The 288,358-nt window shown below is 41.0% G+C and overlaps 10 protein-coding genes across 21 annotated transcripts; 8 read left to right on the top strand and 2 right to left on the bottom strand.

The window, feature by feature from the left end:
* Positions 1–55,897: 55,897 nt before the first annotated feature.
* On the bottom strand, positions 55,898–67,058 carry c1qtnf1 (C1q and TNF related 1). The gene is made up of 4 exons (XM_026315887.1): positions 66,796–67,058; positions 63,952–64,091; positions 62,570–62,694; positions 55,898–56,948 (listed from the first exon to the last, which is right to left on the bottom strand). Exons 2-4 carry the CDS (start codon positions 64,089–64,091, stop codon positions 56,398–56,400), a joined length of 816 nt encoding a protein of 271 aa, XP_026171672.1. The 5' UTR covers positions 66,796–67,058; the 3' UTR covers positions 55,898–56,397.
* Positions 67,059–71,691: 4,633 nt separating this feature from the next.
* On the top strand, positions 71,692–88,297 carry csnk1db (casein kinase 1, delta b). Of its 3 annotated transcripts, none has more exons than XM_026315775.2 (10): positions 71,692–72,236; positions 76,197–76,307; positions 78,320–78,468; positions 78,891–79,119; positions 79,259–79,429; positions 79,547–79,695; positions 81,873–82,041; positions 83,406–83,545; positions 83,942–84,007; positions 86,592–88,297. In XM_026315775.2, the coding sequence occupies exons 1-9, from the start codon at positions 72,161–72,163 to the stop codon at positions 83,990–83,992; spliced, it is 1,245 nt and encodes a 414-aa protein (XP_026171560.1). In that variant the 5' UTR covers positions 71,692–72,160; the 3' UTR covers positions 83,993–84,007; positions 86,592–88,297. The 3 variants fall into 3 exon arrangements, with proteins under 3 accessions (XP_026171560.1, XP_026171561.1, XP_026171559.1); XM_026315776.2 differs by having other exon boundaries at positions 71,695–72,236; positions 83,937–84,007; XM_026315774.2 differs by lacking the exon at positions 83,942–84,007 and having other exon boundaries at positions 71,696–72,236.
* A 228-nt stretch (positions 88,298–88,525) lies between these two features.
* On the bottom strand, positions 88,526–104,665 carry slc16a3b (solute carrier family 16 member 3b). Its single transcript, XM_026315773.2, has 6 exons — positions 104,576–104,665; positions 92,462–92,699; positions 92,211–92,354; positions 91,449–92,056; positions 90,382–90,562; positions 88,526–90,178 (listed from the first exon to the last, which is right to left on the bottom strand). The coding sequence occupies exons 2-6, from the start codon at positions 92,682–92,684 to the stop codon at positions 89,889–89,891; spliced, it is 1,446 nt and encodes a 481-aa protein (XP_026171558.1). The 5' UTR covers positions 92,685–92,699; positions 104,576–104,665; the 3' UTR covers positions 88,526–89,888.
* Positions 104,666–105,785: 1,120 nt separating this feature from the next.
* Positions 105,786–132,280, top strand: ccdc57 (coiled-coil domain containing 57). Of its 3 annotated transcripts, none has more exons than XM_026314758.1 (19): positions 105,786–105,951; positions 107,595–107,758; positions 109,809–109,931; positions 110,548–110,691; positions 111,796–111,904; positions 113,048–113,149; positions 114,163–114,320; positions 114,396–114,470; positions 114,718–114,918; positions 114,999–115,157; positions 115,256–115,418; positions 116,387–116,479; positions 124,173–124,443; positions 124,992–125,092; positions 125,374–125,611; positions 126,635–126,732; positions 128,157–128,294; positions 128,530–128,710; positions 130,830–132,280. In XM_026314758.1, the coding sequence occupies exons 1-19, from the start codon at positions 105,949–105,951 to the stop codon at positions 131,045–131,047; spliced, it is 2,739 nt and encodes a 912-aa protein (XP_026170543.1). In that variant the 5' UTR covers positions 105,786–105,948; the 3' UTR covers positions 131,048–132,280. The 3 variants fall into 3 exon arrangements, with proteins under 3 accessions (XP_026170543.1, XP_026170545.1, XP_026170544.1); XM_026314759.1 differs by lacking the exon at positions 105,786–105,951 and adding an exon at positions 107,352–107,357; XM_026314760.1 differs by lacking the exons at positions 128,530–128,710; positions 130,830–132,280 and adding an exon at positions 127,084–127,148 and having other exon boundaries at positions 128,157–128,226.
* Positions 132,281–134,337: 2,057 nt separating this feature from the next.
* Positions 134,338–168,966, top strand: fasn (fatty acid synthase). 2 transcript variants are annotated; one of them, XM_026314867.2, is made up of 42 exons: positions 134,338–134,698; positions 137,563–137,698; positions 141,935–142,087; positions 142,332–142,505; positions 142,797–142,997; positions 143,513–143,635; positions 144,343–144,458; positions 144,660–144,794; positions 145,281–145,743; positions 146,348–146,535; positions 147,236–147,425; positions 147,895–147,989; positions 148,202–148,336; positions 148,497–148,700; positions 149,428–149,543; positions 149,717–149,892; positions 149,982–150,173; positions 150,324–150,404; positions 151,757–151,942; positions 152,156–152,335; positions 152,442–152,642; positions 152,809–153,125; positions 153,247–153,648; positions 156,799–156,963; positions 157,137–157,252; positions 157,435–157,589; positions 157,988–158,191; positions 158,313–158,463; positions 158,834–159,012; positions 159,191–159,310; positions 159,503–159,625; positions 160,031–160,254; positions 160,508–160,709; positions 160,848–160,999; positions 162,273–162,364; positions 162,464–162,858; positions 163,296–163,487; positions 163,744–163,971; positions 164,071–164,282; positions 164,474–164,572; positions 165,341–165,592; positions 166,223–166,360. In XM_026314867.2, exons 2-42 carry the CDS (start codon positions 137,572–137,574, stop codon positions 166,358–166,360), a joined length of 7,554 nt encoding a protein of 2,517 aa, XP_026170652.1. In that variant the 5' UTR covers positions 134,338–134,698; positions 137,563–137,571. The 2 variants fall into 2 exon arrangements, with proteins under 2 accessions (XP_026170652.1, XP_026170653.1); XM_026314868.1 differs by lacking the exon at positions 134,338–134,698 and having other exon boundaries at positions 137,572–137,698; positions 166,223–168,966.
* A 1,221-nt stretch (positions 168,967–170,187) lies between these two features.
* rab3gap1 (RAB3 GTPase activating protein subunit 1) lies at positions 170,188–197,461 on the top strand. Of its 3 annotated transcripts, XM_026315439.1 has the most exons (24): positions 170,188–170,234; positions 170,319–170,374; positions 173,193–173,271; positions 173,385–173,517; positions 173,651–173,729; positions 173,814–173,933; positions 174,839–175,004; positions 176,075–176,174; positions 177,231–177,312; positions 177,567–177,635; positions 178,421–178,494; positions 179,577–179,669; positions 179,905–180,077; positions 180,505–180,612; positions 181,037–181,209; positions 181,665–181,719; positions 182,316–182,684; positions 183,564–183,701; positions 184,001–184,228; positions 184,313–184,409; positions 187,573–187,676; positions 187,815–187,930; positions 191,414–191,516; positions 195,952–197,461. In XM_026315439.1, exons 1-24 carry the CDS (start codon positions 170,217–170,219, stop codon positions 196,183–196,185), a joined length of 2,967 nt encoding a protein of 988 aa, XP_026171224.1. In that variant the 5' UTR covers positions 170,188–170,216; the 3' UTR covers positions 196,186–197,461. The 3 variants fall into 3 exon arrangements, with proteins under 3 accessions (XP_026171224.1, XP_026171227.1, XP_026171226.1); XM_026315442.1 differs by lacking the exons at positions 187,815–187,930; positions 191,414–191,516; positions 195,952–197,461 and adding an exon at positions 184,819–184,872 and having other exon boundaries at positions 187,573–187,659; XM_026315441.1 differs by lacking the exons at positions 187,573–187,676; positions 187,815–187,930; positions 191,414–191,516; positions 195,952–197,461 and adding an exon at positions 186,582–187,545.
* Positions 197,462–197,764: 303 nt separating this feature from the next.
* Positions 197,765–211,267, top strand: galk1 (galactokinase 1). Its single transcript, XM_026316371.1, has 8 exons — positions 197,765–198,051; positions 198,457–198,646; positions 202,615–202,734; positions 205,958–206,093; positions 206,225–206,406; positions 206,880–207,030; positions 207,118–207,280; positions 211,025–211,267. Exons 1-8 carry the CDS (start codon positions 197,896–197,898, stop codon positions 211,097–211,099), a joined length of 1,173 nt encoding a protein of 390 aa, XP_026172156.1. The 5' UTR covers positions 197,765–197,895; the 3' UTR covers positions 211,100–211,267.
* LOC113135971 (BTB/POZ domain-containing protein KCTD21-like) lies at positions 208,209–211,009 on the top strand. Its single transcript, XM_026316372.1, has 2 exons — positions 208,209–209,125; positions 209,579–211,009. Exons 1-2 carry the CDS (start codon positions 208,703–208,705, stop codon positions 210,035–210,037), a joined length of 882 nt encoding a protein of 293 aa, XP_026172157.1. The 5' UTR covers positions 208,209–208,702; the 3' UTR covers positions 210,038–211,009.
* Positions 211,268–212,694: 1,427 nt separating the features above from the next.
* llgl2 (LLGL scribble cell polarity complex component 2) lies at positions 212,695–235,427 on the top strand. Of its 5 annotated transcripts, none has more exons than XM_026315321.2 (27): positions 212,695–212,921; positions 217,829–217,945; positions 218,313–218,410; positions 219,370–219,451; positions 219,582–219,697; positions 220,126–220,284; positions 220,958–221,120; positions 221,253–221,385; positions 221,469–221,523; positions 221,717–221,871; positions 223,059–223,270; positions 224,011–224,078; positions 224,175–224,328; positions 225,167–225,271; positions 227,962–228,057; positions 228,518–228,714; positions 229,343–229,490; positions 229,656–229,803; positions 229,896–230,012; positions 230,122–230,288; positions 231,586–231,850; positions 232,241–232,376; positions 232,458–232,489; positions 232,717–232,764; positions 232,996–233,038; positions 233,452–233,513; positions 233,620–235,427. In XM_026315321.2, the coding sequence occupies exons 2-26, from the start codon at positions 217,871–217,873 to the stop codon at positions 233,489–233,491; spliced, it is 3,012 nt and encodes a 1,003-aa protein (XP_026171106.1). In that variant the 5' UTR covers positions 212,695–212,921; positions 217,829–217,870; the 3' UTR covers positions 233,492–233,513; positions 233,620–235,427. The 5 variants fall into 5 exon arrangements, with proteins under 5 accessions (XP_026171106.1, XP_026171104.1, XP_026171105.1 ...); XM_026315319.2 differs by having other exon boundaries at positions 212,695–212,978; XM_026315320.2 differs by having other exon boundaries at positions 212,695–212,978; positions 233,598–235,427.
* A 4,486-nt stretch (positions 235,428–239,913) lies between these two features.
* Positions 239,914–287,726, top strand: myo15b (myosin XVB). The gene is given in 67 exon segments (XM_026316140.1): positions 239,914–240,073; positions 240,222–240,398; positions 242,876–242,940; positions 243,019–243,082; positions 243,490–243,599; positions 243,732–243,806; positions 246,007–246,100; positions 246,242–246,345; positions 246,460–246,523; positions 247,484–247,597; positions 247,710–247,871; positions 247,949–248,062; positions 248,134–248,192; positions 248,630–248,753; positions 248,856–248,951; positions 249,351–249,482; positions 251,003–251,128; positions 251,213–251,290; positions 253,249–253,397; positions 253,698–253,743; positions 253,854–253,978; positions 254,401–254,515; positions 254,600–254,775; positions 255,743–255,836; positions 259,146–259,208; positions 259,362–259,419; positions 259,530–259,654; positions 260,794–260,889; positions 260,970–261,205; positions 261,773–261,942; positions 262,044–262,116; positions 262,201–262,383; positions 262,480–262,589; positions 264,139–264,206; positions 264,483–264,552; positions 264,889–264,921; positions 265,069–265,200; positions 265,665–265,768; positions 265,928–265,992; positions 265,994–266,144; positions 266,451–266,529; positions 266,728–266,856; positions 267,057–267,225; positions 268,324–268,411; positions 268,558–268,780; positions 268,869–268,981; positions 270,064–270,123; positions 270,291–270,366; positions 270,508–270,626; positions 271,503–271,618; positions 275,820–275,961; positions 276,077–276,188; positions 276,275–276,605; positions 276,697–276,760; positions 277,285–277,357; positions 277,442–277,518; positions 277,611–277,687; positions 277,966–278,096; positions 278,222–278,316; positions 278,419–278,496; positions 278,598–278,694; positions 283,894–284,042; positions 284,142–284,272; positions 285,193–285,326; positions 285,445–285,578; positions 286,551–286,691; positions 287,275–287,726. Coding segments are annotated over 67 exon segments (7,569 nt in total). The 5' UTR covers positions 239,914–239,932; the 3' UTR covers positions 287,365–287,726.
* The last annotated feature ends 632 nt before the right edge of the window (positions 287,727–288,358 follow it).

Genomic DNA, 288,358 nt, shown 5'->3' with positions numbered 1-288,358 from the left:
GTTTTAGTCCCTGAACCTAACCAAGTAGTTTTTGTGTGTTAAGCGGGTATGCTCCATATTTGTTAGTGCAGGTCTCTGACATGGTACCAATCTACTGTAGATAGAGAAGAGACCTCTGGAGCTATAACAATGGTTAGAAGACAAGTAATAAAAGGCCATTGAATATCATAAAAGCTCTGAAGCAGCTGTCAGGTGCTTCCAGTGTGTGTGAGGGTAAATGATCTTCCAGCCGGCTGAATGTAGCTCAGTGTAGCTGAATGAAAGCTAGACAGTGTGTTGTGCTGAACATGACTATGAACACTACAGCTTTTGTGACAGCTAATTTTTTAACAAATGAAGCATTTCCTCTCACGGTCTACTGCAAGTCATTTAAAATATTTCAAACTGACACATTGCTTACTGGATCGTGCAGTTGCTATTGCATGATTCTGATGTTACCTTTGTTATACTGTATTTTTGTTATTTTGACCACCTCCTGTAGAGCACAGTGTGTAATAGTAAAGTCCTTCGAGTTTGGTGACTAACGATCTGGAGACGCAGTTGATCCAAATGTGTTGAAACGTCTATTCCTCCTCCTCCTCCTCTTTTCTGCCTTTTTTAGATAGACTTCTCAAATCAGTGAGGACACTGGTTTTTCAGTCAAAAAGATTTTGCCTCTGTGTGAAAGGATCAGGTGATACCTCGTTGCTGCAGTTATTTCTTTCTCAGTTGCTCAGAGTGTGTTATGGGACGGTGCGCAGGACTCTGGGTTCATACACTACTCTGGCTGGAATTCTGACTAAATGTCTCAAAGCTACTTCAAAAACTGAGACTATATGAATGTGTGTGGGTGCATCCAGTGGACAGACTTTTTAAAAATGCCCACCACCATCCCTGAGTAATCCACTGTTGAGCTGTTTAACTGCGATAACATGCTTGCAGTGGATTGAGGCAACTGAGACGGACTACGTGAGACAAGAAGACAAGAAAAAAGGACTTGAGAATGTTGCAGAAAACAAACAAAAGAACTCATGAAAAACAACTAACGATGTCAATCTTAGCAGGGATCCAGGTCTCTGCTGTGTTTTTCTGACTCTAAAGTTTTTTGTTTTTTCTGTTTTTGCTTAAAAGACTTTTGTCCTGTTTACATGTACTGTAAATGCTGTCCATCCATTAGTGGTTGGAGAGATTAAAAAAAAAGGTGTGAAGCAACTTTTATTCTAGCTCTGGTATTCTCTATGGCTGATTACTGTAACCCGGAGAAAACTCTTCTGTTCAAGCTAGCATGTCCTCCTTTACCCTGACCCCTTAGCCCTTCTGTATGTGTTTCTCTAGGAAACCCTACCCCTAACACAGCGAGACCCCAACCTTTTCACCTGCTCTACAGTACACATGCTATATAAAAAATCCTTGAGCTTCCTACCAAAACCTTTCCCATTTCTTTATAATGTGTATACCTCAGATACAAGCCACTAAAGCAGCTATTATTGTCTGAAACTTACTGGCAAACAGACCTCATTCGCCCCTCTTCCCCCCATTCCCCCACCTCCCAGTGTAGCTCATGTAGAGCTCAGCTACAATCGCTAAGCCAAAACTACACCTACCTCCCCTGGTTACCCACTGACCTCCACTATAAAGGCTACAGTAATACTTGCTGCAGAGGCACATTTTAACAGGTAAAAATGTACAGGTTTCTACAGGTTTGTACAGGTTGTAACAGGTTTCTCTAAGTAAAGGGCACATACAAATTCAGCACACACCATTTGTAATGGTGCCTTTATCTATAGTTGGTCTGAAGGTAGCTCCAAACATCACTGAATCATCTCTTTGCCAACAAATAAAAGTTTTGTTTTAATTACCCAACATTATCTTACAAACATTAAATCTCTAAGTACTATGCACAAAGTATAAAATCTGAAAATGATTCTAGACTATCTCAGTAAATATAGCTTAACTGTGCAATCAGCTACTGGGGAAAGTTAGTAAACAGGTAGTAAGAAACAACTGACACAAAAATCATATACTATGAGTACTCACAACCCTTTCCTACTGAAAACAGAAAGAGGCAATATTTGCAGGCTGGTCAAAGATCACTTGTAAGGAAAAGTTAACCCATTTTCCCTAGGTAACAGTTCACTGTTAAATCTTCATGAGGCCTCTATTGAAGTGCAAGTAGTTGTTCAAAATAAAGCTGCTGTGAAATAACTACAATTTGTATGTGGCAACGTGTTCCACTCTGTTTCCATTTCAGCAATTGTGACTTTGCAGTAAGTATACTGTTGCCTTTATACAACCACATCACTCCCCAAACCCCAGCAGCATCCCTGTCCTATGCAGATCCCCAAAGCACAAAAGTTTGAATGGTGACTTGTGAGTAAAACAGAAAGAAAAAAAGAGTTTCCTTCAATTCTGTTTGTATTTGTCTGTTTCATCTGTTTGAGGCTTCAGTGTGCTTTTGTATTCTTTATGTACAGATCCTCTCTTTCTCTGTCAATAGCAGAACCTTGTATTACCGCATATAAGAAGAACAAAGACACACTTCATGTGTGGCCATGGCTTCACTTAACCTGTGCAATCTAACTTTTTTTTGACAGGTTGGGTGTTTGTTTTTATATTTCTTTTCTCTTGGTTTTGATTCTTTATGCTCCCAGTGTGCTTCAAAGAAAAAAATACTATTTATTATAATATTGGTACATTATTATCACAATTATTATTATAGTTATTACTACCATGATTGTTATTAATAAACATTTCTTTCCTCAGTAACTCTCCTGTCAATGCAATTAATGTGGTTAAAACTTTCACATATGATTTGCAGTCTATTAATGCACTCATAAGGCAAACACAGAAAAGTGTTTTGAAAATGAACATTTGCGACATTTGTGTGTTTGTTTTTGTGTGTGTGGAGAGAGGAATGTGTCTTGTGTCCTTGCATGTTTTATAATATACAGATAAACAGCTCCTTCTAGTGGTATATAAACTTGTTTCTTCTCTTAATTGTAAGTAGGTCCTGTTTTGGCTCCCCATTAACTTCACATGGAACAAAGTAAATGTGAGAACATAAACAGTAGTAGTATGAATCAGATTTACATTCTGACTTACCATTTCACATGAAACAAGGACTATATTTCCATGACTGATGGTAGAACTTTGACATGATATATGTATGTATATCTGTGAATGTGTGAATACTTCAGAACCTGTTGATTTTTTTCTTTTAAATAGATTTGGTGTGCTGCAGGCTGCAGTAGTTGCTGTGTAACACCTCCAGCCATGTACAGCTGAGTTGCTTGGGTGTGTAGTACCCCGTTCATTTCAGAAATACTGGTATCCCTCTTTTTTAGGCATGGCATATTTCAGATAACATGATCTGTATTGCATTTTATTTTAGGTTTATTTGGTTTTGTAACAGGTTTCAAGAGACAGAGTTTAAATGATAATAATGCCTCTGATTCAGAGACCACCAGGCCTTGATGTAGATACTGTGCGCAGAAGTGCTAATGAAAAGGGCATCATGATTTATGTATTCAGATTCAGCTTAGTGATGTAGCTGTGAGTTTCTCCAAGTATCCCCAAGGATAAAATTGCTATTTTTAAATCTATATTTGCTAGCCCTCTGTGACAGTAGGAAGCAGGGTAATTGCTTCTGTAACTATGCTGATGACACTCAGCTTTATGTTTATGTCTCTTGATGATACATGGGCATATTGGAAAACTTCTTAGATGCATTTTAGATATTAGTGCCTGGATGTTACACAATGGTTTACAGCTCAACCACAACAAAATTGAAATTTAAACTATAGGTTCAAAGGTGAAACTGAAGAGAAAGAATCTGTCCACAAAATAAAATTCTTTTGGACTGACTCTGAGCAAACAGACCTACAAACAATTGTGTTACCCTGGACTTAGAACTAAGCTCGTCACCTTATTCACTTTTTGTCATCTTGCAAATATTGCTAACACATTCATTTCTGTCCTTCTGAGAAACCAATACACATTTGTGTTTCAGCAGAATGGACTATTATAGTGCTCTTTTATCTGGTCTACGTTAAAAAAAGTTATAACTCAATGTTACTTCAAGGCTAGATGACTGTAACTCATTACTATCTGGATGTCCCAGTATGTCACAGTGAGGGGTGGGGGCGCTGTTTTGTGCACCCACGAAAGTTACCAAATATGGTTACCTGCCCAATAAATTTGACTCACACATAAAACAAATCTCTAGAACTGCCATCTTTCACTTGCAACATTGCCAGAAATTAGGAACATCCTGTCTCAAAATGATGCAGAAAAACTAGTCCATGCATTTGTTACCTCAAGGCTAGATTACTGTAACTCATTACTATCTGGATGTCCCAGTATGTCCATAAAAAGCTTCCAGTTAATCCAGAATTCTGCAGCCAGAGTCCTAACAGGAACTAGGAAGAGAGATCATATTTCTCCTATATTGGCTTCTCTTCATTGGTTCCCTGTAAAATACAGAATAGAATTTAAAATCCTTCTCCTCACATACAAATCCCTTCATGATCAAGCTCCTTCATACCTTAAAGACCTCATAGTACCATATTATTCCAATAGACCACTTCGCTCTCAGAGTGCAGGTCTACTTGGGGTTCCCAGAGTTTTCAAAAGTAGAATGGGAGGCAGAGCCTTTAGTTATCAAGCTCCTCTCCTGTGGAACCAGCTCCCAGTCTGAGTTCAGGAGGCAGAGACTCTCTGTACTTTTAAGGCTAGACTTAAAACCTTCCTCTTTGACAAAGCATATAGTTAGGGCTGGCTTCAGGTAACCCTGAACCATCCCTTAGTTATGCTGCTATAGGCCTAGACTGCCTGAGGACCATCGGTGCACTGAGCTCCCCTACCCTAACCCCCCCTTTCCCTTCCCCTCCCCTCTCTTCTCTCCTCCCACCTCATGTATACTCCACCATTGAATCTTACTAACCTTGTGTTCTCTCTCTCCCCTAGTTTGTGCTCTCTCCCTCTCTCTCTGTTCTCTCTGTACCTTCTGCAGGTGTCCCTGGTCCTGGAGCTGTATATCGCTGATGTGCAGTTACTGGCCCCACCAACTTGCAGTGTCTATTTGTTGTTTATTGTTGCTGTTCTTTTCTCTCTGCTCTATCCACTCACCCCAACCAGTCGAGGCAGATGGCCGCCCAAACTGAGCCCGGTTCTGCTGGAGGTTTTTTCTTCCGTTAAAGGGAGTTTTTCCTCTCCACTGTCGCCAAGTGCTGCTCATAAGGGATTTGTTGGGTTTTTCTTTTTTGTAGAGTGCATTGAGATGATTTGTACTGTGATTTGGCGCTATACAAATAAAACCGAATTAAATTGAATTGAATTGATGCAAAGTAAGAACAAAACTGAGCTGATTTTTTTTTTTGTACAGTGGCCCACAATAAAAGCGTCTCTATAGGGTTTACACACCACAGTACCCCACAGCTGAAAACAATGTGAGCTACTCACAGTATCAGGCATATCATCTCTCCCCCACACAGGGAAACACTGGTATTTGCAAAATCATTTTGACAGACAGTGTGGCTTCATCTGCACAGTAACCATTAGCATTTAGTAAAAAAAAAAAAGATCACCTTTTTTGGTGCATATATATTTGTCAGTATTGCTACAAACACTCAGACTCCCCTGTGTCTTAATTGCTGGCATATATGTTTTTAACCATTTGTAATCATTACCCTGGTGCTATGGTACATTGCACAGACTGCAGACACATCACATCATATACACATCCGCAGGTCTTGTCTTTGCTATGAGAAAAACAAACAGCATGCACACCATTCCATGGTGTAAGTTACAATATAGTTGTATGGGAAGATGTGTACCATTGCAGGGGGAAGGAAAGAGGAAGATGTTTATCAGGAGGCCAAATGTTCACACTGTGAGGGGAGGATAAATGCTAACCCATTTATAAATGCTAAAATCAAGTCTCAAAATCACATATCTGTGATTTTGAGACTTGATTTTCTCAGTGGCAACCATATGACTAACTTTGTGCATGGATTTTTCTGTTAAAACGTCTTGTTAGTCATTTAAAATGTGTATACACAGCACTCCTATGGGCAATTTGGAGTCACCAATCAACCTGACATACATCTTTCTCGACTGTGGGAGGAAACCAAAGTACCCAGAGAAAAACCACAGAAGCACAGGGAGAACAGGCAAACTCCACACAGAAAGGTCCCTGATAGATTTTGAATCAGGAACCTTCTTGCTGTGAGGCTAACCACTCAGGCACTGCGCTGCCCCACTCCCATACAGTTTTTTCCAAAAAGTAACTTTCTGCTTCTGAAGCAGTCCATGTTTCTTTTAGTGACAAATTATAGCTTCTCTTAAACTGGGGGTGGAATAAGCTTCAGTGCAATATTGCTTGCAACTATAGCTGTGTACTGAGACCCTGAATCAGATTAGTCTCCAAAACACTACCAAACACTTACATTACTATTGCATAAAAATATAAGGTTTTGCAGTACCCCAAGGAAGAGGAGACAAGAATGAGTGTCTTGCCCACGCCAGCGCTTGTTTATTACTAAGCAGTACATGCACTGGGGCTTTAGCTATAGTCCCTCTAGTGGATCCACAAAGTTAACATCTACTGACGTAAATATGCTATAGCACCAAAGTGTGTCTTTTGTAAAGTTGTAAGTTCACAATTGTCAAAAAAATAGAGGGGTGTCTTGTTTATACAAAAACTAACCCTTTTCAACCTACTACACAAGTGATCCCAAGGACCTCCAACTTTGCTTGCCACCCTGTGCAACCCTGCCACCCGTGGGCCCAGTTGAGAACTTGTGGACGAACAGGACTAGGAACAAATTGACAGTTAGCTGGACCATTTCCTGGGTCTGGCTTTAAATGTTGGGCCTCTCTAACCTGGGTCTCAATTCTCCAGGTTACTGCTCCAACCACACAGTGGGTAGAAAGGATGGTTTCAGGCTGAGGGTCTGGCTCTGGAGAACTGGCGGGAAAGTGTCAGGTTTTTTTTGGTTTCTGGATCCAGGTCAGTAGGTGACTGTGAAGTTAAAACTACCAAAAAAGCAGAGCCCAATTTACCTGCTTGGAGTTGATTCTCTTAGCAGATCAAATACATGAAAGGTTCTTATGGTTCATCCAGACTATGAAAGGTTGCTCTGCTCCCTCCAACCAGTGTCTCCACTCCTCCATAGCCAGTAGTTCTCTGTTCCCAGCGTCATAATTTCTTTCAGTCTGGAGAAGAAGGCACATCATTGAAGTTTTCAGAGGTGGGAAATAACGAAGTACAAATACTTTGTTACTGTACTTAAGTAGATTTTTCAGGTATCTATATTTTACTTGAGCATTTATTTTTTGAGGACTTTTTACTTTTACTCCCTACATTTAAACCCAAACATCTGTACTTTCTACTTACATTATCAAAACGTTATACTCGTTATACTTTTTCAACCTCTGAGGATGACAACATGACATAAAAGATGTAACTAACTAGACAGTGAAATCGAGTGAGTGTACAGGTTATGATAGAAAGAAAACTTGTAGTGCGACATGGAAGAAGAAAGGGATCCAGGGAGTGTTGCTGAGTCCGATGACGATGCAGCAGATTCGGAAAAGCAAGACATTCATGTGTTTTAGGGCAGCATAGTGGGTGAGTGGTTAACACTCTTGCCTCACTGCAGGGCCCGGGTTCGCAACCTGTCAGGTATCTTTCTGTGTGGAGTTTGCAAGTTCTCCCCATGCTGGCCCTGTAATGGACTGATGACCTGTCCAGGGTGTACCCTTTCACCCAAAGAGAGCTGGGATCGGCTCCAGCAATCCCCATGACCCTGGTTAGAAATAAGTGTAACCGGTTGCCTTAGAAGCCTCCCTGTGCCTGGTTTGCCAGTGTCTGCCCCGACAGCTTGAGTTTCCTCCCGTGCTTCGTGTCACCATGTGCGGCCAGCTGGTATAGTGGTTCCTGATGTATTTGGGGAAGTTCTGCGTTGTGTTGTGTTGTGGACAAAATAGTGACACAAGGCTCTTGGTTGAGGTTTCATTTATTCCCGGTACCTCTCCCACAGGAGTACTGTTCAGAAAGGGGAGAGCATGTTCACATATAACACAGAATATGAATTCAATTACATTTTCACATACCTGGTACCCAAAACAAAACAGTATGAAACCACCTCTAGTGCACAGTCCGCCTGCACCAGCTCCTACACAAATGAGTACGAGGAGTTAGCTTAAGTTCGACGAAGCTCTTTAGCTAGCGACACTTCGCCAGTAGAAAGTTACATTACAAAACCTAAAATAGCTAAAATAACCACAGACTAATAACAGACAGTGACAAGAATTGAACTGAACAGAGGAAAAAAGCACCATCCTCTCCCACAGGAGTGCTTCAGAAAGGGGTGAGGAAGAGGCGTGCTCCATATTTACATTTACATTGGCTATTGTCATACAGTTCATTATGGTGCCATATACCATTCTGGGTATTTTTAATTTTCAATTTTATGGAGCCTTCAAGTGCAGTTGGGCTTATTTACTTGTCATGCAATACATGCACATAGACAACAGTGTCTTCTCCAACAACAGGCATATTTTGTACTTTCATTCAGCAACATTATGTCACTGTGACAAACACAGAGGTACAGGAGTGGTGAGAAAGAGTCGTTCTAAAGGAATTTAATCACGCCGAATGGAAGGACATTTTTGCATGCATATTATGCTGTTTACATAGTAGTTTTTTTTCAGAGTATTGTCTTAATCTGATTAATATAGGAGTTTTGTTGTCCATGTAAACATACTCAATAAAACCCAAAAAAGATATTGAGGAGCGACAAAACATTTTTCTGCTTTAACATACAACATTTTTTCAAGCAAGCTCTGTAACACCTGGCGAACATGCCCAATGTGTTCATCCAGGGAGTAAGAAAAAACATCTAAATAGTAATAATAATATGCTAACCGGAGGCACATCCGCTGGGTGAAGCAATGTGTCAGAGGGCAGGGCCGTATAGCGCTTGGAAAGGCTTAACCTGGGACAAGAAGCCTCCCGGCTCCTCTTCCATCCATGGGCCACGACTTCCGCCCAGGAAGAATGGTGGTTAGGCATTGAGCAGAGGGATGGTCGCGGACAACTAGAAGGATCCCACAGAGCCGTGTCCTGGAGAGCTGTGGTAAGGGAGGCAATCCGTTTGGACTGCTCCGAGGCCACGTCGAGGACGCTGGTCAATAAGGAGTCCTTCTGTCGAAGATCGTCGGACAAACGGCAGATGCCTTCCTTCAAGTCAGTGCTCTTCTTGTAGGCTTTCTGAAGTAGCAGATTGTCATTTTCGGGGGACATTGTTGTCACAGGTGTCCCTTTTTAAGTTTTCTTCAGTATGAGAGTCACTCTCCAATGTTAGCTAGCATTGGGTAACGCTACCTAACAGGGCCTGCTAATTACTAATTCTAGACTCTAAACTTCATTCAGTAAGACACTTTTGATTTTATAAAATCCTTGTCTGCTGGTTGTCTTTTCAAGTTAAATATTTCAACTACACAAACAATAATTAAAAAGCTAGTAGCCACAAACGACGTGTCGTCCTTGATAGTGCACTCTGATGTTGGAAACCTCTAAATGTCATCAAGATAGCCAAACACAAAGTGGTTCAAGAAGTCCCTCAACACATCATTGATGAGTGCCTGGAAAACAGCAGGGGCATTAGTGAGACCAAATGGCATTACTAGTCAATATGCCCTAGGGATGTTTTAAAAGCTGTTTTCCATTCATCGCCCTCACGAATTCAGACCAGATGGTAGGCATTATACAAGTCTAATTTTGAGAAGATAACATCTCCCTGTATAAGTTCAAAGGCTGATGTGAGTAATGGAAGAGGGTACTTGTTCTTAACTGTTCTGTTATTGCCACGACAATAGTAAATGCAAGGTCTGAGAGTGTTGCCTTTCTTTGAAACAAAAAAGAAACTAGAACCTACTGGGGAGGACGAGGGCCGAATGATACCAGAAGTTAAAGACTTTCTTATATATTTCTCCATGGGCACCTTCTCTGGGTGCGATGAATGGTAAGGTGGTAAGGTGGAGGATGTCAGTGACACAGTCATAGGGTCTATGAAGCTGAAGGGACATGGCTCTGTCTTTACTGAAGACTGGGGCCAAGTCATGGAATTATGGACAGGTCAGGTGGTTCCACAGGAGTGGTGACTGGATTGACTACTGGAGCGAAGGCTGAACAAAGACAGTGTTGAGTGACTGAAATTCAGAAATTTTACTGTGAGCCCAGTTAATCGGGGGATTGTGTAATTTGAGCCATGAGTGACCAAGAACGAGAGGAGAGTTGGGATCTGAAATTACTTAAAGCTAATTTCCTCCTGGTGAGTCCAAGGAAGGATCAGGGAAATGGTAATGATGGATTAAGTCACTCAGACTAAGAGTCACCCATACAAAGCATCAGCTTGGAGCCATTTTGCTCCCATCAATCTCAAATGGATTAGGAGTAATAAAATCAGTATGGTAAATAAATGTAAGCTTTTAAATATAGTAAGTACTGCGTGGAAATTGGTAGACACATTTTCAACATTTGGCTGTTTTAATTACCTTTAAGATATTTAGCCTAACAGAAACTTTGCATAAAGTAGCCTGTATTCATGATTATAGAATTTCTTAATACAAATATTTTATGATTTCAATATCCATTCTATTATCATTTCTTGTATTTTCACAAAGAGCGCATTTTAAGACCTTTACAGATAGTTTTTGATCAACCAATCACACTCCTTGAAATGCTGTGGCATCCCTAGCAACAGGGTCAACCACACCTCCTCACTATGATAAAGGTTTTTGTACTTTCCTTACTCAAAGTTGCTCTAAGAGGTTTCCTAAATCACTTTTAGTCAAGGACTCCCAGCTAGGACTTTTTTCAGATAAAATAGTAGCTCTCAGAGGATTCTAAGAAGCTTTGTGAATTCAGGCCCAGGTTGTCACCTGAGGTTGCCCAGTATTTGTTAGAGCAGAATGTCTGTTGAATATCCAAATTGACCAAATCCAATCAATTTGAGTGTGTCAAGATATGTGTGGTTATTTGTAGCAGTCTGGTGTCCAGTGTTCATCCTTTAATGAAAGTAAACACAATGGATAGTCGTGCATAATGGCACTGTACTGTGGCGTGGCATTCCAAATCAGAGGCTGCAGATGATCAACATGTTAATGCTTTATACACTAGTTTAAATTACCAGTTTAAATGTATTTCTTTGCTTGGGAATGTTTGGTTAAAATTGTTTATTTACTTCCTAGCACCATTAGGTTATTTTTGTGCATTTGCTTCTAGAATTTATTTGCTAAAAGTGAAGCAGAGAGCAGGTATATATACACCTGCCACTGATTACTAATTCAGATCAGGTGAGGCCAATCACCTAGTTGCCTAGAACTAGGTACCTAGAACCAAAATAGAACCAAAATTCTCAGAAAATGCAACACTTGGTATTTTCCAGTGATTACACACTGATGACAACATATTTATGAATACTACATTTCATTTGTGTTAATAGATCACTATAAATAATACACATTGAACCTTTAACACGAATACAAGGCCTTCCTGGTATAGTTCCATCACTGCAATAGTTCATTAGTAACACTACATTTCCTGAGTCCAAGTCCAACTGTATGAATGCAAACAAGTGGGGTGGAAACTCTAGTCAACTACCTTTACTGCTGACTTAAACTTCACAGCTATGGGTTTCCCTACTTACCACTCAACTCTGAAAGAGCACTCTGTCCTTCTCCCACCTGACTTCCCTCTACTACTCCTGCTGCTGGTAGTATTGCCAACAAATGACTTAATTTTCTGCAATGGGAGGTATTACTCTCAAGTGATTTCATTTTTTTCTTATTTTCTCCTGGCTAACCTTTTCTTTATTTTTCCCTCCATGCTGAGAATGGAAAATGTTGTGTTCCTGTTTTCTGTCCACAGCCACTTTCACTACTCAATATGTCCAGCATGCAACCAAAGTAATCATGCCAAACACAAAAACATTACAATAGCAATTAGCACATATTTAATTAAATCTCCTGTAAATATTCTTTAGAATGTGCAAAATGTGTGTTTAAGAATAAAAGTTACATCTGTTTGCAGTAGTGTGCATGGCCTACAGCCATCAGTCAACAAAGTAAACATAATGAACCCTGGTATAGCGGAAATGAGTGAAACAGGGAAGATGCAACAGTGTTTTTTTTTTGTGGGGGTGCTGCTTATACTGTTAGACCAGGTATGTGTCCATCCATAAGACAGATGTTTCTTCTGTGCCAGTTTTAGTAATGTAGTAGTGTTACTTAATGTTATCTGGTGCTTTTAAATATCCAGCAGATAATTAGCTTGTAACTTTGCAGCATCATTAAGAGTGCTGTATCATCATTGGTTAACAGTAACATCTGAGCTTCGGCAATATTACTGTGGTTGCCTTATCTTTATTTGAAATATTGACTATGATAAAAATGTTGAGGTTTTACTAATCTCACAGTAATCTGAGAATTAGTTTTTATGGCAGTCCTTTGAACATTGTTTTGCCAGTAGGGAGCTATGATATGCAGACTGATTAACCATGCTGAGGATCAGTGCCTACAGTAGATGAATAATAAGGCCTTCCCAGAAAGAACACCCCCAAAAAGTTTTTATAAAAGTGTCAGAAACAGTAGCATGTCTGAATTCAGTAAAAACTGATATATTTGCTACGATGGACTGCTGACCTGTCCAGGGTGTACCCCTGCCTTTCACCCAAAGAGAGCTGGGATAGGCTCCAGCAGACCCCTGTGACCCTAAATTGGAATAAGCTGGTATAGACAATGGATGGATGGATATATTTGGTCTACTTAAAAAATTATATGTTGCAATCTACATAACCGAATGTTGCTTTATATTCTGGGGTATTTTAGTTTTTTCTCACAGAAAATCCTAGAGGATCCTAGATTTTTCTTTTTAATTAATTAGTTTATGGGTTAAGTTCCATGTGCATAACTATGTAATAAAAGATAAATTATAACGAATATATATATTTTCAAGTTTGGACTTTTTGGAAAAAAAATAATAAAATAAAATACAAAAGATAAGTCAAACTGTACAAAATAACATACAGAGAGCAAATATAATGAAGAATAACATGCCTCCTACCCTCACCCACCACCCACCTCTGCATCTCTAACCTCAGAGTGAAAGAGAGAGGATAACACAAATAGCATATGATGGAGAGGCATTGTTGCACATTGCCCATTCATATCAGCGAATTAGCACTAGAAATCTCCAAAAGACCATGGTCAAAGTGCACGTTCTCAGTACATACCAGGGTTGACTTAAATAGTTGTATTTTAACTTAGATACATAACTAAACAACATAGCCGGGGCTACTAATAGAAGTATTTGCCTTCTCGTGCTCTGGATGGATGTTTCAGGCAACAGGCATATCATAGCACATTCCATGCTAACTCCAGTTAACATGCCTACTGCCAAATTTCTCATGTGTCTGATGTAATGTGACATGCTGGAATCAGCATGCTATGTTCAAAATTTCAGCTTATCCAGAGTTGTGGAACAAATTCCTAACTTAGGTTGTGTGCATGATGTTGACTGTACAACTGATGCATTATAGATAGATAGATAGATAGATAGATAGATAGATAGATAGATAGATAGATAGATAGATAGATAGATAGATAGATAGATAGATAGATAGACTGTGTCTGCCCCTCAAACATATAAATCAAATAAATCAGAAGTTAACAGAAGAGGAGTTATTCATAAAAACTTAATAAAAATTAAGACCACTCCTCTTATTGAACAGAAAAACAGAACTGTCAAATGTGGATTAATAAATATCAGGTCTCTTTCATCTAAATCTCTGTTAGTAAATGATTTGATAACTGATCACCAAATTGACCTACTTTATCTTACTGAAACCTGGTTACAGCAGGATGAATATGTCAGTCTGAATGAATCAACCCCCCTCAGTCATAAAAATGATCATGTTCCTCGAAGCACAGGTCGAGGTGGAGGAGTAGCTGCAATCTTCCAGTCAAACTTATTATTAAACTTTCATCCTCAGAACAGTTATAACTCATTTGAGAGCCTCACTCTTAGTCTCTCACATCCAAACTGGAAAACACAAAAACCAGTTCTACTTGTCATTGTGTACCGTCCACCTGTTCCTTACTCAGAGTTTTTAACTGAATTCCCTGACTTCCTGTCTGATTTAGTGCTTAGATCAGATAAAGTCATTATAGTGGGAGATTTTAACATTCATGTAGATGTTGAAAATAACAGCCTCAGCATTGCATTTAATTCTATATTAGATTCAATTGGTTTCATTCAAAACGTTAATAAACCCACCCACTGTTTTAATCACACCCTTGATCTTGTTCTGACCTATGGCATCGAAATTGAACATCTAATAGTTTTTCCCCCAAATCCTGTTTTTTCAGATCATTCTTTAATAACTTTTGAATTTAAAATGATGGATCATGTAGCGTTTGGAAGAAAATTCCACTACAGCAGATGTTTATCCGACAACGCTGTTAATAAATTTAAGAAAATGATTCCATCTTTATTTACATCTATGCCAAGTATAAACATAGTGGAGGGCAGCTGCCTTAATCCTACTCCCTACCAAATTGATCATGTTGTTGACAGCGCTGTAACCTCACTGCGTGAAACGCTTGATTCTGTAGCCCCTCTGAAAAAGAAGTTAGTGAATCAGAGAAGACTAGTGTAGTGGATGATCCGGTCCCGGTGTGCACCGCCGCCGTTATCAATATTCTTGCGATTGCGAAGCTGCCGGTGTGCTGTCGTGTAAGAATGGCACCGACACGGGATTGCTCTCAATCTGGTACAAAAGACAAACACACAGTTTCCTTCAAACGTGTGTTGTAACTGCGACTTGGGTCACCAACCAGACATCACTTGCTTTATTTTCAATTACCCGTGATCGTATAGTGGTATTTTTACATTAACAGAAGATTTTAGAACATCATACAACAATGTACTGAACAACACATTAATCCGTAATACTGAAAAGAACAGCTTATAAAATAAAAACACATTTCACATTTACATTGAGCCTACCTGGTACAAAAGACAAACACACAGTTTCCTTCAAACGTGTGTTGTAACTGCGACTTGGGTCTGGTACAGGGCAAAAATAGCACAATTACATTTAGCATCATGACTATGCGGTGACAAGCTAGCCTGCAAGCTAGCGCTAACTTAATATGCTACTAAGTGTAGACAACATAGCAGTAACATTTTATCCACGCATATTTTCAATCTGGTTTACGAAATACAATCTAGCAGTGCTTATGTACCAGTTACATACTATAAACACTGTCATAACCAGGATATTAATAATTTTTATGTCGAAAACCGGTCTAAGCCATGTTACCATGCACTTACCACCAACCAGACATCACTTGCTTTGCTGGAGGTAGTGCAGAATGCCTGTAGGACCTCTGTACATGCAGTTACATATAACAACCAGCAGGCGGCTCTATTTCCCAAATTCAGCACATGGGTGAAATTCATTATATTTTCATCTCTGTTACACCCACCCCTGCTGAATTTCAGCCAAAACAAGAAATTTTAAAAAAAACAACGATCACCATAACAGGTTGCAAGAAACATGAATTCACGTGACAAGGCCATACAACAGTCCAACAAAAAAAAGTATCCCCCCCCCCAAAGGGATGAAGTGGAGAGGAAGTTGTGCCTTCTTCCTCACCAACAACTGGAAGTAGGATGCAGCCTACATCCTACATAGGCCACGTCCCAAAACACACACAAAAAAAAAATATATACATATATGGTCCCTCAACCCTATATTGTGCTATGGTGATGCAATTACTTGTAGCAAATCAAACCACCGGTGCATCAAAAAGAATGAACATATAGAACATGGCCAAAGACGCCATCATTTACTTGAACACTCGGAAAACTGAATAAGAAACTTTGTCAAACAGTTGGCCAGCATCATTTACAACAGCTTTGTTGGACATAACATGTAGTAACCGATTCACTGGTTTGATTACCCGCCCAACACGTGTTCTAACTGTATGGGTAGTGCTTGCATCAGAATGAAAGCCAGGTGCATATGTAATGTCAGACTGAGTGGCATCTGAGGCCTGTGTGTGCACACTATGAGTGTCTGCAGAAGTAGCATGCGTGCAGTCCTGCTCACAGCCTAACTCACTCTGCGACACGAGTGATTCTTGACTTGCTTCCTCAGCAACAACACTAACTTCTCTGGCAGTTACATCCACTCCAGAAATATCATTTGGTGCATCTGACAGGCAACTGATCCATTCTTGGGTCCTTGATCTTGGGTCCTTAGTACAACCAACTGAGTCCAGGACAACGGAATCCGTAACATCAGGTCGAGCACATGAGGATACAAGTGTGCAGTCCGATAGATCGTCCCTTTCCAGCGGCAGAAAGTTCACAAGCATCAATAGGTTGCGGTGCACGACTCTGTCTTGACCAGTTAAAGGGTCCCTTATCCAGTATGTGTGGGTGGAAGGGTTCACAGCTACAACAGAGTACACCGTAGATTCCCATCTGTCAGCTGTTTTACGTTTCCCTCTTTCACGTTTGTTCGAGACCAAAACACGGTCACCCACTGTGATGGATCTGCCTTTGGTATGACGATCGTAGAGTGCAGCCTGGCAATTTTGTTCTTTGTCAGCATGACTCTGAGCTAGGGCCATGGCTTCCTGGAGGTCTTTGGTCAAGGATAGCACATAGCTGTCATAACTGCAGACTTCAGGATCCCTGAGAATGTTTCTAAACAGGATGTCAACCGGCAGGCGGGGGACTCTACCATACATCAGGTAAAACGGGGCGTACCCCGTGGTCTCATGAACCGTACAGTTATACATGAAAGTCAGCGTTTGAAGGTGCTTAGGCCAGTTGCGTTTGGTATCAGGTGGCAGGACGCGGATCATGTTACCTAGTGTCCTGTTGAAGCGCTCAACACTACCGTTGCCCATTGGGTGGTACGGAGTTGTGTGAGACTTCTTCACTCCAGCAACTTTCAGCAGTTCACTTATAAGCTTACTCTCAAAGGAAGGACCTTGGTCTGAGTGAATCCTCTCAGGGAATCCATATACACAGAAAAATTTGTCCCACAACTGCTTAGCCACCTGTCTAGCTGACTGATCACGGCAGGGAAAGGCTTGTGCGAGCCGTGTAAAATGGTCAGTCACAACCAGCACGTCAACTGACTTGTTATTGGCATCCTCAGCAGTCCAGAAATCTATGCACACAATCTCCAAGGGTGCAGAAGTTCTGATGCTCTCCAATGGCGCTCTCCCCTCTGGATCAGGAGACTTGCCGATGACACACCTTAGGCACTGGTGGACATAGTCTCTGACGTCACGGTCTATGTGGGGCCAGAAAAATCTCTGACGGGCGATGGACAAACTCCTAGACTGCCCCTGATGACCAGCACCATCGTGAATGCCTTTCAAGACTTCAGACTTGAGAGAATCAGGAACCACAAACTGGTAGCGTCTCTTACGGGTTGCTTGGTCTTTGGATAGCCTGTAGAGAATACCACTAGATGTCGTCAACTTCTCCCAGTGCTTAAGGTACCTTAAGGCCATGACAGGCTCATTTGGCTTTTCTCTCCTGGAAGGGCGACGACCACGTGCCACATAGTACAGCACACGTGAAAGGACAGGATCACTCAGCTGCTTCTCGCACAACTCGCTTTCAGAGAAAACAGGTAGGTCAGGCTCAGATGGAGGGATCAGCTGGGGAAAATGTTCCAGCGTATTGACAGCACGTAACCTGGCAACTGAATCCCACGCACTGTGTGTTTCAAGAATGGCAGACATCATCTTTACAGAAGGACTGGCACATCACACAATCTGGCACGTAGGACAACACTTCTGTGCTACCGGATTTGGCGTTAGAGAGCCGGAAAGCGTCCTGGACAGAATCAGAGGAAACTGGATGGGCCTCCGCAAGAAGCTGGTTGTAGGGGCATTGCAACAACCGCATACCAACATTGGACTTGACAAAGGGCCGGCGACTGAGGGTGTCTGCAACAACGTTCCTCGGGCCAGGAATGTACTTTATGTCAAACACATACGAAGCCAGCTTGGCCACCCATCTCTGCTCACAGGCGTCAAGACGCGGCTTTGTCAGGATGTGCGTGAGAGGGTTGTTATCAGTCCAAACCGTGAAGACATGCCCCTTGAGCCAGTGGCAGAATTTGTCACACACAGACCACTTCAATGCCAGAAATTCGAGACGATGGGCGGGGTACTTTTTCTGGGCCCTTGTAAGGGATTTGCTTGCAAATGCTACTGGTCGAGCCACGCTCTCACCTTCCTGAACCTGCGAGAGAACTGCACCTAGTCCCTCTAGCGAAGCATCAGTAGACAGTATGAAGGGGCGGTTGAAGTCCGGATGAGCCAGAACCACTGAGTTGACCAATGCTGCCTTGAGGTCCTCGAACGCACGCTGGTGTACATCTGTCCAGTCAGCTGGAGTCAGCTTGTGCGGCTGCACTTTACGTTTGGCGTGTAACTTCGACTTGCCTTTTTGCTTTCCACCAGCTAGGAGGTCAAAAAGCGGTCTGGCCATGGACGAATAGCCTGGGATGAAGTGTTGGTAATAATTGACCATCCCAAGAAAGGACCTGAGCCGGGACTGCGATGGAGTAACACCATCTGGTTCCATGAGGTCCGCTGAGCTCATGTTACTGACGGCCTCGACTTTGGCGGGGTCAGTTGACACGCCTGATCCATCAATAATGTGCCCCAGAAACTTTACAGATCTCCTGAGCAACCAGCACTTCTTCGGGGCCAGTTTCAGGTTGTGAAAGTGGAGGCGACTGAACACCATCTCCAACCTTTCTAGAGCCACTTCCTCTGATGGAGCAAACACCAGCAGATCATCAAGGTAAACCAGCAGGCTGAGAAAGTTCTGGTCACCGAAAATGGACGTCATCATTCTCATGAAGCTGGCTGGGCTGTTGCATAGACCCTGAGGGAGGCGGTTATACTCATACAGTCCCATGGGTGTAGTGAACGCTGAGTACTTGCGGTCATCTTCGTGCAGTGGCATGTTGTAAAATCCGGATGTTAGGTCCATAGTGCTAAAGAATGCATTCCCACCCAGGGCAGCTAAGCAGTCAGCTTGGTGCGGTAAGGGATGGGCATCCTTTAAGGTCTGTCTGTTTAGCCATCGGAAGTCAGTGCACACTTGCAAGTCTCCATTTTTCTTCCACACAAGCAAGAGAGGTGATGCAAACTCGCTGGTAGACTTGCGAATAATGTCCTTCTCCTCCATCTCAGTCAGAACTTGGCGGAGCTTTAGGTACTCAGCACGGGGTACACGGCGATAGGGTAACCGGAAGGGTCTCTCATCGGTGAGCCGAATCCTGTGCACAAACCCTTTTGCCTCTCCACAGTCCAGGTGATGTCGAGAGAAAACGTCCTTAAAATTTATTACAAGGTCAGCCAACTTTGTGCTCCAGTTCTCCGATACATCACAGGACTGCAGGTCAAGGTCCCCTAGGTCAGCTTGCTGAAGCCTCTCCTGAACTTCACCACTGTTCTCCAAAGCAGAAGCTTCAGGGGTTTGGACAGAGGCGACCTGGGTCGCACACTTGATCTGCGGCTCCTCCAAGTCCTCCAGAGCAAGGCAAGTGTAGAGCTCTGCCAGCTTTGCATTTCTACGTATGGCAATAGACTGATTAGTGGCGTTTAGGATCTTTAAAGGGACCCACCTGTCCCCCCACAGAGGTGTGACTACTCTAGCCACCAAGATGCCCCTGGGCGTGGAGCGAGAAGAAGTAGGCTCAGACATGACGGTACTGCCGGGTGATAGTTTGGTGCTCCTAGGGAGCCGACCCCACACCAGATACTCTGTGCCGGCTTCCAAAGTGACAGCTCTGTTACATCTCACAGTGCCAACTTTACATGGAACATCCACACCCGACCAACGATCCAGGCCAGCAAGCAAGGAGAGGAACTGCTCCAGTTCTGGGTCACTCGCATGAGTTGAGGACACAGCTTCCCAGTAGGAAGAATCTTCCTTAAACCGGTGCAGTAAATGTCTGATGACGTTGGAGCCCACCAGCAGGTCATCTTGTTGGTTTTCGACAACAAAGGTAGGTACAGACAACCTGCATCCATAGATTTCCATCTCAAGCATCACAACTGAAGTAGGCTTTACACGAACACCACCACATCCAATGAAAACCACAGTAGTTGGTTCTCGATGGGACAGACTAATCCCAGAATCCATCAGTGTCTGCAGAGCTACTTCACTCACAGAACAGGCCATTGAGCCGCTGTCAAGCATGGCACCAAGAGTCACAGTATTTTCAACTTTGACAAGCGTATAAAAGAGGCTGTCACTGCTTCTCACTGTTTGTGTGTTCTGTACAACAACTGTCTCAGTGTCACTAGAAGCTCTAGTATTATGGTACAGTTTAGCACCATCAGCATTGTGGGAGTTTACATCACCACCTGTGCGGCCTCCCTCCAGGCACAGGCCACTTAGTTTCCCTGTACATTGTCCATGGGGGTAGTTTTGGTTGGGCAGGAGCGCCTTGTGTGGCCAGGACTGAAACATGTGAAGCAGAGGCGGTTTGAACGGCAGTGGGACTCAGTGGAGTGGCCGCTATCACCGCATACACAACAATCCCTTACAACAGCTCTGGCTTGTCCTCTAGTTTGACTATGCTGTGCAGGAGGCCTCCTGTCATTCACCCGAACTTTATTGAGAAGATCTCTGAGCATCGACATTATCTCAGTCAGAATAGCTCCATCCTGCTGTTGTCCTATTGGCTGTTGACTGTGAGACACAGGAGCAGGAGGTGGGAAATGGCACTGCATTTGTGTAGACTGGGTCTGTTGCATTACAGGCTGTGACGCGGCTGAGAAGAGGAGACCGGAGCAGTGGACAGCTGCTGGTTCTGCACCAACACAGGAACTTTGGAGAGGGGCAGAGCCTCTGCGACAGACTGTGTAATAGGAGAAAATATGTCATTATTAGACACAGACATAGCACATGAGTTTTGGGACTGAATATGTGCTTCATAGCAAAGTAGTGGGGTAACACTCAGCTTCGGCACTGCAGCTTTACTGTCAGACACTCGTTCTCTCTGATATTCATCGAGTCTCTCCTGAATGTCTTTAGATGTCCACTCATGTATTTGTTTGTATTTGAACACTGATGCAAGCTCGGGATCAGGGCAATGCTTAACAAACATTTTTGCAATCTCTTCTCCCATACCTTCAATGCACCTGTCTTGCCGCCTCAAACCCTCCTCAGCCATGTCTGCTGCTTTATTGAGACGAATCCAGTAGTCAACCGCATTCTCTCGCTGGTGTGGCAGTGTTGAGTAGAAGTCTTGTAGTGGCAGGCACGAGGAAGTAATACTGAAGTACTGTATCAGTATGTTGTATATAGTGTCTGGGGTGCATGTGGTTCTAAGTGCAGGATTACTTCTCAAACCAATCTTAACCACATCTCTGGCTTTCCCCATCAACTTCCCCATTACCTCATCAGTTTGCATAGCAACATCATAGTTGCGACTCTTAAGATAACATCTCATCAACTCAACCCACTCAATAACACTGTATTTGTCAGTACTGTCACCCCTGAAAATAACAGGCTTTCTTTCAGACTTAACAATGACATTAAACTGTGAACTTTCAATAAGTGGATTGGTACTAGCACTTGAAACACTGACCTGGTTGTTAGAATGACTACCACAACGATCATCGTTGCCCACAATACCCGATGATAACAGTTTTGTTGCAATAGACTCCCCAATCTGCGAGCCTAATTGATAGATCATGTCGCTTAACTGGTGTAATGCAACACTTTCACCATTAGGTGTTGAATGACTTGGCCCACCACCAAATGACATCTGCCCCATAGGTGACTCAGCTGGATCCTGAACTGATCCCAGACCCCTATCACCAGCAGGTAACATCGGCGAAGCCCCCAAGTCCCTCCCAACAGCACTATTGGACTGAATGGTAACTCCCATCACACCTCGACCCCTACCAAAAGTGAAGTGACCTACAGAAGATTCACCACTTGGCTGGAACCTCTCGGCCATCATGAGAAGAAGGACAGCAGTGTAATAAAACAACAACAAAGAAAAAAAAAAAAAACTGTAATTAATGGCTCAGGCAATATTGCAGTTTATCCCTTTTGAACCAGTGAGACCAACAGTCCCAAACATAATGACAGGCAGTGAAGACTTGAGTAGACCAGTTGTAGACCACGCTGCAACCACGGCCGATCAGCATCAAGCAGACCAAGGACCACGGAGTCACGGCACCACTGTAGTGGATGATCCGGTCCCGGTGTGCACCGCCGCCGTTATCAATATTCTTGCGATTGCGAAGCTGCCGGTGTGCTGTCGTGTAAGAATGGCACCGACACGGGATTGCTCTCAATCTGGTACAAAAGACAAACACACCGTTTCCTTCAAACGTGTGTTGTAACTGCGACTTGGGTCACCAACCAGACATCACTTGCTTTATTTTCAATTACCCGTGATCGTATAGTGGTATTTTTACATTAACAGAAGATTTTAGAACATCATACAACAATGTACTGAACAACACATTAATCCGTAATACTGAAAAGAACAGCTTATAAAATAAAAACACATTTCACATTTACATTGAGCCTACCTGGTACAAAAGACAAACACACAGTTTCCTTCAAACGTGTGTTGTAACTGCGACTTGGGTCTGGTACAGGGCAAAAATAGCACAATTACATTTAGCATCATGACTATGCGGTGACAAGCTAGCCTGCAAGCTAGCGCTAACTTAATATGCTACTAAGTGTAGACAACATAGCAGTAACATTTTATCCACGCATATTTTCAATCTGGTTTACGAAATACAATCTAGCAGTGCTTATGTACCAGTTACATACTATAAACACTGTCATAACCAGGATATTAATAATTTTTATGTCGAAAACCGGTCTAAGCCATGTTACCATGCACTTACCACCAACCAGACATCACTTGCTTTGCTGGAGGTAGTGCAGAATGCCTGTAGGACCTCTGTACATGCAGTTACATATAACAACCAGCAGGCGGATCTATTTCCCAAATTCAGCACATGGGTGAAATTCATTATATTTTCATCTCTGTTACACCAGCCCCATGGTATAATTTACATATTCGTACCTTAAAGCAGGCATCACGAAGGCTGGAAAGGAAGTGGCGTTCCACAAACTTAGAGGAAATTTTTCTAGCCTGGAAAAACAGTCTACTAACATATAAAAAAGCTCTCCGTAAAGCCAGAACTGCATACTATTCATCACTAATAGAGGAAAATAAGAACAATCCCAGGTTTCTTTTCAGCACTGTAGCCAGGCTGACAAAAAGTCACAACTCTGTTGAGCCCAGTGTTCCCTTAGCTCTCAGCAGTTTCTTTACAAATAAAATCACAACTATTTGAGATAAAATTCAGCAGATGCTTCCTATAGCTGCAATAAATGAATCTTCTACTACAGTAGCTCTTGAATCATCTGTAGGACCTCAGTTATGTTTAGACTGCTTCTCTCCCGTAGATCTCTCTGAATTTACATCAGTAGTTGCTTCATCGAAATCATCAGATTAGCGAGGAAGATTAGCTAATCATCAGTCTTGGCTAATTATAGACCACTATCCAACCTACCATTTATTTCTAAAATCCTAGGAAAAGCTGTTGCTAAGCAGCTGTCAGACCACTTACGCAGGAATGAACTATTTGAAGATTTTCAATCAGGATTTAGAGCACATCATAGTACAGAAACAGCACTGCTGAAAGTTACCAATGATCTTCTCTTAGCCTCAGATAATGGACTTGTTTCTATACTTGTCCTCCTAGACCTTAGTGCTGCATTCGACACCATTGACCACAACATCTTATTACAGAGACTGGAGCATGTGATTGGTATCAGAGGAACAGCGTTAAAGTGGTTCCAATCCTACTTATCGGACAGATTCCAGTTTGTTCATGTCCATGATGAACCTTCGACACGAACAAAAGTTAGTTATGAAGTTCCACAAGGCTCCGTGCTAGGACCGATTCTGTTCACCCTGTACATGCTTCCTTTAGGATATGTCATTAGGAAGCACTCTATTAATTACCACTGCTATGCAGATGACACTCAGTTATATCTATCTATTAAACCTGTTAACACAAACCAGTTAACCAGACTTCAAGCCTGTCTAACTGACATCAAGGCCTGGATGACCAGTAACTTTTTACTTTTAAACTCAGAGAAAACAGAAGTCATTATATTTGGGCCAAAAAATCTCAGAAATAACTTTTCTAAAATTATAGCTACTCTAGATGGCATAGCCCTGGCCTCCAGCACTACTGTAAAAAACCTTGGAGTTATTTTTGACCAGGACATGTCCTTTAACTCACACATAAAACAAATCTCTAGAACTGCATTCTTTCACCTGTGCAACATTTCCAAAATTAGGAACATCCTGTCTCAAAATGATGCAGAAAAACTAGTCCATGCATTTGTTTCCTCAAGGCTAGATTACTGTAACTCATTACTATCTGGATGTCCTAATATCTTAATAAAAAGCCTCCAATTAATCCAGAATGCCGCAGCCAGAGTCCTGACAGGAACTAGCAAGAGAGATCATATTTCTCCTATATTGGCTTCTCTTCATTGGCTCCCTGTAAAATATAGAATAGAATTTAAAATCCTTCTTCTCACATACAAATCCCTTCATAATCAAGCTCCTTCATACCTTAAAGACCTCATAGTACCATATTATCCCAATAGACCACTTCGCTCTCAGAGTGCAGGCCTACTTGTGGTTCCCAGAGTTCTCAAAAGCAGAATGGGAGGCAGAGCCTTTAGCTATCAAGCTCCTCTCCTGTGGAACCAGCTCTCAGCCTGGGTTCAGGAGGCAGACACTCTCTGTACTTTTAAGGCTAGACTTAAAACCTTCCTCTTTGACAAAGCATATAGTTAGGGCTGGCTTCAGGCAACCCTGAACCATCCCTTAGTTAGTTATGCTGCTATAGGCCTAGACTGCCCGAGGACCATCGGTGCACTGAGCTCCCCTACCCTAACCCCCCCCCCCCCCCCCCCCCCCTCCCTCCCCTCCCCCTCTCTTCCTCTCCTCCCACCTCATGTATATTCCACCATTGAATGTTACTAACCTTGTGCTCTCTCTCTCCCCTAGTTTGTGCTCTCTCTCTCTCTCTCTCTCTATTCTCTATTCTCTCTGTGCCTTCTGCAGGTGTCCCTGGTCCTGGAGCTGTATATCGCTGATGTGCAGTTACTGGCCCCACCAACCTGCAGTGTCTATTTGTTGTTTATTGTTGCTGTTCTTTTCTCTCTGCTCTATCCACTCACCCCAACCGGTCGAGGCAGATGGCCGCCCAAACTGAGCCCGGTTCTGCTGGAGGTTTTTTCTTCCGTTAAAGGGAGTTTTTCCTCTCCACTGTCGCCAAGTGCTGCTCATAAGGGAATTGTTGGATTTTTAGTTTTAGTTTTTGTAAAGTGCCTTGAGATGATTTGTATTGTGATTTGGCGCTATACAAATAAAATTGAATTGAATTGAATTGAATTGAATTGAATAGAATAGATAGATAGATAGATAGATAGATAGATAGATAGATAGATAGATAGATAGATAGATAGATAGATAGATAGATAGATAGAGAAATAGATTAGATAGAGAAATAGAGAAATAGATTAGATAGAGAAATAGAGAAATAGATTAATAACAGATAAAGCCACTCAGTCAATAACATATAACATAAATAGCATAAATATTCTAATAATATAATGTTTAATATAAAATAATAATATATGCAGGAGGACAAGTAATATGTGGTTGAGAACAGTGACTTTTTGATTGACATGTTGGCATTTTTAGCTGCATACAACATGTTATATTGTAATGATTTTTTTTAAACTTTAGCAGAGGTTGGCTGGTGACAATCTAATATGTGAATTTGACATGTAAATTTGTATTGACTTGTGTTTTCTTAATACATGTATATTGCTCAGCTTGAAATTCAGATAATTTCAGCACTGGTACTGGAAAAAAACCAAACCACACTAAATCTATTTATCTCTAACCCTGTACGCCCACAATGGTTAGCAATGGCCTGTCCTACTGTTTCACATAGACACACTTGTTGGTGTTTTGTTATCATTTACATTTTATCACTTCTATTTTGAGTCCTACCCATACTTCTTAGGTTGATTTTCAAATCAAAGGTGCAGTTAATGTACACCACAGGCTGTCACCATTAGTCAGAGGTCAGCATAGTTTCTGCTTATATACAGATACACACACACACAGTTATTGCCATCACAGATTGCCACAGCCATACCCAGCACACCACGAACGCCAGTCCACTGACAGAGAAAGAGCTTCTAGATAGCTATTTGTAATCTCCTTCAGTCATGTCCTGTGGGACACAAGACAGAGTACTGTTGTCTGTCTCCACCACAATCATTTACCTAAACAAAACAAATGCCTCATCGATCCCGCATTTCTTTCCACACAGCAACTGGGGAACACACTACACACAAACACATGCCCACACACACACACACACACACACACACACACATATATTGCATTGACACACAGACAGAGAAACTACTGGTACTGTACACCTCATAGCATTGATCCCCTTCCACAGCACTTTGTCATCACCTTCCATTGTGTACTAAACAATCCCCACTGTCGCCACTGTCCAAGACAATGGATTTAGCTGCTTTAGCAGCTTTCTCTGTCCTCTGTGGGGCTTAAATGGTGGAGTTGTCTATTTGGTAAATGGAGCTCTCCTGAAGGAGCAAATATGAGAAACTGGCATTATCCTGATAGCTTTTTCTCTTTTTCTCCTGAATGTCTTACAGAATAATTTCATATTTATAATAAATAAAGTTCTGCTTCAGTACCCAGGCAGACGAGCAATAGCATTACCGACACCTAATTATAGGAATCTAACATTATGTTCTTTACTGCAATATATTTCTAGAGTTTTCTATTATGCTATTTCTAGGCTGCACCAGACCAGGCTAGCACTTTTAGATAATAAAGTCATCCTTAGCTCTGAAAATAATACATTCCAGTGAGACATGATTTGATTGTCTGTTGCTATAAAACATAACAATTCTTTATCTATGTAGGGGCCAGTGTAAATTAGATCAAAGCATAATAAGCTCAAACAAAAAGATACAGATTGTCTTCCTATAGTATTTATAAATGTACAGTATGAAACATTAAATCACTGTTACTGATTACCCTATAAAACACTAGATAGCCCACTGAGTCTACATGTGTATATGTCACGACCGGCTACGTAGAGTCATGTTGCGACTCTTATTTTGAAAAGATCCCCTCGTGGGATTAGTTACCTCTGGGCTTCCCTTAGCAAATAGGCAACACCACTCACCTGTGTTTTCTTACAGGAGCTCACGGTATTTAGTCGCCTCTTCAGCTACAGACGGATCGCGGGATTGTCTGCTTCGCCACCGAGAAGTGCGGTTTCATGAGGAGTTTCCAAGCGGACGAAGGAGAGTCTTCGTGGAGGAGTTTCACCAGGACCAAGCGCTTACCCCGTCGAGTGAAACGAGTTCCCACGGTGAATCCTGACAGCAGGTTCGGACGCTACATTTAGACCAATGACTGTTTGTTTTCTTCCTCACTAATCTGCAGAGGAGTTCGATCTGCGGATTTTCTATGACTGTTGTTTTTCCCCTTCTTGTCCGACAAGAGGACTAACTGGAGGTGTTTTCAGTTATTAAGAGACTAATATTTTGGTTGTGGGACTCTGCCACAACTCAGGATTATATCCTGGTTTGGAACACTGCCATAGCTCCGGATTCCTGACCAGAAATCTCTGTTCCGTGAGATATTGCTCTGCAGGTCTAAACCTGGACTTACCTTCCTCATCCACCTAGACACCCTACGGAGTTACCTGGTGCGGGCCTAGGTGTGAACCATCGACATTTTCGATCCTATCAGACCTGAGGTGGGAGCTCAGAACCACCTTACCAAATTACTTCAAGGAGACAGACCACTAGCCGAATACGTCGTCCAGTTTCGAAGGCTAGCTGAAGACAGTACTTGGAACGCCTCTGCACTCTATGACCACTTTTACTTGGGTCTCTGCTCTAGACTTAAGGATGATTTGGCTCATCAACCCCAACCTAAAGACTTAAACACCCTGATTGAAGTTACCACTCGTCTGGAGGAACGGTTTTTGGAACGCCTGCAGGAGGGGACCCCGACTCAACCTCCTTCCAGCGTTAATCGTTCGTGGCCCCAGTTCACCAGTGACCTACCCAGATCCGACGGCACGGAGCCGATGCAGCTTGGCCGAAGTCGGCTTTCTCCAGCAGAACGGGACCGACGCCAAGCTCTGAGGTTATGTTTCTATTGCGGCAGACCAGGCCACCTGGTTCGTCAATGTTCAGTAAAAGATGTGGCTCAGTAAGGAGAGAGCCAGCCACCAACGGAACCTATTTGCTCACGCCCCATCATCAAGGCCCTCTTCAGATCTGCTCCGCATCAGCAACAGCTTCCTGTGCTCATCGACTCTGGCTCCGACACCAACCTCATCTCTCGATCTGTGGTGGAGGCTCTCCTCTTGGAGACGGAACCTTTGAGCCAGGTTCTCCAGGTCAAGGCCCTCAGCGATCAGCCTCTACACAAGATCAAGGTCAGAACCAAGCCAGTATTCTTATCCATTGCAAATCACCAAGAATATGTTACGTTTCTCGTGGTTGACTCTCTTCTCTCCTCAAGTGTGTTAGGACTTCCCTGGTTACAGACTCACAATCCTCGTATTGATTGGATTACTGGGGAGATATTAGAGTGGAGTCCAAGCTGCCATGTTACGTGCCTTCGCACCGCCCTTAACCCCACTGTTTCAGTATCCAAGGATCAGTACCAGCCCGATCTGAACAAAGTTCCCTCTATGTACCACAACCATCAGGAGGTTTTTAGTAAGAAAACGGCCATCTCTTTACCTTCCCATCGTCACTACGAGTGTGCTATCAAGCTGCTACCTGACACCGTACCTCCAAAGGGTCGCTTATACCCATTATCTGGACCAGAACGAGAGGCCATGCACTCCTACATTCAGGACTCTTTATCTGCCGGCCTTATCCGACCTTCCAGATCTCCAGCAGGAGGCCGGGTTTTTCTTTGTGAAAGAAGCGGGACGGAGGATTATGACCCTGTATCGACTATCGGGGCCTGAACAACATCACAGTAAGAAACTCTTACCCTCTGCCACTACTCACCTCCGCTTTTGAATTAATTCAGGGTGCTAGCGTTTTCTCTAAACTAGACTTACGTAATGCTTATCACCTTGTCCGGATTAAGGAGGGAGACGAGTGGAAAACGGCCTTCAATACTCCCAGCGGCCATTTTGAGTATCTTGTTATGCCTTTTGGACTTCCTAACGCCCCTGCGGTATTTCAAAATTTGGTCAATGATGTCTTGGGAGATATGATTGACAAGTTCGTCTTCGTATACCTTGACGATATTCTTATTTTCTCCCGTTCTGAGACCGAGCATACTCACCATGTCAGGGCCGTTCTTCAGAGGCTCCTCCAGAATCAATTATTTGTTAAAGCGAAGAAGTGTGAGTTTCACACCAGGAGGATCTCTTTCCTTGGCTTCGTAATTGAGCCTGGGAGGATTGCTATGGACCCTGCAAAGATGAAGGCAGTTAGGGATTGGCCAGTACCTCAGTCCCGCAAACAGTTGCAAAGTTTTCTAGGTTTTGCAAATTTCTATCGAAAATTCATTTATAACTACAGTTCATTAGCCCATCCTCTTCACCATCTCACCTCCACCAAGGTTCAGTTTTCCTGGACTCCCGGTGCCAACCAAGCATTTTATGACCTAAAGTCTCGTTTCACCTCTGCCCCCATTCTTACTCTCCCTAACCATGACTTACCCTTCCTGGTGGAGGTAGATGCATCTGACACAGGCGTGGGGGCAGTTATCTCCCAGGTGGACCCAACGGACTCCAAGGTTCATCCCTGCGGCTTCTTTTCCAAGAAGTTGTCCCCTGCCGAGAGGAATTATGATGTCGGGGTAGGGCTGGGCGATACAGGAAAAAAAATTATCACGATATAATGATTCATATCATTCGGTATCGATAATTATTGATTATTTTATTTACATTTTTTTATATTTAACAATCATTTATAAATGAAGTAGAAAAAACTGTTTGAATTTAACCACTTTATTTTAATTTACCAACATTTCTAAGGCACATTGTTTTAATAGTCAAAAACAAAAAAATTTAAACAAAAATATCTTGTCTCTTATGTCTTATAATAAAATAAAACAATCGACAAAACAATAGAACAATCAAAGCAAACGTTGAGGTAGATCAACATCTAAAATGTCAATAATAACGATACACAGTAAACCTCAAACTCTGTAAACAAAACATGCAAACTTGGTTGCTTTCATTCAGACCCCATGAGAGCAGCGCATCAGCTAGGTTTTGCGCAATAAATTCACCCCTGTGGTCTTCGGGAAAATATGCGGTTTCCAAGCATTTACTCTTTAGATTCCAGTTATCGTCAATGAAATGTACACTTAAGCTAATGTGCGGCTTGTCCAGATGTCTGCGGTCGTTGCAAAATATGAGACGGTGGACAGCTCGCTCTCCACTGCTTTTCTACACTCCAAATAAAGTGTTGGAATTTTAGTCTGTGTAAAATACTTGCGGCCCGGGACAACATAGCGGGATCAACCACATTAAGAAGTCTTTTGAAGCCTAACTTTTCTACCATGCTAAGTGGTAGCATTTCTTTGGCAATGTAGTATGCGATCGCTTGGGTTATATCATTGTATTGCTTGGAGGATTTTTCATAAGGCATTGTTGCCGAGTACCTCTCCATCGTTGACTGCTTGTGGGCTGTTTTTTGATCCGAGATGGAGGGACGACATGCTTCAAATTCCAAAGGATGGAAGTGGTTGAGATGATGAAACAAATTACTTGTGTTTCCATACTTGGCCGGAACGGTTTTTTTGCAAAGCTTACACACAACATTGTTCTGGTGTTGGTCGGAAGAAAAGAAACCAAAAAACTGCCACACAGCTTATTGGCTGTTTGCTTGTCACTCATAGCATGCTCATTCATCGGCGCATCTGATAGGCTGTTGAGATTCAGCCAAGGAGTGCGCTCAGCCAGCCGCATTTTAGTAAAATTATAGCGCTTCATACCGAACTTTTTTTTTTATCGTTATCGACAATGGTGTACCGTCAATAAATACTGATACCGTTTTATCGCCCAGCACTATGTCGGGGATCGGGAATTACTAGCAGTGAAGCTGGCTCTAGAGGAATGGAGACATTGGCTGGAGGGAGCTAGGCACCTGTTCACCATCCTTACCGATCACAAGAACCTGGAGCATCTCCGGACGGCGAGACGCCTTAACCCCCGCCAGGCTCGCTGGTCTGTCTTTTTCGCCAGATTCTACTTTTCCCTATCCTTTCGCCCCGGAGTCAGAAACAGTAAGGCCGACGCCCTATCCCGTCTGCACACTCCTCCGGACCAGACTACGGAACCTGAGTTTATCCTGCCAGCCTCAGCCAGATTAGGGGCTACCCGCCTTTCACTGGAGCGGGAGATTCTCCAGGCCAATACAGATATCCCCTCTCTCTCACAATGCCCCTCTCAATGTCTCTTTGTCCCTCCCCAGTTCCGCGCCAGAGTGTTGGACCTATGCCATGCATCCCGGCTCCACCCTCCAGGTGGTACTACAACGCTTCTGGTGGACTGGAGTACGAGGAGACATTCACCATTACGTTCTGGCCTGCCCTATCTGTGCCCGGTGTAAGGCGACAAACCAGGCGCCGCTCGGCCTTCTTCAACCTCTGCCCATTCCCAAGCGCCCCTGGACTCATATCGCTATGGACTTTGTAACAGGACTACCCACGTCGTTAGGTAATAACACCATCTTGACCATTGTTGATCGTTTTTCCAAGATGGTACATTTTGTCCCCCTACCCAGAGTTCCCTCGGCTGCCCGAACTGCCCAGGTCCTCATAGATAATGTCATTCGGCTGCATGGAGTACCACAAGAGATCGTGTCTGACCGTGGACCCCAGTTTGTCGCGAGGTTCTGGAGGGAGTTCTGCCGGCTCCTAGGAATTAACCAGAGTTTATCCTCCGGATATCACCCTCAGACCAATGGGCAGGCTGAACGTCTCAACCAGGAGTTGGAGAAGGGTCTACGCATCCTGTGTGCCGAGGACCCCAGTTCGTGGGTAAGAAACCTGGCGTGGGAAGAGTTCGCCCATAACACGCTCCCATCGGCTTCTACTAACCTCTCGCCATTCCAAGTTGTGTATGGTTTTCAGCCCTCGGTGTTCGATCCTCCACTACCCCGAGGAGGCTCTCCCTCGGCCTCCGCGGCCTTTCGGCAGTGCCCCCTGGCTTGGAGATGGGCTAGACGAGCTCTCCTCGACTCCAGAACCAGCTATATGCGTCAAGCAAATAGGAAGCGGCGGCCAGCTCCTCACTATCAACCGGGGCAGAAGGTTTGGTTGTCCACGAGGGAGGTTCCTCTGAAGGTACCCTGTGCCAAGTTAGCTCCTAGGTTTATTGGACCTTTTCCCATAACTAAAGTTATCAACCCCGCAGCAGTCAGACTACGGTTACCCAGAGCTTTGAGGATTCATCCTACTTTTCATGTTAAGCCTGTCTACAGTAGCAGTCTCCTACCTCCCCCCGCTTACTCGGTCCGCCGGCTCCTCCAGTCACGGCGCAGGGGTCGGGGTGTGCAATATTTGGTGGACTGGGAGGGGTATGGTCCTGAGGAGCGTTCTTGGGTGCCTAGGAGCCGCATTCTGGATCCTGACCTCATCACGGACTTCCACCGGTCGCATCCTGATCAGCCCAGGGGGCCGCCAGGGGTCGGCCGTTGAGGGGGGGGTACTGTCACGACCGGCTACGTAGAGTCGGGTTGCGACTCTTATTTTTAAAAGATCCCCTCGTGGGAGTAGTTACCTCTGTGCTTCCCTTAGCAAATAGGCAGCACCACTCACCTGTGTTTTCTTACAGGATCTCACGGTATTTAGTCGCCTCTTCAGCTACAGACGGATCGCGGGATTGTCTGCTTCGCCACCGAGAAGTGCGGTTTCATGAGGAGTTTCCAAGTGGACGAAGGAGAGTCTTCGTGGAGGAGTTTCACCAGGACCAAGCGCTTACCCCGTCGAGTGAAACGAGTTCCCACGGTGAATCCTGACAGCAGGTTCGGACGCTACATTTAGACCAATGACTGTTTGTTTTCTTCCTCGCTAATCTGCAGAGGAGTTCGATCTGCGGATTTTCTATGACTGTTGTTTTTCCCCTTCTTGTCCGACAAGAGGACTAACTGGAGGTGTTTTCAGTTATTAAGAGACTAATATTTTAGTTGTGGGACTCTGCCATAACTCAGGATTATATCCTGGTTTGGAACTCTGCCATAGCTCCGGATTCCTGACCAGAAATCTCTGTTCCGTGAGATATTGCTCTGCGGGTCTAAACCTGGACTTACCTTCCTCATCCACCTAGACCCCCTACGGAGTTACCTGGTGCGGGCCTAGGTGTGAACCATCCTGCGACCAGATCAAGTACGGACTACTTCCTCCACCTTTCCATGGTCATTCATCAGCACCATTACTACGTTGCTTTATCTTTCCTGTGAATAAACCTGTGTGTATATGGACTAGAGTTTTGTGTGGCTTTTTGGTCCTCCTGCCTTCAGAACCTGACAGTATAGGGCTCAGATTTTTGTTGATGTTCCAAGCAATGATATATGTGTCAAAGATATGTCAATTACATATGCGTGTGTGCATGTAGACACATTTCATTTAATTTCTGGATTACGTTAATTTCCTCAAAACTTCGCCTAACCTTAGCCATAACCAGTACTTGTCACTATCAGTTAAGTTGTCCCTGCAAAATTCACTTATTTAGGAATCATAGTTGTAGGAAGGCCCTATAACTCACAACAAGAGTACACACACAGACACAAAGTCATTTCATAGTCAGCTTTGTGTTTGTGCAAAAGTAATTTCTTTGAGTGATACTACAGTGAAAAAAAGAGAATATGCTTTATTTTGATTTTGAATTAATTTGCTTCTCAATTACCACAGTCACAACGTTTCCATAACAGCAGCAATGTTGCTATGGATTATTGTAGAAAGTGAGCATTTTACAATGTTGACACATGACATAATCCAGGGTTTGCAGAATTATACAATATGAACATGTTAACAGCAGGTTTGTAAAAAGGGACAAATATTCATGTGAAGTGTTAAAAAATGTAGGTAACTGCTGTTAGAATACAACATTAAAAATGAATGATCTCACAGCACAGCACTAACACATTTTGATTATAATTTCATATTTATGTGCATGTAGTGATCATTTGTGATGTCATAAAGTCCTAGGATAGAATGTATTTGATTTAGGCTGATTAACTGATCAACATTTCAATGACTGATAAATCAGAAAACAACAGAGTTTTCAGTATTGTTTTTAGTAGTACTATCTGAGACACACAGTAAGGCAGAATGACATGTTTTTTTATGGTCCTTAATCATTTGGCACATGAGTACACATACACATCCACACAGAAAAAGCTGTCAGACAATAACTTGGTCCCCCACAGGACAGTCTATTAGAGCTAATACCCACCATCCTTCGTGTATTGTTCTGCTCCTGATTATTACACGGAGAACATCCCATGTTACAATACACAGCCTATCCTCTCATATCACATAACCCGTGTAAGAGATGACGACGTGGATGGGTGGCTGGAGCGGGGTGCGGGGGGACTGGCAAAGCATTAATACTACTCAGTGGTGCGGTAAATTAATTTTGGATTGCTTCTCTGGGTTTGAACAAAATTGTTTTGTTGAGGGGAAAAAGAGATTAAGGTTTTTAATTATACTGGGTAATTCATTTCACAAAATAAATCCCTGCTAAAATGGTCTCTTCAGAGGCAGAGATGTGTCAGCCATCTCATGGTGCTAGTATTAAGATATGCCACACACACACACACACACACACACATCCACAGTCCACCATCAGTAATGTTCATCGCTGCTGCTTCCTCTGGACTTAGTTTTCGTCTTGTTTTTAAAAGAAGCAAGCAAAAATTGCATGTATTAATCATTTAAATAACTGTTAAATCCCTGTTTTCATTTTTGCTCCACTTTGGCCGCTTGGTACTCTGGTGGCAACACATTAATATTTGACTGGTGGAGCTCCATCTAAAAATGCACCTTGTCAGTTTTCCAGTTTGCCAGTCCAAGACAGAGAGGAGGTAGGAATATATAATATATATAAAGCCCACTACATATTACATCAGCTCTGTTTGCTCCATAATTTATTCATAATTGGGTATAATTGAACAGCATCAACTGCTGAATGTGTCCTTTAGTGAGCTTCAGGCAATTAGTGGGTGGGATAACTGATAATTGCTGTCGGCTTCTCCTGACAGTCTATGATTTTCTGTCACTTCAGGTTCAGGTGAAGTGGCTCCAGCTGGCAGAGGTGTGTGTACCTTTAGCTCAAAGTCAATATCAATGGGAATTGTGTTCAAAATGGATCACAGTGAGCAGCTGTTTATTCTGAAGAGCCGGAGCCAGTTAGAGAAGAGTAGGCTTATACAAGTTAAATGTAATCAATGACTCATTATTATTACTAAGTGAAAATTAATGCCATTTACTTTAGTTTGTAAATTTTGTTTGTCAAAGCTGCTTTCCAACACCTCTATTCTCTGCACCCACACTTGCTAGCTTTAAAAGGAGTGATCCGTTGATCTGTCCCAATCAGGAGTACTCATTCTGTGAAAACTGTTGGTTTAGAAATATCTAAACTCCGAGCACACAGCCCTGATGATGTCTTTAGGGTTGGGAATTGTTCTACCATTCTACCAGAGTTCTACCACTACAGCGAGTTGTGCATGCTGCGTTTATTATACACTACAACCATGTTCTTTCATGTGGTTGTGTGTGTCTTCATGCTTTTCTCACCGTAATGATAGAATTTGTATGCTTCCTCTTTCTCGTTTACTACAGCATTTTCATGTTGAGATATGCCCGTGAAGAGTAAATGGACATAGAAATAGCCAGGTTTCCGAGGCCTGTGTTGAAAACTCAAACCTCCTGCTCTATTCTCTGAGTGTCTGTTGTCCACTTCATCTCACACACACACACACACACACACACACACACACAAACTTGGTGCTCCTGCACTCATGTGTACACACATACAGTTTGGCTTCATGTGTCTAAGTTGTGCATTGGTTTATTATGCTCAGTAAAGGTTAGTTGTATGGTTAATGCTTTTAGCATTCAACAAAGGCAGTTATATTCAAATGAGCAGTAATTATTGTGTTTCTTGCTCTAAAGTTTACCTTTTAGTGGTGATTTGTGTGAGACCAGTACCTCCAGCTCCAGCTTTCATATTTTCACTCTTACATAAATAACATAAAATAAATTATTTCTTGTAGCTTTTGGAATAAAATAAAAACTTTAAAAAAGATAAAAGATTAAAAACAAAATAAAAAAACTGAATGGAAGTCTGTGTTTGTGTTTAATTTTGATGTTTGATGCTTTTAGCCTTAGATAATGGACTTTCTATACTTGTCCTGCTAGACCTTAGTGCTGCATTTGACACTATCAACCACAGCATCTTATTACAGAGACTGGAGCATGTGATTGGTATCAAAAGAACAGCATTAAAATGGTTCCAATCTGATTTATCCAGTTTATTCATGTCCATGATAAACCTTCCATGAAAAAGATCCACAAGGTTCTGTGCTAGGACTGATTCTGTTCACCTTGTACATGCTTCCTTTGGCAATGTTATTAGGAAGCACTCTATTAATTACCACTGCTATGTAGATGACACTCAGCTGTATCTATCTATGAAACCTGTTAACACAAACCAGTTAACTAGACTTCAAGCGTGTCTGACATAAAGGCCTGGATGACCAGTAATTTTCTACTTTTAAATTCAGAAGTTACTGTATTTAACTTTTCTAAAATTATAGCTACTCTAGATGGCATAGCCCTGGCCTCCAGCACTACTGTAAAAAACCCTGGAGTCATTTTTGACCAGGACATGTCCTTTAACTCACACATAAAACAAATCTCTAGAACTGACTTCTTTCACCTGCGCAACATTTCCAAAATTAGGAACATCCTGTCTCAAAATGATGCAGAAAAACTAGTCCATGCATTTGTTACCTCAAGGCTAGATTACTGTAACTCATTACTATCTGGATGTCCCAATATCTCCATAAAAAGCCTTCAGTTAATTCAATTCAGTTAAATTTTCAATTCAATTTTATTTGTATAGCGCCAAACCACAATACAATCATCTCAAGGCACTTTATGAAAAACAAAAAAAAAACCCAACAAATTCCTTATGAGCAGCACTTGGAGACAGTGAAAAGGAAAAACTCCTTTTAACGGAAGAAAAAACCTCCAGCATAACCGGGCTCAGTTTGGGCGGCCATCTGCCTCAACTTGGGGTGAGTGGATAGAGGAGAGGGAAAACCACTGGTTATGTTCCCTTGAATTTCCTACAATAAATAAAAACTTTTAGCTAAAATGATTCAACAAGCAGAAGTGACCCAGAGATAAACAACCTGTTCATACAACTCTATAGCTTTTGCATTAATCCATTTAAAAAAAAAAAAAAAAAAAGACAGTCAAAGTTTGGGACTAGCTAGTGAACAAGTGGCTAATTTAATAGCTAAAGTTATCTGTGGTGACCAAAACCTTACACAGTTCAAAAATTGGTCAGCAAAACAACTCTGAGTGAATGCTGATGTCCGTCCTTTACTGCTGGATGTGTAAACAGAAAGATGTTTGTAAAAAATTCCTGCCATATAAACTTTGTAAGGTCACACTGTTGAGTTTTCAGCTTGGATTGCTGTTCCTAGGTGGTCACAAATGTAAAAAATACAGCTTTAGTATTTAGAATAACGTAAGTGTGAATTAAAGGACACCACTTTAAGGACTACACCTCCTAGTTGGTTCAGTTTTCCTTCTGATACATAATTATTAGAGTGATGATTGATATGACATTTCAAGCAGGTGATACTATATGTACCTATGAAACACTAAATAAATGTGTGTAATAATATTCACATCTATGGCTATACTCAATTCAATTCAATTCAGTTTTAATTGTATAGCACCAAATCACAATACAAATCATATCAAGGCACTTTACAAAAACAATAAAGCCCAACAAATCCTTTATGAGCATCACTTGGCGACAGTGGAGAGGAAAAACTCCCTTTAACGGAAGAAAAAACCTCCAGCAGAACCGGGCTCAGTTTGGGCGGCCATCTGCCTCGACTGGTTGGGGTGAAGGGATTTGTATGTGAGGAGAAGGATTTTAAATTCTATTCTGTATTTTACAGAGAGCCAATGAAAAGAAGCCAATATAGGAGAAATATGATCTCTCTTGCGAGTTCCTTGCTAGCATCCTGGATAGGAAGAAATATATCAGCAAGATATACATGTCAGCATGATAAACAATATTATATATAAGGTACTATGTATGATATTGGATAAATGGTTTTTCCCTGTACCTACAAAGTCCACATGTTAAAATCTAAGGGTAAACTCTGGTTTATGGTTTTTAAAATATGTGAATAATAGCTCCTCGAGTTAAGTTTCAGCAACTTCTTGAAGGCATATTGGTTTGTGTGTGAATGTGTTTTTGAGAGCAAAGCGCATTTAGTGGTGACACCATGCAAATGGATGAGTGGCACTTGGAATCTAGACAAGGCAGCCATCATTATCAAGTAACAAACGGAGGGCCTAGGAGCTGGTCGGCAGCTCAGTGGTATTCACTTGGGAGCAGAAGTTCTAAGTGGCTGGGACTATAAATGTAAAAGGTGACATAAAATACAAAAAGAAGCAATATTAGGATGAGAGTATGATACTGATACAAGCGCTTGCAGAGAGCTAGGAATGTATTTGTTAGTAGGCAGAGTTGAAAAGGAGAAAGGTTTGAAGCCTGAGATAATGAAGGTCTGTGTTTGTGTGTGACAAAGGCAGTAGCTGGATTAGTTCATGTAATGACTGTAAATAATTATGCAGGCCCGCAGAGACTCCAGTGATCTGAAAGTGTATTTGCATTGCCAAGCAAACACACACACATGAACAGCCAACAAAAAACTTACAAAACCTGGTTATTCAACAACAAATTATGTAGTGATGTGACATGCACAGATGGTTTACAACAAGAAGCATTTAGAAAACACACAGACTCACACAGTGATGACATATGGGACAGAGTATACAATATCCTGCTGTGTGGCCACTGGCCTTTGTCACTGTTGGCTGTGAGGAATAGCTCTATTTACCACTGGTCATCTATCTCAGTCACATCCACTCACATACACACACATTTTCTCACTCTCCTCATTCGTGTACTTACACACACACAGCTGAAGACAGGCAGGCAGCTCAACCAGGCAGCTCAGCCAGCAGGTATTTAAAATGGAGGAATGCAATTGGAGTGGGATGCCAGAATGTGTTTACAACACTATCCACTTCCACTGCCCTCTACTTCCTCTTCTCCTCCATTCCTATTTACTGCTCTCATGGACTTTTATTTCCACCTCTCTTATCCTCTTCCTCTCCCTCTCTGTCTCTATTTTCCCCCTTTCTCCTAGCTTGAATAAAACAAATGGCCTGAGATGTTTAGAGGAGAGATATTGGGGCAAGAAAATGAGAAAAGCCTTAGATAGGTGGAAGATGGAAAACTCTGCCTGCTGAATCAATTGCTTATACTTTACTTCTTATTTAGAGTTGCTGTTTTTCATTGAAACAAACTGAGAAATATTTTTAGCAAATGTGGATCTGATAATGATGTTGATGGTAAAACATGATGAACCAATGTCAGATGGACACCACCTGCAACAGCAAAGTGTCAATAGAGCCTGGACATGTACAACGAACCCCTTTACTCATCTCAGACAGCCTCAGGAGGGGCCTTCAGGTCGAGGTAATAGCCTGTGTGTTTAGGTGTGTTGGAGCTATGCAGGTGGGACTCAAAGCTGTATTCATCAGTGTGTGAAAGAAGTTAATCGCTATGGTGTGCTGGGATAACTCCTCGCCCTTGGCATGTGTTTGACAAGAGCTCAGTGTGTAAATCCATTAATTACCACTATCCACATCAGTACTACAGTCACTGCTGCTGATGCTGCTACTGGAGCTGGAGGTACCAGAATGGGAGCGCCTGGAGCAGCAATGGGACTAGTGAGGATGATTTCAGTGAACTGTGTTACAGTACATTGAGCGGATGAGCAGGGCTTATAAGGAATTGAAAGGATAGCATCTGGGCAAACCACAGCCACTCAACAGCCCATATGAAGGGCCTCAAATTCTATCAGTTGTCCTGTACAGCAGCTGAATACTTTCACTGTCTTTGTCCTGTGCTTTCTCTCTGTTTACTGTGTTTGCTGCAGGCATACACACAGACACACAAGGTTTAGTAATTTATTTGAGTGCGATTAGGCACCCCAGATGAAGAGCCTCAATGGCAGACAGATTCATTTCACCAAATGAGCCCTTATTGTTCTGGGCCACACTGAAGCAGAGCTCTGTGTGAGTGTGTGTGTGTGGAGGAGATGGGGGTGGGTGATTATAGGGGGTACAGGCCATGTCACCATGGACCAGATCACATCACCACTTGACATACTTGACTGAGTTCTGATGAAGCAGGTCCCTGCAGCACCCACAGTCACACAATGATACAGGCACACACCTAATATTGTATGTGTGCAACCAGAAACACCCAGGCCACAAGCTGTGTGTATTCTGTGTTCAGACAAAATTTCACTGTATAAAAAACAGGGGGGTGGGGGGATGGGTGGGTCATACAACAAAGAATTAAATTTGGTTCCTTGCCCAATCACATACATGCATGCAAACAGTCCTGGAAGATTACTGTGCTACATGAAAGTCATGTTTCTGATGCTTACCTCAGGACTGAAAAAAAAAAAAAATTTACAGTTGGCCACATGATAACTTGCAGAGTTGTACAATCCCATCTGTGACTATTTCAAAAAAATACTTCACACATCAATCCAGGCTTGCCTCTGGACTTCCTGGATCATATTTTATTATCTACTGGTACATGAAACAACACACTCCCACCAACACATCTCCTTGTGTTTTTTAATAAGGGCCTAATGCCTGTGTCAATACAGCCTTAGAATCTGAATACAAACACCAACAGAATAGGCTTACCGTTATTTATACTGTGCATACATACTGACGTCTAGTGTCTTTGAATTTGTCCTTAAAGAGTTTGTAGCCATCCACAGACTTTCTTCTCTAATTCTGTAAAGAATTAATTCAATTCAATTCAATTCAATTTTATTTGTATAGCGCCAAATCACAATACAAATCATCTCAAGGCACTTTACAAAAACTAAAACTAAAAACCCAACAATTCCCTTATGAGCAAGCACTTGGCGACAGTGGAGAGGAAAAAACTCCCTTTAACGGAAGAAAAAACCTCCAGCAGAACCGGGCTCAGTTTGGGCGGCCATCTGCCTCGACCGGTTGGGGTGAGTGGATAGAGCAGAGAGAAAAGAACAGCAACAATAAACAACAAATAGACACTGCAAGGTGGTGGGGCCAGTAACTGCACATCAGCGATAAACAGCTCCAGGACCAGGGACACCTGCAGAAGGTACAGAGAGAACAGAGAGAGAGGGAGAGAGCACAAACTAGGGGAGAGAGAGAGCACAAGGTTAGTGACATTCAATGGTGGAATATACATGAGGTGGGAGAGAAGGGGGGGGGGGGGGGGGAGCTCAGTGCACCGATGGTCCTCGGGCAGTCTAGGCCTATAGCAGCATAACTAACTAAGGGATGGTTCAGGGTTGCCTGAAGCCAGCCCTAACTATATGCTTTGTCAAAGAGGAAGGTTTTAAGTCTAGCCTTAAAAGTACAGAGAGTGTCTGCCTCCTGAACCCAGGCTGAGAGCTGGTTCCACAGGAGAGGAGCTTGATAGCTAAAGGCTCTGCCTCCCATTCTGCTTTTGAGAACTCTGGGAACCACAAGTAGGCCTGCACTCTGAGAGCGAAGTGGTCTATTGGGATAATATGGTACTATGAGGTCTTTAAGGTATGAAGGAGCTTGATTATGAAGGGATTTGTATGTGAGAAGAAGGATTTTAAATTCTATTCTATATTTTACAGGGAGCCAATGAAGAGAAGCCAATATAGGAGAAATATGATCTCTCTTGCTAGTTCCTGTCAGGACTCTGGCTGCGGCATTCTGGATTAATTGGAGGCTTTTTATTAAGATATTAGGACATCCAGATAGTAATGAGTTACAGTAATCTAGCCTTGAGGAAACAAATGCATGGACTAGTTTTTCTGCATCATTTTGAGACAGGATGTTCCTAATTTTGGAAATGTTGCGCAGGTGAAAGAATGCAGTTCTAGAAATTTGTTTTATGTGTGAGTTAAAGGACATGTCCTGGTCAAAAATAACTCCAAGGTTTTTTACAGTAGTGCTGGAGGCCAGGGCTATGCCATCTAGAGTAGCTATAATTTTAGAAAAGTTATTTCTGAGATTTTTAGGCCCAAATATAATGACTTCTGTTTTCTCCGAGTTTAAAAGTAAAAAGTTACTGGTCATCCAGGCCTTTATGTCAGTTAGACAGGCTTGAAGTCTGGTTAACTGGTTTGTGTTAACAGGTTTAATAGATAGATATAACTGAGTGTCATCCGCATAGCAGTGGTAATTAATAGAGTGCTTCCTAATGACATATCCTAAAGGAAGCATGTACAGGGTGAACAGAATCGGTCCTAGCACAGAACCTTGTGGAACTCCATAACTAACTTTTGTTCGTGTGGAAGGTTCATCATGGACATGAACAAACTGGAATCTGTCCGATAAATAGGACTGGAACCACTTTAACGCTGTTCCTCTGATACCAATCACATGCTCCAGTCTCTGTAATAAGATGTTGTGGTCAATGGTGTCGAATGCTGCACTAAGGTCTAGGAGGACAAGTATCGAAACAAGTCCATTATCTGAGGCTAAGAGAAGATCGTTGGTAACTTTCAACAGTGCTGTTTCTGTACTATGATGTGCTCTAAATCCTGATTGAAAATCTTCAAATAGTTCATTCCTGTGTAAGTGGTCTGATAGCTGCTTAGCAACAGCTTTTTCTAGGACAAGACTCCTGGATCAAGACTAGGCTTTTTGAGTAAAGGTTTGATTACTGCAGTCTTAAAGACCTGTGGTACGTAGCCTGATACTAGAGATAAATTTACCAAGTCCAATAAAGATGAGTTCATTAATGGCAGGGTGCCTTTAAGCAGTCTAGTCGGGATGGGGTCCAAGAGACACGTTGATGATTTCGATGAAGCAACTACTGATGTAAATTCAGAGAGATCTATAGGAGAGAAGCAGTCTAAACATAACTGAGGTCCTACAGATGATTCAAGAGCTACTGTAGTAAAAGATTCATTTATTGCAGGTATAGGAAGCATCTGCTGAATTTTATCTCTAATAGTTGTGATTTTATTTGTAAAGAAACTCATAAATTCATCACTGCTGAGAGCTAAGGGAACACTGGGCTCAACGGAACTGTGACTTTTTGTCAGCCTGGCTACAGTGCTGAAAAGAAACCTGGGATTGTTCTTATTTTCCTCTATTAGTGATGAATAGTATGCAGTTCTGGCTTTACGGAGAGCTTTTTTATATGTTAATAGACTGTTTTTCCAGGCTAGAAAAATTTCCTCTAAGTTTGTGGAACGCCACTTCCTTTCCAGCCTTCGTGATGCCTGCTTTAAGGTACGAACATGTAAATTATACCATGCGGCTAGTCTTCTCTGAATCACTAACTTCTTTTTCAGAGGGGCTACAGAATCAAGCGTTTCACGCAGTGAGGTTACAGCGCTGTCAACAACATGATCAATTTGGTAGGGAGTAGGATTAAGGCAGCTGCCCTCCATTATGTTTATACTTGGCATAGATGCAAATAAAGATGGAATCATTTTCTTAAATTTATTAACAGCGTTGTCGGATAAACATCTGCTGTAGTGGAATTTTCTTCCAGACGCTGCATGATCCATCATTTTAAATTCGAAAGTTATTAAAGAATGATCTGACAAAACAGGATTTGGGGGAAAAATTATTAGATGTTCAATTTCGATGCCATAGGTCAGAACAAGATCAAGGGTGTGATTAAAACAGTGGGTGGGTTTATTAACGTTTTGAATGAAACCAATTGAATCTAATATAGAATTAAATGCAATGCTGAGGCTGTTATTTTCAACATCTACATGAATGTTAAAATCTCCCACTATAATGACTTTATCTGATCTAAGCACTAAATCAGACAGGAAGTCAGGGAATTCAGTTAAAAACTCTGAGTAAGGAACAGGTGGACGGTACACAGTGACAAGTAGAACTGGTTTTTGTGTTTTCCAGTTTGTATGTGAGAGACTAAGAGTGAGGCTCTCAAATGAGTTATAACTGTTCTGAGGATGAAAGTTTAATAATAAGTTTGAGTGGAAGATTGCAGCTACTCCTCCACCTCGACCTGTGCTTCAAGGAACATGATAATTTTTATGACTGAGGGGGGTTGATTCATTCAGACTGACATATTCATCCTGCTGTAACCAGGTGTCAGTAAGATAAAGTAGGTCAATTTGGTGATCAGTTATCAAATCATTTACTAACAGAGATTTAGAAGAAAGGGACCTAATATTTAATAATCCACATTTGACAGTTCTGTTTTTCTGTTCAATAAGAGGAGTGGTCTTAATTTTTATTAAGTTTTTATGAATAACTCCTCTTCTGTTAACTTCTGATTTGTTTGATTTATATGTTCGAGGGGCAGACACAGTCTCTATGTGGTTTGAAGGGGGCGGCGGCTCTAAGGAAACTGCAGAGAAGCGTTTTAGACTGAGTCTCTGCATCCCGGTCCCCACCCTGGATTGTCAGGCTTTAGGTCGGCTAAGAAACTCGGCCAAATTCCTAGAGATGAGAGCTGCACCATTCAAAGTGGGATGGATGCCGTCTCTCGCTATCAGACCGGGTTTTCCCCAGAAAGTGGCCCAGTTGTCTATGAAGCCCACATCGTTTGCTGGACACCACCTAGACAGCCAGCGACGGAACGACGACATGCGGCTAAACATGTCATCGCTGGTCAGATTGGGGAGGGGTCCAGAGAAAACTACGGAGTCCGACATTAATTTAGCAAAGTTACACACCGACTCAACATTAATTTTAGTGACCCCCGATTGGCGTAATCGGGTGTCATTGCTGCCGACGTGAATAACAATTTTCCCATATTTACGATTAGCCTTAGCCAGCAGCTTCAGATTTGACTCGATGTCGCCCGCTCTGGCCCCAGGAAACATTTGACTATGGTCGCTGGTGTCTCTATTTTCACGTTTCTGACTATGGAATCGCCAATTATCAGAGTCGGTTTCTCAGCGGGTGTGTTGCTGAGCGGGGAAAATCTATTAGAAACGTGAACAGGCAGGTGATGAGCCGTGGGCTTCTGCTTAGGAGTACGATTCCGTCGGACCGTCACCCAGGCTAATTCTCCGGGCTGCTCCGGAGCTGCCCTTGGACCGCTAACAGACCCTGAGCTCGGTGGCTCCACACCAGCTAACGGGGCTGGGCTAGCTGGCTTTTGTTCGAAGGTGCGGAGCCGCGCTTCCAAATCAGTGATCCTCGCCTCCAAGGCTAACAGAACCTTACACTTATTACAGGTATCATTATCGCTAAAGGAGGCAGAGGAATAACTAAACATGTGGCACACCGAGCAAGAAAGAGAGAGAGAGGGAGAGGCCATGTTAGCTAAGCTAACTAGCTAGCTAAGCTATCCGGTAGGCCAACGAGCGCTAAGTCAGGAAATAGCAACAAACACCGGTCAAAACAGAAAGGTACCCGACCAGCACCGGAATGCAGCAGCCAGTGAACCGTTCAAAGTCTAGCCGGTTCCCAGGTGTGCCAAACCACAGCTAGTCTGCCGCTAGTCTGCAGACGAACCACACAACACACACAACACGACACGCCTGCAAGACAAAAGTGATTCGCTTACCCAAAACACTTCAACACAGGATCCTTACCTAATTACAGTTAGTTGTATTACCAGCTACTTTTTTTTCATTTTTTCACATTGCTCAGCCAACTACAACAAACAAACAAGCTCTTGCTATCACATTTCATCATTGTGTATTGTAGTGCACGTGGAATATGTGTGCATATGCAAACCCAATTGTATTATAAACAGAAGCATGTCCATATCTGCATCCCTGTCCATCTGACGGCCAAGCCTACTCCATGAACGTGTGTGGCCCAGCACTGTTTGAATTCATACCGATGCAGTCATTAAATGAAGCACAAGCATTTCAAAATGATACTTAAAGGGGCATTTATGAGGTTAAAACAACAGTGTATTTTTTTTTTTTTTTTGCACATAATGCATTGTCCTTTTAGAGTGTGCTGGCCAAGATGGCATATAAAAAATATAACAAAACTGAGTAAATCCCTGTGCAATAGCCCTGAAACGTTACATGGTTCATGTACCTTTGTATTTTATCTTACAATATTTTTATTTTTTTTACGATACATTGATGATCACATGATCCTGATGAAGCTTTGAGTGAAATGCATTGTCAATATTAATGAAAGATTTTGGGGTTCAAATGTGCCACAACAGCTGTTTTTGTTTACAAAAGACAATAAAATATAAAATATGAATGGATGGAAAATCTAAGTTAAAATAATATCAGTCAGTAACTATTACAATGCATATCAAAACATATTTGCTATGAATATATTTAATTTAAACATTTAATTCATTACAATTAACAATAAAGTAATGATTCTCATTAATTCTAAATGGATAAAAATCAAATAACACTAATGATGACAAATACCCTATATCCTATAATCCTGTGTAGTCAGGCTGCCTCCCAATCTTATTATGATTTTAAAAGCATACACGCATATCTCAGAGAGCAGCATATATGAAGCAAAATCTTAAGGAGATAATCTTTTTTATCTTATGATGCTTACTAGATAGTTTTTTCTTATCTGACTGTAAGTATAGTAATAGAAGCACATTCCTCAAAATGTTGAATTAATCCTTTAAGAGCCCTCATAAACCACATCCCTCTTTTTTAAGACCTATACTGGCTCCAGCATGAACCACTAAAGCATTGTGTATGTGGGTGTGAGACAGAGCACACACAGAGACAGATGTGGCCTTAGAGACAGAATACTGCTAGTGCTTTACCTGTACTGTACAGCATGATTAATGACAGCATTAAGCACATTAATTACCTCACTGATTTAAAAATGAGCTTGTTTCATTACAAGCCACCCCACCAACATGTACAGCACTTTCTCACTCAGCTTACAGCTCTGAATAAGCAACTCCCTGAAGATGATGCTGATAGCGTCTGCTAGTCTGCATGTGTGTATCCATTTGCTGTGCTTAGCATGTTTATTTAGTTAATTATTAAGGTAAAACAGAAGCATCTGCTGCAAAGAGAAAGAATGTGCAGCGGGAAGGGGGAGGAAAATACTGCCTCTTTCTCTCCCTTCTCTCACTCACACACACAGACACACATGCATAGCAGCCTGAAACACTTAATTACAAAAGAGGACAGCAGGGAGGATGGGCATTAGAAGAGGAAAAAAACGACAAAGGAGAAGACACAGATAAATCTTTAAACTTCTCAATTAATGAAGTAGGCAGGAGGGGAGAGAGCAGCCCAAAACGACATCGACATCTGGCCTCGGCCTGCATTAAAAGCCTATTTTGCTGTTTTAACACCCATAAAATAGACGCTGAAACAGGTCGTAAGTGGCGTCAGCCCCGCTTTACACCTCCCCACCGTGTACTTCTTCCCTCTTTCTACCCCCTACAGACAACTCAGTATGTGCATTTGTACTCTAATAACAACAACACAGACAATAAATGTTTTATGGTGTTCAGGTCACTGGAGAGATCCTCCACCTCACATCAGCAACATTGCTTTCACTGCAGCAGAGAAGCCTCTGATTTGTTAAATTTAAAAAAGTAATAAATCAGAATCGAAAACACTGTTTTTGTGCATCTGGGCCTGTAGTAAGAGGTGAGGAAAAAAATCAAATGGGCACCATCCATCTAAGGAGCCCTACAAACAAGAATGACCAAGACATACACAACTGTGGGTGTACATACGTGACTGCACAAAAGTGTGGAAGACCAGGACATGGCAAAACAGATATCTTCCACTGGCACGACACTAAGTAGGTTGACCAACGAGGCAGTTCCACTGGTGGAATGTGCCCTGAGAACAACTGATCATTTTGATTGCTTTGCACCCCCTGATGATGATGATTGCCTTGCTAATTCAGTAGGCATGCTGCTGAGCCAAAAGAAGGGCACCCAAGGCTCATATACTGTGGAAGACAAACTTGTGGTGGTTCCTGGTTGTGTAGTGCTCATACGAGTCCATGAACACAAGCCAGTGTCTTTTGTTTAGTAGAGGTCACACAGCCAAAGCTGTTCAACTTCTCCCTCTTAATCACCAGTCCATCCTTTGTCGGGCCAAGTGGTCATAGTGCCTTTTTGATCACTACTGCAGGCAGATCAGTGATCAGCCATGACCCACTGGTTCCATCTGGACAAGGCCAGCTGTCAAACAGCCACATCACTGCAATTTTAGTTTGGAGAGATGCTCCTCTTGTCCTTGAGTGCATTTCCTCTTGACATTCTGTCTGCTCTCTGACATTAAGGGACACAAGCTGAAGAGGTGATAGGGTCTGATGTTCCCTTTCCTTTTTCAATCAGCTTCACCATGAAATGTCTGAGAGTGCCCTCGCACTGTGGTGTCATTTATAAGCCTGTGCATAGGATGCAGACCAAACTTTGACAGATTGTAGACATCTGAAATCACACTCTTAATAACTAAAAAAACCAACAACACAGTATTTACCTTTTCACAGCTGGTTGTGAATATAGGTGTGTAACCTGAGTGATGTTTCTCCTCTGCGCAGTGTGTTCCTGGTGCCTCCAGCTGTATTTGTCATGTGTCTTACAAGAACACAAAAAAACACAATGCACCTGGCCATAATGGATGCTTGGCACCTTTAAACGTCGTGGTTGATGATATGAAAAATCCTGGGGGCCTTTTGAAGTGATGAACTAACTTCACTGAGGACACTGGCATTGCTGTCTCTGTGCATTGGCCCCTATCCATTGTAGGTACCTTAACTAAATCTGGCATGGGTCACATATAGAGAACCAAAATAAAATGTAGGTAGGTTCAGACATGTCTCATAAGTCATTCTTATAAATTAGTAATTTTAATTAATAATTAAAATGCATAAAATAAAAGTAAAAATGATTGTCACTTAAAGAAATGAGTTATTATAACTACATTACAACAACATTTATAACATCAATAAAGGTAATCTGACATTAGCAACAAAAATCATAAAACTCATCAGTCAGCAGGGTTTATACAATGTGGCCTGCAGTATTTGAGTGTAACAGATCTTAGAAATGTGAAGCTAAACATCAATGTGCTTGTGAAGGAGAGAGAAAGGTGTGTTTGTGTGCATCAATGAAAACATGGACACAGGACTATCCAGTGTAAATATTTGCAGACAGAAATGAGGTGGAGTCAACCTCTGGAATATTAACTATTGACAGAAACAAAGACACCAGCAGTCTCTGCCTTCTCCCTGAATCTAACACTTCTCCTACTTGTTTGCTCTTTCAGTTTCTTCCTACATTCCTTCCCTCTGTCAGGCTCAACCTACCCTTCCATCTACATCCTCTCTCTCTCTCTCGCTCTCTCCTTGTCTCTGTGTCTTTTCCTTTTTCTCCCTCTCTCCACCCCTTTCTGTTTGATTTTAATGTTTCTCCTACATTGAAGCAATTTTAATCATTCCTGCATTTTTGTTTCTCTTTATTAGTTTTTCTCCCCAGAGATATAAGCACAGGATGGAGACATAGTGAAGAAGGAGAAGGAGGGAGAATATGTGCATTAATGTTTCATATTTCACTGGCTTTCACTGGGGAGAGCGCTGATGATTATTTCATGTTGTCTTTTTCTCTCTCCCTCTTTTTTTCCTGAGGTGTCAAGAAATTGGCCCATAACCATTGTCACCCATCAAAAAGAGGGCTCTTCCGCTGACACACACGTCTGTACATATATCTTTTTGAGGACATTCATTGACATGTGTTCCCTAGCCCCTAACCCTAACCTCAACCATCACAATTAAATGCCTAACCCCAGCCCTTACCCCAAACCTAACCTAAATCTGTTTCTGGCCTGAACCCTAAAATCAAGTGTGAACCCTCAAACAGCCCTTGGTAAAAGAAAAAAAGAAAAAAGAAACTTTTCACACAGATACAGATAGATACTGCTGCTAACCCAAAGAAAAGACATCTGGTTTGACTTGTCACCATCTGGATATCTGTCCATCTGTTCTGCTCTGCAGCCACATTTCACATACACATACACATACACATCACATACACCAACCAACAAGGATGTTTTGGTTCAGATGTATGTTAATTAACAAATCCTATAGTGTTTGGAATAAGTTTACTGTTAATTATTCACAGATTTAAAAGATCAATTATTCAACGAATGAAATATTAGTCAAAATAATGTCAGCTTAATTCAGTATTATTTCACATTTTCACTTTTTACTGAAATGTGTGATTTGCTTATGCTGCTCCATTTAAACTAAACCAGCTAGCTGATGACTATTATTAATAATTATCAGAAACTATCCTTCAATCAAGTAATGTAACTCCCTTATTGCATTTTGCTGTCTTAAAGCCTGGGTCCCTCCTGGGTTTGGTAAAGGGGTGATGCTGTTTTTAGGAGGCCATTGTAATTTGTGGTTTGTGGTTCTGTTTCCACCCTTGCTGCAGCAAGTACCTGAGGGTAATGTTACTTACTTGTGTAACTTGTAGTAACCTTCTAATAATGGTTGATATGCCCTTAGTGCTGTAGTGGTGTTGAGCTGGGCTTGGTAGGGCACTTTATATAGGGCCAATTCTTAATTTTCTTCTCCTTAAAGTCTTTTAGTAGCACCCTATTTTACTGGACACTCATGTAGAGAATACTGGTACTGGTTTTTCATTATTATTCCATGAAGATATCAAACACTTTTTAGATTTTAGCAAAATTTTAACAAGCACTATGAAGCATGTTGGAAAATTTGGAATCAAATTTTTAAGAAGACAGGCTTATACCAGATACTTGTGTGGTCCACATGAGCAGAAGCCTTCCACAGCTGTTGGAGTGACAACATCTCCAACAGAAAGCCAGAGGAGTCTGTCATCAAAAGAATGCCCTGCAATCTATCAGGGGAAAAAGAACAATTTCAGAAAGATTATTTATAGCAATAGTGTGTTGGTTTTACCACAAGAAGTCAGAAGTCCTGTTTTTTTCCACAGATCCATGAATTTTTCCTTTAAATTTTACCTTCAAAATTATAAACACTACCAATATATACAATGAGAGTTTGACATTTGGCTAATATACAGGCCTGTGTCAATGCAAACAACTCAACAGCTTGTACTTACAACTAATCGGGATGGGGGAGGGAGGGGGAGGGTGGAGGGGGGTATATATAGCCCCCATGGGACTCACCAGTCATGGGGTCTTTATGAGCTGAGTCATCAACAAACCAGATGTTTTTACTGCTGGGGAAACGAGAGCAAACAATATACTGTCTAGGATTTACCTGCTCTGTTCCTAAATGATCATGGGACTACCATCCCTTTCACTGGGATGAAGTGTAGGACACCTTTGATGGGTGCTATGAAAACATGAACACAGAACATAGTGATAATGAAGGGCAGAGGCTGCAGAAAAATTAGAAGTGACCATGACTAGCAAGATACAGTAGAAGCTACAATGTGTGCAACAAAAGCTGGAAGAGGTCTGTATGCAACAGGTAAGCATCTCAACACAGTACTCAACCTCTGGCAATAGTATGCAGTGGGTGGAACAAATCATGTTTCTGAAAAGCAGCTTGTAATATCCATCATGTTCATCTTCTATCGTGATGAACAATTTGATTAAACCAGAATTAGAGAGGGCAGAACTGGATGCATAACTATGTTGGATGAGGGCTTGACCATACAGGAATGCAAATTATGCAGAGGTGTCTTATAATGCAGTAGAAAATACTGCAGGGCTCTCCATGTGAAAATCCTGGTGGACAGCGAGTTTGAAAAGATGCACTGTGATGCATCAAAAAGCATTAGCCAAATCAATGACTGTGAAACATGTGGTGGCTGACGGAATGTTTGATATGCTACCAGATATGGAACCACTGAAGCTGGAGCGTGAATTTCAGAATTTACTATTTGTAGATCTTTCATTGGTGCCATTAGCTTTCTGATCAGGGAAAAAAGGGGCTGTTATGTGACTTATCAAGACATAGAGCAAGTATATCTTTATCATATTAGTTTTGGATAATGGGTGTCACTGCAGTCTTAGCATCAGGACACAAGGACTTTGTCTATAGAGTTTGTAGACTTTTGTGTGATCTGTGAGGGAGCAGAACTACATCATACATATGTCAGCTCTTGTTTGAAGTAACAGGTGCTCTGTAATACAGGGGGGTTCTGCTACATCATACTTCACTGCATTTCAGAGCAGAAGTTAGCATGACTACAAGAACTCAAACTGCACTCCTAGCCCTCAGATGCTGCAAAAGAGAAGGTTAATAAATGACAGAGAAGAATCCAAGAAAAAAGTGTGTAAGAGTATAAAAGAGAATTAGAGTAAGAAATTAGGAGGAAAAAACAGAAAATGAAACTGAAAGATGAGAGAGAGACTGCAGATACTGAGAAGGAAGTGTGTTTGTGTGTCACCTGAGGCTCAGTAGCACTGCTTTGAGCATTGCATTAATTATGCAACAGCAATCATAGCAGGGAAATAGATAGTCTTCTTCCTGCACCTTTTATGTTTGCAGGTCTGAGGCTGGCCAAAGAAGAAGGCAGTGGAGAGAGAAAGGGGACTGTGAGGGAGGGCGAGGTGGAGTAAGAGCACTCTAGAAGTAGGAAATGGTTCTTATGATTAATAAAGAAAAAAAATATGATCATAAAACACATATTTTTGGCATTGACGGAAAAATAATGTACATTATGTTGATCCTCTTAATGAAGCTACAGAGAGGAGCTTTGACATAACGCAAACAATGTATTTTGTTTAAAAAAAACACATTTTAGTTTTCACTTGTGTGGTTTGAGATGCATAATAGAGGCTCATTTTATCCTGTAGCATTTGACTTGGTTGAAATTACAGGCATACATTGTCATCATGCTTGAGTGCTTATTCAAATATTTAAGCTCATTTAAGCACTTACACTGTAGCTGCCATTTTCATCAATTTCACTATGTTCTGCATCCTTCAGCTCCTTCCTACTTTTCCAACTCTTCACATTCCTTCATACAAAGTTAAAGCAGCGATTCAGTTTGGCTCCCAGCTCTTTCTCCAAATATTCAACTCAGCTGCAACTAGTAGAAAAAGTTCCCACACAGCTGACCAGTGTTGCATATACTCAAAGCACATTACTTTTCTTCAACTTTGAAGAGTTACACTGTGTTTTTTTTTTTCTTTTTCCTAAAACACATGAAAATCTCTGAATTTCTGAACTTGACAAGGCCAATTTCTTATGTAGTGGTTCTTGTAAATGCAGCAGACTGCACAGAAATTACACTTCTGCAGTGATTTGTAAAGCAACAATACTGAATCACATTTCCAGACACCTCCAATGCTTCTAATAAAACATATCCTGCTGTCTGCAACTGAACTGTGATGACGATTTTCTTTGACATAAATGTTTTCTCAATGAAATTACATGTTTATATAAAGGATGAATGAAACACACACACACACAGAAGGCTTACAATGTGCACTGATGTGCAGTGGCTGTGGTAGGGAGCTCTCAGCAGTACTGACACAGCCATCGCTTTCCTATTGTAAGTTGGCCTGAGCGGACGAAGAACAACATGAGCAGAGACACTCAGGGGGCATTCGCCGCTATACATCTCTAGGCGTGCCACATTTGATTTCTCGTTAATAAGGCTGGAGTCAAGCTTGCGTTAATTTACACACACACACATGCGCACACACACTTGAAAATTATACACATCTATATACACAGGTATAGCATGTGCTATGAAATATTAATGCCTCACAAGCTGCCCCTCTGAGGTTAATTATTTAGTACAGACCTAGTATCGATTTATGCTAATGAACAGATGACACTGCCTGTAGCAGTCTGTAGCAGTCCACTCAGAGTGCTCACTAGATTAAACAATGATATTGCCCTCATATATAGAATTACATATCCAGCTGAGTACCCATAAGTCCATGAGGACGACCCTGGCTGTTGCCACCAAAGCATGAGGCAAAGCAAATGTGATGAATGTGTTTAGTAATGAAAAGGAAACCATGTGTGGTTATTATCATTAACCCAGTATGGGACGATTGTTGACAAACAAATTTGGTTACCAAATAAAATTGAACCTTCCTGGTGATGTGTAGAAACATCCAAGAGATTCATGATGTTTTCTTGCTACCTTTTATTACCTTACTTTTTCTACAATGCATGTTTTTAGAATTATTTTGTGTACCTCTGGAGTGATGAACAGTTCTGCAAATCTTTCAGGACTGATGAGGATATGTTGAATTGAAATAATACATGAAAGTTGTGAACAAGGGTTTAGGAAACTACATTAAAGTAACAAATGAGGTGGTGGATGAGATGCTGTGGTCATGTTTTGTGTTCAGTGAGTCCAGCACCAAAGTGGCTATTTGTCTCATACAGAGTGGATTAGGGACAGGTTTTATATAGTAGCATATTAGGTGTAGTTCAGTCATTGTGAAAGAGTGTGATTGAAGCTCTTTGGTGTCCCCAACATTCAGTTGACAGCCTTATTTCCAGCAATATTGAAGCTCCGGGGTGTCACTTATTAATGTTCCATCCATCTGATTTCAAAGCTGCCGTGCGTGAAACTCAATCAAAGCAAATTATGGTAAAGTCTGCCCTCATGTGGTGTTTTCGTGCTATTACTACTGACCGGTTTTCCTCAACTTGGAATGCTTATGAAGAACAGACAGTAGTCTTTACACCAAGACGTATTATTAGGCCTTTGAAAGAACCCAATATGGGAAAATGCACTTTAAAAATCATTACTACATAAATTATGTTAGAGTTATAAATTCTTATTTGCCATAGGTCCAACACTTCTAACTCTGAGAACCATTAGACTAGACACCACATATATATTTAGATTTAGTGCTAATGGGTTTTTTCCTGTCCTTCAACACTGCTGAATCATTTTGTTTGAACCCTCAGTAGGGTTCTCTGTGTTTCTAGTATAATATAGAGGCCTAGTGGTTTTTAACCACAGCATGTTTAAGTATAATTTTCCATATTAAGTTTTGGGAACACCCATACTTTCTGTTTTGTAGACACACACTCCTTCAGCTTCTTACTCGACTTAAGCAGTTTGACTTTCTGTACATACAGGTCACAGGTCATACACTGTACTGTCTAAAAACAGAGTAAACAGGTTGCAATGCTCCTTTTCTAGCAATAGAGCTTGTAATCATGTCTGACTGTTGTGTGACTGTGTCGTGTTTTCACAGAGATTTATCATGGTTTTTAAAAGCCTTAAACGTTAAACCTATGAGCTCATTTTAATGGGCTCTAGTGTGAAAAATCCCTTTTTAAAAATTCATAGCGGTTCAGATGTGGTCCCACTGTGTGGTTCCTCCTGTATTCCTATAAGATAAGCACAAATGCTTCATAAGAGGAAGGAAATGCAAAGAGCAGAGCATCTAAATGGAAATTCAAGAAAAAATGTCATAATGGTAGAATTACTAGCCTTTAATACTTTTACAGTTTTTTTTCCTGTACATTACACTTAGTTATGTTCAGTAGATTTGTTAATATAGAATCTACCTTTTGTCTCCTATAATCTTGTATTATATATGTATCTTGTGACTTTATTCCTGTGTTTATTGAGAAAGCAACATTAACCAACTCGTGGGCATTTCAGCCGGACAACAATGCTAAATATCAATGCTGAGTATTTGATTGCTGAATGGTGTTGGCCATAAAGGTAGAATAGGTCCCAGCAGGTTAAATTAAGTCATTCAAACACCTTTAACATTTACGTTTATACACTGACTTTTTGCCAAGTAATCATCATTGCTTCAGCAAGTACAAGAGCAGCTCTTGTTATTGACAGCCTTCCCATCAGTATTTATAGAAATGTGTTTGATAATAGTACCCTAAAGTAGCTTCAGAGCATTTCTGTACATTTATACAGCCTTATTAGGTGCCAGCTAACACATGTCCGGCTTCCTACTTACAACTCATTTTTGGGCTTAATCAGGTGTCCATTAAAGATGATGTAAGTGTCAAATTCGTCACTGAAGATGGCGTTTTCCCTCTCGCCTTTAAAAAGTCTGACCCACACCTGGTCATTTCTCTCAAGTTCCAGCATCAGGCTTTGGCTCTGCATAATAGAGCGGTCACTGGGCTGCGTGTAAAGGATCACCACCTCTCGCTCATTGTGCATCACATGTAGGTATGTCTCCTTCTGGTTCCATGTATGCACATTCAGGCTGAAGTAGTAGATGCCAGGTACATAACAGTAGAACTTACCAGTAAACATGTTGAAGTGACCATAGAGGTTAACCAACTCTGTGTCAAACACCAGTGTTTGGTAGTAGTCGTTGGAGTGGAGACCTTTCTTGCGGGCAACAGAGAAGGCAGCATAGTAGGACTTACAGGTCTCACCTGGGAGGCCCATGCTGCCTTTACTGCCCTTTATGCCATTAGGACCAGGAGGACCCATCTGACCAGCTCTGCCTGTTTTACCATAAGGTCCTCTTTCACCAGTATCACCTTTTTCTCCTAGGAGCAGCAAAAAGAGTCATGCTAAAGGATATGGTAGGAGTAAAACATTTGCATACATACAATCATTCATGATAAGGTCTTTCAAATACAATCACTTACAGGGATCTATTTTTCTGTGAGTGCGTAGCACTTTGGTGACTCTTTACTGTCATCTAAGGGAGTAGGTGTCTGTTCCATTTGCAGTTTCTAACAGTGTACTGTTAAACCACAATTACCCAAAGCAGAAGTGCTAGTTAAATGTTGCTCAACAAGCACTGTACTGTAGCAAAAATAACAGAAAAAATTCCTTGTGCTTTAGACCAACTTGATGTTTTGATCACTTCAGTTGTGTCTACTTCAAATAAAGAGCACTTTCATTGTACATGGCATCATATTTTATGCAAACTTATTAAGTATCATTGTATGATAAATAGGATGACAAAGAAAACATTATTCAGCTTCTGTGTTTCTACTATATTTGAGCTGCTGCATTTATTTTTGCAGCGCTGCACATCACAGTCAACATTAAGTTTCCCCTGGGAGAAACTATCATCAAAGGGAAAGTCCTATGTTCAGTTACAAATAAAGAAGTGAATGTGATTGGCCTTTATTACCTCAAGCTCTAACACTGTCATCTATAATCTATGGTAAAATATATTTTTCTGGTTCCACCCCATTTCTAGTTATTTCCAGTTGTGCCATAAATACACTTTACATGCTCCTGAAGCATCAGACTCTTGACTGCATTCTGCATTGTGCATCAGATTAAAAATAGAGGCAGTAATCTGAGAACTGCAGCAGTCAATTTGCCATCCAAGAAACAGGTACTGGTAAATATAAAAATGAGCAGTCATAACCCACACTAATGTCAGAGATATGAAAAAAATATTTCAGTTTCTGCAGAAACATTTGTAATAAAATCCAGTAAATTTAGTTTATCCTTGAATAAACCTTTAATTCCATCAAATTATTGTTAATATATTGTTATATTATTATATTATATTGTTATTGAATTCCCATTTGGTGAACTACGTGCAAAACTCAGATTGTTAATTTCTACTGGATGGCAAAAACTCATAGCTCATTATCAGTGGTAAATGTCAGGTACTGTATGCAATGAGTATCAATGTGATCTGTAACCTAGAGTTAATTTAATCTATATTAGAGCCTACTGAAAAACCGGGGTTCCAAAACAATATTTCATAACATGCATTGCTGCTTATGAAAAAATGCACCTCAAAGCTTTGACTTTACTGACTGTGGCCTTCAGGGGACTTTCACTGCTGATACTATTGGCACATAGTGACTGGCAAGTCATAACATCTGGAGGTGCTATTCATAATAATCTGGCAGACAGCTACACAAAGCATTAAGCTAGTATGTACATTTCCATCATCCTCTACTCTTTCTGCAACACTTGGCAAAAAACATCTTGGTCCTAATTCTGTACCAACAAGTGCTTGTACCACAGGAAATTTGTCAGTGCCTCCATAAACCCTCTTGTATAGAAGCCACATGGTTTGTATGCTCAATCCTTTAAATTTAAAACAACTTCCTGGCCCAGGTTACACTTTTATTACCAGTGCATACAATTCATCACCTGATGCTGTTGTCAAAGCAGTAAAATCTCAAAGTGTCAACTCAAAAGCCAGAGATCACCAAACCCAATACAGTTCATCCTTTGCAGAAGGAATGAAAGAATGTCTGCCAAGTGTTGTGGTATATCCTGACTCCTGACAACTTTCTGTTAGAGACTTTATTTAGATACACTGCAGCATTTGTATTGTCCTGTGGTCCACCTTTACCGCATTCATTAGTTGCCTTGACTAGTTTTATGAAACTCCAAATAAAGCTCAGCTATGCTGAGGGAAGCTGTAGGTTTAAATTATTGGTTAAATTTGGTTAAATTTTCTATAGGTTCATCATGATTAAAAAAAGGATTTAAAATTGATGCTTTTTGTTTTGACATTGCCATTTAGAAATCTCTATGTTTCTGATTTTTTTTACTTCATTAATATAACTGGAGAATGATCTGGCATCACAAGACCACACCTAGAACACCATGTGGACATGAGAGCTACACTGAGATGGTTTATGTTTATGTTTATTTACAATGCACATTGATTAACACGTGTTCATCAGTCCAGCATGTAAATGTGCCAGATTTACCCACATGGCCTAATTTTTATCTGCAGTCCCATGGCAGGTTGATGGTAAAGGAAAAGGACATTTAGCAGGCGCATGAACAGACAACCTGAAGACTTACAAATGACATTACACTAAAAAGTAGTAAAAAATGTTGGCGCAGATTAGTAAAAATTAGAACAAGCAATATAACCCACAATATGCATGAAGCATAGAGCACAGACACAGCAGACAGAAGGAAAGAACACAGAGAAATAAAACATTTGTTAGTTTAAAACCACATTAGTCCAGGTTGCATTGATTATCCAACAGCCACGTTTTAATAGATTTACTGAATCCTAGTTCTGTTGGTACCTTATTCCATGAATGTGAGGAAAGGACTGAAAACAGGGACTGTCCAAGGGAAATTTTCCTGAATGGGATTTTACAGTCTCCTCTGCTAGCAGCTCTTGTTGTGGTGTTTGGATTTCATTGAACAAACTCTTTTAATGGTTGTGAAGCCAAACCATGCAGAATTTTGCAAATATATCTGAAGTAAACATATTTTCGCAAGTTAAAAATGATATTTGCTCAAAATCTTACAGTGATAGTGTGAATTTAACTTTTTGTCCAGTGTTTTCAAGGTCTGCTTATAGTCTTTCTATGGACAGTGATGTAGTCCTACTTGTCTGGGTCCAGCGCGTGGGACATTTTTTATATGAGAGAGGATAGTAGCACTTAGGTATAACTTCAAAAAGTTTGTTGTTAGATTATTTTGAATGTGTCTAAAGTTCACCAAATTAAGTTTTATTTTGTTTATTACTCTTTAACGTGTTTTGGATGACAGATGCAAGTCCATGACAATGCCTAAGTATTTATATTCTTACACCACAGCTCGTACTTTGCCCACTGTTCCCTTAGCTCTCAGCAGTGATGACTTTATGAGTTTCTTTACAAATAAAATTACAACTATTAGAGATAAAATTCATCAGATGCTTCCTATAGCTGCCATAAATGAATCTTCTTTTACAGTAGCTCTTGAATCATCTGTAAGACCTCTCTCCCATAGATCTCTCTGAATTCACGTCAGCAGTTGCTTCATCTAAATATTCAATATGTCTTTTAGACCCCATCCTGACTAGACTGCTTAAAGACACCCTCCCATTAGTTAGCTCATCTCTGTTAGACTTAGTAAATTTATCTCTAGTATCAGACTACGTACCACGGGCCTTTAAGACTGCAGTAATCAAACCCCTACTTAAAAAGCCTAGTCTTGATCCAGGAGTCTTATTATAATTAATTATAATTATAGACGAATATTTTCAATCAGGATTCAGAGCACATCATAGTACAGAAACAGCACTGTTAAAAGTCACTAACAATCTTCTCTTAGCCTCAGATAATGGACTCATTTCTGTACTGCTAGACCTTAGTGCTGCGTTTGACACCATCGACTACAGCATCTTATTACAGAGACTGGAGCATGTGACTGGAATCAAAGGAACAGCGTTAAAATGGTTCCAATCTTATTTATCAGACAGATTCCAATTTGTTCAGGTCCATGATGAACCTCCCACCCGCACAAAAGTTAGCTATGGAGTTCCACAAGGTTCTGTTCTAGGACCGATTCTGTTCCCCTTATACATGCTTCCTTTAGGCAACGGTATCATGAAGCACTTTATAAATTACCACTGCTATGCAGATGACACTCAGCTTTATCTATCTATGAAACCTGATAACACAAACCAGTTAGCCAGACTTCAGGCGTGTCTAAAGGACATAAAGGCCTGGATGACTAATAACTTTCTACTTTTAAACTCTGAGAAAACAGAAGTTATTATATTTGGGCCTATAAACCTCAGAAACAAAAATATAGCTACTTTAGATTGCATAGCCCTGGCCTCCAGCACTACTGTGAAAAACCTTAGTTATTTTTGACCAGGATATATCCTTTAATTCATACATAAAACAAATCTCTAGAACCACCTTCTTTCACTTATGCAGTTTGCCAAAATTAGGAGTATCCTGTCTCAAAATGATGCAGAAAAACTAGTTCATGCATTTGTTACCTCAAGGCTAGATTACTATAACTCATTACTATCAGGATGTCCCAGTAACTCCACAAAAAACCTCCAGTTAATCCAAAATGCTGCAGCCAGAGTCCTGACACTAGTTATTGTCCAGACTCTGGCTGCAGCAAGAGAGATCATATTTCTCCTATACTAGCTTCTCTTCATTGGCTCCCTGTAAAATCCAGAATAGAATTTAAAATCCTTCTCCTCACGTACAAATCCCTTCATGATGAAGCTCTTTCATACCTCAAACACCTCACCCTCATATTATTCCAATAGAGCACTTTGCTCTCAGAGTGCAGGTCTACTTGTGGTTCCCAGAGTTTCCAAAAGTAGAATGGGAGGCAGAGCCTTTAGCTATCAAGATCCTCTCCTGTGGAACCAGCTCCCAGTCTGGGTTCGGAGGCAGACACTCTCTGTACTTTAAGGCTAGACTTAAAACCTTCCTCTTTGACAAGCCCTTAGTTATGCTGCTACAGGCCTAGACTGCCCAAGGACCATCGGTGCACTGAGCTCCCCTACCCTAACCCTCCCCTCCCTTCCCTTCTCCTCTCTTCCTCTTCTCCCCCTTCACATGTAAATTCCACAATTGAATGTCACTAACTTTGTGCTCTCTCTTTCTCTCCCCTAGTTTATGCTCTCTCTCTCTCTATCTGTCCTCTCTCTGTACCTTGTGCAGGTGTCCCTGGTCCTGGAGCTGTATACTGCTGATGTGCAGTTGCTGGCCCCACCAACCTGCAGTGACTATTTGATATTTATTGTTGCTGTTCTTTTCTCTGTCCTCTATCCACTCACCCCAACCGGTCGAGGCAGTGGCTGCCCAAACTGAGCCCGGTTCTGCTGGAGGTTTCTTCCATTAAAGGGAGTTTTTCCTCTCCACTGTCGCCAAGTGCTGCTCATAAGGGATTTGTTGGGTTTTTCTTTTTTGTAAAGTGCCTTGAGATGATTAAATTGTGATTTGGAGATATACAAATAAACTGAATTGAAACTGAATTGGATCCAGATCTCTACTGGCAGACTTTGAAAAGAACATGCATACAGTTTTACTGATATTGAGATGTAAACAGTTTTTAACCACTGAGAAACTGATACCATTGCAGATGATAGCTTCTCTGCAGCCTGCTGCTTGTTTTTTGCATCTAAGTAAATGACTGTATCTTCTGCATATAATTGACAGATTGCAGCAGAACAGAAATCAGGCAGATCGTTTATGTATAAACTGAATAAAAGTGGAACCAAAGTCTATCCCTGGGGCACACCTATATGATTATAAACGACATCAGAGGTCTCATAATCTGTACGCATTGTTTTCTATTTGTTAAATATGATTTTATCCACTGTAAAATTATATATTAGTGTAAGCTTACAGAAGGCAACATAAGTTCAGATGTGTATTTAATATAGACATATACTGTGGAATTCTAGTGTATTGTGTCACCTTACCTTTGAGTAGAGTGATGTTGATCTGTGGCACTATCTGGTATTTTAAGTACTGCTGGCTGGAAAACTGATGGGGAGTCTCATCTCCTGGGTCACAGCATCGTTGACACTCCCTCACCTCCCTGAGTCTTTACAACCAAACCAAAGCATGCAGCAGAGTGAAATATAGGCATTTTTTCATTTCATTATTTATTTCATTCATTTAAAAAGCGATACAATATAAAAGAACAAACAGAGGAAAAAAAATTGTGAATGAAAAGAAGCAGAAGTATAAACGTAATATCTGCCCCCTTTTACAGAAAAAACAATAACAGTTTAATTCATAAAAGCTATATCACAGCCACTTTTCAATGTTTCTAACGAAACGTAGATTAATGAGTTGCAGATTATTCTGCAGTTTTATATTTCTTCATCAAAATGTTTTTTACGGTCTTTTTAAATACATTAATGTTTGTAGAGTTTTTAATTTCACTGTTAAGATTGTTCCATAAATTCACTCCTTTTATTGAAATACATCTTTCCATTGTTGCAGTTTTGAATCAGTTTTTTATCAAAATCTCAGTTCCTTTTAAATTATAATTGCTTTCTTTCTTTATAAATCTGTTCTGAATGTTGGTGAGTAGAACTTTCTGGTGTGCTTTATACATAATTTTCAAAATACTGTACTCTACTAATTTGTTAAATTTAAGTAAATTTAGCTGTATAAATACAGAGATTTTAGAGTTTGTAGGATCCCTGTAGCTGCTTCCACTAATAACTCTCACAGATCGCCTCTGTAAAAGAAGGATTGGATTGATATTAAGTTTTACATGCAGTTCCCCACTCTTCAACATAGTAGGTCAGATATGGAACAATCAGTGACTTATAGAAAATATGCAATGCATTATCATTTAAGGAATCTTTAAACTTATGTAACACAGTGATAGTTTTTTAAAAATCATAAATTTGGTTTTACCTATATTTATGGACAACCTATTAATGTCAAACCATTTCTTAATTTTTAATTTTTCATTCTCGACTTCTTGTCAGTTGTATCATCCACACTTTGTTGTTCAGCTTTTGGTACTTTTACTGTAAGTTCAGACTTCAGACACTTCTTAACCTAACACATTATTTTACTCGTTGATTCCTAAAATATAACCTTTTCACAACATAAATAAAATGTTGGCTCAACTGAGGCTAAACTGTCTCTATAAACTCCCACTCACTGAGCAGTGTAATAGAGGGTATACTCTACAGTGAGTCTTTGTCATCTTTCTCGTCAGCTAAACCCATCAGGTGGGTGCTGGTTGTGGTTTTTGGATAACATTTGAGTTGTATTCTTTTCCTCTAGTATATGTGGAACTGCAAATGTATGCACCAGGCAGGCTGCATTAAAAGGATACCTAGTATTTTGATGGTAGCCCTTTCGGTCCATTTGATGATGACTGGGGTCTGGACCTTCTCTTTCATCATAAGAAGTCTGGTAGGGGACCACTAGACAGGCCCAGAGAAGCAGTAGAGCCCACACAAAGGCAGTAGTCATCTACAATACAAATGAACCGTGTTCCTTATTATACATCATAGACACATAACTAACACTTTGGTTAAGCCAGAAAAATAACTGACGTTTTAGCAAATGTTTAGGTGTTCACATTACTTCTCAAAAGCTTCTTAAAATTCTAACCTTAAGGTCACCCTTGCCTAAAAGTATGGAAGTATGGAAGTGGTCATGTTACAAGTCTAAGAGGCAAAGAAATCTTTGTAGAGAATTTGTTGAGGTTTTGACTTATGATCTGCTATAGGTCTATAGTATCTGCTACCTGTGATATTTGTGGTTGTGGTTTCTTGACCTCAATACAGCGTAAGGTGAACTGCTCTTGGAGGACTGAATCTGAAGCTTGTAGGGTTGGTTGGACTGGGCCTCTTCTTCTTGCAAGGTTGGTAGTGACTCCTTAATTATCTCTGTGACATTCTGGTTGGAGATGTCTGATATGGAAGCAGTGTCACCAGGTGTGCACTTGTCAGTAACTTTAAGCATGGGCTGACCTTGAGACTTGAAATAGTCTTGTAGCATTCTTGGAGATTTGATTATCCTCTGGTTTCATTTATTCCTATGGTTTATCTCATAGTTTCTTTTCATGGATTCATCTGAAACCTGCGGCGGTTGGAGACCCTGGAAATGCAGTGTCTGGAACAGAGCCTTTGGGATTCCAGTGAGTTTCATGTTGCAATTTTGATTTTGGTATATCAGAGTAGTGTTTCTTTTCCTAGAATTACATTACTTGGCAGAGCTTAGTTTTGGCCAGATGATGAGTGAGTTGGAGGATGGATGTTGTAAGTCTGAGGCTGGTACTGTGACACTTGGGATTGTCATGGTCTTGGGTGTCTTCTCAGATGGCATCCTCTGTTAACTGCCTTTACAGCTAGGTCACACAGTTACTGACTTGTCATTGTGCAAAGGCAAACCATGAGACCTGACACAGAGAGCTTTTAAGATCCTGCTCCTTGTCTAGTTCACTTTTAGAACCAGAGAGTGCTCACAAGAGGCATTTGTAGTAAAGAGTTCTGATTTGTTCTCATTCAAGGTCAGTGAATTCAGGTCAGAGTTCACTGAGGGCTTCCTGAAGTAGCTTGGAGTCAGTCTAGACCTTGTCTGGCCAACAATCAATGAAGCTTCAGATTTCAAGGCCTCATATGATTGTGATTAAGTAAATTTGATCTTGAGTATTTGCACGGTTCAGCCTCTGCAGGTAAAAGTCATTTACGTGGTCCCCTGAATGGCTGTGTGTGAGGGTGCTGATGTTATCAAAGTCCCTAGTAGACACCCCTTTTTCTTGTGAGGTCTGCCAAAGGATATGTGCTTCCTACTTTCTGCTTCAAATTTAAATTCAAATGTATATAAAATGCATTTCATCAAAAGTCTCAATACACTATACAACAATTAAAGTCAATATAAAACAGTAAAAATATGTATACAAGCAACTTAAAATGTAGCCATAAGCCGATCATAATTAGATTTAGAATGATAAAAGTAAAATAGAATGATAGTTTAGAAATTGTAAAACGAATAAAATAAAAGGATACAAGATCTTATAATAAAATTAACCATGTGCAAGCTTATAAAAATGTGTTTTAAGCTTCTTTTTAGAGGAAGTAACAGAAGGCACCATTTTAATGTTAGTTAATCACAGCAACCTAGGAAATAACCTGAAAACAACTTTAATTTCATGTATACAGCTGATCTTCCAAAAAATATATTGTAAAGACAATACCTTTCAGAAGTATGTCTACAATACTTCAAAACATCTTAACTTCCTTTACCGTATTTCATATAAAGATCCTGCATAAACATAAAACACATATCATAGACTACACTTTTAAAGCATACCCATAACAATGTTCAAACCTCATACCAGCAGCTCAAAGAAATGTTATGATCTTAGGTTTCTGTTATCGGTCTGACTTTTATTTTGGTTAGTTTCCTGTTTTCTCCTGTATTGATCTTGGGTACCTTTGTGTTTGTTAGTTTGATTAGTTTCACCTGTTTGTCATTAGTCCCCAAAGAAGTGGACTGGGCTGAATGTCAGCTGGTACTCTGGGAATAATAGCATTCCCACAAAATTGCTGTTTTAGGATGAAGCAGTGTCTGAGGAGATTCAGTCTTTTCATTGACACCCAGCAACCCTCTCTATTGTAATAATAAATACTGTAACACTCTAATTCACTCAGGCCTAATACTCCATACAATGAAAACAGGGTGCTTCTAAGAAATAAGACAACTCAAGCCACCAAAGTAAAAATAATCATTATCTGCCTTATCAAATACAACAGCAAAACTTAGTGACCAGTGGACTTGCTTACATTTTATAAAATAAAGGAGCTGCTGACATGCATGGAGCAGTTGAGAGCTGTAGTTCAAGATTTGTTTTGCTTGGTGCTGTAAAAAATACTTGGTGCTTCAACAAAAGCTGAGCGTGAGTAACAGATGGGTTGCTGTTTATTTTGCAGGAGCTAAGTGAGTGCATGTGTTTGGACATGTATAATAGTGAACGGAATTTTTTGTTTATTGTGTGCTAGCCAGCTCTATGTCAGAGCAGAACAGCAGCAAGAACAACCAGATGCCAACATGCCTTGATCTTGTTTCATTTAACGGCTTCAGTACAGTCACTTTGTTGCACCAACAAACCACAGCTAGTGTTTGACTTGTTTACCTAGAGAAAGTTCTTTGAAAACAATAGAATTCTTACTTTTGCCGTTATAGTCCAGTATTTCTCCTCTGGCAATGAAAATTCTGGTTTTTCCTAGTCTGTATCCCTCCCTTCTGCAGTCCTTGGTTGCTTTCTTAGGTTGTTGTCCCTTCTATTCCTCGTCTGGTCATTCTTTTTTTTTGTCTGTAAGAATGTCCTGTTCCTTCAAACAAGTGGAAGAGATGAGAAGGAGCAAATAGAAAAACTGCCGAACTGACAGAAAGAGAAGCAAGCAAAGCTTAATGGTTCTGAGGAGGAGGAGCTCCTAAGGGGAAAATAACAAAAACACATAAGAGAAAAAATAGATGTGTGTGGTAAGGAACAGAACAAAAAGAAAGGACACTAAGAACAGCGGAAGCTTTATGTCTCGGGATCGAGAATATTGTACATGAAAAGAACAAATACACCTCAGATAAATTCATCACTTAAGCTTCCATTATCCCTGTTCCTAAAGTAAGCCCTCTAGGGCCAGCCCTATTGCATTCAGCCAAATCTCTCTGTGAATTTTAATTTTGTAAATTCTCCATTAATTATTGCCTACCATCTGTCTGGGGATGTAGATTTGTTCTTGAGCTAGTTCAGTGGAGACCACTGCAGCCAGTAAAGTATATGTAATAATTCTTTTTTGCAATCTCTTATTGCCTCAGGATCTACCCTGACTACCCAAGGGTCCACAGGGAGGTTGAATCATACTTACTGAGTAATTCAAATATAGGGTAATGCCCACCAGTAATGCCTGAATCACCCAGTTTTTTTGATGGGTGAAAGATTTGGAATCTAACCAGGGGCACCTGCCTTGCTGGATAAACCTGGAAATTAACAAGTTTGTTGCAAACATATTTTTAGTGACAAAATTGGCAAAAGTTAAAGAAGAAATAGAAGTCTAGGCAGGACATTCATTCTAATACATTTTATCATGCATGCTTATATCACCTATTGCTGTAAGTAATTATGTCTTATTTGTTGTTATAACAAAACCTGTTCAAATTATGAAATATATTGGTGCGTGGGTACCTTATTTCCTCCAAAGGAAAAACATCTTTAAATTGGCTTAAGTTTTACCATACACTTTTTAACCTGCCATCTTACTAAGAAGATGTGGCCTGGTGACCTATAAGACGTGCATTTGGAGAGATAAACCAGCACACTCTGCACATATTGAGATGTAGTGAGTTACACTCAAAACTAAAATGCAGGCTGTATTGTTGGGAGTGGCAGAGATGAAGAAAGGGATGATTGTTGTCAGCTTGGGTTTAAAAGGAGTGATGTCATAGACTTGTGCAATCTGACAGCAACTCATGACACAGGGGCATAACATTAACCCCGATGAAGCATTAAAATAGTTATATCTATTTGTTTGTTAGTTTAGAGAGGACTAATGTCTGTTGTTTACACTATTAATTTGCTAATAGCAGATGACTAAGCATGTGACTGCATGTGTCTAAGCTTCCTTCAGGAGCATTGTTTGTTAGAGAAAGACATTTTTCCTAAAATCTATCTTCAGGGACAAAGAGCATAGCAGGTCACAGCCTCCATTTGAAAGTTTTTCTCAGCCAGCATAAACAGCCATGGAGGCAGGAAATAAAAACAAGGGGGATGTGTTAAACTGCTGTTTTTGGAATGTATGTTGATGTGGATCTAATGTGTGAGATACACTGTTCCCTCAACCAGATTGCTCACTTTTTTTACATTTTCTTAAACTGAGAGTACCTTTAGCATATGAGTGTATGAGAGTAGGCCATTATCTGTGGAATTAATAGGCTCTCTCTGGAGAGGAGGGTGGGTCATCAAAGCATTCTTTCAGTCCCCCCCAAGATTCAGACACTGTAGCTATGGCCTCCAATATCCCCACATGTCAGAAAATCATCTTGTGTTATTTTATTGTTCTGTGTACACGTTCATATTAATATGATATTGTTATAAAAGTAATACTTAGTGTCATATAAAACTGTAATAAGATGAGCAGCAACGTTAGGAACAATGAAAACAATGTTTTGCTAAAATAATCTAAAACACACTATCACGTTGTTACATGTCACAGACCTTTCAGCCTCACAGTCTTTGTCAGCTGTTGGAGCTACTTCATTGGTTATCACATGAGCAAGTTTAAAAGTATATTTCTATTAAAGTACATGTACTCAAGAGCAATTTTGAGGCATTGGTACTTTCCATTTCTACCATGTCATATGTCAGCTTCACTACATTTTAGAGGTAAATCCTCTACTTTTTAGCTCCTTTTCTGAATCAGATGAATAAAAGAAAAAACTGTATAATCATAAAACATTACTAGAGCTTAGTTGGAAAACAAGCGGGGTACTGGCCCTTGAGGAACATGGATTGGCTAAATTCACTATTTAGGAGCCATTCTATTTCTTAGCATCGCAACTACATTTCCTAATCATGGACAAACCCACTGCCTTCTGTGTTTCCTTGCTCTTGTTCATTTGCATTTTCCTCCACCCCTTTCTGTTTTATCTCTCTACTCTGATTAGTGGTTGCAATATTAGTTCCCATAGTCACAGTGTCATCTGTAGGTGAGTGCTGTGTTTGACTGGTCTGACCATTTTTCACATTCTTTGGGTGAACTTTTGGAGCTTCAGGATTTGGTGTACAAACATTCATGCTGAAGTTAGTTTTTTTCACTGTCAGGGAAGGATTTGTTTTGTCATCTTATGCAGATGCTTCAGATTCTGCTGTTCTTGAAATGTAAACTACTTGTAAATCCATGCTGTATTGCCCATGCTCAACTTGTATGACCTTTGCCTCATCTTGAGGCTGATCATAACGAGATATGTGTAATATTCTACTTCCTCCTTAATTTTAGGCATTTATTCTTTATCTCCACCTCCAGATGCATAAACAACTTGTCTGTTATATTTTAGAAGCTTTTCAGGCCCTTCTGTGTTTTTTGGCACAAATTCATAGACAGTTTCTGACCTGTTCACAACAGTGAAAGTGGTTCCAATGCAGTGTTCAGCAATTTCAGTTTTCCCCTGATGTCAGCATTGCAGGGAGTTAACAAGGACTCAACTTCCTGTTGCCAAGGTGGATTCTCACATTGTCAGATCTCTGATGTTTTGTGATCAGGCTATGATCGGTACATCAAGATAACTCTAATGGTAGCCTATCTTACGTAAAAATGCTTCAGTTGAGAAATCCCTTCAGGGCTATCACCAGTTCATCCACTATATGTCAACATTAGTTTGAATCCAGACTGGACACTTCATCCAAAAAAATGTTTTTCTGGTCAACACATTCTGTGCATGTGGCCTTAAAAATAAAATCTGTCTTTTACATACACAGATCTTACCTAAACTTGTAATACATGTTATCTAAGTTCCTTTATATTTGGATGATGTCTCTCAATTCAGTTTTATTTGTATAGCACCAAATCACAATACAATCATCTCAAGGCACTTTACCAAAAACAAAAAAACCCAACAATTCCCTTATGAGCAGCACATGGTGACAGTGGAGAGGAAAAACTCCCTTTAATGGAAGAAAAAACCTCCAGCAGTCTGACCGGTAATATACATCACAGATGTAGCACAAGTGTTACAGTATATTTCTGTGTAATTATGAAATGTTGTTTGCTTTACATAAACAAGACTTGATGTTTATGAAAATGATGTTAGAAGGCAAAGTTTATTCACTGATGTATTCTGTGAAGCATTTAGGACAAATACTTTTAAAATGAATATAAAGATCAAGATATATATTCACCTTGCCTTTGACTGCAGCTTTGCAAACTCTGACCATTCTCACCGTGGGATGTTCCAGGTATTCTGCTGGAATCTCTCCCCAAGCTGTCTGCAGAGAGTTTGTCCCACGATTTAATGATGACAATTGCTCTGAAATGTATAACCCTCATGTTTAAAAATAATCACTGTCTAGTTTTTAATATTTGTTAGCTGTTTGATAGTTTAGAGGACATTAAGTCACTTTGTGTGTGTGTGTGTGTGCGTGTCTCTTTGTGTGTCTTTGTGTGTGTGGACTCCGTGCAGAGCATTGGTCTACACGTGTGTGCCTGTTATCCAATCTGTAGAACAGCAGGTCTGCCACGTGAGCTGAATCAGCTATTTTTTCATTGGCCTACAGGCGGCCAATGAAAAAAAACTCTTTGCAGCCAATCAGAAAAAAACTGAACTTAGTGGGTGTGACTACAGAGCAAGTCGCTGACCTAGCGTGGATGTCAGTAGAACCTCAGCACAGAATTTTCCTTGATTTTTCACCTGGATTAATACAGCATAACATTTAGGACAGTGTATGTGTCAATACTGTGGATTGTGAAAAACAAAAACTCAATATGTCTTATCTCGGGCAATTGTTGTGCTGAATACTTCATTCAGTTACTTCAGTTTTCATTCATAGTATGTACAAAACCACCCAAACTAGTATTTGTAAACATGTATATGTGTGAGGTGGGCCCAGACAGGTTTCATTCTTATTCTATTGATTACTGCTTAGTAATTATTTACAAATACCATTTACTAATTAGACTACAACAAATACACATAATGTTATTAATATGTCATTTATGAATTTCTTAACATCATGGGCAGTGTATATCATACATATTCAAGTCAGTGGTTCTTAAATTTGTCCTGTTTTATTCTTTTCCAGCTGACAATGAGTAAATTATTATTATGCCTGGATAATTAAAGGATTGGCAGTTTCCTCAACTAAAATCAATCATTGTACAACTCTCTGAGGCAGTAAACATAAAATAACATAAAATTCACCAATCAGAAGCATATTACTCCATTAGGTTGTAGCAAAGTGTGACTTTGGCTGTTGCAGTGTTTCTCTCTTGCGTGTGTTTTTGGCTGTTGCGGCGTTTCTGTCTTGCATGTGTTTTGACTGTTGCGGCGCGTTTGCCCTTGTTGGCCACCGTAGTTTTGGTTTATCCAGATTTGCCTGTTGTCGCTATGGGAAGTGACGTTAGCAGTGAATGACAGTTTTCATAGTGGAGGAAAAAAAATCAGACATTGGAGTAAAGCAGCGTAGGAATAGGGATCAAGTCTATCAGCAAAATCCGTTTCCATCCTTACGTTTTAGGCAATAATGATCCCCAAAATAAGGAGGACATAAACTACGCGTTGCACACTACCGGTTGATATCGATATTATCGCTGTACGTTCCGCGGAAAGATATAAAAGGGATGGTGAAATTTGGATTGTTGCAGAAGGAACTAGGATTCTGGGGGACGGGGGAGTGTAAGTAAAGGGGTTGTAAACCAGTAAAAGGGGGTAGGATATTTGCAAAGGTACCTTAAAGTAAACATAAGATTAAAAGCTGAACATTCAGGTAGAATAAACAACATTGGTATCCGAGCTCTAAACGAGTATCGTTAGCTAATAGCGACATGGAGCTGAGAGTGGGGAACCGATACAGACTGGGCAGAAAAATCGGAAGTGGTTCTTTCGGGGACATCTACTTAGGTGAGTACAGTTTATCTTCAGTATGCTTATAGGTTCATAAACCAGGTGCTACCTGCTTGGATTATAGAAGCCCTTTGAAGCAGGTGTTTGTCCAGATTACACGGAATTCCTGTTTGTATTAGCTAACATCAACCCCAGTCAGCTGGGACATTTCCAAAGATAACGTTAGGTAACCACTGAAAACTCCTGAAAATACTGTTAATCAAGACACTTTGTTAAGACAGAAATATACACTGACCTGTCAGTGCCATTGCAGGCTTAATAAGAAATACAAGATGGACAGGAAGCAGACAATAGCTTAACTGACATTATGTTACATAAAAACAACGAAAACTCCAACCTGAAGCCGATATGGGTCTTTTTAAACAAACAGCAGTTAAATTACAGGGTGTAACTTTACTGAAGGGAACGAAGCTGAGTGTCAACAGATCGAGCCAAAGTGTCACTGCTTTGCCAGTTTTCCCCCTCACCCCTTTTGTATCATCAGAGGAAGAACCAGACAGTTTGAGTTTAGTCATGGTGACATACTCTTATGGCCCATATGGTCACTGTTTTGGCACATGAGGATGTACCTATTCAAATACTGGTGTCATTCCAACTTGGCCTTATGTTTATGCAACAGTTGCTCAGTTGTTCACTTACACTAGTGATGACGGACTATTATCTTGTCTAACTGTGGTAATGACATCTGACAGGCAGCTGTTAAACTAGGACTTAAGAGTTTTATTACATTTCTCATTATTACACAAGTCATTTGACCATTCTGAATTACACATCCTCAGACTGAGCTGTTCAGTTTATAAGCTCACACAATTTATAAGTTTAGCAGGGGTGTTCTGACTACTGTGCCTTGTTTGTTGTTTACAGTTTAAGCTCTTGACTTGCCTGCAGTTATGTTTTGCACAGCATACGCTGCCATTTTCAAATGTAAATGTGTCTTTTACAAATTGTCTTTAAGTATAAATGCTTACAAATATACGCAGCGACTTCAGCAGCCCCACTTTTTTTTTTTGTTGGTCAGAATTAAAACCTTTAGCGTCAGACCTTCGGCTATATAAATAGAATTTCGTTTACTTCTTACAACCCAACCTGCTACCTGTTTTCAGTCTAATCAAGCTGTTTCTTTTAGTTTTTGTCTATATTTCATATATGACCTGTATTTACCATTAAGCATTCATGTGAATGTGTTGTTATAAACAGACTGGACACACTGGTCTTTCCAGTTAATGAAGCTATCAGTTAGCTTTCAAGCAAAATAGCCTTAGGCCTTGGAAACTTCCTAGGAAGTAGTTATCTCCAAGAGTCAGTCTAATCTTACCATGTCCTTGCTTAACCAAATGCCAGAGGAGTTGACTTAGTTAATTATTGGTCCCAGAGCCTGTGTTTTGGTGTCCAGATGCTGTCATGTGACCTTTCTGTTCTTGACTAAACCTCTATTTTCCTAGGATATGTGCAATTACTGTAGTGTTAAGTGAGCAAAGAACCTGGGGTCTGTGCTACAAGCCTGCCAGGTTTGGCACAGCACATGCACCCAGCACTTACTGTGCCCAGTTCCAGTATGTTTGCAGAATAGTGACCACTGTAAACAGTTTGGTAAGTCATTAAATAAAAGTGACTGGCCATGTTTACTGCAGGTATTTTACTGTATTTACATATTCAGAATTGTCAGACAACCACTGGGTGAGCTGTGTGCATATTCTCTTGTGAGAAACCATTGTTGACTGCTAAATTAGGGTTTGAATTCCACCAGCATTACCAGCAGAACATTAAAAAGGTACAAGACTGTGTCCTAACAGTGTTTCAAGTATGTTTGAACAAAACACAGTGCCCAGCATGGAGGAGAGAAAGAACCTGTTAGCTAGCTCAGTACACAGCAACTTCTTTTACTAAACCAGTGAGTTAGGAGGAAAGACAGAGCCAAGATAATAAAGGAAATGTTTACCAAATAACCCTCACCAGGTGTATGGTAAAACAGCTTAATATGGTTATGTTTTCCTGTCTGTGACTATGTTTTTTTGTTTGTTTTTTAGTTTCGTTTATTTATTAATCAATGCAGGTATTATGATCAGTGTTCAACGACTGTTAGGTCCTTTATAATGTTAAGACTGATCTCAGTGTGTTGCTTGGTAGCCTATAATCCTAATTAGCTTTGATATGTAGTATTGCAGCAGCCTTGGGTGAATTTGGTTACTGGTGTTTACAAGTTGTTGAGTGATTTGTTGTGAAAATGCTAATGTTAACATGCTAATGTTATCGTCAGTCCTGCCCTGATACAACTTTGTGCAATGCTGTCACCATCTGCTCAGTCATCAGCAATGGATGTTAAATGAGGGTGGACAATACGAAGTAGTTTAGCAAGAAAGTCATATTGAATAAATTTGGTCAATCTTGAATCATGATTGTAATTCAGCAGGTGCAGTAGCTCTCACAATATTTAAATAAACACAGTTTTACAAAAAATAATGCTGAATTTTATATTAATTTCATTATTGGAATAAAATAGAAATGACTTTTTAATAAATAATGAATGCTTTTAAATATTAATTGAAAAAGAGGAAAAACATGGCGGTGATGTGGTTGTGTTATGGTGGTTAACCCACAGGAGCCGTCTATATGGTCCACTATGGTTCTCTGTGGCTGTCCTCTCCCTCACAGCTAACTATGGTCAGTTCAGACCTGTTGACTGATAATATGTTGGTATTTTTAGAGTTCTTAAACACCAAGGCAATGGTGGGCTGAATGATAGTGATTGATTTCTGTGTTCTTCTTTGTTTCACTGACCCTGTATTAGTGAAAGAAACAAACTAAACAGTACATGGCATTCTGTTTTGGCAGGTATTCATTCTAAAAGAAAAACATTGGAATGGGTCCCAGGGCTCGCAAAATTTCAAAATCCCTGGTAGCCCTTCGGGCAGACACTCTTCAGTTTTTGGTAGCCCAAAATAAATTTAAGTAGCCCGACTAAAAGAGAGATTATTTTTAATGTATAATAATGTAAAAGAAACAAAACATCAATAAAAAATGTGTTAAAACACAAATTACAACAACTGTATAAATTAGTAAAATTACAATAATCAACTTAAATATTTGTTTCTAAGTGAAAGTCCATGAAACCAAAAAGCTGCACTTTCTTTTTGCCTCAGTCTGATTTTTCAGAAGTTTTCCGCTTTGTGGTAGTCAGCTTTTCTTTGGCTGTCACTTCTTCACCCTGACCTGTCTTATTTGGCTCAGCAGAACTAAACGCAAATCCATGTGCTGCTTATTTTTACACATGCACACACATAACGGTCAGCGATTTTTGAAATTCTCTCCACCTCTATCACACGTTTAAGCTTGCGGCAGGAGTTTTCACTTGTCACTTGAGGATAGGCTAATAACTGACAGGACGATGTCAGAGGAATTGGTACGCAACTATTCCGTCACTGACCGATCCGTACTGCAGTTCGCGCGTTCGCAAAGTGAAAGTAAAAGTAAAAACAAAAAACAAGCACGAATTCAAACGTAATTTCAATACTTCACATATTGACAGTGGCTCCCCGATTCCCGAATATTATATAATTACCCAACTATATTTAAGAAAGAATACAGAAGCATTGAAATATATATATATATATATATATTTTTCCTCCCCACATGATAGCCCGACGGGCAGGGCTGAGAAAGATTTTGTTAGCCCGACTGGAAGACACGGTAGCCTTGGGACGTCGGGCTAGCGATTTTGCAAGCCCTGGGTCCACAGCAGTCCTTTAGCAATAGTCGGTCAGGTTTCTTGATGTAGTCTACAGACCTTGTTAATAGTTTTCTTTTGAAGCGAATAAATCAGCAGTGGATATTTCAAAGCTTTGGTGTATGAAAATGAAGTCAGTTTTGTATCTAGATGTCATTAGGGAAATAGATTTTGTTAATTTAGCTCAATAAGTACCTTTAAAGTCATGCATCTTACCATTTGTACTTTTTCAGGCACAGATATTTCAGTGAGTGAGGAGGTGGCCATTAAGTTGGAATGTGTGAAGACCAAACACCCCCAGCTCCACATCGAGAGCAAGATCTACAAGATGATGCAGGGTGGAGGTGACATATTGTCTCACATGCTGGAATCCTCATCTTTCACTGAACTTTGTTTTCCTTTTCCCCATTGTTCTCTCTCAGCTCTATCAATAACATTCATTTACTCCTCTTATTTGAGTAATCCACCCACCACTTTGTACTTCTTCCATGTCAGTGTGATCATACATAGCTTCAGCAATTACTGATCCACGGGTCACCAAACAAGCTGAGCAATAAGAGGGATACTGGCTGCAACATTACATTCAATTCAATTCAGTTTTATTTGTATAGCGCCAAATCACAATACAATCATATCAAGGCAATTTACAAAAAACAAAAAAACCCAACAATTCCCTTATGAGCAAGCACTTGGTGACAGTGGAGAGGAAAAACTCCCTTTAATGGAAGAAAAAACCTCCAGCAGAACCGGGCTCAGTTTGGGCGGCCATCTGCCTCGACCGGTTGGGGTGAGTGGATAGAGCAGAGAGAAAAGAACAGCAACAATAAACAACAAATAGACACTGCAGGTTGGTGGGGCCAGTAACTGCACATCAGCGATATACAGCTCCAGGACCAGGGACACCTGCAGAAGGTACAGAGAGAGAGAACAAAGAGAGAGGGAGAGAGCACAAGTTAGTGACATTAAATGGTGGGCATGTAAGGAGGGAGGTGAGGGGAAGGGAGGGTTAGGGTAGGGGAGCTCAGTGCACCGATGATCCTTGGGCACTCTAGGCCTATAGTAGCATTCAGGGTTACCTGAAGCCAGCCCTAACTATATGCTTTGTCAAAGAGGAAGGTTTTAAGTCTAGTCTTAAAAGAACAGAGAGTCTCTGCCTCCTGAACCCAGACTGGGAGCTGGTTCCACAGGAGAGGAGCTTGATAACTAAAGGCTCTGCCTCCCATTCTGCTTTTGGAAACTCTGGGAACCACAAGTAGACCTGCACTCTGAGAGCGAAGTGGTCTATTGGGATAATATGGTACTATGAGGTCTTTAAGGTATGAAGGAGCTTGATCATGAAGGGATTTGTGTGTGAGAAGAAGGATTTTAAATTCTATTCTGTATTTTACAGGGAGCCAATGAAGAGAAGCCAATATAGGAGAAATATGATCTCTCTTCCTAGTTCCTGTTAGGACTCTGGCTGCGGCATTCTGGATTAACTGGAGGCTTTTAATGGAGATACTGGGGTATCCAGATAGTAATGAGTTACAGTAATCTAGCCTTGAGGTAACAAATGCATGGACTAGTTTTTCTGCATCATTTTGAGACAGGATGTTCCTAATTTCGGCAATGCTGTGTAAGTGAAATCACCTCACAGCAATAAATTTACCTGGATCCAGGATTCATATCTGTGTGAAAATTATGTTATCCTCAAGGCAAAGGCTTATGAATGATACAACCCAATTTTAAGATATATAGTAAATGTATCATTAATTGAGTTCTATACAGAAAGTTTACCATGGATCTTTTTGTCTCTACTTGTATAGTTGTTTATATTGGATAAACTTGAGTTTCAGCTCTTTTTTGTCATGAAGACAACCAAAATTAATTTCCACCAGAATAATATACTGTTTCAAATTTTAATGCAGGATATGCAGGATTCTTTTCTCTCTGCTCTATCCACTCACCCCAACCGGTCGAGGCAGATGGCCGCCCAAACTGAGCCCGGTTCTGCTGGAGGTTTTTTCTTCCGTTAAAGGGAGTTTTTCCTCTCCACTGTCACCAAGTGCTTGCTCATAAGGGAATTGTTGGGTTTTTTTGTTTTTTGTAAATTGCCTTGATATGATTGTATTGTGATTTGGCGCTATACAAATAAAACTGAATTGAATTGAATGTAAATTGTACTGTACAGAATGTGAATGCACTGAAGTTGCAACCTCTAACATAGTCAAATTCTTAACATCTTTCCTGGTGATGCTCCTGCAGCTAGTTTCCCTTCTTACCTGTATTAGGGGCTTTTTGCCTTCAGCCTCTTCTTCAGCAAGTAAAGCACATCATCTTTTTACTATGGTAATTGGGTTCACTCATGTTTCTGCAGTGGGCATACCAACAATAAAGTGGTGTGGAGCAGAAGGTGACTACAACGTAATGGTGATGGAGCTGCTGGGGCCCAGTCTGGAGGACCTTTTCAACTTTTGTTCTCGAAAGTTCAGCCTCAAGACTGTTCTGCTGCTTGCTGATCAGATGGTGAGACTTCAAACTCATTTCACACATACATTTCTTATTTTCTGAACACCACCACATATTCCTTTTAGATTGTGTTCGGGCAGCTGAAAATGACAGTAGGATGAAGTTTGTTTATATGGAAAAATGCTGTTATTGGCATAATTTTGTGTTCAGTTTTGCATTGACAAGTGTAAAGTCTTCTCCAGATTGTCCCAAAGAATTTCAGTGGAGTTAGGGTCAGGACTCTGATGGCCATTCCCTGTCTGTAAATAATTGAGATACAATCACAGTACTCATTGCAGTAATTATCCAGTCAATGGCTAATAAGAATGGCTTTTAACTTTTCTTGCTGCAAAAGGACTTTTTTTTTTCCTTGTCAACGTTGTTGTGAACAAATTTGTTTTTTTTGTTTGTTTTTTTAACTTTGTTCTTCTCCACTGCAGATCAGTCGCATTGAGTACATTCATTCCAAGAACTTCATCCACAGAGATGTGAAGCCTGATAACTTTCTGATGGGACTGGGCAAAAAGGGCAACCTGGTCTACATTATCGACTTTGGCCTGGCTAAAAAATACCGTGATGCCCGCACACACCAGCATATCCCTTACCGCGAGAATAAGAACCTGACTGGCACTGCACGCTATGCTTCGATCAACACACATCTTGGGATTGGTATAAAAATATAATGGTTTAACATTAGCACATTACTGAATGTCTTAGTGAATTTGAAGTTGTATTGTTTTCAATGTGTAAAAATGACCATTTTCCTGCTCTTTTCATCCTTCTCTGTTTGTTTTTTCTCCCCCAACAGAACAGTCAAGGCGTGATGACCTGGAGTCCTTGGGCTACGTTCTCATGTATTTCAATCTGGGCTCATTGCCTTGGCAAGGCCTCAAGGCTGCTACCAAGAGGCAGAAGTATGAACGCATCAGCGAAAAAAAAATGTCTACCCCCATTGAGGTGCTTTGCAAGGGATATCCCTGTGAGTTCTACCTACTTTTAGCCTTTCTCAATTTGAAATCTTGAAAGAAAAGATTTCTCTCATATCACATCAGTTATTCCCATCAGTCAGAAACTGTTTTCTCTCTCTGGATTGCAGCTGAGTTTGCCACCTACCTGAATTTTTGCCGTTCCCTGCGCTTTGATGACAAGCCAGACTACTCGTATCTCCGGCAGCTCTTCAGGAACCTGTTCCACAGACAAGGCTTCTCTTATGACTATGTATTTGATTGGAACATGCTTAAGTTTGTGAGTACTAATCATTATGTGTGAACTGTATGGAGCTGAGACTTCAGCTACAGTATCACAAGTGTTTTTGGACTGAACTGATATATTTGAATGTGATTATTTTTATTTATGTTTGTGATATTAATTTTCCTTCAAAATGTTAGTTGTCATTTTAGAAAAGCATTTTGAAACAGCATATAAGCAACTGTCAGTTGAGTAAACATCTTTCCACACCATAACATAGTGATTGTCATTTTAGACTGAAATTGAATGAATAAGCATCCCAGATGTGATCAGGAACTTTATCTTTGCCTTACCTTTTGAGCACTATGGCCCACACTGAACTATCTTAATAACTATTTGATGAATTGTCAAAAAAATAGTCATCCATGTTATTCATGTTTAAGATATCTCTGCATCTATTTGATGCTTAGCACAGTTTGATCAAGATGGTGCTCAGCTGTCCACTGTGATGATACTCTTTTGCAAAAGTACACCACCATGTGGTGTGCGTTGGTGTTTTTTTATTTTTTTATTTAATATATCAGCTCTTGAAGGGATTGCCGTGCACTGACATTCATGTCCACTTTACTGAATTGTTCCTGTGACCTTTTTCTCCACTATCATCAGGTCAGAACTGTAGTTTGTTTTAGCACCATCATGAGGTCAAAATTGTAAATTATTATGCTGTTATAACTTATGACCTATCACCTGCAAAATAGCATTCTATGAACTGTAGTTTCACTTGGTGTACAGTGCTATGTAGCAAATTTCAGTCTGCATCACTCTGCTGAATACAGCTTTACAGTGTTAGCATGACTCCATATCAGTGTTAATTTTGACAGCAGATTTTAATTTAGTTTTAGTCAGTCTTTTGACTAAAATGCAATTTTAGTTTTAGTCATATTTTAGTCATCTGCTTTGTTTTAGTTTTAGTCTAAATCTACTGTAGATTTAGTCGACTAAAATATATTGGGTTTGATTTAAGCGTAATTTAGTTAAACTATTGTAATATACAAAATATTCTAAATTAAAATTAAATGAAAAACAAGTTTTATTAAATATATATGGAATAGGGCCTTTCCATAAAAGACCAAAAATTAGATATGCATCGTTTATAACTTGCATATGACATTCTTCATTCTTTAAAGCAAAAGAGCAACTCCAAAATATTTAAGAGAAAAATTGTATTTAGCAGTAATGACACTGCATCAAAGATGAAACTGACCCATATATCTTCTCTTTGTTTTCTCCCAGCTGTTTCCATTTCATTATAGTTTAAGTCAGACACAAACCCAGTGTAGGCTATGATGATGTCGTGTACTCGCGCATCCCACATCACTAGGTGCATCAGTTACTTTTTAAACGTGTGTCTAAGAAGATTAATTCTGATTGGATCTTTTCTAAAAACGTCCCTCACTCACATTTTCGTCTCGTTTTTATTAGTCAACGAAAATGTCAATATATTTTAAATATAGTTTTCGTCGTCATCACTTAATTTTTATTTAGTTAACATCTCGTTTTCGTCATTGAAAACTTGCCGTTGACGAAAATTATAACGAAAATACTTCAACGAAATTAACACTGCTCCCTATCCACCAAAGCAGTTCCAAGTCTGGTTTGGAGCCAGTACCTAATTTTGAACCAGTTCTTTGTGTTTTTACAGCCAAATCAGAATATGGTATTTGACAAAGCACAATTTGTGTGTTTTTATGATTATGTATTTCAACCAAATATAGAATTTTTGTTGCCAGGAAGAAAAAAGACAAACGATCTGTAAACCTGGTGTGTATTTTGGTTTGTGTAATGTAGAGGAAGACAAGGGGAGAGATGGAGATATATCAGTAAAACGGGTTTGGCTGCTAGCAATTTGTTCACTGGTTTGCTGAAGTAGTTTATTATAATTTTACTTTTCTTTGTTTTCCTTTTGGACGTGCAAAATGTGAAGCTGTTTTTTTTTTTTTTTTGTTGTTGTTTTTAAATGGGAGAGGAGATTAACTTACTATACTGTGGAATTGTAGTTACTGACATTAACATTAGCTCATTTACCACATGGTTGCAGGTATCACACTGGAGAAACTATAACTACTCTCACAGAATAGGGGTGTATTCAGTTATATAATTGTGATGGAACTATGTGGCTCTATGGTAACTCTACACCATGGAGAAGCAAACCGATTGTTTACTAATGTGTACAGGGAGCCAACCGTGCAGCAGAGGAAGCAGAGAGAGAGCGTCGTGATCGGGAGGACAGGCTGAGGCATAGCAGGAACCCAGGGGCCAGAGGAATACCTGCTGCATCAGGACGACCAAGAGGAACCCAGGACGGAGCCCCACCTACCCCACTAACACCCACGTCACACACAGGTCAGTTTACTATACATCTGTAAGTGTGTGATCTTAGAAATACTGTATTGTGCTTGTTTTGATATTTCATGGCTAGAATTCATCTGTGTATCTATTATCTATAATTATCCTATGGAGGGTTCAGCAATGGGGTGCTGGGCCCTGAGCCACTCTCAACTGCTGCTGTGGGGTACACCCTGAGCAGAGTACCAGTCTAGCACAGGGCTGAAACATAGACACAACCTCAAACTGTGAGGCTTGCTAGGGGGGTGTGACATTGCTCCTGAGTGTGTGTGTGTGTGTGTGTCAGAACATGTAGCAGGTAGAACTATTGTTTTGGGTCTGAGCACCCTGACCCCATTTTAGGGACATACAACAGCAAATCCACTGCCATGGTGATTTCTCACCGGTGTCTATTTCTCACTAATTAGACACTGGTAGGTTTGAACAATGGACAAGTATCTTACAGGGGCGAAAAGGAAAACATGCAACGTTTCCAAAACTAACAAGACAATGACGGCCAGTGTGAATGATGATTCACCACTAATATCCATGACGACAAAATATGATCACACGTATCTTAGTTTTGGATTGCCAGCGAATGTGGTAGGAGATGAAGAAAGATCACTCTGTGCCTCAACACTCTGGCAGACAGTATGAAAGCTAATAAATTGAAGAGACACTTTGAGACTTTACACCCCGTCATGTTGGTATGCCACTTGAGTTTTTCAAGTGGCTCACTGCAGACACTGATGTCCAGATACAGTGACGTGACTCTTCATTTTCATATTTCTACTTGTTTTTGCACAGTTTGAAGAGTTTGTTTTAAAATTATGTGCAATGTATAATGGACTCACTACAGACACTCATACTGTTAAAATATTCTTCATTTGATCAAAATCCGTTTTTTGTTATTCAAATATTTAACTTGTTTGTTGTTATAACCATAAGATAATTGCACTTTTCACATTTGTAGTTGTAAAAATATTGTCTCAGGGAGCAATCTTTGATTTTTTTTTTTTTTTAAAAAACATTGTTTAGGCAACAACAAATTATTCTCAGAAAAGTGAAATAAACGGGGTGGGTGGGTGGTGGATTTGAGAAGTTTGAGAACCACTCATGATGAATGTCACTTCTATGGGTATTTCAGGATTCAGTGGTTTACTGATTTTACTGGTTGTCAGTAGTAAAATTATCAATAATTTGTTATGTGCAGTCAGCAAGATGGCAAAATGTGTCAGAAACCACAGGCCTTAATTTCAGTGTCTGTGTAAATAATACTAAATACACACAGTTATTATGTAGCTTGCATCATTGTATTCTCTACAAGAAGATCATGCTGATGTTGCCTGTGATGGTGCTTTCTTTTTGGTTCTTACCTCCAGCAAACACATCGCCTCGACAAGTGTCTGGTATGGAACGGGAACGAAAGGTCAGCATGCGACTGCACCGTGGCGCTCCTGTCAATGTGTCATCCTCAGACCTAACAGGACGGCAGGACACATCCCGCATGTCCACTTCCCAGGTGCAAAACACATCTACTGTCATCTTATAGTGGCTCCTAGCATCTGTACTTACAGTTGATTCTACCTCACACCAAAGTAGGCTTGAAGTAGAAGCCCTTCTCTGAATATGCAGGAGGACACTGCTTCAAGCTTTTCTTAATCAGTAGCAGGTACAATTAAAGTTTAAAGTTCATTCAACTTTACCTAAAACCTGTCTTAATGAAAATCTGTATCAGGTCCCAGATCGAGAGCAGAAGAAAGTCTCAGCTGTTAGAGCACTCTGGCCTCATGTTACGTTTTAGAGAGAAATGAGGTCCTGCTGTTAAGCCATTTTCTCCAGCTGTGTATTTGGTACACTGTGGGTTCTGACTTGACATACTGGGCCTTCTCTCTTCCTTCCCCCAACCTCAGAATAGCATTCCCTACGAGCATCACGCCAAGTAGACGCTCGCCACGTCCTTGTGTGACGGCGGCAACGCTGGGTGAGTCCCATCCCTAAAGCACTAGGGATGCATGTGTCCTAACTCCAGTTTCACACTGGGCTGCCATGGAGTCTGGTGTTCAGTCCTGGTTTCAGCGTTTTCCACCTGCAGCCTAGATTGGCTTGAAGTAGTTATTGTATTTCAGACAAATTCTCTACGTCGAGAAGTGGCATAAGAAGCGAACATGCAGTGGGCTTAAGATTAGACTAGCAGCATTAAGAGAGTCGTACCCATACAAAAGCAGGTCTGTCTGGGCTCAGGGCTGAACACCACAGCAGATGCTCAGGCAGTCACCAGTGAGCTGGCCATCCTGTTTGTCAGTGAGACTTAAGTTGAACAGCCATTTTTGTTTGAAGTTGTATTGCACAAAACCATCACAGCCTTGGTTGTGATAGCCAATACTTGGCTATTGCTGATTTCATTGCAGCATTTTATCAGCTTCGGTCTCACTGAGCAGCACATATGGGCTGTTTTGTGAGCAGTGGAGTGCAGTCCTCTGAGAACTGGATTGGATAATGCATTGCAGTGCATCAGAGCCTAAGAATGTAACTCCCTCATTACCTCCTCAGGGTTTATGTAATGCCCCTTTGATCAGCTCTGTGCCTGTGGCTTACTGCTTGCACTGTTCGTTTGATGCTTGAGGCCACATCAATCAGATGGCAGCCTACAGCTGTGGCATCCAAGTGGAATTTACCTACCTACACCCCACCTCCTGCCTTGCTTTGTCCAGTCCTGTGTTTTTTTGTTTTTGTTTTGTTTTTCCCCCTTCCGATTTTTGCTTCCTTAGTCTTTCACACTTGCATGATATAAAGTTACTTGTTTGAAAGTTAGCATCTAGCTTTCTCATGGCTGTGGCTGAAAGCATGTTATCAGAAGGGAAAGTTTATTTGTAGTGGAAGAGTTTGTTTTTAAAAAAATCAGTCCATGTTCCGTGTCTCTTCAGACCAATATTTTCTTCGTGTTTCCACAGACAGTGTTTGCACAGTGTGACAGTGTTACTTGTTCTGCAGAGGGATATGTCGTGGTAGCTGCATCTGTTATAGCTTTGTTGCTGCAACAGAACACTGGCGATAAGCTTATCTACAGCTCCCATGACACCAATACAAACTGGACACCAAGTGGATGTGTCAAATGCAGGAACTTAACAACCTAAAACCTAAGATGTTGCCATTTTCGCAGATTGAGCTTTTACTTCCACTGTAACTTGTCTGCTTTTGGAGTGAATTCCTGACCTTAAGCTATTGGTTTGCAACATTTTAAAAAATGCATAGTGCAGAATATGCAACATACCAGGAAATTAGTTTGAAGATACAGTAAAATGATGTGTTGCAGTGAAAACACAATATGGGTAGTGCTGCAACTGACGACGACTTAAACATGCCATTGGTCACTGATGGCAGCTGCAAATATCAAGCATGTTGAAAAAAAATCTGACAATGACTGGCAGCGACTGGATCCTAAGGCTTTATACTATTTACATAACACACACTGTATGATTTCTGACAACAATAACTAACCTGCACTGGAACAGACTTGGTCCAGCTGAGTCTGATCAGTCACTTCCTGTCTTCAGATTCAAGAGTGAATAATGCAGCAGTATGAAGCAGAGAGCTGGACCAGCAGCAGCCAGCTCAGTGACCTGTCCCACAAGACCCTGCAGATATGAAGAGTGGGTCAGCGTATAGGGAGTTGGTCTGGTTTCCGTGTTGTCATTGTTTCTTTGATTCGGGTAACCACCTACCTGAGTGTATTGATAGGTCAATATATAATATCACTCTTTCCATTGCCACACTGCACTTGGCATACACAAAGAAGTGTATAAATATGGCAGTGATCTGTTCAATTACAAATATCTAAAGCACAAACAGTGGAACATAATGCAAAACCTAGACCTTAAGGGTTTTTAAAGGTTCATGCTGTGAGAAGCTCCAGCTTACAGGTTCAAATTCCACAGTAGGGAGAAGTTAGTGTTAGCTATGGTTTTTCACAGGACAAGTGTAGTCACTTTACAAAGCAGACAGCTGTATATGAGTGCTACGCCAATGACTGGCTAACTCCCTATGTCATGTATATCATGTGCCTACAGCTGCTTCATACCTCTGCCACTTATACTTATATGCTGTAAATTCATACATTCTTGCAAACGTCCTGCCTGATGCTGTGCTCTTTCTGAACGCCTGTTCTCTTCATCACAGCACTATTAGTGCATGTTTCTCTATTAAACTGTAGAAAGTTAGCCCTTCACCAAGCCATTGGGATATCATTGAAAAAGAAGATAAAAATGGTTGGCTAAAACCAGATATTATAACTAGTGCCAATCAGCCATTTCTAGTTCTAGCCCTGCAGCTGTTTCCTCAGTTTATAAATTGTGCAGTTTTTTTGATATTGCTGCATTTTTGTAAATTTTAAATTCAAATATCAAATATAAATAAATATCAATAAATAATTTTTTTCTTTGTACAAGTTTATTCAGAGGCAGTGACAGTATTAGGAGATATGTATGGAAAGTGTACTGCATCCGTGATGTAGAACAGGTATAGGGTTGTTGTTGACTGTCCTGCTTCCTGTCCTGTGTGTCTTGCAGATGGTGTCTGGTATACCCCCTCCTGGTCTCCATCTTCTATCTCCTCGATGAGACCACACAGTGCAACCTGGTGGACCAAGGCCTGTTCACTCAGAAGCAATCTGACTCACTAATACCACCACCACCGCCGCTATAACTACTACAGCTACCATTGGCACAAACTGCTATGACTACTCTCAGTACTGTCTCCTCCTTCCATATCTTCTACACCAACTTTCTCTCTCTCATTCAGTCTTCTCTCCTTCTATTTGTTGGTCTGAGCTCACAAAATGTCAGACCTCAGGACTGTCCACTTTTTTAGAAGACACAACCCTTTGCACCTGCACCACCACCAGATTCTGTTGGTGGAGTGGTGGTCTGTCCAGAGAAAACATGGTACCACAGCTGTGTTTTATAGGACACTGGCTAATGACCCAACAGTACATGCCACTGCTCCCCCTGCAGGAACGTTTTTGATGACACTGTTTCCACTGTCAGTGTTCCCTAGTTCATACCTGATGAATAAAACACCTTTACGTTCTTTTTTTGCAGCAAGGTGCTGAATCAGCAGCTCCTTTTATATCTGTCTATATATATATATATATATATATATATATATACACATATATATATGGCTAGTTTTGGGAGTGTGATGCTTTGATTGATATTTGCATTTTTATTTCCTCCTCACCAAACCATTATCAGTTTTTAATAATCACCAATGGTTCTCTGCAGTAACCCTGCATCCATTTTTTTTAAAAAAAGAAACTTCTTTGCATGTTTTAGAGGTGAGCTTTCAGAATCAGGTGTGGATCCTTGAGTGCTAGTTCAATTGAACATACTGCAAATATGTTTGTATGTATCATGGGTGAAGGGTGTGTTTACCTAATAGATGTTCTGTCTGTTCACCACCAGGCTCTGGTGTACTGTCTAGTAAACCCTGTTTCTATTCTAGTGCTCTATAAGGACGTGCACTGTGCAGGGGCAGGGGTATCATCCTACATATTCTACCAGATGTCCATTCACTGTGTACAGATTCTCAATTTTCTTATTTGTATTATTTTGAAGCTGTGAAATACTTGTAATATTGATGTGTAAATGTAAGCTCATGTTTGGTTTTCACTGACCTGTATTAAAGGGTCAGAATACGACTTCTAAGCTTGGTCCAGGAACCCAGCTGCTGCAAGTTTGGGCTGCCAAAACATTAGTAGACTTATCAGTCTGCCCTCTTCAGAGCCATGGAGTCGTTACAGAAAGGAGTGCTACAGGCAGGGATGTTGCACTGAATGTGAAAGACATTTTGTATGACATGCTTTACTGTCACAGCAGCTGCACCAATGAGCTGCAAACTCCGTTGCCATGTGCACTGAAAATGCATTCTTTGAGAGCCCTCCTAAACAATTGCTGAAATCGTTCTTTGAGTTTGTGGAGAGAAACCCTAGTCCTTTCCCAGGCTTCTCCAGCAGTAATGTTTTGGGGTTTTTATATGAAACTACTTGTCTGACACTTCTGGCTGTGATAATCAACCCCACGTATCTGTCAGGGCAAAATTGCCTGCCATAATTCATTCTTACCGCTTATTCTCTAGCTTTGACTTTGATCCTTGGCCTCTTTGGTCAACCACACTACACATATTAAATTATGTAAACAACCAGATCAGCAAGATTTACTTTCTCACATTTATATTTGATTGTGTACTTCAACTGTAAATAAAAGAATTCCTTGTACGTTGTGTTGGGATTTTATGCCAGCCTTGAATAAATCAGCTCGGACGAGGGCCAGCAGGGAGTAGTATGGTGAGCTTTAAGGGGGACATACAAGATAGAAGACTTTTTTTTTACCCATACACAAAAGCTGTTAAATCTATAGTTAGTATGGTAGAAGCTAATAGAGTTGCTGTGGAGGCTTTGAATGAATGGGCCTGTTGATGGATGGATGTCATTTACTCATTTGTGTCAACAGAAAATATATTTATTTGGGAAAACTGCATTCATTCAAGAAGAAAAACAGTACAGTATGTGTATGCTATAATTCATCACCCACACAATTTGTGGTTCTGTTTAATTGCTCTGCTAAGCTTCTAATTTCTAACAGGTGCACAGAAGCATAGAGCACATGGGTCACAACATCCAACAATATACCAAAACACTGCTGCAACTACCAGCTTCCAGCGTTAAAGCAGACTTACAGGACAGCAACATAGGACACCAATTCACCAGCTGAATGCACTGCACTGAGACTTGCAATCCCATTTTTTTCAAGTATCAGACAGAAAAATTCCACCTTGTATCAATTGCGTAAAGTCTCAGGAAATGAAGCACACAACGGTCCACACCAAAATAGACTTTTCAGTAAGTCAGCTGCTACAGTATGTTATTCAGCTGCCAGGGTGCATGTAGCCTGACCAGCTAGACCCACGCCCTTCTTAGAAAAGAATGTGGATTATTATATAATTCTCCGTATAGAATAGTATAGACGTTAGTCTGGCTGGCCAGGTTAGGGTGCATGCTGAGTGTCACATATAAAGTCTTTTATTTTAACCCCGCCCCACACACACACAAATTAAAACACACCCTAATAAGATGTCAATAAATACTTTCAGTAAAATTAAATAGTGCAACAACAAAGAAATACATTTGAAATATGGGAGCAATAATCTCACACAATATTTGATTTTATCTAAGGCATCCTCAACATCATTCTCATTCCTTAATGATTTGATTCCCTCATACTGCAGATCACTAATGACATGAAGAACTAGATCAGCTTGGTGACAATACAGCACATGAAGCCTGTGCAATATCATTGAAAGCTCCAGAAAAAGGCATCAGGTGGACCTTGAGTAAAGGGTTTTCAACTATAGAGGTACAGTTGTCTGAGAAAATCAGTACTGGAAAAGATCCACAAAACTGAAAATCCATCCCATGTTCTAAAATGCAATGTGTGTCTGAGTAGACAGCAACACAGAGATGTTACACAGAAAAGCTGGTATTTGTTGCCAGTAAAGTTGGGACATTTTCCTACCCAAAAAAGTACTGTACTGCATTTGTAATACAAAATATACTTGTCATTTAGCATTAGGATAACAGTAATCTGATCAGCATGTTACATTACAACCAATTCAAGCAAAACTAGTTGTCTCCACCTTTGATCTATAATGGCAAACCAATCTAATTTACAGGGCAATGTCAGCCCTCTTTTCTTACCCCTTTGAGCCCCCTCACTTTCTATGTGACTACCACAGGTCACTACTATTATACTTTTAAGGTGTGTCCTCATGGTGCACAGTTTTTTGTTTCTCATTGCTAATCTTATTGTTTATAATGAAGTCTCAGTGCTGTCTTCTATACTCTCCTCCCCTCCTTTTGCAGCACTAAGCTTTCCATTCTCTTTTCCCTTTGGCTCCTCTTCATCTTCTTTCTCCTGACAGCTCAGCACCTCCTTCTCTGAAGCTGCCACAGCCATCTCCATCTTAGCCTCTGGATCTTCCTGTTTCTTGTTAATGCAAAGGAAGTTACCCAAGGCAATGACAATGGCTGAGATCGTAACTTCACAACCCGCCAACAGGAAGACATACATGTACTGATGGGTGACGTCCAAGAGGCGACCTGGGAGAACATAAGAGGATTTTAGAATGACTGTCATAGGGAAATAGCTGCAGTTCCTGGCTCTTGTGTGTTTTTCTACATTGCCTTTGGCATTGGCTACTGTTTAAAAGTGAGGTACCAAGAAGTTCTAAAACTTTAAAGGATGTATGCAAAGTGTCATGTCTGTTAAGGCATTCAGACATTCAGTCTTTCCATGCTCTGACCTGCTCCAGGAGGTCCTACTAGTACAGCAATGGCTTCCATCAGCAGCACCAGGCCGATGGCACTGGAGAACTTCTCTGTCCCTACGATCGCCATGAGGACCTCGAACTGTAGTGCTCCCACCATGCCATATGATATGCCAAAGAAGATACAGAAGACTACCAGGCCTCCATAGTCACTTGCCTGCAAAGAGACAGATGATAGACTTGTGAACATGACAGCAGGTTTGTAGAGCCATGTGCTGATGATGAAACAGGCCATGTTAACCATACAGTAAAATGTACCTCTTCAGTAATCACTCTAATCTGCAGTATTCACTTTTAATGCTAATGACCTGACACATATTTACATACCATCATTTCTGGACTAAGTCACACTTATTTTTACTCCTCTGGCTCGTCCTGCGATTGATATGTGTATATTTACAGTCATTTTGTCGAGTAGTCACTAGCGTTAGATGCACTCTATACTCAATTGAAGATAATATTGTACTGCAGAAAAAATAAAAACATTTATGTTCCCTCTAAACTACAACTCCTAGTGTAACACAGGTGCACACAGAAGAAAGAGCTATACTGCAGACTTCAAAGTGCAGGTAATAAAGTCTGCAGCTGAAACACAGTTTGGACTGAGTGTCCACATTCAGACAACCTGAGAGAGGAGGAGGAGACGCTGCTTCACCTTCTCCCTGACATTGGTGCAGTTTAACGTTACTTAACACAGATAAAATGAATTTGGTAATGCACTTCTTGTTGTTATGCTGAGACTACATTCTTCGTAGGCTAATTTAGACTAGAATTAAATAATATGACACAAAGCAACTTATATGTTTTTTTCTGTTCAGCAAGGCTGTTTTTGCTAAAAGCGACTTATACTGATAGTGACTGTGACTTATAGTCTGGAAAATACGGTAATTACTTTTTACCAGCATGATTGTTTTGACAGAGTCAGGTGAATCCAATGACCACATATATGGTTTCTATGAAATCTGTACAAAACCTCTTTATAGCCTACAGATGTGTTTCTCCCCATTCTCTGTCTATCATAGAACCCTTTGCTGTATTGTTACCTGTGATCCTATGAGGTCGGTGCATCCATTGAAGAGCATAGCAAAGCTGAACAGGTAGACACTTCTCGGCCGTACACACTTTAAGCCTGCTATCAGTCCTGATGCAGGCCGAGCAAACATGTCAACAAATCCCAAAATGGTAAGCAGCAGTGCTGACTTGGTGTCCTCATATCCGAGGCCCTTAGCATAGTTGACCACAAAAACAGGCGGCACAAACAAGCCCAGTACCATAATAGATGCTGCAACGGTGTAGATGACAAAGCCTCTGTCTTTGAACACACTGAAATCCAAAAGTTTCTTCTTTGGCTGGGGCTTCTTCTCCTCTTCAGCTGCAAGGCTACTCTGCTCCAGATCCTGGGGTTTCTTAGGGGGTACCAGGGGCCTCATAAGGGCACCACAGGCACAGCAATTGAGCAGCATGCCTCCCAGAATGAGGAACCCCCCCCTCCAGCCATACAGGTACTGGAGAACCTGTCCCAGTGGGGAGAGACAGCACAGCGCCACAGGGCTGCCTGCTGCCGCCAAGCCATTGGCTAGAGGACGTTTCTCACTGAAGTAGCGATTCAGCATAATGAGAGAGGGCTGGAAGTTCAAGGCCAGACCCAGACCTTAGGAGAGACGGTAAATTTTCTTTTTATACACAGGAATGTTAGGACACATATATGTGTTTCATGCCTTAATTTTAAGAACATTAGTTTAAAAATAAGTCTTTGTCACACATTTATGTTTTTCCTATGTCTGTATGTATGCTGTGACCCTTACCTGTAATAACTCCAGTGCAGAGGTAGATGTGTATGATGCTGGTGGCAAAGGAGGCCAGAATCATTCCCAGTGAGGCAAAGAGTCCTCCCACCATCATCACCGGTCGACAGCCAAACTTGTTAACCAGCACACTACACAGGGGGCCTGACAAAACACAGTCCATTCATATTTACACAGTATACACATGTGCAGTGTTTTGCATTTTGATGCTAATAGTTAATCACTATTAGATATTCATTCTTCTTGGCTACCTGTGCCATACAGCATGGCGAGCAGTATCGATGAGATCCAGGCAGTGTCGCTGTAGCCTATGTCAAACTCTCGGATCAGCTCCTTGAAGAAGACGCTGACAGCCTTGGGGAAGGCATAGGAAAAACCAGTGATGATGAAGCAGCCAACCAGCACTGCCCAGCCCCAGCCACCATCTGGTGCCTTCACCCCAGTTGGCCCGTCATCCACCACTGCTCCTCCCATGATGCTTTCTGAATGCTATATTGACATCAGGACAAAAGATAGAGGTTAACATGTGGTGTCACTCTGGCTCACATGTTTTTTGTGTCCTAATAAATGTTAATTTTTTTTTAATTGTTTTATATTTAATCATATCACCATGACCCTAAATATGAATAATAGGAATGATAAGATGTATATAATAGATGGATGGTTGCATATTTAGTCATGCCTTAGACTTAGAAAGTCACACAATATAATTATACAAATGTAAAAATCAGTACAAATCATGTGCGTATGTGGTTATTATGTTGATCAATGCCAGACAGTACATCAGTGATCAGTAGTATGATCTTAGAACAAGTTCCCATGAACAGTCCACTAGACATGCTCTAGGCTTGCTTGGGTCACCACTTTGTGAGAGAGGCTGTTTTATTTAAAGGAGCAGCACTTCTATTTCAGGACTGTGTGTAGAATGGCATGTGTGTTGTGCCCACTGCAGTGGAGGGTGTAATGATGGGAACACTGAATCTGCTGGGGCTGATTTATTGCTGCAAACTTGTCAGGACCGATGAAAATTCCTGATCAACACGAAACATGAACATTAAAATATCATACTACACTGTTTTCTGCTATGTAACCTCACTTAGGCCTGGGTAAATAGTGGCTTTGAGGCTATAGATCCAATATGACTCAAAGCTGTGGCCTTTATGCCTGTAAGTCTGAAAGTAGACTCACAGCCACGTTGGGCTGTTAGATAATGTCTGGCCATAGGATAAGTCAGATTCCCAGTATGAGTAGCACAGCAGTGCTCAGCTAATCTGTCTCTTGGCCTTCTTTTAGTCTGGCCTATATATACAGCCATAGGCACAGTCAAGTCTATAGCCAACATCGGAGGCATTGCAGGTCAGAAAACAACTTTCTGAGACAGGTGTTCTGTTTTCATTCCTCTCCAGTGTCAAGGCTGTTTTGCGAGTTTGCTCCAGGACCCTAGGCTTGTAGCTCATCTGCTTGAAACAATACCATCAAGTGACTAAGTAACAAAAGCAGACTAACAGATACAGCTTACTCCTCATACATAATCACTCTTTCATTCATTTCATTTATAAAATGATCAGCCTTTGAGCTCATTCCACAGCATCTCTACTGTGTTATGGACTGGGAGGAGGCTTTTTGTAGTAGATTTACCTAAATGTTTAGGGTCATTGTCCCGCTCCATGTATTGATCTTCAGCTGGCAAACATTCACCCTGACATTACCCTGGAAGATACCTTAGAATTCAGCGGCAGTCCAGGTCCAGAGGCAGCAAAGCAATAAATCATAACGCCTCCTCCATCATACTTCACCACTGCGATGATTTTTTTTATGTTTGTATGTAGTTTATGTTTTACAACAACCTTAGTGCAGTGTGTCCTTCCTAGAAAATTCAGTCTTTGTTTCAACAGAGTTGTGAAGTGGTAAGATGCTCTTTGGCAACCTTCAGGCAGTGCTGCTTCTTGGCACTGTTTCTTGAGAAAATGAGATATTCTTTCTTTTGTGTTATTTCAGTCATCTAATCTAATCTTCATACATGCTCTTGCTCAGAGTACAGGCTTCATTTGTCTTTAGCAATTTTTTCTTTAACAACAGGATATTTCATAATGGCATTGACAAACTTAGGGAAGTTTGACAAACTGATACTGAGGACTGTTACACAATAAACATCTTTAATATTGAAATGATCTGTAATCTGTGAGTCCCAGCTGATCCTAAAGCAGGTATTAAGTGTTGCAACAGCCTCTGGCCCTGGCTGGAGACACATGCTGTACATTATATCACAGGCCAAAGTCTGACATGTCCTTCTACTGTGATTAATTATCGAGATTTAGTTTCTCTCAGTTCTGACATCAGACTTTAACTAAGATGCTGCACACATTCTTTATGCAGGGTTGAAGAGACTGATAAAGCCCCTGGCACAGTGGTACACTTGTACAAATTCATAGGAACATACACTGTATTACTGTGAAAAAGCAGCTCAGATCAATTTGCCCTGGCTGCATTTCTACTTCTTTTTTTAAGTATAAATCTGCAGTCAGGCCAGATTTTAAGCAACAAAATTTACCCTCACTGTTTGATAAAAAGGAAAAAGGAAAACAAATAGCATGGGTATGGATGTAAACAGCAGCAGTTGTTTACAACTTAAGGAACATTTACTGTTGTCAATTTCTGTCAGTCCTTATACCCAGTGAAACGAAGTTGCTTCTTCCTCCTCTGCTGCCTGTGTAATTTCACTGTGCAATTTTTTGATGGACATCAGAGAATATCACATTTTCTGGCTCCCAGGTGTCTTTTATACAGGTAACAGGCTGAGATCTCAGCTTTTTACCTCAAGCAAAGAGCTGTCCAAGGATGTCAGGGACAAGATTGTAGACCTCCACAAGACTGGAATTGGCTACAAGCACTAAGTGTAGCCAATCTCCAAGCAGCTTGGCGAGAAGGTGACAACAGTTGTTACAATTATTCGCAAATGGAAGAAACATAAAATAACTGTCAGTCTCCGTCGGTCTGGAGCTCTATGCAAGATCTCACCTCGTGGAGTTTCAATGATCATGAGAACGGTGAGGAATCAGCCCAGAACTACACGGGAGGATCTAGTCAATGATCTCAAGGCAGCTGGGACCAAAGTCACCAAGAAAACACTTTGTAACACATTATGCCGTGAAGGACTGAAATCCTGCAGCACCCGCAAGGTCCCCCTACTCAAAAAAAGTACATGTACAGGCCTGTCTGAAGTTTTCCAGTGAACATCTGAATGATTCAGAGGAGAACTGGGTGAAAGTGTTGTGGTCAGATGAGACCAAAATCGAGTTGCCAAAATTGGCAGCAACTCAACTCGCCATGTTTGGAGTAAGAGGATTGCTGCCTATGACCCCAAGAACACCATCCCCACCGTCTAACATGAAGGTGGAAACATTATGCTCTGGGGGTGTGTTTTCTGCTAAGGGGACAGGATAACTGCACCACATCAAAGGGATGATGGACGGGGCCATGTATCGTCAAATCTTGGGTGAGGACCTCTTTCCCTTAGCCATGGTCATGGATGGGTATTCCAGCATGACAATGACCCAAAACACACGGCCAAGGCAATAAAGGAGCAGCTCAAGAAGAAGCACATTAAGGTCCTGGAGTGGCCTAGCCAGTCTCCAGACCTTAATCCCATAGAAAATCTGTGGAGGGAACTGAAGGTTTGAATTGCCAAAACTTGTCAACCTCAAAACCTTAATGACTTGGAGAGGATCTGCAAAGAGGAGTGGGACAGAATCTTTCCTGAGATGTGTGCAAACTTGGTGGCCAACTACAAAAAACGTCTGACCTCTGTGATTGCCAACAAGGGTTTTGCCACCAAGTACTAAGTCATGCTTTGAGAAGGGGTCAAATACTTATTTCACTCATTAAAATGCAAATCCATTTTGAATTTGAAATGCGTTTTTCTGGATTTTTTTTGTTGTTATTCTGTCTTTCAATGTTAATTTCTTTGTCAGTGGGCAGACATACAAAATCAGCAGGGGATCAAATAATTTTTTCCCTCACTGTATACAGACACAGGGCAGGAACATTACTACTGCACCACCTCACATCCCCCTTCCACAGGACCACCTCATTCTTCCACACCTTCTGCAACCCCATTGTGACCCCTGCAGCATTTAGCAGGGGTCCCAAGTATCAACACCCATACTAAAATAAGACCCTTGCATTCCTTACACTCACAAGCCATTACACAGTGATCATTTGTCATCCCTGACTGGCAGCTGAAAGGCATTTGGATAATATCCTTGACTGTATGTGTTTAAGAGAGGCACACAGCAAGACAAAACAATTTTCTGCCAGACTTTGCCATTATTTTTTAAAATGTATTTATTTCTGCTACACATGCAGCAATAATGGAACATCATTATCATTCATGTGGAGCAGTGTCCACTGTCCTGAGGTAAAAATATCTGGGTCTTTTGCTGCTTAGTAGGTAGTGGACAGTACAGGAAGGTAAAATTCAAAACTAAACAATGAGCTAAAACTCAAAGTTCCATTAATCCAAGGGAGGAGTAGGTTCAGCTGATAAATCACTGTAGCCTCATTACTACATTCATGCATTTATCTCCAGCAGGTTAGATTACTGTAACGGCCTACTCACATGGCCCTCAAAACTAGCTGTAAGGCAGCTACAGTACATTCAGAACGCTCCTGCTCAGGTCCTGACTAGGACCAGGAAGTACAACCACATTACTCCTGTTCTCAGATTTCTGTACTGGCTTCCTATCCCTCAGAGAATAGACTTTAAAACAGCACTGCTTGTGTATAAGTCTCTTCATGGCTCAGCACCACAGTACATCTCTGACATGTTGATGCCATATGAACCATCTCGGACTCTGAGAACATCAGGGACAGGCCTTCTTCTCGTGCCCAGAGTCAGGACTAAACATGGTTAAGCAGCGTTTTAGTCTTATGCAGTTAAAATCCTAAATAGTCTTCCTGATGATGTTAGACAAGTTAGACTAGTTCTGTTGTGAAAACAGCGATTCCCTTTGTGATACGCTGATTGATCTTAATCCTAAACTGTGCTCTTGCTCGCTGGGTCCCTGGAACCAAGCACGTAGTCACTGCAGAGGATGGGAAGTCAAATGAAAAATGGAAGCTTGATCCACTTTAGATTTATAAAAAATGCTTTCTCTCAATACTCTGTGTAAAACTGACTCCAAACTGTAACTAATGTTGGTTTACACAGCTTGCAAGCTTGTGCTAATCATATGTGCCTATCCTCTGCTCACTATGCACAGCTGATCACTCACAGGTGTCCCACGCTTGGAAAGGACAATCTGTTTAAATAGGGTTTAAATAGCACATTTGTGTTACTGCCCTTCTGTGGGACTTTGGTGCACCAGCGCTGGTATTGACTGTGGCACACAGTCAATGTCATACTGTGTCCAATATGTGTTTTTCACAAGTTTGTGTTTGTCTCGCATTTCAGTAAGCAGTGCAGGAATGCTTTAAAAGCCCCACATGAGAGACTCAGAGTCTGTCTACAGATTATCTCATTTTCCAAGCACTGTCTTAGGAGCAGAGCCATATACAAAACATTCATCAAGTACCGATCTTATCATTGCTTGGTATATTAAACACAGTTTGTCCCGTCTTAAAATAAATAAAACTGAGTTCTTTCACCCTCTCTGGAGTAGATCCATACATGTACAACCTAGGTTCAGGTAGCTTTCTTCTGTAAGTGAAAGTCATCAAATTCAAGTTTATCTCCCTATCCCATTTCTTCCACTTCTTAAAATGACACTGTCATCTGCAAATAACAGTCCAAAGCTTCTCCCAGCATTACATCATGATATTAAATAGGAGTGGGCTAATAAAGCTCTTTTGTGGAATTCCATGTTCTGTTTTCACAACCACTAAACTTTTCCCACCAAATTGTTCTTCTTTGTTATTTTCATTATACAGTATCTCACAAAAGTGAGTACACCCCTAAGTGAAAATGTCCAAATTGGGCCCGAAGTGTTAACATTTTGTGTGACCACCATTATTTTCCAGCACTGCCATAACCCTCTTGGGCATGGAGTTCACCAGAGCTTCACAGGTTGCCACTGGAATCCTCTTCCACTCCTCCATGATGACATCACAGACCTGGTGGATGTTAGAGACCTTGCACTCCTCCACCTTCCGTTTGAGGATGCCCCACAGATACTCAATAGGGTTTAGGTCTGGAGACATGCTTGGCCAGTCCATCACCTTTACCCTCAGCTTCTTTAGCAAGGCAGTGGTCATCTTGGAGGTGTGTTTGGGGTCATGCTGGAATACTGCCCTGTGGCCCAGTCTTCGAAGGGAGGTGATCATGCTCTGCTTCAGTATGTCACAGTACATGTCGGCATGTACATGTTGGCATGTTCCCTCAATGAACTGTAGCTCCCCAGTGCCGGCAGCACTCATGCAGCCCCAGACCATGACACTCCCACCACCATGCTTGACTGTAGGCAAGACACACTTGTCTTTGTACTCCTCACCTGGTTGCCGCCAGACACGCTTGACACCATCTGAACCAAATAAGTTTATCTTGGTCTCATCAGACCACAGGACACGGTTCCAGTAATCCATGTCCTTGGTCTGCTTGTCTTCAGCAAACTGTTTGAGGGCCTTCTTGTGCATCATCTTTAGAAGAGGCTTCCTTCTGGGACGACAGCCATGCAGACCAATTTGATGCAGTGTGCGGCGTATGGTCTGAGCACTGACAGGTGTGGTAGAAATTTCTTTAAGTTTGAGAGTTGCTAATTCTCAGAAAACAACCACAAGTGTGATGAATCATCTCAGGTTTAATCATGGGCCCGGAGAGGACGTCCTTGCAGAAGTCCTCTGCCGTCCTTATTACAAGAGCAGGTTATATACCGTACTTTGGACTAATCCTGAACAGACCCCCACATTATATTGTTCAGGTACTATCTTCAGTCTTCTTACCATCAAAGAAACAAATTGTTGACAGTCATTTACAACTTCCTATCCTAAAACACTAAAACAATAAAACAGACAGAACCACATACCATGAAAGGGTCAAGCAAGCATTCAACCCCCCACATTCAACCCCCACATTCAACCCCCACATTGGTGACCATTTGCTCTGTCGTAAAATCCCACACAGGCTGACCCCCCACCCCTTGAACCTCTGCAGCAATGCTGGCAGCACTCATACTTCTATTTCCCAAAGACAACCTCTGGATATGACGCTGAGCACGTGCACTCAACTTCTTTGGTCGACCATGGCGAGGCCTGTTCTGAGTGGAACCTGTCCTGTTAAACCACTCAACTTTGTTGCCAGCAGTTTAGACATTAATGGCTGTGTGGTCAGTTATTTTGAGGGGACAGCAAATTTATACTGTTATACAAGCTGTACACTCACTACTTTTGTACACTCACTAAATTATTTACAAAGATGTGAGGGGTGTACTCACTTCTGTGAGATACTGTATCTGTACATTTTGCCCAGATAAGAAAGGATTAGTCCTTCCTTCCACAAAGAATGATATTTACTGATAAAGCACTGATATTAAAGTTAATACGAACTGGGATAGATCAAGTTAAGACTAAAGATATAACATTGTTTCCATTCTGCCTTCTGTTCCATCGCCTGAATGTGTAAATAATTCATAAGGCAGCTCATCTCTTTCAGCAGTAATGTCTGCAGCCCTCAATTTCAGTTTCTAACTTCTACTGATTTGCAAACATCAGCTCTCTGAAAGCCCACATCCCCACAGAACTGTGTACTGTTTCAAACACATCCACAAAACACGTTGGGATAGTTCTTCTGCTTCTCCATTCTGTAAAAGTCACATAGAACTTTTTTCATACATTCCTGTATTTGTTTCTCTGTTTGCTGCATCTGCTCAGCTACATGGCACTCCTTCAAGCTGGGTAGAGACAAGCTGGATTGAAGGCAATGCTAACAAAAGTATATAACCATAATTGGAACGTTAATACTGAAACTGGGAAGTATGGATGCATTTCCAGTTTTCAGCAACATAGCTGTAGTTGTAGTTATTTTCTGTATTGTTTCATTACAACTGTAAATTATTTTGGATCATATTAATCCTATGTAAGTTTTCTTCCATGCCATTCTCTGTGCTTCTCTTATTTCATGTTTTAAGCAGTAGGCAGGATCCATAGTGTTTTGCCTCACCTGGGCAAAACACCTGGGCTCCTACAGCAGTAGCTGGCTTTGCTGGCTGTTATGTTGGAACGCCAACAGCTTATTTCCTATTGTGTGTTCATTTTTCCCTCTCACCACACTTGCTTACATAATTCACTAAGATGATTTACAAATCTCTTCCTTCCTATGGTGATGATCTGGTTTTCCTGAGAGCATGATTCACTTGTGCCTTTGTAATTGGTATTAGTGTCTTACACTGTATACATGTGTGCCATCATCTCTGGACTGAATTCCACAGCTTGATGTTTTATTTAATAACTCCATGTATCTTAATAATTTGTTTCTCTTCCTACTGATTTGCAAATATTTTCTCTATAAACCCTCTTTGCGTTTTCAATTCAATTCAATTCAATTCAATTTTATTTGTATAGCGCCAAATCACAATACAAATCATCTCAAGGCACTTTACAAAAACTAAAACTAAAAACCCAACAATTCCCTTATGAGCAAGCACTTGGCAACAGTGGAGAGGAAAAACTCTCTTTAACGGAAGAAAAAACCTCCAGCGGAACCGGGCTCAGTTTGGGCGGCCATCTGCCTCGACAGTTGTTTCTTACATTTGCAACATTTATGTGACTTTATGCACTTCTAAATTCCTTCGCTCACCATGGTACAATTTTATTTTATTGTATTTTATTTATTTATTTATTTATTTTGCTTAGGTTGATTCATTTGAACTGATTGCTTTGCATGCCTAGCTTAGCCTCACAAGCATAAAAACTTAACTAATCTTAATTAATATCAACCTTTTGCATTTCCATTGTTGCATTTCCAGTACTGCTAAAAACTTCTGTATGTTACTCTTCCAAGCTCACATCCACTGTAATCAGTAGAGGATTGTGGTCACTTCCTACTGTTGTTTCATTTGCAATTTCCCAAATACAAATACCTGCCAAGATTTCTGATACTAAAGCAGGTTTGGACTGTATTTTTGCCAGACACCACCTATTCTTACACTTTGCCTTTAATAAATGTACCCACCAGCACGGGTGGAATGTAATGAAGGGCACTGATTTAAGTAAAGTGCCTAAGTAAAAATACCTAAAAGTTGCAAATAACTTTGTAAATTTAACTTTTTTCATTCCACTTTATACTTCTACTCCATTAAAAACCACACAGCTTCCTTTCCTTTGCATATAACTCACATGAAGAGTTTAAAAAGTATGATTTTTGTCAAACTACCCAGTAAACAACAGTTAATACAAGTAGAACTGAAAATACTAGTAGATTAATCTATATAGAAAAATGACTGACTATTTTGATACCTGCTGTAATTAGTAATTCCATTCATCCATCCATCATCTATTCCCGCTTATTCCTAACCAGAGTCACGGGGATCTGCTGGAGCCTATCCCAGTTCTATTTGGGCCACATAGAGACAAACAACCTCACACACTCACACTCACTCCTATGGGCAATTTAAAGTCACCAATCAACCTGACATACATGTTTTTGGACTATGGGAGGAAACCAGAGTACCTGGAGAAAACCCACACAAGCACAGGGAGAACATGCAAACTCAAACCAGGAACCTTCTTGCTGTGAGACAATAGTGCTAACCACTTACCCACCGCGCTGCCCCTTGTAATTAGTAATTTTTATATAAAATACCAAGCTGGTTCTAGCTTTTTAAATACAAGGATTTGCTTTTTTTTTTCAGATCAGGTCGTAGATGTTGGACATATCCGATCTGTGTGGATGCTGTCAGAGTGGTCAGATCAGAATTCATGAGTTTATGTGTGTGTTTTTTTAACGTCACACTCCCTTCCACATTTTTCCTTTCAGCACCATTCAGTGCAGTACCCTTGCAGGCTGATAAAAATAAGCATGGAGCAGAGCAACAATAGCTCTGGGGGTCAGTGGGGACATCAGGGTCTTTGACATTTGTTAAGACATTCATAAAGAAGCTTCTGAATAAGCCAAACTGAAAGGAACAAATCAGAAGCAAGCAGCTTTGGATAAAATTGTATGATTTGACTGTTGCACAAATGACATTGTTCTTGTTTGCAGGTGGCTCACATTTCAGTTCAACCTGTGTATGCGTGGCAGTTTATATCCACAACCATGTTCACGGCTGACCCAGATACAAGCATCAATACAGCTAGATCAGTTTAGATGGTGATGGATCAGATGCTGAAAGTCCTTCCTTAAATAGCGGCCATCAGGTCACAAGATCACAAGAACCGGCTTGTTCAACAGGAGCCAGGGCTACACAGAATCACTTATGGAAGCCCTGGACGGATGTTTGGGGGCTTCTGGTGCAATCACAGCACCAAATCATGTGCCATCTTCAGCATGAAGGTCACAGAGGGTGCACTTCTGTCAATGTCCTCTTCAAGTCTTTGCAGATACTTCTTGGTAGGGTACAAATCTAAGCAGAGGGAGTTGGCCTATCCTTTAAATTGTGACAAACGGTAACCTGAGCTAAGAGCTGATGGGTTTAGATTTCTTATGCATTACTTGCATTGTATTAGTTAACTATTCTATTAGAGAAAACCACTATAGCTTTTACCATCCCGACAGATTGCCAGCAGTCTGTGAGGGCTACAATATGAACACCACTGATTGAATTCTTCAAGTTTTAAGTGACATGAACATTTTGGCTGTGTCCGTCACACAGAACCTCACTGAAAAGCAGCTATTGGCTGCTGAACACAAACTCAGTACTTTAGTAGAGATGTGATTTTTCGCAGGAAAAGAAAGTTAAAGTTAAGTTATTTTGTTATGAGAAGATCCTGTATCTTTTATTAATTTATTTTACTATAAAATTAAAAAATTCATTGTAGAAAATATTTCTATATGCTTTCATTACAGTTCTTTAAAAAAAATCGGAATCGGCAGGTCACACTTACTGAAAAATCAGAATCGACCAGGAAAATTGCAATCGGTGCATCTCTACACTTCAGTTTAATGACCTTGTACTAAACTGGGCTGGGATATAACCGGACATTAGTTTTTGTGTCACTTCCTGTCCAGACTGGCTGCAGCCTTTTGTCACCACCCCCTGCCTGCAAAGGAGGCGCACTCCACAATCAATGTTCCAATTTGGTCAAAACTGGAGTGATTTAAGCGAACTAGATGATATTCCTGCACAGCAAATAAATAAATTACAGACAAGATCATGTGCTGGGATTTTATATAATAACCCGGATTGAAGGGATATTGCTATTAAACACAAATGCTACCTGCATGCCTCAACCTGGCATGCCGTTATCCACGTTCCTTTCTTTTCAGGTGTTGCTCCCCGCTGACATGGACTCGTGGCTCGATGAGCAGATGGAGAAACGCCGATGCTGCCTCCCAGAAGCGCGGCCGAGCGCACGTAGGCATCCGCGCTGCTTCTGCGTCACATCCATTACAACAGTGGCCACTTGTTGGGAAATTCATTGTAGCGCACGCTGACTCCACCATCACTCATGCAATCAGGAGCGAGCCTGCGTTTAACACTCTCCGTATGAAAGAACATCCACTTTCGTCGCTGTGTTTGTTTGTGCTGTGTTAGTTTGCTGTCCTGCTCGGTGCTTAGATGGATGCAAATAGACTTCTGTGGGTCACTGTTTCAGTGTTATTTCCGTTGTCTCGCAGACACGGAAACAATTACACACTGAACAGCCTTGACCAATCGCCTTTTAAGGCTGCGTTTAATAGGACAAGATATAAATGTCTTTTTGACTAGAAAACATTTACACCCCCTGATGCGTGCCATAGTCTGTCTACCTAGCTTCTTTCTTACGTGATGCCACTCTGTTTCCTCCTCGTTGTGTGGTGTAGATCCGATTGACAGATGTGAATTACGGTGCGTATCGACCAACCGCGGTGGCCTACGTGAGGACCGAGGCGTAGGTAGCGCATCCCCGTAGACAGATGCCCGACCTGTCCAGCTGGGTTGGCCATCAGCAAGAAAAACACATTACAATATCCTACGTTGTGAAGGGGATGCGCGTCAGTAACACATCTGTATCACGTCAATTCACACATGAGCGTATTCAAATGTATCTGATCCACTCTTGTCACCTGCCTTTTATCTTTGCCTGTTACTCTGGCGCACAACAGGCTATCGCATAACAAGTGCATTTCTACAAGGCAAACAACACACGCACACACGCACACGCACACACACACACACACACACACACACACACACAAACCAGATGTAAAAAGAAAAAGGAAAGAGTCCCTGTACCTGTTCAGATGTTGTCGCCCTCTTCCAGAAGCGCTTCTAAACTGACCGCAAGTGCGCGCCGCCGCCGCCGCCGCCACCCCCGCCTCTTTTTATTCTACGGAGGAGACAGGTCATAGCAAAAGCTCCACCCACACTGTCTCATTTATTCATTGCCACTCTTATCTATGTCATCAGGATATGGCATAAAAACTTTACAAGCTGTTGAAACAGCGTCTGTAGAAAAAAGGAAGCAATATCAGATGACTAATTTAGTACGTTTATTAGGTGACGTGACAGATAATAAAGACAAGCAGATATTTTTCGGTCGCATCGTTTTGCTGTTGCACTTCGCAAGTCGACTGGGTTGCTTCTGATAAATAGGCGGATATCACACAAAATGAATACACAGTGACTATCCTAACTGTATTTCAGTTGCAAAGAGATCATTTTCCGACCAGATGGTTAAAGAATTTTACACTCTTACTCCCTGACTGCAGCTTAGAGCCATGGCTGTGTTGATGATTGGAAATTAAACGTAATAATCTGATGTCTTTTATAAAAAACTATTAGAGAAATTAAAATGTTACCCTCAGGTTGTTAATCCACTTTACTTTAATGTAAGTCAAAAACACTGTTGAGTAGGGCCTGTAACCTCTTGTCTCTTCCTAAGGTCAGTCTGTTCTGACCTTCACTTTCTGGTAAGACACTTAGAATCGAAACCCCAGATGTTTTGCAGTTTCATGGGAAACTGCCTCCTCTTTCTTCACTTATCACACGACTGACTGTATCATAGTATTAAAATGATGTGCTGCCAGCTAAGAGCCAGTGACCCTCATGCTGTACCAAGGTGCTGTTTGACTGTTACTCCTTGCAAGTAAAACTTTTATATAATCTTACCGAAGTTCGTCCTCTGAGTCTATTTGTTAAAAGAATTTACCTAACAAAAACAATTAGAGTTACATATTTCCCGTGATTATAGGCTACATGAAGAGTCGAGTCAGACTGACCTTATCAAGCATTAAGTGTTATTCAATTAGACCCAAACAGCATATAAACCAATCCAAAAGGCTGTCACTATGGCCCAGTTTCGTTACTTCATTCATGGTTAACATCTTGCATAATTACTTCGTAATTTTATTTGCGAACTTAAAATACAACAAAGTAGGAACCGGAACTGTTATCTATCACTGTAGCTGGAGAACATTTTGACAGACGTACTGTTACCATGGGAAACAGCTCCAACACAGAAAATGAGCCAAGTTTGAGTAAACGCCGGTTTTCACGCGTTTTGTAACAGTGTTAGTTATTAGTCTGCCTGTTAAATGCTTTCATTTGTTTGATGGCAACATAGACTGTAAAGACTTCCTGTGGACAGCTATCAAAGCTTCTGTATCATGGTAAGCAGCCTAACGTCGTCACAGCTTCGTCTATGTGTGGTTGTCGTTCAAAAGTGGGACCATATTTCCCACAGAAATATCTCCTGATTTGGCGCCTATTGCTTACTCCTGTTTATAGCCAAGAGCACAGTGCTCTGTGATACAGTCTGTAGTGGGGACTGCTCTGTCTCGGACATAAAGGCGCTGTAGAGTGTGGTGAAGACTGCTCAACGCAGCGTGTCTCCTACGACTGAGGACGTTTACTGCAAGCACTGTCTTAGGAGAAAAGACACCATCTCACAGGGCTCCTCTCACCCTGTCCAGAGTCTGTTCGGCCTCCTGCCCTCTTGTAGCCTCCAGTCCAAGGCCAGCAGGTTCAGGAACACGTTGCCTAATCCCCTTCCCCATTGAGACACACACTCACCCCCAAACTGAACTTTACCTCTACCTGCACTGTTTAACTTTTCGATATCAGTAGTATTGTTATACACCTCACTCTCTCTGCACTGTCCATAATACATTATATATATACTGTACACAGTCAGCATATTCATATCCATATATGTTTTATTAGCTCAGGTACTGTATATACTGCTCACACTGTACATTAGCATTGCATGATTCTGTACATATCCATCCTCTATTATGTATATTGTACATATATAATTTAGCTACTTAGCATTGCACTAACCCTAACAATTTGCTTTTCTTTGTTTTGTTGTTCACATTCATCCCATCATAGTCCTTGCGCATTCTGTACATATGTAAAAATTCTGCACTGCTACATAAAAAAAGTACCCTTATGCACTGCTGTTAGCTGCCAACTTTATCTTGTTGCCTTGTCCTGTGACATGTGCAATGACAATAAAGTTGAATTGAATCTAATCTCACCTAAAGCTGAATCCTGCAAGACCCAATACATCATTTTTTAATTTATTTGATACAGGTCCACTGTGGACAGATCACCAGTCTATCACAGGACTGACGCACAGAGACAGGCAAACACTCACATTCACACCTATGGGCAATGTGGAGTCACAAATTAACCTAACGCTTTAGTATTTAGACGAAAGGGAGGAAGCCAGAGTACCCAGAGACTCCACATAGAAAGGCCCCATGTTTGAATGGGATTTGAACTTAGAAACTTGCAGTGAGGCAACAGTATTAACCACTACACTGCCATGCTGCCTTCATTCACCATTGCTTTCATGTGTTTTTTTGAAAAGCAATAAGCATCATCCTGGGGTTTACTATGCATCGGTCGTTCCTGTTCTTCTTTGAACCACCTTCACCTTGTCTAAAACGCTGAAGCACATCATTTAACTCATAGTGGTAAATAATGAAGCCCACCATATCTTTCTGTTTTTGTTTTTACTCTCCAGCATGACCTCTTACATCTGCTGACCAGTTGTTATTGATTGTCCCAGGTCCTGTAATTTCTTTTGTCTTTTATATTTGCATGTTCTGTCTGTGTTAATGATACTTTATAATTATGCACAGCACTTTGGTCAACAAATGTTATTGAATGTGCCTTATAAATAAATTGACAATGACAGGAATGTATTTATTAAAGGCCACTAAAAAGCATTGCTAAAGGAAATAAATTATTAGCATGAATACTGTGTGTTGTTGCAATGCAGTCTGATCTATACTGTGGCTGCTAGGTGTATACAAGCTCAAACATGTCATCAGACGGGGACAGCGGACTCAGAGACCTGGAGGCCCAGCTGGCCAGTAAAGAAAGGGAGTGGAAGGAGCTCCAGGCTGTAAGAGTTTATCAGCTGGAAAGTTCCCTCAGGAAGGCCCAGGAGGAATGCTCCTCCCTCAGGTATCCACCTCACTTCACAATAATATTAAATGTGACTTTCCTGTTAGGTAATCAGCAGGGTGTAAGGCAGGGATATCTGGAAAACAAGCAGGACAGCGGACTTTGAGGACCAGAGTTGGTAACCCCTGCTGTACACTATGCCAGCCACTTGGTTATGGCGTTCCATGTATGCCCTGCCTGTTAGCATCTTACAAACTACTGTTATGTGCTGGATTGTCTCAGGGGCATCTTTGCACAGCCTGCACCTGGGGTCCTGCCTGGTGTGGTGGACCCCAGCCTCTATTGATCTTGTGCTCAGGGCCTGTTCTTGTGCTGCTATGATTAGTGCCTCTGTGCTTCATTCCAGCGTTTTCCAGCCACTGTTAGGACTTTTCGATTTCAGCCACTTCTATCTGTCGGTGGTACATACCGTGCAGGGGTTTGTCCTACCATGATGCTTCTTGTTCCTCTCTCTCCTCCTTGGGCTTTCGTTGCCTGAAATATTTACTAAGCACTCTATCATTCTGGGCCATCTTCCTGATGTACTCGGATCTTTGCTGTTTCATCTCGGATGGTGGCTTGGACGCTCACCAGTCCTCGGCCTCCTTCCTTCCTCTCAGTGTACAATCTCAGGATGCTGGATTTGGGGTGAAACCCTCCGTGTATTGTGAGGAACTTCAGTGGCCTCTATCTCCTCTTTTGGCCAGCTTATTATGCCAGTGGGGTATCTGATGACCGGCCTCACCGGTGTTGATAGCTCGGCCCTTGTTTTTCCCATTTAGCTTTTTTCTTAGTACTTGCCTTACTCTCTGTAGGTATTTGGCTGTGGCTGCTTTCCTTGTAGCTTCTTCTTGGTTCCCACTTGCCTGTGGGATTCTAAGGTACTTGTCGCTTTCCTCAACATCTGCTATGCTGCCTCTGGCAGTTCAATTCCTTCAGTCCTGACAACCTTCCCTTTTTTTGTTATCATCAGACCACGCTTATACAGTCCTAATGAAATTCCAGTGTCATTGCTGTATGTCTTGGTGGTGTGGATCAGTGAGTTAATGTCTCGCTCACTCCTGGCATACAGCTTGATATCATCCATGTACAGGAGGTGGCTGATGGTTGCTCCATTTCGTAGTCGGTATCTGAAGCCAGTCTTAGCGAAGACCTGGCCTATTATATATATATAATATATGTATGTATGTATATATATATATATATATTCGGCTTATTTATTTATTTATATATATATATTTGAACATTTGAACTCTTAAAGGGTTGAGCCATTTTACAAAAGCCACCTACCTGTGGTATCACTCCATGCAGATAGCATAGATAGTTTTATTTGTACAGGTTTTGAAATATGTGTGAGAGATATCTGACTCCAATTCAATACAATTGAGGTCTGGGCATTATCAGGACAATCTGTCTGGAAAGACACGTTCCTACTGAAATGTAATTTTTGAATGCCGTGACCACCACAAACTAAATTCCACCTAGCACCATTGTATGAGGTTGGAGGCAGAAATCTCAGAGCCAGAGGTCCCACAGTCTGAACATATAAAATCAAAAAATCCACCACCACTACAAAATATGTAATAATATATGGGAAAAATATGCATTGTTGAAATTTGAGTTAACAGACCCCTATCCATTAGAATCAGAATCAGCTTTATTGACAGAGTATGTTTACACATTTAGGGAATTTAACTCCATTGGGCTTCATGCAAGAACCACTCATACGAACAGATTAATTCTTAAGCAGCACATGCCCGATTCCAGGATTGTCAAGCTGTTCAATCATAAATATGGAGCATTTTCACCCAAATGCGTCTTGTTTAGGCTTAGGTACTACATCTGCCACTATTTGAATTAAAATAAGTGCTTCCATGCAGATATGATTGTCGAAAAGTCATGGTTTTATATTGGCCTTATAAATGCAGTCTCTTGTGGGAACGTCTTGTGTTTGACTGAGTTATCCTGTTCTCCTGGTATGCAAACTCCAAGGGGTCCAGCAGGGAGAATGTAATGGTCTTTACAGCACAGGGGTGACCACTGAAGTATTTTATACTGCTTTATTTGCCAGGGAACGATACCAGCGGTTGAAGGAAGATTTCCAGTTCAATCTGGCCATCCTGGATGAACGAGAAAGAGAGCTGGAGAGATATGATTCCATGACTGCCAGAGCTCTGACTGTGGAGCACAACAGGTACAGTTCAGCAGACCCTGTGAAATCTACATTCATGCATGACAATTGGTTTTGTTTGATATGAAAAATAAGAAGAAAATGTATGCAACATAGAGGTAAAACATAACAAATCTACAGAGGTTCCAGGTGTCAACTGTGCATAATTAAAACTGTAATGGGATAGGTTAAATAAAAAAAGAAGTGAAGGGGATAAATGTTTTAGAAAGTGTCCATCATATACCGGTAAATACAGAAAAAAAAAAACTTTTTGCATCCTAGTCACTTCCTTAGGATCATGCAATGACATACTGGAAATTCATTACGTTCTGTAATGTCTGGACTTAAGGTGGTCCATTACCCTGTGGTTAGTTGGGGACCTAGCCAGGGAGTTTTGATTTTCATCTTCATACCTTTAATGATGGGGACAATGTGAACTATGAACTGAAAATGACTTGAGGCTGACAGAGGCAAATATTTTAGTTGTGCTATTGCATTTTGTACTGAGCTGAATGCTGGAGAAGAGAGCTTTCTGAAGAGTTTTGAAAAAGTTAACTGTGCATTGAGAAGTGTTGTAAATAAAATAAGAATTAATTAAAACCTTGGTTAACAAATACTAAATCAGTTCTGTCATTTATAGACAGGAGGAATGGAACAAGCTCCGTATGCAGGTCACCAAGCTGGAGGAGCAGAGAGCCAGAGAGGCTGAGGAGTGGCAGGAGAAGCTCAGCGTCAGTCAGAACAGCGCTGCTCAACACAGGCTACAGCTGGACGAGCTTAAACGGTGAGTCAGGAGGAAGAAACTGAGACAGTGCAGCACTGTTTGGCATAAGCTGCTATTATTATAGGGGTGCCTTGCTATGATAGCAGGTAAAATTGGAATTTCGTTTCTGTGGGGGTAGGGTCTTTTGTGCACCACAAATGTGAAGGTGTAGTCAGACCTAAAGCTGATTGGCAAAACCTTGTTGTGTGGTGTGGCCATAAACATGAGGCAAAATAAAACAGCCACAGTGCAGGTGCAGGTAGGGTTGCATGCATAACCTGCAGCCAGTAGCTTGGCAAGTGGGATAACAACCTCAGTTCAATAAGTTGCAAAATAAAGATATTTCACAATCATTAAGTGTGACTTTGTAATGCTAACTTGACCATTTTAATTCTGCCTGTCAGAATTGTAATATTGTTAACCTTTATTTCATCTCTTTTTTTGAGTTCAATCCTCTATGTGGAGACTAGAAAGGATGAAGTTTAACATCAAGAAAAAAACTAGTTTGTAGCTGCTCAGAGTAAGTCAGTACATTGTCAGTAAAACTTTATTTATATAGCATTTTTCAAGATACACATCACAAAGTGCTTTACTTAAAAATAAAAATAAAGTACAAGTCCAAAATAAAATGACACAAGAACATCAAAACAAAAGTAAATAAAATAAGGCAGAAACACAACAAAATGCTACACTGATGCTAAACAAAGGCTAGTTTAAAAAGATAAGTATTCACATGTTTAAGCCTGCAAAATCTCCTTTAGCTTTAAGGTCTTCTGTATTTGTCATTAGGGCCCCAAGGCTTAGGACTTGCATTGCACCTTCATTTCACCTCATGGACAGTGGGTAACAAAACTGCTATAAAAGTGATGCTCACCTAAGCTAAACGATCTGTGCAGCTAGATGCCACTAGGAGTAACTGGAATGAGTTGATTGAGTTGAAGTGGAGTTTTTCTGCAAATGATGTGATAAACACCTCAGTGTCAGCGTTTAGTCTCTGCATATAGGATGTAACATTTAGTGAGCGAGTGCTTGGCTTTTCAACTGAATATCTCAAAACTGTTTTCTTAATCAGTGAAATGGTACTGTCTTGCTGTGTGTATGCATCTGTATGTGGCTGCATTGTAGCTCTATGGCTGCTGAAATTCAAAAGCAAACAGAGGAATTTGGGAGGATACAACAGGGTTTACAGTGCAGAATACAACAGGTGGAGGGAGAGCTGACTCTAGAAAGACAGGTAAGCATACACACACACTTACACCCTTATGAAAATCTAAAAGTTTTTTATTTGATGTTTTTATATAAAGTATGCTATAACATGATGCAGTGTCTATAGTTCAGAGTTGCTGCTTACCCCTCAAAATAAATATGATACACAATGGGCTGCAGACAGGTGGGCAGTTACATGTCACATTTTAGCTCTACAAAGTATCCAGTTCTAAGTCTTGCGTAGAGCAGTTGGTTCAGTACAGTGAATGGCCCATCAGTCTGCAGGCCAAAAATAACTGATAGAGCAGCCAAACATTCAGATGGGATCAGCAGAAGACCTTTAGGATGAACCCAAACAAAAGAGCCCTCACTATGCCTTGGACTGGTGCTTGTTACACTGAACTGGCTGGTTTTGTTATCATGCACACAGCACATGTCCAAAAATATGTATGTGTGTGTCCCCACATATTTGTCTATCAGGTAAGATGAGTAGGTGCTAACACTGAGTAATAAATAGATGCAAATTAATCTTGTAGGCTATTATTGAAAGGAATGTACTACTTATCGCTGCTGAATAACTCTAATCTATATTTCTTTTAATTGCTTTGTATGTATTAGTTTTTCAATGAGCTAATTTTAATATTATGTTAACTTAAATAGACTTAACACTGGTAGGTAGATGTTTGTATATATCTTTTCTAAAAATAGAACTTTCAATTACTGCTTTATGTCATCAGTGTTTCCTGTAAATGAATTGTAATAACTTGCTAGTTGGCAAACAAGAGCAAAAAGCTGCTCTCAGGTTAGTGTCATTTGGTGGCAGTGAACAGTTCCTCCAACATAGGACCACATTTTTATGAATTCTGTTGTTGCTTTTTCCATTTGGTTTAATTTCACTATTCACTAAACTTCATGCCATTCAACATCTGTCATGGCCTAGAAACTGTTTATGCTAGAGAGCAATGCTCCCTTTTGTATTTATGTTGTGAAATAATTTAATTTTGTGCTGTGGTAACCAAATTTGAGCTGATACCACACAATAGAAAATACAACTGGAGGCTGGTGGAGACTAAAATGCATTGATGGATATTCTGCTTGATTATAGCAACTATGCCTTATCTTTTACAATAGATATATGTAACATCTCTAATCGCTGTCCCTTGGCCAACAGGAGATGTCAGCAACCTTTGACAGTGATCTCAGACAGCAGGAACATGAGTTCAACATGCAAATGGATGAGATGCGTGCAGTGGTGCTGTCTCATGAGCTGAAGGTGAGGAGACAAAAAGGATGTAATGTAGAATTCACAAATTGTATAATTACTTGTCTGATTTTTAAATAACACAGTGGTATTGTAAATCTAAATAAATTATGACAGTGGTGAGACATCTAATTATGGCATGTTTTGGACTGCTTTGCTACAGCTCATTATAATTACTACTGTAAAACTTGATTCTGGAAAAATAAAAGATCAAAGTTGTTTTGAATTTTAGTGACATGTCAAGAAAAACAAACGAAGGGAAATGTCAAAGCATTCAAAGCTAACTTAGTGTAGTAGTAACAGTGTAGATCAGGTAGCTGGATGCAATTATTGCCATGAAGTCTGAGATATTTACCATATACCATAGCGGCAATGAGGAAGGAGACAACTGCACTAACCAGGTATCACAGCAGTGCTACAAATATAGACAAGTGAAGATGAGTTGGTAACACTTCAGGCTAAGGTACATGCAGATGCACACTGGCTGAGAATGAGAAAAGATTTCATAATTATGAGATAAGAGCCTCCATTTTTTTCTTTGGTGAATGCAGTGCGCGTCTGTAAAAAGTCATCCGAGTTTTATGATTTGCTGATCTCACGCTCAGAGAGTGTGATTAGAGAAGACTGTTTAAGATCCCCATCCCCCTGAAGAGTATGCGGTAAAATATATGACTCAAAAAGATATTTAGGTTGTTAACAAATTGTGGATTTAACGCCTCGGTGTTTATGGGAAAGCTAAATTGATGGGGTTCTATTTTCTGACAGATGGGTTGAAGCAACAACTGAAGGGAAGTGTGAAAGACACGTGTGCAAACAGTGTTCTTTTGAGGGTCGATATTTTGGTGTGTTATAGTATAAATACATGAAGTTGGAGATGTACTTGCTAGAAGACCTAATTTGTTGTCTGGCACATTAAATTGGAATGGTTCATCACACTGAGTGCCTTCCTTCAACTGTCTGGAAATGGTTAGTCTTAACTATAAAGTGAGATTTCTCTGCTATGACAGCGTGTCTAATTTGTCCAGGTGAAGCTGCTCTCTAAAGAGATTGAAATGCATCGCCAGGCTCAGCTCCGGACAACAGAGGCTCTCAAAGCATCTCAGCAGTTCGGTCAGCAGACACAAACCCAGCTGCAGCACAAAGAGCAGGAGATCAAAGATCTAGCTGCTGTCAAGGACAACAGGTATGCTTCTGCAATGTGTGTCTGTGTGTGTGCACCAACTTGTGTTTATGATGTTCTGACTGCCTTCTGTCTCAGGATAAAAGAGCTAGAGGATGAGGTGAAATTGATGGAGACCAACCTGACAAAGGCGGAAGATGACCACATTCAGAAGTGAGTCATTAATAACACAACATCCTTTCAGTCAGCCGATCAGAACCAGCTGCTGCTATAGGCTGGTATTGTAAAAACAAATCTTCAAATATGCAAAATAGACAAAAACCAAGAGACATTTGCTGTTCTGTCTTCACAATTAGTGTCATTTACAATGGTTTTTAGAGTCAAATCAACTGTGCATAAAATCGAAAGTCCTTTGATTGGCTAAATATGTGGTTATAAATGTATGGTTATTTCTGTTAAGATATGAGAAGGTGGTCCAGAACTTGAAGGAGTGTGAAGCACAGTTAGAGGCTCAGCATCAGGCGTACACGGGCCAGCTGCAAGAGGCAGAGAAACGCATTGTTGGAATACAGAAGAATATGGAAATTTTGGCTGCACAGGCACGCTGTATACAGCAAGACCAGCAAGTGGCCATGCAACAGAAAGATGAATCAATCCAGAGGTGAGACTGAAGTGGAATAAGCAATAATCAGCATATTAGCATTAATTGTAGTATCTATGTTGTCATGTGTGTTTTCAAAGGCTTCTCACAGAGTTAGGAAAAACCCGGACTGGCTGGGATGAGTACATCAGTCACGTCTCCAGTGAGATGGATGTCAAGGATACAATGATATTGACCCTGCAGGAGCGAGAATCCAAACTTAGGAAGGAGCTGGACAGGAACAGGGAGGAGATGGAGAGGTGAGAAGTCTTGCTATCATTATGTAGCTTTAAAGATATGAGATATATCACTATGCCTGCGTTGTTTTTTTGATATAGAAAATGTGTGTGCGTGTTAGGTACAAGCAGCAGCTAAGTGCTGGTTTAAAGAGAGAGAGGGCCTTGGAGCAGATGCAAGTGCAGAACGAGCTGGAGTGGGAGAAACGGTGTGAGGACATGAAGGCCAAACACTACCTAGCCAGTGAGGAGCTAATACAGGACCTGACCCAGGCTAGAGACGAGGTCAGTCTCTACACCACCCCTCTCTGCACAGTCTATGTGGCTTCACTGTTGCATATGCATCACAGAATTCCCCTCCTGTAACGTTATGAATGTGAATGTTGTTACTTCAGTTTCGGAAACTACTGCAGCTTTGTCTTGAAAAAGATAGGGCTTGAGGACTAGTTTTTACCAGGATTTTTGCACATTTTTCAGGAAACAGGCACAAATGTGAAACATCCTGCTGAAGACATATGCTGTATTCACTGTATGGATAAGAGGCAGAGACATTTAAGCAGAGATTAATTATCTATTCAGTCACACAGTTTAAATCAGTTTAGCATATCTGCTGTCCCTTCTTCACCTAAACTTTTTAATATGATTTAGGAAAATCCCAGTCAAGTTTTTTTGGCGTTGCTTTGATATCTGCCAATACAAAGTCCTTGATGCACTCACACTAATCAATAGTGTATTTTTTTTCTTCACTATAATCTGAATTTTTTTTTTTTCACTTCTGCTACTTGTAAAGGAATTTCCATATTATAACTGGCCCTTGCAAATTGTGTTAATAAAACCAGCACTACAAGCCAACAGGGAGGTTATTTTTAACTCAATTAGTTGCACAGTCCTCCTCAAATACTTTAAAAGTACACAATGTACATTATGTTTCCTGGCTGACATGCTTGTGCTGGTCTGACATGTTTTTCTTGAATTTGTAACCTCTTTCCACAATGTTTTATAAGTAATGTTTATGACTCAAAAAGTATTACAGTGAGTTAAAAGCTATTTAAATCTGATGTTAAGCAAACAGCAGCCTTACCACATGTTCAATCCATGCTGTCACTTCTTTGGGCAGTAAATGCATTGATTTTTTTGTCAGGCTGCCAAGACAGAAATAGAACCACTTTTGTTGTTATCCATGATTAAAGGCCTAAACGAGGTCCATGTAGCTAATAATGATATTAATAAAGGTTTCACATGGTCTCTGTTAGGCTAAAGCAGAGCTGAAAGAGAAAGAACAAGAGCTGCAGGACTTGACTGTCTTACTACACTGTGTAAAAAATGAGAGCAACCAGACATTACAGGTAAGAATATATCTACCTTACACTGTACAGATAAATAGACTACATGCTAACCTATTCACCAAAGCAAAGCATGTTCTGTTCTTTCTTCTTTTTATACCTATACACATCATATAACACCTGGTGGTGGCTTATCTGATTTTAAAGAGACAATACCCTATTACCAAACCAGGGATTCAGCTCAGTAGCATAAAGCACAAAAGTATGGAGTGTCAAGAAAAAGTATGTGATGCCCCTGGAATGAAATGGTTTTCTGCATTAATTTGCCATGTGACTTAAAAGGGGATCAATAGATATCATGATTTTTGTCAAATGTTGTGGGCCAATTATGACAACTTCACTTTTACTGGCATTGAGTTGCAAAAAGTGTTGAGCCATTCAGGTTTTGATCTCATAAAGGCAGTCATATAAAAAGTTTCAGTTATGATGATCAGAGCTTCTAATTGACAGGTACAGTTGCGTGTGAAAGAAACATACACAACCCATGGTGAAAAGAAGCACTATGTATATCAATCAATCAACATTTATTTATATGGCCCTTTGCAACACAAAAAGTGACCAAAGTGCTTTCCAAAAGAGCAAAATAAAACAGTAAAAACAGAATCATAAAACTATAAAAAACTAAAATGGTAAATAATAAAATGCATAAAAATGCCACATTACTAGGTATTAAAAGCCAGTCTGAACAAATAAGTTTTAAGTCTAGATTGAAAAAGGCCCAGGTCGGTGATGGCACGCATATCAGGGGGAAGCTTGTTCCAGAGTCTGGGCCCAGCAACAGAGAAAGCCCGGTCACCCCAGTGTTTGTATGTTGACCTTGGGACTTCCAGCAAAAGTTGATTTATTGACCTCAGGTCCCTGTTTGGCTGATGAAGAGCCAGCATCTCAGTTAGATAAGGTGGGGCAAGGCCGTTAAGAGCTTTAAAAACAAATAATTTAAAAACTCTAAATGAAACTGGAAGCCAGTGGAGTGAATAGAGAAATGGGGTGATCTGCTCATGTGTGTATTGTGTGTTGGTTAAAAAACGAGCAGCAGCATTCTGCACCAGCTAGAGACGATTAAGGGATGACAGCTCAACACCAACATAAAGTGCATTGCAGTAATCTATTCTTGAACTAATAAAAGCATGGGTAGCTTTCTCAAGATCAGGAAGATTCAAATATGGTTTGACCTTGGCCAAAAGACATAGTTGAAAAAAAGCTTGCTTTAACCACACCATGCTTAATGTCATCAATGCAATCCATTAGCTGCCTAGCTGCATTAGCTTTTTTGGCCTCATAGGCAAATAAATTTGCACATTATGTGCATAGTAATGAAAAGCTAGATTGTGACTAGCTATAACTGATCCGACAGGCAGCATGTAGAGTGAAAGCTGGATGGATCCGAGAATAGAGCCCTATGGCACCCGCAAGAGGGGGAAGTAGTAGAGGAAGACAAGTCACCGATCACTACAGAAAAACTTCTGTTGGTCAGATATGATGAGAACCATTGAAGTGTGGTGCCCCGAATGCCAACAAAATGGTTAAGGCGAGACAGGAGGACTTTATGGTCCATGGTATCAAAGGCCGCCGTGAGGTCAAGTAGCACTAAAATAACAGGGCACTTACCATCAACGGACCGACCAATATCGTTATGCATTTTTAACAGTGCAGACTCAGTGCTATGTCATGATCTGAATCCAGACTGAAATTTCTCAACGAGAGTTGTTTTCTAAAAAAAGATTGTAATTGTATGAAAACAACTTTTTCTAAAACTTTTGAAAGAAAGGGCAAATGAGAAACTGCTCTAAAATTAGATAAAACTGAGGGATCAAGGTGAGTCTTTTAAGAAGAGGCCTAACAACAGCATGTTTAAAAGCAGTTGGGACAGATCCTAAGCTAAGACATATGTTAATAAAAGCCAACAAAAGCGCTACAGTGGTAAATACCTCTTTTAAGAGTTTGGTAGGAACAGGGTCTAAGGGGCAATTTGTAGCCTTCATATTTTGTACTACGGTACTGTACTGTAAGGACTGACAGAGAGACCGGTTCAAACTGGTCAAACACTGCAGAATGTGTAGCAGCAATAGGTAAGTCAGTGCTCGAACTCTTGCTAGTGAATTGTCTAAGACTCCACTTTATTGTCAAAAAAGTGGAGAAAGTCCTCGTAAGTGGAGATTCAGGCATCAGTCAGACAAGAGGTGGGAGGATCTACCACAGAATTAATTGTATTAAATAGCACCCTGGGACAATGTCCACTATTGGATATAATATCACACAAATATTTTCACTTTGTCTCTTTCACAGCCCTCTGACAAGACAGCCCCTTAATATTTCCAGAGACACATCTAGTTTATCCTTCTTCCATCTCCTCTCTGCTTGTCTGCAATATTGCTTAAGGGCACAGGTGGCATCATTTATCCATGGATCCATGTATATGAATAATATGTCCTAGGGGAACCATGTACAAAGAGAACAAAACTGCTCCCCGCACTGATCGGTGGGGGACACCTTACCATTGACTATGCTGACCTGTAATTATTTATGGAGACACCTGTTTGGCAGGTATGATGAAAACCATTGTTATGCAGTACCTGTTTTCCCTGCCTAGTGCTTCAGTCTGTCTTAAATGTTGTGATTGTGACATTCAGGAGAACAAGAATGGAACACACCCCATAAGAATGTCATTAGTCACTGGGTGGTCTCAGTGCTATGATGCTTTAAAACGGCAGACCAATTTTTTTTGGAAACACATTTTTCTAAAATCATAGATATAAAAGGTAATTTGGAAATATGTCAAAGGATTCAGTTCAGGTGTTTTGGTTTGTATAATTGGTTGTACACAAACAGTTTTTAAGTACACCAGGATGCAACCAGTAGATAAACAACTTTTACAAAATTAAAAGCGAATAGGGTGCACCAGTTTCACTAACTTTGACCAAAACCAAACACATCAACTGGGCTTCAGGATTAGCTGCAACACCAATCACACTTAAGTAAAGAAACAGAATATTTTATGTTTATTCAATTTTTCACAGCGGAGTAAATAAAGACATTAGTAAGGGGGGGAAAAAAAAAAAAAAAAAAAAAAAATCAGCTATTTTTTTTTGACCACACAAAATATTTTTTATATTAACTTGCCTTTTATAGTCTTTGCTCTCCTACAGCAAATATTAAAAATATTAATACATTACACATTTAGAGGGACTTAGGTCAAACACATTTGGCCAGGGGGAACAGAAGAACACACCAGAACCTGCTAAGTAAGCAGGGTGTGATTGCTACATTGCCCGGTGCCCCACCCTGGAGCCAGGCCTGGGCCAGGCAAAGCCTGAAACAAGGATGTGGGGCAGGCCTTCTGTGGACCTACCACCCGCAGGAAGAGCTCTAGGGTGATAAAGCAAGTGAACATGACGTTCACTTTGTTGACTCTTTTTGCCCATCACCGCCATCGTGTTCAATATGTTGCAGATTGAACCAGGTTTTATATTTTCCAGAGGTTTTGACTGCTCTGCTTAAAATCTTGGCTCTCTGTAGACCACCACCATCCTGTTTCACAAATGTTACAGTCTGTCCTGTTTTTAACTTTTCACCATCAGAGGAGACAGGATTACCACACACACAATGATCTGCCCCTCTGTAACATACCTTGTCACCTGTCACCTGATACGCGTCATCTGTGGGCCTAAGCCGCCTTCTTATTCGCTCAGAAGACTCTGCTTCTGTGAAAGCTTTCCTAGAAGCATATAAAGCAGAAATGTGTTCTCCCACTTTAGCACTCACAGTTGTACCTTCTAGAGCAGGCAATTTATCAACTAATACAGAAGGAAGTTTAGGATTCTGCCCAAACACTAAGTGATATGGACTGTAGCCATGAACATTCAACATTCTGTTCTTAGCCATAAGGGCCCAATCAAGGGCAGTGTGCCAGTCACCTCCATTTTCTCATTTGACCTTCAGGAAGATCTTGGTGAGTGTTTGGTTATGTCTCTCAAGTAGCCCGTTGCTCCAGGTACTGTATCCAGCTGTTGTTCTTGTCTCAATGTTAAGGTTTTCAGCCATGTCTCTGATCTCTTGGTTGTTGAATTCCCCTCCATTATCACTGTGCAGCTTCTGGGGGGCACCATGGACACTAATCCAAGTGTGAATGAAGGAGTTGACAATTTCAGATGAATTCTTTGTTTTCATAACATTTCCGGCGCTGAAACATGTAAAGCGGTCGATCATGTGAAGATACCATATACAGTACCTGGTTCTAACACGTGCAGATCCACCGCCACTGTCTCGTTATATTCCGAAGCCATGGGCAACCCCACAGCAGGCTTTGGCTTCGTCCTCTTGTACTTTTGGCATATTTCACAATCATATACTATTATAATCGTAAAGCATTCTTTGTCCTTATTTCCTGAACTGTGAAGCCTCTGTAGCCTGTCTGCCGACGCATGACCAAACTGTTTATAGGGCCTCACAACAACTTTGCTTTTCTCATCTGATGACATATTTTCTGTCACTGTTAGAACTTCCTCTTCAGTTTGATCTTTTTTAGTATCTTTGTCTCTGATATCAACACAGTAATGTCCAGAACTAGTAACTAGAGGAATAGATTGTTTGAACATCACTGTTCTGGTCCCTGCTTTCTACAGTGACATTTTACTCAGCAGGAGTGTAATGTCAACCTTGACAATTTCTGTTTCAATTAGGCATTTTTTTTTCAGTCAGTCCATTTTAGCTGGTAATATCTTTTTTCTTGTGGAATATACCAAATTCCCATCTTCAAGTTGAAATGCTCTTTAACTGCAATTTTCTGTTTGCATCAACTGGTTCACTTGATCTTGAGTTAGGTCATCAGTATAGTTTTCCAGCCATTTCCTCCCACACACAGTATGTGTACAAGCAGTGTCAATCGCTGATCCCAATGATTCCGTCATGAATATCTGTGCATTTGACATTGAGGTCTTTGTAAACAATGTGATGTTACATTCTTGAATATTTGCATCTTCAGTTATTCGTATTTGTTCAGTTTTTTTTTTTGTGGACAGTCTTTAGCCCATTGAAATGTGCACTGGCAAATAGCACATCTGGATCTCTTACCGTACTTATCCATTGGATTAGTCCCTGTTAATGGCTGCTTTGGTTGTCCACTTTGCGACGTCACGTTACGTTTTCCCGGAGGAACTGGAGGAAGTGTCTAGGGAGAAGGAAGTCTAGGCATCTCTGGTTAGACCACTGCCCCTGCAACCCGGCCCTGTATAAAGCGGAAGAAAATGGATGGATCTTGATCTTTACTGGACACATACATTGTCAAAATGATTAACAATGTCAACTGTATGAGAAGATGCTGACTCAATAATTTCTCTGTAGAACTGTACCAGCAGCTCATAGGGAAAGTTGTGCTTCCTAATCTGATGCCGGAGATGTATTCTCTGCTGGACTGTATTGATAGTGGAGTTGAAGTTAGGTGTCTACTTGAGTTCCTGGGAGATTGTGGATCCCAGAAACTTGAAGGTCTCCACTGCTGATACACTGCTGCTGAGAATGGGATGCTTCAATCACTGAATAAGAGAGATAGTGAGATAATCTAACATTACAGTTTAGATTGCGCAGGCATAATGTTATATTATTATAGATGCACTCATATGTCTTACTGACTACAGCTTATTACTTTTGCTACAAGACTACCTGATTTTTTCCTTCAGTGATTAATAAAACTTGCCACAATGCCAGAAATCATAACTCTGAGATATTGAATAGTGTTGATTTGGGTCTGTCACACTCTTCCATCAGAGTGAACCTCATAGTATCACAGATGTTTTTGTTTCCACTGGACATTCAATTTGCAGGCTCACAAAAAGGCAGATATGGAATTCTGTGGTGCTGCCTGAGCAATTAATGGATCATACATCAGAATTATAGCACAATCAAAAAATGAAGAGGTTTCTGTAAATAGAAAAACCTACCATAACATCAGCATTCACTTTTACTTTTCAAAGTCTTACAATATGTGCTTTTTGTGTGTGTGTATGTCTCGAAGTGTATAAGCGGGTATAGAAAATGGATGGATGGATGGATGGATGGATAGATAGATAGATAGATCCAGTTCATGAACCTATTTCTTTCCTGAGTGTGGTTGGAGCTGTTCTGCTTTCTGGCATTTGGCCTTTTCCTCAAGCACCCTGAGAGGTATGATGGCCTTTTCAGTCTGGCTCAGATACTCCCCACCCCCTCACACACAGACACACAAACACGCACACACAACATACCAGCTACTGTTAGCTCTACTGCCACCAAGAAGAAAACATAGCAAGGTCCCATCCATGTAGACCTTCTAAAATGACACTTAATGCCAAGAATGTGACTATACATGGTATGGTATAATATTTTGTTGACTTATTGTTTAAAAACCTTTGGCTGCATGTGCCAAGTTTCTGTGAGACAGTTAAAATAAATATTCATGTCATGTTCAACCCATATAATACTGAATATGCCGCTACAGCTAATGCACTACATATTAATAAGAACAGTCCTTAAGTCACTGTTTTAAACCACAAATGTTGCATACAGATAGAGCTCTCACAACTGAACTACAGTTATCTGTGGTCAAACCTAGCTGGTGCTATAACTGTGCTAACTCAGGATTCTTCTGAAACGTTGGATAGCATCGTCCATTACTGTAACCTTCCAAACCCACCAGTCTGAAATTCACAACCACTTCATGCCATGATTGGTCACCTGTGCAAAGGTGAGAAAGGAATGTCATTTTCTAGTTCTCCTTTTTCATTTATTATGCAACTGTTTGCTGTAAATCTTAATACTCTCTTCCGTAGAGCAGTACGAACTTGAGCAGGAGTAGACAACTCCAGTCCTCAAGGACCACTGTCCTGCTTGTTTTCCAACTATTCCTGCCCTACCCAGTGCTGATGCTCATTACCAGGGGTGTTTTTATACTGTCAGAAGCTGCAAGTGATAGTTAGAAAAACAGCAGGGCAATTGCCCTCTAGGGAAAGAGTTAACTACCCCTGATCTTGTTTGATACACATGATTTACTGTAAAAGTGATGTCTCTCTGGAAGAGACAAAAATTGGTAGCACTGGTAGCACTACATTCCAGCTTGATAGTAGTACTATAATTGGTCATATTTCAATAAGAATGTCATTGTAAAGCATTTTAATTGTAATGACAAGACAATATACAGTGTTTTTTTATGGGTAATCAGATATTTTTGTATAGGTTAATGGGGTTCAAAATGTGGCTAACAGCTTGGTAAAATTTCTCTGCCCAACATGTCAGGAACCAAACCAATAATTTGACTTAGAGTGACCTGAAATTTGCAAATGCAAATGTTTTGCTTGTCCCGGCTGTGCAGTTATCCCTTGTAGATCATTTCATTTGAACTCAGGCCAATTTCTCATTGTGTGTGAATATGCTGTGATTATACAGTGTACAGATTATAATGTAATTTCATGTTTCTTTCTCTGTGTATTTCTCTAATTCCACTTAATTCTCTCTCCCTCTGTGTCAGCTCAAACAAGATACCCTGGATTTTACCATCTGCCTCATATACGAACAGATGCAGTTAAAGTGTTTAGTGCCTTTAAAAAGCTGGAAATATTTATTAACAATAATTATTGTATATCATATGTGACATACAGAAATCATGACAGTGATTCATGACAGTGCATACAATACACTAGATGAATGTGCGTTTATCTACACACAGGGTCTCACACCAAAGCCAGACTCTCTGGTATCAGAAGAGATGCGTCGTCTGCAGGAGCAGAACAGCATCCTCCGGGCTGTGATTACCCAAATGAGGAAGGATATGGAGGGTCTCAGCCATGCCCTATCCACTCCCCAGGCCCAGCCACAAGTCTCCTCATGTCTGCCACATCCCAGAGCCACTGCCACCACCTCCATCACACCTATAGGTCAGATGGCCACTGGACCACCAGCCCTACCTACTGACATATCATCTGAAGTCAAGCCTGCAGGTTTGAACAGATCTCTTACACAAACATGGCTGATGGTTTTGTTATCTAGCACTTTTTAATGAAAAACACATTTATTACTGGGTATAATGTGGAAAGTTACACTTACTTTTTTATTGTTTTTTTGTTTGACTGTGGCTTATATCAAATTAATAGTCAGACTTTGGATATACATCTAAATTAATCCATTGCACAAAGCTGTTTAATGCTAGTAAAGTTACAGATATGAACAAAAACTGTTTATTTTAACAATCATTCTTTTTACTTATATTGAGTAATTGTTTAATCATTCTACTCTTGAAGTTGATGGTAAATTTTGTAAATCATTTAATATAACTGTCAATTGTCATCAATTGTAAGGTTTTATGACAGTCATGTCATAAAACATGACATGACATCAGCCATGCTGTAGTTGAACCCATAATTTTATCTAATGGCATAAATCTTTCTCTGAATTGGAATGTTATTTGAATTAGTTTGTTATAAAGAGGTTTTTTGTAGAAACTTCTTCTTTATATGTCTACCCTCTTGAATGTGGTATGGATTGTCAGATGGCCCATTTCTACAAGACCATGCCATTACTTCTGCTTCGGTGGTGCAGAAGGCCAGTGAGGCACATACAGAGCCTGAAGTCACCAACATTATGCAACAGGTACGGAAATCATTCAGCTAGGTAAAGGTAAAGATGTGTAGCATTAAAGCAACTCAGATGTTTAGTGCTGCCCCATGATTTTGGGACCATTTTTTTTTATCATTATTCAAATGTCATAAATGGGCAAGATCATTCTCTTTTTTTGTTTCTTTTTAATGTATAACATTGCCCCAACATAACTTGTTGTTTATTCAAGGATCAGTTCACAGTTATGTGAGATAATAGGAAGATACTGTATAAGGTGCTGCAGCCACTGGTTTCTCATCTCATCATCTTTCCAGCCAGCACTGGTACAACAGCTGCAAGAGGAGAACCTGTACTTAGGGCAGCAGCAGGCGTCAGGTCTGATGTCTAGTGGTTTGTTTGAAAATGTCCAGACTGCAAGAAGCAATTCTACTCTCCTGCATGTGAGGCTGAAGCAGGCAGCGGCCTGTATCGCCCTCTTGAGCAAAGAGAAACAGAAGTTGATAGAGATGGGCAACCGCCTTCGTGCTCAGGTTATCAGTGCTGGACTGCAGGGTATACCAACAGATACACCTACCACCGCACACACTACAATAATACAGAAGTAAAATAGGTTTACTGATAATCCAGCAAAAGGTTGGAAAGTAACAAGCAGCACAGTCTGAGGAAAGAGATGAAAAGCCACAGAAATCAAAAATAGTTCAGTAAATTAAAACTGGTCAAACATAGCACCTAGCAGCATGTGACCATGGAAGCACAATAGACAGTCTGGCAAGGAGGAAAGCTCCTTTTAAGCTCCTCCAGTAAAATGACAAAATACACTGGGTAGCTACAAGGTATGTCCTCATTACATCATAATTATCTGAATCCTTTTTGTTGTCATTCTGGCTCCAGAAATCAAAGCTCAAAAAGAATTTTAAGTAATTAAGACATTATTATTTTATGAGATACAACCAGTTTGGGCTAATTAAGAGTGAATCAGGAACACCTTATTGTGATCAGTCTGTTCTCTGGGAAAAGAGTTTTTTACTATCTAGTTAGTACACCTTTTGTTTTCAGGAACAACAAATAGAGACCTCCTAGCTCCTCTAGGACCCTCTTCTCTCCTGTCCTCCCAATGGTCAAGATCCACTGGAACCAAACAAATCATGTATCATGACCTTCATTTTGTTGCTTGTCATTCAGCACATGTCAGTGCTGACAAGCTAGAGAGTAGTTTGTAAACAGTGTAATTAAGCAAGCTGCACATTTTCCAACAATTTGTGTAACATTGTGCCAAGCAGCACTAAGCATACTGGCCCATCAGCATTGCTGCTAGATTCTCAGCAAGAAAGAAATTTACATAAAGTAAACATTTTTAACTTATGACTCCTCTTCCTCACTTGGAATCCCACAGTGTCTTGCAAAGCCATTGATTGTGTCAGGTGCAATGGGGCATCACTGTAACATTTTTGATTATGGTGATTCCTGACAGATTTCTGGCTCACTGGATAAAGTTCAGAGGAGCGAGGACAGGAGGCTGCATAATAATCAAAAAGCAGTGCAGCCACGGTCCCCTGAAAAGTCTGTGTCTTACAGAACCAGTGGAGCCAGAAAAGGATTCCACAGAGAAGCAAGGAGACCAGCATGACCGGCTATCTACTCTGGAACAGCTGCAGTACCAGCTCACCACACAGGTATCCGCTTAGACTCAGTTTTCCAAAGCGCTTCAAATCCATCTCACATCAATAAAGCACTCCTTCAAAGTATCTCCTAGATCACACTTACCTATTAACTTCATATTGTAACACTTTCACTGACCATCTAACATCACTGTTGTTCTTCAGTAGCACCCGAGGAGAGTTCCATTAGGCTGTTGCTATGTATAGCACCCATACTGTTCATTTATTACAAACATCTTTTAGCCATCATCACTGTGATAACCAGCGTGGCAGGAATATGATAACGATTAATTCATAGCATTCATATTGATTGAGACTGCAAATCAGCATGCCTATAACACATAAACTGTTCTTTTAAATTTTCAGTTTACAGAGCCTGTGATCAAAGCTACACAGAAGGTTGTGTAGATATCAATAATTACAACAATCAGGTAAATCGGAATATTGATAATTGAATTTGGTGAACACATTAGAACATTACCCAACATTTCAGCCACCAATATAAAAGTGAGGAATTTGTGAAATACTGTATAGTACATAACTTACATGTAGAATTATTTGTCCAGCAAGATAACCCTTCATGACAGTATGCATAATATATTATGTACTGTATGTAAAATATAGTGGAACAGTGCCCACATCCAGAGTTTGATTAAACTTGAAACAAACACTAAGTGGACTGTGTGAGTTTAAAAAAATGGGTTTCCACTATTTTTAGTTTTAGACAGAGGTTTTTAGTGGAAAGGGTCGGAGGGAGGGAGCTTCCTCACGACATGGTAAAGTTTTAGAGGATTTTCTTGGCCCACCTGAGACACAGAGTAGAGCTTTTGTTTGACCATGCAGAAAATGTAAGGTTCTAGGGCAGTGGGCTGTATTTCACTCAGAGGTTAGGATTGCTAAGGTTTACGGCACTCAGGATCAGAGGTTGCAGTATCCTGGTTTAGGGACCAGGCAGGAGATGATGGTCCCCTATTCCTGCTCCTAGGTGTTTTAGAACATTGGTGTAGAAGGTCGGGCTGAGTGCAGGGTGGCATTTTATCCTTGTTCCATTAGCCAGCACTCATAGGGCTTCTTGAAGAACTTGCCAGCCCTGTAGAGAAAATCCAGTCTGAAAGACAGTGTCTGCTTTTTTAATTTACTTTCCCCTCCACCAATAGCAAAATACAAAACTTGTCAGGGATGTCAAAATAGTGTATGAGTCAGGGCAGATTGGGCATGACATGGACAACCCATGTGCTATGTCCTCATGTGAAGGACTGTTGGTGGCAGTATGTGTAATGGAGATGAAGGCCAATTAAAATAAGATTAAAATAAAATTTAAATAAGCTGTACTCTCACTGTCAGAAATACCCCTGAGGAAGACCGACACTGGTGTTGAGTATTTCTCTGTGCTACCTCCAGAGAGCACACTGGGTCCACTCATGTATTTGTTCCTTCAGGAGCTGCAGTACGCACTAAGGCAGAGGGTTTGCACTGTTGCTGAGCAGCTTCTCCCTGGAACCAACATCCAAGATCCTTCCACAAAAGGAGGTGCCAACCCCTGGTCCCAGGGGCGCAAAGCCACAGATAGGCCTGAGGTAACAGCACAGTCTAACAGTAAAAGATAGGTTGCCCAAATCAGTCCTCATTAAATGAATATCTCTTCATTCATATGGTTCTATATGCATACTGTACTGGAAAATATATAAAAAATATATAAATTAAGTGAAACAGAACAAAATGTGTATTTAGTTATTTCTACAAATACAGATTTTTTTTCCTGTAAGTACAGTCTATTAAAATAACCTCCCTACTCCCTCTCTTGTTCTTCAGAGTTCCAAGAACAAAGACAGCACTCCTTCACTCAGCCAGTCACACAGCTTGATAGATGTGGGACCTAAGCCCCATTTAAATCTGTCCTGGTCTCAGCTGTCATCAGAGGAGTCACTGCGGTCATTAAAGGAGCTGTGGGAGATACTAGACCATAGACTCAGCCCCTCTGTTTTCTCAGAAGGTAACCAGACTAGAATAACAAGGGCTTGACAACAAACTTTTTCGAGACCTACACTACCCTCCAAAAGTATGAATATGCCTCAAATAGGCAACAACATTATTTCTTAGGATAACAAGACAAACAAACATGAATTTTAATGTTATGGGCATTAGATGTCTGATTCAAGAAAATATCCACCTTGACTTTGACTTTACAGCTTCCTTGTTAGTTTTTCCAGGTATTTTACTGGAATCTCTTCCCAGGCTGTCTAGAGACATTGCCAAAGCTGTTGTGCTTTTGTTGATTGCATGCTCCAAACCATACAATCCATTTAGTCCCAAAGAAGTTCTATGGGATTGAGATGGTCACTGAGAGGGCATAGCATAATTGATAACACACTATCCTTGTTGTCTTGCTGCAGTAAAAAAATTGGTCCCAGTGAACCGACTTACTTAAGGTACTCACTGGATTTTGTTGAAATCTCCAAGCTTGGCCCGCAGCAAAACACCCCTGAACTATCGCAGACCCTCCCCCCTGTGTCACTGTTGAGGTAACACATTAAGGAATTGTGCTGTCACCTCTCACATTGTGGCAGGTTAGAAACTGTCCTTTCCTCCTTATTTTTCATGATTTTGAAAAAATGTAAACAAAGGTTTAAAAAAAACGTCATACAATGAACAGTTTATAAGATATTTTGCAAAACCTCTAGCAGATCAATGTGGCAGTATAAACAAAAATGTGTCTTAGTTGTTTGAAAGTTAGAGGTTGTTAAGTCTATTTCTGGGTTAGAACAGAAAGGTTAAACTTCCAAACAGCTATTGAAGGTCAAAATCAGTGGCAATCATTTTGACCTGTTCGAGGTAATTACATGAAACATCATGTTCATTTACTTTGCTATGTTAAAGCATGAGGTTTTAGTCTTCTAAAATAATATTGAATATCAGTAATCTTGCATGAAAACAACATTGTGAACATTGTGTTACATGTCTCTAAAACACTTGATCTTACTTTTTTATTAAAAATTACATGATTTAGTACATTTATATGCCCAAAACATTAAGTCCAAAAACAGCACTGTGTTTTATAAGGTATTACTTTATGTTATTTTAATCAGATTTTTGGCAGCTTGCTACATTATATCATGTAATGGAGGAAACCAGAATCTAATATATAATAGGAGTAGTCCAAACCTTTTGGAGGCTTTAACAGAATTTGATGTTCAAGTTTGAAAAAGTTACTCTTTATACAGTAAATATATAGACCTAATAATTGGGATTCGTTTCTTGTCATTAGAATTAGAGAGAGAGAAAGGATTATTTATCCAACTAAAAAAATATATATTGTGCCCATAATGTGAGCACCCTCTGCTGAGGCTTTGATGTTGCAACTTAGTTACATGCCAGTGTTCAAATAAAGTAGAAAATCAACTGTGGATGTGAACCATTGTATATTTCTCACTCTTAAGATCTAAAGGCCCATCTCATGGCACATTTATCCCCTTTATGTGATGACAGTGTCATACCACCCTGAAATCCATCAGGTCCTCACATAGAATAAATCAAATGTGAGGTGAACAGATTCATGAAGTGTGTCAGCCATCAGTCAACTAGTGGGCATCGTCTTCTGTGTTAGGGATACTATGTCCACAGTTTGTCGAAATGCACAGCAGCTACTGTGAACTTTTGCATTGCAGTGGCTGGGTCAGTAAAGGACAGACAGCAGGGTGGTTGTTGCCCAATGTCTGGCTGTTTCTGTCAGTGCTCCACAGAACAGTTTCTCAAGCAGAGTGGCTGCCAGATCAGGCAGAGATGCAGTGATCAGTATCATGCCATTGAATAATTGTGAAACTGAATCTGGCACAGGGTTTTAGTACATTTATGATAACTATGTGTTTCAGTCTGGTCTGCTCTCAGTATCTCATTATGGACAAACAGGCCCAGACTTACAGCTGCACTACACAGCAAATGTAATGTTTAATGTTTAGATAAAAGAAGGATCTAATTGCTGTTCATGCCACCACTGGTTACACACTTCTAACTACTCACTCTGATATCCACAAATTTGAAAATGAACTTACTTCAAGTGAAAGTATGTCACCTGACAGCCATTAAAATTAGACCTCTCTTGTCTGCACCCAAAGGTGATGGTGAGCTGTGCAGGAGGGAGGTGGCTGAGTCTGATGGAGCTGGAGTCCAGATGATGGTGCATGGTGTCAGTGCTCCTATTTATGGCCAACCTTCAACTGAGGCCCAGCCAAGGATGACACCTTCTCATACGCTGTTAAACACCACCAAGACTAGCAAACCTGGAGCCCTTAGCAGGATCAGCAAAATCAGAAACTACAATGTTAAAGACTGACACTCCCACGTAGGATTATTTGTCTAACTCCTAACAGAAAATCTAAATTATAAATTAGAGATGGTCTGATGAAAAGAAGGTATCAAAATCTAGGGTCCGGTCTTTGAACTGGAACATAACTAAGCTTAGAAACTAAAAGTCAGGATGTCTCAGCCTTGATTTATTCCATTAATTTATAATCTGTCTCAAGTTAGGATATGATGTACCAATATGAATAGCTAATATGTGTAGAATGAGTAAAGAGGAAAATGCGCCTGAAAGAGAATACACTCTAAATTAAGAAATGCTAACACTGCTAAATTGTCTTGTTTCACTAATTAAACTCAATTGTTATGCATGCAAATCTAACAGTTATTATTCAGTGAATAATGTTATTGTCTTCCCCAAAAAGCCAAATAAAGTTGTGAATTTGATCTTAACTAAAATTAGGGTGCCCTGGCACTTCATGGTTCTCTTTCAAGCGCTACTCAGGTTGGCATACCCAGAGAAAACCCACACAGACATGGGGATAACATGTAAACTCCACCCTAGATTTATTTAAACACGGAATCTCCTTCCTGTGACGCAACTGTGCTAACTTTGACTCTATTTCACAGGCAAATCTTGTATTTTTACTACACTACCTTTATTTGATCAGTTTACTTACTTTTCTTACTTTTTGTACAGTCTAACACCAAGAGGATGAAAGTATTTGGTTAAAACAATGGCCCTTCAAGTGTTTCTACATATCCTATACATTAAGAACCATTGAACTATAGGTAAAGAAACCACTACCTGTTTTAGACTATGCCTGTTGTGTACTCCCCGCTGGATTCCACCTGTTAATACTGGATTACCTTTGGAGATTCTAACTTCGTCTGCCTGACTCTGCCTGGTATTGTTTGCTGGGTCATAAAATAAACCCTTTGTTGTGGTGTTTTCTGAACTACTCAGCTGCATCTTCCAGATTGTCTGCCTGTTTGTCTGTGTATCTACATATGGGTCATCTCAGTCTCTGCTTTACATTTGAATATGATCTGTGAGAAAAAGTAATTCAAACATTTAACTATGTTAGCTCAAATGGCTGCTTTGTGGCATGTAAGTAGCTTTAATTTCATATGAATAATAATTTCAGAAAAGGAGGAGTTATAATCAGAGCAGCACATGATTCCTACTCCTTAAGAAAATATTTCTGACATGTTTTATCATCTTATATTATAATGATCATCAATTTAAGATTTTGCAATTGTCTTCAGTAACGTTTGTTTAAAGCATCAGAGCTGCAACGTGATAGAGTGAAAAGTGGAATTCCTTTTTCGAGCATTTCAGCTAACCATGGACATCATGGTGATGCAGTGGTTTGCAGTGTTGCTTAACATTAAGAAGGTTCTACATGTTATCCCAGTACTCCAGCTTCCTCCCATAGTGTGAAGACATGCAGGTTAGGTTAATTGGCAGCTTTCAATTTCCTGTCAGTGTGAAAGTTTGTCTTTGTAAGCCAGAACTACAATGTACAGTGTATTTTTTTCCCATTTTGAGCCAGGATCTTCCAAATAAAGAGTTGGGCATGTTGCTTTAGCCCTGTTACTTTAGGTTAAACACCATAGTTTTTGGGTGAGTGATATGTGGCAGCATTCATGCAGCAAAATAATAAAAAACACTGTTGGCTTACATTTATAATTCATGATTTAAAAGTGCATGTTGGATGTGTTGCAGTAAGTCATGTGAGTACAATTCTAAATACAAATAACATAAATACAAATAAATAATTTAAATTCTGAGCTGGATTGCCTGAATTAGCTTGAAGCCTCAGATGACTTTGATTTTGCACATTGGCTATTGGCTATGAAAAAAAACATGGTCCATGAAACTAATTTCAGTGAAATAACATATAGTATAAAATTAATTTGTATTAAATGAGATGGTCACTGAATTAATTTCCATGAAGAAAACTATTTCTGTTAAATGTTTTTCATTGGTATTGATTAATGTGATTGTCAAGCCAAACATCGACTTCATTTAAGTAAAAAATCTCTATCTCACTGTCAATCACGGGTCACGCTATGCCTTGAAAGCTATCACTGCGCGGCAGCAGTAGGTCAGTGGGGAAAAACATCATGTTAAGTGAAATGTATGAACTCCAGTAACCCCAAGGAGTCAGACGAGCTTTCCTGTCTGCGTCATCATCTGGGCCCCGCCTTTTAATCACCCTATCTCCCAGCAACACCCTCCCCTCTATTGTGATTCGAGGAAATTCCACACCCCCGACTCCTGATTGGCAAATTAAAGTGTCAAGCAGATTTTTGACGTGTCTCCCCACGTGTCTCTTAGCCGGTCTGTGCTTTCACGTTCAATGTAAGGTTACATAATGTTGAATTTAACATGAACATGCTAAATGTTTACAGGCTGCTATTTGAGGGAGAGGAGGCTGTCAGTTTATTCGTGTTGATGTGAAAGGCCTAAAACTGACAAAGCGTTATTGTTGATGGATGTAACGTCCAAGCATACACTGTCAATGTGTGGTTCACCTTATCAGTTAAAATATATATTCATAACAGGACAGGGTACAATGCAACTACTAATTTTAACAAAAATACTAAATAAAATAGTACTTTTAACCAAAGCTCCCCTGGACCTTTAGATAGATACTGAAGTATCTTAACGATTATTGTTTGCATTTATCCTGGGTTGCTGATTTGCTGAGTCACATGGATTACCTTTAAACTTGTATTTAGTGGTAATTGTGGTCACTTCTAACAAACACACTACATTAATATGGTAAGCATCAACATAAGCATTACTTGATTAACCTGTATTCATTCATCCATTCTGGCATCAGTACAGCCTCACAGGACCGATATGGATCTCCTTATTTTTCGTCAGCTCCTGACAAATATTTGAGAAATATTTTTGCAGAATGCGGAATAGTATGTCGAAAGTTCGCACTTGAACCTTGCTCAGGTACAGTGTGTCTCAATACTATTGTGTCATGCGATGCTTCAACAGACACAATTACATTTTGCTTATTTTATTTTGAAAATATACATCGACATGAAGGCAATAAAGAACAGGTAATAAATCAGTGAATAAAAGAAAAACTTTAAAAGTACACCATGCCTAACATCCTGAATAGCTCTAAGGACCTCACAAACACACACATACACACACGCACGCACACACACACGCACGCACACACGCGCGCACACACACACACACGCAAAGGGTGTGAGGTGATGGAGGGGGGAGAGAAAGGATCACTTTGAACTCAAGTAACCCCGTCTCAACATTTTCGGGTTTTTTCCTCGGTGTCTGTACGGGGCGTTCAGTTTCTCCATCCCTGGCTGCATCAGAGAGCCCTGCCTCTTTTCTCATTGGACTGCGCGGCCAAGCCAAGCTGTCAGCCCATGTGGCGTGGCCATACGGAGTGTGAGACATTTAAATTCATCAGTGAAAAAGATTCATTGAAGCACAGAGGCTAACGTAAACCTCACAGACGGGAAGCGAAAGACCGGCCGTGCCTTCCTGTATTAGAAGAGCACCACCGCGGACCATCACAGTGTGACTGAGGGAACCGGCAGAGTACATACATGTCATTCCAGCGCTAACATTTCACCCACTGGTTCCACTTCGTGATATTTTTCAGGGGACGTCAACCCGGCCCGGGCGGCTCAGGTAAGCTCGCTAACGGCCTGTAGCTGCTGCCTTGTGCTGCTGGCGTCGTCAGCGCCTGCAGCCTCACTTTATTTCTCCACGGACACGCTGAAGTTACGTTAATACTTTTAACTCCGACCTGTGGCTGTGTCCTCTATTTAAAATGATGATAACAGTCTACTCGTTTAGCTAATACAATAAACGTATATATTATGGATGTTTTCGGCTACGCGGCAGTATTCAACTTTTATTTCCATGATTTTGTAACGTCTGGAAATGGTTCGCATTGTTCGCTTCTTCTTCGTGGATCATACTCAGTGTAGCTTTATAATCTTTATAATATTGTATTATGGCATATAGCTTAATAAACCACTGTCGACGATAACGGCCTTTGAATTGCCAAAAGTCTAAACGTAGTTTGGTGTAACTATGTCCCAAGCTCCACAGTCTCATTAGAGCAGTTCTGTTTCTGCTGTACTAAAGGCGAACTGTGGTTTAAAACGACAATACTGTGGTTCCTAAGCTAATAGAGCCCAGCTACTCTTAGAGCACCTGTCCAAAAAGGGTGTAGTCTGTCCGATAACGCAGGTTTCAAGCTGTCGAGCCCGCCCTCCTGCCTAGATTTCCTCATTTTACTTCAGGCCCAGCGTTGGACATTTCTCCTCATCTTCCTCAAATTAGGGTGCTGCTGGGTTCAAATAATCTCCATAGTCCAGAATTAACTAATCCATCTGTAGCTGTAGTGCATGCTGGAGCCGTGTTGGTTCCTACAGTTGTGACAGTGTAGACTAAACTGCATTTGAGTGGAGTGTTGTTCCAGTATAGTAATAATGCAGATGTTGCAGTCATAGGCCAGTGATGCTGGTGATAAGCCATGATTAACAACCTGCAGGTCAGCAGGGCCTGCAGCCATCTTGGACCCCAGCCTCACAAACCCAGGTGCCAGGGTAATGGGACAATGAACAACACATTTATTTTTGATACCAAGACTGCACTCACCCTATCATCATGAGTGATGATATAAAACTGTAAGGAATTGAAGCTTTCTGCTGATGTTAACCTGTTCTTGAGGAATTTGCTGTGTTTACATGTTCAGTGGTGGTAGTAAAAATTAAAAAAAAAAAGAAATGTCTACCATATTTCTGTCCTGCCCAGTTACCAGCCTGGTTTTATTAAAAATCTGGTGATCTGCTTAAATCACATTTTCTTGAGTAATGATAGTTTGGCTGAATTCCAGACTCTGCCACCTTGTTTCTACCTTGTTTCCATCAGGCTGTGTGACATGTCAGGTCTTGTTGTAAAGTGCTGTTGGATGAGCCAAGTGTGTAATATTTGGTGTGTTAGGTCTGATAGATAACTGGAAGAGAATGAAGACAGTCCTCCTTGTTGAATACCATTTGGAAAGATGTTCGGTATAGATTGAGATAGGTGAGGCAGATATACTGCTTACGTTTAGAGCCGAGTCTGCTAAAGCGCTTTTGCAGTCGTGTGTGGGGTTTTAGTATGTGATCTGGGTCAGGCAAGGGTAGATATTGTGCTGAAGGTTCCTCATTAGGTCTAATCCCACGCCACTGTATCCTCGGAGCTAAATCCTTTCAGCTGCTCAGCCACAGAAAGGCTCATTGCAGCCTGTCATACTGTGACTGGCCAGTTCCTGGTATTCCCCCTCACCTCTTGTGTATTATGTGTGATTTATGTACGTAGAAGTAAATTCTGGGCCTTAGCACAGTGTCACTCTGTTGTGTGCCAGCTCAGGGTCATCTTGCTGCTATGATTACGGACTTTTTACCAGCAAACTGAGCTCACTGTAATCTGACAGCATGAGCTGCTGGTCTTGTTTGTGGCACTGAGATGAAACAAACAAAAGGCCAGAGATGCTTGGTCTCACCTGAAGCTTCCACTCCAGCTATAGCTCCAGACGTTAAGAAAACATCAGTAGTGGGCTCTGAACCGTATGCATTATGCTATGAGGGAAGGAGTCTGAGGATGACGGCAGGTCAGCTGCTCCACACTAAGTTGGTGACATGCTTTTATTTAGAGTGGCTCTGTCTCAAGCTCATTGCTCATTAGTTGATGTGTCTGGCCCTGTTGAAAAGAAAAGTCCTGTCCTAGAAACAAGGAACAAAGGCCCAAGGCGTGCACACACACACACACAGTTCAAATTGGATATGTTCATGTGTACAGAATAGTCAGCAGACTACATTGTCTGCTGTAAGTGCTCTTTCATGCATGCTCAGAGGGCCTCCCCATTTCCAAACCTGCCAGTCAACTCCAAAACAATTACACATAATGGTGCGGGAGTTCTTATCTACAGTTAAATTAAATAGAAGATTTTGTTGCTATGTTGTAAATGGCACATTTATAAAGTCTTCCAGAAATGATTAAACTAAAAATATCTAGGCAGCACTGCAAAATGTTGAAGAGCAAACATCATTCATGTCCTGGCTCTCACATGCTCATGCAGTAGTTGAAAATATCATGTTTATGTTGAACAATGAAATATATCAAATTTAACAAGGGAGACAAGGATCTCATGTTGCACATTGTAGCTTGCATGTTGTGGATTTAGTGAAAAAGGCCCAGGAATAGGAAGAATGTCAATAATATATACTGTAACTGTGTGAATCTGGATTTTAGTCTAGAATATTTGTTTTTAGGCTGATTAGAGTTCTAGTGATGTACGCTGGTGGCAGAGTAGAGTCCAAATACAGACTGAAGAGGGGCTGTAAAGATTAAACCACTGTGCACTGCTGATGTTTGGTATATTTTATATTGTTCGATTTTCACCCGATTAAATTAGCTAATAAAGTATTGATTGCATCCATCACAGTCTATATGTAAAATGTGAATTGCTCTTATTAACTTCTCATTGGTTCTGTTCACAGTAACTCAGCATGGATGAGATAGTCATAGCAGGCGTTTCAGGCCGATTGCCTGAATCTGGCAACCTGGAGGAATTCTGGGAAAACCTTATCAATGGTGTGGACATGGTGACAGAGGACAACCGGCGATGGACACCAGGTGAGAGCCCACATAAAACTGGATTTGGCTGTTCAGGGTCAGAAATGCATTTCTGTGGTGCATGGGACAAAAAATGACAGGCTCAACTCACAGCCTGACAAATCCATTATAGGTTTGGTTTGTGGTTTTTGCAGTCATTAAGGGTGAAAATGCAGTAAAGACTAATGGCTTATTACCGCAAGGTCCTTCAACTCAAGACAAACACTAAAAACAGCTATTAGATGATTGAATTTGGACTTTCAGTGACTTATAAGTGTATCACATCAAAAGTGGGAGGCTATTATTTTTTCATTTCTTTTCTCATTTTCTCTATGTTAAACATTTTTTTTAATGAGTACTCCCTGTTTATTTTTTTGGTGATGCATATACACTATTCCACCTGATCTACAGGTGGCAGTAGAGCACCAAGAACATCAACCTCAGCTAACGAAGGCAGGGAAATAAAAAAGTGCTAGTTATTAAATATGTATGCAAACAAAACAAAGAACAGATGTTAAAAAACAGTATTGCACAATCAATGATGCAAATTAATTGACGTGACAACTTGGCAAAAGCATATATCAAGTGTGCACTATTTCTGTTTGCTACACCATTTTTCATTTAGTGTAGACTGATATATGCATTACAATACAAGCATTACAAATAGTATCACCCACATGAGTATATTCCTGTGACCCATGGTTCTGCAGAAACATTAGTGCTCTCTGATGACTGAGCTGCCTGCAACAAAGTTCAGAAAGTTTTCGGTGCAGTGGAATAAACATGTAGATTCATCACACGGCAGCAGAAATGATACATGTGCTTCGTTTACTATGTCTAAATTGACAGAGGGGCTGTGTGTAATGTAATACATGGATGGGGAAGAAGCAGCTTCATAATTTCATGAAAATGGCAGTTTAATTTGATTTTGAGTTGCATGTAACAGTGTCTGTCTGCCCAGACCTTCTGTGCAGCTGTGCAGCAAGTTTTGATGACCTCTTATCTCTTATCTGCCTGATAAGAGGTCAACTGATAACATAAAACTCTACTTCTCACTTTAAAATGGAAACATTCTTTTCACAGTCACCTTATCTTAGCAGGTCAAGTTTTAAATGTGTTAATGAATTAGTTTATAATTCAACTTGTTTAACTGTGTTGTACAACAGAAATAGTCAATGAGTCAACTTTTTCTCACCAGTACTCCTGACTCTGAGCTGGCCATAAACAGGCCACCACAGTAAGACAGGAGGAAGGCATGTGGATTTTATATTAGATGCTTTACCAGAGAAATCAGTGAGTGCTAGTAGGCCACTCATCCTCATTCAGCTTTTGGAAGAAAAAGGCTCACAGTAAATTTAGGTGCTTCACTCTGTATCATTCCACCTTAGTGCTCTTTTGTTCTTATATTTCACATTTTCACGATTTGATAGCAGATCTTTTTTTCTACTTCGTCTCTGCTGTTTCCCATCCTGCCTGTCTTGCTTCCTTCCCCTCTCTCTGAATAAAAAACCCATCCCTCAGTGCCTGGCAACCATCTCGAGCTTGCATAAATATGCTGAAAGGTTTGGACTGGCAGCATGAGAGAGCAAGGAGAATAGGAAGGGAAACAGAAAAAGCAACCAGAGGTTGCATTGACATTTGTTTGCACGTTTGAAGGCATTTAAAGTGGTGCAAATTTTTGAACTGAGTAAACAGCGAAAGCTCTAGAAAGATTCGCAGACTTGAGATTGGCATTGAGAAATTGTTACAAAGAAGTCACGCTTAAAGCCTGCCCCAATGCAGGCTGTGATTGGCCTTGCTCATTTGAAGCTGGAGGAAAAGACGATGAGTGGGTTTGGCTGGCCATGCTAGTCTGTTCTCTAAGCCTGAAGTCTGAGGATTCACAGGACTAATCAACTAAAATATTATATACAGTATTTGAGAAATAATAATCTTTGTAAAAAATCCATTTATTTGTTACTGCTATTTTAAAGAAATAATCCAACATTTTAGAAGCTATATGATTTCTGAGATGAGAAGACATTCAGACTGAGCTAATCCCCATTAATCTTACCGTGCTCTCTCCTGCGTGAGAACAAAGCAATGAGGTTATCAGAAAAGGCCAAGAATAAAAGAAGTTGGCCAGTAATACTGATTGAGGTGGAGGGCACAGAGTGTAATAGCTTCCAGCCATGAATGGATGCAAGAAAAATAACACAGAACTCATTTACAGTATAAATGATTTGTTGCACTGAAAACTTTATTTGAACTTTATATAATTATTTTTAAAATTCATCCTCATTGAACCAATAACAGAAAGAAAAGCGAGGTCATGCTGAACTGTATGCATGGAAGGTTTCAGTCAGAATGTATACAGTGGGTATGGAAAGTATTCAGACCCCTTTAAATTTTTCACTCTTTGTGTCATTGCAGCCATTTGCCAAAATCAAAAAAGTTCATTTTATTTCTCATTAATGTTCACTCAGCACCCCATCTTGACAGAAAAAAACAGAAATGTAGAAATTTTTGCAAATTTATTAAAAAAGAAAAACTGAAATATCACATGGTCATAAGTATTCAGACCCTGTGCTCAGTATTGACTAGAAGCACCCTTTTGAGCTAGTACAGCCATGAGTCGTCTTGGGAATGATCCAACAAGCTTTTCACACCTGGATTTGGGGATCCTCTGCCATTCTTCCTTGCAGATCCTCTCCAGTTCTGTCAGGTTGGATGGTGAACGTTGGTGGACAGCCATTTTCAGGTCTCTCCAGAGATGCTCAATTGGGTTTAGGTCAGGGCTCTGGCTGGGCCAGTCGAGAACGGTCACAGAGTTGTTCCGAAGCCACTCCTTTGTTATTTTAGCTGTGTGCTTAGGGTCACTGTCCTGTTGAAAGGTGAACCTTCGGCCCAGTCTGAGGTCCTGAGCACTCTGGAAGAGGTTTTCTTCTAGGATATTTCTGGACTTGGCCGCATTCATCTTTCCTTCAATTGCAACCAGTCGTCCTGTCCCTGCAGCTGAAAAACACGCCCACAACATGATGCTCCCACCACCATGTTTCACTGTAGTGATTGTATTGGGCAGTTGATGAGCAGTGCCTGGTTTTCTCCACACATACCGCTTAGAATTAACGCCAAAAAGTTCAATCTTGGTCTCATCAGACCAGAGAATCTTATTTCTCATAGTATGGGAGTCCTTCATGTGTTTTTTGGCAAACTCTATGCGGGCTTTCATGTGTCTTGCACTGAGGAGAGGCTTCCGTCGGGCCACTCTGCCATAAAGCCCCGACTGGTGGAGGGCTGCAGTGATAGTTGACTTTGTGGAACTTTCTCCCATCTCCCTACTGCATCTCTGGAGCTCAGCCACAGTGATCTTTGGGTTCTTCTTTACCTCTCTCACCAAGGCTCTTCTCCCACAATTGCTCAGTTTGGCTGGACGGCCAGGTCTAGGAAGAGTTCTGGTCGTCCCAAACTTTTTCCATTTGAGGATTATGGAGGCCACTGTGCTCTTAGGAACCTTGAGTGCTGCAGAAATTCTTTTGTAACCTTGGCCAGATCTGTGCCTTGCCACAATTCTGTCTCTGAGCTCCTTGGGCAGTTCCTTCGACCTCATGATTCTCATTTGCTCTGACATGCACTGTGAGCTGTAAGGTCTTATATAGACAGGTGTGTGCCTTTCCTAATCAAGTCCAATCAGTTTAATTAAACACAGCTGGACTCCAATGAAGGAGCAGAACCATCTCAAGGAGGATCAGAAGAAATGGACAGCATGTGAGTTAAATATGAGTGTCACTGCAAAGGGTCTGAATACTTATGACCATGTGATATTTCAGTTTTTCTTTTTTAATAAATTTGCAAAAATTTGTACATTTCTGTTTTTTTCTGTCAAGATGGGGTGCTGAGTGTACATTAATGAGAAATAAAATGAACTTTTTTGATTTTGGCAAATGGCTGCAATGACACAAAGAGTGAAAAATTTAAAGGGGTCTGAATACTTTCCGTACCCACTGTATATATTGATTTACAGCTAAAGTTCCCGTTCTATCTGTAAAATACATAAAATAGTCATGTTGCTGTTCAAATTCTACATGTACTGCAACATCATTTGGAGAAATACCTCATTATCTGTACCTGCTAGCTCCCTAATTTCTTTCTGGATCTCACAAACTTCTGTTGATATGTGAAGCTTGGTTATGTGATGCAAACTTTGTAACTGCAATGTGCATAAAACCTCCTTCTTTGCTTTGAAAATGACTTTTCTCTACTTTTACTATTGTCTAGGTCTGTATGGCCTTCCAAAGAGGAACGGTAAACTGAAAGACATAAGTCATTTTGATGCAGCTTTCTTCGGAGTCCACCCTAAACAGGCCAACACTATGGACCCCCAGCTCCGTCTCATGCTTGAGATTGCCTACGAGGCTATTGTGGATGGAGGTGAGGAAACAGTGTGAAAAGGTCCAGTGCTGAAGACCAACTGAGGACAGTAACATTAATGAGTTGGTAGAAATGGTCTGAAAGGTATAAAATAAATGTTTGGTGGAAAGTGCAACTGAATTGGCTTTTCTCTTTTCTCTGTCACCTTTGTTAAACTCAAGTTTTATTTTGAAAAGATCTGAGAGAAGCTACCTGATCAAATACTAAGTGAATACTTTAAAAACATTAAAATGTTGTGATGCAGGACTGAACCCTACCAAACTGCGTGGCAGTAAGACAGGTGTCTACATTGGGGTGAGTGGCTCAGAGGCTGGTGAGGCTTTCAGCAGAGATCCAGAGGAGCTCCTGGGCTACAGCATGACTGGCTGCCAGCGTGCCATGTTGGCCAACAGGCTCTCCTACTTCTTCGACTTCAGCGGTACACACACACACATCCAGCTCCAATATACACCTGTATTCTTTGGCTATTACTCTCAGTTGTGAATGGTTTCAAAATAAAATGTTACTTAAACCAAAAATCTATGTCCAGTTTCAGCTTCAAGTTCAGGAGTTTTATTTTAGTTCAGAATTCCTGCAGTGCAAGCCACTTTAAAGTTCCTGATTTCCTTAGTTTAAGGGATCCTCCTTTTCCAGTCAGTCTTCAGCTTTAAAGTACATATCCATCCATGCGGATGTGAACTCTAGCTCTAACCAACTCGCTCTCCTCCAGGCCCCAGCACCGCCATTGACACAGCCTGCTCATCCAGCTTATTGGCCTTAGAAAATGCTTTCCATGCCATTCGCCAGGGCCACTGTGATGCCGCTCTAGTTGGGGGAGTCAACTTGCTGCTCAAGCCAAACACATCAGTGCAGTTCATGAAACTGGGCATGCTCAGTCCTGAGGGGACCTGCAAGTCCTTCGACTCATCAGGTAAAAGAAAGTTGCAGGATTCCCTTGTAGTTTGCTGGTTTTGGACACCAACCATGAACGACAGTTTTTCTAGTTGCATCTGGGTGGGGACCTTTGTGCCATCTCTGCCTCCCTTGGTTCTCTCCCCCATTTCTAACTAAAGGTATAAAATACTTGAAGGCTTCATTTTGTTTTCAAATCTGAAGGCACAAGGTCAATATTATGATTGATTGCAGAGTATAGTTAGATAAAAATTATAGTTATTGAACAAATTTGAGAAGCAGGTCCTCAAAAGCACACTTTTTAAAAAAAAAAAAAAAAAAAATCAAACATACAGTGCAATATTTCATCAACATCTTAACAGCAGCAGTTTCTCACCTGCTCCTTATTAATCTTAAAGTTTGTTCTTCCATTATGACTATGTGTATTGAATCTGAAGAGTGATGTTGGTTGTATTGTATATTTACTCTTGTTGATACACTCTGTACTGCATGTACTGTACTGTACTGTATAATTTTTATCGCTCTATTTGCCAGGAGATGGATACTGTCGTTCTGAAGCAGCAGTGGCAGTGCTGCTGACCAAGCGATCAGTAGCTAAAAGAGTCTATGCAACGGTGGTCAATGCTGGCAACAACACAGATGGATACAAAGAGCAAGGTGAGTCACACCAACAGCCTGCAAGTTTGAACTTATATTGGTGAAACACTGCATTTAGTAACATGATTTAAGTGAAGTGGAAGAGAAATGTGGTCATTGCTGCCTGGATTTTTCCGCGTGAGTGAAATGCAGACAAATCCGTGGTACTGTTTCCACTTTTGCTGAAGTAAAGAATCTGAACACTTCTTCCACTAACGTTACTTCAGTTGGGCTTAAAACGACTACTTAGTTGGCAATATAGTTGAAGATTAAACTGATTTTTTTTTTTTTTTTTTTTTTTTCTTCTTCTTGGAAGTTATTTTTTCAGTTGTTTCAATTGTGTGGATTACTTGAGGTATCTTGGTGGTACATGTCTCGGAGTTCCCAATACACCTGAAAAGTCAGTTATGTTTTGGTCAGTATTTATTGTGCAAAATAGAGACAAGCAACTTTGTTGTAACTTGGAAATCAGTTAAATTTAGTTAAACAAAAATTAAATTAAATTAAAAAACAAAAAAAAAAACTGCAGTAGCTGTGGCTCATTTATGGTAATTACTGTAATTTTTTGTAATAAGGCAACATACAGCTCAGAATTGGCATTCCAAAAATTGCACATTTGTGCAAAAATATCGACTTGTGAAGGTCTGTGATGTGGATGTATGAATAGAGTAGCAGTTACCCAGTAGTTATGAAATGGTGTACTTGTCCTCACACTCTTGTTTCCTCAGGTGTAACGTTTCCTTCAGGTGAGATGCAGAAGAGGCTGGTTCAATCTCTCTACCAGGAGGCAAATATAACCCCTGAGCAGGTGGAATATGTTGAGGCCCATGGCACCGGAACAAAGGTCAGTGCACGCAACAAGCGTCTGGTTTCTTATTACACTTTTAGTTTGCTTTCAGTGCTTGTTGTTGCATTATAAGACAGACATCAAGTCATGAAAACGTACTGTACCTATTTGTTCTGAGAATGAAAAAAGTCATCTTTATGCACACATCGCTCACCAGGAGTTTCTTACCTCTGTTGAATCTCTGCTCTCTACATGCAGGTTGGGGACCCACAGGAAGTAAATGGCATAGTAAATGTGTTCTGTCAATCAAGGCAAGAGCCTCTGCTTATTGGCTCCACCAAGTCTAACATGGGCCATCCAGAACCAGCCTCTGGTCTGGCTGCACTGGCAAAGGTGAGAAGAATGATAGCAGTCCCAGTACTGCCTGCATGGCGCATTAATAAATAACTATGTCCCCCTTTCTTTCCGTATCTGTCGTCCTGAAATTTTAATTGATATTTTCTGACCACCTCTGCACCGCTTCTCTGTCCCTGCTCTGAATGTCCACACTGGCAGATGGGACAAGAAACCTGGTCTCTCATCTGCCATTCTAATCTCCTGGCAGAGGTCATGGTGTTGCACTTGTAGGAAAAGTAACAGAAATAGTGTGTCAAATAAAATTAACCTGGCAAAACAGCAACATTTTAGGGAACAAGTGATTTTTTTTTTTTTTTTTTTTTTTTTGATTTTTTTTTAACTAGATATAAAAAAAAAAAAAAATAGATATATAAAAAATGGATGCATACCAATCAAAAGAGATCTGAATAAAATGACAGGGTAAGATTCTACTTTTCATTTTTGTTTTTGTTTTTGTTTTGTTTTTTTTGTACCTTTTAACAGGTGTTACTTTCTTTGGAACGAGGAGTCTGGGCTCCCAACCTGCACTTCAGCAATCCAAACCCTGACATTCCTGCCCTGACTGATGGCCGGGTTCAAGTGGTTGACCGGCCTATTCCCATCCGGGGTGGCATAGTAGGCCTCAACTCCTTTGGATTTGGTGGTTCAAATGTTCATGTGATCCTTCGTCCAGCTGGGAAAAAAGTTGATGCGACTGTTCAGCCCAGAACAGTTCCCAGGGTACTTCAGGCCTGTGGTCGTACAGAGGCCGCAGTGAGCAACATTCTTCAAAAGGGGAAGAAACACGCTGCAGATGACAGCTTTCTATCTTTGCTGAATGAGGTCTCAGGAGTTCCCACTTCAAGTATGCCCTACCGAGGCTATGCTCTGATTGGCCCTCAGAGTGACATCACCGAGGTGCAGCAGGTGCAGGCCTCTGCCAGACCGCTCTGGTACATCTGTTCAGGTGAGTCATCAAACAAGTTAAAGTAAAGGAGTTTCAGATTTCAGTTTGACTGGTTGGCCAGGAATTGCTTTTATTATCCACAGACCAAAACATCTACAGTTTTGATATTCTGTTTCAGTAGAAAGAATTCAGTTTCTGGGTTATTGAGAGTATCTAGACACTCTTTCCGGAAACTGAGATTACAAATTTTTTTTTTTTTTTTTTTTTGCCCCCCCCAATGATGTTTTTGGCACAAAAGAAATTCAATTCACTGCCATTGTGTTGGGGGAAGCAAAAAATATTTCAAAACCTAGACAAATAAAACCAACATTATCTACATGGAAAAATGCATGTAGATAATGCATGCAAAATGCAAAGAATGCAAGAATTAAAAAAAACTCACTTTTTGTAGAATTGAACACATTCCCACTTTAATGGTGCCTTATTAGCTTAAAAAAAGATTAAAGAAGCACAGTGATGAACCATCACTAGTTATGGTCTGCTAAAACAGTAATAACTATTGAGCTCTGGAATGGGATTATTGATTTGTTATTGATATGTGTTGATTTTAAGATTTCAGAAACTGGTGTATTTCTGAATTAAGGACTGCTCATCATATTAACAGGTATGGGAACTCAGTGGGCAGGTATGGGCCGCAGTCTCATGCAGCTACCAGAATTTAGAGAGTCCATTCTACGGTCAGATTCAGCCCTGAAGGAAACCGGCCTGGTCGTGTCTCGCCTGCTGATGGAGGCAGACGATGCCACTTTTGAAGACACTGTTCATGCCTTTGTTGGCCTCGCTGCCATACAGGTAGAGTGGAAATGTCATGCTGGAATAATGCCATATATATATATATATATATATATATATATATATATATATATATATATATATATATATATATGCAGCATGCATTTTAAATTTCCTTAATTTTCATGTTGGCACTGATGTGGTTTAGTTCTGATGTCAGTTTAGTTCCTGTGGCTCTTTAGTTCTGTAATCTAAACCCTAAGAGAGATTCGCAGATATCTAGCTGTTAGATTGAAATAAGACATAAGGGATTAATTAGCTTAATTTCTGTACAACGATCTTTAAAGGTGCAATGTGTCGTGAAATATAAAAATATAAATGATCATGAGTAAGTTTTCTCTAAGATGTTATAGAATTTACGCTGAAATTTAAATCTACACCAGGTTGGAGTTTATAATCTTTATTTAATTAGGAACCTCATTGAGATTGAAACATTTTCAGAGTGTCCCAGCCCAGATATGTAGCAACAACAGGGAGTTACACACAAACAGTACAAAAATCAATTTTAAATCTCCTTGCAAGAAGACTCCATGCAGTGGGAGGAGCATACATAAAAGCTCTTTTACACTTGAGAGCTGAGAATAAAAAGCATAGTTGTCAATACATTTGATTATGGACTCAGGTTAGGTAACTTCATTCTTATTGTGCAGAGTTGTTTGTAAGTAAGCCCATGTGTGTTCTGTGGGTGACATGGTTACAGATTGCTCAAATTGACCTGCTCACTAAAGTGGGTCTGCAGCCTGATGGCATCATAGGACACTCAGTGGGAGAGCTGGCCTGTGGCTATGCTGATGGCTCCCTCAGCCACAGTGAAGCTATCCTGGCTGCCTACTGGAGAGGACGTTGCATCAAGGAGGCCAACCTACCTCCAGGAGGCATGGCTGCAGTTGGTAAGATAGAGAGCAGTGATTCTTTAACATTTTTCAACAGCTGGTTTCATGAAGTAAGTACACTGAGAAGGATTTAATTGTTTGAAACACTGAAAGGTCATATAACCCAGACTGATGATATGAGTCTCTCTGTTTTTTGTAAGATATTAGACTTGATAGGGAGAAAAGAAAGCTGGAGCCCAGTGATCTTGCACACCATTCAAATTTAAAAACAGAGAGCCAGGCATTTGGGGGTAAGTCAAAGCATAGTTCAGATAGAATGACCTCTGTGGGAAAGGCACAGTGCTTGACAGTTCCTCTGCATATTTCAACTAGACTGGACAAGGAAACCTCATCATAGAGATGTGCAAAATTACAACAATAACTCAACAACAACAATAATTTTTTACTGCATGCTTGTGTGTGTTCTGTTTTTGCTTTATTTATTTATTCCGCATATCTTATCTACATGCTTGAATCTGTGTTCCAGGGTTGACATGGGAGGAGTGTCTGGCTCAGTGTCCTCAGGGAGTAGTCCCAGCCTGTCACAATGCTGAAGACACTGTCACCATCTCTGGTCCTCAGGTCAAACATTCTTTCACAGATTGCCTACCTACCACAGTGGGACTTGCTGTGTCTCATTTTCAAATTTTTTTTTTTTTTTTTTTTTTTTTTTTTTTTAGGATTTGTCAGAAAACTGTTGTCACATAGACTTTTAGCCATCCAGGGTCCCAGCTCCTGGGACCCTAGAGGCTGTTTCAGGATGATGTATATTGACAGATGTGTGTTTGTTTCAGGATGCAATCAGTAAATTTGTGTCAGAGCTGAAAGAGCAGGGGGTGTTTGCAAAAGAGGTGCGCAGTGCTGGTGTCGCTTTCCATTCCTACTACATGGCCTCCATCGCTCCAGCACTGCTGGCTGCGCTGAAGAAGGTATAAAGCTCTACCTCGTTTGACCTGTATGCAACAGTGAAGCTGTTACAGATGCTGGGTGGACTGGGAAACGCATTCACACTATTATATGGTGCCAGAATTTATATGTATGTATTTCAATATTAGTAAATGACATAAAATCAAGTCATCTTGTGTCTAGGTGATCAAGGAACCACAGCAACGCTCATCACGCTGGGTGAGCACCAGCATCCCTCAGTCTGAGTGGGATTCTCCTCTGGCTCTGTACAGCTCAGCTGACTATCATGTCAACAACCTGGTGAGCCCTGTGCTGTTCCAGGAGGGCCTTAGTCTGGTTCCTGAAAATGCTGTGGTGGTGGAGATAGCCCCGCATGCTCTACTACAGGTATGCACTTTCAGGAATGACAAAAAAAGTTAAACCAGGATTAATAACCCTGCTACCTCAGAGCAAGGTTTGGAGGATATATATTCCTGATGTGACTTAGCTGGAAGAATGATCCCAAAGACACATGCAACCTTACTGTTTTGCAACACATACAGCATAACTGATTACCCCATGGCCAGCATAAGAGACATAGAAGTAATAACCAGTGCTGTTAATTTATCTCCTAATAATGAAGCCCACTAATATTAAACACAGAAATTGTTTTGGTTTTTTTGCAATCTCATCTTGTACAACTCCAGGAAGAAATGTTCTTCACTTATGATTCTTTTCTGCTGCTCTTTGCTGGAGGTGTTTTGTTGTGCTGCCTTGTCCTGCTTTAACACTCCAAAAGTGTTCTATTGGATTTAGGTTAGTGGACTAGGTCATCATTTTTTGTGTTTAAGATTATTATTATGTTGGAAAATTACTTTCCTACCATTTATTTTGGAATGAGACTTACCTTTTCATTCAGTATGTGGATATTTTGCATTTGAAGACCACCATTTAGAAAGCTGGTTCACAGGTTTTCATATAACCTGTTACAAAATGCACCAGTTAGGACTGTCAGTCAACTCTCCTGAGAGGTAGTTGGCTAACAATTTCAACTTCCGGTCACTATGAGCCTTAGTGGCAGCAATTAAAACTCACTCTGCATGGCCTCTATTTTTGATACCTATTTTCTGCACAGGCCATCCTGAAGCGCAGCCTGAAGCACACATGTTCCATCCTCCCCTTGATGAAGAGAGGCCACACCAACAATCTTGAGTTCTTCCTCTCAAACCTTGGGAAAATGTACATGAATGGGTCAGTGAACACTTTACTCTGTCTGCATTTTGTGAGTTTTGTGTGTCTGTCCAGTTTGGGGGGATGTGTCATTCTGGGTGGACTTAGCAACAATGCCTGCTCACCACTTGTCTTTGAGAACTGGTGGATGTAACTTGCAAATATTAGAATATTTTTTTCACGTACCTTTTCAGCATCAGTGTGGATAGCAACGGCCTCTGCCCAGCTGTGAAGTACCCTGTGCCGGTTGGCACCCCTCTGATCTCTCCTTTGGTGCACTGGGATCATGCCCAGAGCTGGGATGTCCCCAAAGCTGAGGATTTTTCCTCTGGCTCTGGAGGATCTGCTTCTGCCACCATCTATAACATTGGTAAGAAATGTCAGTTCAGATTTTGCCCTCTTGAAACAGTGTTCTTTCATTGTATTTTATTTTCATTTGGTGTCTTTGACTCGCAACAGACATAAACCCAGATTCCGCAGACCATTATCTCCTTGGACACTGCATTGACGGGCGAGTCCTGTACCCAGCGACGGGTTACCTGGTGTTGGCCTGGCGTACCTTGGTGAGAAGTACGGGGATTGTTATGGAAAACACGCCTGTAACTTTTGAAGACATCACCATTCATAGAGCCACCATCCTTCCAAAGACTGGTGAGAGCAGAGTAGCAGGAGTGTCTGCCCAGTGGGTGGGGCATTTGGAAACACTTTGATGGTGATAGAATGAGTTAATTGGCTTTCTGCTCCATGCTCATCTATTTTTTGCCTCTCTCTCTTCTCTATCCTCCTTTGTGTTCCTCACAGGCTCTGTCCAGCTGGAGGTGAATCTTATGCCTTCCACCAACCGGTTTGAGGTTTCAGAGAATGGAAACTTGGCTGTCAGTGGTAGGTAGTTTTTGTACCTACTGCGTTTGATGAGTTTGAATAGTTCGCTGTCTTTATGGCAGCTTGTTGTTGGTCATTGAAGTTATTTAAAACATGTCTAAATGAAAGTGAGTCGAGTAACATTTAACCACTCCTCTACGATTACCCAGCAACAAGCTTCTTCAGATATTTTCCACTAAAGGTCTCACCGTTAGCGTGCCATGTTGTGCTGTGAAGCCCAGTTGGCTAATTAGTTTACCTCATTAATTGAGATAACCTCAAGAATATTGACAGTGCTTCCAGCTGGTGACAGCGCACCTCTTGCCTTCATCTTCCACCCTTTCTTCAGCTTGTGTGTACATACGTATTATGAGACAGCCCATTTAGGGCAAAAGTCAATAAATATTATTACTGTTTTGGACCTTATATTACTCATTAGTGAAAAAATGTGTGTGTGTGTGTGTGTGTGTGTGTGTGTGTGTGTGTGTGTGTGTGTGTGTGTGTGTGTGTGTGTGTGTGTGTGTGTGTGTATATATATATATATATATATACACCTCACTAAGCATGTTTCCGTTTCTCTGTGCAGGAGTATATTTGACAGCCCAGCATCCCGGTATCAATCATTGCTATACTGAGGTGCAGCTATTATTAGCACCTGAGTTTGACTTATTGTTGGTCTGACCGTGTTTTATAGTACAATCAATATTTTCATTCAATTTCTGACCGTTCTGTCCTATATTAAACGTGGCATACTTGCACAGTAGAGTCATTGACTTAGATATGTTTTATGACACATTGGCATTTCATTGAGAGAATTTAGATTTTATATATTTGAAATATCAGGATCCTGTATCAGTTTTGTTAATGTCAGTTTGAGTGCCACTGTTGGAGGAAAGTCTGCGCAGGATTTAAACAGACACTTATGAACTGCTGAACATCAGCATGAACAGAATGCTAAAATAGCATTTCAAACAATAGCAGCAGTTCACCTGGAAAATGTTCATGAAAGACACATAACAAGCACTCTGGTCACATCATGTACTGCTGTTTGCTATAAGTAAAATTGGTGGATGACTTTATTTTTGTACTGTTTTTTTTTTTATTTTTTTAATATATATACACACCTGAATTTCCCTTAATTTATATTATGTAGCTCTGCAGATCCTTTGCTTTTGTCAGTGTGTGGTTAGCACTTTAATGAAGCTGTAATTCTGGGAGCAAATATGTGATTTAGTTGCCAATAGCACTTAATCAAAAATATGTCTGGAGAAGAAGCACAAGAGCGGGGCAATTAGTAAGTTCAACTGCAACAACAGAAATAATGAAAATCTGAAAATCTCTGCTTCTTCTCCTTTTCCACATGTGATTTTCAGGTAAGGTGAGCATTTTGGAGGATACAGCACTCGATTCATATCGTAGTCAGATACGTCAGCAAGCTGCCAGCAGTGGTGCTGATCACAAAATGAAGCTTACAGCACATGACATCTACAAAGAGCTGCGACTGCGTGGCTATGACTATGGGAAGACCTTCCAAGGCATACTGGAGTCTAACAATGAAGGTAAGGGTCTGTTCATGTGTATATTGTTTGAGTTCTCTTTGAAGTTTGTGTCATTAATATTATTAAATATTAATAATGATGGAGCACAGAAGACGGGCATAAAGAGACTATTTAAAAAACAATATGGTACCACAGTACTGCGTTCATGTTTTTCTCTGTATCACCCAGATCTAAGGTGCACTGTTGTATTTTACGTTGTTTTGCTGTTTCCAGGAGACAGTGGGAAGCTGGAATGGACAGAGAACTGGGTGACATTTCTGGACACCATGCTGCAGATGATTGTGGTCGGGCTGTCAGGTCGTAGTCTGCGTTTGCCAACCAGAATCCGCTCTGTGCATATTGATCCAACGGTCCATCTAGAGAAAGTCTGCGAGTATACTTATGGAAAGCGAGGTCTGTGTTGTTGTTCTGTTTGAAGTAAATTTTCTATTATCTCCATCTGTACACAAAACCTGCACACAATCCTATTTTCCTGAGCTATTCTGTTTCATTCCTCTAGCTGTGGATGTCCATGTAAACCGCTGCCTTGACAACATTGTTGCTGGTGGAGTCCAGATCTGTGGGCTGCACGCCACGGTGGCCCCACGTCGGCAGCAGCAGAGTCCCCCCACCCTGGAGGAGTATGTGTTTGTGCCCTATGTGGAGACTGAGTGCCTGACAGCCAATGGGACACTTGCAGAGCAGCTGAGGCTCTGCAAAGGTAAACCAATGAACCCTGTTTTTTTTTTGTTTTTTTTTTTTTAACTTCGGCTCACACTTCTTTTTGAATCATACTTAAATTTCAAGACATTAACATTTAATATTTTGTTTAAATTATAGTAATGAGCATACAACTGCTGTTGGTGACCATGACCATCTCCATCCAGGTTTAATCTACAGACTGCAGCAAAGGTTGGCCTCCCATGGTGTCAAGCTGTTCATCCCCGGACTACAAGGGGAGTCAGACAGGCCCCTTCCCAGCCCTGAGCCCTCTGAGCCTGGCCTGGTGCGGTTGCTGGCTCTGCTCTGCAGCCTGGAGCTGAATGGGAACCTTCGCTCTGAGCTGGAGCAGATGGTGGAGAAGGAGAGGGTGTGTCTGCTGCAGGACAGCCTGCTACAGGGCCTGCTAGACAACCCGGCCCTCAGACACTGTCTGGACATCACCATAGAAAACAGCACGCCTGGCAAGATCAAAGTACTGGAGGTAAGACTGAGAACCAGATAATAATCCAAAAGACAAACTGGGGCAGAATGGCTGATTTATGCTTCAGTCTGAGAACATATACATTTGCCACCTCTCTCTTAACCTCTCTATCCCCTGTAAGGCTCTCTCCAATGATGGCCAGCTCTTTTCTCGTGTGGTACCCCTCCTCAACATTCAGCCCATGCTGCGTGTGGACTACACTGCCACGGCAACTAGCGTGGATCTTCTGACCCCTCATCAGGCCAGCCTGGAAGAACTGGCAGTTACTTTAGCCCAGTGGGACCCCCTGATGGGCCCAGCTCCTGGGGGCATGTTAGGAGGTGCAGACCTGGTGGTGTGCAACCATGCCTGGGGCCCTCTAGGGACGGACCCTGAACTGCTGCTCGCAAATCTCTCTTCTGGAGCCAAACAAGGAGGGTTTGTTCTCCTCCACACCCTGCTAAAGGGAGAGACTCTGGGGGAAACAGTCACCTTCCTCTCCACCACTGCTCAGATCCACAGTCAGCAAGGACTGCTCACACAGGTTAGTAGAGACAGTGCTCAAATGATTCAATATTAACCCTTGTACATCCACTAAAATAAACTGCTGTAAAATTATATCAGATAAATATTTTTTTCAACTTTTTTTTTGCATAACTCTATTAATTAACTTTAGTTCTGATCAAAACTACAAAATGTTAAAAAAAATTCCAAGGTTTTAAATGCCAGTTTCATAAGTGATGTCACGGATTTGGGGAAAATAAACACACAAAATGACTTATTTTCAATATAAAAAGTGATTGTGGACTGGATATTTTTTTACCCCTATCACAGTCTGTGTCAAAGATTAGTAACAACACTGATTTTGATGTATTGTTAGTTTTTGCGCAACATCAGATTTTAATTTTTTGGATGTTTCTGCCCCATTGACTACCATTATAACAAATCCACTTACCTTGTTTTTGTTTAGTCTGTACTCCTCCCCATCAAAAGGCAACAGGTGCATAAATACACTTACTTTCTTTTTGTTTACTCAATGTAGAAGCTTTGTAGTTCTGAGAGCTGAGATACATATTCTGATTTCCTCAGACACCTCAGGGTCAACATGCAAAGTTCTCTCACACACACACACACACACACACACACACACTATAATATGCTGATATAGTCCATACAAAAGCCAGAAACTAAGCTTTCTATGCACAGGCCTATGTAAAGGGTTAATGGTGCGACTTTGTTGTCCAAAGTAAAAATCACAAAATTTACCTCTTCTCAACAGGTGAAACCACCAACCATCAAGAATGCATGATTATATAGTGTCATGGCTGTGCAGTCAAAAATGTCATTATAATGGTAATCAGTAAATTAAAATCCAATGCTGCACAAAAACTAACAATGCATCAAAATGATCACATATAACACAAATGACATCACATATAAACTTAGCATTTAAAGGGTTAAGGCTTTTTCTGCATCTTATAGACATCACAGTGATAGAATAAAAATAGTTCTCCAGTTTGATAGGAACATTAAGATGAATACATATGGAGGGGGTGGGGCAATGAAATGAAAAAAATGCACAAGTCCTATGTTTGTTTGTTTTTTTTTTTTTTTTTTGTAGTATTTTTTTTGTTTTTTTTTTTTTTTTTTTTTTTCTTCTTACAATGTGCACTGGCTCAAGTAGAGTAGTGTACACTAGAGAGAAACTGTTGGCCCTGTCAAAGATTGGACATGGAGTAACTCATCCAATCTCGACTATGCTGAGGAGACAGTTTCGTGGATGTAGAGCCGGGGCTAAGCTAAAGGCTAAGAGGAACAACAGAAGGTGGAGATTCAAGCCTTTTCTGCCCTCTGTGCTCATGGGGAATATTAACTCACTGCATAACAAGTCTGACGAGCTGGAGGCGCTTGTGAGTGATTGAGTTGATCTCAGTTGGTTTCTGCCCATACTATGTGCCAATGGGAGTTTACATACAGTTGGCATTGTTGTTTACATTCCACCGAAGTCGGCGCCTGCAACGGTGTGTGGCGTCATCCATGATGCCGTTGCTAGGATACAGACCCAGCACCCCGTTACATTCATTGCAATTACAGGGGATTTCAATCACATCTCTCTGTCCTCCTGCCTGACTGACTTTGTACAGTATGTGGACTATCCAACACGTGGCGAAAGGATGTTAGATATGTTCTGTGCTATCTCATCCACCACTGGGTAGATCTGATCACAACATGGTCTATCTTCAGCCCACATATAGACCTTGTGTGCAGAAGCTTCCTGTTACCACCAGGTCTTTCAGGAAATGGTCACTAAGGGCAAGGGATTCATTGAGAGACTGCTTTGAGTGCACAAACTTGGATGTACTGCTGGAGGATCAGGAAATGGACACCAACTCGGATGGGAGAGTCAACATCATCACTGAATACATTAATTTCTGTAGAGACACCGTACTCCCAGTTAGTACAGTACAGTGCTATCCTAACAATAAACCATGGATCACCAGTGACGTTAAAGACCTCCTGAACCAGAAGAAGAGGGCTTTCTAGGACAGGGATAAGAAGAAGCTGAGGAGTATACAATGGGAGCTCAAAAAGACACTGAGGCGAGCTAAGGTGGAGTACAAGAAAAAGTTGGAAAAACAGCTGGAGAACAATAATATCAGGGAGGTGTGGAGAGGGGTAAGGACCATCACCAGCTACAAACTGAACAACTCTCAGTCTTTGGATGGTGATGTGGATAGACAATATGGAAAAAGTCGGCTGGAAAAAGTCCCGGTGCTGTGGAAGACTTCTTATATACCGGTGCCCAAAACAGGGTGGCACCTAGTGGAGGCCTTCACTGACTGGAGCAAAAAGAACTATCTTCTCCTGAACACCTAAGAACTGTGGTGGAGCAGCAGATATGGAGGAAGCTGCTTTCTATATTGAACAATAATGAACACCCCCTACATGATATACTGACTAAACAGTAGCAGCTGCAGTGGGAGGCTCATCTCACTGTGCTGCATAACTGAGAGGTTGAGAAGATCCTTTGTCCCCACAGCTATTAGACTGTTTAATAGTAATTGTTGATATGTTATGTTATTGACTGGGTGCCTTTATCTATTTATTATATTATAGTAAAATTTCTGTTTTTTAATAAATTAATTGCTGCTGGACAATCTGAATTTCCCCAATCGGGAGATGAATAAAGTATCCATCTATGATGGTTTATCTAGCTATAGAAATGTTTGGTACACTGTGTTTTCCTTTTTATATCCTGTTGCCTTATTTTGTTAGTTGTTGTTAATGACTAGAAAATTAGCATTATGTATATGGGAACAGCAGCATACTCACAACAATGTCACTGTTGCAAACACTTTGCTCCTATGGATCCTTCTGCTATGTGATTCCTGCAGGTTGATTTATATAATAATCACAGGTCAGAATTCTGAAAACAGCTGTACACCACAAAGCAAGCATCAGGAAACAAAATCATTTATTTTTGCAAATCCCAGATTACATGCTGCACAATTTTTGTTTGAAATTCAGGTTATTGTTTGAGGTTCAGAGAGGTTTGTCTTTGTGTAGCTCTGTCAAATAAAACCTTATTTTTGGTTAAGTAGCTAATCAGTAACATGCTCTAGGAGTTTCTAACATCACATTAGTTATAGTTGTGAGAGGTAATGTTTTAATATAATCTCCCTCTTCTCACCAGGCTGAGTGGGAGAAGGTGTTCTCCAAGGCCTCCCTCAGACTGGTGGCTGTCAGGAAGTCTTTTTATGGCTCGGCTATCTTTCTTTGTCGCTGTCGGTCTCCAGGCAAACAGCCCATTTTCTTACCTGTGGACAGCACTGACTACAAGTGGGTGGAAACACTCAAGGTGGGTTCTGTATCCTCCTGCATGTCTGCATGTCCAACAGTGTTCTAAAATAGTGGAAATTAGTTTGTATATGCTTAGACTAAACTACTGTATGTCAGAATATGGTTTTCTTGTGGCTGCAGTTATCATTTACAGAGGTGACATTAGTCTAACTGTGTGGATCTGTGGGGCAGGTGATGATGATGGAGTCATCAGACAGTCCAGTGTGGTTGACTGCTTCTCAGGCCAACTGTGGTATTGTGGGGATGGTCAACTGTCTACGGCAGGAGCCAGGTGGTGACCGAATACGGTATGACGTGCTCTACCAAACATTTAGTAATGTCGTCACAGTACCACAAACTGTAACTGAAATCTGTCAGTTTGCTTCCTGTATCTAGGTATTATCTCATTGTAGATATTAATCCAACATAATTGTATGTATATGTTTTTTTTTTTTAATGTGCTTTTTCCGGTTTCTCTGTCCTTCACCAGCTGTGCGTTTGTGTCCAATCTAAACGAGTCTTCAGCAGCACCGAGCCTCCAGCTGGCCCATAAGTCTATGCAGTCAGTGCTGGAGAGGGATCTGGTTATGAATGTGTTCAGAGACGGACACTGGGGCGTCTTCAGACACCAACTCATCAGTCATGGTACCGCACTATTAAAAAATTGCTTATTCTGGTTCCACTTGTTTGAAATGGTTCTGATACTGTTAACTGTCCATCAAAACCATTATATTCTGGTTAGTCTGAGCCAGACTACCTCAGCTCCTCCTCTCTTTTATTCCTGCCTACACTGTATGCAATACTATCCATCATAACCACTTGTTAGCTTTGGAGAACCAAATGTTATAACAGATCCAGTGCATTCTCATTACCTAGACCTCTAGGGTCAAAAGGGTTAAATATATCTTAAAATAACACTTGTTTTAGGAAGAGCATGTGTTATCTGGATTGGTTTTACTGTGTATACCTTCTTTTGAGAATATCAGATGTGCCCATGTCTTCAACTTCTGTTGAAGGATTTTTCTGTGTTTTCTGATTGTCAGATCTAAATAAAGAGTTGACACAGCATGCCTATGTCAATGTGCTGACCAGAGGTGACCTGTCTTCTCTGTGTTGGATCGCCTCCCCACTCCGCCACTTTGTGGCCAGCAACCCTAATGTTCAACTTTGTCAGGTCTATTACAGCTCACTCAACTTCAGAGATATAATGCTGGCCACTGGCAAACTGCCACCAGATGCTATTCCAGGTATGTGTAGAAGACTGTTGTTATAGCTGACTACACAAATACAATAAAAGCTGTCAAACTGCACAGCCGGCATCCACAACACTAACTCCTTACTAACTGCTGTTTATTTTTTATGGTGTAGGAGACTTAGCTCTGCAGCAGTGCATGTTAGGTATGGAGTTTTCTGGTCGTGACCCGAACGGCCGGCGTGTGATGGGACTGCTACCTGCTAAAGGCTTGGCAACATGTGTAGATGCTGACCAACGGTTCCTCTGGGATGTTCCCTCCAGCTGGTGAGGGTCATTATTTAAATATGATGTATGTGTCTGTCTATTGATTGTACATGTTACAATCAGGAACCAGTTCATTAGTGTTCAGTCAATGTAGTTTTACTATATATGTACTAGTATAAGCTTGAGATCTGATTTGGAACCCATCCTCATGCTGTCAGAGAAGGTAGATGCAGCATGAAGGTGAAGGTCAGGTGCTGACCCGTTGGATGTTTGTCATCCAAAGCTCAGATCCCCCCCCCCTCATGCTGTCTCAACCCTACACTAAGATTTGCGTAAATTTACACAGCCATGTGGTGTTTGGTATACAAAATTTAGAGAACCATTGTGAACTGGATAGAATTTGACTACTTCATATACTGTTTGCCTGCAGGACACTGGAGCAGGCAGCCTCAGTGCCAGTGGTCTATGCCACAGCCTACTACTCTCTGGTGGTGCGAGGCAGGCTTCGCCCTGGAGAGACTGTTCTCATCCACTCAGGGTCAGGGGGGGTCGGCCAGGCTGCCATTGCCATAGCACTCAGCAAGAAGTGCAAAATCTTTACTACTGTTGGTTGGTATTTAACACTTCCACACGTGCTGGCATTGTGACAAAATTGATTCCTATTAACTTTTTTCACTGTTATTCACCGTTTCATGTGAAAATACATTTCTGCAACGTATGTCACAAGTATCGTCTGAAGACTGTAAAAATCTTTCTAACGCAACCTTGTTGCACGGTGCATCACTAGGCTCACCAGAGAAGCGGGCCTACCTGCAGGAGAGGTTCCCGCAGCTTACAGCAGAGTCCTTTGCTAACTCCAGAGACACCTCTTTTGAGCAGCATATCTTGCTCTACACACAGGGCAGAGGTTAGTCATCAGTACATACATGAAATACACTACACGTAATGTGGTATGCATATATACATACAGTAAATAAGAGTTTTTAGTGAGAAACATTTGTGTTTATTGAACAAGCAGCTGCTCAGTTAAACTTTCAGGTTACAGTACCAGTGTGCACACTATACCTGTAGTACATGTAGTGTTCTGTATGTGTTTCAGGTGTGGATGTGGTGCTGAACTCACTGGCTGAGGAGAAGCTGCAGGCTAGTATTCGTTGCCTTGCAAGACATGGACGATTCCTGGAGATTGGCAAATATGACCTGTCCAACAACTCTCCACTGGGTCAGTTGGAAGCCTCAGTTCAATAAATACATAAATGCATATATTCTATTCTATATCTCCTGATGATACAGTAAATTGTTGTTGTACTAACTGAAATAGAGAAGGTGTTAGTAGAGTTCTTACCAATAAATTGATAAGAGTTGAAAGCATCAGCCAACAGGTGTGAGTCATGCCAGCTTTCAATTTCCTTTCTCTGCTTTTATTACTGTTAGTTTTGTGGATTAGTCATTTTGAAAGAAGACATGGTTTCATGTCTGCATTGCTGTATTTACAATGAGACCGCTAATAAATCTAGACTTGATTGACAAAGGGTGAGGTGACTCCAGGTTTTCTCAACAGGCGATGTACACATTTAGGGCTTGGTCAACCCGGGTCAGCAATGTCGTCATGTTCTGATCTCTCCAGGTATGGCTCTTTTCCTGAAGAATGTGGCATTCCACGGCATCCTGCTGGATGCTCTCTTTGAAGAGGGCAACATGGAGTGGGAGGAAGTGTCCCAGCTGTTGAAGGAAGGCATTATGGAAGGTGTTGTTCAGCCTCTAAAGACCACAGTGTTTGAGAGGGACCAAGTGGAGGAAGCATTCAGATACATGGCTCAGGGCAAGCACATCGGCAAAGTCCTCCTGCAGGTTAGTTGTCTCTGACCTTCAGCCTTTGATATTAATGTGTTCATCATGCAGCAACCTGTCATGAACACAGAAAGGTAGTTTCTGCCAAAAAATTTGTACATTAAATGAGAAATAATTCATCCTGGAAATTAAAAAAACTAAAAATTTGTGTTTTTACACTTTCCTTAGTTTGATATAAATATTATCTGATTATGACTGCACATAACTACACAACACTGGTACATATCCTCTTGCCTGTCTTCTCTCTATCCAGGTCTGTTGTGAGGAGAAGGGTCTAGTAGACCATAGTACTTCCCCTTTGCCTCTTCCAGCTATCTGCCGCACCTTCTGCCGCGCCTCCCACTCCTACATCATTACTGGAGGACTGGGGGGCTTTGGTCTGGAGCTCGCTCAGTGGCTGATGGAGAGAGGAGCCCGAAAACTGGTGCTGACTTCCAGATCGGGCATCAGGAATGGTAATGCACAAGCTAAGGCGGTGCTCACTTATACTTAAATTCAAATGCTGTTAATTATGCGTAATTCTGGTATGTCTATATAAAGGGCAAACGGTGCTGCTTGGCACTAATCTAAGTTTACATCCTAACTGCTGCTAGGTTACCAGGCAAAGCGGGTGCGTGAATGGCAAAGTCAAAATGTGCAGGTGCTGGTATCAACCAATGATGTGAGCACGCTGGAGGGAACAGAGCGACTCATCGCAGAGGCCTGTGCACTGGGCCCTGTAGGCGGTGTCTTCCATCTAGCCATGGTAACACACCTCAGCACTTCTCCACCAACTATGTCTGTGTTTTACACTGTCAGTACTATTTTAAAATCATCTAAAACTCTGTCATTCAACTTGAACAAACATGAACATGCGTACACCTTCAGCATTCTGAGCTCAGAGCTCTTTTATTGTAATACCAGCTGCGCAGCTATTGGAATACTTGTCCACTAAATATAGATTTATTTACTTTGAACACCATACTCTCCAACTGTAATCACTGCAGCTCAGGTAATTAAATATAGACAGAGGTGGTTGTTTGACAAAATACATGTATATATGAAAAACTCTAAGGATTAGCAACACTTTGTTGACATGTGTTTCCTGCTTAACTGGACATTGATCAGTTTCTCTTAAAAAAGGATTAAGACATCTCAGAAAAAGCTTCTGGTAATAGAAAGTGAAGTGAGAAATGCAAATTTTGAGTATAAAACCTCTGACCACAGCCAGTGATGGTCTGGAATCCACCTTAATACTATTTGCCAATTTACAAAACGTGGTTAAATAGCCTCTCCTAAAATAATGTGAAAGTCTTCTTAAGAATGGCCTGGATGCTGACTGTCTGTAGCGCGACTATGCATCTATTGCACAGGTTTAGTACAATCTTAAAAAAGACTGGCAACACACTGAGTTGGGTTCCAGGAAGCCAGCTGATTGTGGTCCAGCTGTGGGCTTGCCTTTTCACCACTTTCTAGCACCACTCCCAGTGGTGCAGCCTAAAACTGTACAATGTACAATGCACTGTACACCCTGGTGTGAGAAGGACTCTTTAATACATTCAAATTGCACAGGACTCGTGTAGCTTTCACATACCTGGATTTTGCACATTACCTTATTTATTTTTTTATATATATACATTTTGTGGAGACTGATGGAAGGTGTAAATTTTTCCATCGGCATAAATAAAGTATCTATCCTAACCTATCCTATCCAAATAGTAAAGTCAACCAAGGATTTTTTTTTTTTTTATCCATTATGCCAATTTCTCATTAGTGACCCTACTTGGGATCATTCATTTTGCTGTTAATGTTTATTATTTATGTGTCTAAATTATTTAGTTATTGTAGTTTTGCATAACAAAGGACAATTTGACACTATAGTTCTTTGTGGTCATTATTTTTGTAGCAGTACTGTATATCGCATTTATACTCTGTTTAGTCTGACCTCCCTGCCCTGGTGTTACTTCACTGCTGTTCCGTTTATAATTGCTGTGGTTCTGATTTAATTTTATCTCCATTGTTTGGTATGTGATTGTCAGGTGCTGAAAGATGGCATGTTGGAGAATCTGACTCCTCAACTCTTTTTTGATGTTAACAAACCTAAATATGATGGCACTGTAAACCTTGACATGTAAGACACACTCAGTTATCCTTCTGGTTAAATAAGGGAGTTTTAGGAATGCTAATATCTATTTTTATTCTTAATGCACTTATTTCCATCTCCTTCCAGAGTGACACGAAAATTGTGTCCAGACCTCAGCTACTTCGTGACCTTCTCCTCAGTCAGCTGTGGCCGTGGCAATGCTGGCCAGAGTAACTATGGCTATGCGAACTCAGCCATGGAACGTGTGTGTGAAAAACGCTGCTCTGATGGCCTACCTGGCCTGGCAGTCCAGTGGGGTGCCATTGGTGATGTGGGTGTGGTGCTGGAAACCATGGGTGACAATGATACAGTGATCGGTGGCACTCTGCCTCAGCGCATCACATCCTGTATGGAGGTGCTCGATCGTTTCCTGTGCCAGCGGAGGCCAGTGATGTCTAGCTTTGTACTGGCCGAGAGAACGGTCATAAAGAGTGAAGCAGGAAGCCAGAGAGACTTGGTGGATGCTGTAGCTCACATTCTGGGTAAGAGCCAAACTAATCAAAATCACCAAGCCAATGCCATGTGCTGTCACTGTGTAGCACAATTAAAAGTGTTATTCATCTGGTGGGAGAGACAGCTGTTTGTGTTAGTCAACTTCAGGTTACATTATAAGCTGTTTCTGAACATTTTACCCCAAGTAAATGTTCAATCATTATAAATTGATGTTGGAATGTGGTGTCTAAAACACTCTATGAGGCACACTTAAAAGTGATTCATAAATTTGATTGTGAAAGAAAAAACATGGAATTTTGAAAAAGTGAAAATGATCCTAACAGTGCCTTAAATACATTTTTAGATGGTTTATTTGTTTACATCAGTGCTTGTTACACCAGAGAGAGATCTGCTGCTTTTTTGTTTTATAAACTAAACCAGATCAGGCCCAAACTCCCAGAACTTTCACTGTCTCCTTCACCCTCAGGTGTGCGGGATGTGAACAGCCTGAACGCAGATGCCTCGTTGGCTGATCTGGGCCTAGACTCCTTGATGGGTGTGGAGGTTCGCCAGACTCTGGAGCGCGACTATGATATCATCATGGCCATGAGAGACGTTCGCCAGCTGACAATCAATAAGCTGCGAGAGCTAGCCACTAGCAAGCCAGGAGGATCAAATGGTATTATTAAAAATAAGCATAAATTAATAAAACATATACTAAAACATATGTAAAGCCAGTACTAAGAGGTTTTATTGAAGTCCTGCTCTTTACAGCATATGGCTTTTTTCATCTGTTGGGTTTATTGTTACATTTTGTATGTACAAAATGCATAAATACCGTTATATTAAGAATACCACAGGATGTGTTGAATTTTAACGACACCCAAAACAAAAATAATGTAAGTTTTGTGTCTTTGCTTCCTCTGACTATACAGACTCTCAGCAGAGTACACATAAGACAAATGGCATTCACGCTTTGTTGGACTCTGATCTGACCCAGCTATTAGTCAACCCCAACAGTCCCACTGTAACGCCACTCAACAAGGTTCAGAACCAGGAGAGGCCATTGTTCCTGGTCCATCCCATTGAGGGCTCCATCAGTGCCTTTAAGACACTCACCTCCAAACTGAGTGTCCCATGCTATGGGCTGCAGTGCACAAAAGGTATTTTGTGCCTACAAGCATGCTCATTTAGGCTTGTATAAGGTTAAAACTTAGGTTAAGGCTATGAACCACACTTATAATAGTCTATCTTCTCCCCAGCTGCTCCTCTGGACAGCATCCAGTCCCTGGCAGCCTACTATGTGAGCTGCATCAGACAGGTTCAGCCGGAAGGGCCATATCGAATCGCTGGCTACTCCTTTGGTGCCTGTGTGGCATTTGAAATGTCCTCTCAGCTGCAGACCCAGAATCAGCCTGTGGAGTACCTCTTTCTGTTTGATGGATCACACTCCTATGTGGCAGCCTACACACAGGTTAGAGAAGTGACTCAATGGTCAGTGCATCCACAATATTGATTTGTTTATTTATTTGAAATTTTGTTTAAGATTCACAGTTCCAGTCAGTTTTGAATGGTCAAGTCAAGAAATAAAATATGTACATTTAATGATGTTGATTAGTAATTCTGTGTTACTTATGTCAATGCAACTCTGAATTTCTTTTGCAGAGCTACAGAGCCAAGCTGACACCAGGAAAAGAGTCTGAGGCAGAAACTGAAGCCTTGTGTGCCTTCATCCAGCAGTTTACTGGCATCGAATACAACAAGGTATACAGTGTCTGATAGTCACACACACTTACAAATGGCACTTACCAAAGATTTTCCACTAGTTATGACAGTGAAATGCCTCCAGGGGCTTGCATAACATCAGAAACTTGCACTTTTAGCACACTGAATTTTCCAACTGTGAATATTCTGCAGGTTTTACATAAACTTAGTCCCAATGGATGGAGCAGGCCGAGTGTGGAAATAGCCACCACAAGTCATGAATTTAAAGCCAATGTAATGTTACTTCTAACCTAAAATTAAAAGAACAGTTTGAATCCAAAACTAGTTCCTAGTTAGTTCCAACTACTAATTTAAAAAAAATGATAACAATTATGATTAAAAACTTCCATGTACTTAATGCCCTATGGTCAGGGGTCACCAAACCTGGTCCTCCAGCACTACTGTCTTGTTTTCCAGATATCCCTGCCATACCCACTGCTGATCAACTGGTGTGTTCAGCCAAACAGAAACTGGAAGGGCAGGGATAGTTGGAAAAACCTGCAGGACAGTAGTGCTCGAGGACCAGCCCCCTATGTTATGTTTTCAATTAATATTTTTTGGCCATGTAAGCAAAGAGCTGTAATGTATTTGTTGTAACCAAATACTATTTCACTATCAGGTTTTGACTGTTTCAGTCAGCTGTACTATGTGCTAGTTCTTAGGGGTTTTATTAGTTTAAATCAGTTGACCCTGTCCTGTGGACTGGTCTATCACTGCAAGAAAATTCCTGTAGTTTGTTGCTTCTAATTGGCCCATTGCACTCTGCAGCTTCTGGAGACTCTTCTACCACTGTCAGACCTGGAGGCCCGTGTCAATGTGGCAGTGGACCTGATCACCACCAGCCACAAGAACATCAGCCGAGACCTGCTGCAATTTGCAGGCACTACCTTCTACTACAAGCTAAAGGCTGCTGATGGCTATGTGCCTGCAACAAAATACCATGGCAATGTGACCCTACTGCGTGCCAAAACCAGCAGCGAGTATGAACAGAATCTTGGAGCTGACTACAAGCTCAGTGAGGTAATGTACAGAAGTGCACCCACGCACATTTGCACAAGTTTCAATATGTCTTTTAGTGAAGTATTAATGCCTTGAAATGGTAGTTCAAGGTCCAAACCACTTCATCAATACCCAGAACAGAACTGTTCACATTAACATGGGCCAGGAGTCCAAACAGAGCAAACTCAGTTTCCTGATGAAGATCATGAAATTTGATTGAAAGTAATTGTAAAAGCTGGTTAGTGGACATAGTTAAGACTATTTTTTCAAACCAACACATTTTAGTTTCGCCCCTTTTGCACTTGCCTCATTTCATATGACAGAAATCATAAAATATGCATGAGGGAAAACAAATGAACTTTTGAAGCTATATGTCTATTTCCCTAAGTGAAGAAATTACAATGATGGATTTTCCAATTTTACAGTTCCTTAGATAATTTGACTGTTAAGGCCTCTTGGTATTTGTGTTTTCTCTGTTTTTTTTTTTGTTTGTTTTGTTTTTTTATCAAAATGAAATGATTTTTTTTTTTCATCATTGCTGCACAGGTGCTGATCTTAATTTTTCTTTATGTATGAGCTTGGTAAGCAACCAACACATGTATTGTGAGTTTGTGGAAGTAACAGTATCCTCACTGGTGTGTCCTTCTTCAGGTATGTGATGGCAAGGTGTCGGTTCACATCATCGAGGGGGACCATCGTACCTTCCTGGAAGGAGAGGGGGTGGACTCCATTAGCAGCATCATCCACAGCTCGCTGGCTGAGCCACGGGTCACGGCAAGGGAGGGCTAGAGATGCCCAGTCCAACCAAACCCTCCACCGACACTCTTAATTCCACAGCATTCCCAAAATAGGTCTCAGTTTAGGATGTGTAGGTTTAGCTTTTTTTTTTTAAAGGAAGTATAAACCCGAAAATCACCTTGTTTATGATCTGTGCCATTTTGCACTAATACCCCTAATGCCCCTTACTCCTCCTCATCACACCTTTTCAAACCTCACTGGTTTGAGGAGCACTCAGCTGGTATGCTCCTGTTGGCTAAATAAAATAAGCTGTCAGTTGTACTGTACAGGTGAAATGTTCTGATGATGTTTCGCTCGGCCTTTTTTGGGTTTCAGAAGGAATATCATTTTAAGCAGTTTGTAAAGAGTACTTAAGTCTGCTACTGCATAGAGTGAGAACTGCAATCAGTAGCAGCTGATCAAATAAAGTAAAGCATCTATTTGCCTTAAGTAAAACCTTTTAACTATTTACAGGGGCTACTTTTGTAGCACAATTCAATGGTATTAGGTATACAAAACTAATATTAAATAACAAAATTAGTCAAACCTTTGAATCTAACACAAAATAATTAACTGCTTAAAATTGGTCATAAACTGGGCAGTATTTCTAGAGTGACCGAGCAATATAAAAGAGCAAATGTAGGTAACAACTGACAGGCTTTGATGGCACCACACATTACATAGACTCAAACTCAATTCCCTGTAGCCAGCAGCAGGTGTGTGTGTGTGTTAGCAAGCAGTTATAGAAATAACCAAACTGTATCTATGTAGTCTATGTTAAGTTGTGTGCAGTCTGCTCGCCATATGTGGTCCAGCTGCTAAATCACCTGCTCAGGTGAAAGCAGTGATGTACAGAAACTACTGAGCCAACTTTGCCAGCCCAGGGAATCCATGTTTTTCCCTCTAAGAATAAATGGCTTTTAGAACCAGAGAAGGTGTGACATCACTCAAAGCAATTCAAATATAATAAAATGCTTATTTACTATTTACACAGGGAGACAGCTGCAGCCCTGTTTTCTGCTGCAGCTAGTAGTATAAAACATAATCTAACCTAGCATAGCATGATTGCTGGGTCTGTACATGTAGCAGTGATGAGTGAATTGATACCAAGTCAGCAACCTTTTAACCTCTGTCATGTTTATGCTACTCTGGCCTGTCTGGCTGCTAACAGCTATTTCGTAATACTACACTAATGCATGTCTATGAAGCAGGAGTCACACAGGAAGGCTATTCTGCTTTAAATGCTCTTTCTGTACATGTGTATGGCCTTTGCCCAGTGATACCCCACAGTGATGCTCATGGCTATGTGTACATAAACCTGTTAAACTGCCATGGTAAAATTACATCTGACACTATTGCAAAACTGGACCAGTTATTACAGGTAACATGAATATTTGGGAGTTTTTTTTAATTTATTTTGTCAAGTAGAAATTTGCTTACCTATGTGTAATGGCACTTTTTTCATATTTTTATGCCTGGAAGCAAAGCAGAAACTGATTGTATTGTTATTCATATCAACTGAGCCAAACCAAAGCTCACTGAAATTATGGAAAGCCTTTAAAACCTTGCAGTCAGTGTGGTGCAGCTGCAAATAGTCTCTCAACCAAAGGTGTTGTCTCATTGCTTAAAAAGTCAGAGTAATACAGTTGGTTGGACTCATTCAAAAACCTCTAAACGATACTGACCTTATATAATGGGCAGTTCTGACAGTTTTTTTTTTTCACATATTGGAAGTATACTTCTGAAACCCCTCTGTGTCCTGATACCAAAATATAAGAATGCATATTTGTGTCGAACTGGAGGTTTTAAGATGAGTAAATTGGCTGATGGACAGTATTAGCTTCAATGCAATGTTGTGGCTTTTGCATTTCATTACAGCTGGCAAATACCATTTGTAAGCAATGTTTCATTAACCATGCTAACCAATAGTTCTTACCTTTATCCTGCAGTACTTCAAAATTACTGAAATGAAATGTTGTCATTGAGAGACAGATTACCTGTAACCTGACTCATAAGTAGCTGTTGATGAAATAAGATCACACAGACAGACAATGGAGATTCCTGACCAGGTGAAAAGTGTCACTTCAGACCAATTTTTTTCCAGTTGAGTTTATTGCTTGCAAAGAAATGATGAGAACACAAGGTGAATGTTGTAATTGGTGAGTTAACAGGGTTTTAATAAATGCATACTACTGAATAGATTTGGTAGGTAAATGTTGCATGTTTTTACAAATTAGCTTTAGGTTGTAAATGAATAATAAGGCCCCTACTGTATGTGGATATAAGTGATCTGAAAGGCAGGAGCCTGAACAATAGGGGGTTCTGTTTGTCTTGGGATCTTTGCTGAGAGGCTGTATCGTCCCAGAGCTGTCTCTGACTCCCATGAGCTCACATGGCTTTGTAACCCCCAGTAAGCAGGCCAGTCCCACAGTACAACATCCAGCCTGACCACTGAGGCCTCTGGTTTGGTCTGTGAAGGGTCAGCAACTGGAGACAAATGTGTTGACTGACTGCAGTGTGAAGGAGAAGGAAGGGACAGTGTATGATCCTCTCTTATAGTGTAATATTGCCACTGTGTGTTGTTATGACTAATAAAGACCTTTCACTAATTACTTTGACACTTTTGTGCTTTTTTTTCCTTAATGCAACATGTAATAAATTCATAATTTTTCATAGCTTTAACTAAACCACAATAACATAGACCAGTTTACCATAGGATTTAGGAGATTATAATATATTAGTATGGCTGGAATCCTTTTAAAATACTTAAGGGTAGAAGATAGATGGTTGTAGACTACACATCACCACATCAACAGCTCCCCTATGGACATTGTCAGGAGCACCAAATACATTGGTGTCCACTTGGCAGAACCAGCATTCATCATTCAGCTCTGTGTACTGCTTGGCACTGTTATCACAGTTTTATGGTTATGTTGTGCCATTGTACTGAATGTCGTCTCCTATCCATTTGCACTTTACGTAGTCCTGTGTATGGGTCTGTTGTCTTAGCTAGTCTGTGTTCTATGTAGCACCTCAGTCCTGGAGGAACGTTGTTTCATTTCACTGTGTACTCAAATTGCATATGGTTGGAATGACAATAAAAACCATTTGACTTGACTTGACTTCAAAATATAAACTCAACTTTGAAGTACACAAGTGCTGCCATGTATCAGATCAGATAAATGTGCCACAAACTATAGGTCACTGCATGTCAAAATGACATGACTAATGAATCAGGGGAGAAAGTTTGTTGAAGAAGTGACTGTCCGTAAATGTCACTGAAATGCTGTTGAAACAGTGTTTATATGCAACTTCTACATTTGAGAAACTAACTTTATGAAAGAAATTTTGCCTTTTTTTTTTTTTTGGTAATATAACTCATTTTATTTTCAGTTCACCAGCCTTTATTGGCATCAGGGAGGATTCAGCACCAAAGCAGCTCCCCTTCACTTAACCTAGAGCAGCACTTTCAACTAGCCCTATTCTGTGGTTGGGCAAACAATAAAATAAAGTATTGGTTTATCTGTATGGATTATGATATCAAAATTTAATCACAAGAACTGTGTAGAGGTTTGTAGAACAGTGCTTGTGAACGTAAAATCTGAGTTCACTTTTTTAGTTCTGTTAAGAATGTCCCATTTAATTTAATTTAATTTCAATTTATTTCATCGTATTTTGTTTTATTTTTTTGTGTGAAGATTTGAACAGTGGGGAGCTGCACATGAAGCTGTAGAAGAACAGTGCCTCCTGTAGATGGCGGTATTTCAATACTTGGGATTGCAGCTCCGAAGAAGATGAAGACGAGGAAGATGTGACGGCCGGAAACAGAAAGGCAGAATACAGGAAGTGGCGGAAGAAAAACAATAACATGGCTGCTGACAGCGATGTGAGTATTTTTCACCGATGCAATAAATTTTCTGTAGCCTAATAGCTCAGCGTCTCAATGTTAATCGGTGTCTGTCTCTTCCAGCCCGAGTCGGAGGTGTTTGAGATCACCGACTTCACCACGGCGTCAGAGTGGGAGCGGTAGGCAGCTTAGATCGCTCTCCTGGCCACAGTAACCCGTACTAACCTGTAACCCGGGTCTGGAGCCTGTACTGATCCGTACTGACCCGTTCTTATTATTGCTGCTCATCAGCATCACACGTTATAACAAATCATGTGTCATATTATTATTAAGGGCCTCTGCTCAGTGCTGATGTCATGTAGCATATATAGCATCCTGATGTACAGGATTTGACTCGACATGTAAATGTCGTTGGAGAAATGTGATCAGACTGCATCCCAGGTTAAGGTCTGACAGTGTAATAGTAATAATGTTGTTAAATGTCGCTGCCACAGGATGACACACTCTCAGTCCAGTCAGATATTAACGTCACTGCAGGTCACACTGAGACTGTTTGTTTCGGCTGAGTCAGGGCCTTATGAGACCATCAGCGGGGCGACACAGGGAAAATGCATTTTGTGATTAAACAGGTACATAATTGGGATACATACATTTTGCCTTCCCTCTGATGAGTGTGTGTGTGAGTGTGAGTGTGAGTGAAAGAGAGACGTTTTCTAATGGCTCTATATACTTAGTACTGAGTGGTTTCTGAACGTCCCCAGAGGAATGGTAAAATCTAATCTTAAGCTGTGATACTATGCAGTAAGTCATGGAGTAAAACGTAAAACTGTTTCTCTCAATATGGTGAATGAAACACATCAGCATTTAAATGCTAGATTAAAATCAGAGGTTCATACGACTGATGATGGTAAAGTTATTACTTAACTTTCTTGGAGTAAAATTAAGGCCATGAGTCAGGATGAGATTGTCTTATTGGCCGCAAACACTTGTCTCCAAGAGGTTTATAGGAATAAGTGGGTACAGATGATGGATGTATTGAGTCTTTGAAGAAAGTGCTGTTTGAGCTGTTCCCTGCTATGCAGAGAGGCATCTTTCATATGAATATGCTTTATTATAACTTTTATTCATAAAAATGAGCAGTCTATGTCTGCTGATTCCTCGGCTAAGAAACTGTTATGGAACAATGTTAATGATTTTTGGAAGGAAGTGTTAATAAGTATAGAGAGTTTTTACCATGCACTGTGGAAGGTGTTTCAGGTGCTGACAATATTGCCAATTTGTTGCAACAGCATTATAATTCATTAATAATTGTATTAAAATTGAGTTAGTGAGTGTTGATTCAATTGTGATTAATACACATGAAGTTAATGAAGCTATTGAAAACAAACAGCAAAAGCTAATGGCTTGGACTTTATCTCTGCTGTAAATCATAAATATGCTAGCCTGACATCTGCTTCTCTTCTTGCTATTTGCAAGGCAAACTTTGCAGTCTAGATAACTATAGAGCTGCAGTGGTACCCAGCATAATGTGTAGTGTCATGGGAAGTATTCTGCTTGAGAAACCGGAGGGATTTGTTGACTCCAAATCAATTTGGCTTTAAATCTAAACTTGGCACAGATTTGTGCATATATGCATTGAAGGAAATAGTAAACAGGTATAGTGGATGAAGCTCAACAGTTTTCTTGTATTTTATTGATGTGTCCAAAGTTTTTGATCATGTTAATTATAAAAGACTGATGCCCACCAGACAATGCAGGTAAAATGGGGCCAGTGTGTGTCATCCCTGTTTAGTAAGTAATGGCTTATTGTATTTTGTCACCTGTTCTTTTTAATCTCTACATTGACATTTGTTCAAACAGTTGCATATCTGTAACACTGGATGAATGATTGGTAACAAATGTGTGACCCATCTTATGTATGCTGATGACCTTGTTGTTTTGAGTCCGAGCAGTGCTGGTCTCCGTTATAATGCTATCAAGAATGTGGTGTTGGTCTCTCTCACCAAAGACGATCTGACAATTATTTTCCAATATTTAAATTGAGCTTGATGACTACAACAAAGGGAAATATCTTGGGCATTTTATTACAGATACTTTGATGACATTTACAGGCAGTGTTGCAAGATTTTTGCTCAAGCAAACATTCTTGCACGCAGCTTTAGTATGTGTTCTGATAATGTATTGCACATTTGTGCACAAACTTCCAAAACTAGCATAACAAGACTGCAGGTTGCAAACAATAATGATTGAAAATATTGCTTAAGAGGCCTAGATAGTGTAGTGCTAGTGAATTGTTTGTGACCACATGAAAAAATACTTTTCAAGCATTGTTAAGAAAACTCAAGTATACATTTATTTGCCATCTGGATAGATCTGAAAATGGGATCATTTTGGCCTTAGCCTACATTAGATGTAGTGCTGCTTGTTATCAGGCCCTTATACTCTTTGTTTGTATGTTTTTATTCTGGACTGCAAGTCTGTAATAAAACTAGTCATTCATTTATTCTGAACTTTGTTAAATACTTTGTTACATGAGTAAATGAGCACAGCTGCTGCTAAGTTTGTCTACAGCTATAGCTGTTATTACCACTTGTCTTCACAGCCCCTAATCTACTAACATTACTGGAGGAAGTACAATCAGTCCAGACACTCAAGATTTCAACCCAGTATTTCACATATGATGTGTATAGTCAACATGCACCTGAGGAGTTTAAGAAACACCGCACATTTTTCAGCCAGAACAGGTTCAGGTCACTGCAAACACATAGCCCTGTAGTTTTATAGTTATTAAAAATGAATGTGTTGCTGTCTGCAACAGCACTAGCTGGTCCTAACAGTGTACGAATATAATCTCTCCAACATTAAATTAGTTATAATAGATGTTGATTGACTCAGTGTTGTTGTCTAGTCAGTGATCAGTGTATGGTCTAATAGGATTTTGCATATGTTGAGCTGGTCTCTGCTGCTCACAGGAAAATTTATTCTATCTACTTGAAGGTTTGTGTCCAGAGTGGAGGAGGTGCTTAATGACTGGAAGCTGATTGGGAATTCGGCAGGAAAGCTGTCCCCAGAGAAGGTACTCACGTCTGATTCAGCCTTAAATATTCAGCAGTGAGTGGTATGTTGCCTATTGCTGCCTATTGATTCTGTACCTGCACTTTGGTATGACGCTGCCATATTGGAACACAGGGTGAATACACCAGTGGCACCTGGGGGGAGAAGTCTCAGGATATAAATTTTGCTGACTTCAAGTTCTGCATAACTCACTACTTCCTGAAACAATTGTGTGAGAAGGATGATGGGAAGAACAAGTTTGAGGAAGGTACATCCATGTCTGAATTCACCACAATATACATTTTACCTGATATAGTTAACAGCTGAAAGAGTGCACCCAGACAACTGAGTGCATCCCTCCAGCAGTGAGTGTTTGACACAGCTCTTTTTCTTGTGTTCAGATGCGTTCCCCTTGGCGATGCAGGACCTTCTTTGTATGAACAATGATTTCCCTCCCCGAGCACACTGCCTGGTCAGATGGTGAGTTCAGTTGTTCATTACATTACATAGAGCATGTGCAGAGAGATAAACTATGTTGTGCTGTAACCGTGTCTGTGGTGACAGGTATGGTATACGAGAGTTTGTGGTCATCAGCCCTGGAACAAACTGCGAGGCCATCATCAGTGAGTCCAAATGCAACCTGCTCCTCAGCTCCATCTCCATTTCTTTGGCCAACAGTGGATGGTGAGTCACCTTCATCATTCATGGCAGTGTGACCTCTCTCTGTTTGGCTGCAGCTTTCCCTCACTTCTGACCAGTCTTTGTATTTGGCTAATACTATCCTGTAGGGCTCCCCAGAGCAGTGCCTGAAGTTCTGGCTCTGAGCAGAAATTCTGAAAACTGCAATCCTTTTTTTTTTAACATTTCTGGATAATCCATTCACACTGAGACCTATGTTGCATGACTCTTAATGTGGAGCTGGAAAATATGCTGTGTTTTCTACTGTGCTGTTTGTGGCAGTGTGGCTCCTACTAAACACTATTTAACTTCTGCCACTAAAAAGTCACATACCCTGTATCAGATTCAATTTAATTCAGTTAAATTTATTTTATTTGTGTAGTGCCATATCACATTACAATCATCTCAAGGCACTTTCCAAAAAGAAAAACAAAACCCAACAAATCCCTTACGAGCAGCACTTTGCGACAATGGAAAGTAAAAAATCCCTGTATCAATGTCATGTGTTGATCATGGGTTGCCTATCCCTGTACGTTTTGTTTAAATGTTGTAAATCAAAACTCTAAGTGCTGTAAGACAATATCAAAAAGAACCCTGTTGACAGTATGGGAAGTTAGGGTGGGCAGGGGGGAGATGGGAGTAACACTGGGTTTGATATAGGCTGAGAGGTGTAATTGCTGTTTTTCAGTACATTAAGTTAATTAAATTCAATGACAGGAACTGAAAAGAAAAACCACGGTATGTTTTTTTTTTTTTCCGTAAATTTAGTGCAAGATCTGAAATCTTTTAAATCAGATAGCATGTTCAGAAACATCTGCTGTTTGCCTGTGTTGTCTTGTCTACACCAAACCAGAAAATAAACAAACTGAAGTTTTTATATTAATGTTTTCCTCTTTCTGTTGTTCCTTCAGCCAGCTGCCCATATTTGTGCAGATCCAGCAGAAGTGGAGGCGGATGTATTCTGGGGAGTGCCAGGGACCAGGTGTGCGCACTGACTTTGAAATGGTCCACCTCCGTAAGGTGCCAAGTCAGTACAACCACCTGTCTGGCCTGCTGGACATCTTCAAGTCTAAGATAGTAAGTGATGTGTTGGTGACCACTCCTGACTTTGCTCACACTGGTCTAACATTTGTGTAACATCCTAATTCGATTTAGAAGTTGTTCCATATAAGCCAGGAGAGTAAAGTTGAAAAGATCCGAGGTGCACAGCCAGTTGATGTCTCTAGGTGGACCAGATGTTTTGGAGCAATTTATTTTAGATGGAAAAGAAAAGAGAAAAAAGAGCAGTGAGTCTGCCTGATTCTGTTTGTCCAGTGGACGACAGTTGAGTTGTCAAATTTCACTACTGTATATCAGTCAGTCACCAGTCAGTCACCAGTCAGTCACCAGTCAGTCACCAGTCAGTCACCAGTCAGTCACCAGTCAGTCACCAGTCAGTCACCAGTCCCTTCAGATTCAGTGGGACTGATTCTTGAGCACAGTGTCCTTTACTGCAGGAATATTTTCACAGTTCTTAGAACGCTGTTTTCTGAGACTTTATTACTTCCTACTTTGGAGTAGGTACTTCCCATCACAATAAGAACCACGAGTGACATATGTTTATGTTAATTTATCAAGCACTAACTTAAACCAATGCAGCACCAGCAACCAGCATTTTTAAAAGCTCATTTTAGTGTAAACAGCAGCTTTTGACTTGGGAAAAACACAAACAAATGTACCAACACAGAAATCCAGGACTGCCTACATTACTGAGAGAAAATGATCTTGACTAATCAAAACGAAACAAGAAAAATTTCACTAGTCTGTTGTTGAATGTTGTGCAGCAGTGACTTCACTATAGCAACCATCAGCAGGCTGATGTAACTTCAGTGTTTCTGCTGGGAGTGTGAATATGAACAGAAAAAGGCCCTTAGGGTCTGTAGTTCTCTGACCCATTCCTCAGTGGAGCAGTTCTTAGAACTGTATCCCTTGAACTATTTGGTCCAAAAAATGCCTTTTGTTGCCGTACCACCTGGAACACTTTGGTCTAAAAGGTTAGCAGTTACAGAAGTTACAAACATGGCACTAAGCATAAATGGGAGAGAGCTTAATGCAGAGAGTATGGTAACCAGACAACACCTTCCTTTTTCTCTTTGTTTTCTCCTCAGGGTTGTACCCTGTCCCCTTTACCTCCAGTCAACATTGCCATCCGGTTCACCTACGTTCTCCAGGACTGGCAGCAATATTCGTGGCCCCAGCAGCCTCCAGGTAGGTACAAACAGAGCAGAGGGTGATGTGCTTACAAATGACCAAATTATCTCACTGATTACAAACAGTTGCAAGAAAAAGTAGTGGCACTATGGCAGTTTCCTGGTTTTCTGCATAAATCAAACAAATATCAATATATCACAATATTTCTAAGCTGATAAAATATAGTTATTATATTTCATTGTCTCAACACACCCATTAAACATACAAAGAGAAAGAGTAATAGCAAGTGTTTTAATAACTGGTTGAACCACACTCAGCAGCAATAACCTCAAGCAGGTGCCTGCACAACATTCAGGAGGAATTTTGGACCATTCTTCCTTACAGAACTGCTTCAGCTCAGTCATGTTCTTAGGATGTCTGATGTGATCGGCTCTCTTGAGGACATTCCACAACATCTCAATTGAATTGAGTTCTGGGCTCGGACTGGACCATTCCAAAGGGGGGATTTTGTATCTCCAAAGCCATTCTATAGTAGATTTACTTGGATGTTTAGGGTCACTGATCTGCTGCATCACCCCTGTACACAGCCACCTTGACATTATCCTGTAGGATAATATTGTGTTTGTTGATATTTGTGACTGGTCACATTTCATGACCAATTTATACAGAAAAACAGGAAATTGTTAACTTTGCCATTACTTTTTCTTCAAAATGTATGTTGTGAAGTTATTATAATATCAAAATATGATATATACATAATGTCAAGCACTGCTACACACTGAATTTGATTTTGAAAGTCTCCTCTGTGCCTTTTTGGCAAACAGTTGTTGAAATGTCATGCAACAAAACTGACAGCTGAATCAGTTGTTGCGTACATTTTCATACATGTTGCATACATATTCACCAATATCAGAGTGCTTCTAGCCTGTAATTTGCACTGCGTTTGTCTGAGATTTCATTAAGAACTACTAGTGAAACAACTACTACTGCTTCACTGTGCAGAAAGGCACAGCAACATTCCCAGATAAAAAAGAGAAAGACTCAACAGATGTATGTCTGTGAAGTGCACTGTTCACTTTCCCTGTCATTGTGTGTTCTGTGTCTTTTTGGCAGACCTCGACTCACTCCTTGGAGGTGAGGTGGGAGGGGTGGAGTTCGGAAAGCTTCCTTTTGGAGCCTGTGAAGAGCCAATTAGGTAAATTAGTTGACTTTGATGACGGTCCAATGATTCATCTGATGTATAATGTCCTCTTGATGTCAGATGTGAGATCCTGGCCAATGGTTTGGCATGTTGGTGGGTGGGGAGATAGCTGATGAATAATGATCATGTTTACACACTTCCTTTTTGATGTGTTTACATAAAAGTAATATCATCATATCATATCTTCATTTCATATCATCTATTATGACACAAAATGATTTCTCTTGTCTGTTTTTTGCTTGTTGTAGTGAACTTCACCTTGCAACTACTTGGCCTCACCTGACAGAAGGCATAGTTGTGGATAATGATGTCTACAGGTAAGAATTGCTGTCTGTGATGTCCACTCTAGCAACATGCTACTTTCATGCTGTTATGTTTAAGATTTCACATTAACTTCTAGAAAATTATCTCATGCAATATCTATCTATCTATATATCTGTCTGTCTATCTGTCGATAGATAGATAAATATTAAAGATATTATCATTAATAAATCTGAAAATTATGTCACTCTGTTTACATACTTTTTATTTCTTTATTAAATCTATCTAAATCTAATCTTATCTAAAGTTTTTTTTTTTTTACTTCAGCAGGTGTACCATTATGATGCTTACTGGACTTGAACTGCATTACAATGTAATGTTCTAAAATTTTTAACTGCTAAATTATTGCAGTAAATGCTGCAGCAGAAGTCCAATGGAAATGACATGTATTATTTTTACTGCTACAACTAAAACGTGCCTTGTCATTCTTTCTGAATGAGTCCTCAATGTCCACTGGAGAATAAGTGCATGTCTGGTGTCATTTTACAGGATGTACTTCTAATTAGCATTATATGTTATCTGTAGGAGTATCATGATAGCCAAGTATTTAGGGTGTGTGGCACTCAGTCACAAAGTCTGTGTGTCTTGCAGGTGCATATCATCTGTATAACTCTTAAGAGAATAACAAACTGATTAATTAAATTCGTCTTACTAAACTACTTGCTTGCTGTAAAACATCTACCTCTAGTTGTCGGCCTAAACCTGAGTGAAATGTGGAGCAGCAGCAGGCTATGTGATTAAACTGTGTATGGTGTCTTCCTGTCTTTCTGTGATCTGGCAGTGACCTTGAACCTCTTCAAGCTCCTCACTGGTCAGTCCGAGTCAGGACAGCTGAAAACCCTCAGTGTTTGCTCGGTAAGATGAATCCCACGGTAACCATGTAGACTTAAGCACATTCAGGAGATGAGGGGAATTGGGAACATAGATGGTGAGGTGGTGAACTGAAGTCAGATGGTAGGCAATAAATGTGGGCGGAACGATTGACCTTCAAATAGTTAGAAAAGAAGAAGAAAGCTGTACTGTAGTGTAGATCAGATCACTTTATTACTGAGTTCTGCCACTGTTCGTTCTGTCCCACTGACACAGTTGACAGCAGCAGCAACATGTTGCCACTCGCACTGCGTCTTTTTATTAGTGATCCTGTGGCCATCAAACAACATTGTTTTCTGGGCCTCCACCTCCCCTACAAATGTCTCTGTCTCAGTGTCTTGAAGTTACATTTCTCTGCTCCTTTCTCACCTGTCACCATGATTCACTGTAACAAGAGAACAGGCTCATTAATATGTGAACCAGTATTCATGAGGCGCTTTGCATTGACTGGTTATGATTAAAAATGGGCAATTCTATGTGATCTGTGATTTGTAAAGGGAACTTTGCTTACAGATGTGTGTTCACATGGTTTTATGAATCTGAATAATTTTTTGGCTCACACCATTTTGACATTTTGGCGCTAGTGCACTTTTAGTTAGAATCCTACACACAGTTTCATAGATGAGAGCCCAAGATCTTTTTGTTGTGCCATTTACATGTGGAAGAAATCCCCCTAACTGAGATGCAGAAGCCTTATTACCTTTACAGAGAACCAATCCTGTCTCCAGTACCTGTTTCACTCATTCCCCAGTCACCAGTAGGTTCATTTTAAGTAACAGCCACAGTTGTGAGATTCAGCAACATACCAATGACAGCATGTAATTCAAGTCTGATATTTCTTTGCTGAAAATGACAACAACAGAAATGTTACTGTTCTGTGAAATGCATATTACTTTAAAAATCAAACAAGTAATATGGTTTAGCGACATCTATGGTTGCAATACCTTTAGCATGATAAAAGATTCATTGATTGATTTTCTTTTAGTTTGCTTGTGAGCTATGTGGGCAAGTGTAATTGATGAAAGAAATATTCAAAGGTTCTGACCTATTCTGATCTTTGCACACAGGTGATCTCCTGACAGAGTTTTTTAAGCTCTGTTGTAGGAAGGAGACTACAGAAGAGATTCTGGGAAGAGGATTGACTGAAGATGAGAGCAAAGGTCAGATTTCTGATTTATTTATTTGTTATTGTGAAGTCAATAAGCATACATAGACCCTTTTTCCTGGTGTCTGTGAAATGTTTGCATAGAGCTTCCTATTATTTATCTCTGCCATGCTAAATGTTGATGTTCTGTCACTGATACATTATGCAAAAACATCATTTACACAGTATAAATATTTTAGATGGTAACTGCTTAAAGTGATGGTAAACAGCTGCTGTTTCCCCCCCCACAGAAAATAATGACATCAGCTCTGCTTTATCCAAGCTGACGGAGCCAGCAACAACAGTGCCCATCTCCAAACTGTCCGTCTCCAATATGGTGCACAGCGCTCGAAAGCACATCCGACGCCACCGACGTATCGATGAGGCTCCGCTCAACACAGATATACTCCATTCTGTTCTTCTGGTAGGGGTTATTCATGCTGACGCGGTTATGGGGGTGGTATTTTCACAGAACACAAGTGAAAATCATGAAAAACATTCTTTGGAAATAAGTTCCTGAAAAAAATCTGAAAATTGTTTACAGGGAGAACTGACAGATAAAGGTTGACACCTTGTGATTTCTTGTGTTGCTGAACACTAAGTATTTTTATATATTTATTTATTTTTTTCCCCATGAGATGCTAACATGTACGGTTTGAGACCAGGGTTTCCTGGGACAGTAAAAGTACACAATATCAATTTTGCACAAGGCTGGACCATACCAACATTCTTTATGTATAAGGGGCATGGGATAGACAGTGATGGCTTGCTAAATGCATAACTGAATTGAATTTTATAAGCTTAATATTTATGTTTCTTTATTGTTTGTTTTGTTTTTTTGTGTGTCTCAGTATCTGTTCCCAGATGCTGCTGTGGAGAAGTTGTCAGAAAACAGCAAGAATAAAACAGCACAGACAAAATCCTGTGGGAAGGCTGAGCAAGATAAAAACTCTGACTATGTATGTTTGTGTTTTTAACACTTGCACAATGTGACAGTATGACTGTGGTGTCAGCCTGAAGAATGAATAGGAAATGGTACATGTACATAGGGAAAAATTACAATACAACATAAAACACCTAAATGGCAATAATAACATAATGCTAAACTTAAACACTGTTATATTTGACATAATGACAATTGCACAGTATTTTGTGTAATTCTTTATAAATGTTGTTCCAAAAACTGCCAGCAATGTTGACACTGGGCCCAAGAGGTAACTAGTAATGTTTTGGCAGAACACCACTGTGGATTCATTTCTGCTGCATCCCTCATGAGCAGTTAGTCTCTGTTATAATTTTGCTTACATTTGATTCCTGTCCTAAAAAGATCATTTTTTTAACCATGTTTAACCATCAGTTTCTCTGCTTTCTGTCTGTGTCAAGAACCTTTTCCTCCAGCTGAAGTCAGCACCGACTGACAGTCTGACCTATTGGCTGGCACTGTGTGTCTGTCTGGTAAACTACAATCATGGTGGGCTGCGGGCTGTTGCCCACCTCTGGCAGGAGTTTGTCCTAGAGTTGCGTTATCGCTGGGAAAACAACTATCTCATCTATGGGTGGGTACAACCAACAGCTGGGGCTCATAGCTTCACAGAGATGTTGACGTTACACAAATGTCTAAATTTATCTGCTGCACAAAGCTGTGTAGTTCCTGACTTCATAAGTAGGAGTAATTTGCTATTAATTCTGGTGCCATTGCTCAGCGGGCAAGTTGTTTCCATGGAAACATACAGACAGGTGACAAAGGAATTTAGATTTCAGTTAGACTTTTCTTCTTTCCTTTATCCTTGTCACAATCTGTGTTGAGCATGTTGTCAGGAACTGATCAAATGCTGAAATCCAATTGTAAATACTTCTATGATACAAAACATATGAATGTAATAATGTTTGAAAGGCTGTACTAATTGAGGCTGTAGTCAAAGCAAGAGTTGAGTCAAGTGATGTATGCAATCTGTTAACACAGTCACCTCTCTCTCTGTCTAATCTTTTCTATATGCTTCTTAATCTACAGACTGGCTCCTGGCCCTCCTGACCTTCGCTGTTGTCTTTTGCATCAGAAGCTCCAGGTAGCCATCAAAATGCACACATGAGCCATGAAGACAAATCAAATCCCTTCAAAATACATAAGACAAATGAAGCTGACTCCCAGTCATTGTTAAAGCTAAGATTTTAGTGATATAATTTACATTCTTAATGGCAGAGAAATTAACCAGGCAGAGCCCAGTGCTGGCTTGAGACTATGTGGCACCCAGGTAAGGATCTCAAACTCTTGTCACCAAAAAATGTATTGGGAATATCCACAGAAAATGAGACGTTCTAATTTCTAACTTCTGTTAATCCACAGCAGACATTCTGTATGCTCATACATTTTAAATAGAAAACATCATTAAAAATATCGCAATTTTGCAAAACCATTAAGCTGAAAGGAAGAATATTTTCAACTTTTATTTATGCCAAGTGAACTAAGAAATAAATGAATATCCAGTAAAAATGCTTTAGGTACGACATGTGTTCACACTTGCTGCATGCAAGTGCACTTTCAATAGTGGCTGCCTCCTGTCTGAATAAGGTTGTAAGGATCATAAATGTCTAAAAGGCAATAAGCCATCCCTTTATCAAAGAGATGGAGACACCAGTCTTAAGGGCTTATGTTCCTGTGCAGATGCTGAACTGCTGCATAGAGAGAAAGAGGGCCAGAGATGAAGCTCGCAAGGTGTCGGAGGGAAGCAAGGAGAGAGAGCGCAAGGTGTCTGGTGGCTGCCAGAGCAGTCGGCCTGTACCGGAGTCTGCAACTGCAACAAGCCCTGCATCCTCCTCAACGAGAGAGGGGTCTGTGGGGAAATCCTGGGACTCTTGGAGCGATAGTGAGGATGAGTTCTTCGAGTGCCTGAGTGACCAAGGAGAGATGGAGGCTGCACGTGCTGATGGAGAAAAGGATGGCAGTAAGATCAAAGCAGAGGGCAGGCTGCACCCTTGTAACAATATGACTCTACTCAACTCTACAGAGCCTCTCTACATTCCTGTCACACAGGTCAGGATCTCTCCCCATTTCTAAATCCAGGTGTAAAACATACTGGAGCACCAGAACTTTCTTTCTAAGTGTCATATATCATTCTAATCTTTTAGCCATTTATTCAAAATATAACATGTATTGAGAGGAAAACGATGCTTATATGACGTTAGTGTTATAAAACAAAGATGGTTATGAAAGAGTAATAAGATCTGTTAGGAGTTACATTTGTGCTGTATCTTCACCTATGACATTGATTACTGTCTTAACATGCACTGTGATATTTTTTCCCTTTAATATGATTCTTTACCAAGACAATATGAGATAAGACTGAAAATCATTTATGTAATTGTACAAACTGTAGCGATGTCACCTCTGTGGTTTACATTCTTCTTCCTACCTTATGTACCTTTGAAGATGAACTCAGAGACTCCTTAACCTTTATAAATCCCAGCTCTTCCTTGAGATTGTGCTTGTCCACCTAATAGCAAGTGTCACTTATCACTTAAATAACTCTGCAAATCTGTTTGTCAATATTAACAAGAGGAACAATTAGAGCACCCAGTTCCTGTTTTGTGTTTTTAAGGGCATTGTCAGTATTTTTTCAATAGACATTTAATTTACTAATGCTCAGCCTATCTTTAAATGAGGAAATTCTCCACAGTCTTTTTGTACTGTATTAAATGTTTATGTTAAATGATAATGGTAAGGATATATTAAAGCTGTTTATGAGCCTACATTACAAAGGAGTTGATGTTCTTCAGATGTTCAGCACATGGATGATCACCACCAATGAACAGATTCCTGTGAAACTAATTTAGTTAATTCTATGAGGACTCTTCACATCTATGAGTGAATGAAGTAAATTGGTGCTTCTGTGTGTCTGGGTTTGATTTTCAGGAACCAGCTCCAATGACAGAGGATTTGTTAGAGGAGCAGTCCGAGGTTTTGGCCAAATTGGGCACTTCAGCTGAAGGTTCTCACCTCCGTGCTCGGATGCAGAGTGCCTGTCTGCTCTCTGACATGGAGTCTTTTAAGGTGAGAAAGGCAGAAATATATTTATTTAACCTCCACTCAGCTGAAAGCTAACACCAATGTAGCCCCCTTACTCCCTCTCTGCCTCCCCTTCTTCATGTTGTGTGCTCCTTGTCTGCATTTTGTGTGTTTTATTTCATTTCCCTTTTGTTTCCCATCAGTAGGTTTATTGTATTAAAATGTATTAAGAAGTGGATGTTTAAATAATTAGAGTGCTGTGCTACTCGATCTTGAGAAATTGTCTTGATGTATGGGGTGTGTATGTCCCAGATGTAATACAACTGGTTTCCTTCTCTCCACAGGCAGCCAACCCAGGCTGTGTTCTGGAAGACTTTGTGCGCTGGTATTCGCCTAGGGATTACGTAGAGGAGGAGGTGATTGATGAGAAGGGTAACACAGTGGTAAAAGGCAAGCTCAGTGCCAGGATGGAGATCCCAGGCAACATGTGGGTGGAGGCTTGGGAGACAGCCAGGGTTATACCTGCACGTCGCCAGAAAAGACTTTTTGATGACACAAAGGAGGCTGAAAAGGTCATTTTCAATACAGCACTCAGTGTTATCAAGAAGGCAGGTGAATGTGGGAAAGGTAAACCTGGGGTTTGACTGTTGTTTTAGGTTCTACACTATTTGGCGGTGCAGAAACCTGCAGACCTGACCCGCCATCTCCTGCCCTGCATACTCCATGCTGCTATTCTGAAGCTCAAGGAGGAGGGTGAGTTGAAAATTAATTAACTTCAAACATTAAAACAAATTAGCATTCACTGCTAGTAAGCAACACTATTATCAAGACCGAGATGTTATGTTTTTGTGTGAATAAACCGATCCTTGAGCATGGTGGCACATGTTCTTCTCATACATTGCTGAGAAAAGGTATTTGCCCCTTCCTGATTTTTTTATTTTTTGGCATATTTGTCACACTTAAATGATTCAGATCTTAAATGAGTCAAATCAAAACACAAAGACATTATGTACTGGATATGCTAGTGCAGCTTTTAGATAGTACCCACATTAAAAAAAAACCTTTAGTTTCATCATCATCTTCACATAATTTCTTCAAAACTTTTGATGTGTGTGTCTTGGTGTGTTTATCATTATCATTATTTATCATTATCATTATTCAGTGGAAGAGTGACATCATAAGTAGGACTGTGTATCATGTCACCTGCATGCACAAGGTAAACAAAATGGAGATCCACTCAAACTCCATAATCCTAAAGACTGCAGTATACAGTGGGTACGGAAAGTATTCAGACCCCTTTAAATTTTTCACTCTTTGTGTCATTGCAGCCATTTGCCAAAATCAAAAAAGTTCATGTTATTTCTCATTAATGTACACTCAGCACCCCATCTTGACAGAAAAAAACAGAAATGTAGACATTTTTGCAAATTTATTAAAAAAGAAAAACTGAAATATCACATGGTCATAAGTATTCAGACCCTTTGCAGTGACACTCATATTTAACTCACATGCTGTCCATTTCTTCTGATCCTCCTTGAGATGGTTCTGCTCCTTCACTGGAGTCCAGCTGTGTTTAATTAAACTGATTGGACTTGATTAGGAAAGGCACACACCTGTCTATTTAAGACCTTACAGCTCACAGTGCATGTCAGAGCAAATGAGAATCATGAGGTCGAAGGAACTGCCCAAGGAGCTCAGAGACAGAATTGTGGCAAGGCACAGATCTGGCCAAGGTTACAAAAGAATTTCTGCAGCACTCAAGGTTCCTAAGAGCACAGTGGCCTCCATAATCCTCAAATGGAAAAAGTTTGGGACGACCAGAACTCTTCCTAGACCTGGCCGTCCAGCCAAACTGAGCAATCGTGGGAGAAGAGCCTTGGTGAAAGAGGTAAAGAAGAACCCAAATATCACTGTGGCTGAGCTCCAGAGATGCAGTAGGGAGATGGGAGAAAGTTCCACAAAGTCAACTATCACTGCAGCCCTCCACCAGTCGGTGCTTTATGGCAGAGTGGCCCGACGGAAGCCTCTCCTCAGTGCAAGACACATGAAAGCCCACATAGAGTTTGCCAAAAGACACATGAAGGACTCCCAGACTATGAGAAATAAGATTCTCTGGTCTGATGAGACCAAGATTGAACTTTTTGGCGTTAATTCTAAGCGGTATGTGTGGAGAAAACCAGGCACTGCTCATCACCTGCCCAATACAATCCCTACAGTGAAACATGGTGGTGGGAGCATCATGTTGTGGGGGTGTTTTTCAGCTGCAGGGACAGGACGACTGGTTGCAATTGAAGGAAAGATGAATGTAGCCAAGTACAGAGATATCCTGGAAGAAAACCTCTTCCAGAGTGCTCAGGACCTCAGACTGGGCCGAAGGTTCACCTTTCAACAGGACAATGACCCTAAGCACACAGCTAAAATAACAAAGGAGTGGCTTCGGAACAACTCTGTGACCGTTCTTGACTGGCCCAGCCAGAGCCCTGACCTAAACCCAATTGAGCATCTCTGGAGAGACCTGAAAATGGCTGTCCACCAACGTTCACCATCCAACCTGACAGAACTGGAGAGGATCTGCAAGGAAGAATGGCAGAGGATCCCCAAATCCAGGTGTGAAAAACTTGTTGCATCATTCCCAAGAAGACTCATGGCTGTACTAGCTCAAAAGGGTGCTTCTACTCAATACTGAGCACAGGGTCTGAATACTTATGACCATGTGATATTTCAGTTTTTCTTTTTTAATAAATTAGCAAAAATTTCTACATTTCTGTTTTTTTCTGTCAAGATGGGGTGCTGAGTGTACATTAATGAGAAATAAAATGAACTTTTTTGATTTTGGCAAATAGCTGCAATGACACAAAGAGTGAAAAATTTAAAGGGGTCTGAATACTTTCCGTACCCACTGTACTTGTACCTGTTATGTTACAGGGTACCTAAACCTGTCCTTTACTCCACCCACTGCAATATCTGAAAAATACCAAGAAAGTGGGCAGAGACCTTGAGAGGGTGGCAGGGTTGTGAATCATTGAGGAAGGAGTTGGTATGTGACATCCTCTGGCCAGAGAAAAATGGAGATCAACACAATCACAGGAATGTATGCCACAGAAGGCTCTTTTGAGGTGGAGGACATTTCCTCTGCAGTGTCCACTGAAGCAGCCAGTGTGGTGGAGGACACAGGAAAGTGATCTCCAGCCCCAGTAATGCCTAAAGCCAGAGCCGAGGCAGTGCAAGTACAAGAGAGAGTAGTCTCTGAGTGGTAGTATAATATCAGCTATAAGACCAATGTTACCTAACCTTCAAATACATTACACACACAGCTACAAAATGTATACTGAAATAATCTATCCATCTAACTACTTTATCACTGTGTTCAATCCATGAAGTGTCGGCTCCTGACTCTCACCTGTTGGCTGGAAAAAGACATAGAGGTTTAGTTACTCTAAGTTTTTGTTTCCTTATTGTATGATGCACATATTGTCCTCAAATGTCTGTATTGATCTATGGTCCATGGGGAACATAATTTCCCCATGTGTGAAAATGACACACAAAACCAAACTCGAACTTAAGAGTCCTGGGTTTTCCTCAGGAGTTGGTGGAGATCAAAAGGTAAAGAGAGTGAAGACTGGGCTTATATCATCGGGTCCCCAGAAACATGAGTGATTCTGTTTCTCTGTAACTGCTAAATCACAACATTGTTTGCCTGGTGATAAAATCTGCCATTAATGTTTATCTAATCCAGTGTCAATCATCAGTAATAGTGGCTGTCATCCCTGAAGAAGAGAGAGAAGAGAGATAAAAAATATGACAGATGACTTAAACTTAGAGAAAGAATAGTTTGTTGGACAGCAGATCTGAATGGGATATAACATGTGAAATACTACTACTTACTATTACTCTCCTTGGATCTCTTCTCTAACAGAGTCGGTAGAAGACATTCCATCAGTCAGAAAATGCATTCAGCAAGCTACATCTCAAGCCAGCAAGCTGCTGCACCCCACCAACCAAGACCTTAAGAAGTTAGAGGTCAGTATCATTATTTTTACAATTCACAGTGCACAAATACAGAGTGAAATCCTGACACATATGTATTATGTATTATGTGAAGTTGAGGCATACAGTTTGTGCACTAATCATATGTACGTTTGACTTTTCTGGCTGTAGGAATTCATTAACCAGTTGATGGCCATGGAGACAATCATCACCCAGGCTCGTTCTCTCAAGGCCAAATTTTCCATTAGTGAGAGTGAGAAAGGAGAGGACACAAACGAACTAAAGAAGTAAGTTCCATATAGTTTTTCCTCCAACAGCAGTCCTGCTGTTTGAGAGAAGATTGTCCTGAGAAATTTACCCCACCTCTGCTTTACAAGCACACATAAACAAGGGGTGGGGGGGTGAAGAGGAGCAGAGAGGGAGGGGAGAAGAGAGAGGAGCTCAGTGCACCAATGGAGAGTCCTCAGGCAGTCTAGGACTATAGCAGCATAACTAAGGGATGGGTCAGTGTTACCTGAAGCCAGTTCTAACAATAAGCTTTGTCAGAATAAAAAGGTTTCCAGGCTAGGCTTTAAAGTACAGAGAGTGTCTGCCTCCTGGACCCAGACTGGGAGCTGGTTCCACAGGAGAGGAGCTTGATAGCTAAAGGCTCTGCCTCCCAGTCTGCTTTTGGAAACTCTGGGAACCACAAGTAGACCTGCACTCTGAGAGCGAAGTGGTCTATTGGGATAATATGGTACTATGAGGTCTTTAAGGTATGAAGGAGCTTGATCATGAAGGGATTTGAATGTGAGAAGAAGGATTTTAAATTCTATTCTATATTTTACAGGGAGCCAATGAAGAGAAGCTAATATAGGAGAAATATGATCTCTCTTGCTAGTTCCTGTCAGGACTCTGGCTGCAGCATTCTGGATTAACTGGAGGCTTTTTATGGAGATATTGGGACATCCAGATAGTAATGAGTTACAGTAATCTAGCCCTGAGGTAACAAATGCATGGACTAGTTTTTCTGCGTCATTTAGGCACAAAGAGCTATGCCATACAAACAGTCAACCTGGTAAATAGAAAACAACATGAAGAGTCCAATGAGAAACAGGGAATGAACATCTTTGACTTGTTTTTTTCCATTAACAAACTGGTGAAGATGAGTGCCAGAAATATGTACTGAACCAGTAGTAGAGCAACAGGTGAAAATATTTAGGCAGACAATGAGTGGGCATTCAAGCTGAGGAGTGAAAGAGGTACAAAACAGGAAGCAAAAACAAATTTTAATAGTCCATGGGATGAAGTGTCTCTGGAACCATGACACTGCAGTAGTGTTGTCACGATACCAAAGTTTTGACTTCGATACCAGTACCCCCCTAAATTCCTCAATGCTAGTACTGAAACAATACCACAGAAAAAAACTAAACCATCATGAGAAGCAATGGAATAATGAAGGTGGCACTTAATAAACACAAAACACAGCTACCAAAATCAAATCAAATTAAATTACAGTTGTCCTGAATTTCCCCATAAAACTCAGTAAAAAAAAAAACTAAACAAAAAAAAACCCTTCACTTGTCACAAAATAAATCACAGTTCTTTGACTTGGCATCTCATAGTGTAGTTATGTTAATTATGTTATCACTCTTTCTAATCGCTAACCTGTCACTCTTTTAATCATTTATACAAATCTGTCGGCAAAGTGCTTTTCCAAGTTGGACATGTTGGCTCTCCTCAATTCAATTTATTTGTATAGCGCCAAATCACAATACAAATCATCTCAAGGCACTTTACAAAAACTAAAACGAAAAACCCAACAATTCCCTTATGAGCAGCACTTGGCAACAGTGGAGAGGAAAAAACTCCCTTTAACGGAAGAAAAAAACCTCCAGCAGAACCGGGCTCAGTTTGGGCGGCCATCTGCCTCGACCGGTTGGGGTGGGTGGATAGAGGAGAGAGAAAAGAACAGCAACAATAAACAACAAATAGAGAGAGAGCACAAGGTTAGTGACATTCAATGGTGGACTATACATGAGGTGGGAGAGAAGGGGGGGGGGGTTAGGGTAGGGGAGCTCAGTGCACCAATGGTCCTCGGGCAGTCTAGGCCTATAGCAGTATAACTAAGGGATGGTTCAGGGTTACCTGAAGCCAGCCCTAACTATATGCTTTGTCAAAGAGGAAGGTTTTAAGGTTTAAATTCTATTCTATATTTTACAGGGAGCCAATGAAGAGAAGCCAATATAGGAGAAATATGATCTCTCTTGCTAGTTCCTGTCAGGACTCTGGCTGCAGCATTCTGGATTAATTGGAGGCTTTTTATTAAGATATTAGGACATCCAGATAGTAATGAGTTACAGTAATCTAGCCTTGAGGAAACAAATGCATGGACTAGTTTTTCTGCATCATTTTGAGACAGGATGTTCCTAATTTTGGAAATGTTGTGCAGGTGAAACAATGCAGTTCTAGAGATTTGTTTTATGTGTGAGTTAAAGGACATGTCCTGGTCAAAAATAACTCCAAGGTTTTTTACAGTAGTGCTGGAGGCCAGGGCTATGCCATCTAGAGTAGCTATAATTTGAGAAAAGTTATTTCTGAGATTTTTTGGCCCAAATATAATGACTTCTGTTTTCTCTGAGTTTAAAAGTAAAAAGTTACTGGTCATCCAGGCCTTTATGTCAGTTAGACAGGCTTGAAGTCTGGTTAACTGCCTGTCTCTCCTGGTTTGTTGGAAACATGGGTTAGATAGGGACTGTCAGTGGACAGTCTTTTTCAGGTCTCTACAGAGATGTTCAACAGGGTTCAAGTCAGGGTTCTGGCTGGGGCACCCTTGTCATGTTGGAAAGTGAACCTTCGGCCCAGTCTGAGGTCCTGAGCCCTGGAGATCAGGTTTTCCTTGAGGATATACTGTGCTTTGCTACATTCAGCTTTCCCTCAACCCTGACCAGTCTCCCAGTCCCTGCTGCTGATAACACCCACAGCATGATGCTGCCACCTCCATGCTTCACTGTTGGGATGGTATTGAGCCGCTGATGAGAGGTGCCTGGTTTCCTCCAGACATAACATTTAGAACTGAGGCCAAACAGTTCAATCTTTGTTTCATCAGACCAGAGAATCTTGTTCCTCACAGTCTGAGAGTCCTTCAGGTGCTTTTTTACAAACTCAAAGCAGCTTTCATGTGTTTTGTACTAAGGAGAGGAAAGAACTAAAGATCAGAGTTCATAGAAGAGGCCCAAGGAACCTTCAAGATTTGAAGATTGTTAGTGTAGAAGAATGGGCCAAAATCACACCTGAGCAATGCATGCGACTAGATTCTCCACCTTTAGCACCTATTTACTGAGAAAAATGGTGACATTTAATTCTTTACCATTGTATGTAAATGTGATACTTCAGTTTTTCTTTTTAATTGTAGTATCAGGCGTAACACAACAAAACTGAAAAAGGTGAAGGGGTTTTGAAGGTGGTCTAGTAAATAAGTGAAGTAACGCCACATTTCATTTTGTTGCTTCTGCTTTGACTACAAACTTGTAATTGCAGCTGTGCCTCTTTTCACCATGAAAGCTGCCTGCAGCTTACAGAGAGAAATAGTAGTTAACATCCCCACTTTTCCCTGAACTGAAAGCAGAGTGCTGCGTACACACAGCTCTGCCTGCTCTCGCACACCAATGTCACTTCTGTTAACTACTGGCTGTTATTAGAACTGTTGTTCGAGTAGGCTCCCGATACCTTTCTAGTGTGGGTACACTGTGCGACACTACACCGTGGTTATTTCTGATGTCTTTTTCCAGGTTTGCGAGCTCCCTGCTGGAAGAACCAGAGGTGGTGGTGATTGGAGCTGGCCAGGGTTCGACAGGCAGCATCATCCATGGGCTGTTTCTTAATGCTCAGAGGGTAAGTGGTGTCTCTCCTGCTTTATGTCACTGTGACAAACACCAGAAGGAGTTACCACATTATGTGGTTATGGTGGTTTGGAAATGGCAACAGAATTGGAGACTAGTTAAACAATAGGTTGCTATAGCTGATTATTATCTCTGCATCATAGGCATTTGTCAGACAGGGAGACTTGTTCAGGTCTTATTTAGCACATCATGGGCAAGTTGTTCCAAAGTAATCTGATTGGATTTTGGTTATTGGATCAAATCTTGAAAATAGGTTGTTCAAAAGAAAAGAAAAGATACTGAAATGGGAGTAGACTATGTAATCCAGTCTTGGTTTTGGTGTTCAGTTTGTGTTTTTAGTAGTAATAGGAAACTTGGACACCCACAACAGCCTGCACCATTTTCACAGAGTGACAGACATACAGTGAGGGAAGCATTTGTTAGATATTTTTCAATTTTTTTCCTTTACTTTATGACAGGCTTAATGGGTGGCCTGATGTGTCCTCTCACACTGGGTTTTCTTTATGACTGTACAGACTAAACAAATGAAGTGCAAAATATAAACAAATGTTTAAATATTACATGATACAAATTCTACACTGTTGCATTATGTGACCAGATTTAAGTTTTATTACGTATTGATCCTGAAATCCACCCTGAAAACCTCTCTGCTGGGATGATCCACTGTGTCTTTTGAACAACCCATTTTCATGATTTGATCCTAAGCGATAACCAAAATTGGATCAGATTACTTTTACACAACCATGTCGCCTTTGAATCGTCTCAGATTACGCTGCTAAAGCCTTGTAAGGTTGTATTAACATTTCATTACCTTAACAGAAGTTGGAGAAAACTTGTTTTTGAAGCAGAGATTCAAATATGCTGGAGGCAGAAACCTTTGTTTTCAGCAGATCTGGGATGCCAACAGTTAAACCAGGTCTTCCTTGTGTAGACACTATGATCCAGCTGGCAGCTTATTAAACTTCCTTTCTAATATTTCCATGGTGAACCTGTGATGATCCATAGCATTATAGTATGTATGTATGCCTCCTCAGACTCCACTGAGCCACAGATATGTGCTTTTTCTTTTTGTTGTGCATTTCCTCCATTCGACTGTGTTTTTGTATTGTTTCTCCCCCTGCTGCTTGCGTCAAGCTGGCTGACTTCACCAGTGACGAGGTAATAATGAGCAAGAAAACTTTTCCTCCCAGTTGCCTGTAAATACCACTACCCATCTAGAGTGACACGCTAAGACATACGTACAGAAACACCAAAATAATCATCCAGAAATGGGCTCAAGAACTGTACCAAGATCAAATATCAGGAATCATTTCAATTCATTAGTTAATAAAATATAGTTTCCTGATTGTACTCATATAAACCTGTAACTAATTTAGTTCAACTAGGTTCTTGACAGTCTGTTTCCAGGTTTAGAGAGTTGCATGTGCTGGTTGCACACGTATCTTCAGGGAGATTAAGGTCTTTTAATTATTGGCAGTGAATATTTTAATGAGTAAATGTAAGTCTGCCTCAAAGATGATGAAATTAGAAAGATTGATTGCTAATTGCAGTTCCACTAACCTCTACAGGCTCAGTGGTGTATACTGGGTGTTTAACTATAGTGCTGCCACCTTTGCCTTAACAACTAATGTTGTGCTTGCAACCTCTTCTGCAGCATCCTAATGTCAGAAGAGACAAAAGAATCACTTGATGTAACTTTAAAGAGTCAGCTGTTCCCAAGAAAACAACCTATAAAAGCATTAGTGTTTCTGCATATACACACACCATACCAGCCTCATATTTATGTGTTGTTGGGGGAATAGCAGAAAACAACAGAGTGAGACTCTAGATGCACCAATATCTGGAGTGATAAAATGCATGCATGTCATAACAACATGAGAAATATTGAAACACATGGCTGCTTTGCTTGCACATATGTGCTCAAGTGAAGCACAAATAAATGAGAAAACTCATTTGGTACGATAATGGGTTGCTCTCACACTGGTGTGTTTTAAATATTTCTAAAAGTTAACTGTTGTCTCACTGGGTTTTCTGGGTTTGAAACCCCACAACCGGTCCTGTAAGTCCTCCATGAGCCTTTTGTGAGCACACACAACCTCTCTTCCAAAGCTTCAGTTGATTCCACGACTTAAACCAAATGAATCCTCCTAAAGGACTTTCTAATGTAAACCTTTTGCCAACTGTTTTAACAGAAATGTCTACTGTATTTTTATTTTCTTTCTCGGTTCTCTGATGTGACCTGCTTTGAAAGCAGGGTATTTTTGGTGACATGGAGGTTTGAACAGCAAAATATTATACATGTGCTAGTTTTAGTCTTGTTGGACCTGTTTCACATTTAGAGAAAGCTAAACTCCCTGTAGTTGTAGCCAATTTATAGATGAAGCACATAGAACCAAATTTCATAGTCACTACACGTGATTTTTCCTTCTTTTAGTGTCCTGAGATTTGAGGAGTTATTGCTCTATTGGTATACATGTATTCAGCTTCCCTTTTGACTTGGACTGGGGGAAAGGTTTTTCCTTAGTCCGTGTACAAGGCAGTAACTCTAAGGTAGACCCTGCATGCTGGTAAACCATGCTGTAATCAGGTTTTTTGTGCATGTAAATATCCTGGTTACAGAAATTTGCATACATAAATTGAACAGTTTATTGCACGTTAGGTTTGACTTTTGTAACCCTTGTCTATGACCATTAATTGCTGGCCAGATCTATTAAAATAAAACTCACATTGTAATAAACAGTTGTTTATTGTAGCCCATGCTAGTTGAATTATTTTGTAACTGTGCTGCTGCCTAATCACCCTGTCCAGGTTTCTAATCACTGTCTGCTACATTGCAACTTTGACTCATGTCATGTACTGTACATAGTGGAAACAAGTGGAAACCTTATTTCATACTGCTGTGAATTTTGTCTGTGCATTGGTTGTCTCCAATGAACAGCTGACGTTGTCTGTAGTTGTTAATGTCAGTATTTATTGTTTCCTAGCTTCTACTAGAGGTTCTCAGCTACTACACATACTGGCACACAGCTGAACCAGGCTTGAACAGACCCAACAACCACAGTGACTCAGTCTTTTGGAGAACTGAAGTTAGAGTCAAGGCAGGCACTCAGCAGGCAGCGTTGAGGAACCTGGAAACGATTTCAGTCATGTACACTATACAGAAAAATACTGTAAAGAGCCATGTGAATGAGTTGCCTGTGAATATAATATTCCAGATGAGTGTGCATGTAACCCTGTGTGTTCCTCTCAAATCTCCTTTCTACTTCATGGCTTTAGGAGATAGAAGTAATGCCTATCCTGTGCCATGGTGGACTAGTCTAGTCTAATGCAGCAGCCTGTTGCACCAGACTGGCATTTTGTTGCATGGGTATACTTTTTGTGATGCCCTAGTTGAAGAAATGGAAATCATGTCTACAAAAGTCAGTTTGCACTGAACTAAAGACTCTAATGTGGTTGTAACTATTTTTTATAACTGTCAAATGTCTAGAAAGGGTGAGATGTTAGGATAACTACCAGTCTCATGTCATGGAGCTTGTGTCAGGACATGGTTAGCCTTTCTTAGCATAAAGACTGTAAGCAGAATTGAAACAGCTGGCTGAGCACTGTCCAGTCTTAGGCTATAATATGCTTACCAACACCTCTAAGCCAGTTCATATAATAATTTCTTTTTGTTCCATTCCATTTTCTGTCACTTATCCAGGGCCGGGTTGCAGGGGCAGTGGTCTAAGCACTTTTTTGCCAATTGTTATTTCAGTTACAAATATTAACAAAATCAAATGTATATTTTAGTAGCTGTTAGCTTAATAGATATAAAAGGTTGATTACATTTGTGTCTCATTTTAACTCTTGCATTCAAAGTTATGAGGGAACTGGAGGTTCTCCAAACTCTCAAAGCACGCGTGCTCCAACCGTATTTAATTTTTGTTAGCAGTAGTGGGGCAGGAATAGTTCTACTGAAGTTTAAGACGAACAAAGTAACATCATCCATGTACAGTGAGAGCCTGTGTCCTGTTCGTCAAAGCATTACTCTGAAAAATTCCAGATGTGACTGCACTGCTGCTCTAAGAGGTTCAGGTACTGAAGGGAACAACAACTGAGATAAGAGAGGGTTGCCAAATTAGTCTGAATTTATTATATGAAGATATAGCAACATAAACTAAAAAGATAAAGCAATGTGAATGGCTAGTATCTAGATAGAACAGCTTGTTCAAGCCTCCATAATTTTCAGTTAATTGAATAAGCCCAAACCTCTAAATGCATTCCTTGTGAAAATGTAAATTTCCACAAGCTTATATGCTTCTAGATGTTTTTTACGTTGAGCACTGGTGCATCAGGCTGCAGTTTTTCAGACTCCAAACAGACCCCTTCACCATCTTCCCTGTCTACTTTTTTAGTATATTAACATTTTACATTCCCTCCATCCTCAGGCCGCCCTCCTGGCACCACTTGACGAAGACTTGAGCCATGACAGGAAGCCAACTGGAGGAAGCAACAAAGTGCCTGACTTCCCTCCTCCGGCGGGCCGGGAGATCCTGTTGCGTACATGTGTCCCCCGGCCAGCACCGTATTCCAAAGCTCTGCCTCAGCGCCTTTTCTGTGTGTTGATGAGGGAGGAGTTCAGGCTAGCAGGGGCCTTCTCTTCAGACACTTCCTTCTTCTGAAACCCTGTTCCATTCGCTGAGGATACTTTCCACCTTGAAGGAGGGTGTTAGAAGAGCATATGTTAAAATGATTCAGATTGTTGGTTCTGTGTTGATTAAAGGGTTTGTGGGAACAAATGCCTGAATGTTTTTATTCAGGCATGATGGATTTGTGCTGGCTACATACAGTATCTCTAGCCAGCACACTAATGAGCATTGCTATCTGAAAACATGAAGTCACTTTATTTCACTTATTTTATTGTTATTACCTAGGGGGAAAAAGTACAAAAATACATTTCAATTTCATGAAGACTGCTGGCTTCACTTTATGCAGTTGCAACAATCAAGCATTTTTATGTGGTAGTAATGGTTACCATCAGGGTAAAAGGGGTAAATGATGCAAGTGCAGCAGCTGGAAGTTTGGACGACTGGAAAGGCATCCTTTCATCCTCACAGTACATTAACAGTAACCTCATCCACATGAAGTAACTTCAGGCGCCTCTTGCCCTGTCCACATTGGCCTTGCCATAGCACTACATGCTAGTGTTTCTCACACTCCCAAATAATGTTTGCCACTCTGATAACACAATACTGCTGGTGTTATTGATCGGTATGTACTGTCATGTTCTTTGCAGCCTAAAATACTGAGTTCATCAAGAATCTTGGTTCAGCAGCACATAAATTACTCTTGGTTAACAAGTACTGATTATATCAACTCATTCATTTTATACTCATTCCCTTATCTGACAACATATACATGTCAACCAAATATTACTAAATTCTCAAATCAGTTTGGTGATTAAAACACAGTGACAGCTTTAGAATTCAACACTGGTGTGCTGACCAGCCACTTCCCAAAGAATTCATCATTTACTTTCAGAGCTTATTTTTCTTCCTTTTTCAGATTAAAATATCCACAAAGCTCGCCTGTGATGTCAGCTACATGGTTATCTTGTTCTGGTGTCCTTCACTTTCCGTATTACTGACAACATGGCAAATGATATAAAATACCAGGTCCTGTCCTTGTGCTGTGGTGCAGGAGGCACTCCTTTGTAGGCTTAAACAGGTGCTGATTCTGGTTTTGCACATGAATCATTGTTGAAGTCCAATGACACAAGTTCAATACATACTGAATATTTAATAATATAGTTATTATCACAGCAGGAGCCAGTGAGATGGCCTATAAGGTAATATCAAATTAAAAACCATGTTAACCAATGGCTGTATATGGCTCTATATCATTTGATTTTGTACTGGTGTAACTAGTTATGGAACTTACCTGTGTAGCAATCTTAACTCATGAATTGCTGTTCCAAAATGTTCTGATCTAAAATAAACACAGCTCTCCTGTCTCAACCAGTGTTTCTTGCTTGGTTGTGTGCTTTGGTTTCTGCCTGGTTTGAGCAGTATACTCAACATATGTCACAATATACCTATATATCTACATAAATATTGCTATATTTGTAGTTAACTTGGTTGAAATGTTTTTATGTATATATATATATATATATATGAAGATAACTGCTTTGTGCAGATTTCTAACAGCTGGTGGCGATAATGCGGTTGTCAGTGGCCATTAAAATGAAGAAAAGAAGAAGAAGAAGAGGAGGATGAATCATCCTGTAGCTGTTTTTGAACACAGCCCACTTCCCTTTGCATTTTGCACAGATTTGGAGCTTTCGTCTCGCCGTCTCCACTGTCAGTGAGAAAGTGTTGGACGCTTGGCTTGAAATGACCACTTCAGTGTGTGAACTAGTAGCGGAGGCTCGCCGTGTGTATGGGCAGCTGTTCGGGGAAGAGGCTCCTCAGGTGGCGGTGTGTGCTCCCGGAAGAGTCAACCTGATAGGGGAGCACACTGATTACAACCAGGGATATGTGCTCCCAATGGTAAAACCACGTCTCCCTTACTCTTTACTCTAGTGGACACTGTTTAGCACCACAGATGTCATTCAAAAGTCTCTCGGTTTAAAGTTTGGTGAGCTTGTGGCGGACATCCCATAATTCTGAGCCTCTTCAAAACACCCTCGAAAGCCCCTCTGTTGTTCGCTGTGCATGTAAAATGCAGCTTTTATCACCCCCTCTGTAGTATCACAAACATCTAAAGGTTTCACCTGATGTCTGGGGGTCATGTCGAGTTTAACAGAGGAGCAGAACAAACACTGACACTGACACTAAAGTTCTACATCATTAATTAGCAGGAAACTATGTGATGAGTCAGTTATTTGAATGGAGTTTGGCAAGATTATTTCCTCTTTGACAAGACAAGCCACCCCCCTGTGTTTGGTGAGCTAGGCACTGCCCCTGGTGACTGTGGTGGTTGGGAGTCGCACCTCTGGCCAGGATGTTACCGTGGTAACAACAACTGAGGATGCTGATGAGCCTCGGAGAGTGGACTTCATCCTGCCCAGTGATGGATCATCTCTGGATCCGGGCTCACCCAACTGGGCAAACTATGTGAAGGGTGTTGTACAGCATTACAGGGGTAAACAATTCAATTCAATTCAATTCAATTTTATTTGTATAGCGCCAAATCACAATACAAATCATCTCAAGGCACTTTACAAAAACTAAAACTAAAAACCCAACAATTCCCTTATGAGCAGCACTTGGCGACAGTGGAGAGGAAAAAACTCCCTTTAACGGAAGAAAAAAACCTCCAGCAGAACCGGGCTCAGTTTGGGCGGCCGTCTGCCTCGACCGGTTGGGGTGAGTGGATAGAGCAGAGAGAAAAGAACAGCAACAATAAACAACAAATAGACACTGCAAGTTGGTGGGGCCAGTAACTGCACATCAGCGATAAACAGCTCCAGGACCAGGGACACCTGCAGAAGGTACAGAGAGAGAGAGAGAGAGAGGGAGGGAGAGAGCACAAACTAGGGGAGAGAGAGAGCACAAGGTTAGTAACATTCAATGGTGGAATATACATGAGGTGGGAGAGAAGGGGGTTAGGGTAGGGGAGCTCAGTGCACCGATGGTCCTCGGGCAGTCTAGGCCTATAGCAGCATAACTAAGGGATGGTTCAGGGTTGCCTGAAGCCAGCCCTAACTATATGCTTTGTCAAAGAGGAAGGTTTTAAGTCTAGCCTTAAAAGTACAGAGAGTGTCTGCCTCCTGAACCCAGGCTGAGAGCTGGTTCCACAGGAGAGGAGCTTGATAGCTAAAGGCTCTGCCTCCCATTCTGCTTTTGAGAACTCTGGGAACCACAAGTAGGCCTGCACTCTGAGAGCGAAGTGGTCTATTGGGATAATATGGTACTATGAGGTCTTTAAGGTATGAAGGAGCTTGATTATGAAGGGATTTGTATGTGAGAAGAAGGATTTTAAATTCTATTCTATATTTTACAGGGAGCCAATGAAGAGAAGCCAATATAGGAGAAATATGATCTCTCTTGCTAGTTCCTGTCAGGACTCTGGCTGCAGCATTCTGGATTAATTGGAGGCTTTTTATTAAGATATTAGGACATCCAGATAGTAATGAGTTACAGTAATCTAGCCTTGAGGAAACAAATGCATGGACTAGTTTTTCTGCATCATTTTGAGACAGGATGTTCCTAATTTTGGAAATGTTGCGCAGGTGAAAGAATGCAGTTCTAGAAATTTGTTTTATGTGTGAGTTAAAGGACATGTCCTTGTCAAAAATAACTCCAAGGTTTTTTACAGTAGTGCTGGAGGCCAGGGCTATGCCATCTAGAGTAGCTATAATTTTAGAAAAGTTATTTCTGAGATTTTTAGGCCCAAATATAATGACTTCTGTTTTCTCCGAGTTTAAAAGTAAAAAGTTACTGGTCATCCAGGCCTTTATGTCAGTTAGACAGGCTTGAAGTCTGGTTAACTGGTTTGTGTTAACAGGTTTAATAGATAGATATAACTGAGTGTCATCCGCATAGCAGTGGTAATTAATAGAGTGCTTCCTAATGATATATCCTAAAGGAAGCATGTACAGGGTGAACAGAATCGGTCCTAGCACAGAACCTTGTGGAACTCCATAACTAACTTTTGTTCGTGTGGAAGGTTCATCATGGACATGAACAAACTGGAATCTGTCCGATAAATAGGATTGGAACCACTTTAACGCTGTTCCTCTGATACCAATCACATGCTCCAGTCTCTGTAATAAGATGTTGTGGTCAATGGTGTCGAATGCTGCACTAAGGTCTAGGAGGACAAGTATCGAAACAAGTCCATTATCTGAGGCTAAGAGAAGATCGTTGGTAACTTTCAACAGTGCTGTTTCTGTACTATGATGTGCTCTAAATCCTGATTGAAAATCTTCAAATAATTCATTCCTGTGTAGGTGGTCTGATAGCTGCTTAGCAACAGCTTTTTCTAGGATTTTAGAAATAAATGGCAGGTTGGATATTGGTCTATAATTAGCCAAGACTCCTGGATCAAGACTAGGCTTTTTGAGTAAAGGTTTGATTACTGCAGTCTTAACGGCCTGTGGTACGTAGCCTGATACTAGAGATAAATTTACCAAGTCTAATAAAGATGAGTTCATTAATGGCAGGGTGTCTTTAAGCAGTCTAGTCGGGATGGGGTCCAAGAGACACGTTGATGATTTCGATGAAGCAACTACTGATGTAAATTCAGAGAGATCTATGGGAGAGAAGCAGTCTAAACATAACTGAGGTCTTACAGATGATTCAAGAGCTACTGTAGTAAAAGATTCATTTATTGCAGGTATAGGAAGCATCTGCTGAATTTTATCTCTAATAGTTGTGATTTTATTTGTAAAGAAACTCATAAATTCATCACTGCTGAGAGCTAAGGGAACACTGGGCTCAACGGAGCTGTGACTTTTTGTCAGCCTGGCTACAGTGCTGAAAAGAAACCTGGGATTGTTCTTATTTTCCTCTATTAGTGATGAATAGTATGAAGTTCTGGCTTTACGGAGAGCTTTTTTATATGTTAGTAGACTGTTTTTCCAGGCTAGAAAAATTTCCTCTAAGTTTGTGGAACGCCACTTCCTTTCCAGCCTTCGTGATGCCTGCTTTAAGGTACGAACATGTAAATTATACCATGGGGCTAGTCTTCTCTGAATCACTAACTTCTTTTTCAGAGGGGCTACAGAATCAAGCGTTTCACGCAGTGAGGTTACAGCACTGTCAACAATATGATCAATTTGGTAGGGAGTAGGATTAAGGCAGCTGCCCTCCACTATGTTTATACTTGGCATAGATGCAAATAAAGATGGAATCATTTTCTTAAATTTATTAACAGCGTTGTCGGATAAACATCTGCTGTAGTGGAATTTTCTTCCAGACGCTGCATGATCCATCATTTTAAATTCGAAAGTTATTAAAGAATGATCTGACAAAACAGGATTTGGGGGAAAAATTATTAGATGTTCAATTTCGATGCCATAGGTCAGAACAAGATCAAGGGTGTGATTAAAACAGTGGGTGGGTTTATTAACGTTTTGAATGAAACCAATTGAATCTAATATAGAATTAAATGCAATGCTGAGGCTGTTATTTTCAACATCTACATGAATGTTAAAATCTCCCACTATAATGACTTTATCTGATCTAAGCACTAAATCAGACAGGAAGTCAGGGAATTCAGTTAAAAACTCTGAGTAAGGAACAGGTGGACGGTACAAAATGACAAGTAGAACTGGTTTTTGTGTTTTCCAGTTTGGATGTGAGAGACTAAGAGTGAGGCTCTCAAATGAGTTATAACTGTTCTGAGGATGAAAGTTTAATAATAAGTTTGAGTGGAAGATTGCAGCTACTCCTCCACCTCGACCTGTGCTTCGAGGAACATGATCATTTTTATGACTGAGGGGGGTTGATTCATTCAGACTGACATATTCATCCTGCTGTAACCAGGTTTCAGTAAGATAAAGTAGGTCAATTTGGTGATCAGTTATCAAATCATTTACTAACAGAGATTTAGAAGAAAGGGACCTAATATTTAATAATCCACATTTGACAGTTCTGTTTTTCTGTTCAATAAGAGGAGTGGTCTTAATTTTTATTAAGTTTTTATGAATAACTCCTCTTCTGTTAACTTCTGATTTATTTGATTTATATGTTCGAGGGGCAGACACAGTCTCTATGTGGTTTGAAGGGGGCGGCGGCTCTAAGGAAACTGCAGAGAAGCGTTTTAGACTGAGTCTCTGCATCCCAGTCCCCACCCTGGATTGTCAGGCTTTAGGTCGGCTAATAAACCCGGCCAAATTTCTAGAGATGAGAGCTGCACCATTCAAAGTGGGATGGATGCCATCTCTCGCTATCAGACCGGGTCTGATAGCGAGAGTAAACAAATGAGCTATGATTCAATCCACAGTTCCAACAGCATTTCCTTGTTTAGGTAATATCTTAAGCAAGGATAGTGAAAGTGACTGAGAGCAGAAGCTTGTCAAGCTCTTTTCAGTATGTTATCCTGCCTGATTTCCACACTACAGGACATGTGTGTAATGTGTATTTTCTCTGTGCTGTATGCTCCAGCTCCTCCGGTCTCAGGTTTTAGGGCAGTGATAGCCAGCAGCGTCCCTGTGGGAGGAGGTCTGTCCAGCTCTGCCTCTCTGGAGGTGGCTTTCTACACATTCCTGCAGCAACTCAAGCCAGGTCAGACTATTCTTCCAGAGGCTACAGCCACACCAGTATGGCTCTCATTACAATTTTTGTTGTACAATTATACAACAGTTTGAATTTCAGATGTGTACAATTTGTAACAATGGAGCTGTGGTGGTCTCTTGTTGCACTTCAGTGCTGCACATCACTCCATTATATCCTGTAACCTCACAGACCGAGGTCTGTTAGTGAGATAATCAGTACTCCAGGACACCTGGTTCTGGTCAGCTTTCCCTGTTGTTGATTTGTTCTTCAGCAGCAGTGGCTGACTGGTGTTGAAGGCACTGGGAAAGTCAAAGAACTGGATCCTTACACATTACCAGACCTTCTCCAGGTGAAAGAGGGACTTGTGTATCAGGTAGATGATTGCCTCTTCTACCATGATGTCCAACTCAAGTTGCACCATGTGTCAGAGGACAAGCCATTCCCGTGACTTTTCTACATATTGGTCTCCTCCGCTTTTCAAGGACATCGGGCCCATGCAACAGGGCAGCAGCTAAGCATCATCCCTGTAGCTCAAGTAGGTCCACACCGGTGCAAACATTGGTGCCATACCTAGGCACCTTCACCAGTGCTGATGCAGCAAGTTCATTTGTTTTCCCATGTCCATTTCTTTCTTCCATTTCTTCACTGGTGTGACACAGAATATTTAAAAGAGAAAAAGAGGACAAAAAATGAAAACCAAAGTTATAATATTATTAGAAATTTCAAATCAGAGGGTGCTACTGTAACAGGCCACCGACAGTGATTTTCAAAAAAGAGACTTTGTCTTCTTTTCCTTTCAGCTGCTCCCTTCAGGGGTCACCACAGTGAATCATCTGCCTCCACTTAACCCTATCCTCTGTATCCTCCTCACCCACACCAACTATCCTCATGTCCTCCTTCACTACATCCAAGAACCTCCTCTTTGGTCTTCCTCTAGGCCTCCTTCCTGGCAGCTCTAACCTCAGCATCCTTTTACCAATGTATTCACTGTCCCTCCTCTGAACATGTCCAAACCATCTCAATCTGGCTTCCCTGGCTTTTTCTCCAAAACATCTAACATGAGCTGTCCCTCTGATGTCCTCATTCCTGATCCTATCCATCCTCGTCACTCCCAGAGAGAACCTCAACATCTTCAGCTCTGTTACCTCCAGCTCTGCCTCCTTTCTTTTTCTCAGTGCCACTGTCTCTAAACCAGACAACATTGCTGGTCTCACCACTGTCTTGTCCACCTTTCCTTTCATTCTTGCTGACACTCTTTTGTCACACATCACACCTGACACTTTCCTCCACCCGTTCCAACCTGCTTGCACACGTCTCTTCACTTCTTTTCCACACTCTCCGTTGCTCTGGACTGTTGACCCTAGGTACTTAAAATCCTCCACCTTCTTCTCTCCTACTCCCTCTAACCTCACCGTTCTACTTGAGTCCCTCTCATTTACACAGATGTACTCTGTTTTACTGTGGCTAACCTTCATTCCTCTCCTTTCCAGAGCAAACCTCCACCTCTCTAGATTTTCCTCCACCTGCTCCCTGCTCTCACTACAGATGACAATATCATCAGCAAACATCAGGGTCCACAGAGATTCCTGTCTAACCTCATCTGTCAGCCTGTCCATCACCACAGCAAATAAGAAGGGGCTCAAAGCCGATCCTTGGTGCAGTCCCACCTCCACCTTGAACTCCTCGGTCACCCCTACAGCACACCTCACCACTGTCTTACAGCTCTCATACATGTCCTGCACCACTCGAACATACTTCTCTGCCACTCCAGACTTCCTCATACAAAACCACAGCTCCTCTCTCAGCACCCTGTCATACGCTTTTTCCAAATCTACAAAGACACAATTCAGCTCCTTCTGGCCTTCTCTGTACTTCTCCATCAGCATTCTCAAAGCAAATATTGCATCTGTGGTACTCTTTCTTGGCATGAAACCACACTGCTGCTCACAAATGCTCACTTCTGACCTCAGCCTAGCCTCCACTACTCTTTCCCATAACTTCATTGTGTGACTCATCAGCTTTATTCCTCTGTAGTTTCCACAACTCTTCAAAGTATTCCTTCCATCTTTCCATCACACCTGTGGCACCTGTCAACACATTTCCATCCCTGTCCTCAATCACCCTAACCTGCTGCACATCCTTCCCATCTCTGTCATCCTATACACCACCATCCTATGTTGTCTGGCTACACTCTCCCCAGCCACTACTTTGCAGTCACTGATCTGTTTCAGGTTGAAACGTCTGCACAAGATGTAATCAACTTGTGTGTTCCTGCCTCCACTTTTATATGTCACCCTATGCTCCTCCCTTTTCTGGAAAAATGTGTTCACTACATCCATTTCCATCCTTTTTGCAAAGTCTACCACCATCTGTCCTTCTGCATTCCGGTCTGCATACCAAACTTACCCATCACTTCCTCATCACCTCTGTTTCCCTCACCAACATATCCATTGAAGTCTGCCCCAATCACCACTCTCTCACCACTAGGGATACCCTGGATCACCTCATCCATGTCCCTCCAGAATTTCTCCTTCTCTTCTAACTCACATCTAACTGTGGGGCATAACCACTGACAACATTCAACATCACACCTTCAACTTCCAGCTTCAGACTCATCATCTGACACTCTCTTCACCTCCAGAACATTCCTAGTAAAATCCTCCTTCAGGATAATTTCTACTCCATTCCTCTTTCCATCCACACCATGATAAAACACCTTGAACCCTGCTCCTAATCTATAGGCCTTGCTACCTTTCCATCTGGTCTCCTGAACACACAAGATATCCATCTTTCTTCTCTCCATCATATCAGCCAACTCTCTAGTTTTCCCTGACAAAGTCCCTACATTCAAAGTCCCTACTCTAAGTCCTACACTCCTGCCCTTCCTCTTCTCTCTTTGCCCACGAACATGCCTTCCTCCTCTCCTTCTTCGACCAACAGTAGTCCAATTTCCACTGGCACCCTGTAGGTCAACAGCACCAGTGGCGGTTGTTGTTAACCCGGGCCGCGACCGATCCAGTATGGAAGTCATATTTGTAATTCGCATGTTTGATGCCCTTCCTGACACAACCCTCTGCATTTACCCGGACTTGGGACCGGCACATGAAGACACTGGATTGTGCCCCCTTGTGGTTGTATTTTTCAAGGAAAAGACTAAATGGTTGATCTTGATCTTAGCTATATGAGCCTAAATTTTTGGTATCTACCTTACATTTTTCTCTGTTTTCTACAGATGATGGAGACAAGGTGTCCAAAGCAGTAGCCTGTCAGCAGGCAGAACACACTCACGCTGGTGTCCCCTGTGGGATTATGGATCAGTTTGTGTCTGTCCTTGGCAGGGAGCAGCATGCTTTGCTCATTGACTGCAGGTGTTAACATCCAAAACAGTATATTAATCCAAGAGCATTCACCACAGGCACATTGTGGCAGAACAACAGAGAAAACTCAACATGTTTACATCCACCATTACCAATCATACACTCATCATGTTTTCCCCCAGGTCACTGGAGGCCACCCCTGTCCCCCTGGCAGACCCAGGCCTGGTCATTCTCATCACCAACTCTAATGTGAAGCACTCACTGGCTGGCAGTGAGTACGCCTTGAGACGCAGACAGTGTGAGGAAGCTGCCTCTGTCCTGGGAAAGGCCAGTCTTAGAGATGCTACCATGAAAGACCTGGATGGTGTGAAATGCATTTGTTGTATATTTAATATCATTTTGCACTCATCAGTTCTGTTTCTGTCTGTCTTCTTTTTTATTTTGTTAGCAGTGCTCCTGCTCTGTCCTGGGCTAGGTTGCTCTCCTAATTCCTCCCCAGTTCTCCTCTTCTGTTCCACTGATGTAATTCTGTCTTTTACTGTCTTTTTCTGCTCTTTCTGTCTGAGGTGTGTATTATACTGTGCACCTTTCAGGACACGTGAACATGATATTCTGGTATCGAGTGGAAATTCAACATTTGGCATCATTATCCTCCAAAAGTAATATAGCACATACATCAAGTTAATAAATTTCCTGTTGTTGATCACTGTGATCACTCTATTGACGTGTGTGTGTTATGGTATTATTTTGACAGCAAAAAAACATATCTACCAGTTTGCAACTATGTTGTATTCCCCTGATAATGGCAGCTTATTTTTTCCTTCCCTATAATTTCAGAGGCCAGGGACAGACTGGATGACATCACCTATAGAAGAGCTTGTCATGTGATTCAGGAGATAGAAAGAACTGTCCAAGCTGCTGAAGCCCTGAGGAGAGAAGCCTACAAAGAGTTTGGCCGTCTTATGGTGGAGAGCCACAACTCCCTCAGGTACAGTTAAAAAGCTTCATCACAAGTGAGTTATGGTTTAGGATGGAATGCGAGGTAACGTGTGGAAACTTGGTGTTCCTGCCTTAGAGACCTGTATGAAGTGAGCTGCAGAGAGCTGGATGAGCTGGTGTCTGCTGCCTTGGAGGTGGAGGGAGTGTTTGGCAGTCGGATGACCGGCGGAGGATTCGGCGGATGCACTGTGACTTTGCTGCAGGCCCAGGCTGTTGATAGGACAATGCTGCACATAAAGGTGAACACACACATGCGTACACATGTACAAAGATCATATATAGACATATCAGGATTATCATTGATATGGTCAAGTGGCAAATACATACTTCAGCTCTTTTTCTTACTTTGTGAGGTATTATGGGAATTATTAGGTTGCAAAGAAAAAGCACTGTCATCAAAATCTTCTTTTGAACAGTGGCTCAAATGACTGTATGTAATATGGAAGGCAGTAGTGATGAAGGCTGAGTGGCATAGTTATTAACCAGCAACTAACAAAACCTGCTTGGGGTTAAATGTTCCATGGCTTGAAGTCACACAATATTAATAGACATATAGACACATAACAGATGTTGATAGCTGGACTGAGATGTTCTCACACATGTTCACACATATTGGATGTTGGGAGGTTTTTCTCATTCTCAACCCTGAGTGCTATGACCTACAGCCATGATATGTTATAGATTTCTAAATTTAGGTTGAACATGTAGTTGTATGTTGCTTCTCTCCCTTACTCTACTGTCTACAGTTGAAATGATATTTAAGATTAGACTTGTAGTAATGAATTGTTCTCATCCTGCAGAGTGATATAGCACTTAGCAGTTGCTACAAAGTAAGTTTTGCTGTTGTTCAACTAGGAACATATTATTTTTGTTTGTTTTGTTTTTGTTTTTACCGTTCTGTTTTGTAGAAAATTGTTGCATTCCATCGTTCCATTGTGAAAAGGAAAAATGTCTCAGGACATTGTTCATTTGTTCACAGCGGATAAACAGCACTTTCAGTATTAAGGCTGTCACTTTAAGGGGGGCATTTCAGACAAATTGCCTAGTCCCCCGTGTCTTGCTCAGACAGCTCCAGTGTGTGTGCGTGTGTGCGTGTGTGTGTGTGTGTGTGTGTGTGTGTGTGAGAGAGTGAGACAGAGAGAGAGAGAGAGAGAGAGGGAAAGATCAGGGGCTATGAGCTGAGAATAAAAGCGAGTTTCGCAGAGACAGAGCCAGAAGTGTCTTGTTATTATGCTGGTCTGGACACTGTGGCCCTGCAGCCTTTCTTCTTCAACATAGTCAGACTGTAGGCCCACTGTTTGCTGACACCATTCAGAACCTACAGGAAATGAATCAACAAAGATGTAAATTTAAACGAAGAAACCGCATCAAGCTGAAAGGATAATGCTGTTAGCTTTGAAACCGCAGAGAGAAAAATAGGAGCAGCAATCTTCTATTGGTTTGAAACTCCAGTTTTATAAATCTTCAGCTTTGGAAACAGACTTGGCAGATTTTCTCAGGGTCTCTTGTGACTTGGCTGTATCCTGTGTGACTGTCAAAGGAATCAAGTTTTTCTTGGAAACAAAAGAAACTCTTGAAACTTCCACATCTCTGAGTCCTGTGCATTCCTGACCAGAGCAAAGGGATCCCTGTTTTCCCAAGATCCTCACAGAAGGCTTCACATGATCAAGATGCTGAACCTCAATTCACCAGATGACAACAGCAACAGGAACTCTCTCCAGGACCCAGTGTCACTGAATGTTGGTGGAGAAATTTACAACACAACCCTGGACACTCTGACACGCTGCCGTGATTCGATGCTAGGCGCCATGTTCACTGGACAAATCCCTGTGCTTAGGGATAACAGAGGAAACATTTTCATAGACCGTGATGGTAAAGTGTTCAGGTACATTCTGAACTTCCTGCGTTCCAGTTCCTTGGACCTGCCAGACAGCTTTTCAGAGCTGGCACTGCTGCGGAGAGAGGCTGATTTCTTCCAGATACACCCCCTTCTGGAGGAGATTTGCCGCTATGAGGCATCAGTTCCTCTCAGCCTTAGAGGAGGGCCACTAGGAGCCATGATTATTGTTAACGTTGAGTCCGCGGTATGTATAAGGTTTATCTCAATCTGACAACTCAATTTTTAAATTGGATTATTAGGGCAGTTCAGCACTGTAACAGCATTGCTTCTTTCTAGTGAAGCTAGAGTGTATTTGTAAATACAGAGGCGTTTAGTAAGATTATGACAGTAGTGGACCAAATTTATGCCCAATGATAGCTCCAGCCATCCTTATAGGAATAATGAAGAATTCAGTGTTCAGTGCTTAGATTCAGAAGGAATATTTCAATGGTTATATGGGCCTTGGTTTTAATAAAGAGATCTTACTTGTGATAGATTTATAATTGTGCGATTCTAAAAACTGGCCTGTACAAACCTTCTGGGCTGATGTTTACTCTATATACATTATATGAGCAGTAGTTGTGTTTGAAAGTGCATCCTGATGTGGGAAGACTGGTTCTTTGTTTGTTAGTCAGCACATTCTACCCTCTCATTCCAGGTCCGCGTTCTCCACTTTAACTTACGCCATGGGCCAGAAAACTATGAGCTTTGTACATGCCCTGTGCGAGCCTTTACAGTTGACATCTTTTGTACCTGGAGAGCTTTCCTGGCTCTGCTTTGTGAGCGCTTCACCTACAGGACGTCACAGGGGCTCACTAGCCCCCATCCATGCAGTCAGAACAGGCTGAAACTGGAGTGGGTACCGAAACCGGATGAGCTCCCCCAGGACCAGTATGACAAGCAGCACTACCAGGGATTAACTGTCTGTAACCTGGAGGTCACAAATGCGGACAACATCATCAGCATGCATCGGAACCCCAGTGAAATCACGGACATGCAGGGATTTGTGGAGGAGCTGCTGAAGGTGTCTCTGGCTGAAGGGTTCAAGGTCGATGTCATCACCCCTGACCCAGCCGAAATTCTTAACTGCACTTCACTTCGTCTTGTCAAGGGCTGATCTCTGGGTGAAGACTTCAACTAACTAAAACTTCACTAATTTGATTAAGTCTGTTGTGACCTCGGCTCAGATTAACTGATTAAAACAATATTGTTATGTTTTATATTTAGTGTCAAAATGCATTCTGCATGAGTGCTGATCTTCTCTGACTTGCAGCAACAAAAGTAAATACTCAAATTCCAAACGTTTCCTTTAAACTGTGTATTATTGCCTCAAGGAAAGACCCCTGCCTCATTGTGAAGAAGCCAAAGCTGACCACCTAAGGGAGTCCACATGTGCTATCTCTGAAAGCAGTGCAGCCCTGACGTCTAGTTACATTTTTTTAGGTGAAGTAGTAGGTGTAGTGGCTACATGCATGGGCTCAGTAGTTGCACTGTAACTGCTTTAGAGCGTTTTGTTCCTATTTTAGTTCCTATTTTACTCATTGTTTTGATTTGGAAGTGTTTTTTCTTAACTGAAAGATTTTTATTTAGACTTGGGTCATGATTAATGTTGACTTTTTTCAACTCAGTCTGCATCTACACATTAAAATGAGCTTATTCATAGTGCGTAACAGGGAACTGAAATAACTATATGCTTGTGGAGATCTATATTTGTTTGCTCTTTACATGCCTTACAGGAGGAGTCAGATGAGTAATAGGCCGAGTGTAATTTTAGTCTGGAGGAAGTAGTGGGGAAGGAAGCATGGCAGAGGAAAAGTTGCATCTCAGTTAAAGAGGAAAGGTGTCTACTTGTGAAAATAAACCCAGCACTGCTTTTCTCTTGCTCCCTCTCTACGTCCTTCTCAGAGTTGCGAGAACTTAAGCTTAGCAGCTACTATGAATGGACATTCTGCTTTTATTTTCCACATAATGTACAAGGGACACCAGTGATTTTTAGCTCTCAGATTGAGTCATTTTTCTAAGGTTCATTATTGGCTGAAAGCTACAGTGGTTTGATGTACTCACTGTCTGTGTATGTGTGTGTTTTTATTGATTTTTTCTACAGGAGCGATACAGTGGAACCCCAACATTCTATGTCACAGTGCCTTCAGATGGAGCTCGGGTTCTCAGGCTCTCCTGACGCAGGGTTCAACGCATCTCTCCTATATGAGCACAACATGTTCATTGCTTATTACAGGCTTTACCTTTTGATTTTTTTTCTTAATTTTTTCCTATTAAAATGATGCTGTTCTGCAGAATAGAAATGAATAAAATGCATTAATGTGGGATAAGTGCCTTCACAGTAAAACAGTGTCTCCTGGTAATATTTTATTACTAGCCCTTTATCTCAGTTGTGCAATGATTTAATCTCTAGATAACTTGTAGCAAATGTTGGTGAAATTCAGACTACCTTGTTCTATGATTGTTAATTTCACATTATTTCCATATGAGTACTATGAAATAAATCATGTTAAGAAAACTTTCTATTATGACAAAATATTTGCTTCAATTCAAAATCTGATACAGCGACTTCAATTTAGTTTGGATTTTAGAATTTCAGAGATTTCAAATGATATTTTTATTGTGATGAGTTTGATAACTGAACAATAAAAATGTTGTCTTGTTTACATTTTCTGTTGTTCTGATACATAAACTATTCAGATTTGTAGAGATTTTGCTTTGCACATGTTCATGCCAGTGGTGGTTTCTAAACGTTTTCTAGCATGAGAAGGAAAGTTTCCAACAAAACTGAAAACATTTACAATTATCAAGACACAGGGTCTAACAATGGAGGCTCTTCATCTGGCTTTATACTTCATCCATCACAATGTCTGCAAGCGTCACAGGAGCTTGCAGACGCCTGTCCAAATGTTTTTATCCCTACTAAAATTACATGTTTAAAATGGTCAAGCCAATGAATAAACGAAGAAAGCTGAATAAGGGTGGGCTGATCGATCTAAATATTGATAGTATTGATACCATGTTGGTATTGGTATTGATTGAGCGATGGGATCGATACTTTTAAGTTTTACATTCAGTGAGTTTCTCCTGTTTCATCAAAGGGCAGATAGGTCAGTGCAGACACCAAAGCTCGTTTCACATCTTGCATGCTCACTTGCTCCTCCTCTGCTCCCCTGTTCTCCTGAGCCTTGTGCTTGGACCATCATGAGCGCGGTGATGCAGGGAGTGAAAACATGGTAGTGTCATTGTGGCAGAGAGGAGGAGCTGTGGAGTAAATGAACTGCGATGTGTCTACCTGCAACCAGAGAGGTGAAGAATAACCAGGTAGCTGACCCATAGTGCTGAAAATAATTATTTTGTCATATCGGATGTTCTTCAGCAGCATATTGCTGTCATGAGACGAAAAGCAATCCTGCTGTGTCGCAGGGAATTCAGTTCATTATGGTCGTTTTAAAAAAAACAAACGCTTCTTATTTGCCAAAAGATTTTATTTAAAATCTGTCCTGGCGTTTAACATGCACATCATGAAATTATTATTACCATTTAGTGGCCGTGTAAACCTATTCGGATAATACTGATGATATTGATGAACACTGATTTCCCCACCAGGAAAGAACATAAGCCTGTTTATTAGTAAAAACGTATCGGTATCGGTATTGTTATCGGATCGATACCAAGTTTTGCGGTACCCCCTACAATGAGGTGCAAAGGCCGTGCACAGGAGGCTAACGCGGAAATGGGCGGGGCTTGTAGCCTTACGCTCGGAGAAGGCGGAGCCAGCTAAGGCAGCAGTAAAGTTTAGCCGAGGAGGAAACACCGAGGCTAAGAAAGTAGCAGAGCCAGCCTGAGTTGTTCCTGCCCCTCAGACGTGGTACTTCATCGAAAGAACCCGCTGTCGCTTGGATCCTGGGACTATTCATCTAGGCCTGGTCACATTTTCCGGGACTTTTGTAGGAGGAGAGGGCTCCTGACCAACTTAAAGCAGCGGAAACTGGCCGGAGGTACAGTCTCACCCAGCAGCTGTAAGACGGAGGACAGTCCCGGCCGTAGTGTATCAGGTGGGCCTGCACCTAATGTTTGCAGAGAGCAGGTGTTAGCTTGAAGCCAGTTAACTAACAGTCGGAGTCATCTGTTCACGGCGCCCACCTGTTTCCTGTTCAACACCGGATCGGGTCCAACTTATGCTAGTCAAAGTTGCCCACCTAGCCAGGCGCTAACTAGCTGGCTAATAATCTGGACTCCTGGTGTTCCTCTCAGTAATGAGCCGCTTAATGCCGCCCTGCTCGGCGACATGGAGCGTGTACGAGCATCGGTTAGTCCATTTCCTATTGACAGTCATAGGTGGGTTAGTGCGGACCGATATCACTAAATGATTTTGTAACTTTTATAGAAATGGGAAATGACGTGTTGTGGTCTGGCTTGTTAACTGGAGTAAACAGGGACAGCAGCAACCTGCACAAATGGGCGGTAGCACGCACCTGCAGGCGGAAGCCTTTGGTTTAGCAAGGCGTAGGTCCGCCAGAGACCAGTGGGTTCACTTGAGTCCCAGAAAAAGCCTTCTCGCTAAGCTGCTTGCGTAGCCAGGTGAGTAGTGTTAGCAGCTAGGGTTGCACAATTAGCGCAGCAGGAACCTGGAAGGCCAGCTAACCTGGGCAAGGTGTGTCTCTGCAGCAGGTAAGTCAGTAAGGCCTTTGAGTCAGCGCTGTGGTTTCGAACGTGTGCAGGAGGAAGAAGTGCCAACCGGTTTGGCTGGTTTCAGGAAAATAGTGAACAATATGACAAGGCACAGACTAACATAGTAAATGCCACTACTCAGCCCAGTGAATTGTGTGGTTAATGTGAGACAGTTTGGGTCCACCAGCCTATGGAAACATATGTGATGAACGTGGTACAGACTGTTAAAGCAGCAGAAATGTCCTGTGACCTGGACACAGGTGGTGTCCTTCAGCTCCACCTGCACCGGCACAGGCCCAACAAGGAGCCATTGTTTTCTGAACAATTAGAGCTCTCCCACCTGCATGGTGAAGTCCACACAAAACTATTGTGGTGGCAAAACAAATGGCCAATCCAAATGCTTGTACCTGCTGAATTGACATTACATTCTAGAAAAAAGAACCTGAATAGTTACTGGAGAAATATACAGCCAAGAGTGGGACAGTGTTGTTTTCAAAGGCTTCTTATTTTACACTTTGAATGTGAGAGTGAATTTATCTAATCTTGCACAGGTGAGAAGACCAAGAGGCATACTTTGCTTGTGAAGTTAGAACAGGAGACTTGGCTGTGGTTACTGTCTGTACTGTATATAGAACTAAGCTGCAACAGTCAATTGATTATGTTAAACAGTTAATGGCTGCAACTCCCTGAATGTGAGGATTTGGTGATTTATTTATTATATATGAAAGTAAAGTCTGGTTTTCTATTGAACAGTTTGTCGGAATAAAGCATCATTTCAGTACTACACTTTGGGCTAAGGGGACCAACAATGAATCACATTTTCAAAAGTTTTAGGCCTTATTTTTCAATAATGAAATTAATCATTTGTTACAGTCTATCAACAGGTCTGTATTTGTAGTCATATCAAACAAGTTATGATAGCACCAATCATGCATACATAGGTTGTTTTTTTTTTTCTTCCTGCATTTTGTATCATTCTTAATAATGGTTCATGTTTTAGATGACTCTATTTTAAATGTAATCACATTCAAAATATGTATTATATTTAACTCCCATTAGTGTTTCTAATATTCTATCAGCTGTGGAGGGGAATATAGGGAATTAACAAGTTATGCATATGTAAGAAATAGTGCATACATTCAAGAATATTTATTTATACTCCACTGTCAGTTTTGTAATGTGGACTACAGATGATTTTGAGTGTGTGTCCACTCATCTGTAATGTCAGTGATCTGACTCTACCCTTCAACTTACTTTGGTCCTTGACTCTTGCTGCAAGACAGCTGTCCTGTGTTCTGTCAGACCTGGCACACATAAGCACATTTCATTGGTATCATGGTATGATTTTATGCTGAACTTTGTTTTTGTTTTTTAACACAACACATATATCTGTTTGGTAAAGGCAGCAGAGAAACTGAGCTGTCAGGCAGTCTCTAGAATCACTATGGGTGAAATATCTGAAATGAGAATACTGTGAATGAATTTCAGTTGCCTTATTACCCCACCATCAGTGAAAATTTGAGCTTGTCTAGTGTAAACCTTTTGCTTCAACCCCCCTCTCTCCCTGCTTCTGATTACAGGAAACGGAGTGGGTTGGTGGGAGATGTGATATCCTGCCAGCCACACCCAAAACTGAAAAAAATCATGTTTCTGTTGTGTTCAGGACAACAGAGCGAACCATCTCTGCAGTGTTTGCTGCAGTCAGTATGACTTTCTTAGTAGCTGCATTCATTGAACTATGTACACAGGAAACTCCTCACTTTGAGCAGTGCCTGGCCAACCTGACATTCATCACGCCCCAACCTCCCCCACTACAACCAAAAATAACTCTGATATCCAGAGGTGTCACCCTGTACACATACAGGACTATTATTTGGTGCTTTATCAACAGCTTCTGTTTGTGTTTGTAGAAGTGAGCACGGGGTATATTCACAGATAGAGGGACAGTGTGGAAGCCAGTCCTGTCAAGCTGTGGAACCTAACAGCAGCTGTGATATGAGTTCTGTAGTTCTGTGCTACCTGTATGGTGCAGGGACTGATTATCTTCGGACCTTTTCTTGCCTTGCAGCAAGTTCCTAAATAGAATATTTTGCATTCCAGGCATTTCCTGGCCACTCATTCTTACTGTGAAGCAGAGTTGATGAGAGATGGTAGCAGCTCTGCTGGTCACACTGCTTTCTGTTGAAGTTGTGTTTGTCGTGTTCAGGCATGTTGTTGCTTTTTTTTAACCTTGATTGACTCCCTTCTCAACGTAGTTGAGTCAGTAGATATGCTGGGAATTTGATGATATCACTGAACTGTGGCATGAAGAATAATAAATGTCATCCTGCTTACTGAACAGATGTTAAGTGAAGGACATTTTGGATGGTATATTGGGCAGCAGAGACAACCATTAAAGGTTGCCTGTTTCTCACAGTGAGTCGGTGTGAAGTGTCAATAAGCCATTTGAATGTTTTAGCAAAGGTAAACACTGCACGTAATCTTATCTTGCTGAGAGATGAGCTCACTGTAGCTCAAGCAATGTGATGAAAGCGGCAGTGGTCATTGTCATTTACTCTTGCTTGTTCCTCAACACAAGGTTATTGCTCTTTTACACCAGGTGACATGTTCTGGGCAAAGTGCATTTCTGAGAGTAAAGCATGTTGCAGTGTAGTGCTGGGCTTAAAGTCACCTGATCTGCCTGGTAATTGCCAACTTTTGGTTGTTGGTTCTACCCAAACGTATCACAGTCAAAACCAGAAATGTTTGCCTCACACACATGTAATAAAAACATACATGTAGCAAACACGTACAGTTGATCTCTACACATTCCAGTTAGTACAGTAAGTACTGCAGTGACTGTCTGAATAGACAACTTAAACATCACTGTACTTCACATAATTGTGATGTTCATACCCAGCTTTGGTCTCTGATAAGTAGCTGGTGTAACATTTGAGGATGTTTAGTGAATGGGTAATATTCTGATGTCTTAAATTAGTTGAAAGGCCAACATTAATCAGGTTGGAGAGAAACAACTGTAGGATTAGGATGTCTGCAGACTGCAGAGAGAAAAACTGTAATTGCTGCTTCCACTGTTTAACAGAGCTGGATATTAGTGATGGCAAAGTTAATTCCATCTGTATATACTGTATATCTACACATGGACTGTCAGTGGCAGTTTACATATATATATACACACACAGCCACTTTATCAGTTTGAACACAACCAGGGCAGAAAGAAAGTGTTAAAATATAAGGTATTATCTTTTGTGTGGTGCTAAATTTAATATTCACAACTACTTGAATAATGGCTTCAGTGCAGTTCTGTGACTACTGAGTGCAGTCAGCTATGGTAGCAGTTCTCAACAGAATAGAATAAATGGCCTTTCTTTGAGGAAGCTGGAGCTGAAAACGTGACACATCCTAGCTGTGACTTAAGGCAGCACTGCTGATATGAGGGTATAATTTGGACTGAGACAAATGAGCTGGTTCAGATGGAAAACTGCAACTCACAGCCCAGACATTTGTCATGGACTTGTGACACTATGGATCATATGTCTGACTGCAGTTTTCCCATCCGTCTGTCTGAAACATTCTGCTCTGAGCTACTGTCTTTTACAAATCTGAGCGTCATGGAGTGACAGAGCCCGTCAGCTTAGGCCCTGGCCATACACAGCACACACACAGCTCAGACAGTGAGGTTTAGAGGCCGGTATGCTGCTCTGTGGTTGAACCTTTTCTTCACATGATGAAGCTTAGAAAGTCCATCTGTCTGTGATGTGGAGGCTTAAGCTAGCAGTTCACCACTGATAAATGTAGTCTTACAATGGTGGCTCATTTGGTAAAACAAATTCCTTTGTTTTACCAAAAGAAAGAATTCAAGGATGATATTTTATTCTTGCCTTGTCTTCTTCCTCCTCCACTTCCTGTTTTCTGGGAAGTAGCCTCAATGAAAACCACTGTTCTGTGGGACAGGGTGTGTGTGTGTGTGTGTGTGTGTGTGTGTGTGTGTGTGTGTGTGTGTGTGTGTGTGTGTGTGTGTGTGTGTGTGTGTGTGTGTGTGTGTGTGTGTGTGTGTGTGTGTGTGTGTGTGTGTGTGTGTGTGTGTGTGACTAATAACGCGTAAACTAATACATGGCACCTTAAGACTGAACAGGAGGATTGACTTTCTTACATGGTGTTTCTTTTCTTCCCTCCCAAACCTTTCCTTCCACCTGCCTGTGTCCACTCCCTGATTCCTCTGTCTTCTGTGCAGCCTGTGTCAGCGGGCCTGCAGGCTCCACACTGCTGAGGTAGGATGAAGAGGCTCAGGCGACACGGCCACGAGTCCCAGAGAGATCGACTCAAACAGGAACTCTTCCAGTTCAACAAGGCAAGTGAACCCTGATGTGAAAACATTACTTGTTTATGTTGTTAGCTAGTTTCACAGGGGTCTGTGATTTGCCAGGTGGACATGGGAGATGTTAAAGTACAGGATTCACATTGTTCACTGGCAGTTGTCCATATGTACCTCACAGGTTTTCATTTGCATTTTGTAAATCTTGTTTTAGAAAGGTTTATTTTATTTACGCTTTGTCTTGAGCTCTCTGTAAAGTAATATGTAATTATTTATTTTATTAGGTTTTATGTATTTATTGTTTTATAGCAGCTTGCTTGGTTGTGTTCTGTCCTTCTCCGTCATTGTGCTGCTGTGGCTCACTCTCACCCTCTCCCTGTCTGCCTGTTCTTTCCATCTTCAGACAGTAGAGCATGGATTCCCCCACCAGCCCAGCGCTTTGGGCTATAGTCCCTCCCTGCAGCTGCTGGCCATTGGCACCCGATCTGGGGCCATCAAACTGTATCCTTCAGATATTTCATTTTCCCATGCTCAGCACTGCATTATTATTCAGTAGAGTCTGTGTTGTCATAGCCTTTAGCACAATTATGCTCACTGACAGTGCAGCAGAGACCAGTAGTAACACCCTCCTTGTTTCAGACATGCACTGGTTTGGATAACTGTGGTAACTTCTGTCATTAGGATAATCCATTCATACAATGCAACAGATAACAGCAAAGAAGGTACAGACAGAAAAATTAAAGTATTATGGGTCAACAGAGCACCTTCTGTTCTTTTTATGTAGCGCACAAATCTTTTGATAATGTGACACTTAAATTGATCTGTCAAATCATCTCCATAGTGACATGGTGTATTTAGATATTTTAGGTGGTGATGCACATCATCTTCATCTGTGTAAACATTTAGGTTAATGCAGCTGTCAGATGGTTTGCGCCTCTTAAAGCTGCTGTCTGTAGCCTGCGAGTGAAATTTGTAGTATCCAAATGTGAGAAATAACTTGGGCACACTTGTTAGTCATGCTCGAGTTCTGACCTTGTTCACAAAGATCAGTGTAGAAATTATTCACATAGCAGCTTCCTGGTTTTAGCGGTCGCTGAGCATTGCAGTAGCCTGTTAAAGTTAACATCACAGCCATATCAGCTATTGGAAAATGCAGTGTGCCAAATTCAGTAGGCTGCTAATGAGTAAATACATCAGCCTCTGTTGCTGTGTGTGCAGCAGTGCTGGATATAGAAATTTTTACATGAGGTGGCAAAAGGCTTTGGTAGGGTGGAACGAGAAGGCAATATATGTGGGTATACAGAGTAACAGTATGGGCTAAAAATGTGGGTGGAAGGCAGCTAACGTAGTTTCACTAATTAGTTCTCTTATTAATTAGGATAAGCTGGTTTTAGTGTATGTAGTTTTGTAGTGTGACTGAATCAAATCCCACAACCAGGCCGCCCTTAACCAGTGGTCAGGTATGGAGCTCCAGGTGTGGAGTTCATGGGTCTACATGATGAGAATGCTGCCGTCACACAGGTGCACTTCCTCCCCCGCCAGGTACAGTAGATGAATAAACACACAACACAAGGCCAAAAGTTAAAGTAGTCTGACTTGTTTATCATAGACCTAAAAACCTTCTGTGTGACTTCTTTTGGATGTATTGGTTAATTTTGAGGCTCCTGTTTAGGTTGAACTGGTGACATTGCTGGATGACAACAGTCTGCACATGTGGACTTTAAGAGCACACAAAGGACTGTCTGAGCTGTTGGAGATAGGACGCTTCACACTCACTGGACCACCTGGGTAAAAGACATTCCCTCAGGTTTCCCCCTTTGTCGACCTTTCTCTGGTGCAGGCACTTTTTTAGGAACTTAGGATTGTGAGCTGCATTGCATGATTTTCATTCCAGTCCTGGTTTCTGGGTTGTAATTTTCTGAAAGCTACCATGGTGGAGCTACCTGATGACGAAAAAGCATCATCGCCATAGCTGCAAGAGGAAACTGTACCTGTTGCTTGTGTTAGAGTTGTTGTGGGAGCTTTAATTCTGAGTTGTACTTAAAGCTTGAAATTTAGTCAAAAAGGCACATCCATCAAAACGCTGCATATGCATGCCAAATTTATGAATTTTGCATGGTGGGAGGTACTGTGGTATGCTCTGTGCTTTTTTTTTTTTTACCAAAATCCTGCCAATCCACCAAATGATCTCACGTCCCTCTTTGTCTCCTCTCTAGTGCCCCCCCAAGTGTGACTAGAGTGACAGCAGTGCTGGCCCACTCCTCAGGGGAGCTGCTGCTATTGGGTACGGAAGGAGGACATGTCTTCATAGTTGAAGTCCCCGGGTTCAGAGAGCTGGAAGAAAGGAACATTAGTCTCGACCAAATTTCCAGCAGGTTGTCGACTAGAGCACCTCAACACTACTCCACATCACATATTCATATTCATATTCATATATATATATATATACACACACATACATACACACAACATTTGTTTTAACTGTAAACCTTATTTTTGCACTGAAATAGGATTGCACATCACATTTCTGTTGTACTTTGTGTATAATCACAAAGATTCTGATTATAGTTTTCATTATAATGTATCATAACATATTTTAGAAATTCTGTTCAACTACAGATACAAGTAACAAGGTCAGAACTGCTGATAAATGATTATGGTATTGTATGTGATTGAACTCACTTTGTGGAGACTTGATTGACTGGTGATTTGCTCTGACTGGTGCAGTCACAACACAGTTGCATGGGTTTGAAAAAAAAAAAAAAACTATACAAGCTTACTCTTTTCTACAGCTTTTACGGCTTACAGATTCACTTGGTTTTTTCCCTTTGTTCCTTTGAAAAATTATATCACAGTAATTCCCTTTTTGAATGTGACCATTAACAGTGTACATGTACATTGATTGTTCAGACTGCTGACCTGCACAAAATGGCTCTGTAACCAACACATGAGCTTTGCCTCTCAGCCTCTGCAGGTTAATATCGAGGCTGATGTTCTCTCTCATTCTTTCCTCCCTCTTGTTTATCCTTACACTCCTGTCTCCTCCAGTGTACCAAATGACTACATTGGCCGCAGGAATCTCGAACACGTAGAGGCCTTACAGGAGAACCCAGTCAATCCAAATCAGGTTGTTATTGGCTATGGACGAGGTCTCATGGTTATATGGGATCTCAAGAAACGGTGTGCCGTCCAGCACATCCCTGCCACACAGGTAACTGTTTGGTAGTCCGGTATAAGGCTAGCCCCCTGAATGGTATCCTATTTTGTCATGTGTAAACTTTGCCTATGACCAGGCATGCTTAATCTTGATATTTGCTTTGATTATTTTCCTGTGTAACTTTAGCAACTGGAGAGTGTGTGGTGGACAGAGGATGGGAGTTATATTCTCAGTTCACACAGTGATGGAAGTTACTGTCGGTGGATGGTGGGTGAAGAGGACATGAATGAGGAGGAGGAGAAATCAGACATTCCTTACGGTGAGCAGAAGAAACTGTTCGGTTTATTTTACTGTTGGCATGAAAAGTGTTTTTTCCTTTTATTTTTCTTTCTCTTGTTGCAGGACACTTCCCCTGCAAGGCCATTTCTAAAATAGTTCAGCTGTCTACAAAAGAGGGGTAAGTTCACATTATCTGCAACTGACATTCATTTGTGACATGTTTTTTGTGTCTTCCCTCGGTGAAAGTGGCTCTATCACTCTCACTGTGATGTTTAACTTTATTTCCCAGACATGTTACATGACCCACTGTTAAACATTCATCTCTGGGCAAACTGAAGTAAACTTGTGTGTGTGTCTCTGTCTGTGTGTAGACCTCCATTCCTGGTGTTCAGTGGGGGAATGCCAAGGGCCAGTTACGGGGACAGACATTGTATCACAGTGATCCATGGTAAAACACACGTGGCTCTAGATTTCACCTCCAGGATAATCGACTTCTTTGTCATCAGAGGTGGACAACAGCACACAGGTAGGCAACACACACCACGCCAACAACTGAGAAACATATGCACTTCTAACACTGGTCTACAAATTTTGGGAAATTATCAACCTCATGGTAAAATGTGCTAATTCTTACATATTTTAATTTGATGAATTAGAAACAGGTGATAAAGGTTCTGGTTGGCTGACCACAATGGAAGTTTATAAATTTATCTTCACTTTGATACTAAAGATTGTTACTTGGCTGTAACTTATTGCTCTTTTATCAGCAAAGGTTATTGGTATCAATAAGAAGATACATTTATTATGATTGGTGTGGTTCCATTCTCATTGGTACATCACATTTTGCTCAAAAGGTATGGAGCATAATCGCACACCTCCCTCGTAATTTTGAATAATTTTGACCTGAAGCTGTATCTGTGAAACTAGTCAATTAGACCTTTGAATGATGATTTCAGGCAATATGAGCAGAAGAGTGAAATGTTTTAGTGGCAGCACTGACAGAACTTTATTCAGGTGAAAGAAAACATCTGTATGCTATTGACATTCATCATGTAAGTCTGGATACATTATCTGATTATTATATGACAGAAGGCTCCTATTTATGCAGTGAAATGTGAATGTGATAGTATCGTCCAGACCACATCAGAAAGTGTGGCTTGCACTGTGAGCAGATATGAGCTAGGTGTTAATGCAGTCTGTGTAGAATGGCCACATTTGTAACAGAAGAAACGAGCAAGGTGAAATGTAATTTCAGCCCTTCTCCTAACTCAAGCTAAACTGGTAGTAAGTAAGTGTTCCATAATAAACTCAGTTGGCTGTCAGGCAGGTATCTTAATGGCATTCAGTCTGAGAGACAAGCACCCACAATGTCATGTAAACACACTGTGTGATCCTGTAACCAATTTCTCCCAGCAATCCTCTTGAATGCATGTGCACGTACTGAACAACCTCACCATTGTCCTGAGAAGTGTGTAAACATCCTGAAATCACATGTATAAATGAACCATACACTCATGAAACACATTTTGGGTGTACTTTTAGTTTGGTTTGCATTCACATAAATTGACTGACTTGCAGAGAATAGAATAGAAAATGAAGTCTTGGTACTCTACAGTAGAGAAAAGTCTAAACGAGTGAGGCTAACCTTTCCCAGATCAGTATGTGTGATCAGCCTGTGTAATTGCTGTTATAATTCGGCACTTTGTTCTGCAGAAGATCCCAGTGCACTGGTTGTCCTGGTAGAGGAGGAGCTGGTAGCGATTGACCTGCAGACAGAGGGCTGGCCAGTCATTCAGGCCCCGTATTTGGTTCCCCTCCACAGCTCAGCCATCACCTGCTCGCACCACATATCTGTCATCCCACTCAAACTGTGGGAAAGGATCATTGCTGCCGGACACCTGCAGAACACACACTACTCCAAAAAGGTACACCTTGGACACATGTAAAAGTTAGTTTACTTGTGAAATAGAATAGAGTTTTTGTTGATTTCCTGCGTTCATTGTTATACATTATTTGCGATGGCTTTTTTATATTATGAGAGTAAATATTTGAAACTAACATTATTGTAGTTACAAATCTGAGAAACTAGTTACTTTCAGCAAAAATAGCTGATTTTATGCAATAATGAGGTTTTCATTTTCTACTGCAAAGCAATAATCATAGTAGCCTTTGTTAGTATTGTTACTTGTTTTAAATTATTCTAAAAATTTCTTCAGTCATAAGTTATTGATATTGTCTCACATTATACACTTTAATGAATATAATTTTGACCTTAATACAAATGGGTTTACTCTTTGGAATATTAGCCAATTCAAAACAGTATAAAGACGGGTGTAAAGAAATGTGCCTTCCTATCCTTTAAAATTACACTTGTCTTAAACAGTACATTTTAATACATGCTAAGGGAATCATGGATTTTAAAGTAAGTCAGGCCAACCCCTGCAGTGTAATAGCACTGCTAAGAGCCGTCAAGCATGTACTTGTGTAGCTCTAAAGAATCCCCTACAGAGTAGTTCATCATGTATGAAATTCTGAAGATAAACTTAATTCATCCCCGAAGGGAAATTCAGGATACAGAATATGAGAACATTCCTTCATCTCTGGTTGAACAGGTGACATTGAGTTGGTAATATTATTAAACTTTCATTTCCCTTTGTCCATGCAGCCATGGCCAATTACAGGAGGCCAGAATCTTGCCCCAGATCCTCCACAGAGAGACCTGCTGCTCACAGGGTCAGTTCAGCTGCACTATGAAAAGAGCTATCAGAACTTTTTTTTTTTTTTGACAGACTATAAATCATTGTAACAACATAGTGTTTGTGTGTGAAGGCATGAGGATGGAACAGTGCATTTCTGGGACGCGTCAGGAGTCTGTCTGTATCCCTTGTACAAGTTAAGTACAGCTGGAGTGTTCCACACAGACGCTGATCCCAATGACAACATGAACCAAGGCACTGAAGGAGAGTGGCCACCGTTCAGAAAGGTACAGTATGTGTGTTTGTTATGGCCGTATATATGTACAGAAAAGGTCATTTTGATTGTGAAATAACATAGAAATGTTACTGACATGCCTAGGCTTTTCTGATTCAACTTCCTAAAACTGAATACCAATTCGCTTGTGAAAACAGCTGTGCAGTGTGTTTGAAAGTATTACTTTACCAGCCATGTCAGGTCTAATGAAGAGCTGCATGGTGCATTGTGGGAAGCTGAGAATACAGGGTTTTGTAGATGTCTGCACTGGCTTCCTGACGCTAAAGGAATATACTGTAAAACAGCACTGTTTGTGTATAAGTCTCTTCATGGCTCAGCACCACATTACATCTCTGACATGTTGATGCCATCTCAAACTCTGAGAACATCAGGGACAGGTCTTATGTTCGTGCCCGGAGTCAGGACTAAACAGGGAGAAGCAGTGTTTCAGTTTTATGCAGCTAAAACCTGGAATAGTCTTCCTGTTGATATTAGACAAGCCTCATCTCTGGCAATGTTTAGGTCCAAGCTAAAAACATTTCTTTTTACCTCTGTATATGACAACTGAAAGTGTTTTATCTGCACTTATTCTACTTTAATTTCATTTCAAGTTAATCTTCTGCTATGTGCTGTTTCTTATTTTAATTCTTACCTATGTACTTTTAACTTGTGCTTTATTTCTGTAAAGCACTTTGAATTACTCTGTGTATGAATTGTGCTATACAGATAAACTTGCCTTACCTTGAATTGTAGTAGGGGCTGAAAGTTAGGAGATCAGTCCTCACAAGCTCCCCAACTCTGTGATGGTGCAGTACTAATCTGCTGATGGGCATTTTTTTTAATATATCTAGGTTGGATGTTTTGACCCGTACAGTGATGATCCGAGACTTGGCATTCAGAAAATCCATCTTTGTAAATACAGTGGTTATCTGACTGTGGCTGGCACTGCTGGGCAGGTGAGATAATTGTTTGATTTTTGTTAATATTAAATATCACTAATTGTCAAATGTCTTTATATTTTACAAACCTATTCTTTCCCACTAACAGCCTCTTACTACTGTATCACTGAGTGTTATCCTGCATGAACTGGGCAGAAATCATAGTTCTAGTAACTTCCAAGTCATAACATCTGAAAAGACAGTGAGCGTGTTTTATTGAATATAATTTTGGAAATATACATATTGTGCATGTCATAAATAGTCACTATGTATCTGAAATAAAATCTGTCTCATAAGATCAAAAAAGGTCAGTCACTTATTAAAGCCAAGTAAACACTGGCTTTAGCTCTACATTAATGGCCCACATGATGCATTCAGTATGCCCTTTGAGCCCTAGCAAGGCTTGTGATGTGAAACATCAGTTGAAGGAAGTGTTGACTTCAGAAAACTAAAATGTAGAAGCAGTTAAAATCATCAGTTAATTTATTTATATAGTAATTGTGGAGGAAGTGACAGTGGAGTGACAGAGTGAGAACAATACAACTGTGATTATACAGATGGAATTGGTGCTGTGGAAATGTACGTCTTACTGCTCTGCCATATTCTAAGTGCAGTGTTGACTCCTCATTCATACCACTGGTGTGTATTTACAGTGCCTTGCAAAAGTATTCATACCCCTTGAAATCTTTCACATTTTGTCATGTTACAACCACAAACCTAAATGTATTTCATGTCATAGACCAACACAAAGTGGCACATAACTGTGAAGTGGAAGGAAAATGATAAATGGATTTCAACATTTTTTATAAATAAATATCTCCAAAGTGTGGCATGTATTTGTTTTCAGCCCCCTTTACTCTGACACCTCTAAGTAAAACCCAGTGGAACCAATTGCCTTCAGAAGTCACCTAATTAGTAAATAGAGTCCACCTGTGTGTAATTTAACCTCAGTATAAATGCAGCTGTTCTGTGAAGCTGAGGTTTGCTAGAGAATATTAGTGAACAACTAGCATCATGAAGTCCAAGGAACACACCAGACAGGTCAGGGATAAAGTTGTGGAGAAGTTTAAAGCAGGCTTAGGTTATTAAAAAAAAAAAAAATATCCCAAGCTTTGAACATCTCACAGAGCACTGTTCAATCCATCATCCAAAAATGGAAAGAATATGACACAGCTGCAAACCTTCCAAGAGGTGGCTGTCCACCTAATCTGACAGACTGGGCAAGAAGAGCATTAGTCAGAGAAGCAGCCAAGAGGCCCATGGTAACTCTGGAGGAGCTACAGCGATCCAAAGCTCAGGTGGGAGACTCTGTCCACAGGACAACTATTTAGTTGTGCACTCCACAAATCTGGCCTTTATGGAAGAATGGCAAGAAGAAAGCCATTGTTGAAAGAAAACTATAAGAAGCCCCTTTTGCAGTTTGCCACAAGCCATGTGGGGTGGGGGTGGGGGCAAATGTGGAAGAAGGTGCTCTGGTCAGATGAGACCAAAATTAAACTCTTTGGCCTAAATGCAAAACGGTATGTGTGGCGGAAAACTAACACTGCACATCATCCTGAACACACCATCCCCACCGTGAAACGTGGTGGCAGCATCATGTTATGGGGATGCTTTTCTTCGACAGGGACAGGGAAGCTGGTCAGAGTTGATGGGAAGATGGATGGAGCCAAATACTGGGCAATCTTGTTAGTCTGCAAAAGACATGAAACTGGGACGGAGGTTCACCTTCCAGCAGGACAATAACCCTAAACATACAGCCAGAGCTACAATGGAATAGTTTAGACCAAAGCATATTCATGTGTTAGAATGGCCCAGTCAAAGTCCAGACCTGAATCCAATTGAGAATCTGTGTCAAGACTTCAAAATAGCTATTCACAGATGCTCTCCATCCAATCTTACTGAGCTTGAGCTATTTTGCAAAGAAGAATGGGCAAACATTTTATTCTCTAGATGTGTAAAACTGGTAGAGACATACCCCACTTGCAACTGTAATTGCAGCGAAAGGTGGTTCTAAAAGTATTGACTCAGGGGGGCTGAATACAAATACATGCCACACGTTTCAGATATTTATTTGTAAAAAATTTTGAAAGCCATTTATCATTTTCCTTGCACTTCAGTTATGTGCCACTTTGTGTTGGTCTATGACATAAAATCCCAATAAAAAAACGTTTACATTTGTGGTTGTAATGTGACAAAATATGGGAAATTTCAAGGGGTATGAACACTTTTGTAAGGCACTGTATCTAAGGGTTTATATCTAGAAACAATCTCATGTTATAAGGAATTATAAACTCCTGTTTTTGAGAAATAATATTACTTTCTGCAAATAGTGGTAGAAACAAGAAAGCCCTGGAATACTTTTGAGCATACAAACAAACAGTACAAATTGTTCCTGACCATATTGAAAATGCCATCTATAAATCTACGTTTTCCCTCTCATCTCTGGCATGCACGCTTCCTTTCAAGCATAGTAAAGTGTGACTTTTTTTTTTTTTTTTTTTTGCTGTTGATTGAAACTCAGATATCCAGTAACATAAGCACAACTGAAAGGGAGAGGGTTGTAGTATCCAGTATTGCACTGTGCACGTCCTATTTGTGATATTACAGTTGTAGGAGACACACAACTGTGATACTTGTCAGAGTTTCCACAGAGATCATGTTCTGCTTATTTCCTTGTGTTCCACTTTGTCTTGTGTTTGTCTTTGCAGATTCTGGTGCTGGAACTGAATGATGAGGCTGCAGAGCAGACTGTAGAGGCTAAAGTTGTGGATTTGCTGCAGGGCCAGGAGGGATTCCGCTGGAAGGTAACCAATGCTGGACTGGTTACTGTAAAAATAAATGTGTTACTCATCACTTAGATTATAAGTTTCAGGGAGTGATGAGCAAGCATTAAAATAGCCAAAAGTGCTCTTAGGCTGTTTTCCTGTTACATTCTTTGTATCATTATTTGTCATCCAAATCTAAAGTTTCACACTACAACGTAGTAAAGACCATGTTTTAGATCTGCACCTTCTGTGTAAATGCTGCTATAGCTGGCTGTGTGACATCTGTGTATTGTCTTACCTTGTACTCCAAGATCCGAAAATTAGTAGTATGTCATCATGGACTATCAACACCAATGACATGAAAACAGTCTGTTGTGTCAAAGACCAAGTTAAAAATGAGTAGATTCTGAAATGAGAAGACGTGCTCTTGAGACCAGTCTTGAGTACTACAAAACTACTTTCCACAATATATTGACATTTTGTTGTTGTTGTTGATTAGGGCCACACTCAGCTGGATGTGCGAGAAGAGCCAGTGCTGTTTCCTCCGGGCTTCCAGCCCTTTGCACTAGTTCAATGTCAGCCTCCAGCTGTGGTCACCGCTCTCACCCTGCACTCGGAATGGAAGCTGGTAGCTTTTGGCACCAGCCACGGTTTTGGTGTATATGATTACCAACAGAAGAACAGCGTCCTCATCAAGTAAGGAGACAGAAAGACATGAAAGCTGTATTTGTGCTGAGAATGATTACATACTCTTCAGGAATCTTCTGCTCCATGTTTTTGCAGTTGCAAATGAGAGTTTTACTATAATCCATGGTCTTCAGTCTTAAGTTAACCATGCAGGCGGTAGATTTTTAAAACTTTTAAAAGCCTGTATTAAGAAAGTAATTAGCACAGACTTTGTACATGCTTATTTTCTGTACTTGTCAGTTGTGACCACTCTGTAAATCAAATCATATTTCATATGCAAAAAAGACCCACTATATGAGTTCATACAAGCATTTGTGATACAATTGTACTGGTCCTCCTCCTGTTCTTCTGATGGCAGTTTATCCTTTAACTGTTTTACATTAGATTGATGATAGATTATTTACACTTGGTAACACATTGATACATAGAAAATAAAAAATAGTCTGAATAACCTCAAGCATTTTAAGTGCTACATGGTGAATGTTTTTTGTTTTTTTTTTTTCTCATTTCTAAACATGCACTCTTGACTGTTGGGTAATGGTTGCCAAGGACATCTGATCAGTGCATATAAATTTGCTTCGTTTATGCTTTTAGACCTGTTACACTGATGTTTCCTATCGTTTTTCTTTGCATGTAGATGTACCCTGAATCCCAGTGACCAGCTTGCCATGGAGGGTCCTCTGTCCAGGGTGAAGAGCATAAAGAAATCTCTCCGTCAGTCCTTCAGGAGAATCAGACGGAGCAGAGTATCGCTAAGGAAGCATCATGCCAACAATGCTGCCAAGGTATATCTTTAACCAAGCACTAGCAAGTGATAAATGATTGAATTTGAGGTAACAGCATCTGGGCTGTTTGACATGACTTACAGCAGAGTGATGCATGCCCCCTCTTTATATTGCCTTAAATGTTCAATCCTCTCAAACCTGCATTGCTGTGTTCTTTTTGATCAGCTTCATGATGCAAATGCTCGTCTGGAGGCTGAGCTGGCAGAGATGGAGTTGGCTCCTGTGCAGAGGAAGATCGAGGCTCGCTCCTCAGATGACTCTTTCACCGGTCTCGTACGGATGCTCTACTTTGCAGATACCTTCCTCTCAGACAGTGAGTTATACCTTCAAACACTGAATGTACCCCCATAAAATCATTTTCTTTTTATCCATTTTTTCCACACGCATCTCCTAATTTTTTCCTAGGTTCACACCACACACCCTCCCTGTGGGCAGGGACAAATGGCGGTTGTGTGTTTGCATACATGCTCCGCTTTCCTCCTGTAGAGCACCGAGCAGATGAACCCGTCACAGCACATCCAGGTAAGAGACACTTTTGAAAGGTTTATGTTTTTGGGGATGGGCTGTTTTATCATCTCTCTCCTCCTTTTGTGATGTCTTCTCCTGCCTGTCATTGCATACTTGAATACAGCAAAGGAGATCCAGCTGATGCACCGGGCTCCTGTTGTTGGTATTGTGGTGTTGGATGGTCGAGGCACTCCTCTCCCAGAGCCCTTGGAGGTGGCTCATGATCTGGCTCGCTCACCTGACATGCAGGGATCACACCACCTTCTTGTCATATCTGAAGAACAGTTTAAGGTCAGGACCACACACACTCACTCAGGAACCTTTTCACTTGCAGCATACTCATATACACACACGAGCTCTGAGGTTAAAATAACTAAGCAGCAGGTTTCTGTACACTACTAGACAAAAGTTAAGATGCACTTTCTCCTTCAGTTAAATGGCAGTGTGTGTCCAAAATTTTGGTTGGCTGTTAATTAATTTTCATTACAATGCAACACTTCACCTGAATTCCAATGTGTTATTGTTTTTTACATAATAAGGAGACATTGGGACACTCAGGAGCAATCAATCTATCTATCTATCAATCTTTTTATCTATTGACTGACTGACTCTTATCTAATCCATCTAGCTATCTCTTCATACATACAGTATCTCACAGAAGTGAGTACACCCCTCACATTTTTGTAAATAGTTTATTATATCTTTTCATGTGACAGCACTGAAGAAATGACACTTTGCTACAATGTCAAGTAGTGTTCAAGCATGTCTCCAGACCTAAACCCCATTGAACATCTGTGGGGCATCCTCAAACGGAAGCAACCATGTGAAGCTCTGGTGAACTCCATGCCCCAGAGGGTTATGGCAGTGCTGGAGAATATTTTGTGTGACCACCATTGACACTTTGGGCCCAATTTGGACATTTTCACTTAGGGATGTACTCACTTTTGTTGCCAGCAGTTTAGACATTAATGGCTGTGTGTTCAGTTATTTTGAGGGGACAGCAAATTTAAACAAGCTGTACACTCACTACTTTACATTGTAGCAAAGTGTCATTTCTTCAGTGTTGTCACATGAAAAGATATGATAAATTATTTACAAAGATGTGAGGGGTGAACTCACTTCTGTGAGATACTGTATGTGTGTATCTGTATATCTAGATTGATATCAGGCTTTTGGATACACATTCACACACAGTTCTTACAAGTACAACACAGTTGTTGGTTTGGCATGGTTTGGTTTGAGAGAGAGAGAGAGAGAAAAAGAAAACCTTAATCATTAACCCTCATGCTTAACCTTCGAACAGACCTTTGAAGTTAAATGAAAATTGAGTACTGGCCAAAATGTCCTCACTCCTATGGTATGAAACTCAGACTGGTCCTCACAATAAATGCAATACTTAGCCACTCATACACCTACAAGCACACACACATTTAAGAACAAATGTCTGTGAAAATATTCAGGTGTGTGTGTTTGCTGTATTATGTAGCACTACATTGATTAATGTGCTTCTACATTTTAGTTTTTTTGAAGTGAATACTTCCTTCACTAGTGTTGGCATTTCTTTAGCTGATTGCTCATGTGTGTTCAGGTTTTCACCCTGCCCAAAGTGAGTGCTAAAATGAAGTTGAAGCTGACAGCCGTGGATGGCTCCAGAGTACGGAGAGTAGGTGTGGCCTGGTTTGGCAGCAGTCGGTCGGAGGACTACGGTGAAAATGGCCTATTGGTTCTGACCAATCAGGGCGACGTCCACGTGGTCTCGCTGCCTGCGGTGAAGATGCAGGTTCATTACCCCTGCATCCGCCGAGAGGACGTCAGTGGCATTGCTTCCTGTGTCTTCACCAAGCATGGGCAAGGTAAAGATATGCTTCCAAATACATTTGTTCTTCTGTTCAGCCTTTATCATTGCAACTACAGGTCTCCCACTAGCATTGTAATCATGAAGGTAGTGAAAACAATATTTCAGTTTTAAAGCCTAGTTCAGTTCCACTGAATGTCACTAAGATGGAGTCCACAGTCATCGGGATAATAAATTCCATTCCTTCCATACAATAAAAGCAAACTCAGCTATACATGATTCCCCATGTTTTTGAAGGGCAGTGTTAGCTCCCAGTTTCAAAATTGATTTGCACTAACATTTTGAAAATCACTACAGATTAGAATGTCATGCATTTCAAGCCAAGTTAGAGCTCTATTTGGATTTCGTCTTTCACAAACCTCCTGCATGCTGCTGTTGTCTTTCCCAGGCTTCTACCTGATCTCCCCATCTGAGTTTGAACGGTTCTCTTTGTCCACCCGCCACCTGGTGGAGCCTCGCTGCCTGGTGGAGCCTCCCCCTCAGTCAGGCACTTCCACTCAACACAGGCCACGGCCTGCTTATAGGTATGCACACTCTGAGATGCTGTTTTATTATGGAAGCTACTACATTCTTACTGTTTTCATGAGACTGTCTTCTCTTCCTAGAAATGCCAGTCAAGACGGTGGACACGATGCAGGTAAAGTGTTTTTCAGAGGGCTTTAAATGCCAAAAAAACAAAGAACAGCAGCATCATGCTTGAACATGAATGTCCATCGGCTGAGGGAACACTGCAGGTCCACATGTTATGTTTGATGTTGTTAAACTTCGTGCTTGTGCTATCGTGCTGTCTGTTTTTACACATGTGCATCTTGTTTGTGGCTGAATGTATTGGCGTGTCACTTGGCTGCTGCCCGTGTGTTCCAGAAAGTGGAGCTAGATGTGTTATGGAGCATGCTTTGCTGAATGATGAGAGTGAGTACTCAAGAGAAAGAAACAAAGGAGAGAATGTCTTAATTCTGTGAAGCAGGAATATCATACATGTGGTGCCCTCCTAACCAGTATGTCAGCTTCTGTCACACAGCAGTGTTTACCAAACAGCATCCTATTGCCTGATTTGTACAGTGTTCTATGACCCCTGCTATTTGTGACCTCTGTGCATTGTTGATGCCCCTGCTTAATCACAGCAATGCTGTTTTCTTACAGAAGTACTTCAGGAGATCCAGAAGTCACTAGAAGCAGACCAGATGTTAGTATCAGCCACTCATTATTCACTCGCTGGGTCAGATGATAGAAGCTGTTTGGAGTTCTTTGCACTCACGTGATGTGTCAATGCTTAGTGTTTTGCCTTTGGAAAGTCAAAAATTTGGGAATTGATGTAAATATTATTTTAGAAGAGATCTATAAGAGATATATTTTAGAAGAGATCCCACCAACCCAAGACTAAAACCTTTGTTTTAGGCAATATCAAGCTGTGTGTGAGTGTGTGTGAGTGTGTGTGAGTGTGTGTGAGTGTGTGTGAGTGTGTGTGAGTGTGTGTGAGTGTGTGTGAGTGTGTGTGAGTGTGTGTGAGTGTGTGTGAGTGAGAGAGTGTGAGAGAGTGTGTGAGTGTGAAAGTACTAATCAGTCATGGTGATAGAAGCTGTTGTCTGTTTGCTGTAGGACCTTCCTGGAGAATAATGTGAAGAGTGCTGTAGCTTGAGGGACTTTATTCAACAATCAAGGTGAGAGACTGTTCATATGACTAACTGAGATATCACTGGCATTTTTGGAGTCAACATCCAATAATAATTTCTGTTTGTTCACAGTGTCTTTGTGCTGTCTCCTCAGAGAGAATGGTCTTAAGTTGGCCTTTAAGTGTATGAAGCATACTGCAGTGCCATAGCAGCAATCGCCTCCTGCTCAGCCAACACAAACACTACTGACCCTTGACCCCTCACCTCATTGACTGACCTCTTCACCGACTCAGCTCACCTCGCCCCTTGTAGAGAGACACCGAAAGGTTCTTGTCAGTAAACCTTTCTGAGCACTACAAAGCTGTTTGAATGGTAGCAGTGTGGACGGAGAATGAAGGAAGAGACACCACCTGTGCCTAAAGACCACACACTTTACACGAGTCTTCACAGCATGGTCGCACTGAACCTAAACCTACATGAAGCGCATTCCCGTTGTGTGACCAGTGCCATAATTCATCAATGCCAGCATCTCAAGTCTGCCATAATCGCCACGTGTTGAAGCAGTTTGACTTACAAAGCAACCATGACCACATCACTCTGAAAGCCTTTATCACCACCAGCCTTTTCATGTGAACAATGAAGATGGAAAAAAGTGTAGCTGAATTTGATGTGATTTATGTTTTTATTTTAAGAAATGTCAGATTTATACTGTCAAAACCTATTTCTACCAAGAAAAAAGCAAAAAGCAGATGAAAAGTTAGGAATGAAACAGTCAAAATCAGTGTCACGTCTGTGGAATTATTTTTTAATGCCAAAATCATACAAGACTGTCAAGATTATGGGATACTAAGCTAAATTAGACTTTGTTCAAAATGACTTTTGGGTGAAGGCAAAATGAAATGATCAATATTAAGTCAGTATTTATTATTATTTATGTCAGTCTAATTTTGACAGTATCTATTAACTTAGTATCTCACCATGTAGACTTTTTTTTTTACTTATAATTGTCAATCGCTCAAGTTTACTCATTGTAACTTTGACTTTGTATCTCATTTTATGATGATGTTCTTAAGTCATGGTTTAGTTTTAGCATCTTGTAATTTTGATCTAGCATCATCATTTGTTCTTAAGGCAGTTTTTACATAGATTTTCTTTTACTTAGTACCCCATAATTTCAACTTACGTGATCAAATCTCAGTATTTGGCAGAGTTTGACTTACAAATATATAACTGAAATATCATACCTAGTATCTCATAATTTTGTGGGATTTTAAATTGAGTCATTTTCATTTGGCTCAAAACTTTATTAGCTTAAAATTAAAACTTAAAATTACTATTTTATATTGGTCAGTCTTTTTTTTTTTTTTTTTTTTTTCGGTTTGTTTCTCTTATGGCATACTGTAAATGACCTTCTATAATTATTAAGGGGAAATAATGTTTTCAGTGATGCCCTAGAAAAGAAAAAATGATACAAAGCTGTTTCATGTGGAACAACACTGATACTTGCTTTTCACATTTTTTCTGCTAACACAGCCTTCTCCCCTCCCGTCCACTTTTATTTCACGAAGAGCCGGCTCTAGGTACTTCTCCATTACTGCAGAGCTCGCAATGCTGTATTTACTGTTTCTGTGTGTGAGGGGGTGGATTTCAATCATTTTTATGTAAACCAATTTTTATGCCAGCAATGAATGTTATTTAGGAATGTAATTGTAAGCTATTGTAGTGAAATGTTTTTAATATATACATTATGTATATGCCTGTGTACCTGTGGGCCTGTTGGGATTGGCTGCTATTTAGATCATACAAGGAAATATTTTGGTACTGTTTCTCAGAATGCTGGGTATTTTAGTTGCAATCTAGAATATATTTTTGTAGTGAACTGATTAAGAACCCTAATTTTTTAAATTGTAACTTCACACTACAATTTCTTGTGGATAATTATTACATGTTTTTCCCTAAGAATGAATGTGTCTGTCTGTTTACTCAGTACACTGACATGACTTTGTAACTGATGCTTTTCCACATCATTCATCTCAGCTGTGCTACAGAGACATCCTGGGCGCTGTGTGAATGTTGTTTGAGTTTCTGTGTGCTCCACTGTAACCATTTAGACTTCCCACCCCATCATTTTGGGCTGTCTGAATATGTTCCAAAACTATGTGCTCTTTTTCAAGTTTCATTTTTTTCCCCCCCTACTAAAGGCTTAGCTATAATTTTGGTGTTTTGTGAGCCACAGAGGCTGGGTCATCTCTGGTGAAGTGGATAGAGGACGGATCACTTGTCATACACACACAGCCTAGAGTTTTGATCATCCATTATATAAAGAGGTGCTTTGTCCACTAATTGCCTCGAGACACGGTGGCTTTGCTGCAACCTGAGCTCTGTATGGAGCTGGCTGAGACTGAGCCACCTAACAGCAGCAGCTTTGTTACAGGATGACCCTGCAAGACTAGTCATTGTCATTTGCAACCTGAAGATGTTAAATGAGCTATGAAATGGTGGCCCGCTGCCTGGGTCTTTCACATAAATTTTAAATGGGTCGTGCCTGAGTTGCCTACCGTTGTTATATTTAGGTAACATGGTCCAGAACTCCACGTAGTTAACGTTAAAATATGCTTTTGGTCTGTGTTTGTATCTTTATTGATAATGCACTGATAATTGATAGGAGCCCGTTCTTGGGTTAACTGGAGTGGAACATAGAAAAAACATAAATTATGAGAGAACAGAGAAGAAACTGCCAGAACAGAGGCATATTTTGTTGGAAACCATGCTGGATAAGGCTGAACTGCTGATTGGAAGCTTTGATGTATATCAGATGAAAAGTGCATGCATTTTACTTAAAGAACAGTTCTAGGGTACCTTACTTGACTCAGTATAATTATCTTTATACTTCTTTATTAGTGGACATTTTGACACCTAGTTATTAAAAGCTTAGCCTCTATAATCCACTAATTACCCAGCATTGCATCAAGTACATGACTATGTAAAAGAAATGAGCCATGTGGGTTAGATATAACTTGCAGCTTAATGACTGTATTTTTGTGTGAAGATGGTCGTAATTTGAAATTGAAATATACTGATTGAAAATCAGTTTTATTGACTGAAACTATTAATACTAATACTGTAGTCGAACAGTCTCACAGTACATCGTCCTTCTTTAGATGATAATGCTTGGTTTCTGTTGAAACTGTTCTTTCTTCTTTCTGTCCTCCATCAGCACGTATTGTGTATCGTTCCAAGTAGTACCTCTCGCCTTTCATCCCAAGCATTCACCAGCTGGCTATATAAACTGCAGCAGATCTGTATGGCCTTTCAGGTAAATCTGAATTATTCAAAAGGCATTTTGTGTGTGTGTGTGTGTGTGTGTGTGTGTGTGTGCGCGCGCGCGCCAGTGCACACCAGCTCACCTTTGTCATTGGGACATTGTGTGTATGCATAAAAAGCACACAAACTTTTGTTGTGTGTGTATTGCATTTGGGCTGTGTGCCATCCTGTTGAGCGTTAGTGGGTGGGATATTGGTGTGTAACTGGTCTTAAATTCTCCCCCCAACCATAGGTGCATGTTTATATGACTGACACCAGCTCTTGAGGACAAGGCAGTGCACTTTGTAGCCCCCCCAGCCATGCCTGGGTTTCACCTGAGAAGCGTGGTAAGCTATATTATACTGAAATGAACTCTCACTGCTTTCGCCCTAGTGGGCACAGGCTGAACAACTGCATTTAGGCAGCTCTAAGGATAACCTTTTTCTGCCATTTAGATTTAACCTGAAGATGAAAGCTGTTGTTTGCTGTTGCAAAGAGAAAACAAGTCATTCAGTGTGAAGATGATTAATAGCCACTTTGCTTCCATGTGCTTGTTGCCTTCTTTCACTACATTGATTTCATTGTAGATGTCAACCTTAGCCTAGTGAGGCTATAGAAAATTAAGTCAGCTGGAGCTGAGCAATACATCTTGGGTGTCCTTGGCCACAGAACAAGGATCAGACACTTAAAAGAGTAAAACCTGGTCTAAATACTGATGGATTAAGCTGAGGGCATGGTTTCACTGTGTTTGATGAATGTGTTAGTCTATAGCCCACAATTGTTAATTTTGTTGAGTATGTTGTAGATGAATGAACATTTTTGGATGCCTGCTGTACATAATGCACAGTGTCTTTCCATGGTCTTAGTCATTAAAATCTTCAAGGACTAAATACTGTTATTGTTATTCTTTAGGTAATTTCTGAAGAACTGATGCAATGTCACTGGTCAATTCCAAAGGTAGATCAAATATTACAAAGCAGCGGGTGGAGGCAGCCAAGAAAACAAATCAACAAAAAACTGTGAGACCTACTGGTTCCAAGGCATCTCAGCTTGCCTCTAAAGTACCTCGTGGAAAAGGAAGGAGGAATTCAGCAACTCTGGAGGATGGAACCACAAATGAAGTTAAGGATAATGAAAGGAATAAGGCAAATGGTATATTACAACCTCAACACACTAAAGCAATCACAAGGCGCATAGAGAAAACCACAAAACTCAATCCTTCACTTAATGCACTTGAGGAAAGATCAGGGAGAGTCAACAGCAAAGTCCCTACCAAGCCTGGAAACAAGAGAAGTGAGGAAGAGGAATCAGAGACTGATGCAGAAAGTTCAACACAAACGACTGAAGAGGAAACTAGTGACGATGAGGAGAAGGAACACTGGGGGAGTCGTGAAAAGTCAGCTGAGACACAGAGTAGTGAGCAGAGTAGTGAGGAGGAGGCTGAAGCATCGGATACTCACAGAGATACAGAATGGACTGCAGACAAGGTGTCAGACAAGCAGCTCTCGGAGGACGTCAAATACAGAAGTGACTCTGAGCTCGAACCTGTCACATCCAGTGCAGAAGAAAAGGAAAGCAAGAAAGAAATTCAAGTCCCTGAGGCTGTCTGTGATGGGGATGAAGATGAGGATATAACCCAAGAGGACATATTTGAAAGGCCAACAGGTAGTAAAGCCTGCATACAACGCAGACCAACTCCACGTCCTTCAAAGGCTGCACAAAGGCCAAAATACAAGATGTTTAAAAAAACAAAGGCAGAGAGACAAGCTGAGAAGGCAGAAAAACAGCAGGCCAAAGCAGAAAGGCAAAGGTTGGAAAAGGAAGCCAAACAAAAAGCCAAGGAAGAAAAAAAGGATAAAAAGAAGCCACAGAAAGGGGACAAATCCAGTTCTGCAGTAGAGGATTTTCAACCACTAAAAGACACAGCAAAAGGCAAAACCCAATTATCAAACAAAGCAAATGGTATCACCAAGAAAGATGCTTCTGCAGAAGCTGATCCAAATAAGGAAGAGGAGGAGGCTGAATCCACATTGTCCAACGTTATCCAAGACCAAAACCAAATAAAGCTTCTGAGATCCAAAGATAAAGACTCCGGAGTCACTCAAGAGCCTGAGGAGCAGCAGGACACTGTAAGTACTGTGAAAGGGCAGCCACAGAGTTTGCTTTTAGGGAAGGTAAAGATGGCATCTCTCCGACCCAAAACTAATATGATGTTAGCAAAGCCTGACAAGAACGCATCAGCAACTGCTGCCATTGAGAAAGGGCTCAGCAAACCTAAGGAACATTTAATAACACAAAGAAAAGGTATGACAACTCTTCGCAGAGTGTCTGGTTGGATTCAAACGAAAATGCCAAAAGGAATGAACTTTAAAAAGAAGCTTTCTGCTTGGACTAAAGCCATTGGGTTCTCTCACTGGCTTTCCCTCCGGGCCATAAAACAGAAACAGGACATCAGAAAATCCAAAGGCAAGATCCTCACACACAGGATGGCCATGAGAGTTGCCAGTAAAACCAGCCTGGCCACTAGGAAAAGCAGGCTCTCTTCTGGGGACAAAATAACTAAAGAGAAAGCCAGCCTCCAGGAGAAGGCAGGGGAGGGAGGAGGAGATACAGCCCTGGCTGAGGATAAAGAAATAGAGGCCAAATATGCTGTGGTACTCCCCAGGATCAACATACTGGCCAAGGAAAAGACAGCCGAGGCATCCCAGGTGCCTCCTGGGCCTTCTTCTCCACCAAGCATCACTGCATCACCTGGAGAACCCACCACCTCAGAACCCAAACCCCCCAAACCAGGCGCTAGGCTTGTGCTCCCTGTCAAACCTGATTTCAGCCTCCTGAAATCCATCAAGAATCCCTTGCCAAGAGGGTTAACATCAGATGGTGATACGGAAAAGAGGATCCCTGGATCTAGTGATACATCTGAAGAATCATCCCATATGGAGGACAGAGACAGGAGAACTACATTTGATAATCAAAATGGAGTCAGTATCCTACAGGCTGCAAGAGCGAAACTGCACCCCTCCCAGATCAAGCTGACCAAGATGCCCTCATCCGGAGCAGCAATAGGTGCTAGACCAACTCGTGGACCACAGTCAGAAAGAGAGGATTCAGCTGGGCTGCCAGGGTCCACCGTTAAGTCCTTTCCTAATGGGGAGGTAAATGCAATGATGTCAGGTGTCCGGTCCTTATATGAGGAAGAAGCAGACAGGGAAGTGGCCCAGTTGATGGATGATGCTGGTATATATAATATTACCCAACCGGAGCTGCACTGGACTGGTAACCCACGGATGAGTGGAGACCCTTGGGTATGTGTTAAATTTTTGGTGGATTACTCTTGATAAAAATATTATTATGAAATTATGAGGAAGGAGTCTTACTGTCACTTATACAAGACGAATACCAAAAAATAGTAGCTTTTAAACCAGTCATCTTTCTTTGCTGTGTGTGGTGCAGGACTGGCTCCATGCTGAGACCCTGTTGCCCCACCAGACAGTAGAGAAACTAAACAAATGGACAGTCTATGATGATGGGGTCCAGGCCAGGACCTTTACTGCCCACAGTGACAGGGGGGCCTGGGAATCAGAGGACCCCACCCAGGAGATGCTGGAGAGTCGACTAGTCAATACTCAGGTATTAATACTGCATTATGAAAAAAGTCTAAAGTCCTGTTAGCTCACTGGCCTAGAGGATAGAAGAAAAAAATCTGTATATATTAACCCCAAACAGCCAATTATTGACTGTTCAGTCAATCTTTGTAGCTTGCTAGCATAGCTTAGACTCTCAATAACCTTAGATTCTACTGGGAATCCTGGTTTTTTGTTATTTTTTTCCATATCTCTCTCCTTTTAGCTCTTGTCTCTATTTAACGTTCATGGATTGAAGGAAAAAAAGCTTTTGATCACTCACAAATATCTGGCAAAAGTTGAAATACACTAATCAGCCTCAGCTTTAAAATCAGTAGCCCGTTAAGTGAATAGCAGGTATGGCATCTGTCAAGAGGTGAGATACATTAGTCAAGTGAACAGGCAGTTCTTGAAGTTGATGTCTTGGAAATACTGGTGATTTTAGATTTTAGGGGTGCCCAGACACACCTAAACTTCACCTCAGCACCTCTAAAACTATTATTATTAGTAATTAGAATTAGATTTTGCTGTTGTCTTCATGCACCCCCACTTTGTGCTTTCGTCACTACAATAAGCTGCACTCTAGGCTTCTCACAGCATATTTCTTACTTCCTTCTACTTCTGTTATTTATTTTTCCAAATGGAGTTTGAAAGAAACAGCCTAACATGATGCAATATGCTATGCATCCTGTCTCTTTGGTCCACCTGAACCAGACTGGACCACACCTGTCATATAATTTATGAATTACAATGATCACAAATCATTGTAATCATTGTAAATAATATATAATTATGTGGATATCAGTTTTAATTGCAGTGTCATGTCCTGTCTAAGGTAAAAATCAAACCAGTTGTGTGTTTCAGTGTTTTATGTCCACTTTAAATCCCATTAGGATATTTATCAATGACATTTATTTATCAATTATGCCATTTTCATGTGCTCTTTGCTAGGCACCTGAACTAAGCCACTTGCATTGTCTTCTGTTTTGTCGCATTCTTTTTTAGCCCTTTTTTCCCAGCATTGTTTGGCTGTAAGTTGCAGTTTTCTATCAGCGGCTGAGAAATCTTTGGCTCTGACCACTGACTCCATCTCTCTCTGAATGGCATCCTCTCACCCAGTGTCAGCATGGAACAGTTATTCTTCATGTTTAAAGGCCACATATAACTATGCATCTTTCACTATTTCTGATGAATTAGTTTGGATAGAGTGCTTGAATCACGTAAACCAGTATCGATGACAAAGATGTGAATTTTCCCACACAAAGTAATGAACCACAGTGTGTATATGCCCTGGCAGTTCTCTAGGTGTGTGAGGTGTGGATAGGCAATGGGTGGGCAGGCCCTTGGAAGTGTATAAAGTTGTCCTAATGTCCTAATTCACATAGATGCAGTATTGAATGGTGGTAGTTGTAGTCTCCCTTTTTGTGATATGATGATCTGCTTGTGTGATTGGCAGTAGTACTTGGAACTGATGTGAGAGTGACTACACTTAATGTTATATTTCAGTGACACCAAAATGCCCAGTATATTTTTGCAGTGGAAAAATGTTAAACGTTTGATGAATGAATTCCATGTTTATTGAGAATTACATACTGAATTTCATTGACCAGTTGCTGTCCAGATAACTTGCTTTGAAGCAGTGTTGGACAGACAGAATGGCCATGTGAGTGATATACATCCCTATGCCTTGCCCCTGAAAATAGCAGGGAGAAGACTGCCTTGTACACTGTACACTGTCCGTTCTCATGTTCTGTATTTGCGATTTTAAGCATCTTTTATTCCAAGTAGCATTTTTCTATAAATCATATTATTTGTAGAGAAAACATTGTCTCCACTTCCATGTGCGTCTATGATTCTCCCATGTCTAAGATTTATTATCTCTGCATATTAGTTTTACATCATTATTTTTAGGTAATGTGCATAGAAAACAATAGAACACAAAGGACTTCCAGCTGGTTAATTTTTTACCAGTCTGTGCTGGCACAGTGGAGCCCACATATTCAATTATGTGGTCCAAATCTAGACCAAAAAAATATATATATATGTCAACCCAGCCATTAACAAAATTTGAATACAACTCTGACTTACAAGTGATATTATTATCATATCACCTCATTTTTACTCTTTCTAACCCTAGTAGTTACATTTATCAAGTTTGATATGAGCAGCAGGAGACTATGTTGAAAAAAATAAAATATTAGGTTCAAAACCACCCTTACAAAGAATGGGTGATGGCAAGAAATGTGCATATTCATGAGGCTGTTTTTAGTACATTTTAGTACATTTTCATAAATTTTAGTGGCCATTATGAAAAGTAGTAAAATGTTTTGTTCTCAGAGAACAGTGGATCCAATGGAGCTTCACATGTTGTATCTGAATACCCCTGGCAAGAATACACTGCAACATGCTGTTGTAAGATTGCCAAACAGTTTATCAGCATGGTGGACATATTATTTTACCATATTTGATCACTGCTTTTTTCAGGTGGTGATGCCAGGCAGCAAAAAAGCTGTAGAGGTGGACGAGGTGGAGGATCTATCCCAGCTGGAGTGAGCACACACGCACACATACACACTACCTACAGTATAATTATGAACAGTTTTAACCTATTTGTCTGATGTGCTTAGAGAGGTATGTGAAAGCTCTGTGCTTCTAAATCTGAAGAAGAGGTTTCACCGGGACTGTATTTATGTAAGTTGTATTACTGACCTCACACAGTGATCTGAAACACTTTGTATCAGCTGACATGTTTAGCCATTTATATGAATTAATTCCACACATGACAGAGTTAGGTCATTTTATATGACTTCACAAGAAGATTGTGTCAGTGTTTTGTTTTGTTGGCAGACCTGGTTAGTACTACTCAGGACATGCTAACATCTCATATTCATAAATAAGAGAATCACCAAAACTAGATAGATAAACTTTGAGTTTAGAGTTTATATCACAATAAATATGTGGGGAATGTCTGCATTACAAACAACTTAACAGCTGTCATTAGTGCAAAGTTTGAAATATGTGCTATCTTTGACTTCTTTCTCTGAAACTAAGTGATTTGTTGTAGTGGATTAACTAAATGTTTGTGTATTTTCCCCCAGACTTACATTGGAAACATGCTGCTGTCCATTAACCCCTTCAAACCTATTAACATATACACAGAGGAGCTGAGTCAGAAATACCAAGGCAAAGAGCAGCAGACAAACCCACCGTGAGCAAACAGCTGCATAATATACTACTCTTGTCTGATCTCCATTGGCAGCATGTCTCTGTAAATGTTTCAGTCCCTTTGAAATGCTTGTCCTCCTTATGTTTCCACTGTTTGTGCTGTTCTCTGCTTCAGCCATGTGTATGCCATAGCTGATGCCGCCTTCAACCAGTCTCAGACCTCTACACAGGAGCCTTGCATTATCATAAGGTACAGATAGGAACACATTTCAGTAGTTTTAAAGTATATTTTTTGAGTATTTTTCCCAAATTCTTTTCGAGTTTTAGCTTTTTTTATAGACTCATTTTAGATTCTCACTCAGAGGGCTGCACACCAATGAGACAGAACATTGGTTATGTATCGTAACCCAAGATTCTGTGAATTTGGTGCAGCCCTCTGGGCCCCACTGGTCCTTTAAGCCAGCTGAAGAGAAGACCGGTTTGATTCTTAGGAAGAGCTCTCCCGAACCGGTGCTTTATATCTGGGAGCTGCGGTCGTGATTGGGACACTATGTTCGGGTTAGGGGGCCCATCCCAGGTGGGCATAAATGAATGAATGTCGCTACGAATGTCAGTAAGAACAAATGAATTCACAGAACCTTGGATTATGATACGTAACCAACATTAACATTTGTGGTGCTGACGAACATGTCTTGACAAGTATTAGATAGACTGCCATGAATGACTGCACTGACCTTTTATCTAGAACCATCACTGGTCCAAAATTTGAGTTTGCCCACTAGTTTTGTCAGGGTTGGTGCTGGGGGGGTTAGGAATCGGACCAAGGATTGCCCACTCTGGTACTCAAGGTTAAAACGAAACTTTATTTTAGATAGAACTCAAAAAGCCAAAACATGAACCTAGAGAACTAAAGGGACACAGGTACATAGGCCAAGGGTCAAGACAACACAAACCAAGGAGACGAGACAAGAGGGTCAAGGTCACACACACCAAGGGGGAAAACAAACACGATCAAAGGTCTGGGGTCACACACACCTAGGGGACACACCAGACTTACACAAACAAACGAGGGTCGAAGGTCTGGGGTCACACACACCTCGGGGACACACCAGACTCACACAAACAAACAAGGGTCGAAGGTCTGGGGTCACACACACCTCGGGGACACACCAGACTCACACAAACACCGGTCGAAGGTCTGGGGTCACACATACCACGGGGACACACCAGACTCACACAAACAAACACGGGTCAAAGGTCTGGGGTCACACACACCTCGGGGACACACCAGACTCACACAAACACGGGTCGAAGGTCTGGGGTCACACACACCACGGGGACACACCAGACTCACACGAACAAACATGGGTCGAAGGTCTGGGGTCACACACACCACGGGGACACACCAGACTCACACAAACAAACACGGGTCGAAGGTCTGGGGTCACACACACCTCGGGGACACACCAGACTCACACAAACAAACACGGGTCGAAGGTCTGGGGTCACACACACCTCGGGGACACACCAGACTCACACAAACACGGGTCGAAGGTCTGGGGTCACACACACCACGGGGACACACCAGACTCACACGAACAAACACGGGTCGAAGGTCTGGGGTAACACACACCACGGGGACACACCAGACTCACACAAACAAACACGGGTCGAAGGTCTGGGGTCACACACACCACGGGGACACACCAGACTCACACAAACAAACACGGGTCGAAGGTCTGGGGTCACACACACCTCGGGGACACACCAGACTCACACAATCACGGGTCGAAGGTCTGGGGTCACACACACCTCGGGGACACACCAGACTCACACAAACATGGGTCGAAGGTCTGGGGTCACACACACCACGGGGACACACCAGATTCACACAAACAAGCACACAGACTAAAGGGACCAAGCAAGAGACACACGACAAGACTAAGACATGAACAAGGGGGACTAAACATGAACACCAGGGAGCTAGACAAGAAGACGAGACATGGTGACAAACACATACAAACAAAGGCAGATAACTTAACTTAAACCCAGGAGAACGAAAGGCAGTGACGGCAGATCTGGCAGTAATGGCAGACAAATGCATATGAGGGCAGATGACCTAGCCAGGAACTGAGACAGAAACGAGGTACATGAAGGGAAGAACACAAACGAGGCACAGGTGAAAACAATCAACGAGTTGGGTCAAAGCAAAGTGGAAAAAGACAAAACAAAACCACATCCCAAAGGAACCTACAAAATAAAAGCACAAAACAAGAACTCAAAAACACCGATCCTGACAAGTTTGTTTTATGATGTAATACATACAAAGCTAATGACATTCCCATCAGCCTCAGCTGTATCGTGTGTTTTGTGCTGATTAAAATGTTGGCATGCTGACATGTTAAATGAAAATGTTGACATATTTCAGATCATTTTGATTTCTTCTGTAGTGGACAGAGTGGATCAGGGAAGACAGAAGCTACCAAGCTGATAGTACATTACCTCAGCTCTATGTATCAGGCCAGAAACAACAACATGCGGCAGGTAATTCAGAAAACACAAAAGAATATCCTTAATAATGTATAGTTTTATCAGTTGGAAATGCTTCACATCATACTCAGGTGTACATTTCAGTCTTCCAACAGCTGTTTTTGATCCATTACATTCATTCTCTTCCTTTATCAGCCCATTGAGGTCTTTCCCATCCTGGAGAGTTTTGGGAATGCCAAGACCATCCTCAACAACAACTCCAGCCGTTTTGGCAAATACCTCCACATCCACATTCTCCAGTGAGTCCATCTGATGTTACTCTGTGTAAAATACCTCCTGTTCTTTTGTTGCTCTCCCGGAGGAGATTGGTTGGAGCTGATGATTTGTTGACTGTGTCTTATTTTGGTTGACAGTGGGGTTGTTGTAGGGACCTCATTGTCCAAATATCTCCTTGAGAAGTCAAGAGTTGTATTTCAGGTGAGGACACTGAGTGAGGTGTGCTGTGTGTTCAAAATAGACATCATGATGTGTCCATGATGTTGCATTTGGTGGAGAAGCAAATTTCATTAGGTGCAAACTAATTACAAGACATCAAAACACATCACACTGGCATTGGTGCCTACATTGTAAAAACCAATGCGAGACAGTTTCCCATTGTGTATATTACTATTTGTCTAAGATGTCACATAGATGTTTCTTGGGTTATAGGAAAATGGCTCAAGTTTCTTGTCTGCTTCTTGGAAAAAGGATGGTTTGGAGGCTCAGTTTCCTCAGCTTGATAAGGGACACCTCCACCTATAAAACTGATCAAATGGCCTGTCAGTCCTTAGTCTTTATCCAGGGTAGTCATGACTCCAGGGAATGGAAATGACAGTTGGTTGGTCTGTCCAGCACTTTGAATGAAATATCTCAGCAATTGTTAAATAACTGTCATATAACTCATCTGTTCGATGGATTACCATTAAATATGGACACGTGAGCACTGAAAAGTGACGATCCCCTGACTGATAAAAGGTTACATTTTCAGTTATCTAATGAAATATCTCAATACCTTCCAAAATTGTAACACTAGCACAATTACAGACATTTATATTCCCTATAGGATGAATATATTAACTTTAGTTACTTTACAAACAACATCCACAGCTTAATATTTGTAAAACCTTTTACAAATTGTTTATGACCAGATAACTACAATTGTGAGCATGTTAGCATGTTGCTGTTAGTATTGCTGTGTCGGCTTGGCTCTACACTCTTCCTGCATGTCTTTAGTTACCCTTAATCAATTTCCATTCTCCAAATGGCATGGAGTGTAAGCAAGAGAACACACAGAGCTGTTTTTATTTTGTCTCTGGAAGGTACAAATTTTCTGTAAGTATGTTGTGTCAGGGATTCTGCTGATGTCACAGCCTAGTTATTGTCTCATTTCCATTGTAGGCCAGTGAAGAGAGGAACTACCATGTGTTTTATGAGCTGCTGGCAGGTATGAACGACTGGGACAAACAGGAGCTCTATCTGCAGGGAGCTGAGACTTATTACTACCTGAACCAAGTATGTCACACATCAACATGGAACTCTTCTCATCTCTGGTTTTCCTCTGGTTTTCCCTTCCTTTTCATTCATTACACAGTAGACTTTTATTTATTTCTTTGTCTGGCTGTAGGGTGGTTCCTGTGAGCTCAAAGGGAAGCAGGACAAGCAAGATTTTAAATTGTTGGTTCAGTGTTTTGAGAACATCAGCCTCCATGCTGACCAGATGTCCACTGTCTGGGCCATCCTGTCCTCCATTCTGCAGCTTGGCAACATCTGCTTCAGCTCATATGAGGTGTGTGTGTGTGAACGTGTATGAGTTGAGTTAATCAACTCAAGCACTGGTACAAACACTGGTTGGTGTTTTTTCAGAGTGAGTCCTTCGAGGTGGCCCGTATCTTCAGCGAGGCTGAGACCAGGCGGGTTGGTTCCTTGTTGCAGATTTCCTCTGAGGGCCTGCAGACTGTCATCACTCACAGAGTTACCGTCAGTACACTCTCACAATCATTATTCAAGTCGCTAAAAATGTGCACACTGATCAGCTCTCTCATCCACAGGAGACAACTTATGACAGGATCTATTGCCCACTGTCTGTGGAAAGTGCCATAGAATCCAGGTAAAAGCATTAAATGCAGGCCATGGATAGTTCATTAACAGCATCTTTATTACTGTGGCACCTGTCCCATTTAGTGCAGCCTCTGAGAGTCATAACTATTCATTCAGAAATGGATTTTTCCCAATAAATTAACACATAATTTAAAATTCAATGCACTGAAAATGTAGAGGCCAGTTTGTAGGCTATACACAGTACATGTTTAAAGTCTAATGTGTAATTGGGCATCTGTAGTTCACAACATCTGGAATGATGGAGATCAAGCTTTATGGGATCAGGTTCTTATTTTTCTCAGGGATTTTCAGCTAAATTCATGGTGCAAACACCCAGGTGCCCAGGGGTGCTGTACTGCTGCTCCAAACAGGTCTGCTGTTGAGACAGACTCGTTTTATTAGACTGATAAATGTCACCACCTTCAGTTTGTCCTTTTCCTCTTGCAGAGATGCCATTGCCAAAGCCTTGTATTCAGTGTTGTTTGACTGGCTGTTAGAGCAGATCAATGACTGGCTAAGCCCCACAGAGATGGACAGCACAGTGGGGATAGTGGACATCTATGGGTTTGAGGTTGGCTCCCAGCCTGGGCTGAGATCTGGAAATTTAAACATAAATGACCATTGTCTTGTGGAGTTGGATATGATGGCACAGCTCGTTTGTGTTCTTTTGCAGGACCTGGGTGTGAACAGCTTTGAGCAGCTGTGCATCAACTTTGCCAATGAACAACTGCAGCATTTTGTCAGCAAGGCAGTGATCACCCAGGAGCAGGTCAGTGGGTTTTAGGGTAGCTCCATGATCAGCTGACCTCATGGGTACCACTTCATAAGTCATCCTTTACAAATGGTGTATAAGCTGTAACTTATCAGCAGTTGCTGATAAAGGCATGTACAAGAGCCTTTAAAGTAGGGGCCACCAATCCTGGTCATCGAAGGCCACTGTCCTGCTTGTTTGCCCAACTGTCCTGGCCCTACCCACTGCTGATCACATGGATCAGGTGTGTTCAGCCAATCAGAAACTGGAGGGGCAGGGATAGTTGGAAAACCAGCAGGACAGTAGCTCTGGAGGACCAGGGTTGGAGACCCCTTCTTTAAAGGAAGTGCATCGTTTAATATCAAAGTGTATGCTAATACACACTGAAGCCCATGGTTTTACTGTGTGTTACTTCAGGAAGAGTATACTGCAGAACAGATCAAGTGGTATCCAGTGCCACTTAAGAACTTTCACTCCTGCCTGGAGCTGATCTCCTCTAGACCACATGGCATCCTCCGCATACTGGATGATCAGACCTGCCTTCCCCAGGTACACACACACACCTATTATACTTGTATGGACACGCACTGACATAATGCATTCCCTAGCCTACAGTGGCCCTAGGGTACAAAACAATACAACGCAAACCTACACAACCACAACACAAACCAACACAACACAAACCTACACAACCACAACACAAACCAACACAACACAACACAAACCTACACAACCACAACACAAACTAATAAAACACAACACAAACCTACACAACCACAACACAAACTAATAAAACACAACACAAACCTACACAACACAACACAAACCTACACAACCACAACACAAACCAACACAACACAACACAAACCTACACAACCACAACACAAACTAATAAAACACAACACAAACCTACACAACCACAACACAAACTAATAAAACACAACACAACACAAACCTACACAACCACAACACAAACTAATAAAACACAACACAAACCTACACAACCACAACACAAACTAATAAAACACAACACAAACCTACACAACCACAACACAAACTAATAAAACACAACACAAACTAATAAAACACAACACAAACCTACACAACACAACACAAACCTACACAACCACAACACAAACCAACACAACACAACACAAACTAACAAAACACAACACAAACTAATAAAACACAACACAAACCTACACAACCACAACACAAACTAATAAAACACAACACAAACCTACACAACCACAACACAAACTAATAAAACACAACACAAACCTACACAACAACAACACAAACTAATAAAACACAACACAAACCTACACAACACAACGCAAACTAATAAAACACAACACAAACCTACACAACCACAACACAAACTAATAAAACACAACACAAACCTACACAACCACAACACAAACTAATAAAACACAACACAAACCTACACAACACAACACAAACCTACACAACCACAACACAAACCAACACAACACAACACAAACCTACACAACCACAACACAAACTAATAAAACACAACACAAACCTACACAACCACAACACAAACTAATAAAACACAACACAAACCTACACAACCACAACACAAACTAATAAAACACAACACAAACCTACACAACCACAACACAAACTAATAAAACACAACACAAACCTACACAACCACAACACAAACTAATAAAACACAACACAAACCTACACAACCACAACACAAACTAATAAAACACAACACAAACCTACCCAACCCAACTCAACCCAACACAACAGCATTTCACAAAATTCCTTACACCTTGGTAAGCATTTATTTAATATAATTCCTTCTATTATATGATAGTCATGATTATTCATTTTGGAAAGTCATATTTTTTAGGAAAGAAAAATGAATACACTGTGCAATCCTAGAGTGAGGCTAATGAGCTACAAACAGAGCCTTCAGGGAATTTAGTGATCCACTTGTCACACTATCATTTTGTTCTACTTCTGACCAAGTGGGATATACTGTAAAACATTAAAAGGTACAGTGTATTTGTATATGTTTGTGTTATTGTTTTTAGGCCACTGATCACACTTTCCTCCAGAAGTGCCACTATCACCATGGGAACAGCCCCTACTATGCCAAGCCCAAGAACCCTTTGCCAGTCTTCACAGTTTATCACTATGCTGGAGCAGTCACCTATCAGGTATCAGACAGAACAACTAATCTGTCAAACAGCTAATGCAACAATTTTCAATCACAATATTACTACTGTACTATTTGTTTCCAGGTCCATAATTTCCTGAATAAGAACCATGACCATTTCAGAACAGAAGTGGTGGAGCTTTTTGCCAGGAGTCGGTTGAAGGTGAAATAACTGTCATCAGACTGTGAAGATTCTCAGTTGTCCAGGGGAAGTTATCTATAGGTTGAGTCATGCCAACTGGACTTTCAGGTTTTTAAGTCAAAATGTTTCACCACCCATCCAGGTGGCTTCATCAGTCTAAAAAAAAGCTGGACTGGAACTTCCAATTTATCTTACAGGTTGGTTTCACTCCACCCCTAGACCCATAGACACACTAGGTGAGCTATGTAAATCAGGTGAGAGTCATTAGACCCACACTCCTGAGTTGGTTTTACTTCACACCTGGTCTGAATAGGCTCTTTAGGTGAACAAAGGAATGAGCTCAGGTGAGAAGGTATTGATCTGTGTGTGTGGGTTTCCTGTAGACTTCTATATCTAGGTTACCATCAGACCTGATGACGACCTCACAGTCCAAAAAGGCCAGCCTGTTCTCTTTAGTGTCCTCTCTGGTGAATTTGATGTTTGCGTCTACTGCATTGATGTGATCTGTGAAGGCTTGAACTTCCTGGGTCTTGATTTTTACCCAGGTGTCATCCACATATCTGAACCAATGGGTAACCTAGAGACCTTTACTTTGACAAGACTTCCCTTTTTCCCTGCACTGCTCCCCGGCAGCTTCACACATTGAGTTCATTTGTTTCACCTGTGGTCAATTATCTTTGTTTCTCACCTTTCTATATAGGTGCCCTGCTTCCCTTTGTTTGTGTGGAAGCATTGCATGGTAATGTTACTATGTGTCTTGTTGTCGCTACCTGCTACCGTGACATTCGGATATATGTTGTGTTTCCATTCCATCCGATTCTGTTTGTATTTGAGCCCTGGTTATTCCAGGAGAATAAAACATTGTTTTCATGTCCTGCAATTGGGTCCTACGCCTCTCCTGTTCTCCAGCACACCACCCTCACATAACACTCTGCAGCCAGTTGGTGAATCACAGAGGTCACATGAGTCCACCATTAGATCCCAACAACCCTCACCTGAGCTCACTTCTTTTGTTCACCTAACGAGCCTATTCAGACCAGGTGTGAAGTGAAACCAACTCAGGAGTGTGGGTCTAACGACTCTCACCTGATTTACATAGCTCACCTAATGAGCCTATGGGACTAGAGGTGGAGTGAAACCAATCTGCAAGATAAATTGGAGATTCTATACCAGCTTTTTCTCAGACTGATGAAGCCACCTGGATGGGTGGTAAAACATCTCCACTTAAAAAACTGAAAAAGCCTCAACAAGAGATTTTGATTACATTTTATAATCAGATTACACAGGTTTGTGAATCAAACCATCCAAATGCTACAGCACCTTTCAATTCAGTGCAAAGTGTTCTCAACAAACTCATAAGGATAAGGCAACAGAACAATAAGCACTCTAACAATGGGAAGTTAATCCACACTAAAACTAAAGAGGCAGATATAAAATAAATTAACCCAAAAGAAAGTAGTGGAAGAATTACTCCAATACTTTACATAAAAAAGTACTGTCGTCACACTGCAAAAACACTCCAATACAAGTAGAAACTCTGCACTGGTATACTCAGGAAACTGTACTCAATATATTAGAATTTATATAGATAAAATATATATAAAATATTAAAATATATATAGTATATGTATGTACTCACTGCAGCTAATGTGCAACTGATTATCTTCGTCATAGATTAATCTGCTGATTATTTTTTTCTATTTGGAAAAACTTGGTTTGTAAGACAGAATAGTTTCATTTGAGAGTTGCATCAAATCCACACATTTGAAAAGCCAAAAAACATTTAAAAAGCAGCAGGCAATGAATTACAAAAGTGTGAATGATTTATTACTGGTACCATTACTACTAATAGATCGATAGATAGATAGATAGATAGATAGATAGATAGATAGATATGTTGTAAATGATTCCACAAAGACTTAATTTTGACAGTTTATCTGTGAATTTTCATGTATTTGTCATGTGTCCCTGTTCGACAGATGGTGTCGGAGCTGTTCCGGAAGGTTCAGGATAGATACATCCAACAGAGAGAGCTGGGCTGGAGAGGGAAGGGCAGCCGGCAGCAGCCCTCCACTGCTGCCTCACACTTTCTGCAGTCCCTGACTGAACTCACCTCCCGCCTAGAGAGGTACCAACAATCTTGTTGGCCAACAGAGAGCATGACAATAATAGTTGACAGTCTTTGTAATGTTTGAATTTGGGTCAAATCATCAATGAGGGCAAGTCTAGTCTAGTCAAGTGTCCTTAACATGTTGGTCAATACGATTCCTGAAATTTGAAGTGCCTCCTAACATAATTAAGGCTAATTTTTACAATTTAAAACAGCTCTCAGATGCTCTTTAGGCTGTCCTGAGCTGCAGATCTAAATTTAGCTAAATCTGTTTCCTGATAAATAACCCAGATAGTGTTTTGTCTCCTTTAAAACCAGATGCAAAACTACATTCATTCGTTGTTTAAAGCCAAACTATGTCAAGGTAACCTCATCTTTTTTGAATTTGAATGTTATCTAGTATCATAAGATTCCTATTTTAGAGTTTCATTTCAAAGGAAATATATGACATGTTTTTCCAATGTCATCCATCAGCTTCCTGGGATCTTTGATGTGGACTATGTGTCAGCCCAGTTGAGGCATGCAGGAATTCTGGAGACCATCCACATCAGGAAAGAGGGTTTTCCCATACGGATTCAATACTCCCATTTCAGTCAAAGGTATTGTCCTGCCTCCCACCATCACTGCAATATTTTAAGGTGCTATGGAGCTATGATCCAGTGTGACACCTATTGGGATTCAGAAGTCCAACCCTAATACTAGTTGCCACCTTAAAACCAAAAATGTGAACCTCATGGTGGTGCTACATAGAAAGGTCAAGAGATTCATTAAAGTCATGAGGATACAGGATACGGGAGAACATGAATGTGTGTACCAAGTTTTGTGCCAACTCTTACAGTAAATGTACAAAAAGTCTTCTAGAGACCAAAAGTTGTTCCAGAAATCCATCCTGTAGTTGTTTGATTGAGTGATGGACAAATTAGCCAGATGATATTGCCAAACCTATACCATTACTGTGACAAAAAGAATCTTTAGGAATGTCCTGGATGAGCATGTGGCATTGTGTGCTCATGGTTCGCAGGTATGGGGTTCTTCTAAACCAGCGGCTGAGTGAAGTCTCAGAAAGAGATCAGACCTTGGCTCTGCTGGACATGGTTGGTGCAGAGCAGGAACAGTTCCAGCTAGGACTCACCAAGGTACCAGACTACCCATTTATAACAGTGATTAGAAGTTTTTACTATGCATATCAACATGTTTAAACATGTGCATGTATGTGTCAGGTGTTTCTCAAAGAGTTTCTGTACCAGCAACTGGAGGAGAAGAGGAGCAACACTCAGACCTGGGCTGCCATCACTATTCAGAGGAACATCAGGGGATTCCTCTGCAGGAAGAACTTCAGGTTTTTCAAACAGAAAGCCATCGTCATCCAGAGCCACATCCGAGGACACCAGGCCAGGTACAGAGAGGAGGAGAGTAACGGGTTGGCAAAAGCTTTGACAAAATCACTGGACACAGAAGAAAGACTGTAGTGATGATTCAAGAATTACTGGTTGCTTACCTGATTATCATGAGTGCATGAATGAATGCTATTTGAAGTGATTTTGTGTAAAAAGTAGTTTCAAATACAATTCAGTGTTTTTCTTGAACTATTAAACTACAGTATTATCTTGAACTTCAATAATGACAAAATTATATAATAAAGAACTAAAAAAAAAACCTTTTTTAGATGTAATATAATCTGGTGAGTTTTATAAACAAATCATATATTAGCAGTAAAATTCCAGACCATTCTTTATCAAGTCACCAGATTCCCCACCACTCTGACATCCACACAGCTGCCTCTTACATCCACATCAAGCCTGTATTCAAGTCTCTTACTGAATATGCTTGCCTGAGAGTCTGTCTTTGGGTCTGTGCAGGAACTCTGTATATGAGACATAAACGGATTAGATTAAGTCATTATAGAAATACAAGACAATATAAACAGACATATAATTAGCTAATTTGAATAAAACAGAAATGTGGTTACAGGCTACACAACACACTTCTGACTGCAGTCAACCAAATTTTGGACCAGGGAGGGCAATGAAACATGCTCGGTCATAATCGAGCAGATCAGAAATATATTTTGACACCAAACCATTCAGTGCTTTATAAACTAATGGTAGAATTTTAGCCAAAAAGGAGTACAAGATGAGTGAGAGATGAAGAGTCTCAATGTTCCACCACAGCTACTGAAAGTCCAGTGGAAGTGTTTTAGTGAGGGGACAACTAGAGAACAACAGATGATAACCTAGGCCTGAAGCAGAAATCTGAACTGAGAGGGAGTTAGGATTTGGATGGAGGCTGAATGAGGTCAGAGAATGACATGCTAACATGGCACACTGTCTGTGTGTGTGTTTGTGCCCCCTCTCTTCTTCTAGAAAGTACTACAAGCGCCTGAAGCAGTCTTTCAGCCAGTTCTGGGCGGTGATGCTGATAACCAGGAACACCATCAAGAGATGCCACTGGAGGAAGGTATTTATTACAGAGAGAGATCCCCTAGCAGAGTCCATGGCTGGGTTTCTCGGCAACCCCGTGTTTGCTGAGTTTATTGTGCTGTAAATCTTTGCACTGACGTCTCATATGCAATCCCAGCAACATATGAGTTATAATAGGACAAATATGTCCATGCCAACTCAGTGATAACACCTTCACATTTATATCTGGGATCAAAAAACACTCCCTTTTTTCAATTTCCTTATTCATTTAATGCCTTTGACTATATTTACTGCCTGCATTATTGTGACAATGCTCAGTCAATGAAAAAGAGAGACAAAACAAGCTGTAACCTGCATATGAACATAAATAGATATATTGTACAAATAAATAGTGTTGTAATATTTCCAAGTTTAAAATGATTGCATTGGAGCATTCAGAGTGATGGTACAGGGAAAGAAACTGCCCTTGTGTGTGGTTGTTTTGGTGTGCAGTGTCGCACTGTGTAAACAGGATGGAAGGGGTCTGCCTTTAGACCCATGAGGTGTACAGGTCCTCAGTGAGAGGCAGGTTGGCACTAATGATTTGATCTGCAGCCTGAACTGGAGTCTTTGGAGTCTGTTCCTGTTCTGGTTAGTTGCAGAACCAAACCACACAGTGATGGATGTGCAGAGAACAGACTCAAGGCTTCTTCTGTAGAACTGTACCAGCAACTCACTGTTTCTGTCCTGGCTGTACAGTGTCCTGTCCCCTTATCTGTAGGCCTCCTCCTCAGCATCATTTCGTTTTACTGTGGATCAGGGCTTCTTGTTGTTAATGTTGTCACAGCCCCTTACTGAAACTCATTTTCCTTTTACTGGCTTTCTTGACTTGTGTTAATCATGTCACTTGGGCGGGCACACTCACACTCACACTCACACTCACACTCACACTCACACTCACACTCACACACACACTCACACTCACACTCACACACACACACACACACACACACACACACACACACACACACACACACACACCCTCACACACACACCTCACAGCCACACTCTGGACTTCAACCCCTCTCTGTGAAACTTGAAACAGGGCTGCATCTCTCTTTCCGCCTTCTGTAACCTGTCTCTAGAATTCCAGCTCCACAGCTCCTAACAGGTAAGCTGCGTTTTCTTTTGTTTTATCTACCGGCATAAGATACAAGGATGTCTTCAGCCTTTTAAGTGATCTGAGCTAAGACATAGTTGACACCATGACAATAGTGCAAACAGGTGTTGTAACAAAGGAAACAGTCTGGAAGCACTTTAAGCTGCTGCTTCTTGTTTTTAACTTATTTTTCTTCTCCTGTCTAAACTAAATTGACAATGTTATGCTTTTTGTTAGTCCTTTATGTTCAGTTGTATCACTGTCACTATATTTTGTGTTATTGCTTTATGAGGCTTGGACTATGAACAGTGAAGCTATCAGGTTCCTGCCTATGTCCAGTTCCTCTCTATTCAAAGCCTAGTTACACTTATCTTTATAGAACTGATTCATTTTCACTTCTTGTCTGTGACCTGAGTGACCACTGCAATTTAATAACAAATTAAGCAGTTTTTCCACTCATTGGAAGGGGGCACCATCCATTTTCCACATGAAGTTCTGATTACTTGTCATGTGAGTTCTATGTCATCTGTGAAAACAGTAATATAATATTTTCTATGGCACATGAGGAGTTTAAGAAAATGTGAGGGTATAAGTCTTTTTATGCCACAGTGATGTCATTACTGGTGTCTTACCTTAGTTTTGGAAAATACAGCTTTTTGTCAGGGAGCCTGCATTACAAACAGGAAGTATGAAGAGGGTGGAGAGGATAAGATAAGACTTTATTGTCACTGTATGTAGTTACACAATAAAACCTTGTTTGGTAGCTCTGACAGAAACCACCATAAGATACAAAATAAAGTTTAAAAAAAAGAGTGAATAATGAATGTCTGTATAAAATGTCACATCAGTCTATTCTGTATTTGTCTTATTTAGTCTTCAGTGGGTAGCACTGGCACCTCTCAACAGTAAGGTCTGGGTTCCAGTCTGCTAAACTACATGATTCTTGCCTGTTCTATCTTTGGGGCTGCTGTGATTTATGACATAGAGCAGACAGGCCCCCAAATAGAGACTTGGCAGCTTGGTAACTCTCTTCTTCAGGCCATATGCTGAAGTTTCCTTGAGTTGTTGTGGTTGTTATTGCCTTTGGTGTGAATGTCAATGTTTGCATGGCAGGGTGTGTGTGTTGGTAATTATTGTAGAAGTCCATTTCCCATTTAATGTTGTGCTAATTCATCTTGTAGTTCTGAAGTGTTTTTTCTAATGAGGTTAAACTATGAAGGGGATCATTCTGTGGGGATCATAAAAAGGTGTACCAAATTTGGTAGCAATCCTTATAATGGTTGTTGAGGTTTTTCAGTCTGGACCAGAGTGTTGGACTGCCGTTCTTAGAGTCCTCTCCCAGAATGCTTTCCCTGTCAGAGGTCCCCAATTAATATGGCTCTTTCAATGCAATAGCTGAGAAAATCAATATATTGTAATTGTAAAGTAATATGAGATTGAGTAGTACCCATGTAGTGATCCAACAACCCAGTGGATGTGTTGATCTGCTATGAGCGGAGGCACTTTGGAAAAGTATATCATTTTAAATTCTGTCATATGAAGGTAGAGCAGAGTTGGGTTCCTTATGTGTTTGTAGAGACCAGTTCTCTTCTCTTCAAAGTTATTCAGTAACTTTGTGATTAATGAAGTGTGGCCATGACAAAAGATTTGTATTTGCTGAATAAATAGTTGGTACACCCATGTTTATTTGGTAATGCATATCACACATTTGTTTGCATTTTAGGCATTTATCTGATAATTGTATCTAGTAAAAACAACAGAACAAAAAACTGACCATGGAATAAGGTTATACAAATATACACTAGGCAGGCTAAAGATAAATGGGATAGTGTTTAGTCATATCTGAGTGATGTTGTCATTGTCACTGGGGTGACTCCTCTCTGTCAGCTGTAAACCTCCTGATAAGAAATAACCCTTTTGGACTCTTGAAACTGCGTGGCCTGCTCTATGAGGCGGGGCAACAAGACTGTAGGTGTTGGAGGAGTATATAAGAGGATGTGCAACTAAAAATAGGTCTGACTAAACACACTCCTCAGGTAGAGATGAATACTGAGTGTTGAACGTACTTTTACCTGAACAAAAGGAAAACCTAATCTGCGAGCAGTTTGCAGTGGCGGATGCTATATTTAGACTTTGAGATTATGAGGTGACAAGATTACAGTATGAAAAGCAACGTGATTGTCTGGCCTTTTATCTTTTTAATTTCAGGAATTTCAAGCGAGGAGCAAAGCAAAAACAGTGACAAAGAAGAAGTTTAACTTGCCAGAAATGGTAAGGCAATGAACTGACTGATCTAATACTGAATAACAGAGGTCATGTGGTAACATTTCATCAAAAACACAGATTTCAGATCCAGTATAACAACTGAACCAGTTTCTCCAGTGATAACCATACTATAATATTTGCTTTTTTGTTTCCCTAAAGGATGTGGGGAGGTTAGAGATCCCTGCTGAGCTGTCAGCCAGACTCTGCAGTGTCGCAGGTTAGTTTCATATATAGTTTATAGAGGACTGATTTGAATAGATGCGATCTGCACATATGCCTTGCTGCCATGAAGTATGCCATGAATGTAGTCCCATTTCTCTCCACCAGGGCAGCAGCATGTGTTAACTGTCACTGAGGTGGCACCTCCAGAGGTGAAGGCAGAACACAAGCTCTCCCTGCCTTTAGATATAAACAGATACCCATTCTCTCACTATGCCAAGTCTATATTAAAGGTGGGTAAATACATGCACATATTCATAATCCAGTCCTTGTTTTCTACCTTATTTCTCCTGCCCTACCTTACAATGTAGATTGTTGCCTACACACTGCAAAACAAAGTCATGTAGGTCTTCCTGCACAATCTATGGCACTGGGGTCTCAATCTTATGGGTTAGCATGTTAAGAATAAGAAGGTAAATACTATTTTAAAGACAAGTGCATGGTACAGTAGTACGTATGTCTGTGTTTGTAATAGTGCCAGAATTGCTAAAAATAATCATATAACTGATTTTAAACCTTTATGGATATTCTGGCCATTTGCAAGCATGGAGTGATTATGAGACAATGGGACCTCGGGCATCGACTATTTAAACAATCACATGATTTGTAGTCACCTCATGTCTTCTGGTGGTTGGTGTGCTTCTATTTTTGTAGATCTTTTGTAGTCATTTGATTGGCTTTCTAATAAAAGTGAAGAGTTTCTTCTTGATCTTCTGCTCTTGGAGCCCCTTGGGCTCCAGTAATTACCAGCTGGTTTTGCAACTTGCTAGTGAATTTAATGTCTTTGTGTACTATTTGTTATTGACCCGGTAGTTTAGAGTTTTTTCCTCGATGAAAACAGTTGCCTGAGACTAGTTTTCATAGGACATTAGGGTTACAGTATGTATTAAGTCTACACATGACAGGAAATCCCTGTTCTGTGGATATTTCAATGTATGATTATTTCCTAATTTGTTTTGTTTATAACCTCTGTCATATAATCAGCTGACCCAAACCCTCTAAATCATGTTAAAAGGAAGACTTAGATATAATGCAATGATAATAATGATAATAAATGGGTACACATGCTTGACCTTATACACTTATCCCTGATCTGTGCATGACACAGGCTTTTCCAATACAGGTTTATGTTTAGTACAGTAACATCAAAATAGAAAAATGGTCCCTAACATACAGACACTGGCAATAGATGTAAGAGCTCTTCTCTTAAATTTCTACACATGCTTATGTTTATGTAACTACTAACTTTGTAGGTCATTTATGATCTAACAATCCACTCACAGTGGTTTTTGGTGCTACTTTTGTTGATAGCCTAGCTGGTCTAGTTCAAAGGTTTCTATCTTTCATTTCTTTTATGTTGTGTTCTCATCAGGATACGTGGTGCCAGCCTCAAGGATGCCCACTCCAGAGACCCCTCACCCCTCTGGAGGCTGAAGACACCAGAACTGCACTGGAGATTTACAAATTGGTATAAAGGAGTGATTAGATCATTTTAGATTAGATTAAATTAGATTCCTTTTGATTCAACTAACTTATGATTTTTCTCAGATCTTACGGTTTACAGGCGAAGCAGACCTCACTGGCTGGCAAGAGCAAATGGTGGGTAACTACATAGTGGAGAAGGGCCAAAGCAGGCCAACTTTAAGGGACGAGATCCTAGTCCAGTTAGTTTACCATATATGGGGCCTGAAGGAGGAGTCGACCACCCTGAGGGCCTGGCTTCTGCTGGCTTGCTGCATCAGTGCTTTCACCCCTTCGCCAACATTGGACAAACACCTGCTCAAGTAGGTGCTAAAGTTTAATTAGTCTTCTATTGCAAACAGGGATTAATGGAGGGTATACTGCACACCCTGATAGGATAATTGTATTGTCAAGAGAGTTTCTCCAAGTGTATTCAGCATTCTTTTTGTTTATTACCTGGATAATTACCACCGTTATGTACAAATGCCAATTGTGTCAGTGCTCCTTGTGGATAAGAAATTTTCAAAGTTCATATCAATATTTACCATTTCGTGAAACCATCTGCAAGAAAAATGTATGTATGCAGAAAAGGCATATGGCAAAACTTAATCAGATCAGTCATTTAATACTGTCAGTTCATGATTCATCTTTACTTGTAATACAGCTACATTACATTTTAATATTATGTTCCAATTGTTATTTGTGAACACAGAGAGTTTTCACCCCATGTGTAGTCTTAGCATTACACTGGATTTTTGAAAAAACTGTTAAAAAATGATTTGAAGGGTGTGGATGTGTTAGTGAAACTTTCATGTGAGTATTGCCACATGTCTGAAAAACATTTCAAAAACTACTTTGCCTATACATAACTCAGTCTACAATATTGCTAGGTATGTGTCAGACCATGGTCCAGGGGAGTACCGCTCACTGTGCCAACACAAGCTGCTGAGATCTCTGCAGCTCCCACCTCCCAGCACCCGCATTTACCCACCCACCCAGCTGGAGTGGACCTCCAACCAGAGAAAAGGTGCTATGCTGCTGGATGTACACACCTTCACTGGTGAGAATGACAAATTCTACAAAAAGCATAAACTTTGCTACAAACCCGTTCCAGCACCACCAGCATCTGTTTTCATAAACCAATAAAATCCTCTGCTACAGATGAGAAGCTGACAACTGAAGTGGAGTCATGGACTACTGGAGAGCAGCTGGCCTCATGGCTTCTCCGTTACAGGTACTCATACTGCACCTTCCTTTACTTACTCCTGATTGTCCATCCTCCCTGATTTTCCTCCTCCATGTGTTGTTGGTGTGTTAGAGGTGTGTCAGAAGCAGTGCAGGGATGGTCGGTGTCTCTTCTAACAGATGAAGGCTGGTCAGATCTAGCTGGTTCAGACTTTGTCATGGATCTGCTGGCTGATGCAGAAGCTGAAGTGCTGCCCCCACCAGGAATGACCTCCTCTGCAAATTCTGACTACCTTTTCAGCAGACAGGAAGACAGGTAGAGAGCTGACAAGTGTTTCTAGGGTCAATCCAGAATTAAATGAAAATAATGCTATTATTATGAGCATCTGTGTGTTTCTCTCTTTCCCTTTAGTATGCCAACTGCAGATATGGACAGCTTCATTCCACCAGCACCTCCAATGCAAGCTCCTGGGCTGCCTTCTTTTGAGGGAAGCCCATGGGGAAGCAATTATCCACAGGAAGGTAGGTGTTAAGGCTGTGAGAGCCTGTATGAGTACTTGTGACAACTTTCAAAGTCACTAGGGTTCATCCGGATCTGTGAACCAACATCCACACAGCCAAAATTTAAATGCACAGACTGTACCAGAAAAGTAAACTGGACACTTGGTTTGTGCATTGTATGCACTCTGTTACTGTGTTATGTTTTCTTTCTTTGTTTTACTTTTTCATGTTGTTCAGCCAAATACGACACAAAGGCATGTGGAGTCATTTAAAGAGCTCTACATTTGTATAGAAGTGTGTAAGTCTGAATCTGCCCACTATCATATTGAATATGGTCAAGTTTTTACACTGTAAAATGTTATGCTACTGCATAACATGGCCTGCTTTCCAGGTCCATGGTACAGGTCCTGCATATTGCAAATCAGGCATGAGAATCTTCTTGTTTGTCCCTCATTTTGATAGAGGCCTGGATGCAATCCCAGGTGACATAGGGTGAGAGGCGTGGGTCATCCTGTACAGGTCATTGGGCAGGGCTGACACATAGAAACAGACAAACAGGGGCACTCACATTCACACCGACTGACAACTAAGAGTCATCAGTCAATCTAACCTGAAACTAAACCCAAAAGCTTCATGCTGTGACGTGACAGTGATAACCACTGCTCCACTGTGCCACCCCTGAAACTGTTTTTCCTTCCAAATTTAAGTATTTTAAATGTTGTGCCTGGTATGAGAAAACAGAAAACAGATTATATTGATGAGATCTACAACAGGGCTTATTTAAGGTTTGGATTCTGAAGCGTGTGTGACCAAGTTACAGTGTGTCTGGAGTCCTAAGGTCACATATGGACCTACCAGAGATTCCAGCTCCTGAAGATTTGTATGTTTGGTTTGGGCTAATTTGATAAATTGCTTTTTTTTTGTTTTTTTTTGTTAATATGGGCCACTAGTTTATAATATCAAGTGACAAGGACTCTTAACTGTTTCCTGCAATATTTTCTGATCCTGAGACCAAGGTCTTATGTCAGCAAAACATTATTATGACTTTAGAAAGTTTATATGGCAAACAGGTCATCAAATAGTTCCCATTTACACTTCCTCAAGCTACAGAGCAATATTACCATTCAATTGAGGTTGTGTTTCTGGCCATGTGACAGTAAGTCTAGATTTCCACAGCTCATGGGAAACGTCTAGCTCAGGGCTGTGAAATGCTCCACAGTGTCCTCTAGCTGCTGTTGTGAACAGCAGTGTCTTCAGTGGGTTTATTAGGTTTTGTTTTTCCTGACAACAGCAGTTTCATAAAGAGATATTGGCCATTATATTATGACAACTAATGTTTTTATTTGTCTTATTGAAACGGTTAAGTCGATGTTTTGTTCACACTGTGGATATTAAAACTGTTTCATTTATTTGGTTGAAGGTGGCAGAATACATACATCATGTATATAGGTGTAGTCTTCATTATGACAGGGGTGCCCCACAGGTCCCAAGCTGTCAATTCTGACCATGATTAGCTACAGTACATCAGTGCATTGTTCCGACCTCTAACCTCTTCTCCACCTGTTGTCAGGGCGTGGTCGACAGATGGATGCCTATGTTGATGACTTGTTTGATCCTGTATTGGACCAAGGACCCCCGGTCAGTGATGTCATCAGATTTATTATATTTTTTTACACTACAACCTGTGATTATGCAAATGTTATGTTGCCCTTAATTCCTGTCCTCTAAGAAGCATTAAAGTTTTATTGTGTAGGGTGTCTCATGCATATCCATTGGACCCTGATGGATTGTGTTCCTCTGGCTGGATCTTATTACTGTGAAATTACTGGGTTGTGTTTCCTTATGTCTGTGCAGTAACTGGCTGCTTGTGCACTCACAATGTACTGTGTCACTCACTCATGTTTGTGTGTATAGGATACGGAAAGAGTAGCCATGCTAAACCGCAGGATGAGAGGAGGAGGAGGGATTGGACCCATGCAGCCTGGTATGTATGAAGCTGGTAGGAACACTGGCTCTCAGTAGCAATTTTTTAAGCACAAAAATTATATTTTGTAGAAGTTTTATTATTATCAAACAAATTGAATTAGAAGTATAAGTAGAAGAGGCAAATAAATATATTGGCACATCACAGCAAAAAATGTTTCTCAAAAGAACGTTATATGCAGTGGTATCTGCTCAAATGTCAAGGCTGCTGGGAAAACAAGAACAACAGATGAAATCAAGAGAAGATGGCAAGATTTAAAGAGAAGAACAAAAAATTGGCTTGTAACAAAGTATCGGTGAACAAAACATAACTTTAAATGAGGACTCTGTTTTTCAGGTATGCCTATGACAATGTCAAGCTACCCTGTGGGTGAGTAAGAATTATCGTGCATATAACACAAATCGAACTGCCTGGATGAGATTATCCCAAGCCATGAATCATTTTCATATCAAGTGCTTGGCAGGAAAAAACATTCAATGGCGCTGATCTTTATGTTGCTCTGCTCTTGCTCTCCAGGAATGCCCATTAATCCAATGCCCACCTATGGTGCAGCTCCCATAATGCCAACAATGCCAACAATGCCAGCAATGCCAGCAATGCCAGCAATGCCAGCAATACCAGCAATGCCAGCAGTGCCAACCATGCCAGGTTGTACTTTTTCATCCAATTAATTCAGTAAATGCGGACACATCTTTTACTTAAATATAAAAGCCTGAAAGAAAATGAATCAAATGTCACACTTACTGCCTGTACATATGTTATGTTTTTTGCCCTAATGTCACCTAATGTGAAAGCAGTTTTTGTAAACTGGAAAATATAGAAAAAAGTTGCTATAAATTGGAACAAAATCATTTGACTAGGCTTTTGTTGACGCAAAACATACACACTACAAAAATATGGCTTGATATACACATCAAAATCACCAGTGTTAAATCAGAGTTTTATTTTAACACAAAAAATGCACCACCATCAAATATAATAGCCAGTCTTAATCAGAAATGTAGAAAATGTAGCTAGAAATCAGAAAATATAAGTAATAAAAGAATTCTTTTTTACATATTGAAATCTAGCTGATTTCTGCTTGACAAACAGTCTGTCATAATCCTACACAGCCATGATGATGCCTCAGACTCCTATGCCTGCTCCTTCTGTCACTGACCCCATGCAGATGGCAGCAACACAGCAGGCCCTCATTAACCAGCAGGCCTTCCTCATGGTAAGGCCTTAGCATATTCCCAGTCAGTCTCCATAGCATGCCTGGACAGTTTTATCATCCTCTGTTTGCCCTTCCACCCATGTCTGCTTTCCTTAACTCCTTCTCTTGTGGTCTCCCCAATTCCATATGTCCTTGTTCTTCCTTATCCCCCCACTCCAGGCCCAGCAGATGAGTCTGCAGGCAATGGCTCTGTCCCAGCAGCAGATGAAGAACGAAGAGCAAAGACAGGGGGGGGGAGGAGAGGCAGCGGAGGCGTCAGTTCAGTCAGTCCTCCAGGGAACGCTCAAGCTCACCTTCACCTCGCTTTCCCTCACCCCTGGCCGACCAGCACAAACCACCAAAACAAGCCTCCAGCTACAGGCATCCTGAGCCAGATGTATTATTTCATACTGCTTTCTTACATACATTTCAACACATCATCTCTGTTTATGTTTCTGTTTATGCGCCTATATTTGGTAGTTGTGTTTTTGGTGTTGTAACCTCTGACATCTTTGGGTCTTTTACCAATTGTGACATTGAGTTTAATTTCCACTTTTTAGAATGATATGTTTGCCGTGCCAGCTTGCCAGCACGGTGGCTGAGTGGTTAGAACCTTCATCTCTTATTTCTCTCAGGAACTTGAAGCACTGTGAAGCTCATTTCTTCTTAGTGTTGACATATTGTCTGTCCACTTCTTCCACAGCCAGAGGGAGAAGAGCACTTACCAGACCCAAATGAGCTGCATTCTTTCAAAGACAAGAAGGAATACTTCCAAAGGATGGGTGAGTAGAGTCGTATAGTACATATAGCTTCCTCAGAAAGCATATTATCCAATATACAGTCACCTAGAAGATTTCTTCTATGTTGTAAAGGCCTGTTGATGTTAAAATACTATAGATAACATCATGCTTATAGTCATTTTTCAATTTACATCATGGTTTCCCCCTTCCTCACCATCACTACCCTCCACTGTCCATAAGGCACCCAGCCCCATGAGGAATACAAAACCCCAACGCTTTGGCCAGTCCCCTCCAGCCCCCCCACACAGCAGCAATGCTCCACACCATTACTACGTCCATCACCCCCACCCACGGCACCTAAGCCTAAAGGTAAGGAGGTGAAACAAGTTCATGGGGCTAGGTAGTATTTCATGGAATTACTTTCAAATACAGTGGCTGTTTGTAACTCTCAAAAGGCAGATGAGCCCACAAAGAAAAATGGGTTTTGTGTCTTTCTGTTCTTTCTATAAAGTATACTAAGTGAACTGAATGAAGAGCTTGAGATATACCTACTGTCTCTGTTCTCACAGTGAATAGTTATCAAATCCCTCCTGCTACAGAAGTAGATCCCCCAAGAGCAACACCTGTCTCATCTCCTCTCATTAACCCTCGGGTCGAACCCACATCCAACATACGGGAAATCATCAAAGAGTACAACAGCCGTGCCCAACCACAGCCCAAACCCTTCGAGCCGGTCAGGTCAGTTACAGCACTCCAACTGCTCCAACGCATTTTCAAGAATGCTCAGATCTACAGTAAGATCCCATTGGATGCTGCATAGATACACCTCTCCTCCCTCACAAATGAGAAACTCGTATTGATCGATCGATCCCTGCCCTACCCACTGCTGATCACCTGGATCAGGCATGTTCAGCCAATCAAAAGCTGCAAGGGCAGGGATAGTTGGAAAAGAAGCAGGACAGTGGCACTCGAGGACTGGAGTTTGAGACCCCCTGTGGTAAACACATGAAGGTCATAATGTCTCATTATAACACAAGTGAAAAAGATGAAAATAAAAAAGAATGATCTGAAATGCTCAAATTGTATTCTGATTGTGAGGGGTAAATAATGAAAAGTGACTGTACATAACTCCCATATGGAATTATTTTCACCCCTTTCTGAGAGTATGGAAAATAATAGGATATAGGTCCTCAGGCTGGGCAAACATGATGGGGTTTACTGTTATGGATCTTATTGTTTTAAAAAGGGTAATTATTTTACTGAAGAAAAGTCTGCTTTATTATCTTAATTTTTGCTTGTGAGGTTAGATATTTTAAGAATAAATGATTCAGACAATTGTGATGGACTGATGACCTGTCCAAGGTTTGCCTTTCACCCAAAGAGAGCTGGGATAGGCTCCAGCAGATCCCTGTGACCCTAAATAGGAATAAGCTGGTAGAGATAATGGATGGATGGATAAATGAGTCAGACAAATGCACAAGAAAGCAAAGAAAGTCACTTGATTTCTCATTTATTACCAACGCTACAGTGACAAATACTAAATATAAACTACATGCTAAGACAAAACAGAGACACAAATGTAAATACTGGAAAGACCCAAAAGGAACAAGTCCTGTTGAATTGTTCCAATGCTGGAATATGATGCTGAAAGATGGATTTTATTTTGTTACTTTTTTTTCCTGCCACCCAGGAAGATGCAGGTTCTGGGAAGTTCTGTGGGGGCACAGTCATCCCCCTACTGTACATTGATTGACAGGCTATAGTTGTGAAAAAGAAGAAATATGGCCTCAAAAACTAGAAATAATAGTTTCTGTAATGTTTTTATTGTCTTCACAGACCTGGAAAGCAGTTTGTAAAGAGGAATGACCCCAAAGAGGAAGCTCTGGCCAAACTCAAAAATAAAGCACCAGTGCCACAACAGAAGGTCAGAAATACAACTGCAAAGAAAATGAATCTGTATATCACAAATATCTGCTTGTTAGGTTTATTTATTTTTTGATAGATTTATTACTATCTGGAACAAGCTGTGTGATATAGCCTTACATTTTCCTGTGGGTTCCTGCTCCACAGCCACTCAAGCCTGAGAAAGAGCCGTCCCCTCCCTCCACCAGGGGTCTCCCCATCATCTCTAGCACCATGAAGCAAAAGCAGCCCTCCCTGGAAGACCTGTTTGGCTCCCAGGGCTCCCAGCAGCCTCTGCCTTCTCCCCCCGACTCCCCACCACCCCCTCCACGCCCAGTACACCTCATTCAGGATATCCCCGACCCACCGCCCACGGCTGCCCCATCCCTCAGTGGGTGTGGCTTGGATCATGTTTACTTTTAAATGGTGCTGTATTTTAGCTAACTAATATGCAGACTGTCATGCTCTTTGTTTATTAGCTGTAGATAAGATGCCAGATGAGGATGGCATTTGGTCCCAGCTGCACCGCTTCTCTCCAGGGGTCAACTTCTCTTACTCCGACATGCCAGGAAAACTGTTCCTACGAAAAGAAGTTAGAATTGCACACTTACAAACATGCACAGCAGACCAGTGGTTCACTTACAGCTACAATAATAAATATCAGTGAAATGTTATGGATCACTTACAATAATCGTGTATAGACTTCAGGCTTGTTTTTATCTCCATTTCAACCCACATCCTGTCAGGATTTGAACAAACCTTGATGCCCATGTCTCTGCAAAGTGTAGTTCAGATTTGGGTGGGGTTTGTGTGCACCCTACTGCAACCTTTGGTTACTCATAACACCCCTCTCTGTGTAGATGCACAAAGACATTTATGTTTATCTCTTGACTTAATGGCACTTCTGGAATAGTGGCTGAAGGCTGAGTGAGTTTACTCCAGGTACTCTGGTTTCCTCCCACAGTCCAAAAACATGTATGTCAGGTTGATTGGTGACTCTAAATTTGCCCGTGTGGGGTTGTTTGTCTTTGTGTGTCTCTATGTGGCCCTGTGATGGACTGGTGACCTGTCCAGGGTGGACCCCTGCCTTTCACCCAAAGAGAGCTGGGAGAGGCTCCAGCAGATCCCTGGGACCCTGGTTAGGGAATAAGCATATATAGATAATGAATGGATGTTCTGAGGATGAAAGTTTAATAATAAGTTTGAGTGGAAGATTGCAGCTACTCCTCCACCTCGACCTGTGCTTCGAGGAACATGATCATTTTTATGACTGAGGGGGGTTGATTCATTCAGACTGACATATTCATCCTGCTGTAACCAGGTTTCAGTAAGATAAAGTAGGTCAATTTGGTGATCAGTTATCAAATCATTTACTAACAGAGATTTAGACGAAAGAGACCTGATATTTAATAGTCCACATTTGACTGTTCTGTTTTTCTGTTCACAAAGGGGAGTGATCTTAATTTTTATTAGGTTTTTATGAATAACTCCTCTTGTGTTAACTTCTGATTTATATGATTTAGATTTGTGTTATATACTGTATATTTTGCACATTTACTTTTATTTCACCCCAAACACAACTGTATTCACACTGACGTAAATGCATTGCATTCATTAATAATGTCTCTCACTGGGGGAGGAATTTGATTTTCCGTAATAATTTTTTATCTTCAGGTGTTCTACCCCAAAGAGTTGTTCAACCACCCCTACGTCCTCAGTCTGTTATGTGAACAGGTTAGTGTATTTACAGATGTCATTAAGTTCAGCCTGATTTACTGTAGTTAACTGAGATCCCAGTATATTTATCTACAGACCCCTTCAGTGCAGTGCCAATTATCTTGCTAGCACATAGAAAGCAGTAAAGTCTAACTTTCATATTGTCACGGTGTGATGTGTTTAAGATCATGAAGGATACGTACTCTGAGAGCTGTATGAGGATCAGCAGAGAGGAGAAAAGGAAGATGAAGGACCTGTTAGGTGAGCGTTTTGACAAATTATCAGTAGGCTGGATGCTGCAATTGTTACTACAGCTGATCTTTTTGTTATACTCTAAAACTTTGGGTGACTTATCTCCTTCTGCATTATTTTTCTCTCCATTACCCCATTAATACTGTTTAGCAAATTTCAATGTGGGAACAGCTACAAGCACCATCCAGGGTGACCTGATGAAGAAGAGGATTGTCATTGCTGCCCGAGACAACTGGGAAAACTACTTTAGTCGACTGTTCCGTGTGAATGTGAGCAAGATAAACTGACTAATGGCAAAGATAATATGGACATATCAATATCTTAGTTTTTCATGACATTGTAGCTTTTTTTTATATATCATAATTCAAATGCAGCCAATTCAAAGTGAAAAGCCTGTGAAAATAGTTAGAACCAGAATAAAATCTGTTGGAGATAGAATAAAATGAGATCTGTAAATAGGTATAGGAATAGAATAAAACACATTTAAAGGAAAAACAAGACAAGCCAGAAATGTACTTTTAGTGAGGTTACAGTAGTAGCCAAATATACAACCAACCAGAAACCAATTAGGGACAGTGTTATTGTCATTATAAAATTTGATCTGGCGAGAACATGTACAAGCCATTCAACTACACTTGAAGTATCAAAAGTAAAAGTACTCAGTGGCACATATTAAATTAGTTTATATTATTGGGTGATATTTTTTTGTGCATTACTTTGTTCATCACTTTAATGTTGCAGCTGGTAAAGGTATATACTGTACTTATAATTTAAGTTACTTTATATACTGCTGGGTAGCTTGTGAATTTCCTATTGAGGATCAGTAAAGTCCAATGATTATACTGGATTTTGTTTTATTCATCTGATTCCAAAAAGTACCTTGTTACTTTCAACCACTGTGAATTCCAAGAATTCCTAATTATGGAATTTTAAAGCCAAAGGCTCATCTCCATGTTAACTTAACAATAGGTCTCCAGTATCTTTCACTGGAAATGCATGGTTTGAACCTCACAGTAAGCAATATGCATGTAGCAAATAGGGGTGGAAATGTTACTGCGTGGTGCTCTGGAATTATTCAGTGACATGCTAGCTTTAACAGAAGTATAGCGAGCATTCATCAGTTTTAAAGCATGTATTTTTTTCAGGTGGACAGTGGAATTGCTGAAATTTTGGGTGTGTCTCATCGTGGGATTCATCTCTTGAAGGTCATTAGAGCATCAGGCATCAACCCCACACACTTCCATCTGCTCAGAAGCTACAGGTAAACATGCAGAGAAACAATCAGTTTTTTAAAGTCACTTCTCAGTTTCATTTGTGGTTTAGTTTGATTAGTTTTATGACTTATTTTCAAGCCAGGAAGTGAGTAGGTTTACATTTCTGTGAGTCCCATACTAGCCGGTTTCACACATGTGGCTGGATTAAAACCTGTGCAGCCTGGGCAACTGCTACAGGGCCCAAGATGTCCGGCAAACTCCAGTCTTCAGCCTTTGGTATACCTCATCAAAACTGCTTGTCAGATGGTCAGTAGCTTTGGAACCACATTGAATAATGTTTGCAACCTAGTTGAAGATATTATATCTTTGATTATTTCAGCCTTAATCAGTGCATGCATTCTGCCATGTGGCCTCTGTCGGAGTGTTGCTGACAGTTGTATCTGTATATTGTTTTATTTAGCATGTAAATACTTTTAAATACACGACTTAAGAGGTAGACTGGATTGTCCGTTTATCACAGGATTGGCAGATTGATCCCCAGCTCTCCCCTGTCCACATGTTGAAGAGTCTTTGGGCAAGACATTGAACCCTAAGTTACTCCCAACGGTCAGTTTATGTGTTTGTGTTAATGGGTGGATGAGAGGTAAAGCAGTTTGGATAAATGCATATATTTTGTTTTTTGCACAAACCCATGACAGACTGCATCTTGTCATTGGAGAACATGTCTAATGAGTTTCAGGGTAGTTGAAAGCGCTCTCCCTAATCAAGTGGGCATATTGTTCACAGACCAGGCTTCTAGAATACTGTTTGTAACTAGTATATTTTTTTACTTTTTAAAGCCAACAATAATGGTTAGGTAAATGTCTTAATATTGTGAGAAACACTCAACATGTATATAAGAGGAAAAGTCCTTTCTTACAAGGCAATGCTGCAAAAGGCTGAGAGCAAGGATCAAAAAGGTGAATCTGACGAGCTGGTGATACTTCTCTGTGGGTTCATCACTACAACTGACAGCTTTCATATTATGCAAAATAATCATTTTAGTGCCAATAAAAACATTGGGATTGATACAGTTTTAAATTAAAATGTCTGTGAAGATTCTCAGTCGTCCAGGGGAACCTATCTAAAGTTTGAGTCATGGAATCTGGACTTTCAGTTTTAAGGCCGAAACGTTTCACCACCCATCCAGGTGGCTTCATCAGTCTGAGAAAGGCTGGACTGGAACTTCCAATTTATCTCACAGGTTGGTTTCATTCCACCCCTAGACCCATCGGCTTATTAGTTGAGCTATGTAAATCAGACAGAAACATGAATGTGCCATGCCACTCGTCGTTGCTAATCTGTACACGGAAGAAGTGGAGGAGAAAGCTCTCAGCTCCTTCACAGGAATAGCACCAACCTGTTGGTTCAGATACAGTGGGTACGGAAAGTATTCAGACCCCTTTAAATTTTTCACTCTTTGTGTCATTGCAGCCATTTGCCAAAATCCAAAAAGTTCATTTTATTTCTCATTAATGTACACTCAGCACCCCATCTTGACAGAAAAAAACAGAAATGTAGAAATTTTTGCAAATTTATTAAAAAAGAAAAACTGAAATATCACATGGTCATAAGTATTCAGACCCTGTGCTCAGTATTGAGTAGAAGCACCCTTTTGAGCTAGTACAGCCATGAGCCTTCTTGGGAATGATGCAACAAGTTTTCACACCTGGATTTGGGGATCCTCTGCCATTCTTCCTTGCAGATCCTCTCCAGTTCTGTCAGGTTGGATGGTGAACGTTGGTGGACAGCCATTTTCAGGTCTCTCCAGAGATGCTCAATAGGGTTTAGGTCAGGGCTCTGGCTGGGCCAGTCAAGAACGTTCACAGAGTTGTTCCGAAGCCACTCCTTTGTTATTTTAGCTGTGTGCTCAGGTTCATTGTCCTGTTGAAAGGTGAACCTTCGGCCCAGTCTGAGGTCCTGAGCACTCTGGAAGAGGTTTTCTTCCAGGATATCTCTGTACTTGGCCACATTCATCTTTCCTTCAATTGCAACCAGTCGTCCTGTCCCTGCAGCTGAAAAACACCCCCACAACATGATGCTCCCACCACCATGTTTCACTGTAGGGATTGTATTGGGCAGGTGATGAGCAGTGCCTGGTTTTCTCCACACATACCGCTTAGAATTAACGCCAAAAAGTTCAATCTTGGTCTCATCAGACCAGAGAATCTTATTTCTCATAGTCTGGGAGTCCTTCATGTGTTTTTTGGCAAAATCTATGCGGGCTTTCATGTGTCTTGCACTGAGGAGAGGCTTCCGTCGGGCCACTCTGCCATAAAGCCCCGACTGGTGGAGGGCTGCAGTGATAGTTGACTTTGTGGAACTTTCTCCCATCTCCCTACTGCATCTCTGGAGCTCAGCCACAGTGATCTTTGGGTTCTTCTTTACCTCTCTCACCAAGGCTCTTCTCCCACGATTGCTCAGTTTGGCTGGACGGCCAGGTCTAGGAAGAGTTCTGGTCGTCCCAAACTTTTTCCATTTGAGGATTATGGAGGCCACTGTGCTCTTAGGAACCTTGAGTGCTGCAGAAATTCTTTTGTAACCTTGGCCAGATCTGTGCCTTGCCACAATTCTGTCTCTGAGCTCCTTGGGCAGTTCCTTCGACCTCATGATTCTCATTTGCTCTGACATGCACTGTGAGCTGTAAGGTCTTATATAGACAGGTGTGTGCCTTTCCTAATCAAGTCCAATCAGTTTAATTAAACACAGCTGGACTCCAATGAAGGAGCAGAACCATCTCAAGGAGGATCAGAAGAAATGGACAGCATGTGAGTTAAATATGAGTGTGAACTTTTTTGATTTTGGCAAATGGCTGCAATGACACAGAGTGAAAAATTTAACGGGGTCTGAATACTTTCCGTACCCACTGTATATGGATGACACCTGGGTAAAAATCAAAACCCAGGAAGTTCAAGCTTTCACAGATCACATCAGTGCAAACATCAAATTCACAAGAGAGGACACCAAAGAGAACAGGCTGGCCTTTTTGGACTGTGAGGTCGTCATCGGGTCTGATGGTAACCTAGAGATAGAAGTCTACAGGAAACCCACACACACAGACCAGTACCTTCTTTTTGACTCCCAACACAAACTAGGAGTCATCAGGACCTTAAGCCACAGAGCAAACATCATCCCTACCTCTATGAAGGCCAAGAGAAAGGAGGACGCACACTTGGAGACAGCCCTCAAAACCTGTGGCTATCCTAAGTGGGCCTTCAACAAGGCAACATCCACATCAGGCAGAAAAACAAGAGACACAGCTGAGCTTCAAGATCCACACAGGAAAAACCTGGTCATTCCCTATGTAGCAGGTGTTTCAGAGAGGCTTAAACGGATTTTTAGGAAACATCGGATACCAGTTCACTTCAAACCCACCAACACAGTGAGACAGAGACTGGTTCACCCTAAAGACCAGACACCAAAACAAAAGAGGAGCAATGTAGTGTATGCTGTCCAGTGTAAAGAAGGATGCTCAGAACTCTACATTGGAGAAACCAAACAACCACTTAACAGGAGGAGCATCTCCTCAGGACCACAGTCAGCTGTGCACCTCCATTTAAAAGAGACAGGTCACTCATTTGAAGACAGTGATGTACACAAGAAGAAGACAGATGGTTTGAGAGAGGGGTCAGGGAAGCTATCTATGTCCAAGTGGAAAAACCCTCCCTTAACAGGGGTGGAGGGCTCAGACATAACCTGTCTTCAATCTACCAGGCTGACCTTTCATCTGTTCCCAGGAAATTAAGGAACACATCAAATGTCTGCCAAGGAGGACACACTCTGCAGACAGTTGGTGAATCAGAGGAGTCACATGACTCTACCATTAGATCCTAATGACCATCACCTGAGCTCACTTCTATGGTTCACCTAACGATCGTATTCAGACCAGGTGTGAAGTGAAAGTCTAACAACTCTCACCTGGTTTACATAGCTCACCTAGTGAGTCTATGGGACTAGGGGTGGAGTGAAACCAACCTGTGAAATAAAATGGAGGTTCCCATCCAGTTTTTTCTTAGACAGATGAAGCTACCTGGATGGGTGGTGAAACGTTTCAGCCTTAAAACTGAAAGTTCAGATGAGATGACTCAACCTTTAGTTTAAATCAAAATGTCCTATCTACCTATTCAATCGCTAAGTCTGTCATCATCTTAATTGATTGTTGCTGATATGTCTTGCACAGAATTTTAACTCAGTGCTGCATGAATTTAGTTTTGCAGAACTGCTGTCAGTTGATCTCCAGGGTACAAACAAAGTGGAACTGGAACTAACGAGTGAAAAGTTGGTACTGCAGTCCATCAGAGCTCCTCAGATCGCTGCCCTGATTCACTTATTTCTCCAGGAGCTCATCAAGGTATTTTTTTCTTTCCTTAATCATCATCATTCAAGTAATCATTGTTTTTTTTGATGCTTTGTAACATTTTTTGGCTTGTATTAGAGACCCTTCATCCCTTCTCATTGTTCTTTAGGACTCAGGTCATGTTGTTGCCCTGAAGAGTTTTGTAACGGATGACAAGAGCCTGCTCAGCTTCAGCAGGGGTGACATCATCAAACTGCTGCCAATGGAAGGACTTCAGATTGGTGAGGTCATTATTTGGATGCCAATCATATGTTTGTGATTGTTTCCTCTCATTTCCATCCAATAATGCTTATGTGTGTGCCACTAGGTTGGCAGTTCGGCACCATGGGAAGGCGCTCTGGCCTTTTCCCTGAGGATCTCACCCAGCCATCTGCAGCCCCAGACTACCACTGTCTGCACCTCAACCGAAGAGATGACAGGAGAAAAAGCATGCGGAACGCTAGACCTGTCAGCCTTCCGGAAGGTCAGTCTCCAGGTCACATCAGCAGTCCCACAGACAGTGTTGATTCACAGGGCTCCAGTAGAGAGCCCTCACTTCACAGCCCGGGACAGCAGTGGACCCAGAGATCAGTAAAGAGATCAGTCTATGACCTGGAGAACCTCTCCCCAATGGTTGAGTTTGCCATGAAGTACTTTAGGTATGATAGAAAAATAATAATTGTTGTTGTTTATTCCATTGAGATAACACTGCATAGCTAATTGTGTCCTATAATCATTTGTTTATCAAAGAGTGGGAACTACAGGGCTGCCAGCCAGCAGAGGAACCTTTTCAGAGGTGGTTCAACACACAGACGTAAGTCAGTATCAAACCCCTGACTTCATCTTCTATGTTGTAGAGTAGACATCTGTACACATGCACAATAAGCCTTTGTCTAAAAGAAGAGTCGCTGGCTTACTCACATCGTCATGGCTTTCAGCCATAAAGACTTTCGACTGCACCAGTCAGGCTTTAGACCTGATCAAAGTACAGTAACTGCTGCCTCTACTTGTTTTCTAGAAATCATTTTCAAAATGTAAATATTCTACTTGTAATAATATGTCAAAAATGCATTCCACTGTACTGTAGAAATATCCGATTTGGTCATGCTGTTGCTCCTACCCTTAACCACTGTACATTTACATTCCAGTAATTACACAAACATGTCAGCAGTGATCAATGACATGGAGAAGATATCAACAAACCCGTGTTTGATGAAGCCTGACATTTCTGAGATATTTGACATTAGTTGAGGTCAAAGTGAACATCTATGTTTAGTCACTGAGGCTTCCTGAATAAATTAAACTTAACTAACTACACAGTGTTTTATTTTTACCCAGACCCTCATACAGGATTCCCTCATTCTCTACAATGATCCTGAAATCAATGATTTAGCTGTCCAGGGCTTCACAAGTGAGTGCATCCACACTGGGATTACACACTGAAGTCACTGTTTGTCTGTTCCTCCCTCATCCTCCAGTTTATCTTTTCCTCCAGACCTGATGCAGTTCATGTCTGACCTGCCAATGAAGAAGAGTAGCACCCAATCAGTCTGCATAACTGGTATCCTACTGGTCAGTGCACATTCAAACAATGCATCTGGGAGATGAGTGGATATCAAAATGACAGCCATTGGATGTAAAGAAGGGTCTCTTTTTTTGTTTAGCTAGGGAAAGAAAAGGAGGTGCTGAGAGATGAACTCTACTGCCAGGTCATCAAACAAACCACCAACAACCCAAGCAAGTAAGTGGACACTTGGATTAGTGATGAAATGTTTTGACTCAACAACTAGAAGTCCAGTTGCCATGACTCAACTTCTAGACAACCTCACCTGGAGAGCTGAGAATCTTCACTTACACTACTATTAGCAAAATGTGCAGTGGCAGAGATGGAATGTTTTCATTACTAATAACAAATTAATCAGCAACTGAAGAGCAACAAAAATGTACTCCAGACATTCATCCCAGAAAGACTGCTAATGTTTTTTATTATTTTCTGACAGTTCTGTGCTGTCCCCACAGATCCAGCTGTACCCTGGGCTGGCGGCTGCTCAGCCTGATGACAGGGTTCTTCCCCTGCTCTAGTACTCTGCAGCCGTACATCACACGTCACCTACACAACATCTCTCAGGATAACGAACACCCATACCAAGGTAGAAGACACAACACATGCATGCTAATATCAGTTGCACATAACACACATGAGCACACAAAATGCTAAAGTCATTTTAGTGTAATATTTAAGTTGCTTTTTCACTACACACCATTTTGTCCTTAGAGTTGGCACGTGTGTGTATAGATAACCTTCAGCAATCTATCAAATCTGGTGGTCGCCGTAACATCCCCTCACATGTTGAGATGGAGGCCATTATGGTAAGTTACCTACACATTGAAGAAATTCTATTATGATGTATTTCAACTTCTACTTCTGTCATTATATTGTATGAATTGTGATTGTGTGATCATTTTCTGCAGGCTGGCAAAACTTCTCGACGCATTTCTCTCCAGCTGCCAGGAGGAGTAAATTTCCCTATGAAGATACGCAGCTTCAGTGTAAGAGTTATTTCAACTGTACCTTCTTAGCTTTGAACAAACCAGCAGTATTTTTCTTTGTGATTAATATCTTGGTGGTTGTATGTTTTTAACTCCTCCAGATGGCAGCACATGTGGTAACAGAGTTCTGTAAAGAAATGGGCATCTCAGATCTCACAGAAATCAAAGAGTTTTTCATCCTTACCAACCGAGTTAAAGGTAAAATAGACTGACAATCCAAGTTATATAGCAAACAAGGTTTAATTAAAATGGCTTTTTTCAGTTTGTTGTATACAAAAAGCCCTTATTCTGTGTTAAATATAATAATACTTGGAGTTAAATATAATAATACTTGTGTTATAATTTTGCTGAGATGTGGACCAATAGGTAAGTTTACCGACAACTCTTTATTATTTACGAACATAAATCTATCCACAAAAGATGCTTCAGCATAACTAAGGTATGCAACACCGAATGATTTGTGGTGCCAGTCTTCCTAGTGGCTGGAAAAACTCTTTTGCATTCCGGGAATCCTCCGACACCATGTAGCCAGAGGTGAGTGGTATAAATACTCTGTGAACAATAGATGAGGAGCACCTGTGTCGGCCCGGCTTTCTCATCTCACTACCTGCAAGCAAGGTAAGGGAGAAAAACCAAACAAAACAAAACAGGAAAACAACTCGAGTGCTGAGCAGTTTCCCAGCTAGGTACTCAACCACACCCACTGGCCTACATTATAAACTGGGGCAGGTCTACGATGCTGGTCCACGAGCTGCTGATTTATGGGCCACAGTGTGGAAGAGGGCCCTACGCCTCTCCCGTCAGGCTTGCCGTAGATGTTCCCGTACCGATGGTACCGCCATGGTTTTCCTGGGTTGGAAAAAGGGGGGGCTGGTAGCCATAGGTGGCCATAACCCAGGAGAACCCCATGGCAGAGCTGACCAAGGAAGTGTGGGCGTGCTCGATCCAGGGAAGAATCTTGGACCATTCTGCCGGATGGTGGTCGGTCATGCAGACAAGTGCCGTTTCCAGGTCCCGTTCCGATTGCCCATTCGACTGGGGGTGATAGCCAGATGTCACACCTGGAAGGACAATCGGGGACCGCAGTCAGAGACAATGTCATGAGGGAAACCGTGCAGCTTGAAAACGTGGTTCACCATTAGGTCAGCTGTCTCCAAGGTGGATGGGATCTTAAGTAACAGCACAAAGTGTGCCATCTTTGAAAACCGGTCCACAATGGTGAGGATGATGACATTTCCAGCGGAAGGTGGAAGACTGGTGATGAAGTCTATTAAAATGTGGGATCAGGGTCGGTGTGGGATGGGAAGGGGGCTCAACTGGCCAGTGGGAGCTTGATGAGACACCTTGCTGTGTGCGCACTCAGGGCAAGCCACCACATAGTCCCTTACGTCTGCAGTCATCTTAGGCCACCAGAAGTGTTGCTTCAGAGTTCTTTGTACTCCTGGATGGCATGCCAGTCTGGAATTGTCCCACTGCAAGACCTCTGATCATAGCTGTGGGGGAACGAACAGACTCTGCACAAGGCATTCCAGGAGTTCGAAGCTTCCTCCACTCCCCGCTCGATCTCCTAAACAGGCAGCACCAGTCACGCACTCAGTGACTCAGTTGTCCTCACAGAGCCATGTGAGAGCATCAGGTCGGGTGTTCTTGCTACCAGGGTGGTAGGTAACCATGAAATGAAAACAACCCAGGAATAGCGCTCACCGGGCTTGGCAGGGGTTTAATCTATGGGCAGAGCACAGGTAAGCCAGATTCTTATGGTCTCTTATGTATATCTCAATAGGATGGAGAGAACCCTCCAGATGGTATCTCCAGTCCTGCAAAGTGGCCACGATAGCCAACAGCTCCCAGCTGCCAACATCATAATTTCTCTCAGCCGGGGTGAGCCGGCGAGAGAAGAAGGCACAGGGGTGGAGATTTTGGTCCTCTTGAGATCACTGCATTAGCACCTCTCCAAGTCCTGAGTCCAAGGCGTCCACCTCCACCTGAAATGGGAAAGAAGGGTCAGGATGGCAAAGAACGGGGACTGAAGTGAACAATTGCTTTAGCTTACAGAAAGCCTGTTCTGCCAAAGGTGGCCAGGTGAATGGAAACTTGGTAGATGTGAGGCGGGTCAGTGGTGAAGCAACCTTACTATAATTGCAAATAAACCAATGGTAGAAGTTGGCAAAACCCAGGAACCGCTGTTGCTTTCTTGATGTGGGAGTGGGCCAGTTGAGCACTACCTGGACCATGGGAGGATCTGCACGTAACTGGCCCTCCTCCACTATAAACTCCAGGAAGCTAACTGAGGAATGAGGGAAATTGCACTTCTCTGGTTTGAAAAATGCTGGTTCTTCATCAGGCACTGAAGTATGACCCTGACATGCTGGATGTGCTGATCTGGGGAAAAAAAAAAAATATTCCAGGTAGACAAAGACAAACTTGTTGAGCATGTCCCTCAAAACATCATTAATTAGAACCTGAAAACTGCAGGGGCACTACAGAGACCAAACCTCATTACCAGATACTTAAAATGTCCTAAAGGGGTGTTGAACACTGCCTTCCACTCGTCGCCCTCTTTGATCCGGATGAGATGATAGGTGTGATGCAGATCCAGTTTAGTAAATATCTTAGCCTTATGAATAAAGTTAAATGCTAAATCAAGGAAAGGTAGTGGATACCTATTTCTTATAGTCATAGCGTTTAGCTCTGTAATCAATGCAAGGTCTTAAGGTACTGTCCTTTTTTTCCAACAAAAAAAAAATCCAGACCCCACCGGAGATGAGGGCTGAATGATTCCTAAGGGTAACCCCCTCAGAAATGTATTTCTCCATAGCACTGCGTTCACTCAATGACAGACTATACAGGCAACTGCTGGGCACCAGAGCGCAAGTCGATCTCAGTCATACGGCCGGTGGGGGGGACAAGGCCTGGGCCCTCTCCTTATTGCATACCACCTGGAGATCATGATATTCCGGCAGAACTCCTTCCAGTCTGATCCTCTCCTGAGTGACACATGACTCTACCCCACCAGTGGATCTGGCAGACCTAAGACAGTGTGAATGACATAACACACTCTAATTGTCAACCTGCATAGTTAGCCTATTAATGTGCAGGTTGTGTATCTTGAGCCAAGGAAGACCCAGAACCGCCAGAACTCAAACTAAGCTGTTCAATGGGTTACTGTTCCCAATAATCTCCCATCGAGAGAGACCACCTCTCTCCTCTCGGGTAATTCTATAAGGGGAATCTTGTTCTCATAGACGAAAGTTTGATCAATAAAGTTATCATCGGCCCCTGAGTAAATCAACACTGTTACCACCAAAACTGTCTTACTCACTGTAATAGTTCTGGGAAGCTCCACCCATTTAACTCCAGAGGGGTTAGGGTTAGTGAGTTGGTCCTTTTGGTTGACTCGAATGCTTGCGGCGGATATCCTTGCTGTCCACAGTGCTGGCAAACTCCCTCCTGTTTGTGATGCTGGCACTCCTCTGAACGCAGTCTGGTTCCTCCTCCATGCCTTTTGGGGAATGAGAAGGCAGCAAACTCTACCTGGTGACCTCCTGCTGAGTGAAGGAACACTCCTCCTTCGAGCCGGGTTACACCTCTACCTGTCCCTCTCCTGGAGCCAATTATCGAGTCTGGTCGCCAGTATAAGTGGCTGATTTAAGTCCTTACAATCCTCTTTAAGGGCTAGTTCATCCTTGGGTCTATCGTTTAGGCCACTCTGGAACGTCCCTCGCAGAGCGCGATCATTCCAGCCACTCCCTGTGGGCAAAATGCGGAATGCCACAGAATATTGGGAAACAGTGTTGGTTCCTCGTGTGATAGAGAATAGCCAGCTACTGCTCTCTGAGTCCTGGACCGGCACCTCAAAAACCCTAGTCATCTCACAAAAATCGTGAAAGTTATCAAAAGTGGGAGATTGGGATTCAGACAAAGAGTTGGCCCATGCAGCAGCTTGGCCTGAGAGGAGTCCACAGATGAGCCCTATCGGTAGAGTAGGCAGTGGGTCGTTGGTCAAATATCAGGCGACATTGAATTAACAACTGACCCTACCTCGCCATTGTATCGGAGCGGGGTTGGAATGACGGGCTCCCAGGAGGGATTGGTCGATGGCTAATTCTATATCTACGCTAGTAAGCTCAGCGGCTGCTGAGTCCCCAGGTGGGGTAGGAATAAGCTGAGAAATCTCCTCCAGAGATTATAATGTAATACTTGGAGTTAATTATAGTAATACTTGGAGTTAAATATAATAATACTTGGAGTTAAATATTATAATACTTGGAGTTAAATATAGTAATACCTGGAGTTAATTATAGTAATACTTAGAGTTAAATATAATAATACTTGGAGTTAATCATCATAATACTTGGTTACTTAGTAATACATGGTGTTAATTATAGTAATACGTGGAGTTAAATATAATAATACTTGGAGTTAATCATCATAATACTTGGTTAATTAGTAATACGTGGTGTTAATTATAGTAATACGTGGAGTTAAATATAATAATACTTGGTGTTAATCATAATAATACCTGGAGTTAAATATAATAATACTTGGGGAAAAAATGGATAAAAATAGAACTTTGGACTATCTAAAACTAAAACAAATGTTTTTTTTTCAGTCAAATCATAATAAGGGTGACCCAGATTATCTGAATAACACTGGACTTCACTAGTCACTTTGGGATCTTTCTGCCCTCTGATTCTGACTCACAGTCAAAATGACAAACAGTAAAAATTGACTAATGCACTATTGCAAATTTTCAATCAGGGCAGTTTTTATTTCTCTTTCTCCTTCCCTGCCTGGTAACTTGTTCCCACCAATAGCTCTCCTGCTCTGGCAGATAATCCTGCTCTCCTTCTCCAACAGAGTTTTTACTCTGGTAGCTTCTTTATCTATCAGCACCTTCCCCTGCCAGTTTCTGGCTGGTGTCAGGAGGGAAGAGACAGAAACTGTCTGATTAGTCCCAACTGGGATAATCACACCTACACACTCTCACTCAGACAGACACATTCACCTGATGCAACCACTGCAAGCCATCTGTCACACATCTCCCAACCCACAGATGGCCCCACCTCCACAAATAAATAAGAAAATACATTTGTGGAGGTGTAAATACTTGTACTAGTGTTGTATCTGTGCAAAGATGTTGCAGGAGGGGTGCAAGGCCCTCTGCAGACTTGTTGGGGGAGGCTTTCTATAGGCTTGATCTCAACTTGTAACATGCATCTAGGACCTGAGACCTACCTGAGCATATAAAACCAGAATTTTTCATTTTTGTGAACTGACCTCTACAAGAAATTCAACTAGACAAACCGTACAGATACCACCTCAGATGCAGTTTGAACAGATACAACACTGTTAATGACAGATTAACAAATTGGTGTCCTACTCCTCTACTGTCAGATGGGCTTGTGCGTCCCCTCCACCCTGAGGAGTATCTGTTTGATTTCCTGCTGGATGACAGCTCCATCTTCTTGTCTCTGAGGAGATTGATGTGGAGAAGCTCTCTGTCTTTCAACAATGACCTCTATGTCGATTTCCACTACCAGCAGGTGACAAGATGAGTTCACAGAAACCAGGAATAATAGTAGTTTTCTAACCACTGGTCCAGTTTCCATTGTCCTCTGTTGTCTTCGTGTGTTTGTGTGTAGCTCCTGGAAGACTACCTGAGTGGGAGGTTGATGCTTCCTCCTGTTGCAGGTGGTTCCTTATCAGTCCAGCATTTAGCAGAACTGTCAGCTCTGCAGCATGTGGCTCACGGATTGAGGAACCAGCCCTCACTGTGAGTCACACACACCGTACTGAGTCACAATAATCCAAGTCTGATCAGTACAGGAATAGACAAAAGAAGAACAAAAGAAAATCTATTTTCTATCTATTCTTTCTCTCTATTTCTTGATGAACAATAATGCCTCCTTCACCAGGCACTCAGGTTTTGGTTTTGCTCTTTGTACAGGCACAACAATATGAGACCTGGCAATCTCACTGTCCAGAAGACTGCACTCAGTCACCATATCTGGCTATTGTTCATCACAGAGCAGATACTCCCCCTAAAGCCAAAACTTGACTTTTTACATTTTTGTTGATGGACAGATTAATCAAAGGAGATAACATGTTAATTATTTGGTGTCAGAGGTGTGTGAAGATGTGTTTTTGAACTTTGAACAGGCTAGCTGTGTCTCCTGTTTTTATTTTAGGTCAGGCTAACTATGGCCTGTCTCCAGCTCTATACTTAGCACACAGATAGAAATTGATCAACCTTCTTATCTCAACATTGGAAAATTAGCTAATAACTTAATTTCCAAAAATATATAACTTTTTCTTTAATGGCCACAATTGAGTAGAATACTGAAGTCCAGGGGTTGCTTGGTGGAAAATGGTAACCTTTTAATTATGGGGTTTGCAGTCGCTCCATCAAACAGTACATGGCAAGCTTCCTTAACTGCTTTTTACAGTGTGCACTCTAGCCCAACCGGTACTGGACTTTTGAGAGTAATACCAATATTGCCATTTTGGAGTTTGATATAATCCAAAAATATATATTACTTACCCATTTACATGAACACATAACGTCAGCAGAAATTCTGATGAAGTAATATCTATGTTTACCAAAAGGCAAAACTCTTCACTAACTAAAAATATACAATACTGCACTGTATGTGTACTGTACATTACCACTTGGTGACTGTATTTCTCTAAAAGGACGGAGGTAAAGGAGTATCTGCCCTCACAAGATGAGCTCAGCCATAAACTGGAGGAGATCCACTCTTTCTGCCTGGGTCAGATAGCTGCCATGCACTCCCTCAGCTGTCGAGATGCCAAAATACAATTCATTGGTGGGTAGTACCTCCTCTCTTTTCTCCTTTCCTTCTCTCTTCTGTGCTGTTCTTTCTCGTCTCCTTCCCATGTTGATATTGTACCTGATGACTTCTGTATTTATCATCTGTCTTTCAGAACTTCTGAGAACTTTGTCTTTGTTTGGCTCCAACAATTTCTTGGCCCAGAAGGTCAGCCAGGCTGGCATTCCCTCTCCCTGCATGGTTGGTGTAAGCCAGGAAGGGGTGCTGTTCCTTCACCCTAAAACACAGGTACCTTATACACTACAGTATTAATTTCAATCCATCAATTATATATACTGCATATCCTGAACTGGATCATGGGGAGCTGGAGCCCATTCCAGCTGACATGGGTGAGAGGTATGGTACACCCTGGAGAGATCACCAGTCTATCACCAGGTTGGCACAGAGAGACAAACAAACACTCATTTTCACCCCCTCCTGGCCATTTAGAGTCACCAGTTAATTGAACCCCAAACTGCATGTCTTTGGGCTGTGGGAGGAAGCCCAGTACCCAGGCAGCATATGCAAACTCCACACAGAAAGGCCCCAGCTGGGTTTTTTTTCCTTATGACAAAGACAAGCTGAAATTGACATCAGCAAACATTAACTGTGACTAAATTGTACAATTTTAAGAAAACTATACTACTAATTATATAAAAAAAAAAATCCCTTCTTGCCTATGCTACAATTGATGTGTGCTAATATCTATCCTGTGGGTTGATCCAATTCACTTTCTAACAGGCAACATTGTTTTCTGGTATGTTTTGCCATATTTATATTATAGATTATTTCATTGTATTGCATCTATAGTCATATTATTTAATTCTAGTCTAAATTAGCCAATGAAGAAAGTAGCCTCGGCATAGCAACAAGCAGAAGTGCATTACCAAATTCATTCATCTGTGTCAAATAACATTAAACTGCACCAACATCAGAGATGAAGCAGCGTCTCCTCCTCCTCCTCTCTCAGGTTGTCTGAATGTCGACGCTCACTCCAAACTTTGTTTCAGCTGCAGACTTTACCTGCACTTTGAAGTCTGCAGAATAGCTCTTTCTTAGCAGTATTTTTTTTTCCTGATCCTGTCACATTTTAGTCATTTTTCAGTCACAAACATGAACCATCTATTAAGTTGGCATTTAGTTTGTGTCAGGACCAGATCTCTGTATTAATACTAAAAAATTCAGAAACTTGTCCATGATTTATGTTTCTTTCTTCTGCAGGAGCGAGCGTTTCTGATTACTTTGGCAGAAGTGCAGTCCATGCGAACTGTCCGCCCAAAGAAACAAGGCAAACTGCCAGCTGTGGAAATCAGTTACAACAGTCCAACTGGACCAAAGAATATTACCATTCATCTCAAACAGGTAATGACTTATTTTTGGGTATACAGTGGGTATGGAAAGTATTCAGACCCCTTTAAATTTTTCACTCTTTGTGTCATTGCAGCCATTTGCCAAAATCAAAAAAGTTCATCTTATTTCTCATGTACACTCAGCACCCCATCTTGACAGAAAAAAACAGAAATGTAGAAATTTTTGCAAATTTATTAAAAAAGAAAAACTGAAATATCACATGGTCATAAGTATTCAGACCCTTTGCAGTGACACTCATATTTAACTCACATGCTGTCCATGTCTTCTGATCCTCCTTAAATAATGTGTTTCTTCATTTGTCTGGAACCAATCTATTCATTATTTTCTCATTTAAAGAATGATTCACTCCATAAAACAGCAAACAGTGGACAATATCCATTATCCATTCTTTCCTAATACCCAAGATGAGAAGAAAAATTGTTGATTTTAGAAATTACTATATTTATTGTTACACATATAGCATAGGGGTCTGTAAGAGGAAGGAAAATCAGGATAGCTAAATCAACTGGTCAACAGCTTGGACACTCCTGGAGGTTTGTACATGTCAAATGTAATCTTTTATTGTGTCTTTCAGGCCAAGGAGTTGTGCCACATCCTTGCTCTAATAATGGAAGTGCTGATCCGGCCATCAATTAACAGTTCCATTTCAAATAACCAGCACTGAGAGCTGTCCTTAATCAGGCTACTGTAACTGATGTTTGTCTTTACTTTTTTTGTTCATTTCTTCTTCTGTGTAAATGGAGTGAAATTATTATTTTCACTGGAGGTGAAACGATGCAGAGTTGACATGTGTAATGTTCTGATCAGGTGATAAAACATCGGTGAACTCAGGAGCAATTTGGGGTAATTCATCAATGCAAATAAATCAATGTACTAATTATACAAATAAATTATTGCATTTTTTTCCTATTTATGCTTTTACATATTATACTACAATTATTGAAATATAAATCATTTTTGGAAGTGACTGTAATAATATGCTGTGATATAAGTAATTTATAAGCATTAAAGCAATGTGTTAATTCATAATTTTGCATTTATTTTACAGAAGTAGGTTATCACAAATGTAAATCATTTTGAATATTAAATTATTTAAACATTTTGTAAAAATAAATCTGTCTCAATTTTAGAAGAAGACCTGAACCTTGTCTTCTCTTTGAGATAATGAACGGGTTCAGTTCTCAGCTTCATATTATAAATGGTGAGAAAGATTAAGTTTTCATTCTGTACATACTGCATACAAACAAAAAACCCCAGAGATCAAGGGAAATTGGCATGTTTCTGTGGATCTAATGGCTTCATTGACAATAAATAATTTTTTGTCAAGAACTGATATCTAAGAGGAGTCTTGACTGGCAAAATACGGATGTTGAGGATTGTTTCAGGCTGAGCACAGATTCTTAGTGTCATTGTTTTCTTTGTTTCTAAGTTTTCTTTGGCATCAAGCCTTTTATTAAACTTAGATGAGGAAAGCCATATTCTTGTTTTGTAAAAGACAAAGGGCTTCCTGCACAAATCAAAGAAGTCTTATTTAGCAGAATCAGTAGGGAATCAGAATCAGTTCTTTAGTTATGATTCTAATAGGTCACCAGGAGCTGCTATTTATTCAGCAACTTTTCTCTCTCATTATCTCTGAATGCAATGGTTTTGGTTAATAT

Source organism: Mastacembelus armatus, chromosome 19 (genome assembly GCF_900324485.2).
Source record: "Mastacembelus armatus chromosome 19, fMasArm1.2, whole genome shotgun sequence".
NCBI classification, from domain to species: Eukaryota; Metazoa; Chordata; class Actinopteri; order Synbranchiformes; family Mastacembelidae; genus Mastacembelus; species Mastacembelus armatus.
Note: the sequence above shows the minus strand (reverse complement) of the source record. Positions and strands in the feature narration are given on the sequence as shown.

Bases quoted from the DNA above. Each gene is read 5' to 3' on its own strand.
- slc16a3b (XM_026315773.2), bottom strand. From the start codon at position 92,684: ATGGGAGGAGCAGTGGTGGATGACGGGCCAACTGGGGTGAAGGCACCA. The intron at 92,355-92,461 runs GTAGCCAAGAAG...GTGTTTTGTCAG, and splicing joins CGCCATGCTGTATGGCACAG to GCCCCCTGTGTAGTGTGCTG. The intron at 92,057-92,210 runs GTAAGGGTCACA...GTCTCTCCTAAG, and splicing joins CTGCACTGGAGTTATTACAG to GTCTGGGTCTGGCCTTGAAC.
- ccdc57 (XM_026314758.1), top strand. The intron at 113,150-114,162 runs GTGAGGAGACAA...TAATTTGTCCAG, and splicing joins TGCTGTCTCATGAGCTGAAG to GTGAAGCTGCTCTCTAAAGA. The intron at 114,919-114,998 runs GTGAGACTGAAG...GTGTTTTCAAAG, and splicing joins AAAGATGAATCAATCCAGAG to GCTTCTCACAGAGTTAGGAA.
- galk1 (XM_026316371.1), top strand. From the start codon at position 197,896: ATGACCACTTCAGTGTGTGAACTAGTAGCGGAGGCTCGCCGTGTGTAT. The intron at 198,052-198,456 runs GTAAAACCACGT...TTGGTGAGCTAG, and splicing joins AGGGATATGTGCTCCCAATG to GCACTGCCCCTGGTGACTGT. The intron at 198,647-202,614 runs GTAAACAATTCA...TGTATGCTCCAG, and splicing joins TGTTGTACAGCATTACAGGG to CTCCTCCGGTCTCAGGTTTT.
- LOC113135971 (XM_026316372.1), top strand. From the start codon at position 208,703: ATGATCAAGATGCTGAACCTCAATTCACCAGATGACAACAGCAACAGG. The intron at 209,126-209,578 runs GTATGTATAAGG...CTCTCATTCCAG, and splicing joins TTGTTAACGTTGAGTCCGCG to GTCCGCGTTCTCCACTTTAA.
- fasn (XM_026314868.1), top strand. From the start codon at position 137,572: ATGGATGAGATAGTCATAGCAGGCGTTTCAGGCCGATTGCCTGAATCT. The intron at 142,998-143,512 runs GTAAAAGAAAGT...TCTATTTGCCAG, and splicing joins CAAGTCCTTCGACTCATCAG to GAGATGGATACTGTCGTTCT. The intron at 153,126-153,246 runs GTAAGACTGAGA...ATCCCCTGTAAG, and splicing joins GCAAGATCAAAGTACTGGAG to GCTCTCTCCAATGATGGCCA.
- c1qtnf1 (XM_026315887.1), bottom strand. From the start codon at position 64,091: ATGACTACTGCCTTTGTGTGGGCTCTACTGCTTCTCTGGGCCTGTCTA. The intron at 62,695-63,951 runs GTATCCTTTTAA...TTGGTTGTAAAG, and splicing joins GGCTACCATCAAAATACTAG to ACTCAGGGAGGTGAGGGAGT. The intron at 56,949-62,569 runs GTAAGGTGACAC...TGCTGCTCCTAG, and splicing joins CAACATCACTCTACTCAAAG to GAGAAAAAGGTGATACTGGT.
- csnk1db (XM_026315775.2), top strand. From the start codon at position 72,161: ATGGAGCTGAGAGTGGGGAACCGATACAGACTGGGCAGAAAAATCGGA. The intron at 79,120-79,258 runs GTATAAAAATAT...CTCCCCCAACAG, and splicing joins CAACACACATCTTGGGATTG to AACAGTCAAGGCGTGATGAC. The intron at 79,430-79,546 runs GTGAGTTCTACC...TCTGGATTGCAG, and splicing joins GCTTTGCAAGGGATATCCCT to CTGAGTTTGCCACCTACCTG.
- llgl2 (XM_026315321.2), top strand. From the start codon at position 217,871: ATGAAGAGGCTCAGGCGACACGGCCACGAGTCCCAGAGAGATCGACTC. The intron at 219,452-219,581 runs GTACAGTAGATG...GCTCCTGTTTAG, and splicing joins TGCACTTCCTCCCCCGCCAG to GTTGAACTGGTGACATTGCT. The intron at 221,121-221,252 runs GTAACTGTTTGG...GTGTAACTTTAG, and splicing joins AGCACATCCCTGCCACACAG to CAACTGGAGAGTGTGTGGTG.
- rab3gap1 (XM_026315439.1), top strand. The intron at 173,518-173,650 runs GTACATCCATGT...TCTTGTGTTCAG, and splicing joins GAAGAACAAGTTTGAGGAAG to ATGCGTTCCCCTTGGCGATG. The intron at 177,313-177,566 runs GTAAATTAGTTG...TGCTTGTTGTAG, and splicing joins GCCTGTGAAGAGCCAATTAG to TGAACTTCACCTTGCAACTA.